This window comes from Centroberyx affinis, unplaced genomic scaffold (genome assembly GCF_046629955.1).
Source record: "Centroberyx affinis isolate AG114_WGS23_722 - 3 ecotype Tasmania unplaced genomic scaffold, CSIRO-AGI_Caff_v1 ptg003475l_1, whole genome shotgun sequence".
NCBI lineage: Eukaryota > Metazoa > Chordata > Actinopteri > Beryciformes > Berycidae > Centroberyx > Centroberyx affinis.
In genome coordinates this window covers 227,896-479,106 of record NW_027281435.1, presented here as the reverse complement: position 1 = coordinate 479,106, position 251,211 = coordinate 227,896, and the positions used below count along the sequence as shown (strand labels likewise).

The window sequence follows — 251,211 nt, the reverse complement described above, 5'->3', positions numbered from 1 at the left end:
CTTACTGTCCTAGATGGGCAGTATTTCCAACACATGTGTTTGAAATATATATTTAATTACTTTTGTGTATTTTGTAATTTGGATTCTTCAGGTGTCTCAAACTTGTGTAATTTGTAAAAAGACACAACTGAGGATAATATTTTTCTAGAAAGAACAGCATTTTAAAAAGAGGGTATTTGCCCTTATAGAGCTACTTGAACAGCTCACTGCTGTGATAGTAGGCTGATGACACCCAAAGGACCTCATCACAAGGCCTCTGATAGGACCAATGAAATGCCCTCAATCAGCCTGGAGGGGCAGATGGTGCAGGGTGTCCTGTTCAAGACATATCCTTTACTCTCTCTACACACAATCCCTGGATCAACAGTCAAGGGAGTTTTAATTCATTCAAAACCTTAAATCCAAACCTCCAAGGCTGAATGAGGCTGAACTGTACATCCCATCAAAAGGCACATAATGAGGCAATAACACACTTGACAGTTGACATTACTTCCTCATACTATTGTTCCAGGTTTTATTTTGGCATGAATCAGTGGGAGGGGTTTTGCTTGTTCGTGGCTGTTTAGAAATCTGACAAAGTAAATGTATTTTGGTAATATACATTTCTTCCTACCCATATTTTGTTGTTTATTTTGATAACTCTATCGAAGCAGTGTTTGTCATTTGTACCAAGATGCATTTTGATGTATTTTTGCCCATTTCTGCTTACAGTATCTGCCATGAAATATAAACATGCACAGTTGTTGCTACTTTGGAGTGCCTTTTTTATACCAGTCTTTGATAACTGCTTTTATTATACAGTGTGTACTACCTGAATCATGATGGCTCCAAGGCCAGCTTTGAAGAATTTTGTGTAATTAGAACATCTTCAATTTAACAAGTCATTATGTGTAAAAGACAAAGTTGTTATTAGAATGTTGGCTATTCTTTTGTAAATTTAATTATGTGTAAATGCCTGTAATCCACCAGAGTAAAAACATGATTCCTATTTTAAATCATACAGTAACAGGCAGTGCCTTGTCCAGTTTATTCATCAGACCTTTCTGCTTCAAGTCTTCCTTTCAACAATGAATAAAGGAGTAAACTGCATCCTGTTTTGATTCAATTTGTTTTATTTTTGGTATTTTTGAGATAACTGCAGTATGTTGAAACCTGTTTACTGTTTGTGTTATGTGTCTCTCATGAGGATCCTTACTCTTGATTCATCTTGAGAAAAGGTTAACACCCATAAAACAAGTTAATGCTGACGTCATGCATGGAATAATGATATTATGATGTGAAAACAGAGTCTGTTTGTTACTAATGTATTCACACTACCACTATATTAACCATAGTCTTCTGACCAACACCAGCCACATTTGTCTCTATTGTTAAGGACACATACAGTATGTATATCAAGCTTGAATCTGAGTTCCCATAATGCCTGCTGTTGCACTTCTATTTGCAGTCTTACAAAAATGAGCCACTAGGTGGCATTTCACCCTCAGTCTGTAGAGAACTGCATTCTGTGAACAATTTGAAAGGGATTTAATTTATTCAGATAAATGAACATTTGGTTAATGATGCCCGGGTTGTTTTGAATGTTAGGATTTCTTTAAAAATAGCAGAATTTCATGTTAATCTGTACTGAGCAAATCTCTAAAAGGTTCAAAGATTTGGAAATGTTGCTCTAAGAGCACTCATTACAATTAAGGTAAACAACAATATTCCAATTGTCTTTTATCTAGTCTAGGCAAAACAATTTATGAGATGTTAAAATTAAAACAATCTCATTCACTACATAGAAAAACATGCCTGTCCATAGCCATGACTGGTAGAATGTCCATGAGTATCATGACCTTCAGAACACAAAACATTTTTCTGCTTTGAAATTTAAATTGGTGGCATGTATTTTGGAGCCATGCTCCAAAACACACCCTGATGTGTGCTGGAGGTATTTGGTGTTCCTATGAGTGATTTGAGGCATTGAAGTCTTTGTCTTGAGTTGATTTTGACCTCTGTGTTCATCTGACTGAGATGGAATTAGGCTTAAATTACAGATACATTGTTTGTTGCTCATGCATACTGTACATTTTGATGAATCCCTAAAATCCCAGTTGGAGCATACAGATTCAGACTCAGAACTCAGTCAGATATATAATAGACCCAATGACTGATCTGCTTGATTGCAATTTAAACCCATATCTGCAGTGTGCAGACAGCACTTCTACTTAAGAAATAGTCTACATATCCACAACCACAAGCCCCTACCATCTGAGTGCAACAACAAGCACTTAACATTTTATAACAACATTGTTTTGTTTTTTTGGTAGTGCATTTGTATATTAAAAATTTGAGAAATAAAAAAAGGTTATTTGAATTTCTGCAGTGTGTGGACAGCACTTGCCTTTTCTATTTGCACATGATGTTTTATCTGGAGCTGCATTTAGGCGGTGCAGTAGCTATTACTGATTTCACATGTGTTACACTGTGGTCTACGTATTTCCACTAATTTTTGCAATAGGAAATTCAGTTAATTCTTGGTGAACTACTTGATGAAAATCAACCATCTGTTTCTCAACCAAAGGGCGGTAGTGTTTTTTTTTTCATTTCCAACTTCCCCTATATGGTCTGAAAAAGGTGCTGAAATTGGAGTTACACTGCCTGGTTCACACTCTAAACTGTCACAGACCATATAGAGAAGCTGCTAACATAATTAGGCTCGCTAACAAAAGTCGTATATGTTTCAGTGTTTCAAACAGAATGAGTCTGGCTGAAATATCTCTCCTCTACTCCTTGCTTTTTGCCTCTCCTACACCAAATTACCCTACAGGTCCTTTAATACCTAATTACAATAGTAACAACTGTTTGAGAATATTGATAACAGTTTGTCTGACTTTGACAGCACTGATGATTCCTACTCTGAGCCACCAAAAGCTATGCCAGTTGTGTGTATGGATAATCTGGGAGTGAACTCAAAAAGCCTTTTAAATGCCTTTTACTGTAAAAGAGTAATTTACAAAACAAGAAATTCTTAAAAACATTTTTTTGCCTCAGAAATGAACGAGAAGCCTCAATCAGTCAAACTCATTTTCCTGTTGAACAAAATAATGTGACTGCAATGGACCGTGGATCCAGTGTCGAGGTAATCTGTGAACTGTCAACCTCCTATTCATGGACAGTCAATCTGTAATAGTGGTTGCCCAGGTAACCTATAGTTCCCACTGCCCTATATACATTTGTATAATGGAAAAGGAGCACTTTGGCCAATGGGGGCACAGGAGTAATGGCTTAAGCACTTTGGCACCTGTACTGCACATCCCTGATTTCATCCAACATATGTTTACAGTTTTAGCGTGTTGTCTTCAAACTGTGACATATTAAAATAAATCTAGAGAAGAAACAGTGCAGTCCTACATGGTTGGCTTTGAATGACTGACAGTGAATCAACAAATCATTTGCCAATGTGCACCACTGACAATTTATATATCATTGTACTTAAATTGTACTTAAAAACTGCAGCCTGATATATACTATACACCATATGTTAACTTTACAGATGTAGATAAGATGTACAGGATGACAGTGACAGGGACAGTATTTTCCAATGTGCAAGACACTTGTAAACTGAACACTCTCATAATCAGAACATGTTTATTAAACGCTATATAGATCAGTCCAGAGCATAGGCAGTGAAGGTTTCAAGTGCGGTCTTCCTGATTCAGCTCCTTCCTGGTTGGCTGAGACTGAGGCCGTTTGGACAGGAAGTATTGTACAGTCTGATGGCTGTTGGCACAAAGGAGGAACTAAAGCACTAAAGTGTTGCAGCGTGACATAGTGAGATGGAGGCTGAAGACGCTCCATAGCTGCATCAGCTCACCATAGAGGGGGAGGGAGGTGTTGTCCAAGGTGGAGTTCAGTCTCCTCTGCCCTCTCTCCTACAGGGCCTCAGTGTTGTCAGTCCAGTCCAGTTTGTTATTGATGTGAAGCCCCAGGTTCTTGTCGGACGGCACCATCTCCACCTCCACACCCTGCATGATAACAGCGGCTTCTTGCTCCTTCTTCTTCTCGGTTACAAATCCACGTCTAACTGACGTTGAGCTGCAGATGGTTCTCTTTGCAGCACCTGACGAAGCTCTCCACCAGACTCCTGTGCTCCTCAGCATTACTCTCGCTGATTCCTCCCACAACACAAGAGTCATCAGGGAACTTGTGGAGGTGGAATGACGCGTTGAATGAGTTGAACAGTTTAATAGACAATTAAATCAGAAACAACCAAATCACAAAGTACAATACCAGAATTTGTCTTGATAACATTTGTTGCATAGACACACTGACAGCAGAATTTCACAGTCTATTACACGTCACAACCTGACATAGACAGCATACTATACATACAGGATTACTTTACAAATACATACATTCAGTACCCAGTCACTGTGTGTATTGAGGCAGCATGACATACAGTATAGTTGCAGCTGCAGAGGGAAGGGCAGTGAGTGACCCAGTGTAATATGAGGAAGTTGTGCATACATTCTAGTGCATGCTGCTGCAAAGAATGCTTGGGAATGACAAATAGTATGCTATTAGGTAGTAAGTTTTAGTTCCACTGCATGATGAAGAGGAGTGCAGAAATTAGGGGGTCTGCGGAGAGTGAGTCTTACGTGGGCTGGTTAAGTAGGGTGACAGGACTTAGGAAGCAGCTGTTGGATGCTCCAGGTCTTAATGAATTGATGCCATATGCCAGGGGAACGTTTTTGGAACAGATGGTCGTGTGAGTGGGCAGGGTTGGTGGTAATATTTCCTGTGCTTTTCTTTGCCCCGCTGCCTTGCCCCTCCTTGACGGGGGGGGGGGACTGACAGCTAGAGACCCGCTGCAGCGAAGACAAAACACACAAACTTGTTCTTGAAGCAGGAAGAGGTAGCTAATGGCAGCCAATGGAGCCGGAGGAAGCATATCCCAAAATGAGAAAAATATTATTCACATCAACATTAATGATTACATAAACAACAATAGTATATAGTAAAGATTTAATAAAGCAGGTTATGGTAACTATCTGACCTCACAGTTGGCCTGATCCTGTTTTAGACCAGTCTTAACTTCAAACTGTCATCTATACTAGAGATTGTGAGTGATAAGAAATTGTGATGCACAAAATTCCTCACTTGTGATTCCTACTTATTCCTAGTTTTTTTTTTTATATCATGAAACCATATGTAAACATTTTCATAGACATTCAATGAATGCAATAATAAAAACATATGACTGACAAAACGAACAAATAAAACGAATGACTATCTCTCAGCAAACCATTATCTCAAAACTGTGAGCCACTAAGGCCATCAGCAGCATTTCACAACCGTGACATGTTGACACTTTATTTCCACATATTTCCTGAGAGCAAGCTTTTCAGTTATCTTCCTTATTCTGACTTCCTCTTTGCCATGTTGAAGCTCAGTGGTCAAGTGCTTTGTCAGACGCACAGTATCATCATTGTGAACTCTTGCTGAAGAGGAGCGTTGCACTGGGACACGTCTGCTTTATCATCAACAGATCCACGCACTCAGGTAACAAAATGGCAAAGAACTTCTAAGGTCAAAACTCAGTATCAATGAGTACCAAGAGAAAAAAGTGTTATCTAATGCAGATAGTATACTTCTGTTATAGGTCTTTGATAACATGTATAGTTGAGGCTGTATCAGTGTACTGTTGTGCAGAGTAATGAGTCGTTAACATGTTTTAAAAATGTTTCTGTTCATTTATTCTACAGATACATCTTTGATTGTGAGAGATCAGGCTCCCCACTTAGTGTATTTGACAAGCTGAGCTGGACACTCTGTATGAATGAGTGTCAGTTTGTCAAATACCCCAAGTGAGGAGTCACTTGTCTTCAGATTTACCCAAAACCATCTAAGTTCCTCAACTGGTCCGCTGACTCTGCAGGACGACCCACCACCTGCAGCACCATGAGCTCCCTGCAAACTGAAAGCACTAAAACAACAAGCTGTAACTGTTTTTTTCTAGAGAAGTTTGAATATATAAAGGATATGATAAAATTTTACAATGGCAGAAGGAACCTTGTAGAGGGACAGTTGCTCAGTCATTACATCCTTTGAACCACTGTCATTAATTTAGTAAATCAGATGCAAATTACGTATGTAAAACTTCCACTGCAGAAACTATTTTGGTGAACACCGAAGTCCCATGGGAATCCAAATGTCTATAATTTATGGCTTCATAGGAAAGTTTGAACAAAAAGTTACTTTTTTGATGTTGCTTGATGAAAATATGTTACACAGTAATAGATTGTTATATGTAAAAAGAGACCTGTTATTAGGTCTGTGATAAAAAGGCAGCAATCATTCTGGATGAAAAATATTCAAACCCATAACAACAACCTAAATATGAGGTCTGTGTAACAAATAAAATCAGAAATGAGGTGATGATATGTCGAGCAAATATTTCAAAAATGCAGGGGAAGGGGAAGAGAACAGCCCAAGAAAGTACACAGTGTCCCACTTGAACTTGTATGCACATGATTTCAAAATGATCTGCCAAAATAAAAGCAAATACATCTACAATGTATAATAAAAGTGAAAGAGACCCCGAATTTCTGTGACTTATCATCCAACTGACTTCTTCAAGATAACACTTGTTATCTGTCTGTCTCACATTTCCTGTTCTTGAGCGGACACACAGCTACACAGCTATACTGCTGCAGCCCGAGTGTGACAGCAAATGTGCATGCAAACTTGAGATTCATTGCACTTTAATGGCTGGAAAATGAGTGTTCACTGAGTGCTTACACCCTCTTTATTCATCCTCCCAACTTTGCACCAAATACAACTTAACTTCCTGGTACCTGATAAAGGTATAAGTTTAAAATTATATGTCACTGTGCAAAGTTGTTGCCACTAGGCCACACACATCTTGTACCACTGTCCATTGCATTAGAAGGCTAATCTTTGCTGTATTCTGTTACGATTTGTGACCCAATTTCTTCACAAAGATCATCCATCCTATCTTCATACTCTTGTGCACCTGTTACTTGCTATCCCATTGCATCTTGTTGCTGTATTTCTGTTTGGCCAGTAGGAGGTGGAAGAGCACCACTCTTTATTTTGTTCCATTTTCATGAGCTCAGTTCCACATTAAGGAGGGTGGTAGCTGTTTCTCCCAGTGGCTTCAATCAAAATGAGAATATTTTCATACAAAGAGAGATATTCAATTTAATGAAGACATGTTTCTTTTTATTCCAAAGAAAAGTGTAATCAGGTTTCCAACCCTCGTCCACATAGATACATGCAATGAACTGGACCTTCACTGAGCCTGGACACCACAGTGGAGAAGATTAAAATAACAAACTGTAACTCTTTTGAGCGAAAGTGATATTTTAGAATTTTGCTTCAGCATAATTTATTTCAATTCACTTGCAATTCATTCATTTTATATTGTTACAGGAATAATAGACTGGCCAGGTTGCAGACTCTGAAGTTTTACATCAAATGAGCCTCATTTAGTAGCGGTGATAATCTAAAAGAGAAAATGTGTCCATGTAGCCAGAAAAGGCAGCTGGTTTTTCTCACATTGACCTTAACTTGCCTTATACAAGTCAATTTGTTCTTGGACATTGGAAAAACATTTACTGTAAGTACTGAAATTCAATTGTTTTTCCACTTGATGTGTTCTTGGCTCCATGATGCTTTTATTTGCTGAGGCAGGAGAGATGCGGCCCTGGCATCATGTTATAAAATACAACTGGATTGGATTTTCTGCTCTTTGGCTAACTGTCATATCATGACAGACATCGTTCATGTGGGATGATGCTGTGTGACTTCCCCACTAGCTCCCTCCCCATTATCACCTAGTTATCAGTTTGATTCACACACTGCATTTTTACACAAAGAGCTGGAGAGTTAAGTAGGTTTCAACAATTTAGTAATATAAGTTTAATAATATCAATTCTAAGCACAAAAGCTATGTCCTTGCCATTTGTCGAGTTAAGTGATATTGTAAATTAGTACTTCAAGGATAGGTTGTGGGATTTTTGGAGCTATAAGCCTACATGCTTTACTCACCTGCTGTCGGCCGGCAACCTCCAAGAAAACACTTTATCTGTTATGAAAGTAGATTAATCCAGAACAGTTCCGGGATGTTTGTGTGTTTTGGATATTTGTAAGGGATCTTAATTCTGATGTTACATTAAAAACCCAACAAGTACAAACGACACATCGCAGCATTGCAGCACAGCAGCACAGCTTTCATGGTGGATATTGCCTCATGACGCTGATGAGACTTGTGACAGTTGAAGCTGCTCCTGCACATCATCTGACTCCTTTATTTGAGGACTTCAAGTTTTGAGTCTGCGGTCATGACTTTGCACAATTTTATGAACTTGTTATGATGAAATTCACATACTGATACATACTTCATTTTTCAAATCTTCAAATGCTCCCTAATATTTAGCAATAACAAGGTGTGTGGTATTATTTCTGACCGTTAGTAGTATAATTTCAGAAAAAGTGAAAAGGATCATAACAAGAGTAACATCTCAGGTCTTTGGGTCCCCCAAAATACCTGCTATTATCAAACCTCAAAGCACTTTGGGACTCACTATTTGGTCATAAGATTAGATAAGAAGACAAAACGTGACAATGACCATGTTGTTTAAGCCAGAAAAAGCAACAACAGGGGAAAGATCATACCTTCTCTGACCCTAAGTTGCCTCAGAAGAAGTATGGGAAGTTGTTTTTTTCCTACATGCATATTGAATTAATTTGAGAAGATTTTAATTAGAAGAAAAAAATGAAATCTGGAAAATCTGGTTACCTCCTATTTGGGGCCTCCTGAGCAATGTGAGGCCAAAGTTCTTGCATATGAAACTTACTGAACAAACCATAACCTTGAACAAAAATATCATTGAATATGTGACTTACATGCAACATGAAACATGAGGCTCTAGCCTGATATTGAGATGAGGGGTTTTTGTCTGGTGAGCAGTCAGCAAAGACCACAAATGACCTACAATGTAAAGACTATACTTGTGTTTACCATCATGCAGACAGTATGAATCAAACAGTAACACAGTAATAACTCATAAGTTTCATTAACTCCAGTTGGAGTTAATGAAAGAATATCACATCCATGAAATCCATTCAATTTACTTCATTAACTCCAGTTGGAGTTAATGAAAGCCAGAGTTTTCACTATACGCAGCTTAATATACTGTATGACAGTAGTTTTGGTTGGTTTTGTTGCTTGGCTGGTTGGTGGGTTGCCATGTTGTCAATTTCAATATATTTCATTCTTCAAAACATTACAGTTGCCCACCGCAATTGCCAAGAGCTTCTGCTGTGCAATAAAATGAATGGTGGTGACTTAACAGAGCCTGTCATTCTCATATTTATCACTCACGTCAAACAACGACAACATTTTTTTAGTTTCTGAGAGATTTTGCAACAGCCTCCCTCATTACTAGTAATACTGCTGAAAGTCAATGGGCATCCCTACCATTCCCCTTAAAATCACATCCATGAAATCCACTCAATTTACTTTCTGTAGCAAAAGTAAGAATTAAACAACAGCTTGGAAGGATTTGTCTTTGATTGTAAGAGAAATGCGTTGGTCCCTCATCAGTTTGTTTCAGCGAATGGAAGTCTGTCCCCACTTTCTCATACTATACAACACAAACAGCAGAAAGCAAACAAAAACCTGATGTCCTGAAAAGAGTTTTGACTAACAGTAAAATGTGAGATGACACAACAATCATCACTTACAGACCCCCCTTTTCTTTCTTTCTTTTTTACATTCTCTGAAAAAGCAGGATCATATTCACAACTTGCATTTAAATCACATAAAAATGCATGAATATTGCTATTGATTGTGATGCAGGATTCTTCAGACCCTCTCAATGTAGGTTTATTGCAGCCCTGCATTTAGAGCTGCAGAAACCGTAAGAACAAGGCAGCAGTAAGCATCGTCCCCCACAAATGATGCCGTCACCCTCATGACTAATCTGTAACAAATGTATGTCATCTCGCTCTGACCTGTAATTGCAACACCATCTTGGACTAATCAGTGTAATAAATCTTTATGTCACCATCTGATGTAGCTCAATTATATTTACACCTGGCATTAAAATGCGTCTCCGATATACACACTGAAACCTGATTTCTCTTTCCCTCACCAGATTGTCACGCACGTCACTTTCTCTTGTCACTTCTTGGGTGCATTTACACCTGGATTTTGATGTGGCTAAGCAATCTAATTACAATCCAATCACCCAAGACACATCTTAATGCAGGTGTATGCTGTCCTCACGCTGATACTTTTGTCTTATTAGGATCTTAGTATTTTTAAGTATTTTTTGTATTTTGTTTATTTGCACAGTGCAAAAAACATTCTACAAGACAGAAAACACACACAAAACCTAAAGGCTTGTGAGGGGATCTCACCTAAACAAGACAGTCAAGAGAAAGTGACAATAAAGCAATTTGCATCAATAAAATAAACAAAGACATTATAAGTAAAATAAAATAATAAAATGAAAATACCAAAAAAATCGTAACATTTGTCTGACATGCTGTTTTACATGTTTTCGGCTGTGTGACCTTTTTCTGTTTTGCTTCATGCGGTTACTTTTTTTTTTTTTTTACAGTAGGCTAAGACATGGGTTATGGTTTACATGTTTATGATTTGTAATGAATGCCATGTGTTCCCTCCTCCTCCATCTGTCTTGAAAAAGCGATTTCATAAATACGAATAAAAAATTTCTGATTCAGTAATTCAACTTTTGTTCGACCGTGTGTTTCCTTGTTGCTGCTGCAAAATGCTATCCTAAGTACTTTTAAACACAGTCATGCAGTTCCTTTACTGATGTTATCAATTGTTAAAAATGTATGTACAAATTGAATATGTTGATGTGTACATGTATGCAAGTCTGTGGTGCTGACTTCAAGTCTTGCAGAAGGAGTAGGGGTTGAAGTGGAAACTTCCAGTGGTCCAGAAAGTCCAGCAGCCCAAAATCTTGCAGTTGCTGCATGCATGTGTGTAACTCTTCTTCCCATGGCAACACTTCCCTCTGTTGTCTTATTTATACCCTTCAGACATACGTTCAAATATATTAAAATTAGTTTAATCATATAATTAACCTGAAAATTATCTGCTCAAACACAAATCTGAAGCGTCATTGTACGAGATGTGACTGAACACATAATGATGCTCAGTCAGTCACTGAACAAGTAATTATGTGAGCTCAGTCATGTGTTTATTTGAATCACTTTTATAGTAGCAGGCAGGGTACAAGTAATCCTCCTTTAACCATGTTTCTAACTCAATTAACAATCTCTTCCAAAAGGATGCTTGGCTCCTCAAAGCTCAAGTCAGAGTGACATAGAGAGAGTGCAACATCCACAATGAGCCGGGTCACGCTGCACCATGAGCAGGAAGGGAAGAAGGACTCAGCTTATTATTTTTTACAGCACCATAACTTATACAGCAAATTATTTATAGTTCACTCAACCCTCCTTTAAATCAGAGGTAATGAATTGCTGTTTTATACATCCTGTCATTTGCATTACTCATGCATATTAGAAAATGTAATATACCGGTTAAATTAAAAATGATAGCACAGTAGTCCAGCATCATAAACAAGACTAATGATATGTTGCAGATCCTTGAAAGACCCCCAACTTTTGTTCAGTGTGTTGTCCTGTGTGACATAATGGATTTACCTCTACCTAAAGATTATGAAGCACTGCTTAAGACCAAACCAGGAACTCAGCTTTGAGTAACTGCACCTTAGGGTTTGTCTTTCAGATCTGTCTTCAGTGACCTATGATGGGATCTGTTGAAACGTCGCTCCCCCTGCTTCTTCAGAAGAGTCACAAGTAGAACTGCGCTTCCAAACAACAAACTGGGTACACTGCAAAAAATCTTCATCTTAACAAGTCATTTAGTCTCTTATTGAGTCCTAAAATCATAATTTTCTTAAAATAAGTGAAACAATCTGCCGATGGGGTTTGATAATTTCACTTGTTTCCAATACAAATCAACTTGTTTCAAGAATTTTGTAGAATCAAGTGTCATTTTCTTGATAGTTGTGCAGCGATCTGCCTTATTCCAACTTGTCTCAAGATACTGACACTCATTTCTGAAAAATGCCTGAAACAAATTAAGCTGCATTCGACACAAGTGGAGTTATCTCACCTCACTGGCAGATTTTTTTCTCCTGGTTTAATAAAAATAAGATCTGAAGGCTGAATATGAGACTAAATGACTTGTTAAGATGGAGGTTTGTGCAGTGCAGATATTAGCAGGTTTTGATGCAAAGCACTGAGCAGGATCTCCGCAGCAGTAAGGACTTTAGCCCTGCAGTGGACCTGACATTTCTGAAGACTGCTGAGAGGCCTCCAGTCTGGCACAGAGCAGATAAAAACTGTGGACTACATCAACTGGTTAAGAAGAGCCTGCAGACAGCTATTGGAGCAGTCATAACCAACCAATTATCTTGGAAGCAATAATGAGGTAATTAGTTTTGGCAGTGGTAAAGCTTCCTCACATGTTTCTCTCCAATAGAGGATTCATTCTTCCTGAAGTGATACTTCACTGTGGTGGAACATTTAATATCAGAGTTCATGAATGGTCAGCCATCTACAGCATATTGTCCACTTCTGGGACCGGGTGTCAGTATCATTCAGTTCATTTTTTGCAGCAGCAGCCTAGAGGTTAGAGATGCAGGCTTGTGACCAGAGAGACACCAGTTTGAATTGGGCTGGGGCAACTGATTGATACAGCTTGCATTCACATGTCTGATTAGGTGTGCACATGAGTGGCAAAATATAGAGTTGTGAGGATCTCATATGTCTCTTTGGCTCATATACAGGTATGAGTCATTGGAAAAAATGGCTCCATATTTCCAGTCTCCTTCACCTTCTCCTACAGTATGTTATCTCTGCTTTTGCGTGAAGTTGTGATGCTAAAGTCTGTACATATTCAATAATCACAGAGAGGAAATTAATATGAAGATCAATTTGTTTGAATAATAAGTACATGTAGATTCCCATCCTACTGACTGCTTGGGTTATGAGTAAATCTTCGGCAAACCTAAGAAAAGGTGAAGATTCTTTGTACATCTGTCAAGTGGATTTATGGAAACTTGGAATGAAGTTCCTTCTGAGTACATTGTTTGAGTGAAGCTGTCACAACTAAACCAAAACCTTTGAGGCTTAATAGTAGTTTTAAACTTTAAAATACCAAAGTTCCTCTTATAGAATTGTTGGTACAGACTGAACATTCACTGCAACAAAATTCTGTATCCTTAAGTATTGAACAGTGAAATACTATTTTACTCCAACAGAAGGTGAATGGAATCCCCTGAACCAATAGACTTCAACTTTCAACTCTTCAGTGAGAGATGTATTGATTTCTTATAGTACCATGTTACCTCATTATAATTTTTTATAGTCATTTTTTTCTCTATAATGCCTTTTCTATTGAAGTGCATGTGCTGTGAATCTTAAAAAAACATTAAATATTTCAAAGTGATCATTTTGTTTGTCGTAGCTGAATGGTCGGCCGTTCACTTCAGATTATTTAGCTTAAAACTGCTAAAAATAACAAGTGACAATCTCTGCTGTTAGATATATGCTGCTCAGTCTTGCCCTTGTGAAATTAATACATTTACCAACTTGGTGTCAGGAGTATTTTGTGATATAATTGTGAAGGTTGACATAATCACAAGGGCATAAAGGGTGTCCTAGTTTTTTAACCAAAAGAAAATTACAAAGAAGAGGACGCCATCTACAGAAACTCAGACTTTGTTCACAAATAGCAAATAGATGTTATTGAATATATATATGTATATATATATATATATATATATATATATATATATATATATATATATACATATATATATTTATTGAAAATTAAAAAGGATCTTGAGGATGATTAAAACTTAAGTATAAGGAGGGTGAATATAAGCAACACACACTCTACTTATCTAATTCATAGGTTGAATAACTTTCATTGTTAAAATATATTTTCCTTGATTTTACGCCTCTTGGTTTATCATAGCTGAATAAATGAATACGTTTCTTTGGCAATGAAGACTGGATTGAAAGTCAGTATAACCATGCAAACATCATTCACTTGACACCCATGTTGGTTACTTGACCAACTTAACTAAACTGCAGTGGGTGACCTGGATCCTTCAAGACCAGCACTATAAATATGGAACCGCATGTTATGCTGATACCCTGTATGATTCTCATCCAACTGTGGATGGTGAGAATCTATGATACTCATCTGCCTTAGGCAGTGAGATCTGACATAAATATCAGATCAAGAGTAGAATCTGGAAGGACAGGGGATAAGAAAATTCAAGAAAAACATATGAGTTCACTTACAATGTGCATCTAAAAGTGGGAGTATTTGTTGTGTTCTTTTATCTTTCTATTTCACTTGATTTGAACTGCACTAGTTTACTTTTTAAGTCATTTATCTTTTGTATCTCTTGTCTGTACTTTTGTACTCTGTAAGGCACTTTGAATTGCCCCAGTGTATGAAATGTGCTATACAAATAAAGCTGCCTTGCCTTGCCTTGAAACACAATAGTCCTCCTCATGTGTGACCTTCAGCCAAAATTAAAGTGATATTTGACTGGTACAGCATAATCATTTTTTTATATGCTTAGTTGGTGTGACTTCATTAGCTGTTATCCCTTCTCATATTTCCTTTCCCCAGTCTGACTAAATATAATTGCAAATTGGCAAAATTACTTCCTGAATCAAAGAAAGTAATCAAAGAATTCCAGAACACAGAAGAAAAAATACTATTATCTCCATCTGGTTTAGTGGCAGAATGTGTTAGAAGTATGATTTCAGACAACGGAAAGGAAAGAGAAACGGCGTGAGTGACTGCTGCTGATATGGGAATACAAGTAGTAAAAACTCTAAATGTTGTACTAAATGTTAAATGTTACTTCACCGCAAGGCTTAATAACAACATGACAGGCCGTCACTGCTCGACATACTGCAGGACAACAGTGGGACAGAAGACAGAATGGGGTAATTTGATAAATAGAAACCATTCAATGAAATTCAGAGTTTGATGCATGGCAGAGTTTTCCCTTACTGTGGAAAAAGTATAAGCAGATCAGATGTGAACTAAGGTCCACAGTGGCTTTGTAACAGCAACAACAAATGCTGTCAGCTTAGCTCCCTCTCAAGACAGGACAAGAGTGCACACCTCTACAGCTGGGGGAGCGGGAAATTAAAATTGCCCTCCCATTTCCTGCTGTAGATTCAGAGGATTATCAGGACGGGGCGGGTTGGATCAGAATTAGAATTAGAGGTAGACAGATACTCCTTCACCAAATGCATGAAAAGTACAACTAGCAATGACAACTAGCGTTCAAAAATGTATTTAAACATGGATTTTGTATTTTCAGTATCTTTTCTGAACATCATGAGAAAACAAAATCATTCCTGTTGTCCCCTGCCAAATTAGAAAAAATTGATGGACAAAAGAGAAAAGACATCTGTATGAGACCAGGACGTTATGTAAATTGTCAAGTGTGTTATTCCCCATTTGCTGTATCTGTGTTTGTACGGGATATGCAGTATTACTTCATGTTTTTGATTCCAGATTTTGAATGGCTGCACACCTGAACACCCAGTAATACAGTATGAGCACATATGGGTCCCAGTATTAGATGCAATAAATAGATGATATCCTTTGAAGAAGAATCATGCACTGTCTGCCCTTTGAGTCTGATTAGAGCACAACTGTGTGTGGTCTAAGCAGAGGCCCTTCTGGAAATGCCTGTTGTTAAAGTTAAAGTTACATAAAATGGAAAAAAAAGTTAATATTTCACATACAGTACATGTATTGGGAATATTGGTCTATGTATGAGTTTTAGCCTACAATATTTCTATTCCTATTCGTTTGTCTTTGTTGGAATTGTTGGACGTTCCTGTGATGAAAGTGAATTTAAATTACCCTCCTGCCAATTTTTTTTTGACAACACATAACGGAGTGAAAGGCATTTGTGGGTCTGTTGCCCTGTGGTTTCTCCTTTTACTACAGATCAATAGTGGGTTTTATGGCTAGAATTTTGAAGTAAGCGTGTCTGACATTTGTGGTTGCAAAGAGAAGGGTGGCCAAAAAATCGCATCACCAAAGCCTTCTGACATTGATTCAAAATTTACTACATTGTCATATAACTGTTTTCAGAATACATTTATGTACCGTACCTCCACTTTACCACATATTTGAAGAAGTAGAAGATTATTATCCAGTTCACAAGGGAGCTGCAGTCTTTTCTCATTTCTCCTTCCTTGAAACAAACACACACTCTACTTATCTAATTCATAGGTTGAATAACTTTCATTGTTAAAATATATTTTCCTTGATTTTACGCCTCTTGGTTTATCGTAGCTGAATAAATGAATACGTTTCTTTGGCAATGAAGACTGGATTGAAAGTCAGTATAACCATGCAAACATCATTCACTTGACACCCATGTTGGTTACTTGACCAACTTGCCTAAACTGCAGTGGGTGACCTGGATCCTTCAAGACCAGCACTATAAATATGGAACCGCATGTTATGCTGATACCCTGTATGATTCTTGCCTCTACACATATCAGTGAGGCTGGAGAGTAGGCTGCCTGCAGTGCAGTTAAGGATCAGTGCCTTGCTCAGGGGCAGTTTGGCAGTGTTGGTTGGAACCACAGAGGTAAAACCAGCTGTCCTGTAGTTGCCAGTTTTCTGACTGGAATAAACCCCCGCTGTCGGTGGCGGCTACCGAACTGAACTGTTTGGTTCAAGTCAGCGTCTCTATGCCATAACAATGCTCCTGGTTATTTTACAGTCTCACCGTACAAGATGGATGAGGCAGTATTTATGACTATTATTATGATTAGGCCTACTGTGTATAGCATTCACAGTTTATGAAGTTGTTAATACCAGGAGCGACTGGGGTGAGGGAGCAACCTGAGGTGAACAGCAACACAGTGTGTGTAGCGCAGTGCTTCATTATACCTCCTGGTGGCAGAAAAGATAACAATTTGTCAATTCTACATAATTCCTCTGAGAGGAAAGTATCAAATTTACCAAAATGCTACAATTCCATGCTGATGTACAGTATGAGGTTGGCAAGATTATGTTGATTATGCCATGTATTAAGGAAGTATTCATGTTTCCTTCTCATATCATTAGTGGTCAGGGCAGTTTTATCAATGTTGTAAGAGGAAATCTCAATAAAGGGATTATCTGCATGTCTTTTATACAAAATAGGTTTTACTTAACTTAAAATAAATTTACTTTAAATTTGTTTTTAAAAGTTCTGGTTTGATTGAATAGTTCACATTCTAACAGCTATCCTTCTTAGAATAGAATATGGAAATGATCAATCTATCGATCTTCTGCCATTAGAAGTGTGCGCCTGCCTGTCATTGAACTGCATTGAGGGCATCTGAAAACCTTTCAGAACTTTTTCTCTGAACTTTTATACTGCTTTAATAGTAAAGCAACAATCAACAAGCTGTTGCGTCCTTATTTTTTATCATTTTGTGAATTTGATCTTCTTCAATGAAATGTACAAGAAAAGCCTTGTGCCATATATTGAATAAACATTTACTGACAACCTTAGCCTATACTGAACGATAAGAGACTTGTGACTGAAAATGTTGATTTTAGATAGGTGGCTTGTATTGTCTGTGATGACGCTGTGAAGGGTTTTTTTTTTGTTTAGAAGACCATCTGGATTAAAAAAAAAAGAATAGCAAGAAAGGGGGAAAACTTAAGGAGCTAAAATACCAGTATGGATATGATGACATTCAGAAGATAGTAGACAAGAGTGAGAAAACATAAACTTTGTGATTATTTTCAGTGTTTTGACTGCCACACAGCTGCTGCCATGCTAGTAGACTTGCGTACATGAAGTATAATCAATGCCTGCACAGTAGGAACAATTTGCACCTGTAATGTAACATAAACTATATTTGAGCTACAATATTGTGGTCTTTCCACTTTACATTTAATGTACTTATGATGCCTTATAAAATGCCTTATAAGCAGCATCTCTAGCAAAGTATTGCCTGCAACAGTAGGCTAAAATCTAGTCTAAATACATAAGAACATGATGACTCACCGATCTGCACCAATTGCCTGGTCAACCTTTTGTACTTTCAATTTCTTTCAAAAGTAGTTGAAAGAAATTCTCTTTTTCAAAGTAACATATTATTAAAATTGCATTTCTTATCCTTTAAAGTGAACATGGTAATTACAAAAGGTTAGAATGCCAGATAATACAATAACTCTGAAAGTGGATCAATATGTGCAAATGTATTGGAAGATATTCTTTTTTTTTAGGGTGAATATAAAACTGATTAAAATAAATTCATGCATTACAACACTGACATTGCCACTTTTGAGGGAATCTTGCAGGTTCATCAGTCACAAAAGCTGCAAAATTATTTAATGAGACAAGGGAAATATTCTTGAAAATCATGACAACATGTCAAGAATGGACAAAATGAATTGGCAAAGAGGAACAGTGGCAGTGAATCAATTCCATTGTGTCAGTCTCAGCAAAAACTGCTCACTGGTTGTGAACTTCACAAAGCTGGTGTATCAGTGCACAAAGATGCATAACCTGGTGTAAGGAGCACAAAAGCTAAGACGTAAACAACTGGAAAAGTAACATGAGTCATCTTCACCCTTTTTCCTACACCTGGATGGACGTGTTTATGTTTGGAGAAAGTTTAAGGAAACCTTCAACCCACAATGTCTGTTGCCAACTGTTAAACATGGTGTCAGATCTGTAATGGGTGGCCATCTACTGGGTGGCCATCTACTGGGAGTCATTAGGTCAGATGATTGCTCTACATGGTCGCATAACAGCCAAGGGATAGGTGGCCGTTTCACAGGACACTGTTCCCTCATGATGTTCCCATATTCCAAGATAATAATGCTAATTCAAGAGTGGTTTCATGACCACCAGGATGAAGTCAAACTCCTTCCATGGCCTCCCCAGTCACCAGATGAGCAACAACACTGAACCTTTATGGGAAGTAGATTTCCACCTCCTTCATCCCTCAAAGAACTGGAGGCTTTCCTTCATGAAGAAAGGTCCAATATCCCAGTTTAAGACTTGCATGACAGCAATCCTGTTGGGAGTGAAGCTGTTGTGAAGCCAAAAGGAGGCCCTGCTCCTTATTCGGTGCTGGATATTTATACATTGTTAGGTGTTTCCCTGATTTTGTCCACCCCCCTGTAGGACTGAGTTTTGTTCCAGCAGGAGCAAAACGCTTTGAAGGCCATGAATGACTGCCAGACAGAAATGTCTCAGATAAGGACACTGACTGAAACATTTAACACCTGCATTTAATGAGAAAAGTCATACGGGGGTTTTCTGTCTTTTTCTACTCGTTTCTTACCGTAGTAGCCTTGCTTGCTGTTAAAGTTGGAGCACAATCCAGCACAAATGAGTTATTTTAGGTAACCTAACCATTTTATATATTGGTTAATAATATTGTGCTTAATAAAATGGCTTATTAGCATTGCATATTTTAACCAATTGGCACAGTTAGGGGATAGGACTACTGGCAAGTCAGCTAGTTGACCTGGCAGATATAATAAAATGCAAAGTCTGGAGTATACAAAGTTTGATTTAGAGCTACATCTTCTGATGCACTTACACTGCAAAAGCATCTCCATCTTAACAAGTCATTTAGTCTGTTATTGAGTCCCAAAATTGTAATTTTCTTAAAACAAGTGAATAAATCTGCCAGTGATGTTAGATACTTTAGCTTGTTTCCAATGCAAATCAACTTGTTTCAAGAATTTTGTATAAACAAGTGTTTATACAAAACATAATTTTCTTGCTAGTCGTGCAGTGATCTACCTTATTCTGCCTTGTTTCAAGATACTGACACTCATTTCTAGAAAATTCCTGAAACAAGTGAAACTGCATTGGAAACAAGTGGAGTTATCTCACCGCATTGGAATTTTTCTCTTGGTTTAAGAAAAATAAGATTTGAAGGCTGAATGAGACTAAATGACTTGTTAAGATGGATGTTTTTGCAGTGTAGACACATCATCAGTGATGCAACCTGGGACCACTGGGTGTTTTGTAGTGTTTCAACATCAGAAACCCTCACCCACGTGACTAAAGCCCCGGCTTGTATCCAAGTAGTATTGTATAGTCCTAGGTTTGCTCCTTTTGATCCACATTTACCTTGAGACCTGCGGCCTGCAGACCCTCAGCAGCCCACCTCCATGGGGCTCGACCCTCTTACACCTGGCAGCCTCCTTCATCCAATCCTCCCAGTTAACAGTCAGCTCCAGTTCGACCACCTGTGTTGACGTTTCAGCTAAAGGCACAATGTCACTGTTGCTGTGATGGCTTCCAGAAAAGCCGTCTGCCTAGGTCAATCTGTGTGATAAACTGTAGGGCAGTTGGTGAAAGTTGTGGTGAAACAACAGTTGCCACTTTGTAACTGTAACACAAGATCTGGTAATGAAAAGTCATGTAGACCTGATTTAAAAAATGCCACACTCACATACAAATAATCTCCAAAGACTGCGTGTGTGTGTCTATAAGGCACACACTGTCTTGTTGAGATGAGACTGTGAAAAGCAGCATCAGCGACAGTTGCTTTGTCACTGTAAGCACATGATCTGGTAATGACATACAGTGCGGACCTTATTAAAGAAAGTGTAATTCGCATACAAATAATCTAAAAAAAGCTGTTGTTTGGTTTTAACAAGACATTCATACACATTACTTGTCACTTAAGCCAGATATAAGAAGATATTCTACAAGAAATTACATAAAAATGCTTGTAACTTTGCCCCAAGGCCTGCATAAAATTTTATTTCCCAAACTTACCTCCCCCCCAGCGAGGGTTTGGAGTGTAAACTGGAAACCATTCATCTGGTAACCTTGAATTTCCACTAAGAGAAAAAGGTCTAATGTCTCAGCCTTGGCACTTCGCAGAAACCTTGCTTTCCCTTCACTCCTCCCCCACACATTCCCTCCTTTATTGCCACCCTCTATCAGCTTGAAAGTCAGAGCAAAATAAAGCATTGTATACTATAAACTTGGAATGTGTAATTTAAGTAATGGTCATTTCATCTCACCTGCAAACCTGCATCTCACCTGTGAACAGAGCTAATACAAGTGGAATGTTTTGTTGTTTTGGATTGAAAACAACTGTTTCATTTTAATAATAGAAAAAATAAAAATAAAAACAGTGTATTCATGCTATTCAAAGACTTTTTAAGGACATCGATGTGAGGTCAAAGTTCAGACAGGCCCTTTTTCACTTAGTCTGTCAACATTTTCAAAGAAAGCTTTTCATTTTATTACCCCTGGTTGTTTCATGGCTGCTCTCGATACACCACTGTACCCATTGTAATTATTTGAACCCTCTATAAAGATGGGCAGAAAGGGATGTAAAAATAAATGAGTAACAGGCTCTAAAAAATGAGTAACAGGCTATTCTCAAAAATGAGGAAAGTTACAATGAGTCAAATGCAAGGCCGCCTAGAAGTTCCTGTGATTTACCAGAGAGGCTGCTGCACAGCATACAGCAAACACCGCCTTTAAACCTCTAATAAGCAATATCAGACAATATAACCAGTCCTGAAACTAATGTGTGCTATGTGGAGATTTCATTGAGACATAATGATATAAACCAATATCCACACAGCAGCCAGCTGTGTTGCTGTTTTTGCCTCTTTTCTAAAGCTTGTTGTCAAATTCAGCTCCGGAACAAAACTCCTCCCGCTCCAGTCAGTAGTTTTTGATTTTTTTTTTTTAAATAGCTTGTCTCCTCCCTGGCTGTTTAAAAGAGGCCCTCACCTCCTTCCATTCCTGAAACAAATTCTCATATTGGCGGAATCAATTAAGCGAGCGAGTAAACTTGTTAAACTAATAAACTTGCTCCCTTCCTCTTCACTTGTCATTGTGGGACATGTAACCTTCAGCAGGAGGAAAATCTGGCAAAACAAGACTAACTGGCGACACTTCTCTGCAGCTACGTTTAGCTTAGCTATTAGCCTTTATCCTTCCATTTGTCCTTTGTAGGCCTCCATAGTGCAGTGGCTTCGCTGTGTGTTATTTACAAATGTGTTGTGGTTTCTGTCACCCTCGAGTGGTCAGAAAAATGCAGCTTTATCCTGGTCCTGATGGTACAGTAGACCAGCTGAGGACATATCAGTTACCGCTGAAGCTTCATTAGTTTGCCCTTTGACAGACAACAGAAGAACATACTTGAGGAACACAATCATCATCATCATCATTTTCCAGAAGGCTGACGAGCAAAACTTTGAGAACCTCAGATGGATCTCCCTAATGTCCATTGCAGAGAAGATCTGGGCCTGTATTCTGCAGGTTCAGTTTCAGACCTACTGGGGGAACAGCAGGCTTGGTGTTTGTGGCATATTGATTGGCAGAGGTGGAAAGTAACTAAGTACATTTACTCTAGTACTGTACTTAAGTACAATTTTGAGGTACTGGCACTTTATTTGAGTATTTCCATTTTGAGACTTTATACTTTTACTCGAAAAATCGGAAAACTCATTTATCTGAAGGCTGTAGTAACTAGTTACTTTACTAGTTACTTTACAGGTTTTCCATGCAAAACATACAATAACCTCATAAAATATGTTGCAATGTTAGAGTTTAAACTCCCCAACAGTATATAGAGCCTACAACATTAAAATACTTCTTACAGGTTAATGCATCAATAATTTAACACTCTCATAGTGACCATTCTTCAGAATGAGCACATTTAAATAAACATTTGAATGCAGAACTTTTAGTATTTTTTTCTATTATGGTATTACTACTTTTACTTAAGTAAAGGATTTGAGTACTTTTTCCAACACTGCAAGAAGTTGGACTCTCTCTAAACATCAACAAAACAAAATACTACAACAGCCTTCCCCTAACCAGACGACAACACCAAACCCTGACACCACCCACCCCGTTCTTCCAGGGGGTTGCAGCTGACAAGGGCATCCAACACCAAATGAACTATGTAAGTAACGCCTTCTTCAAACTGCACCGACAGGCTATTAAGCTCCTATTGTGCAGTACAGTGGCCTCCCTACTCCCATGTATTGTAGCCAGGCCTGCAGTCTATTGTTGGCATTTCAAGCTGCTTGAAGGGTTCCACTACAGACGCCTGAGACAAAGCCTTGACATTAAATGGGAGGACTGCAGGACAAATGCCAGCATATTTCAAGAGACAAATACTGCCAGCATTAAAAAAGCCTGCTAACATAGAATCAGCTGCACAGGAATGGTCACTGTGTCAGAAAGCTGCCTCCCACACCAGGGCCTCTTCTCCCAGCCGGCTGTGGGTAAAACAGCTCAGGGTGGTCAGATAAAAAGAGATATTAAAACTCCCTGAGGGCCGCCCTGAAGAAAAGCATGATCAGTATTCAACCCTATGAGACAAACAATCCTCTGACAGACTGACATGGCAACATCCATTATCATGATGAGTGTCGAACAAAATTCAAAGCGCCAAGGACACAGCACAAGCAGAGAAAAGAACAACCCCCAGTCCAAAACTTCTCCATCCGGCTCCCCAACATGCCACCACTCAACATGCCAATATTTGCCAATATATTTGGCAAATTGTTTTGTAGTTTTGCAAACAGTTACAGCAGACAACACCTATTTCAACATTCAGCACACAATCATACCACATGGTAAAAGTGGAATCACCTAGTAAAATAAAATGCATACTGTGCAATAATAATACAGTTTCAGAGTTTCAGTGCTTTGTTGTCAACAACCCTCAGGTGACATGCACATATCACGATAAAGTACATACTATAAAGTACATACAGTATAGCATGTACATGTCTGGACATGTTATATTGGGTAATGCTTTATTTTACAGCACACTAATTAAGGTGTAACTAGTTTGTAATTATGGGTACTAATAAAATAACAATGCTGTAGTTACAGGGTAACAAAACAAGAAATCCGGGAATTAAGGGGTAACAATTTTGTAATTATGAGAGATTTATAAGGTAGTTATGGTGTAACTGTTTTCATAATTACTGCATACTTAAAAAAATAATTACAGGGTACAATAACGTAATTAGGGGGGACTAAACAAATCGTATCGGTGCTTAAAGGTTCATGCACTGGAAAAGGCCATTGTAAAGTGCTGCCCATGTTTCTATTAACTACATGGGTTGATGCACTGGTTGTTCTGGAAAAAAGGAATTCTACACCTGAAAAGCTTTTCTTTTATTTTCCTAAAGTATCTCCTCAGATATGATAGTAGGTAGTAGTAAAAGGTAATAGTAATATATAGCAGTAATAAGATTAGAGTGAGCTAACCTGTGGCTTAAAACAGTGAAGTGCAATAGGAATTAGCAATTAAATAGATGTTTTCCACATAAAAAATACAGTATCTTAATACAAATTCCAAATATTCAGTTATGTGTAGTTTATAAACCATGGATGAAGCGAGACATCTCTGTCATCAAAGTTTACAGGAGCCTGAGCTTCATCTGATGAGTCATAATGCAGCTGGACACAATGCAGCAGAGATCAGAGAGTTTAGAATGTCGGTGTCATAAAGGAGCGATTGACCTGAAGACAGACTCAGACTCACAGTTTCATCTCTGATCGGTGTTCACCTGCACATTGAGACAGAAAACTCACATTGAATTCATTTGGAGAAACATCAACAATATCTACCTTTTAGAAAGGAAAACATGGAGAGTGACTTCCATCTTGGTAAGCCACATGCATTTATAATTTTATTATTTAGTAACAAAAGTTTAGTACAGAGGATTTTGCTGAACAAACAAACAAGAGACAGACAGTCAGGATAGACTAGTTGATTGTGTTGAAGGATTTAAATTTGTGTCCAGTTCTTCCTTAGTTTGATTTACATTGTAAATTGACAGTAAAATTTGTTGTTGAAACAAAACTATGATGAAAGGCATAAGATGAAGCTGTGATGAAGCATGTTGACCTTGAATGAAGCTACATCAGGTGGCCTCATGGTTATTTGATTATTAAGATGTTGCCATTGCATTTCTTTCAGCATCCATGCAAATGGTCGCTCGACTCAATGCCCTTCATGACGATCGCCATGAAAACATCAACTGCATGTTTGCGAAAGTCCTGAATAAGGAGCAGTACCTTTATGCTGAAGCCTCTAGTTTCTCTGGAGTGACTGCTGAGCTCAACTGTGACCTTTCACCTCAGTCTGCTGTTGGTCTCGGCTCAAAACCTGCTTGTGGATTTGAGAGCCTCAATATATGGGAACCAGTAGTCAGCACAGCTTCATCAGCATGCAAACTTCTCTTGGATGTGGACAAAGGAAACCTTCCTCCCACAGAGAAAGAGTCTCCCCTCATGACCAAAGACACAGTGTTAGGAAATGCTGGAGCATCCATCCACCCAGCTCAGCATGTTGAGGCTCAGTCCAACCTGCTCCGCCTTGTTGAGGCTCCATCCCATGAGGCTCAAATGACTGATGACTTCAAAATCATTGAGAGATTGAGTCTGCTTCAGCACTCCCCCTTTGGTTTTGACGATGACTACCACCTGAAGGCAGTTGGAAAGAGATACCTCTATGCTCCCCCATGTGACACATCTGGATTTGTGGCTGACTGCTGCTCACCCTGTGGATCCACTCTGGGCTGCCTGGATGAGTGGGAGCCACTGGTCAAATCCCACTTTGACTTGGAGAAGGAGGGATTTGGTGAGGAGCTCCTCCATGCTTCATCACATCTCTCTAGATTTGTAGTTGACTGTTCCCCACAGCATGGGCAGACTCTGGACCAGCTTGATAAATGGGAACCAGTTGTCAGCACTGATTCTCACCTGATGCAGTTCCTCTCAGTCCTCCTAAAGGAGGAGGAACTTGGTGAAAAGCACATCTTTGCTTCCTCAACAGTGAGTTCTACATTTATGGCTGCCTGTGCTGCACACCATGCTGCTACTCAAGATCATCTTGATGAGTGGGAGCCAATCATCAAAGCTGATTCGAAACTGATGCTGTTCCTCCAGGACTTGGAGAAGGAGGACAAACAATGTCCTTTCATCATCAAGAGGGAAACGGTCAACTCTTGTGCACAGATTGAGGCCGCTGCTGAAAGCTCTGTCACCGTTCTGCATCAACCTGAATGTTGTGAGGGAACAGAAGTCACTCTGCTCTCTGCTGGACCTGACAATATCTCCACCTCAGAGGAGGCTCTCCCCGTCTCTCTTGCTGAAAACACCCTGATTCACCTGCTTCAGGAAGGATCAACCAACCAGGAGTCCCAGGCTCCAGCCATCCAGGTTGAGGTCAAAGCTCCACCAAGCCTTGTGGTTGAAACTGTAAAGGACACCAAGGATCTGTCCGGTCTGACCCTGGAAAAGACACTTCCACCTGTCCAACTGGTCAAACCTGCAGGACCTCAGAGTTCCAGTGCCAAAGACAGCCTGTCGACAAAACCAAAGAAGAAGAAGCGTGGCTTCTTTTCTTGGCTATCCCACATATTCCGGGGGAAGAACAAGAAATCTGCTGACAACAAGGCTGCAACAGCAGAGATGCCGCTCCAACAGACCTGCCAGACAGAAGCAGATGAGCCAAAGTCCTGCCTGAACACCCTCTCACCTGCAGCCCACTTCTGAACTCTGTCATCTTCCTATTCACTTTACAGAAGTGAACAACTGAATCATTTTATTTGAATACATTTGCACACTACTATTATAGTGTCTTTGCACATTTCTTCAAAACACACCTTTATTCCTGCGGTTTTGGGTAACCTGTAGCCTAAAGCAGTGAAAGTGTAATGGAATTAGTAAATATATGTTGGCCATTAACATTTTCTATACCTCTATTACTAACAATATAATCAGACTTTATTCTAAATGTGGCTGTTTTTTCACTGAGAGTCCATTTTTCTTTTAATATACCACTTGTTTTCTGTAAAAAACAAAAACAAAAAAAAACAAAAAAAACAACAAACACATAAAATTATTATTATTATGTACTTTATAGTATGTACGTATTATGTACATATTAAATGACAGTATTGGTAATAGTAGCAAAAACAAAATTTCAATTACAGTGTTTCGTATGGTCAGGTAGTCTTGACTGGTCACAACAGCAATAACAACTTTGTCCCCTCTTGTACTGTGTTTGTTGTCTTCTGTTGTAATTATATCCCATAATTCCATGGGGCACCCCTGGTCTTTGTGGGCAGGACTGTACTAATGACCAACAAGGGCGGGAGGTGCTGGCCTCCAAGAGCGGAGTCCCTGCTCTTGGAGGCCAGCACCAATCCATACCAAGAGGTATCTTCAGTGCCACAGGCAGCTATATCACTGACCAATAAACAGACACTCTGCTTTTAAACATCAAGTTCTCAAACAACTCTGCTCTTATGGTTTGCTGGAGATTATCATCCTTAGTCAGCACCGTCCGGCAACCTCACAACACTGAGACGTCTCCAAACCCCTGAAACCTTGTTTGGGTTTATGCTGATAGGTGACGTCAACTCAGACATGCTTTAAACACCTAATGAGGTAAATAACAATTTGACTCCCTTACTCTTTTTTTAAATTACAAATAATTGTATAAGATGTGATCAACAGCAAGAAACTGAGCAATGATACTTGCATTCATATTTTTACGATTACTTTTTATATGTATCTTCCAAGAGTTTGTTTTTTTGTAACGACACGCCCCTGTCTCACCTCTTCCTTATTCCTCCTGTCTGTAAGTCTGTAAGTGGTTAGTAACCACTAACCCTAACTAACCCTAACTAACTGTTATGATGTTGCTGATTGCTAATGCTATGACATAGTTTACATTTTCAAAAAGTGTATGGTGGCAAAGTTTGCCTTTCAAACATCTTTGGAGATATGATTTCTTATCAGATGAAACCACTTTAAGTGGATTAGCGTTAACATGAAATAGATGGCAAAAGGTAAACAACATCAGCATGAGACAAATGGCCTTGCCGTATCTGCAGACATCCTTGTGTAACAGCAGTTACAACATGCTGTGTCAAGGCTGGGCTGGCATCTGGCATCTGGCATCTGAAAGACTTTTTTGACATACCTTAAAATAAACAGTGGGGCGTTACATTCTGATACAACAGAGGAAAAGATACAGAGAGAACATACTTGTACATTGAACACAATAAAATACAAATAAAAAGATCCTATGTGAGCACAATTTATTATTTGTTTGTTTGCGTTTTATGTGAGAGGGCAGTCCACATTTCATTACTATCTCGTTGGACAACAAGTTGACAGTGATATGTTTTACAAGACTAGTCCAGTAGAATTGTTATAACAAATTATAATAAAAATTATCATCAACTGTAGTCATATTGGTTGAAAGCTGAATTGAATGCATTGGCTTTTAACCAGTTGGAGTCCCCTCCTGGAGGACTCATGGACTCATGGACTCATGGAGTCATGAATGGGCTGGAACCACTCTCCTTTCAGCAGCAACAGCAGGGGAAGAGCCGCTCCATTTCTACCAGCTGTATCATTCAGCCCATCCACAGATCACTGCACACAGCAGCATCAGCTAGCCAGCTTCCCTCTACCAGCCTAGAGTAACACGTGGATTATTTAAGTCTCCACACAGTATAGGCTTACAATTTCTGTCAGAATGAATGCACTTGTAATTATGTCTTTATTCACTTATGTCTCTTTCCTGCTGTTAATAATCCATGACGTTTTCATAAATTTAAATTTAATTGTTGCTACTCACTATCAATGTTTGATATTATGCAATAGTGATTCAACCTATACCTAGTTTGTGAAAACTTTTACATTTACTACACTTGCTGTTGTAAACACCTGATGTCTGGTAGGTCTTTCCAGGGGGAAATTCTCTGCTGCACAGGAAATGATGCGCGTTTCCAGCAGCAGCAGCAGCGGTTTGTTTGGAATAAATAGAAGAAGAACTGGGTAGTTAGCATGAGCAGCAATAGCCACCATGGCTGAACAGACAAAGAAAAGAGCCCCACCTACAGAAATTCAAACCTCATCAAGAGAAAATCCAAGGAAATATACATTATAGTACTGGTAATGCTGTCTGATTGACAGGTGATCTCTGGGAAGTGAAGTGCAGAAACATTAGGCTACAGCAATGAGCGCTTGGCAAAGATGTTGCCAAAATCAACAAAAAAAGAATCTCACGGATTACCATTTCACATGGATCACAGTCACTGTACTGCAGAAAAACTGCATCAATTAACATGATTCATGTGCATCATGTATAAAGTCACAGCAGCACTGAGCCTTTGTATGTTTTCACCTTAAAAACAGACTAACAAATTCCTAATATGACTTTAGGATTTTGTTAAACTTTTTGTAGGGAGGGATTTATTCTTCACATCAGCTAAGAGCAGGAAACAAATATTCTCACACCATACATGTTGACTGTAACAGGTTCTTTTTGCGATTCAATGCCTCGCCTTTTAGAAATAATTCAATACTATTCAATGATCCTTAGCTTTCTGTGTGGAGTTTGCATGTTCCCCTCATGTTCGTGTGGCTTTCCTCCAGGTGCTCAGGTCACTCCCCCACCCCCCTCCACATGCCAGAGAGCTGACTGGTGTTGGGCTGGATGTAGCCCATGGGCCAGGAGCTGAGAATCACCACAGTAAAGTAGAGTGAGTAGTGCAAACACTGTGCAGTTATCCAACCTAAAAGCAGAGCTTCCTCTGGCACAATAAACAATTCATCACCGTTCATATGATGCTTCCACATCAACTATAAACACAGTGCCTCTTCCTCTTCCACTGTCATGCAAATGATTGCCAGCCTTTTCCTGCAGTTAAAACCCAGTGATGCATACTGCCTTGACATCCCCACAGATAAAGTGTTGGATGTTGCAAAGGTTTTCAGCAAGGAAATCTAAAATAGATCGATTTCCCTGTGCCAACTCCTCAAATACAATTCAATACAAACTAAGTAGTCTGTCTGTGCCTGACGAGATGAAGCCATTAGTTGGAAATATAGGGGCGATTTCAGACCGTGACTTTAGTTTCAATGAGCTGTTCAACTGAGAAATACTGTTAATCCAAGCTATTTTTATCCTTTCCTGATCTGGAGAAGGTCACCCATGTGTATTATCTCTTCTCTTGTTGTTTAGAGTACTGCACCTCCCTCCTCCAGCCTCAGTCAGAAGGCACTTAAACTTCTTGCACTTATACAGAATACATCTGCTTCTAACTGGTGCCAAAACAAAGGGCGCCCATCACCCCAACATCTCTACACTGGTTAAAGGTTAGATTTAGAATTGGTTTTAATATTTTACTTAACAGCAAGTTGCATTAGGGCGACCTCTTACCTTTCATTTGAAAATGTTTTGTGTGGAGTGGCTACTCTCCCTTAATCATTAGTGTCAGTTAGTTGGGTCATCTCTCTTGTTATGTACAGTAAGCTTTACACTGTTATTCACACTTCCTAAGAAAGCCGAGTGGAAAGCGATCTTTTTGAAGTCTCTGAAGTTTGAAGTTATTTAATAATCATAGATTACAAAAGGGGCTTTTATTTAAACATGAAGAGTCCGGCTATTCCTTGAATGGACTCAAGCATATATTGACAATGACTGTGTTAGTTTTGAATTCTCAATTGTCCATCATTTTTCAGCCCAAATAAAGGATTCTGGATCCCACCCCCTTTCAGTCTAATGCTAAAATGAATAAGGTGTAAAAGGATTCCCTTTAACTACGTTTAACTACTAATATAGAGTTTTTGCTTTCGAAGGTTCCTCTGTTATGCAATTCTTTATTTGTTGAGGTGGATTCTGATGAGTTTTGAAGCTGCAATTAAAAGAATAAAAAAATCATTAGCCATACTTAGCTTAGCAGTGCAGCATTTCATGGCTTTGTGAAGCAAGGATAGCAACATCCGTGACATGGTTGTTAGCAAAAATATTTTTTAAAAATTCAATAAGGCGTAGACTTCTACAACATTTCTACTCACGTTATTCCACCCATTTTAAGAACAGAACGATTGGCAAACGGGATCCAAAAATCCCATCTATTTTCGCAGTAGGCAAAAAAAAAAAAAAAAGGATCCAGATAGAATTCAGACCTGTTTGGATTAGACAAACAAGCCGCTTTTGAGAAATAAAAAGGTCACAGTCTGAAAAGTGAAAATGAAATGAAATATTTCCATTACTACCAATCTGAAGGCAGTATGTCATGTTGAACTAATATCAAACTGTTGTGCCCTTGGTTGAAAATTTGTGACATCATATGGAAGGCTGAATGATATGACAAATATGACAGAGGTCTTATAAAGGGAGACTGAAGCACTGCTAGACAGCGCTGGTCCCAGTCTGGCCCAATGTGGTTTTCTAAAGACGGTGCTGTCAGAAAACTGACAGAAGCTTTGCAAGGGTTAAATGATTTTGGTCCTGGAGTATATTTCATGCTGCTCTGGGCAGGTGATAACCTGGATTCTTATGGCATATTTTAATGATTACAAATGCAAGTTTGTGACATCACATCCATGGTTAAATCTTTTTGGGCCACTAATATGACAGATACCCTGTGTTATAAATCAGTGGCCCAAATAATTACAAAATTCTGAACTTGAAACACTGATTAGATTATGCTGACTACATACGTCATATAACAATTTAACTGAAAGATTTTAAATTTGGTATTATGCATAGCTGAAGTGAAACATGTGTGTTTTGGCATGTTTTAAGAGGTTAAAAATGGATTTAGGTTTCTAAACTCTCCCTTATTTCACAAATAAGAAGCTGTGAACCGGAAACCAACAGCAGCCTTGTGAGCCTCTTCTCATAAAAATGAGAAGAAATCTCATAATAATGAGAAATTGTCTTATACAAACTAGAAAAGATTACTATTCTATTATTACGAGAAAACCTGGCAAAAAAAAAATAATTAAGATGAATGTAACACTTGTTTTCTTTAGAAAAGTGCTATAAGAATAAAGTGTATTATTATTGTTCTCATCATTGTTGTTATTATCATTATTATTTCAAGGGATAACCTATAATATACTTCAATTCCATCTGACTATTCTCTCACAACACATTTTCCACTATTCCAAATGTGTGGATCCTTTCCACAGACACAGATGGGCATCGATCTTGGTGTTGCTTTGCCGCCATCGTTTACAGCCTGATTTCTACAGAACTCCTGGTCTTCTCTGGTAATTCTCCCTCTGAGGCTGCTAGATTGTGAGGTTTTTTTTTTTACTTCCTTACAGTATAACTTGCAATATAGCAGTTTAGCATTTTGATTGAAAGACATAAGACCGACACGTGAAACATCAGTTTCAAGAGATGTAATGTAAGCAGGTAGTGACATGTTTGTGTGAAGACAGGTTTGTGTAAAGGAGTGTGTGTGACTGTATGAGCTCTGGCGCTAGCACATGTGTAAAGTCAGCAGTTTCAATTGGCACATGGTGGAAAATGGTGTTCAGGTGGCCTGCTGTGTTTCCTGCCTGGTTGCCTGCAAGGATGGATGATGGATTGCTTAATTGATATATTTTTGTGTGATTATGGCTTGTCTTTGTTCAGTTTTTGGCTAAATGTGATAGGTACATGTCCAGACCAACTTATATATTATTTTGAATGATCTCTGGAAATGTTCTGGTTTTCTAAATGTGTGCACATCTACTTTGATTGATGCTTTCTCTCAAAGCTGGAAACAGTTGGTGAGCACTGAAAATTTGACCGGCATAAATGAACAGTGAGTTACTGTCACACAGAACGCCAAAGATGGTGAATGAACTTCAGTGAAGTTGATTATGTACAAATATGATGTTAAAATAAAGGGGGTGGAAGAATTGATAGAAACTGTACATGAAAATGACTTTGATGTTTAATGTGGCAAGGGGGACAGACTCAAAAATCATGACAACATGCCAAACAGAGAGATGGACACATAGCAAAACTACAGCCTCAGCAATGACTACAGGATTGAATCAAAACCTCTGATACAGTCTCAACAAAAACTGGACATAGAGAGCTTCACAAAGCTGGTAGGCTATTTATGGCACAACTGCCATTCAGAAACCGCTTGTATCAAAGGCCAGCGCATAAAGACGCATAACCTGATGTGCGGAGCACAAAACCTGAACCTCTGAGCAATGGAAAAAAGTAACATGGTGTAATGAGTCGTCTTTCACCCTTTTTCCTAGACCCAGACAGGTTTATGTTTGGAGAAAGCCGAAGGATGCCAACTGTTAAACATGGTGGCAGATCTGTAGTGGTATGGGCAGCCATTTCGTGAAACGTCATTAGGTCAGATGATTGCTCTGCATGGTCGTATAACGGCTAAGGATTATGAGGCCATTTTACAAGACCAGGGGCTCCCTGTCGCGCAATACTGTTCCCTCATGATGTCCACATATTCCAAGATGTTACCCCTCTGAATACTGATGCTCCCATTCTGAATTTTAGAGAAGTGACCAACTCCAAAGTACATATGATTATTTCCTCTCTTAATTGTTCAAGGGCAAAGGATGTATATGGGATGGACACAGTATTTATCAAAACCCATAAGGAGGCACTTATTCCTCCTATCTCAAAAATTGTTAATTGGTCCATTAATGAAGGAGTGTTTCCAAGTACCTGGAAAACTGCAATAATTACACCAGTGTTCAAATCAGGTGAACACATGGTCATTAGTAACTACAGACCCATTAGTATCCTTCCGGCAGTATCAAAAATCGCAGAAAAATGGATCTCTGAACAGATAATATCACATTTGAATGCTACTTCCTTCTCATTGCATCCTATGCAATTTGGGTTCCGAAAATATCACTCCACTGAAACTGCAAATTGTTTTTTTCTGGAAAATATTAAGGTTAAGTTGGACAAGGGAGGGGTGGTAGGGGCTGTCTTCCTTGATTTAAAGAAAGCCTTTGATACAGTTAATCATGAGGTTCTAATTACCAAGTTATCAAATTTTAATTTTTCACCTAATGTAATTAAATGGATAAAATCATACCTTACAGACAGAAAACAATGTGTCCGTGTAGACCATAAAATCTCACAAACGGTTGATAATTATATTGGTGTACCTCAAGGTTCAATTCTGGGTCCTCTGTTATTTAGCTTGTATGTTAATGACCTACCTGAAGTTTGTCCACCTACTGTAACTTGTCAGATGTATGCTGATGATACGGTCATATATCTACATGCTAAAAACAAGACGCAAGCCGCAGAAGAACTATCAGCTTCAATGGTCAATATCTCTAATTGGTTAACAAACTCATGTTTACACCTTAATGTCAGCAAAACTGTATGTATGTTTTTTTCAAAGTCTAGAGATCCAGATCCAGATATTATAGTAGCAGGGAGAAGACTATCAGTAGTGCATGAGTTTAAATATTTAGGCATAGTAATAGATTCACAACTCACATTCAAAACACAAGTTAAAAAAGTTGTGAACAGAATCAAATTTAATTTGGCAAATTTTAGACACATTAGGAATAATTTAACTACCGAGGCCTCAAAGTTGTACATTAATGCAATGATTCTCTCACACATGAACTACTGTCTTACCAGCTGGACACAGACAGGTAGGACCACATTACGATCAGTAGAAACACTTTATAAGCAGGCTTTGAAAACATTGGATAAAAAGACAAATTCATATCATCATTGTAAAATTGTAACTAAATCTGATTTCTTAAACTGGGAAAACATGATCAAATTTGCAGATATTTTACTTGTGTATAAAATTTTTCATGGTCTGGCCCCCCCTCCGCTCAATGAATTCATTAAACAAAATCAAAACTCATCTACCAGAGCTAGTACCAGAGGGGATTGTAAAATACCACATAGAAAAAGTACCCTTGGGCAGTCAGCCTTTTCCTATCGAGCAGCACATGCCTGGAACAATATACCCGCAGAACTAAGGAACATCACATCTCTCTACTCTTTCTCCAAATCTATAAAACAGTGGTTACTGGACAATCAAACATGCTGTCATAATCTGGAATAGTGGCTATGTCATTGTTTACTATTTGTTCTGTGCTCATGTGCTTTTGTCTGTGCTTATGTGCTTGTGTGCTATTGTATGTTTTCTTTTAATGTTTTTTTTTTTTATATGCCATCAATTTGCCAGGGACTGCTGTCATAATCTGGAGTAGGGGTTATGTCATTGTTTTACTATTTGTCTGTGCTTATGTGCTTTTGTCTGTGCTTATGTGTTTTTGTCTGTGCTTCTGTGTTTATGTGCTTATGTGCTCTTGTATGTTTTCTTTTAATGTTCTTTATATACCATCAACCTGCCATGGATTGCTGTCATAATCTGGAGTAGGGGTTATGTCATTGTCTTATTATTTGTCTGTGCTTATATGCTTTTGTCTGTGCTTATGTGTTTATGTGCCTATGTGTTCCTGTATGTTTTTCTCTTAATGTTTTTATATGCCATCAACCTGCCAGGGACTGCAGATGAAAACTAGCCTGTACGGCTAAATCTGGCACTTTTACATGATGTACTTAAGTACTCATGTTAATTAATGTGCATTTTCCCTTCTTAAATAAATAAACAAACAAACAAACAAGCAAAAAAGATGATAATGCCCCTGTATACACTGCAAAATAAATTCAGGAGTGGTTTCATGATCACCATGATTTCTACTTCTTCATCCCTCAAAGAACTGGAGGCTGTCATTCCTGAAGAAAGATCCAATATCCTGCTACACACAGTTCAGGACTTGTACGACAGCAATCAATATTAGGTGCTTGATATTCATTCATTGCTTCCTTGAGTTTTGATCATTTGACCAGTTTAGGGTATTATATTGCCCTGCTGCCACTGCTACTGCCACACACACACACACACACATTTGGTGCAGTTGGTTAACTGCAGACCTTCTTGCCAGAAACTGTTTGTTCATTTACAATTAGCACATCAGGCCTAAACAATATGCATCACTGTATCAGGTAACAAATATGTGCCAGGAGCAACAGAGGGAGACAGAACAAAAGCTTCAGATGAGATGATAAAAACATAATTTATTAGAGTGAGTCTGCTAAATGTGATATTGTTAAAGCAATACTGTATATTCTTTTTTGTCTTCATATGGCATGCATCAAAAGCATGATATTATTAGAGGCAGTGCTACAAAATGCTCTTGAAATAAAAGCTTTAGGCCTACATACTGTTATTAAAAAAATCTTTCTTACATAAAGTAAAAGCTTGCAAACAGTCATTTAAAAATAAATAAATAAATAAATAATAATAAGGGATAGTGCTGTTAGTGCCTTGAAAAACACATATATCTTACTATATATACAGTATACTATATCTTACAAAGGTAATGTTATGTACATTTTAGTTACTGTACCACAAAACACGATGTGCATTCTGTGAAGTAATGTACTTTAATGCAGTAATACTAACAGCAGTAATAGCTGTAGCAGTACTAGTGGCTGAAGTAGTACTAGTGGTAGCAGCAGTGTGTTCACATGAATGTGTATGTGGAAAAATGTGCATGAGAAATACTCCTACCAACTTTCCTGCCAAGTCTGCCCCTTTGTACCCTTTTTTATTGATTCATTACATATTAACCACTTTCTACATTAGTTTGAAAAGTGCTAGATCAAAATGTTTCTTTTTCATGTTTACATTTCAAAGTGTTTGCTGCTCTGACGCTGCTTGACCCTCCAGAATTTGGCCAGGAAAGAAGAGACACAGACAGACACTTCAAAATACTCTATTAGTCAGAAGCAACCACACTTCAGCACAGTGCTAAGTGTTTATTTATTACACACCCTCAACCTGGTCATGAATGCTGTTTTAACATCATAACATATGTCATTCATTAAACTAAAGCACTTTTCAGTACCATAAGTGAATACATTTTTACTATGGGCGTCCCCTGTGGGAAACCTGACAATCAAACCCATTTCCCTAGCTGTGATGTTTCCGCACTCATGCCCACTGAGCTACAATATTGGGCAGATATTTCTTGTTGTATTTTAGGTGTAATCTCTGTAGGATCTGATCTGAATCTATCATCACCAAATGATAATTGAGATAATAACCGTATTATCCATACTACATTCTGCTCTAGAAACATATTTAGTCACTTCTCTTTCCCATTGCGTTTGATTCGCAGCTTCTACCAGAAAGGGCTTCTAAGATTTAACTTCAGATACAATCGACCAACTGAAAGCACAAAGCAGATCCTCCAAGTTACTGTTTGTGATGGAAACAGCAACATGTTGGTTATTTACTGTATTTGTTTGGTTGTTGTTTTGCTAGGTTTAGAATAAGACATAAAGGAAGGCTTCTTCATGACCTTTTGGACAACTGGTGACATATCACTTGATACAGCCTGTGTGTTATCCATAGTGTAATTGACCCTAAATTATCCCTCACAACAAACAAATATCAACCAAAAAGCACAGCGTGGGCGCCCTTTGACTCATCAACTCCACAAGTTTTATTTGACAACTTCAGTTTATTTGCCTCAACCTCATGTGGACACCTCCCACAGAGGCATAAAAGATGTGATGGACAATACAATAAGAACATTGTTATTGGCTGTGTGCAATCAAAGCAAATTGCTTATGACAAAGGTCTAAGATTGTGTGCGCGCGCGTGTGTGTGTGTGTGTGTGTGTGTGTGTGTGTGTGTGTGTGTGTGTGTGTGTGTGTGTGTGTGTGTGTGTGTGTGCAGCGCGTGTGCGCGTCAGCGCGCAGCGTAGATCATTGTAAATATCTTAGCCTATATCGATGTCTACTCTATCAGGCTACTGTGTTACTCATCAGGTCTATATCTGAACTTTCTGAACTGGCTTTACTCCACACACGGTGACATTTCACACTTAGCATGATAAACTCTGGATCGCTGGAGGATTTGGAAGCGCACCTCTCGAAAATGTTAAGCTTTTTCCAGTTCATACTATGATAAATTAAAGCAGCAACGACTGATAGTGTCTGGGAATATTCGAGTGGTCAGTGGGCTTAAAAATAGACTTACTACCCCAGAGGAAGTGACCCTCTGCTTTCTCATAACGCACCAAATGAGACGTTGGATCCTCGAACAACCCCGCGTTTGCGCACACTCGAAGAATATTTTGGACTTTGATAAAGGATCACAGTGGATAAATATTCAACTGAGACTCTGATAAATGATCACAGTAAATAAATATTCAGCTGACCGCGAGGAACAACACACAATAGGTGGCAGTTGCGGTTATTAGTGTAAATTAATAAGATCACACAAATTCCAGTGAAATCTTTAATCTTTCCTCCGCTTAAGCCTATTTTAAAATGTAGCTTAAAATAGTCCAAGTTGTCGTTTATTTTAGTAAGGGATCTAGTGCGGTGTTTTACATTACTGACTCAAAGTTAAACTTCCACGAATTCAGTTTTTGCCCAAGCTCTCTAACTTGAGCGCCTCTGCTCTGTGGAGATCACAGTTGGATTAGGAGGAGTTTGTGACTCCTGTACAGTTTTACGAGGACCTTTACCAAAACGTTTTCCACAACGTGAGAGTTGGGCTGAGGAGTAACAACGACAATTGCTGGGAGCTGTAGAGACTTTTCTCGTTCAAAGTCTAGTTTCCTGTGCCGAACAAACACCCCCTGGGAAATGAGCCAAACTAATCCACACTTATCTCGTACCAAAATATGGACAGGAGGGAAAAAAATGAGGGAAGGCGACGTCGTGCAAAGCGTCTCCAGAGCGCTGCAAACTGAGGAAAGTCGTGTTCATTTTACCAAAAACTCAACGGGAAACAGAAACGGCGAGTTGAGCGTATCCTACAATGCAGACGCAAACATGTACGGATCAGGACACACTAACCCGCAAGCCTGCAACATGGAAAAACATCGCTGTCAGCCAGCTGCGCCTCATCACCAAGGGGAGTTAAACGCTGACGGCCGTGTGGCGAGCAACCGCTCCTATTCTGCCTGCGCCACCATCTCAGAAACAGCCAGGGAGCTGTGCAAAGCCGTGTCCGTATCGCTGGGACTGGTCATGGAGCCCACTGACATGAGCGACCTGGACCCAGCTCTCCCTTCGTGTGTTGGACACGACCAGATGCGGGCAGACTATTTCTTCGGAGTGGCTCCTCTCAGCTGTTCCGGAGCCCCGGTGGCTGGCTCTGAGTACAAGTGCCCCGACAGAAGTGACCGGCCTTTGCACGGCAGCAAGCAACTGGTGGAAATGTTCAAAAGTTCAGAGGATGCTTCGGCTCTGCACCACCTCATCTCCACTCGGACATCTGTGGACGAGCGAGACTTCAGGCTCAGTGAGGCTGATGACATAAGTTCAAAAGAGATAGATCATCCGGACACGGCGCGTCCTACCTCTTGCCCTTACGGCCCATTAATGCCAGACAACTTGGCACACTTCGGCCCGACTGCCACAGAGAGACCGTCTCATGTTTACAAACCCGCTGGTCAAGCGAGAGACACTGGCGAAGCCATGGAGAACAAGTATGTTGACTACCTGCAAGAACAGTATAGCGTCAACATAAAGTCAGAGGCCATTAGCAGTGAATCTGCCGGGACAGTATGGGGCACCAATTACCCTTATAATGAAAACTGCAGCACTCAGTTTGGGGGCTCGAGGCAGTGCGTAAACACACACAGCACGGGAGCAAACACCACGTTCATATGCAATCCATATGAGAGAAGCGTCATGCACCGGGAGAGGCCGGGTCCGGAGCAGTGGTACCACGGCGGGATGCTGGGCAGGCCGCCCTATCCCAGCTCCAACTATGTGAAGAATGAAGTCGGCGACTGGCTGGATGTCTCCTACAACGACGCCAGGTAAGCTATCACAACTGAGAATTAAATCTTTACTGCGGTGACTTATTTGTTCCTTTGATTTTACAGCTTAATGTAACTTCAGATTTCATAGATTCGTCTCCTTCTACCTTTTCTTCTTCTTCTTCTTCTTCTTCTTCTTCTTATTATTATTATTATTATTATTATTATTATTATTATTATCATCATTATTATTATTATTATTACTATTACAATAGTTGAAACCTTTTGGCTGACATTTGCATTGTATAGATTTTGGCATGGTTCTAACGTGCGCATTATAGCTCTACAGCCACAGGTTGCCTATTATTAAGGACTTTTTCATCATGCCAATCAATTGTCATTATTTAGGATTAATACCTACATTATGCTTATAACAGTGAGATACCTGATGAATACAGACCAAAGGATGTTGCAAGTAAAAATGTAAACTTCTACACACTAGCTCTTTATCTGTTCTCAAAATACATGCTGTTGAAAACAATATCTTCAGTATCATTTAATGATACAGCTGAAAGAATCATTAGGGAACAGATAAAACAGTAAGTATTACTCAAGTAACTAAACTTTAACATTTGTGAGCACAATTTATTGCAACAAGTGTCTCAAATCTGCTAAAATCTGCCCACAAGAGACAACAGCACCATGAGTCCATCATCTCCTTGACACATATGGTCCTCGCTCATATATTAGCCTAGTTTAGATTGAAAACCCACTTGGCATATTTTATCAGTAATAGCATCAAACTTTACTGTAACACAATATAACAAAATATGTTTCGTCACACAAACATAATTACCTATACCTATAATATGCAGCCAACTTTCTTCCCATATTTGTTTTGACTTCTGACATGCAATGCACTCACAAGCTGTGGTTTTAATGCTACTTTGAAGATAATATTATTTCAGGCTGAAGCAGATAAGATCCTTTCAATGAGGAAACCACATATCATAAAGGGCTTTTACCTGCCGTAAATCATAGACTGGACAGCTTTACCATTCATAGAGCTATAAAAAATAAATGTTTCCTTTGCACTGATGGAACAGTGTTTTCAGAATGTATCAGAATTATATTAGTGGATAGAAAAAATATTTTAGCTCAGAAAACTGTTGGAAGAGAGGTACCTTTTGAAACAGACTTATTACAAATAAATTGTTTTTTAAGATTTAAACAGGAATACGCTTGAATGAATATCTATGTTTGCATCCCTACAGTGAAATTGTCTAAAGTTAAGTTTTTGCTGATTGATTTTAAATTTTGAATAAATTGTTAGCTAAGCTTCCTTTAGATTACAGTAAAGAAGCAGTAGCATTGGTTTGGAAAGCTTTTTTCACTTACATGCTTTGTAAATATTTGAGCAAATTCCTATTATACAGAAAACTATGTTTCATAAACCTCTATGCTCTAAAAAATTCAAACTATAAGACCTACAAGGTAAAAAAAAAAATGTTTTACGTAAGTGCCATAATTTTAATGTTTTGGTCAGCAACAAAAGCAAAACAAATGGGTTTTTTTCAGGATCCATCTTTTTATGTAGTATATGTGTTTCTCATATCTTTCTCAGGCAGAAAGAAATGGTAAGAGTGAGGAGAAAATGAACAACGCCTCCTTAAGGCTTTGGTACATGTCATTTTCAGTGTGCTGCACACAATTTTTTTCGTGCTTGTTTGCCTTCCTTCAGCAACGGACAAATTCTGTTTTCAGTGATTAGTCACTTGACACCTGCAATGAACATCCATTTGAGCTTGTCCATTTGATGTTGACTGTTGTTGAACTTGTGAACTTGTACAACCTGCACATTCACACATCTTATTCAACTACTAAATGAAACTACTACTACTAATGAAATGTGTTCTTTTTCTTCAGACATATGGCTTTGTGCGCAAGTATAAATATAGTTTTACAGCAGATGAACATTATCAGTGAATTCACAAATTAATTTAATGAAGAGTACTGAATACTGAATCAGAGAATAATACACAGAATACATGAAATAACTGCAAAGTACTTGATTTCTTGATTATTTTTAATGGGGTTAGCTTTAATGGTTCCTTGACATTTTCATAAGTGTTGCTATACTGTAAGTGTTGGGATAACCTGATGAAGGTCTTTGTACCAAAATGTTGTTCCCAATAAAACCTATTTTAATTTTAAAAGTGAAGTGGACAGTGTACAGGAGTTTCTTCCTTCCAGTTGTCCACTTTCTGTCCTCACCTGTCAATTTCACATTCAGGTGTGTAAAAGTTCTATTGTATCTAGTGTTGCTCCACAATTTGAATAATCGTTCCAAAGGTTTCCCCAGAAACTTTTTCACTGGGTTCCTGGAAACCACTCATGGTTTTCTGATTTTGTGTAGTCACCCACGCCTACTTCCGTGGTCTCCCTCCCTCGCTGTCTTTAAACAAGGATGCTCATTTAGCTTGACGCAGCACCACAGGCAGTGGTGGAAGAAGTACTGAGATCTTTTACTTAAGTAAAAGTAGCAGTACAACAATGTAAAGATACTCCATTACAAGTAAAAGTCCTGCATTCAAAATCTTACTTAAGTAAAAGTACATAAGTATTGGCAGCAAAATGTACTTAGAGTATCAAAGTAAACGCACTCATTATGCAAACTGTCCCCATTTAGAGAGTAATATTTTTCATAAATTACTGGAATATTAATACTGATTTATTGACATAGATGTACATGTAAGCAGCATTTTAAAGTTGTCAACGTGAAGCTAATCTTAACAATTTGGCTATACTTTTGGGTAGTCTAATCTATAACAATGCTATTTTATAGTTATTTTATAAAGATGATCAAATGTTTTAAATATAAAATATTGATCTGAAAAGTAACTAGTAACTATAGCTGTGAAATAAATGTAATGGAGTAAAAAGTACAATATTTCCCTCTAAAATGTAGTGGAGTGGAGTGGAGTTTTATGCTACAAAGTAGCATAAAATGGAAATACTCAAGTAAAGCACAAGTACCTCAAAATTGGACTTAAGTACAGTACTTGAGTAAATGTACTTAGTTACTTTCCACCACTGACCACAGGGGCGATACTTTGCAACAAGCCTGAGTTTGGCCACAGTGCCTCTGGCACACCAGGTGGACATGTAGGCTGACCGCAGCAAGGCCCCATATGGAAGCCAGTGAGATTTGTCAAGCAGCCGTCATCCTGCCAGGGGAAAGATGGGGAATATGGAGTGAGACCGTAGCAGAGTTCACTGACAGTCAGCGCACTGACTGCACTCCATCCAAGCCAGGCATGACACCTATGAAGACGCAGGACTCAGCCTTCAACAGTGAAACCAGCTGCAAAATCCCACCCAAGGAGCTGCTCTTCCTCCCATCGTCCAACAGCACCTATGGAGGGATAGCAGCCTGTCCAACCTACCCAATCCCCTGCCTCAACAGTGGACTTCATCTATCTGCACTGAGAAGACCCAGGGCCTTCACCGTGCCTAGCCTGTTGGCAAACAGCGCAATTCCCTCTCAAGAGGCAATGCAAATAGCAGTTGCAATTGCTCTGAAATTGTAACGTCCTGTCCACATTTCAATGGCGTCAAAACGCCAACTGTGCAGGTAATTCTAAGACCTGTCTTGAGAGACAAAATAAGGTAGCTGTAAGAGAAACAGGCTGTGAGAGCCATGGAAAGTGGATTTTACAGACATTTTTTTTGTATTGTTGAAGATTAGGCAAAGGCCGTCATTCTGCGCTAAACCTCAGCGTTCTCCACATGCACTTGAGATGTTTCACGTTGAAAATACTTACATAGCTGGCTGTAAGGACAGTGGGTTTTTAAGATAACCCCATTCTACTAGCAAAGTGGAAAGCACTCGTTGATAGTGTCCCACCTAAAGTTACCTTGTCCCCAGTGGGTCTTTCCTTGGGATGGAATTGGGTTTGATAGCCAATCAAGTGTGTCCGTCTCATCATAGAATTAAAACTCCATGCTTATTGATGTTCAAGCTGCACAACACACTATCTTCTACGTCTCTTTACCTCCCTCATAGCAGTAGTATCATTGTTGGACAGCACAGTTAAAAGAAAAACATTGAAATAACAATACTAACCACTGCAATTTGGAAGAGACATCTTTTCTTTTCTTAGAGAAGAAGGTGTTCCAGGCAGCTTTCCAAACAAGACAGTCTGGTGCTGTGCAGGATCCCTGGCCTACAAATCAAGTTGCATGTCAGAAAAAAAATTATATTATTCAAACTTACCAGACCCGAGGCACTGGCAAATCATTCTCTTTTTCAACATTTACGCTGACAAATTGCAATATTCAGCAAAAAAAAAAGTTTTTTAATGAGCAAATCAGCACTAAATCACTTTTCTTGAGTTGTAAACATGGTTATATGGCTTCTATACAGTGAATAGCATTAACCCTGTACTTCATTTCAACATCTTTCAAAGTCCTCCATCTACTTCTGGGGGTAGAAAATTGCTCTCTATGAACTTTCAAACATCTGGCCACATCCCAATCAGTGATGTCAAGGCAGGTATTTCATCTTTGGCAGCGTCAAAATGCTTTGCGATCAGAAAATACCATTACTGCCCCCAAGTAGCGATGGGTGATCCTTTACCACAGACAGACCGCCTTGTTCGCTCTTGCTTCACTTTTTCGCATCTTTCAAAACTGTGTACTGGGCGGAGACTAAAAACAGTGTGTTTACCCATGCAGTACACTCACCTTTAGCATTTTTTATTTACTCAGCCAGTTGGAAAGAACAGTGGGAAATAGAGCAGCAGAGGCTCAGGAGAGAAAGCTCTGGCGGGAGTCCATCCATCGGTCGGTCGGGATACACATGGTGGTGCAGTTCTGTCCCGTGGATACTTTTACTTTGAGGAAATGTCAGAGGTGATTACTTCCTCAAGTTCCTCCACTTGTTGTTTCTGTTCTCACTCTGTTCTGCATAAAGGTATTGGAGGACTGGGGAGATCCAGCTTACTTCTCCCCAGTCACTGCTCATCATCCATGTAACAGCATAGCTACCATGACGCATGGTGGTGCAGCATCAGGCGGTGCAGGGAAAGAGGAAACAATGAATGGAGCCAAAAACACGCAATTTCTTAAGAACCTGCTTCAGAGTGCCAAAGAGCTTGATGAGGGCAATAACTTCTGTTTCAGTAAGACAACACCCCGAGGCGTACAGCCAAATCAACACTGGAATGGCCTCAGAAGAAGAGTGTGAAAGTCGATGAGTGGCCCAGCCAAAGTCCAGACTTCAATCTCATGAAAAATTTGTGGAATGATTTAATGATAGCTGATCACAAACGTTCTTCATTCAACTTGTCTGAGGGCTGATTTATGGCTTGTGTCGAAGTGTCCGTATTGCTACACTGCAGGTGTCTACAGCGATGCAAGCATTTATAGTTCTGTGCTGGTGATTCTGTGTGTAGACACCGAAACACTAAATGGCAGTGTCCTGCTTCGTTAGCACAGAAGTAATAACAACAGAAATAGTTGTGTTTTCATTCTCTGAAGCCCATTTTCTGGGATATTTCTCGCCACAAATTCAGTGACATCTGGTAATCTTTATAATTTGGGGATGAGGTGTCCTACAAATGAACGTATTTGGGCCAATCAGTTCTTCTGTCGCCCTACTCGCAATTACATTTTTGGGGAGGTGCATGTAAGCTACGGCTTGTGGTGGCGTCGACGCAGAACTATAAATCAGGCTTGAGCTTGAGCAAATCTGTTAGAATGGTTGAAAATCCCACAATCCAGATGTGCCAAGCTGATACAGATGTATCAAAGAAGACTCAAAACTGTACTCACTGCCAATAGTGCTTCTATAAAGTGTTGACTCGGGGGTTTAATGCTTATTTACATGCCTTCTAAAACCAGTGCATAAGGGAGACGTTCCATAGTGGGAATTGGCATTGGTGCTACATGTAGCTTCACATTATAAACCTCTGGATTCTTTGGGTTTGGATATGCTGTCTTATAAAACCATTTTTCTTTTGGCCCCACCATCAGCCAATAGAGTTAACTACCTCTATTCACTGTTTTTAAACCCCTCCTGGATCATGGCTGATGCAGTCTAAAGTGACTTAACATCCAAACCTGGCATCTACACCCATAGTGCCTAGATTGTCCCACAAAGTGCTGGCCTTTGATCTCTACCTCTGTCTGATCTTTACCTCCATTTGTGTCAGAGGAACATGTTCCATGGCTTGTACACTCTTATGTTTGACAACCCATCAAAGGGTATATTGCTATTTAAGCAATGGCTAAGCACTGGGTATTGTAAAGGCCATTAAAAAAGCCTGTAACACAGTGTTGAGCTGCCTGGTACTGTTTGACCCCACTCTATAAAAACCATGGGCATATTGTTGTAGGAGGTGTGTGTTGCAGGCAGTCAGACTTCACTAAATACATTTTTAGGTCCTCAGGATGGAGCACCTCAATAAGAGTTTGGTTCTGTGTGTTCATCAGTGCTGGAAGAGTCTGTGGGTGCGCCTGTGCTCCTGTGTGGATGTACTCTGTCTGTACTCTGGTCCTCAGGGCCTAGACTTCTGCTGGTTTTCTATCCTACCAAATAGTTAATTGCATTCATCTGGTGTCCCATGTCTCCCAGTCCCTATTACATGGTTTGAATGAAAACCAGCAGTACTCGGAATCCCGAGGACCAGAGTTGGGAACCACTGCTATAGTATGGATCGTCTAATCAGGGACTGATTTACACCTGGGACACCAGGTGAATACAATTAACTGCAATGAATTATCTGGTAGGATAGAACACCAGCAGGATTCTGGGTCAGGACCAGGATTGAAAACCACTGTTGTTGTGCCTTCCCTCCCTTCAGAGAACCAGGGTTGTATTCATAACTTGGGTACAGGCTACATACTTGTGTTCAGGCTACATACTTGTGTTCAGGCGTTTTCTTGACTCTTTTTATTGCTAATTTCAAACAGGTGAAATGACCTTTGGAGTACTTTTTTAGATATCCGAAAAATATTGTGCGATGGAAAGATTGATAGCAGTTTCACCTCTGCATGTGAAGTATCTATTTAGTCTATTTCACTACAGAGCATGATGATGCCATGAATGTTTATTAGACTAGTGCAGTGCCCGTTCACAAAAAAAAACACACAATAGGCGTAGGCTATCAGTCGCTTGCTTTGAGCCCCGCTGCTGCACAGAGCGCTGTTCGCTTGTTTATTCAAAGTTTATTAATATTGAACGTGTTGCGTGTCCAATCCGACACTGCACGTCCTTGGGTCCCCAGCAATACACCCGCCAAGTGTGAAGTAGATTGAGATTCCTTGCTTTATAGTATGATAATGATGATGATGGTGATGATGATGATGATGATGATACAGGCTAGCCTAGCATCAAACCCAGTTGTGGAAGAAAACCACACCACCTGTGTGCATTTTAACAGTTTTTTAGCCTGATGGAGTGTTGGATATAAATCTGGCATAATTGCACTATAACTGGCCCTCAAACCACTCTGCTCTGCATAAAACGTTTTCTTCTCATCTTTTTAGCGTAGAATAAAGAAAAAGACAGGTATTTGAGGTATAGTCACTTCTTTTCTTATCTTTTCCTATCATCTAATTTCCTTGTCTGCAGTTATCTGCCCTTTGAACAATTGGTTGCACTTGTCAGGTGGGTAACAACTTGTCAGGTGTAACAATTGGTTTGGTTAAACAGCGGATATGCCAAACCTCATAAAAGAGTAAAAGAGTGACTATTAAACTATACGACACTGTATACACTGGTTCTAGGCTGACTTGCAAGCCGTAAGCCTTGCTAACTTCAAGCCAAATTGAAGCAGATTAGTCTGTCATATGATACATTTGCGTTAATACTAATCCAGACGCTGTGAAATTAGCCAAACCAATTTAAATCAAACAACTTGGAACATGCTCAAGCAACCCTGAGCAGGGATGGGAAAACCGGGGATTTAAAACTGAATGGAGTGCATTAATTTTATCCAGGGTACAATACACCTAATGCACCCTTGTGGTACTGGGCCCACTTAGCATTATCTCAAAAATATTTGCCTATTCACTGTAGCACACTAAATACTGGACACACAGAGGTGGAATTACTACCAATCCTCTGGTAAATTGAGGGGCTTTTTTGGACAGGGACATTGGCTTGAAAAAGATTTGGGATTTTGCTGACTTTGATGAATACTTTACAATAGGAATACATCAGAATAATGAGACGTTGTTTTCTGTAATTTGGCATTGAGAAGCTTAATGATATATGAATATCCCAAAAACCAAATGATTGTTTCATATCCAAGCTAGAAGGTTTTTTTGTTCAGAATAATATGAATTACATGTTCAGAAAGAAAGTGTTGCTATTCATATAGGTTCATTGATTGTGTATGTGAGCTTCATGTGTTTTGGAAGTTTGCAATTCTGAGAAAGACAGCAAAATAAATGTTTGGTTTTGTCTTTGACTGGCATTTGTTTGTGAAGACATGGACAATACTGGCTGTGTGTACGTGAATATGGTTCTAGGTTTTGCAAAAATATTTACACAGTTCAACTAATCTTCACAAAAACATATTGATATCTGATCATTCAAACATGACTGAAGGATTAGAATTTAAATCAAACATTTATATTAAAATGTATGTTTTAACCACATATTATGGGCAATTTAAAAAAGAAAAAATCATATTTGTATTCAGGTCCTCACAGAGATGACTGTTATTGTGAAACAATGCGTTTAAAAAGTAAAATAAATGTACAGTATCTAGTAGGAAACCCTTTTTGGAAAAGAACACTTGAATAGTTAATGTTTCTAAACTGCAACCACTGCAATGTCACCAAAGCCCAAAGTGCATTTTTTTTGTATCAGTTACTTGGGGTTCTTACCAGTTGCCTGTGTTATTTTGTTTACTCAGTGCATTTGCGTACTATTTTGGTCATGCATGTTTTTGAGATTTACTATGGATGATGCATCCCAGACAACACAAGAATTAGCCGTCACTGTGGTATTTCATCCCCACAATTTTCCTTGTGTAAATAGCACTGTGGTTCCCGTCTTGTCTGAGACTCTTCCCCGCTCTCTGATCACTCCCACCTCCAACACCGGACTCCTGTCTCATCTCTTTTGTCCAATTTGGAAATCCCATTCCAGGCTGCAGCACTCATTAGTGATGCGAGTTTAATCACAACAGTTAGATGATCATTCAGTACTGCAGTGAACTGATGTTAATTCCTATAATATACTAGCTCCTATAAAATTGAGTTAAAAGTCTGCATCTATATAATGCATAACTGTATAGATAGATAGATGCTTTGATAGATACTGGATGCAAAAAGGATAGTGTGCTTAAATTTCATTTTGTCTTTGCCTCTTGGAGTTCCCTGATAATACCCAGCAGTTCTAGCTAATGTATATTCTCCATTCTCACCTAAAATCAGTGGAGACACAATGGATGTGCTCCAGCTGAGCTTTGTCCTTGTCTCTCTTGCACAGAACCTTGACATCTTAAGTTGCACGTCAGTGAAGTATCGTTATGTCTGTGCATTTTCCAATCTCTCTGTGTTCAAGGCTGAGGTTAGGCGCCCGTCATGCCCCCCTTGGTGCTGGCGTTGGCGCCCACATCTTTCCCACACTATCCTGAGTCGTTGCTCTCTTTGACTTCCTCTGGCTGGAAAGCATTCAGGATTCTTAGCCAGACGCTGCAAGGCTGTATGGGTGTCAGGCTGCACTATGGCTGTCATGCAGTGTGTGGTTCAGTATCGTGGTGATCCTGGAGTGTATGGCAGTGTGTGTGTGTGTGTGTGTGTGTGTGTGTGTGTGTGTGTGTGCTTAACTTTGAACATTTTGTTTAGGTGATATCACTGGCATAATGTTGAACCTTAATTTGAGCAACAGCTTTATGGATACATTTTGGAAAGTATTCAACAAGTTAAAAGCAACCATGGACTTCAACCATAATATGTGATGCCAAGGTTTAAGGTTCAGGTTTCAAATGTATTTGTCCCAAATGGGCAATTGTTCTTGCTGCATGGCAACAACAATACAAGACAATAAGGCAACTAGGGTTGCAAAGGGGTGGAAAGTTTCCGGTAAATTTCCGGAAAGTTTCCGGTAAATTTCCATGGGAAGTTAAGCTGGGGAATTTTGGAAATATTCCAAATTGGAAACTTTCCATGGGAATTATGGGAATTTATGGGAATTTATGGGAATTAATGGGAATTTATGGGAATTAACTGGGAATTGAGGGTAATTTAATGGAAAGGTATCATATCCAAGCATAAATATTTGTTTTGTTATAAGCAGACATCCATCCAAAATAATACAATTAAAACAGATTTATTTGTAAGTAGAACTTTATCAAGTGTTAAATATTTTATTGAACAATCAATTATTTCATTGAAGAACAAAAACATGAATGTTGAGTTAAATATTACTCATCCCCCCGACCCAACCCATTCAAAAATTAATAAAAATGCACAGGAATGCACAGTGCATGTAGGGGGCGTGGTCTCAACAGCCCTGCAGTAAGCAGTGTGCTATGTGTGCATGTGATTGAGGAATAGCATAGATATTCAACTGTACTTGCATGATATCTGGTTGTTTTAGTCAGGATTATGCTAAAATATATTTTCCCCAACTATATTTAAGTTCCCTATTAAGAGCATACCTTCAATTTCGTAAATTCCTGGTTTATTCCCGTTTATTCCCATAAATTCCCGTTAATTCCCATAAATTCCCGTTAATTCCCATGGAAAGTTTCCAACTTTGAAAATTCCCGGAATTTTGCAACCCTAAAGGCAACACAGACTACCAAAAATAGAAAAATGCTACAGTAATAAAAATACTGTGCAGTGACCCAGTTGATACATCCAAGCTAAGTATACATTAACAAGTTATAATTAGAATAATATAATCAAAAAATAAAAACAAAAAAATACAGCACTAAAGTGAACAGCTTTACTGTAATTGATGGCAGCAAGATACAAGTCATCAATAAAATATCGGCACCAACATCATCCTCATCATGTTCACCATCATCATTCTCAACTCTTCATCCCTGAATGTCATTAGTGCTTTATTTATTTCTGGTCTGACAGAAAAATTAAAAAAAACACTCTGTATAGAATGAAGAACATGAATTTCATGGTTGCAGCAGATAGCTGTGCAGTTGTAGTAGAGTTTGTCCTGTAATTTCTATAGGTCCATACATTTCATGAGTGTTATAATGTGTTTGTCTGTAGGTTCGAGGGAGGAAGAGACCACATGTTCCCCATGGAGTTCTTCTTTCCACCACAGAGGACCTGTCTGATCTGTGCAGACGAGGCGTCCGGCTGTCATTACGGTGCGCTCACCTGCGGGAGCTGCAAAGTTTTCTTCAAGAGAGCTGCAGAAGGTAAAAAGGCCTAATGTGGCATTTGGGTTTGGCGCCCCCCTTTGAACTAATGTTGCCCCACTAGTGGCTTTGTTTACATTCATATCTGTTTGGATTCAAGAATGTTTTTCCTCTCCGAAATTGATTGACTGAGGTATTGATACAAGGATTGCCAGTATTTGACAGCTAAATTGCTTCAAATGCATTTTTGAGGTGTAATTGGTTTATTGATGTTTGCATTGTGCAGCGCACATCAGAACAAAATGGGCTTGCATTTTGAGTTATGAGAGTTGAGTTGAGAAAGAAAGATTATTTACACCAGGAAGCACTATTCTTCAAAATGCTGTACATACATACTCATAAATTATATACTAAAAAAAAAAAAATCAGATTGGGGTTTAATGAACCAGATTTGCTACAGGTGTGTCTCATACTGCAATAAATTTACAAAACAATACAACTTACCACAAGAACTGAAATTACTGGTTTGATTTCTTTATTTAAATCTCTCAGGAGTTTACAGAAGGGTCAAAGAAATGGCTTTTTTAAAATAAATTAAATAGAAAAATGAATAAAATAAAAATTTTCCCTTATTAATTTCAAACTCTAGCTCATCTTTTGTTTCAATTGCAATAATATGAGCAGTTTCTGTTTGTTAAATGTCAGGCAATATCCAGTGTTTTTTAGCAAGACAAATTCTCCATCATTCAATAGATTATTTAGTTATAGTGATGATTAACACACAGTGTCCCTGTCTGTCTAGGCAAGCAGAAATACCTGTGTGCAAGTAGAAACGACTGCACCATTGATAAGCTACGGAGGAAGAACTGCCCTTCATGTCGGCTGAGGAAGTGTTTTGAAGCTGGAATGACTCTTGGAGGTATGCTGGTTTAATGTACCAAACATTTATATATAACTGCACAAATACACTAGAATTTGCTTTTTTTTTTTTTTTTTTTTACAATTATTCTTGTAGTTTATCGCTGCTGTTTGTAGCTCACTCCCTCATGTTATGCCCTGTTCTGCTGTCTGTAGATTGTGTGCAGTATGAACTATCACAAACACTGTGCGCCGTATGACCAAAGCACGCTAAAGAGAAAGTGAAGCCTTAAAGGTGGAACTAGCAATGGTCTCCCAAGACCAAATACTTGATTCTCTCCCATACTGCACATCTTAGCCTACTCTCTTCAATTGCAGCATCAGCACAATAGGGGATGTTACTGATAATCAAGCCCCTGACTGAGCGGCCATGCAATTTAGACCTATTCCATTCACTTCTCCTTACTGTCACCCAGACCTGTTCGCCATATTAGGCCGTAAAGATTGACATGTGGTGGACTAATTTTAGTCTTGTGTTCAATTTTCACTCTCTTCCATTTTCTCGTTCTGTTAACGGTGAAAATTGTACTGAGAAGCACAATGCTGACATGAGACATGTGAATTAAAGCAGCAGAAATGCTGGTAATTTTGCCACCAGTCACTGACAAGCCCATGGGGGGAAAATGCGATGTAATGCTGTGATTGTCAGTAAAAAGGCACACCTTTTCTAGTTGTGGCTAAAAAGAGCCTTCTTTCACGCAAGTCCTGATCACAGACGTGTAATTCACTTGCTGCATCTCACAGGAAGATTTATGACAATCATTTGTGGTAGTGGAGAGGAAAAATTATACATTTGTGTCTTATTATCCCAGCATTTTTTTTCTCAAAATATTTCAAAGATAGGTCATAATATATTGAAAGAAAAGGAGATATAATTTAACTCATTTCACTTTGATTTTTATTAAGTCCTATAGAGTTTCTGTTTTGTTAATTCCAAAAAATAATTGCAGTATTGATTCAATTATGTATTAGTGAAATCATAACCTTTGTATCATAATATCTTGTACTAAGGTGCATTATTAGGCTCAGTCCTTAGTCGCAAGGTCTGAGGAGACCTGAAAGACTCTTGAAATCTTGATTACCATCTAATAATGCATCGGTTGAATTTGCCAATCATTCAAGATGGAAAAGGATGGTGGAGAACTGCTTCAAGGTTTTCATTTTGAACATTTGAATTCTGTATTACCCCTGGAATGTTAATTACGTCCCCAAATAGAACCTGAACAGGGCTGTTAATTTTTCCAAACCATGATAGCAGTCTCATTTTGCAGACAGAGCATTGAAAATATCAAGTAACCTGGATGAACCACATCTGCACATCTGCATTCAGTCTTCTCAAATTGAATTGGAAATGGAAATACATGTAATCAGATGACAGGGCAAATTCATTATCAATTCTGTGAAATGATATATGAATAAAATACTCATAAATACTGTACCAACTGTGGAATCCAATTTGCCCTACCCCAAGTTCTGAAGTAATTTTGAGCTAAATGCGCAGTGTCCCATTGATACTCAAGTCTCCATATTTCAGGGAGTGTAATGAAAATTGAGGAATCTTCACTTCACTTCACTGTCAGGAATTTGAATATTGTGCCCCTTTCTTTGAACCCATTTTTTTTTTATAGAAAAATGCTCTTGGCCACACCTGGTAATGGAGGAAAGCAAGCACAAATTTTTGCAGATATGATATTAATGTCATTTAATTCTTAAGTTAAATTGATTTCTTGATCCTACAAGCATACCCTCGGAATTTGGAAGAGGTAACTACGGCTTTTAACTACGGCTTTTATTGGATTATTCATCACAAGGTTGGTTAGCCACCCTGCGTTCACTTTATATGGAGCTGTTATCAAGCTAGCCACTCTTTGCTATCTATTAATTTTTTACTGTAATATTCAACTACATTCTACACAACACAATAACACCTCTAAGGAATTCCCATCAAACGGATTATCTTGATGCTAGTAGTATGTAAGGCATTAGTTAAATAAAGCCTTTCCTCGAAAATAAAACACTTCTACAGGTCTATTCATATACTGTAGGCTCTATTTAAGAGATGCTTTTATGCAGCTGATCAGTATTCCACATTATGTGGCTATATACAGACGTAATAAACTTACCTATCACATACATACAGAATATTATGTGTAGCCCTCAAAGCAATATTCCACTTAGTTTTAACATGGGGGTTATTCGAGAATATATTCGAGTTCATTCAACAACAGATCCCGCTTTTCAGACAACAAAGCAGTCCTGGGTCTGTCCTCATTTAGCATTATTATTCTTGGTTCACACTAAAATTAGTATTTGAAAATAAAAGTAGATCCGGTCTCCCAAACAGGAACTATCTCTCCTAAATGGTATCCCTCCGCTATGTTCTCGTCTATCAATAAAAATGCTATTTGGCGAAATGACGTTCTAAAAAGTAAGGCCTAGTGTAGTGGGATCTGTTGTTGAATCTGTTCACCATGTTAAATGTAAGTTTTCATGGCCTCATTCAAATGAATGGGAAGTAACTGAACTCTACAAACTCGTCTCAGCTGCATCCGATCTTGGTGATTAGATTATATTCTGCTTTTCATGGCGGTCAAGAGCCGAATAACTCCCATATTAAAACTAAGTGGAATATTGCTTTAACTCTAAGCAGGAATTATAGCCTTTGTTCACATAACATCAGGACCATATTTGGAAATTTTGCACAGATTTCCTTTAATAAGATCACATGTATTGTTTGACTGATTGTTTTGTGCCAACAATGAAAAATGCGTGCGTGGAGAAAATGTCAGTTCTTTTTATACCAATAGATTTGTTGTTGCCCTTCTTGTTTCGCTGCCTAGCTTATTATTTTGCCCTTTACATTTGCCCTGTATGAAATAGCAATAAGTAGCTATTGTCTTGGAAATACTTGCTTTGGTAGAAAGTGCAAATTTCCTTCTACAATAGGATTGATCTGGGCAACCTAAAATAAGAAATTACTGACAATAATGCAGGAATGAAGGTTTAACGCTCTAGTATGTGGATTGCACATAAAGGTCACCAGTGGCATGCTCATTTATCCATTCAAATTTGCTCTCGCCCTGTCGTGTATCAAAAATCACTGTTACCTGGTTGAATAATAGCAAGTGCTGAAAGAAAGACAAGATAAATTTCACAGGCAGATTTCCTTCTCAAACAGTCATTTTAACTGCATTCAGCATCCCACTTTGCTGCACAATGAACGACAACTTCAGATCAGCGCTCCAAGCCTCCTGTATAACCACAGGTGTGCACGTCTTAGAGGAAACACAGCTCATTTCAGTCCACACCAGTGCACAACAAAAAGACAGATGTTAAAAATTAAACAAAATCAAAGATTTTGTTCATTCAAACAGTGCCATTATTTACAAGAAGCCAATCCAGAGGCTGAGTCAAGTCATTTGAGTTCAAAAACAAGTCTCAGTGTGCAAGTCAGCAGTTCGAGTGCCAGTGTATCAATACAGAAAACACATGAGGGCATAGACTTCTATGCGAGACCCCAACTGGCCAAAGTTGCATTTTTGTTGACATTTTGTGTCAAATTAGAACATTGATATGCAAAATCAAACTTGACAACCAAAGTGTGTTAGTGTATTGCAGCCTTGTATCCTTACAAACAAGTTACTAAACGCCAAGCTGTTTGTTTGCAGAAAGTGAAATCAAGACATCTACACTCACTTGCAGCAAGTTGCAGGCACAATAAAAGCTAGACTAACGGGAGGGAAATAGCCAACAGATGTCTGAAACTGTAGGAATATGGATAACGTTGCAATGTTTCCTCATTTTTCTGTGATTTGAAAAATAATGGCTGAAGTTTATAGCGAGCCTCAAAAAATCCAAACTTCCTAAATACTTGTTAATGTTTTCCAAAGACATATTTAGCCTGCTACTCTCTTGCATCCAGTGGTTTCTATTTATTTGTATTTCGCCTAGTATATACCGTATTTCCTCTAATAGTGGCCGGTAGTCAATTAAAAGCCGGGTGTCCGATAATGGCCGGGGCCGTGGTCGACACGAACAAATAAAGGCCGGCTCCAAATACAAGCGGGGGAAAAAAACAAAGGAAACAAGCGTGAATTCGCCATAGCTGCGAAATTTTTGTGGACCAACCAACCGACCGACAGAGCAAGCTATAGAGCTGCTGGTCGCAGCTAAAAACAACGGTGGACACCGGTAAACTCCTGACGGAAGTCTCTGGAGCATGCCGCCATCGATTACCATAATTATCGTAATGCATTGCAGTAACAAAAAAACAGCTACCTAACGAACCCCAACAGAAGCAGATCAGACAACAAGGAGGCTTCATACTAAAATATGAGCAAATATACTTATCAAACAGAGGGAATTAGAAATAAAGGCCTGTCTCTAATGCCACTTTTCCACTGCATAGTACCGGCTCAACTCGCCTCGACTCGACTCTACTCGCTTTTGGTAGTACCACTTGGTTTTCCACTGCAAATAGTACCCCCTCAATGTGCCCCACCCCCCAAACTGGTCGTCATAGCGACGCTGCGACACTGCATGAAACACGACACACAGCTACTATGTAGGATATCGAAGCGATGGTGTTCTTGATTCTCGGTATGTGGCTGTTAAGTCACAGCAAGGAAACAGATTTTTATTTCAGAAGAGGCTGAAGGCAGCGAGACAGCAGACTGCTCTCTGGCTGCTCAAGGCGACGCAAGAGGGTAAGCTAGCCTGGTAGCTAACGTTAGCATATACGTCCCGTGTCGCGATGACGATCTGACCAATCAGTGGTCTGCAGTGTTTTCACGTCACCTTTTGGTATCGCCTCAGCGTTAATATAGAACCTCCTTGGCCTCAGCTCGCTTGGAACCTCGATGGAGGTGCTACGAAAAAAAGTACCAGGTACTACGTAATATGGTACCTGGTACCTGGTACTTGGCCAGTGGAAAACCAAAAAAGGCGAGTAGAGTCGAGTCGAGTCGAGCCGGTACCATGCAGTGGAAAAGCGCCATAATATAAGCCTGCTTCCAATAAAGGCCTGGTCCCCTTTGCAGTTGAGGTAAATAAAGGCCCTGGCCAATATTAGAGGAAATACGGTATATTGCTTATTAGGCACTATAGAACTAGTACAAGGCCAGTACTCAAAATGTTCGCAGTGCTCAACACTTTCATTTGAACAATAATTACTGAAAGATGAATGTGTTTTATGTGCATTTAAAGCACAGATTAGGCTACTGATAAAGACAATACGTATAGCACTACATATAGAAACAATGTACAAACGCAAACAGTGATGTAAAAACTATCACAATTAAATAAAGTGCGCCAGCGAACTGCAGTGCCACAACACCTGCAGAAGTACAGCAGCTCCATAGCGGACTTCCACACACACCTCAAACATGACAGTCTGACCACAGTGTCCACAGTGTCCACAGTGTCCACAGTGCGCTCATGGACGCCGGCCACAGAAGCACGAGCACGTATCCACAGGCAGGAAGCGAGCGCACCACAAGTGTCCAGCAAACGAAATTCGTCTCCTAGGCAAACTAAAATAATAAACGGAAATAAAAGGTAATAAAAGAGATACATAGAAACAACAGAAATCAAACTGAAATACAAATAAAAACACAGAGCAATTTACATAAAATCTGACCACATGAATGTCCAGTCAATACAAGTTGTCCCCTAAAAACACAGTAATAAATAAATGAGAGACACGATTACAGAATGGAAATAGAATTGAGATACAGATAGAGATCACACAAAATCTTTTAGAAGTGATTGAACTGTTTTATCTTGCCTGACCTCCTCAGGCAGGTCGTTCCGAAGTCGCAGTCACCTTTAGTCTTGAGTCCAGACTGGGGAACAGAAACAGGGCCCTATCTGAGGATCGCAGGCTGGATAGGCTGTATAATATAACTCGGAGCTAGACCTTGCCGTGCTTTAAATGTAATCATTGAAATCTTAAAATCAGTTCTAAATCTAACTGGTAACCGGTGCAGATGTGCTAAGATTGGGGTAATACGTTCTCCTCGTTTGGCACCAGTTACAATCCTAGCTGCAGCATTTTGAACAAGCTGGAGACGTGAGAGAGAAATTTGACTGAGGCAGGTACAGAGAGAGTTGCAGGAGTCTAAACGGGATGAAATAAAAGCGTGAATTACCTTGATTTCTTATATATTTCTCAGTTGAAGAAAGCAGGACTGCACAACTCTCTTTACCTGCTCCTCAAAACTCAGGTCACTATCAAAAATCACTCGCATGTTTCTGGCTGCTGGCTTTATATTAGATGACAAGTTACCAAGATCATTTAGAAAAAGATTTCTAGAGTTGTGTCGCCCAAGTAAAACGATTTCAGATTTGCCTTAATTTAGCTGAGGAAAATTTCGGGACAACATCCATCCATTTGGGACATCAATGGGACAATATAAAGATTATTTTACAGCGATGTAATAGGCTTTTAATTTATGATTTTCCTTCGAAAACAATAACTGACTCAAGCAACTTTACAGTCTTAACTGGAAGGACACTAAATTTTGGAACACAGTAGAAGAATTTTAAAATATTAACCAGTTTTGTCCCTACATTATTCATATTAATAATTATACTGTATATATACACCAACAGAAAATGAGAGCAAAGTTTACATTCAAAAGGAATGTTGGGACGTTGAAATATGGTGTTAATTGGCCCAGAATAATCCTCCAGTGTGCCCTCAGGCCTTCTGGATCGTCCTGGTGAGGGTTTTTTGTTTTGTTTTAATTTTTTTGGCGACTAAAACATAAACCAAACTTTGCACAACACATAATGTGAATAAATCTTTCCCCATTTCAGGGATTAGGCCAACATAAGTTTGGCTTTTCATGGTGCTTCTCTCACAGTGTGTTGGCTGTCTGTGGCTCAGTCCAGAGGCTCCTCCACTGAGACAGAGCCATCGATACACAAAGATACAGGAGAGGGTACTGGACCCAGGTGGAGCCTGTTGTCCTCATGGGCCCCTGCACCTCTCTCCACCTCCTGACCAATGTCGCACTTCATGACTGTTATTGGTTACAGCTTACAAGTTTGTGATTTTAAAATTATATAATTTTCATTGGTTAATATTAGACAAGAGTGGTTAACTGGCTTGTGATTGATAGGTTAACAATCAACCTGGCAATCATGGGATGGGCCAGGTTGTGAGACCAGAAATAAAAAAAATAAAAAGGTCCAGGGACAGCTCTGACCCATTTCCCCCTATGATGATACCCAGGGATATGAAACGTTTCCTTGTGTTTTTTAAGTAGAAGTGATCGTATCAGACAGCGGCGTTGTCCTTGTGTATACACGGGGCGGCTAATCAGGAGAACGAGGAGGAAACCCGGTTAGAGTTTGGGCCGGTTGGGCATGTCGGGATGTAATCATTTTATCAAGTTGGCCTGCTGTGTGAAGTGACTTGTGACTGCCTGTGTGGTAGGTTTCACCAGTCCTCGCTCTCCTTTTCTCTGTGTCAGAGAAACACTGCACACCCCTCCGAAAATCTTGAAGTAAGTAGATATAGTTCAAATTGTAAACAACCTGGAGAATAGAAAGAACAATTGATAGATTAAAGAGGATGCAGCTAAATATGTAAAACTGACCAACATGTTTTGTGTGTAACCAAGCTTAGATAGTTACACTGAAGATGATGATGATGATGATGATGATGATGATGATGATGATGATGATGACGATGATTTGGAGACCGGTAGCATCAGACAGGGAGTGGGCCAGTACATTCAGCAGAAAATGGACAACAAATTTTACAAGTGCATTTTCATTTGAGGGGAAATTAGGCTTAGTCTACATTATGAGAGGTAACTGAGAGGTAGACTGTTTGTATTCTTACTCTTTTAATCAAACAGTCTGGAATAATCAGACATATTGGAAACTTTTGACCGCAGTGTCTTGCGTAAATAATTCTTCATCTGAACTGCATTTGGGAGTGTAGCAGTCCATGAAACCATGGTATGGATGGCTGGTTGATGCCTGTATACACTGGCATCAACTCAAGCGGGTGGGGATCTTAAGGTTAGCTCAACCTGACCTATTTACAATGTACTATGCAAAGATCAGATACCTGCCTGCTTCATAGCTTAGAATCCCAGGGAGGAATTTTTAATTAACAATTTTTATTTGAAATGTTTGTTATTGGATCAGAAATGGAAATGTTATACTTGCAGATTATACTGCTTCTAAATCTGCAGTTTGCTTTCAACCCTGCTACTTCTGAGAGAGAGAGAGAGAGAGAGAGAGAGAGAGAGAGAGAGTGAAAGACATAGAGAGACAGAGAGAGAGACAGAGAGAGAGTGAGAGAGAGTGAGAGACATAGAGAGAGAGAGAGAGAGAGCCTATTATTAGCAATTCAATACTCATAAAACTCAAGTAACATGCCAGGCTACAGTTTTAATGAGACATACTGATCTACACAGAAAGCTGCAAGTAGCAATTGTATTAGAATTATCAATTACTGTTTACCATCAACAAACAGTGAAAATGGAAAGAAGTTCATGCAACCTTTTATATTTTGTTTCAGTAGACCTGGGACTTCTAAAGCTACTAGACATTTATTATGAAATTAGTTTGATCACAAAAATACAGTACACTTATTTTAAAATATTTAATATCTTTGAAATCATTGTATTTTTGTGTGTCCCATTTTGCTGACTGTAAGTTAGTGAGACATAACTGACCAATGGAAATGACTCTCAGTACATAGTCAGTAGTTTGTGTTTCTCATGTTTCCACACAGCCGTCATGACTTCAGATTCTGAACAAACTGGTTGAACTTGAGTTAAACTGCTTCTCATTTCAACTCTAGTGGTCACGCAAGAAAAAAACAAGTTAATGATTGAGTATGGTGAATGTTTGGTTGTCAAGACTGGTTTAGGCGCAGACTGCGATATTTGGCAACTGATTAACAGGATATAATTACTTCAGTCAGATTTGGTGGAGGAGACTGCCACGTATTGTAGGGACAGAATCAAAGGCACAGAGTCAATTTGGTTTGTAAGTGCAGGTTGTCAAGTGGAGCATCTGCCGCATGATCTGCAACTTTGTGTGGGAAAAGGAATTGTGGTTTTGTCATTACTAGGGATCGGGGAGCAGGCTTTTCATACATTTTCGTTGCCGTTTTCTGTCTCCCGCTCCTTATTATATGCCTTCCTGTACATAAAGGAATGCAAACCTAATCATGCAAATCTGTATATTTCAATCATATCTTTTCAGCACTTGCACTAATAACTGCAAAAGCTTCTTGGGGGGAAAAATACAAATGTAAAAACAGAAAAAAAAGTAATTCATACATCTATTTCTAAGTCACACCTGTTTTGAACCAGCAAGGACTCGCATACGAGGACCACAGGCCTTTCTACCAGATGGGCCTCATCTGTTCAAGAGTTTTCTTCCAAATGGGATATAATTTCATATCTATTTCGCTATTAGTAGATCTGGGATTGTATTGTTGGGTTACCCATGGAGGTTACAAAACTAAAATGGATGTTGTCTTTAAAAGATTAATTAAAAACCATAATTACAGAATGAGACATTTGTGACAGATGACTGCTGAAGTGGAAGTAGATGGAAGTACACAAATTCTCTGCACTGCAGCTCACTGGTTTCTGGTCACCTCACAACTAGAAGATGCCAGGTTCGATTGCCGGCTGTCTCTGCGCTGAGCTTGCATGTTCTTCCCGTGTTTACATGGGCTTGTCTGGGTGCTCCGGTTTCCTCCCACAGTCCATAGACATGTCAGTCAGGTGGACTGGAGGCTCTAACCTGCCCATAAGAGTGAATCTGAGAGTCAACTGGTGACCTGTCCAGGTTGTGTATATGCTTAAAGTAAAACTGAACTAACTGAAAATGAATTAAAAATTAATAGAAAGCCAACTTGGCCTGGTAACTCGCTGTGAGGCAAAACAGCAGAAGCATTAATTATCATAGTTTATAAGCTTGGTTTTGTTTGTCTTTAGATGGAAAAGGCGATAAGGCCATCCTGTCTATTTATTTAGCCTTTATTTCACCAGAAAGTCCCATTGAGATTCAAAATCTCTTTTCCAAGCGAGACCTGGCCAAGAAATGGCAGCAGGGGTTACACAATAAACATACAATACAGTAGAAAATAAAACAAATAGTAAAATATGTAAATTAAAAAATGATCACAATTTAGATCAGAAACAGGAGCACACATCTTGCATAAGATTGTGGATAATTTGTTTAAACTGATTTAGGGGAATAAAATGGTCAGTAATAATCAAATGCCATAGATTTACACTATATAAAACTTCTTTTGTTTCCTTCTTTGTTTGCAGCCCGTAAGCTAAAGAAGATCGGACAACTGAAAAACCCTGAGGACGATGCTCCTGTTCAGGACCCTGCAGAGGCTTTCCAGTGCATCTCTCCTAAGTCTAGCCTGACCTTCCACTCCCAGCTGGTGTTCCTCAACATCCTGGAGTCCATTGAGCCGGAGGTGGTGAACGCGGGACACGACCACGGCCTGCCGGACTCCTCCGACGCCCTGCTCACCAGCCTCAACGAGCTCGGGGAGAGACAGCTGGTCAAAGTGGTCAAATGGGCAAAAGGCTTGCCAGGTATGACATTGGTTTGAGTGCTTTTAGTGATTTTAATTTAAGAACAGAAAAGTGCATTATTTATTTTTTTGGTTTTACCATTATTTCATATTTTGGTTTCATTTCAAAGAATAGTTTCAAGGACGCCTACAGTAAAGTAGGATTTCAGTTGGTGACAACAGTAAATAATAACTGGAGTCATGAGGTTTGTCGTTGTATAATGATAGAGATGTGAACTACCAAATTTGTGGCATGATGCAGTGAACCGACTCTTCTGTTACACCTGCTCAGTTTTGGCTGGGGCCTTTTTTATGCCTCCGCACCGGCGACAGCCGTGACCGGAGGCATTATGTTTTCGGGTTGTCCGTACGTATGTACATCCGTCCCATTCTCGTGAACGCAATATCTCAGGAACACCTCGAGGGAATTTCTTCAAATTTGGCACAAACGTCCACTTGGACTCAAGGATGAACTGATTAGAATTTGGTGGTCAAAGGTCAAGGTCACTGTGACCTCACAAAATACGTTTTTGGCCATAACTGAAGAATTCATACGCTAATTCTGACAAAATTTCACACAAATGTCTAATAGGATAAAATGATGAAGTGATGCAATTTTATATCCAAAAGTTCAAAGGTCAACTTCACTGTGACATCATAATGTTTTGCTTACCACTGTAGCTGAGAAAACGATCTTGGGTCATTCTACAAAAACGGTGGAAGTGCTGTCACTTACTTTTGCAGACACCAAAATCCTTGTTGACCTAATAATCACATTAATTATATATGTTCAATAAATAAAGACTGTCCTTGCAATGATAAAACAAAGTTTATTGGCGGAGGCATACAACTGTGAGGCGGTTATTTCTAGTTTTTTTTTTTTCAGCTGTGACCAGCAGCTTGTGTAGGTTGGTCTGAACATTTCAGAACATTTTGTGCTGGTTTTCATTATCTATACCTATTGATCCCGAACTGGCGTTGACAAAGATAGGTCATCGGACCCATGAGTGAGATTTGTGATGTAATTTAAGCCCCTCTCCCTTTCCTGATTGGCTGTTTTTCCATGGTTTATTTTTATTCATCTGAAATTTGCACTGAGATGTGTGATGGCTCAGTGAACTCAGGTGAGAATTTCCTGTCCAGTGTTGAGCTTGTTTAAGCTCCTCCCCCTTTCCTGATTTGGTGTTTTTCATTGTCTATATCTATTGATCCCAGAGTGGCCTCAATTTACATATTTATAGTATAAAATAATACATGTAAATGTTTCATAGGTCTTTAATAATAGGATAATTGTTATTCAATGCTTGTCATTTTAAGTTGATGGACAAGCCAAAACCTCACTGCTGCACAAATGGCATTTTCTTATTTGGTCTATAAAAACAATAATAACTAGAAGGGCACTCGGAGAGCGCAGACCTCCGCCAAGGTTCGTGCTATTATTGCTTGTTTGTGAGTCGGATCCGGATCCGCTCCAAAATTTAATGGGTTCTTCCTTGGCCCATGCTACACCCTTCCACAAAGTTTCATGAAAATCGGGCCAGTAGTTTTTCCGTAATCCTGCTAACAGACAAACAAACAGACAAACAAACAAACAAACGGCACCGAAAACATAACGTCCTTGGCGGAGGTAATAACTATTAATGTCTGACGTTTTTCCTATTTCAGAAGTTCTTAATGTCACCATATAAATACATAGAAAAAGTCTTAAAAGCCTTGCAAATCTTTGGAGAACTTTGTCTCACAGCATAGCAACATCCAGCAAGCTGCAGCTTCCACAGTGTTTTTCTTATTTAAATGCTCTTGCCAAAGTGTAAAAGAAAGCCTTCTTGGTTCTCTAAATGCTGAGTATGCCAAGATTAATGACTCTGAATCTCGTCCCTAGGTTTTAGAAATCTACATGTGGACGACCAGATGACTGTCATTCAGCATTCCTGGATGGGCGTGATGGTGTTTGCCTTGGGATGGAGATCCTACAAGAACGTCAACGGCAGGATGCTGTACTTCGCCCCTGATCTGGTGTTCAATGAGTATGTGCAGCTGTGAAATCCCAAATTCAATTATCTATCCTATATTATCTTATGAGAGGGAGACCAACATGCTGTGTTTACGGAGATCACCTCCAGTGAGTAAGTTGTTGTAGTATGTAGTATGAATAATAATTCATAAATATAGCTGCAAGTAGTTGTTTGGTGTTCAACCCACCATTCCAAGCAGGTAAGTGTAGTTATAGTTACTCACAGTGAGGATGTCCATCCATTAATGGATACTTGCTTACCAAAGCCCAATTAGCAGGACAGCTACATTAAGCTATTTAGATTTAATTAGATGAAGAATTGTGCTTCCTATAAGATGGTTCTATTTCTACTGCTCAGCCCACTTACTGTCAACATGTCTGTCAATACATGAGGGACATGAGGGACCTGATGGAGAGACTTTGGTGTGCTGCTCTTCTTGCTCTTCTGGCCAACTTTACCTGCAGTTTTCGCTCTTCAAGATAAGACATGCAGTAATCATTAAACACTTTAATGCATGTGGATTTCCGCAAATCTGCTTGTAATCAGTTTGTAAAAGCTATCTCGTGATCAATGTTTGCTTGCTCCAGCAGTTGTCAAGCACACAGTGAACATAGTACATTAGGGCAGCGTTTCTAAACTGTCTGTGTTTCTAAACCTCTGCTGTCGCACACTGGCAGCCATTTCCCAGAGTGACATTGTCGCTTGAAATGCTGCTCAAATATGTTAAGAAATCAGTGTCTAAATTATATAAATACTGCATTAAATTAAATTTAATGAACATATTATCAAGCTTTTTTGTCTATGCTAATGCATTTTTGACCAAACAGTTCATTGGTTTTACTAACCTTCTTGTTCATATTAACCTTTTGTGACATTTTTACATAACCAGTAATTTGTGTGGCTTGTTTATTGTTTTGTTTTGTGTCATCGGAGTGTGCTTCACTGATGAAAAGGTTGAAAATCAGTGTTTCCTACCTAATTAGAGTTGCAAGTCAGTTTAAGTCCATTAATCCATTAGTTCGCCTTTAGCATCTAGGCTGAAGCAGCTGTCTGTAAGCATCCAAATATGACCCAATGTGTGTAATCATAATCTGCTAACTAACTGTTAGAGCTATTCCAAGGCTGTTTATGAAATTTTTTTGATAGCCTACAGTTTTCACCTGTCAGTAAAATCTTGCGTTGCTGTCCACAACAGTTCTACAACAACAACAGTGCACACTTGATGTATCTGCTAAAACAACATTATGTGGACCCTTTTGAAAAATTGTGTTTCAACAGAGTATGAGAATATTGATATACCTGCAAAAAAGTTTGGCATAAATATTTTTGGGACTCATACGGTGGGAAATATGTAAAGGCAAATTGTCTAATATTTTGCATAGCGAGGAGTTTGGTAGTTGTTTTTCTGTGATGAAGTGGCAATTAAGTATTCATGTACAAATCTTAGTAAGATTATGTAAATCATACAAGATGACATTGCCTTCTAGGTACAAAAACATAATGAGCATGATTGTTAAAAAGTTGTAAAAGCACACAAAATGTAGCTGATCTGTACAAACTTCAACCAGTTCTCCAGGACGTTGTTCCCTTCAGTGACAAACACTCAAAGTGCTGACATTTGATCCCACTTTGATAGATATCTATGAAAACTTGTGTGCATGCTACAAAGTGCTCTTATATCACGTTTCATAGTTACTATTCAAACTTACTTTGATTTAGAAGCCATTGTGTGATAGGCCAGAGCCACTTGCACCAATGAAAACCAATCTTCAGTCTAACTCATAACGGCTCCCTGGAGTAATTCCTGCTGTCATTTGTGAAATTTCTATGTCGTATTTTATGCTTTCACAGTGTATCTTCTGAGACAAGACTACTTTGTAATGTGATGCCTTGCAATTTCTACAATGCCGTCATGGAGCCATTACTAAACCTGTACTTCCACAACTTCCCGTCGACGATTTGCAGACTGCTGGCTCATTTCACCTGCCTGAACACACAAAGAAACATTCATTTTGAAGACAAAGGAGAACGAAACAATGCTTCAGTCAGCAACCTCTAATGATCAATATCTCCTTGGCCTTTTGGTTGAAAGGCACTGGGCAAGGTAAGTTATCAGAACAAAACTGCAACAATGCAACATCAATCACTTTTTGGAATAATATCACATTGCTTGTAACAAGGTATCAGTAATCACCAAGTGTGATGGAAGATTTGTAGTTACATATTTCACCCATAGGGTGTCACTACATTGATGGGTATCCTAACATATACTTTATTATATCTGGCTAATTACTGTATTGTTTATAGCTTTGTTATACCTGTGACATTAAGTACAGTGTGATCACAAACCTTTAGGCCTAACAAAACTGTTCTTCTGTGCTTCTTAGGCTCCACATGTGCCACAGGAGGAGAGGGAGTGAAGGTCTGCGTGTGAAACAATGGGCTGACAGAGTGGAAAATAAACTTTAAGATGAGAAAAAATACATTTGTAATACTTTGTGTGGTGCTGCACCACGCCCATCAAAGATATTCTTACCAGGAAAAAGCATTCAACAGTGACTGAGAAGGCTGGACATAAATTCAGATTAACTGTTATATGAATTGAGCCACCGCTATAGTCTGAGAAAAGAGAGACATCAGCAACAGCCAGTCAGTTGCACAAAGAGACACCAGTTGTCTTTTATCCCCAAGGAATATGAACTTCATCAGCAGTCAGACATTGAATTGCTTCCTGGTAACTCAGAGAAGAAAAACATCTTAGCCTGCGGTATTTAGGCTGCGTGCTGTTGTATAATCTAACATGATGACGATGTCACTGCTTATATGCTGTTGTATTATTGTAATCTAGTTATTCTTTTACATATCTTATAGTATTTTCCTTCATTTTTTAATCATCCTCAATTGTTTTATTGTAAAAAGCATCTAATTTTATATTTTGATGCCATGGTGTCTTATAATAAACTTAAAAATACATGCATATATGCAGGAATATCTCTATTTTATTATTATTACCTGTGCAGAAAAGTATCAACATGCCTATCTAATTCATCAGCAAATTGTGCCAGATTACATTTGAAAGCTTCAGATTCTGAATACCGGGCAATAATTCATCTTTTCCTCAGTATTGCGTAAGCACTGATAGGACCAAAATCCACACTTTGGCACCCGGAGAAGATAAGACTTGCTATCACAGTAGAAATGGATTTTATTCAGTTCTATGGAGGTGTGGTGGATCAGTGGTTCAGATTTTGGGGTGTGAATTTAGACCAGGCTGCTGGTGCTCATCAAGCCAGAAAGCTGGGTAATTCAAGTTTTTTCAAAGAAATGAAGATGCCAGTCTATTGGCAATCTGGACAGAAACTCTTAACGGACTAAATGTGCCATTTGTCATCCTTTGAGCTGCTGCTTAGCCGCTCCTGCCATTGAATCCTGAATTAATGAGTGATTGAATGACCGTTGAGCTTTTTGCTGTCTGAAGGAAAGGTGGAGGTGTCTGTCGAAACAGAAATGTCACACCTCACCTTTGTAAAGCCCATTGTAACAGCATGTTGTATGCTAAACACCTTTAATGAAAAGCTAAACAGTAATGAGATATTTGAAGATGAAGTGAACAGCAACTCAAAAATGGAAGTGTGTTTTCAAATAAATTGTACTAGTTAACTTGTTTATTTAACCTTTTGCAGTATAGATCAAGGGCTGTGTTGAGCTCAAACAATTGTGCTTTCGATTAATTACAGCATATCTACAGTAATACAATAGTAAAAAAAAATTTATTAGAGTAGTCTTTATTAGAGTACTGGTTTGGCAAGAAAAGAGTAAGCCGATAGTAGAGCAAAGACATCACCAGGGAGAAGCTGTGCCGAAGCAGTTTGTCAAGCAAAGCACGGACAATGGGTGAACAAGGAGTGTAAAGAGGAATAATCATAGTTGAAAAGACCTTTTGGAACATGGAGGCGTTTCAGCATTCATTACTGAAACAGCTGAGATGTGCTGACATCACACAAAAACCAAAAAAGTAGCCAGGTGTTGACCCCACATGTCCTCTGTGTTCTCAAACAGTAACACATCCTGTCAGGATGCCAGTTTAGTCTTGCCCTAGAGTGATAGACTTCACAGCATAGCCGAGTGTGGAGTCCCTGGCAGCAGCAATCCAGATTAAATAAACAGACTTTTATTCTGTAACTGTTAGGAGAAAGAGCCCTACTCATCAAAGTCAGGAAATATGTATTATTGTGTAGGCACAAGTTAGGGACATGGGCCAGCAACTTACAGTCCTTCCAGAGATACTCAACACCAGTCTAACTCTAGTGTTGCGGTCCAATGCTCAGCAGACCGTTTACTTTGTAGAACTCACTGTGCCATAGGAAGTTGCAGTAGATAAAGGATATGGAAGAAACTTAGATACAGTGAGCTAGCAGCCAACAGCTGAACAGGCCTGGGTGCACCCTGTGGAAGTGAGGTGCTGTGGATTTGTAGCCACATGCATTACTAGTTTACCTAGAGAATGAGGGATTTGTGCTCAGGGGCTACAGCAGGTGACAGAGGCAGCTTCTGAAACAGGAGAAAAGCGTCCAAAAGCTGAAAGACATCAGCGGTGATACAAATTATGTAACTCCACCCCATGACTAAGATAGGGAATTATTGTTGGTTGGGAATTATTGAGTCAGAAATAGTGGACTACATGTTAGCTCAAATGTAGGTGCAGTGCAGCTCAGTGGACAGTAGATGTGATCAGTGTTGAGAGCAGATGTGAAGGTGTTGTGGGCCTGTTGTGGGCCTAATTCAATGCAGCATCTGTGATGCAATTTACCCACTATACCCCCCCCCCCCCCCCCTTTCCTCTACCATCTAAGACAGGTTTCTGCATTTTAGCGTACCTTAAATAGCACTGCATATATATACACACAGTACCGCATACGTTACACTTCTCTGTAGAGATGGAGTGTTTCCCTGAATTTGTTAAGCTTTGCCATGCTAGCAGATTCATTTATAGGTTACAGGGCTTGGCATGAGTGAACTTCAATCTACTTGAGCCAAAGACTTTAAATTTTTCGAAAAGTTGTTGCATCATAGTTTGCAGCCATCTGCATAAAAGTGGCTATTTCTCCACTCAAAATATGTGATCAATCAGCTCTTAAAGATCTTGAAAAATGTTATGATTGGTAAATCTATAGGCACATTAATCCTTAAACTACTGACATTTTAATTTGTCTAGGGTACTTTTTAAAAAAAAAAAAAATCAATTATGTTTCATAACAGTTGTTATAAATGAAGATTGTTCATCTATGGATGCCATGAAATATCTCATAACCTTTTATGAATGTGAAATACAGACATTTTACTAAAAAGTTTCACTAAACCATTAGACCAACTGTATATGAAGGGAATCTGATGTAATATAGTTGTGTCCAGCTTGCTCAGGATGGCAAAGATCACACAGTAGAAATATATCTAGTCATAAAGACAATTTACCGTCAATGTCCTCATTACGCCGTTAACGCATATGGATCTGACCCCTGACCCTCTTTGCTCTGTAACAGTCATTCACTGCAGAATAACTGTGTCTGATGTATAAAGCGATTTAACCCTTGCCCTCTCTGACTTGAACATTCTCATTATAAAACATCTCACCCTGACCTTTTCACATCTCCTGCCTCTCTACAGTAATCGGATGCACATCTCCACCATGTATGAGCACTGCATACGGATGAGACACCTCTCCCAGGAGTTTCTCCTGCTGCAGGTCACTCAGGAAGAGTTCCTCTGCATGAAGGCCTTGCTGCTCCTCAGCATTAGTGAGTTCAGCCGCATCGAGTGTTTATTGAACGTGAACGTGGCAAGCAGAGATGTCATGAAACAAGAACTGCTATCCTGTTTTCAATTTATGTACTGAAAACATTGCTGTTGTTGATGTGGAGAACAATTGAAAGTCCAAAATTAAACTATCCAGTATTTAGTAAAAAAAAACTTTTTTTGTTTTTTTTTGTTTGTTCTTACAGTTCCAGTTGAGGGTCTGAAGAGTCAGAAGTACTTTGATGAATTGCGTCTCACCTACATCAATGAACTTGATCGCCTCATTAACTATGGAAGGAAGACCAACTGTTCTCAGAGATTCCACCAGCTCACCCTCCTCATGGATTCTCTACAGCCGGTAAGAAACAACATGGTTTCTAATGCTTTCAGGTCAACTCTTGTTACATCTAGTACTTGTATCCTTAAATGCCCATACAGCTTCACTTGATGTTTTAAAATTAATATATTAGTTTGCTTTATCTGAGTTCCTGTAGAGTGCCTGTCATTGTCAAAACGCTTGTAGGTTAACAAATTTACATGATGTTACCAGTCTGTGTCTCTCTTCTGTTACAGATTGTAAGGAAACTCCAACAGTTTACATTTGACCTTTTCGTGCAGGCTCAGTCACTGCCCACAAAGGTCAGCTTTCCAGAGATGATTGCAGAAATAATCTCAGTACATGTACCAAAGATCCTGGCAGGTTTGGCCAAACCAATCTTGTTTCATAAGTAGAAGAATTAATTGTCATCTAAAGTGACTCATTTTGGCTGCCTCCATAAACTTCAACCAAGGCTTTGTACTGTTTCCCTACATCTTCAATGTAATAGCACTTGGCCCTATTTTGTAACCATTATTTTATTGCTTGAGTTTTTTTTTCCCATTTAGACATAATTGAACTGTTTTCTTAACAGAGTTTAAGCTTTTATCTCAAGAGCCACAATGCATCCGCAGGTTGACAGTTATGTCTCTTTCTATGGGGGGAGAGTTTGTGTTTTAACAACTGGAGCGAAGGTGCTACTTTACATAAGTAGTCGGTCTGTAAAGAGGAATAAGCACAGCAATCTCTACCTTAAAAATTGGTCTTTAATTGTAGCGTTAAAAATGAATGTGAATATAAAAAATGTGACATGCGATTGACAATTTATATATACTTAAACAAAAGATGCAAGTAAGAACACAGGTGATGAGAATTTGTTGACAGAAATGAACAAATACTTATTTCTCATTTGTTGTCCTAAATTTGGGTGTAATTGCCGCATTCAAGTCTCCTCCTTGTAAAAAAAACGTTAAAGAGTAACTAAACCCCAAACCAAAATCTGCGGGTTTAGTTACTCTTTAATACAACTTGCCAGGTATTCAAGTGCTTTCAGAAATGATAGTAAAATTGACTTCATAAAAAAGTAGTTCTGTCAGGAATCACTCACATCATAGCTTAACCATTTATTGCAAATAGAGATGGCAGTACAGTTCAACTTGGAACGTTCCCTGCTGCAGTAATACAGCTTTACAGCATAGTAATACATAGCACATGATAAAAATTGCAAATAATCCCCCAAGGGATTAACTTGGAAATAAAGACCCTCCAGGTTGCAGACAAACAGAACAGAACCACAGTAGGTGGAGGCTGGGTGGAGGAGGCTCTTGCAAATAACAGCAGCAAAGTGCACATCAGCGAGTGAATGTGAGTGTGAAGGCCTTTAAATAGGCCGCCAAGTCAGTGCAGTGAGATGTGATAGGTGTGGCAGCAGTCAGCTGACGCAGCATAGCATGACTTGGAGTGTCCCCCCAGAACTAGGTCATTTTATCTGGTGGCTGATGCTTTACTTTAGGATGGCTGAATGAAAAGGAGAAACCATGTAATTAGTGTCTTATTAGAAACAAAAATACATGACAATTAAAAGTTAAAGAGTGAAAATACCAACATACTAGTCATTTACATGGGTTGCCAAACAATAACATACAGTAATAAATTACATCATTCATTCTCCACTTTGTTGGGCCGTTCATATGCGCTCAACTCATAGTTGCAGTACTTTGGACAGCACTTGAAGGCAGGGCAAATCACACAAGGAAGCATAATAGATAATAAAATAAAAGTAGGAGGAGTAAGGAAGGTTGCCACTGAGAAACCACCTTTGTTATCTAATTACCATTTATTATCCAATCACTGTCAGTGGTCATTACCTGTGTTCATACTGCCTGCCTTTGTTTGCTGTATATCTGCGTTGGTACTGTTGTACCTGGTAAGAGCCATACAACCAAAACCTTACATCTTTTAACTAGTCTGTTTTTAACAGAGAGAATGTTGCAACTGTTCACCACTGACTCTTGTCTACTTCTGAAAAGAAGTTATCATGACTAGTATCAAAACTAGAAGTACTTACAAGGTCATGTAAAATTTGAAAGTAACACCATGAGTAATACACTGTTTGTTCTATGCTTGCTTAAACTTCAATCTAACAATATTACACTCTCCAAGTACTTGTTACCAGAAAGAATGATCACATTAAAAATGTAAAGTACTTACATTTACACATTTTGCCTTTATAACTGGCCTTTGTTTGACTGTGCCAATGCAGTACAATGCAGGTGTCTTTAGAATATACTGCATGCTTATTGTCACTCTGCACTGCACAAGACTCTTTCTCATCATGTTGCTAGCATACTTGTAGAGCTTTTCTTGGTGTTTTTACTGGTCATTTTAAAGAATTAACTTAAATTATGTAGTGGGTAAGTTTGTTAAAACAGGTATTTGATTGTCATAACTGAAGTTGGAGAAAATTGAACAGTTTCTTAACAAGCTTTGATGCTATACTTCTGCACTGCACAGCTTCAAATTCAGATTAGGTTTCTGAGACAATGAACTGAAATGTTTAATTATTTTAAGATCAATGCACAATCCAATCTAAAGGTAACATGAAATAGTGGCATTGGTTGTCCCACCACCAGGAAATGGTGTTATCATCTAATTATGTTCTTGATAACTGATGATGATAACTGATGATAACTTCTACTAAATATTTTGGTAATAGCGAATGAAAATTTGAATTCATAATCCAATTTTGAACAAAGAAACATCCGTTCCATTCATGCATTGTGATGAGAGGCATAACAAACTGTTTCAGTCTGTTTAGACACAGAGCCTTCAGAAGTGTTCAACCCCCTTGACTTTTTATGCCTCCGCGCCGGGGACAGCCGTGGCCGGAGGCATTATGTTTTCAGGTTGTCTGTCCGTCCATCCGTCCGTCCCATTCTCGTGAACGTGATATCTCAGGAACGCCTTGAGTGAATTTGGCACAAACGTCCACTTAGACTCAAGGATAAACTGATTAGATTTTGGTGGTCAAAGGTCAAAGGTCAAGGTCACTGTGACAAAAAGACGTTTTTGGCCATAACTCAAGAATTCATACGCTAATTATGACAAAATTTCACACAAATGTCTAATAGGATAAAATTATGAAGTGATGATATTTTATATCCAAAAGTTCAAAGGTCAACTTCACTGTAGCTGAGAAAACGATCTTGGGTCATTCTACAAAAACGGTGGAAGTGCTGTCACTTACTTTTGCAGACACCAAAATCCTTTAAGTTGACCTAATAATCACATTAATTATATATGTTCAATAAATAAAGACTGTCCTTGCAATGACAAAACAAAGTTTATTGGTGGAGGCATACAACCGCGAGGCGGTTATTTCTAGTTTCCACATTTTGTGATGTTACAGCCTGAATTCAGAATGGATTAAATTAGGATTTTTTGTCCCTGATCCCATCATGTCATAGTGGATTTTTTATTTACATTTCTTTTGTACGAATTAATTAAAAATAGAAGGCTGACGTGTTTTGTGTCAATAAGTATTCAACACCTTTACAGTGACCATCCAACATTAGTTGGAGTTAAGGAGCATCCAAATTCCTTTAAATGTCTGAGATTTCTTTCTTTAAATAAACTTGACTGGAGTCCTGTGGAAAATGGACATGATTTAGAACAAAACACATAGGTCCCAGATGACAGTGCTTGTCAGAGCAGAAACTCTACCATGAAGTCCTGGGAACTGTCCGTAGAATTGTATAAGGGTATAAAGCAATTGCTGTGGTGTTGAGAGTTCACAAGCTCCATCATTAGGAAATGGAAAAAATACGGAAGTTGCCAGATTCTTCCTAGAAGAGGTCATCCAACCAAAGAGCAACAGGGTAAGAAGGTGCTTTGTCAAGGAGGAGACCAAGCACCCAGACTCTGACTGCAGGGTTCTTGGCTGCAGTGGGAAGCTGTGATCTTGCTGGAAAGACAACAGTCAGTGCAGCACTTCACAAATGCCTGGAGTTTGCAAAAAGGCAGGTGAAAGCATGAGGCAATAGATTCTGTGGTCTGATGAGCCATAATTAAACTCATCAGCAGTAATGCAAAGCACTATGTCTGGTAGAAACTAGGCACGGCGCATCACCCGTCTAACAGCATCCCTACCATGAAGCATAGTGAGTGTCACAGAGCTTGATGAGGGCAATAACTGTTTCAGTAAGACAACAGCCCAAGGCATACAGCCAAATCATAACTGGAATGGCTTCAGAACAAGAGTGTGAAAGTCGTTGATTGGCCCAGCCAAAGCCCAGACTTCAGTCTCAGTGAAAATCTGTGGAATCACTTAACGATAATTGATCACAGGCGCTCCCATCCAACTTGACCGAGCTTGAGCAAAAATGCAAGGAAGAAAAAAACAAAATCCAGGTATGTAGGAAAATCCAGATCCAAGCAGGAACAGATGTATTCCAGAAGACTTGGAGCTGTAAATGTGTTTCTACCAAGTATTGACTGAAGGGGTTGAATACTTAATTAAAATAAGTTATTACTGTATTTCATTTTCAATACATTTGCAGAAATTTCTAAAAACTTGTTTTCACTTTGTCATTTTGGAGTATTTTACATACATTGTTGACAAAACAAATCTCAATTTAATCAATTTTTATTTCAGGCTGCAACACCACAAAATGTGGGAAAAAATCAAGGGGGTTAATTACTTTCTGAATGCACTGTATACGACTTCGGCTACATGATGCAGAGTGTTAAGTTAGACTGAGATAGTGTGACTTTCATTAAATGATATAGAATTGCAGCAGAGAATAAGTTCTTTCACTCCAACTCTGATTTTCCACCTATTTGCTGCTTCATGCTTACCAAGATCAAATGGAAACAAAAATTCAAATTTTACCTCCATGGCTTATTCTGCATCATTCAATGACTTTCAACCTTATTTAATAACTATGTGTAAATTCCAAACTTTTAAACAATCCCATGTTTCTTTAAAAACTTGTAGATGCATGCATCATGTGTTTGCAAAATTGTATAAGTAGTTCTAGCTTTACAAAAAGCAATGCATGGACATCCACTTGTCCCTCCAATTGTCTGTATGTTGTAAATAGATTGATTGGTAAGCCATTGATAGTGTCATCATTGTCCAATGCGCAGAACCATCCGTCCAAATGCATGATAACATTTTGTCAGTGTGCATCGTTAGGTAGACTATTACTGAAAGTGAATTTCACTGTATTTTTGTATACGATTCATTCATAAATTTCAATGAAGCTTGAAAGGTATATTGCTTCAACTGCACAAATTTTTTTAACATTCTTCTAACTCTACACCAACATTTGTCTTTTTATACAGTATTTGCTATTTAAAGGGAGGGTGTGGTGGGAATAGCTATGGACAAGTACAGGTAATCCATGAGACTTGACCCCACCAGAACAATTAATTAGGGGCCGGGCAGCTCTGCTGCCGGTCCCTCTTGTATTTGCCAGTGTTATTATTATTCTGCTTCTTCCTACGAGGAAATCTGCCTTCCCATGCATGAAAATAAACAAAACTTTGCACATAGGTACAGCCCTATGCCAAACTTCCTCAGCTGGCATTGTGGGCTAATAGACCTGATGGTGGTGCTACAGCAACCATCTAAAGTTTAAAACTTTGAAAATTCATAACAAATCAGTCGTACATGCTACCGCTTTGCAACTTTCACCAAAATGTAGGCCCAAGTGAGCAGAAATGTTCAGATGCTTCGAGCTGGCAGGAATTATAAAGTCCATCACTCTGTTTTTCTCAAAAACTGTAAAACTAATTAAACCTATCTCCTCCCACATTTTTTTCTCAATTGACACCACTTGCTACACTGCATCTCCAGACTGTCCTCCACAAACGATCCAGTCAGATTTTTGAATTATCAAAAATTGCTAATTTTTTTTACTGTAAACGGTACTGTAAACAGCTACTGCAAATTCTCACTAAATAAATCTCCAGTGTTCATGAAAATAAATGACAAAATTTTGATGTTATGGTAGATGTAGTGTGTAAAATTTCATAATTGCATCTCAAAACATAATTTTTGACAGCATTTAGAATTCTGCCCTCATGTAAACTATTGCAGTCAGTGGAAATAGAACATCTTTAAACATCAGTTTTTCACTTATGGAGCAATCAGTCTTTGTAAAAAGAAATTACAGACATCTCTATGTTGTCTACATGAAGTACGCAAATTCTCATAATTTTGTCTTGAATGCTGAATTTTTTACACTAGTTTGAAATCTGCCTTTACATGCAGGGACAGCTGCTATCGGGCAGCCTGGTGGTTGGCTAAGTCATAGTGTGAAGCCTCCTCTAATCTTCCCACTTCTCAGGTAGCTCAACTTGATCACAACTTGCCATTAGTGGCAAAGATTGTGAGTTTGAGCCCCGGGTGATGCAGAATAAACATGCTTATGCCTACTCAGGCATTGTGCTGTGTGGATTAGAGACACATGATTTCAGAGATGTTTTAATGATAATTATGGTCTGGACACTGCTGCGCAGCAGCTATAATTATACCCTTGACATTCGAATAAACATATAGCCTAAATAAATGTGTCCGTTGTCATTTGAGAAAGGCTCAGGCAACAGTCCCAACTACAATGGAAACAACCTGAATGGAATGATAGAATATTTATTGCATTTCACAACTGCAAAAGTAGTGAAATAGTTCAGATTTGAACTAAGTGAATATTTTAAGTAAGCACATCGTGCTAACGTTTTGATAAAATTCAGGTTTTAGGTGACAATCATTCAGTGATTAATAAAATAGAAATAAGTGAATTCCATGCCTGCAACATTAATTTCTTGATTGCACTCTATTCTGACAATGAACTTTCTGCTACCCTTTTTCCTTCAAATTAACCATAGCCGTAAATACTTTTTAGATCTTTTTTCAATGCCGTTGTAGCTTTATTATGCATCGCACAGGGGAGGGTGACAGAAAAGCAAGGGTCATGAGCTGAACTAAAGCCATGCCAGTGTCAGTACGTCACACCTCATTGAGCCACCAGGATGCCCCATACATTTTTAATACCGTTATTACAATATCATTTAATTGCAGTCGGCTACAGTTTATTACTGTACAATGTAAATGGACAATAGCTGGTATGTGCTGAATGTACTATATATTCATCTGGTTCTTTGTACATGATACAATACCTATGTATATATTGATTAGTTTAATGTCTGTTTTGATGTCTGAACACTTGACTTTGAAAGTCATTTCTTGTATGATTTATACCTTTTGTGACTTGTGTGTTTTTCAATTTGTGTGTTTTTCAAAAGTGTAAAGTTGCATCACCTTTTAAGAGCAATTAAAGTAATTCTGACTGCGGATGGGATTAGAGTGTGTTTGAAAGTTTTTGCATTTCTACAAATTATTTAGAGTAGTGAATCCCATTGGAGGACCTTTCATCATTTTCGCTCCACATGCATGTTATTCAGATAAGCCAAGAGATATGCAGGGAAGGATATTTGCACCCAGACTTAGCATAGAGAGGCTTGACTTTTAACTTGGGGAGTGTATCCAAATTTCTTTTAAATAACCCACCTCCAGCAGCTGTACACTGGTGACTGGTTTTTAAAAGCACCTCACGCATCCCCTTTCAACATAATACAATTTTTTTCCTTTAATTTGAAGATATCGCATTAATTCAAGTGAAACTGCAGTTACCCGAATAACAACATTTTTAACATCTGAAGCATATTTATAACTGCCATAAGAATAGTCAGCCACTCAGAAGCATGAGGCTATCATTGGGGTACAAATGATTCATAATGATTCCTTATTCTAATTTATATCCACTGTGTCAAAACTGAGTTAGAAGTTTTGTTAGACAAATCCTACTGTATTTGAGGAAAGTTGTTTTAATTTAGGCCACAGGTTAGGGACACATGATGTAGACTATTGGCCTGTTTGAATACATTTTAATAGAAAATAGAGACTAATGAATTTGACATGATTCTACTGCTAGTAGAGGAAGGCAGAGACTATGGCCTAACATCATTCAAGTTCATGCCATCAAACATCACTGACATCACCTGCTGATTGTCAGTATACAGTTTACAGCATATTCAAAATGTCTGAACAAGAGCTTGATAACTACATGGCACAACCATGAGTACCAATGATTCAATCATTATGTCAGCTTTCATGAGTCCATGCAGTACTTCTGTCATATATGACAATGATACCCTGACGAAGACAAGTTTCTGTCGACACGTTTGTTTTTACACAATAAAGAATTCTGCATCGGAGCTATGGGAGTGCGGCTACAACGTTTTACTTTGAATTTCTGTTCCTGTGAGCCAGCACCCCTCTAATATTGGTGTGCGTTTCAAGCAACTTTTCAATATATGACAATGAAACATTAGCAATCACATTTACATTATATTACATCCATATTTTAGGCATGTAACTAATGCTCTTATCCAAAGTAAGGGAAGGACCTGGTTAAGGGAAAAAAAACAAAGAGTTCAAAATCCCTTCAGCCCTCAATCATGCTTCAAGGTTGTGCTGAAAATACAATTTTTTTGCATTTATTTGATACAGTAAACAGAGACAGGAAAGATTTGGAGAGGGGGGGGGGGGAGGGGGGGTTGACATGCAACAAAGGTCCTAAAACAGGATGAAACAGGAACAGGATGTTGTGGTTACACTGTATACACCTTGGCCAACTGAGACCCCAGAATGCCCCACATATCGGAATATTTAAACCAAAACAACAACAGTAACACTAGGTTGGTCTCAGGGTCATAGCTCTTCACTGGTTAAATCCTATCTTTCCAATGAACTGTTTTCAGTCAACATCCAGTAGGCAACTCATCTTCATCCTCAGCAGGATTACATGTGGGGTCCCACAGGGTTAACTTTTGGGCCCCATCATATTCCCCCTTTTACATGCGTCAACTTGGATGTCTTATTCACAAGCATAACATACATTTTCACTGTTATGCCAATGACATAGTTATATAATTAGTTGCCTACAAATACTGGCTGCCATCATAAAGCCAGTAGCAAGAAACCTTTAACCCCATATGAGCATGATTGCACGAGGGGAAACCGTGGTATGTTAATTGTCAATAGTCAAGACAAATTTGCAGGTAAAAGATATTGTGAACAGTTTCGCAATCTCCCTCGAGAGAGTTTGTAAGACTAAGCTTACACACGATACACAACATACTGCATGTTAAGGCTTATTCACACCTTACATTAAGACGGGACTGATTTCAAACCTCAGCTCACTGACAGACTGAAAGATGCAGCCAACAACAAAGCATGCAATATTGTAGATATTATATAATTCACAAAAAATATCTATTTATCAAAGTATTCACAAGCCATGCTAACAACTCTTCATGTTTTATTTTCCTTTTTGAAAAAAACATTCAACAAAGAAAATTAATCAAGTCGGGTTATCCCAAACAATTATAAAATAAAAACATATAAATCATTTTAAGAACAAAGCAATAAAAAAAGCACTGGAGTGTAGTTATTCTCACTTTCTGTAACACAATCAGTTTTGTTCCATATCTAACTTGCTATCGAGTGCCAACAATTCATTAGATGTGCAACAAATGAAGGTAAACTTCGAGGGGGTCTACTGTAAAACCTGACCTACCTGGCTACATCAGGTGCAGTGTAAACTAAAATCAAAAGTGAGGGAATGTACTGTGACAAAGGTATGTAGGAAATCTAGATTTTGTGTTTTGTTTATTATCCCAATATTATCCATATTTTTATAACTGTACTTCTGTTCACCCAACACTAACATTATGTTCAATGGAAATAAAAGCTTAACTGACTAAAATACAGGCTGCAAGTGGAAGACTATATATACATTTTAAAAGAATGCCTTAAAGAAACTTTCTCTGACAGATAAACTTCTATTATGGACTAGGTCAAACTGGCTTTCACAGGCAAAACTACTGTATAACAGTCCCAAGATCTGGATTTACCTTCTGATGAACAGATTTCACTTAGTGGCACTGTAGAAAAAAAGGCTACGTCAGCAATTAACACTTAACACCAACAAAGTTCAAAGAGTTGAGCTGACAAATTAAGTTTTCCAACAAGAAATTTCCCGAGCCTACAGGTGTGCCACATCAGAAAAAGAGCAATAAGCAATAGATCACTTTTACCATGGTCGGTTTTAATACTTATAGAACCTGATTTCCTCGAATGAACCTGCAGTATTTCCTATGTGCCAGTCTCTCGAAAAACTGAAATATGTTGAGTGTTGGTTTGACATTTGAAGCTTCCGTTTTATTCTCATACCAGCAAAATTACGGAACCTGGTGTGGAACATTGTTTTGAAGCATACATAGTTGTTTTTGAAGTATTATGATTTTTATTACTTTGATTTAATTCTACTAATGGCGTTTAATGTTTTCTCTAAGCGGCTGGTTTTGATATCTCACTCCAAATCCACTGAAATGACATGCAATATTTATGCCTCAAGTCCATTACATGTTCCATTTCATAGAATCTAGAAATGAACATCTAAATTATTATTTATTATTATTAAACTAATTGAGTCAATCTAATCAATTTGTCTTCTTTAGGACATCCATTTCATACAACAGATGCAATGTTAAGTAGAGTGTAAAAGTGTATAAAGAAGAGGAATGTGGAACACATTCTGGAGTGACATGAACATCAAGACAGAAGGTCAAAGTAAGCCTTCATAACCAGTTACAGCAGTTAGTTCCCAACAAAGCAAAACAATTGGCCGTCATGGAGTCATTCACATACTATTTATATAACACTGTAAAATGACTAAATAATCTTAATATTATTTGGCATAATTGACAATTGGTATGAAACCTGGCAAAGAAAATATTTTTACTCCATCCCAACTTTGGAATAATGATCAAAAACCGAACTCGCTGCTGCAACTCGAACTGCAAGCTTATCCAAAAGTTAATTTGCTACTGTGTTGCCTTGAAACAGAATACTTACTGTTTGCTGAGTTGAAAAAGAAATCAAAATCATTTGATTCTAAAAAGAGCCATTTTCCCAGTCTATCCAAGACGATCAATATTGACTGACTGCAGCTGTACTGAGTTCATTATTCGTGACTCGCTCCAGCTCGGTGTGCTCCCAACAACAGGGCTACAGGTTACATACAGGTGCTTGAGGTGCTTCAAGTCTCCTTAACTTGAATTCTGAGAAAACAAAAAACAGACAATCTGTGTCAATTGTGAAAAAACATGAATTCTCTTTCATATTTACATGGACAAAATGCAATTTTAAATCTATTACATAGATACTCTGTAATAAATTGATTGCAGAAAATGAGTAAATGAATCGTAAAATCAAAGTAGGTCTCACCTCTTTTTTTACATTCATCATTGCCGATGCTGGTGGAGAGACTGATGGACTAAATTAGAAAGAAAAAAAAACATTTTAAACAATGGACCAGGTGCCCATTCAGGTTCATCTTTGAGGGTATAGTCTGCAAGTACCAAGTTCTTCCTTTTATCCTATTTGTTGCCCTTCCCCTTGCAATTTAACCAAATGTGCAAAGGCAGTTCTGGTGCCTAACAGAGCACAAGGCAAATGTTCACCACATTAACTGACTAAAGCTCCGTACGGTTTAACTGGCTCTGGGTCGGGTCACATTTGTCCCACTGCTGCCAAGTTGTACCTAGTGAAGTGACTGACAGGGTGTGACAGGTTCTGAATTGAACCCTGAAGGCAGGGGAGGAGGTACAGCCAAAGTTGAACTCTTCAAGATTGTTGAAGAGGGCTTGGTGAACTTATGAGACGGACATTTGCCCTGCGGCCATAATTGTAGAGTTTCACACTGGCTCTACAAATTGCTTCTTATCCCAGTGCTGCATACAAAGCTACTAACCTGAACATGCACATAGTTTTCAGAGCCGTGCCACAGCTTTGTCTGTGCATTTGACAAAATAATTTCCACACTTCACTTGCCAGTTTTGGTTTTATCCACTATCATTTACTTTACTGTAAGTAAACAGTATAGACAAAGAAAACAGCTTTTAACATACCTGCCAACTTGCCTGGAGGCATTCTCAAAAAACTTTGTTTTAGAGGCAACACTGCAGGGAAAAAAAGAGAAGATCACTGGTATGGGCATTCCAAATAAAGATATTTTCCATCTTAAATTAAATTTTAAATCAGAGTGTAGCATTCTTCATAGCACCACTTTTGTTCCACTACATGCTGTGTGAATGTCTATTTTATTGTATTGAAGACATTTTCACTAAGAAGTTCTAAATACAAAGACTAAAAATACAAACTAACAGTGTGTGACAGCAGAATCCACATGTGTTCCTGTAGATGTAAGGGTTCGACCATTATTGTTTCTTGAAGGCTGATATACAAAGGCAGATATTTTTGGACTGAAGCTGCTGATAGCCAATATTTTGTACCGATATCAAATATCTTTAACTTAAAGCAAAAAGTGGTTTTAAAGTACAATTTCTAAGTTCTGTCAATCTTTTTTTTCCAGGTTTCCCTCAATGTAATACAGAAGAGGATTTAGGCCACATGTTAACTTCTAAAATTAATCTCAGAATTCTGAGAGAGATTAAAGGCAGAATTCTGAGATATAGGTCAGACAGGCTTCAGAAGAGATGGATGATGCTGCACGAGCTGTATGGAGTAATTTTCTGGTAATTCTTTTGCTCTTTTTGGAACTCTAAAGACCTGACCACCATTGAATTTGGTTGTGTTGGCACAGGCTGCTACAGAGTCGTGCTGGCAACCTCCCTATGTGTTATATGGACTAACTTCACCTGTGGCATGAGGCTGAGTAGATAATGACAGAAGTTTCATTTTTGGGTGAACTATTCACCTAACTCAGAATTCTGACTTTAACAGGGCACCACTGTAAAAGAGACCCAGGTCTCAGTTGGGCTTTCCCTGTATAAATAAAGGATATATAATGAGTTTAACAGATGAAAAATACATTGCCAGGATCCCTTTTCAAAGTTCTGCCATTTTCTTTCCTTTTGTCTCATCTAGCTCTGGTAATCAAAGGCCCACTGTAGCTTCACTTACAAGTTCTTAGCTGACAGGAGCGGAAACTGGCATCATCTCCTGCTGCTGTAGCCCATCTGATGTAACCTACTTAAAGAGTTGTACGTTCTATGATGCCCTTCTGCACATTACTGTTGTACTGAGCTGTTATTTGCATACTGTACTTGTGGCCCACCTGTTAGTTAGAATGAGTCTTGCCATCAACAAGGCGTTTTCACTGTTTTTTGTTTATGGCAACATCCTCTATAAGTCTAGACACTATAGTGCACAAAAATACCATGAGGGCAGCCAGACTGAGAAGCTGGAACCAGCACATCTGGCACCAACAATCTTACCATGCACCAGATTCCTTAAATCACACGTTTTGACACTGTCTGCATGCTTTATACATAATGCTTTATTTATACCGAGTCACTGTCTGGAGGAGTGAGCGGTCTCTGTAAACAGGTGGTATACCTAATAAAGTGGATGCTGAGTGTATCTCTGCAGAGTACTTACTAGGATGCGGGAGTGGGCTCACTGCTGGCTGCACTTGGGTTCTTAGGTGGAGCAGGGTATCGGGTCGGGGGCTCAGGAGGCCTGACTGGGGGTCTACAAATGGCATGTTTCTCTGGGGACTTTGTTTTGTTCAGACCATCGCAATCTCCTGAAAACAAGAACAAGAATAATTTAGCTGCAAGCAAAAGTGCTGGGAATGTGCAAAAGAATGGGAATGTGGAAGACTTGAGGCTGTGAGGGGTTAAGAGCTGTATAGGAATGGGATAGAGGGCTTCAGGGATAGAGCTTCAAACATCTAGGAAACATCTAGGACCCTTAACACTTTTGAAATGCATTGTACTAAATAACATTCATTGATTCATCATGTGCAGATTTGGGTAGTGAGTCATGCGAGAGTCATGGGAGAGTCAAGGCTAAAAAATGTCATGGCTCATAAAGTGAATAGATTCCAAGTAAGCACTTGCTGAAGGGTGCTACTTACACCTCGAAAACAATTCCAAACGAATCCACTGTGGCTGCTGCTAAATTACAAACTTCAGTTTGTGTTGCACAGCAGTTTCAGAGCAAAAACTAACTATTCGCACATGCACACATGCCTTCAGAGGGCTCAAGCTCGGAGTAGTACCTATAATCCATCTTTGCTACGCTAGCGTAACCTATGGTGTTACACCATCCCTCATTTGATTTCCTGCTGATGACCAATGTCCTCATCAAGTAATTTAAAAACTGAAAAAGTTGAGGGAATTTTTAGAAAATTTGATGGACTTTGATTTGGATGGACTTAAGATGCAAATTTATAGAGCAAAGATAGCTAGACATGTTGCTGTGCATGTCAAGAAGAGCAACAATGGCAATACTACTATTATTATTATTTGTTATTATTATAATAATAATTATTATTATTATGATAAAAACAATAGATAAGGCCCCTTTGAATCCCTAGATGTAGCCACAAGCAGCACTAAATGGGGTACAACCCAATAAGGCAGTTAAAGGTCTCCAGAGCTACCTGAGAACAAAGTAGAGGAATGGTTCTGAAATAATAAGAGGTCAAAATCTTTCCTTCAAACAGCCAGCCACATGGGGGAAACACCAGGACAGAGCCAGAGATCTTTGTGTCAACTGAAACCCATCTGCTCCAAGACTGAAATCATTCTAACTAGTATCCCCTCATCCCTCCATATAGCCATAGCCAATATAACTAAGACTTCCCTCTGTCACCTCTGCTATATCACCAGGCTCAGGACACTCCTCTCGTTGCCTCAGCGTTTTGTTTTCTTAAATTGACAAGCTGACTACTGTAACACCTTCTTTTCTGGCTCCAATACTGTATGTGAAACACTGACCAAAACTGATGTCCTCACACACACATCATCTGACTAACGCATCACAACTTGCTTTTCAAATTACACTAGATCCCTTTGTCCTCACAATTTTTTTTTTTTTTAAATCCTACACACAGCCCCAGAGCCGGCTGGATTCATTTTTATATAAGAGGGAATGTCATACCTTCTCGGACAGCTGCTGTGCCAAAGGGAGGTGGTCTCCTGCTCTGGACGGACAGCGCTCGTTTCACAGTGATACCAGACTCCCCGTTTGGTGCTGAAGCAGGATCCGGCCTTTGCCTTGTATCGTCTATCCTTGCGACCGTTTTGCCAACATCACAGTCTGAATGCTGACGAGAAGCTGGTCTGGGCAGAAGAGCTTGCCTCGGAGGAGGTTCTCTTGGAATCAGTGGAGCGCAGCCTGCAGGTTTTGTCCGCTGGAGGGGTGTAGGGCTCGTCGGGCCGTCCCCGTCCATGTCCGCCCCCTGTGGTCTGTGGCTATGTAGAGAGCTGTCATTTTGGCCATCTGTTAGAGAGAAGCAACATGACAGTTAAAACAACATTCATATGAAGGATGTGATGGATGTTCTTATAACTTGCTATCTAAGTAACTTTAGACCTCAGTCCTGTGCTGCACTTTTGAATATTTTTTCAATGAAGTTAGAAAGGCCTACAAATACAAATTCTCTTTAATATGCTAATTAAAACAATCCTGCTAAGTAATAAAGTGATATCTTATCTTATCTTATCTTAACAATAGATACAACAGTTACACTGTAAATGAATGAGCACAACAGCTTTTAACATACATCAATTGGTATCGCAATGAAATGCATTGGTTAAATGACAGAACACTAAACTAATTATCCAGAAAGCATCAAACATTCTCTTTTTTGTCTAAAGTTTTTGTCTAATGTATAGTCATGGCAAGCCTGACTTCAAGTACTATATGCACGATCCAAAGGTTAGGATGCATTCAGACAGGCGTGGTTAGGCGTGGCGTCAAGCCATGCAGAGCTGGTTATTTGGCTATACCAACCAGTAACTTCAGCGCAATAAATAAAATATCACACAATGCAGGGAGGACAAGTTGCAGGTGTTCCAAATCTCTCTGCCACAGTGTATGAGAGGACTGGGTCACACCCACTTAACCAAGGGGTTTATAAAGATAGAAATAACATGATCTAGCTTGAGGCAAGTAGGAAGTAAGAAGGAAGTAGTTGCTGCAACAAAATAAACTGAATTTCACTGACAAAAAACTCCTAAGTGAAAAGCTAGGTGACATGGAAGGTGTGTTGTAATATACATCTTCTTGCAAAATTCTTAAAAATATCTTGAAAATAAACTACCGTACATCCAACAGACAAGAGGGCTATAATGTTGATGATGATGAGGATGATTAGGCCAGAAGAGGCTGATAATTACTCTCTGTGCTGTGTAACTGGTCCTGATTAAGAGCTTGGTAGACTCTGGGCGGCCGCTTGGAAATTGTGATTGGTTGGCGTTTCCTCGGCGTGATGCGCGGAGGAGGGACAGGCGGGGCGGTGCTGTCTTCTGGCATAACACTGAAGATCTGTGATCACACCAATGACAGTTTGTTCAGTCACTAAAATACATACTGCTGTTTGCTCAGTTTACTCAACCAAATGAAAAAACTTGCATAAATAAAAGTAGAAAAAAAGATTTAAAATGATTGTTACTGTTGTAGAGTGATTTTAACAAAACGACTAAGGACATTTGTGACTTGACTTTTGTGTGGTAACAAAACACTGTCATCACTGTCCACAATGTAAAATAAAAAATATATAAATGTGTTTGTTTTTTTAAAATAATAAACAGATTTAGAACCAGATTCCTATCATTCAAATCAAATGTAATTCAAAGAGTTTGTCTGTTTGATAAGATTTAAGTTTGTTGTCTTGGACATGGGAGGAACAGGTAATCTGAGCTGAAAATGTACCTTTTGGGAGCCCTCGATCAGAATCTCAATGACAATATTCTGGAACTTAATATCCAACATGGCCGCCACAGTCTCCTCCTTTGCTCTCATCAGCGTGGGTCCAAAGATTACCCCCATGTTCGACGGGGTCATTAGGTTTTCCTGGCTGTGGCTGCAAACACTGTCGACAAATATCAAGTTGGGTTGAGCCGAAATGTGACTAACATGTAGACCATAGACAGTTAAAAATGATTTACGCATTAATTTATAAAAGATTTAACTTTTCCTGCTTTCAAAAGCAAAATATGTAATTTAGGAACGAATAATAAGTAAGCTCAATATTATTATTAACGGCTTATTTCTGAAAGATAGTTATAGGTGCTATATTCCAAAATACCTAGAGGTGTTTTACAATACTTCACAGAAATATTATCACATTAACACAGACTGCCAAAACAAGAACACAGTGGGTCATTCAGGAGCAGCATCACTCAGGAGGAAAAGCTACAGCACATCGTAACAGTGGGTCGTTGAGAGAGAGTTAGCCCTTACTTGACCAAGTGTTGAATCAGCACTTCTAGCATCTCCCGATTCTTCTCTGGTAGTTTGTAGGTAAGTGAATGAATTTCGCTGAGTCGAAAGTCCGGATTATCTGACTCTATAATACAAACAAAACAGAAGATTTGCTTAAATGGCATACATACAGAGCACGCAATATGTATATGTATGTACTGTAAATTATAAACACGTAACACAAGAGAGATATGGCAAGCGAAAATTAATTCTTGAAGTGATAAAGATGTGGTCACTGGCTTCAAAATCACTTAACATTTATAAATAAATAATTTAGGTCAGAAAGTAGAAGTATAGTATTTTTAGTCCCATCTAATAAATGCTCTTGCAATAAACATACATGATTACATGAATACATGATTTACTGAAATGTTCATAGTCTTTTTCATAGGTTTTGTTTTGCGTCTTTGTGGTGTAATTTGAAACTAATACCACCATATGTGCTGGGGACAAGGAAGCGCGTCTCACTTAAGAGGATTAGTGTTGAGTACAAAAATAAATTATATGGTCGTCATATAATCATGAGATGTTCAATCACAACACAGAGTTGTGCACACCCACACTGTGACGATGGGTTCAGAGTAATAAAAGCATGTGTCAAGCCAAAGTTATGAGGCAGGATGATGGGAAACCCCACTAAACATATGACAGACATTTCCAAGAAACTGAAGCCACCGGTTGTCTGAGAGACCTAAGATGTCTTGAAAGAACGAGGCTGATGCTATTATACTCATTTGTTTTTCTTTTTTTACATAGATGCTGTGTGACAGAAAAAGGAGAAGGCGGGTTCAGATTTCATTTACAGTGCGGAGAAGACGTAGGAGGATTTTCTCTCCTCTTTCAGCCTGTTGAACTGCTGAACCCATACTGATGTAGTATTAATGCACAATGAATCGACTCGAGACTATAAAGAAACCATTTGTAGACCACAGTGTGGAAGTAAATAACCTTTCATTTGGTTCTCAATATTAAATCCTGGCATGTGTTACAATCTAAAGCCACTTTAGGAGCTTAGCTGGATTCCCCGCTAAATCTAAGGAAACTCCTCCAGTAGATGGATGAATAGACGCCTTTTATCCCTGGCATCCCTTCTTTTTTCCAGGTGTTTATGCAGTGAAAGTTAAGGTGAGGTGATCAGAAATAGTTTGTAGCCTCATTAAAACCAAGTATAAACTGTTTTCTATGCATGTATGACCATACAAGGAAAAATAAGTTAAGATAAGTAGTACATGCTGTGCAACACTGATTATTTTGGTATTTGTCCTCATCTTTGCAATAAGAAATCATGTAGACTTGCAGAAGTGCAACATGAATGTAAATGTGAACAACTGAGAACCAATTCTTTCCCCATTGTATGCTAATGGGCAAGGTCAAATTTGAATCTAAAGTGCATGTGGAGTTGCAACCTTTCTAATGCCTGAGAGATGCTGCAGACAAGTTTTGCAAGGGAATGTTGTGATGCTGATGACACATTTTGTGCAGTAAACACCAGTCAGATTCTATGCAGACACTTGAGACACATTTATAATGCCACATCTAAATGTATCATGTCTAGATACAAGACGCACGTTGTAAATGGGGCCAAAGACATAAACATAGTGACTTTTTATTAAGTTGGGCACAAATAAAACTTGGCAAACTCAGAGCAGGGTTTTTCCAAAACATGTCTTACTTGCAGCTAAAATTAGGTCTCTGTGTAGACCGTAGGTCATCAGAGGCTCAGACAGACTCCTGCGGACAAACACAAACAATCTTTTAAACATGAAGACCACAGTGTAATTTAACTCACCACATCAAACACAACACTGGCAAAAAACAGCGCACTCTGGTTACATAAGCAAATAAAATGAGAGCCACAAGCATGGCTCATGGTGTATAGTTCATTTTAGGACTCTTTTGTCCAGTATCTCCAGCAGGGAGGTCTAGTAGGTAGACAGACCGTCCCTCACCCATGGGACCCAGGTTCAAGCCCCCTGTTAGTGAGCATCCACCCTGCTGCAGTGTCCTTGAGCAAGACACTCTCGAGGAGCGCTGCTCTGTCGCCGAGCCTAACCTCAGTGTGGAGGGGCTCACATATTATATTATTATTATTATTATATTATTCATTATTATTTTCTTCCCAAACAAAAAAAAAGATTTAACACCGCTGAGTAAGAGTTCAACAGCTGCTCGGCCTGAGAGCGTATTCCTTTAAGAGCCGGCTGACAGCCTATGAATAAATCATGAGAGTTAGTGGAGAGAAGTCAAAAGCCGGACTTGGACACGAGGGCGGAGGGGCCTTATCACAAAGTATTTCAAATGGCAGAAAATCTTGTTCAGGCCATGGAACCAGGTTGTATGATCACAGGATTACTGTGTATGATGAAAAGGAACTGGTGCTTGCAACAGAAACTGGTTGTAAAACCCTTGCAGAGGTTCGTTCTGCATTGTAAACACAAATTTCTTGTCTGTTGAGCATGTGTAGACAATTTGCTCACAGGAATGAGGCGTAACCATTTTATGTAACAGGATAGCAGAAAGAAACAAAAATAACTGCAATTCACTGCTATTGATCAGGTTACCGAGGCATTTTGGTTTGAAGACTGTTAAAGAAAAAAATGTACGCAATTTTAAATGATGGTTAACCAGGAATGTAGAGGATGATGATAATCCTATTTAAATTATTGTGTATAAATTGGACTAAATTGTATAGTTATCAAAAACTGAAAGAATAGCACACAAATGTCCTCAAAAATGAATAAAACACAGCTCATTCATCTGATGGACTGAGTTTTAAAAGTACCCATCCTGACTTTTAGTTAAAGAGTAAGCATCAGATCATTTTAGTTGCCAAAATCCCGATTGGAGCGAAGGTCGATGCAGTCAGCTCACAGTCGGTGTATTTCCAACTCCCTGGAAAATCCCTTTTTCTACCATCACAGGAAACTGACAATGATCAATATGCTTGCTATCTTGTGGCTTGAATTGCTGGAGGACAGCAAACGTATTTAGACAACCTTAGTGTTTCATCACATTTAATCCAAAATATACATCAAGTTTAGATTTTTCTTACATGACTTCAGGAATATTTGGCTCTACCGATTTGTTTAATTTTCTGACGTTTCTTTAATGAAGTTTCTAATATTTTCATTAATTAATCTCTCAACAAAATGTAGTTTTGAAATCTTCAAGGGGGGCGTAATTTACTGTTGCTTTCTCTTAAACTTTTTAGTTGAAGCCAATTTCATGCATTATTTCATGGAAAACTGCAAGTATATCTTCAGCATCACCCAATCTGCAATTATTTTAATTATTTAATTATACCCCTTTAAAGGTTTTCTGACACTAGCTATTATGATCAGTTGTAATGGGGTCCACAAATAACTTCACACACACATCAAGATGAAGCACAAGAATAACATTCAAACATGATAACCTAAGTTTTATCACAATAACTCCTCAACTTCAAGGGGAGTTTTTTGGAAGGGGGAGCGGCCTATAGTGGTACTTTTGAGTATTTCAGAAATATGATGTCATGTTTTGACTAATCATGATTGAGAGGACAAGATTTTTTTTTAGCTGCTACAGGCAAACACAGCTGATAAAAACACTACAGTGTAACTCATAATCCTGACTTTCAAAGGAAAAATGGCAGGGGCTGAAAAAGTTTGCGGGCAACTTAAACATATGAATTAAATGTAAAGAGGAAACTTGCAAGTAATACTGCAGAAAGAGTCATCTGACACCTCAATTTTTACCTTCTTGCTGCTGTATGTTGAACTGAAAACGCAGTGTCCACAAAGAGGAAGCTGGTAGCAGCACCACTTCCTTTTATAAGCAAATATCACTAGTGCACTGGCAGTGTCAGCTGTCAGGCTGCATGTTCTCGTACCAAGACTGATGAGCCTGGTCCAATTTGGGCGGGGAATGTGGAATGGAAAATTAAAAATTGAATGAGACGTTTGAGTTCAATCTCAATCTAGTAAATCCCGCTCTCTGAAATACCCATCTGGTCAGGAGGCTTACATAAACTCAACTGGCCGGCCGATGTGGATCACATTCAACTCAATCAGAAATGCGTTTATTTTCCGAGTACAACAGGTACACCAGGAATTTGCTGGCCACAAGGCAGTTTTCAGCAAGGAAGACCAAACCTGATCCCCAGCATCAAAATGGAGACATAAAGTTAGATGAGGAAAATAAAGTACCTTATGTTTCCCCAATCCACACACAAAACACACCTGAGATAAAACTTCATGGCACTTGTGATGGTTTTAATGTCCCAGTCACTGCTGTGGAAATCCACGTCTCCTGGGCATGTTGGGTCTATGAAGGAGGAGATCAAAAACAAACAATTAGAAAAATACTAAACACCGTTTATGTTGAATCCCTTGTAAACAGCTTATGAGGGAAGTGTCTTGACTCTGGTGAAAGTAACTGGCTATCTTATGTGCAAAGAATTTTTAAATAATCTGCTTCAAATCAGAGTAAGACAGAAAAATCTAAACAGGTATGAAAAGTGAGGCTAGATAGTCATAATATTGAATTCCAAAAAATGGCAATAAAGATGCCAGAATATTTGCAAATATTGCAATAATTACAAATGATATTTAACTTAATGTAATATTCTCAGGTAGACAAGTCTAATTGAGGAGCACAGTCAATGAAAGGGGGGACAGATTTCCTTACCAAAGAAGGCATTTAAAAGCTTCTGCACTTGGATGTTGCTGCCAACTGTTCTGTACACTCCTTCTTGTGTGACTCCTGGAAAGAGGAGTGGGGGAGGAAAAAAAGGGGGGGAGTGTATACTGGAGAAATACACAGCAATGGAAATGTACCGCATGCTCTTCCTCAGTGTCTGTATAAGTAGTTAAAATACAGATGTTCCTTCCAGATATCGAATGCCTCATTAAACTACTAAATTTCAGGCTGTACAACATTCAGCGCTTAAGGTATCAAATTACACCCCTAAAAATGACTTGCTCCTCCATGCAAATCTCTTGTGGAACAGCAGTTGTAAATCACTCTGCTTGAGAAACATTTGCCCAAACCTTATACGTGTGTGCGGAAATTAATCGATGATATAAGGTAAGATGTGGTAATTAAAATTCTACACAAACTGAAGTTCACTACCATGACTCAGCATTATAATGAGCGACATTCCAATTATTTTCCCCAAGAGTTCATGCAGAATGCAAGAGTGGCATCAACACACAACCTATGACTCAACTGTGCCCCCTTAAGGCAAATAAGCAAACTAACAGACCTGGAGACAGCTGGGATGAAGCAATATTTGATGAGACGTCCTTTACCTTTTGTTTCAACATAGTTGATGCACTTTCGCACAAACTTGAATCCGATTTCATTCAGTTCCACTATGAGGATGAAAAGAAGCAAAAATAAGCAAATTTAACAGCAAAGAATCGTTTTTAAACAATACTGTTCATAGTAAAAACATAAATACAGATACATTCAATATGTGGTGGTCAATAATGTGGTGTAGACTGACACACAACAATGAAATAAACCATAAGTTGAGACTGTGAGGGTAATGATGACTGACTTACTTTCAGCTTGCTTGTGAATTGGGGAGTGATAGATCTAAAAAGAAAACAATGTAAAAGGAAAGTGAGGACTGTGGGACTTGTGGAAAACAGAATTCATCAAATTTTCTCTTATTCCTGTGATCTTGAGCAGTTTGGTATGATTAATGAACATCAGCAAGTCTCGCTCAAAGCTAAAGATGAGAGCCAAAAAAACACTTAATGATAGCACCAAGACACGAAGCTGCTGCGCTGATAGTCAATAGGAGGCCGACTTCACGGACACAGTGACGGTATCCGGGGTAATTTATGGGGAAAACAGACACATGTTCCAGTGTAGGTTTGGTTTATGCGCACATTCAAATAATAAAAATTGAACAAAGGAGAGAAGAAATGTCAAGTGTGGGTGAGACAATGAAACACAAATACATGTGCGTGTGTTTAAGGAGAGAAAGAGAGGAGGAGGAGACAGAATGTGTGTATTGTGTTACTGGAGGAAAACTTGAAGCATGCAATGCAGATTCACTGCCAATGTGAATGCAACTATTCCACAGTCAAAATCTTCTGGGTCTAACTGAAAACTGGTCTCGTCCAAAATCCGGTTTTTAAGCGTGTGTTGTGAGTGTGAACTTGTGTGTTCAATTGACAGTAAGGTGTGCAGGTTAAAGGAAGGAAGGTTTCTGGTTGATATGTATAAAGGTAAACCAGATTACAATATAATAAAGTTAGGGGACGTGTCTGAACTGAATGATATACCAAAAGATTTTCCAGCTCTAATCCAGTTCGATCAATCATGACTCCCAGGAATCTGGTTGATTAAACTAATTCCACTTTTCCACTGTATGGTCAGGCTCTGTTTTTTGCTGTTAACGTGATGGCAGTACACAAGCAAGTACTTGTTTCAGCTATAAGTGAAGAGAAATATTCATGGGACAAAATCAAGTTTGTATCATCTGACAAAAGAGGATCACTTATGGAGCATGTATGGATGATTTCTTTTTTGAAACTTTATTGATCCCTAATGCAGCTCCAACAAGGTGCATGAATCAAAAAGAACCAAAGGAATGAAAAGACTAACAATTTGACAAAGTTCCAATATTAAAATCAATGTGTTTCCGCTGCATACAGCCTTCATCAGTGTTACAGAATTGATGCTATTGAACAATAAATACATTCAATAGCATCAAAATATAGAGCTAGAGCCCACAGACCAATCAGATGGCATCAAACATGTTGTTTTTTTATATTAAAGTTTTGTCATATGTTCCCCATGAGTAGCTGATTTATTTTAATTCCTTTGATTTCTAAAGGAGAAATGTGTCTTTCTGCTTGCCCCTCTCCACTGGGAGATCTGGGAGGGATTCAGCATCTCGTTCAAGGACACGGCAGGGCGGATGCTTGTTGTCAGAGGAGATTGAGCCCAGGCCGTCCAGCTGAAGCATCACCACCCCACCCTGCTGTCCACAACAGCAACTAAGTCAATGTTATAGACCAGGAAAACCACTGACCCAAGAATGGAGTGCTGCTGGAGACCACGCTATTATCGCCCAATCCAATGTCCATCTGTTTGAAACTACAAATTGTTGTCTGTCAAGACTGTAACAATTCCTGGTTTATTCCCGTTTATTCCCATAAATTCCCGTTAATTCCCATGGAAAGTTTCCAACTTTGAAAATTCCCGGAATTTTGCAACCCTAATTCTAACACAATGAAATAAAATCACAGGCTAGCTATAACAGTATGAGCTTTATGTTTTAATACTGAAAGATACGGGCTATATATGCAAACTGAAAAAAAGACTAATTGAAAAAAACACTTGTTTCCACCGTTGGCAGGATTATTTTCATTTCAGTGCCTAAAAAGTTGGTTGCCAAAATATTCTGTTGCTTGGGTGTACAGAAAAGGGAACTGTTAAGTGATATTTGGAATAACATTTGTTGTTTTGGCAAACGTCATACGGGTTCATGCATGTTAACCACTTCTTGGTTTGGAGGCATGACCAAGAACTAGGGGTAAGCCAACTGATCAGGGTTGAAATGGCTCCAGGAGGAAAAGACACCAGCAGCTGGCTCCCTGTTGAGACTGGGGTCAGTATGGCCCATCGATGGCTCTCTGCACAGCTTCATGTGCCTACCAGAGCTATTTTTCAAGACATGGGGATTTTGATGGGCAAAGGACCACTGAAATTATTGCCAATGTGTATCTTCCAAGGTTTATGATGGTGTATGATGGGGAAATTATATTTTCTAGAGTGACAAAGAAGAAGAATTTACCGCTGTACATTAAAAGTACAAAAAATCCCTCGAGCTTCCAGGGTAAAGTGCTTGATTTGAGGGATTTAGAAATTGAGAGTAGAGATCAGCAGAGAGACAGCAGAGGACGAGGACGTTTCAAGTGATGAAGGATGCACCGAGGACGAAGAAGTTTCAGAAAGTACAGAATATATTAAGTTGAAGAAGATTCACAGGGTTAACAGGTTGCATAGATGGTGTACTGTATAATGGCCCTAAAGTTCCCATATATAATGTGAACAAATGGTAATAGTATTCAAAAGTAGAAGCACTATCAAACTTTACACTCCAGCTTTTTCAAAGGCTGACGGACATTCAGAGCTGAACACAAGTTGACAGAGTTGGCATGGCAGAAGCAGATCATTTTAAAATAACGGCAGCAACGTCTGTGTGGATCTGATAGAGCTGATCCTTGGCCTACATGAAAGCGCAGAGAGTCTGCCTGGCAGTGGGACGGTGCAGTGGATTTTTGGGCTTTGCTTCAGAATATTTGGGCAAAGTGTGTGCAGAGGGTCTTGTGAAATTTTCACTTTACAGAAGTCAGTGGGGAAGTTGCGCAGGAAGAGGCACTGAAAAGCGTGCCTTCTGTTATTTTCACATCCTCTGGCGGCAGAGCGACCATTTATTTTCTCATCAACGCCTCAGTACCTGGGCTCACATGACATCCATTACTGAACCATATATCCTGCACTGATTTATCAAGTATTTTGTATTCAGAACTCTATACCCAAAATGCCCACATATGAAAGAAGTAGTAAAGCAACTTTCATAGCCTCAAAACTGCTGAATGCAATGCCAGAGCCTCCTACCAGCAAGTCTATTCTGAAACCTTTTGGGATATCGCAGTCAGCAATTTCTGTCTGTGACATTCTGAGGCCCTGAGCTGAAATGTTCAGCTTTTTTCAACAAGCTGCTATTACTAACCAGGTGTCACCATTTAGCCATACACTGATGGAGGCCCTAATGTGCATAACAAGTTTCACAGCTATCTCCCATACCATATTTAATTAAGGAGCCATAACATGACAGGGCTACTAGCTCCTTCATTAACAAACTTCACATCTGAGCTGTCATAACTCACACACAGTGGATTTGGAAATAACAGCACAGCCATGCTATAGTTTTCTTAAAAACATAAATTAGTACATTAGTACATTAAACACCAATTTATGCTCTAATTTGGTCCAGGTTTTTGAGGTATTAATACTTGCTTAGATTGATTTTGTGAGGATAAAATATATATAATTTGGTGCGGTTGGTCAAGAAGCTGAAAAAACTCCATACAAGTCTTACAAAAAAATATACTTTATTTTTCTATTTTCTTTAAGTCAAAAGGTGTGGGAGTTTTTATATTTGACATTAGCCATCAACACCCCTTGTAGGTAACTGACTCACACTCACTGACATCTTTTTGCATTCATTCTGATGGGAGAACAGTTTTGTTAAGAAGAGGACTAATATCTAGGAGAACAATAATTCTAATAGATGAAATAAAAATAAAAATAATAAACTCACAGGCTCTTTTCCATCCATGGCCTCCATCCACAACTTCCTGTTTCCCTCCGAAAGAGCCTGGAAAGTGACGGGTGTGTTTCTATGGCAACAGTAACAAATGTCATTGAAAAGGAAAAGGTTGCAATTAGATTATTCACATGCAGCGTGATTTACTGCTTCAGCATTCAACCATTCGGAACGATTACGCTTCTAATATTCAAGGATCATACAACTTTTCAAATGTCAAATTTAAGCATTTTTCAAGCTAAAGGAGGCAGACAAAATACCAGAAACACCACAAGAAAATGGGCTTTAACTTTAACGTAACTAAATCACAATTACAAAGTCAGCTACACAGGTGAGTCTGCTTTAAAAGAGATTTTAGAGTTTATATGTGAGTTTTCAAAGCAACATAAGTCATCTAACAGATTTCCAAAGAGGCTAAATTGCAGGTGCTATGGTCACAGCCACTGCAAAAATTATTCTGTTTCGAAAATCATGACAGCATTTGCCAAACATGGACAAACTGTATCGGCAAAGAGGAACAGTGATTGCAAGTTGAAGCTCACAGTTTCTAAACATCACAAAACTGCAGCCTAAAAAACGACCACAGAACTGAATCAACACTTCTGTGACACAGTCTCAAGAAAAACTGAACATCATGAGCTTCACATTGTGGGTATTTATGACAGAGCTGCCATTCAGAAACCATGTGTATCCAACGGCAACAAACAAAGACGCATGACCTGGTGTAAGGAGCATAAAACCTGAAACTCTGAGTATTGGAAAAAAGTAATGGTTAAGTTAATAGTAAGTTAGATGGCTTTATGTTTGGAGAAAGCCCAAGGATGTCTACATGCCTGATGTCTGTTACCCCCATATTTCAAGATGACCCCATACACACTGCTACACAAATTCAAGAGTAGCTTCCCCAATCGGCAGATCTAAACATCATCAAACCTTCAGGGGAAGTTCTGGAGCACACAAAATAGATTTCCACCTCCTTCATCTCTCAAACAGCTGGAGGCTTTCCTTCTAAGGTCCAATTGAACTACACACAGTTCAGGACTGAACTGAACTATGACAGCAGGCCAAGGAGGAGTGAAGCCTGTTTAGAAGGCAAAAGGAGGCCCTACTCCTTATTTGTTACTTTATATTCATATACAGTATTGTTAGATTTTTCCATTATTTTTTCTACCTCCTGTATTTATACATATTTTCAAGCCTTTCATATCAGCAAACTTTTCATCAGACTCCAAACATTTAATTTGATTGTGATAGAAATAGCTTTTTCCTTAAGTCGGTATAGGAATTACATGACGGAGACAGCAATTAAAGATATACAAGGCCGTTCAATAATAATACTGAATAATACTGAACTGAACTGTTGAAGCTTTAGTTAACTTGATTAAATCCCTTCTGAGACTCACTGAGGTTGAAAATGGAGACAAACATGACAAGCAGATAGAGATGATGAACACATCTTCCAGGTCTACTGCAGAAGCAACAACAGACTCTGCCAAATTTTGGAGCTAGTAGGCTACTCAATTGTTAACTATAAAAACTGTGCTACGAGTTTATCGTTCTTCCTGCCAACTGCACTCCTCAACCGACTATCGACAACTTTTTCTCAACTTTTTGAGCTATCAACTATAACGATTAAATAGGGAACCCTGATATCTATGGGAGCTCCCTATTCTTAGCAGAGAAGCACCAAATGTGTTTCTATGCTTCGTTTTTGGGTGTGGGTGAGCTTTTATGCTTTTACTGCTTTGTTTCAAAGCTCTTGCATGTCAATACACCTAACAACACTAAAAAAGGTCAATCAAAACTCTAATGCCGGAAACATGTTGTGTAACCTGTGCTGAAAACAAATCTTAGCAATGCAACGATCAGTGATAGGAGGGGCAGAGAGTTCACTGGCCAATTACAGCAGCAGTGAGTTTATTGATAATAATGTGATGTATTATTGATCCCTGTAGCAGCATTCTCTATTCACTTGTTCCCTCCAGGAAGGTTAAAGGTCAGGGTGAGCTACAGAACAGCACCTAGCTCTGGTGGGAATTCAGTGTCTTGCTTCAGCAGCTTGAAACATCTTGAACCTGGGTTCAAAGAGTTTCGATTGCAAAACAGTCTCACTAAATACTAGACAGCCCTGCCATCTTTACTTTATCAGACTGCAGACGTCTGATTATGGTGCTGGTAATGTTCAAACACTGGCACACATTAGCTGTTCAGAGAAACACTTTCAAGCACTTAATGCATATTTCAAGCACTTTTTAAACTTTTAAAATACCCAAGCAAAATGCAAGTGTTTTCACAGATTTCAAGAAACAATCCCTGAATATGACATAGCAACCTTTGCCTCAAGTGCAATTTGTACTGAATGGCCTGCCTATATAAATATGAATTCATTGTGTTCCCTCCATGAAATGACTGAGTTTGCCATCTGTTTCCAGCACAAGCCTGTTACTGAGGGATTGTTTGGGCTACAGTCCAGTTTGCCCTCACACTCTGTCCTTGTAGACCACCTGTTCACCTCGCTGCTTAAACCTGTTTATCCCCACAAGGCATTCATGTTGCTTCATCTCACAGTTTCTTCGTTTTGTTTGCGACTAACCTCTCATTAGTTTCAACGTCAAAGCAGAAGCGCTTGTCTATGGATTCTGTCTTCCGGCGGATGCAGGATTTAAGTGTCAGTTCTGTGGGGCCCTGGAAGGAGAAAACAATCAAACAGAGTTGGAAAGTGGTGAGTATGTGCGGGAAAGAGAGAACAACAGCATGTGAGAGAGAGGAAAATAAAGATGTGTAGAGCAGCTCATTAAAAGGGAAAGCAGTCTAAGGAACTATACATAAATAAATTGCTTATAGATAGGTGTCAAAATAATTACAGGGACACAGATTTACATTGTAAGTTTGCAGTCTATGGCCCTCAGTGGGTGATATGATGAAAAAGAAAAGTTTCTTTTGAGTTAAGTACCTGTTTAGTTGTAGGTTTCTGTTCACAAGGCACCATGACCAACAGTCTGCCGTCTTTGTGATACTTGCAATAGTACTTGACCCATGACACACCCAACGCCCCTTTAGAGACAAAGGTAAGACAGGCCACGTCAATAGGAATACACGCAAACAATACATACAGTATGCGTGAACAGCTGGTGCACTCACACTTCTCCTGACAGTACAGGTAACCCTCCATAGTGAGCTGACTGTGGATTTTACACGTTTGGGACGGGTGTTTCATTCTCTTCATCAGCTCCTCCATCTCCTCCCGAGTGCTCTCATAGTGGTTCCTAGTCTGCACACAAAACCCCCCACACAGCACTTTAAGATCCAAGTCCAATTAAAGCTTCTTAAATGTCAGTAATGGCATCATTTGTTGCGGACAACACCACTTACATTCTGCAAGCTGAGCTGCAGTTCTTGTTTGTAAGGCATGAAGTCCTGAGTCATCTCCACAGTCAGGTTATTGAGGGTGAGAATGCTGTGAAGAAATGCCAGGACCTGTCCAACCAAAGCATGAATTATAGACTTATGAATACAGTTATATATTTGGAGTATGGTCAAAAAGGAGCCACCACCATAAAGAAATCTCTGAGTAATGGTGGCAGAACTTTATGCTTTATGTTTCCTTTGTTTTGACCATATCCTGTATGTTTGAACTGTCATGAACAATCTATTTTTGAGTCTGTCATAACACATTTTTTTTATGTTACAATTGCCTGGCAGCAAACAGGAAGAGCAGGAGACCACAGAAACACACTCACAGGCTCCACCACATCAAACTTCTTCCTGTCCTGCACCTGATGGATCTGGTATACATACTCCACTGAGGATTCGTAGAAGTTCACTCGCTCTTTGTCTAGGAGCTCGTCAGCCTACAGTGGAGAAAAGAGATTTTTTTTAAAAAGTGACATATTTGGCAGTGAATTTTGAGCTTTTCTTATATCGTTGATGAGAAATATTTGTTATACTTTAACCAACCTCTTGAAGCTGACTCTCTTTCTTCTTGGCAGAAAGATTCAGGTGTTTATCTAATTGAGAGTGATATTTTTCACTCTCTTTCTCGAACTTCTTCCTCTTTTCCTAAAGGGAAGATATGTAATTGTGATGCAATGAGATTACAATGCGATTAAATCAGAGTGTCAAAGTATTAAGATTTATCTGTCATATCTTGATATATAACAGTGTCCTCCTATGGCAAGCAAGAGCTGTTCCTCAACACAACAACAACACTTAACTTCTGCTTCATTGCACAGTAGTCTTTTAGTTTTACTGCATCACTTTCACTATTGTTACCTCCATTTAAACACTGCTTTCTTTTAAGAACACTCACAACATTTTGTTTTTACTTAATTTTCTTAACTTAATAAACTAAACTCTATCGTTACACTTATGCACCTGTACCAAGCCAAAACAGGTACACCATTACCCCCCCTTTGGTACAAATGTAAACTCAAGCACTGCTACTCAACGCAGCAGCACAATTACAGACAGTGGCTAGTTGAGAAATAAATATACTGGGGAAAAAACTTGGCTGATCAGCAGTACACCAACATAAAGGAGACTGAATCCCACGCTGAATAAGCAAGTTAACGTCCTACAGAAACCCTCAGAAACCTATGAGCTTTTTCCACAGCTAGAACTCATTTACTTCCTACCAAATGCCTTTACACAATAAAGGGCGTGTCAAGGGAGAAGAAGCGCACATTATTGTTCATCTCAACTGTGAAACATTTGGGCGTTAAAAGATTTGGAGAAGTGGCCCATGATATTCAGTGTGGCCTATATAACTCAGAGAGGTGATGTTACATGTTACATTACAATTCTTTGGCTCTCCATTGCACTGTCACAACAGAAATAGATCAAACTGTGATGAAATGAAACGACACATGTTGTTAATACACCAGAGCACTGCTTCCACTGCTGGCTTAATAAATGGATAACTTTAAAAGGTGATAGCCATACACAAAAAATAGACCATATTTCACTTAGAGAGCAAACAAATGATTAAAAACACTCACTTTTGTTACTCCTATTTGCTCCTTTCGGAACTTCTCCAACGGCTTAATGAGCAGATCAAAGGAATTCTGGACCTGAACAGGGAAACATGGAACAGTTGTTACTGTTGTACACTTCAAAATGCACATATAAACTTGCCATATCAATAACACACTGCTTAATATTGCATTTATAGATGTTCAAATTAGCTTATGTGCTTGATGAAACTTGATGAAATGAGTTTTGAAAAATAATATCTTGAATATATTATAATGATTTCTCTCCAGTAGATGTTGCTCTTCAGCACCAAGACAACCAAAATGTATTAGATGCCAGCTATGTTGAAAAAAACATCTGTAACCAGAAATGCCAGTCAAACAGGAACTACACAGCAACCACAAACAAGTAATGAACTCAGTCATGACATGATTTCTGAAGAATGAAGCCAGGAGAGTCTTTGTTTATCTGGTTCGGATGAGAGATAAAATAAGATCAAACTTCAATTATGCCTGAGGGGAAACTGTGCTGTTGCAGAAGCAAACAGCAAATAAAGTACAATATAAATAAGAATAGAGCAAATGGCGGTATTTAAATGTAACACAACTGCCATTTACAACACTAGGACATATTAAGTAGAAATGTATGAAATATTTGAAAATATTCAGTATATATGAGCGAGGAGAACATACTGAAAGAAAAAAATGAAGGCCAAGATATATGCAATATGTATCAAATGAGAAACAAATGAGAAAATGAAGAAAACAAATGTGAATTCACAGCAAAAATACAACATGTGCAAAATATGTGTCGTCTTCACATTAACTATTGGTCTACAGAAGGCCATACATTCACACAGAAAGTGTCTAGGCGTGTAGCTGCAAAAAACTATTCACCTTATCAAATATATTCAGAGTACAGAGGGAGATAAGATATCTACTGCACAGAACGAGCAGAATGCATATGTGCATTAATAGCTGATGGAGCTACAATAATACAGAATACAGAAAAATATGTGCATGTGCATCTCTGTCTGTTCCCATGGTCAGAAAGTGACAAAAATGTGTTTACTACCACAGCAGGTGGTGCTATGTGAAAAAGGATAGATAGCATGAATTTAATCTGCACATCTGATGATTAGTGCAGGAAAGGTTAATGGGTTTCCTAATGAGGGAAAAAGAGGATGCAGAGTCAGTGTGGAGGAAGTTGATAAACCCACCATCATCATCCTGTCATGCTCTACTTCCTGGAGAAGACCAGCAAACTCCTGGAAAGACTGAGCTGAGGACAAAGACAGAGAGATGGAATATAGAGCCGAGTGTGCAAATTTTGATCCAACTGCGTGACACAGAACAACTCAACAACATGGGGATGGAAATACACTTGGAAACACCAAAAAAAAAGAAATACAACACATTTATTCCAGTGTATTAATATGTGTATTAACTTCCCACTCTTAGGTTGTGTCTCATCAAGTCTTTATCTTTCCATAACATTTGGTTTCCTTATTTATACTACAACATTCACATTGTGCTAAATTACCAGCTGGTTGCCAAAAGTTATTGGATTCATTTATATCAGGTTATATCAATAATTTTGGTGCATTACATTTTTCTTTGTATTTTCATTGTGTTGTATAGGCTACACTTTGGAGACAACAACACCTATTCACATTATGTAGGTAGGTTTTCATTAAAAGCATTACAGAGTACTTCTCACTTTACACTACTTATTCACTCTACTTTCTGTAATATTGCATATGAAAATACACAGAAAGAATCCACTGGAATGTGCCCAATGTAATGTAAAGTTTACATCTCCTATGTGAATTGCTTGATATTATCACATGAATTGCTCTGAACTGAACGTTTGGGGAAATGAAAGTGGTAACCATGACTTAATACTGAAGTAAATGCAAAGTGTGCATTTGCCACAGTGTGTATATGATCTTACCGATGTTAATCTCATCATCTGTCAGGGAGTCACCAATGAAATCAAACTGGAACACACTGAGAGTCTGGGAAAACTTCTGCACTGCCAAAGAGTAGCCTATAAAAAAGCAGAGTTGATCCTATCAAAACATTTGAACAAAGCTCCAAATTCCTAAGTCACAAGTACCTGGAAATTAGTATATTTAATACTCTGAAATCTACGGCAATATCCAATTCTTATATAATGTTCTGAATCCAGCCCAACTCAGAATCTCAACTGTTTAAGCAACATAGTCTAGAGTTCAAGACAGGCCATATTTCATACCTGCGCATTACATATGTTTTTCCTCTTGATAAAGTAGAAAGCATGCAAGGCAGCCAGTATGTGGTATTACCACATACTGTAACAGAGATCATGGTATGACTCCATGATCTCTGTTACAGCTGGCTTTTATTATTGATCAGTCAGACACAATGAAAACAAATGGTGCCTGTCTGATTGATCAATACTGAAGAATGTGCTGCTTGAGGAACTTGGGGGAGCAAATCCAGCATCATCTTTTAAATCACTTCTTACAACACATGTTTATAGTCATTTTTTCCTTCTTTTAACCTATAGTGTTTCCTGGTTTGTCTCCTCCTTTTATATTTTACTGCTCTTGTGTTTATGTCTTCCTGTAAGGCACTTTGCAAATTCAGAACTGTGAGGCATGAACTCACTAATAACACCAACAATTAATTATTTTCTAGGCGTAAGGTTGAGGAAGCATAGTTCCACAACAACAGCAACAACAACAACAACACCTACACTTGGCAATCCAATGGTAGAAATGCAAAACTGGCACTGGCCTACATAGACAGGGATTAAGATAAAAAAAACTAAAAAAAAACTGTATTAGTTTGAATATCTGTCAGTACAGTACATACTAACAACAAGCGCTCGTGACCTCGGGCTATTATGGAGGTTGAATATATGACGCTCAGCACCACTACAGTACCTACAATGACGGTTTCTGTCTCCGAGGTGAAAAGCTCGTCGCTGGTGATTTGGACAGCAGAATGGTATCTTGGTGGGTCAGACAAAACAAACACTGTTCCACTCATGGGTGCAACACACTGACCCAAATACACAGACATCTATCCTGTCACTGGCTCTGCTCCATACTATCAGTGGGCCTGGTCCAACACTACACTACTAAGACCAGCAGCAGCAGAGAGAGGATGAAGAGCATACTGAGAGATAGGAAGAGGAAAAGGCAGTGAGTTACAGTAAATGGATAAAAGCAAAGAATATGTTTTTTGGGGGGGTAAAACCAAACAGAACTTGTCAGTGATAAATGCATTCTCTATATCACCATGGGACATCTTCATGACCTTTCAAAGCAGGGTGATTTTCTTCTCCCAGGGGATCATTCCCTATAGCACCTCCCTAAATGTGCCTCTCCCACCCACCCACCCACATTTAGGATAATTCCTAGGCCCTGAAAAGGCCCCAGTGATGTGAACCTCTCTCATCCCTTCTCCCACCACATCACAAGACTATACCACACACTGTGCAAGAAGACTTAGGCTACTCACATGAAAACAATAGAGATTAGATCAGGACATGCTTACCCTTGATTGCATTGATGACACTGTTGCCATCTTTTATCACCTCTTTGAGGGATTTGCTTGTTCTGTCCAGCTCTACTTCATAACATTTAAGTGTCTCTCTGAACTCCGGACTGTCCAGATAGCAGTCAGTGAACTCGAGAGGAGGATGCCCCATGGCTGTGACAACCTCGCGGCAGGAGGAAATGTGAATTTTAAATTTCTGAGACGCAGAAGTTGAGCCTGTCTATTGCATGCTGCTAATTTCTGATCAGTTCAGGCGAGTCCACGTTTAGTTACACAGTCCCATCTCTTCACAAAAGCAGAAACCATGTTGTCCCTGGCAGCCTGCAACCGCCAGAGATCAAAAATGAATTGCACTCAACAAAAAACAGGCTGAATATGATTTTACGTCTCCTTTTCCTCGCCTGACGCGTATTTTAGGTGTAATTTTATTCTACTCCGCTTTGCCACTTTTTCCTTGTTGCGGTGTCGTGATTAGAAGAGCGGTTGGAAAGGGCTTGGACACGTCCCATTCCAAAATGTTGCACACTGTCACAAAACTTCTTTCCGTCTTTGCCTAGATTTCGTGAAATTAGCTGGATGAAAACACGGAACAACTGACCGGTATCGATGATAAAATGTTCTTAATTCATTGAGTAGGTGATAACATGTATTGTGTTATCAACAGAAATAATTCACAACCTTTTGTCCCACATCTTCAGAAGGGAGCGTAGGACGAAACGGAACGGATCGTAACCAACTGGCTATGGACTCACAAAAAACATCCCTTTTTCCACACCCAGGAGCCTCTTAAAGGGACAGGCTCTGCTGACTTCGCTGCACAGTGAAATGAATTGTGTACATATTGATGCATTCAAGTGCTGTCGAAAACCCCATGATTATGAATTGTGCACTCATTAACGTGCCTTTATTGGTCGACTGGGAACGACTGGGAAAGTGGGAATTTTCTGTGATATCAGAGCTGCCGAAATGTGAGATTAATGGGGTGGAGGCATCAACAATTGATGGTAAAAGTTATGTATTTTATTAGATGTTAGTGTTTAGCATTCTATATATTCATTCATTAATTTCCCATACCCACTTATTTCTATCCAGGGTCATAGCAGAAACCACGACCTTCTTGCGACAGTGCCAACCACTGAGCCACCATGCTGCCCACATTCTACATAGATAATTAGTATGTTATGTACGTTATGTGTGTACGTTATTGTAAGGTATATTATTTTTGAACTGGGAAGTTGGAGCCCATGAGGAGCACTTGAAGGCAGCATTTGACAAGAAACGTGTAAATTAGATTGTCTTTTTCATGTTGTAGACCAGTGATTATCAACTATTTTCATATCAAGGACCCCTAATTTAGTTCACATTAGGGCCACAGACCCCCATTTGATGAGATTTTGTCTCTCAAACCCAGATCTGAGAATATTTTTACTGTTAGATATGATTTTGTATAGAATTCCATGACTGTCTGTATTGTAGGTAGAGAGATAACAGAGAAACTATGATCAAAACACAATTTTTTCTACATTCTCTAATTGTGTTAACTTCTTGTAAATGAAATAATGCTGAAGTTGAACAAGTCATCAATTTGCTGGGGACCCCCTGGAACCCCCTCAAGGACCCCTGGTGGTCCCCGGACCCCACATTGAGAACCACTGTTGTAGACTACATCTTTCTTTTAGGCGCAATTTTTATTGAACTAGAATAAAAATCAAAAGCACTGCAGTCTAATAAAGCAGGGTCATGACAGACAGTTGAGTTTCCAGCTGTACGGATCGAGAGGCTGCACTGTCACTTTGTACTGATGCCTGTAAATGTCAAAACCACGTCATTAGTCCGGACAAGGGTTAGGTCATGTGACAGGGTGTGTTCAGGTGTGTGTTTGGCACACAACAAATCTACCACATTATATAACCTGTGCTTTGTTGCTAAGGCTGTATTACCTCAGTTTACACAAGCACGGTAATGTCCCTTACCACAAAGAACCACAGTAATCCTGTAAAAATTTCAGAAGGACACGATACAAATATCACATCAAAACCAAAAGTCCCTATGAGAATATAATACTGATAGCATTAGGGATAAAAAAAATTAAAAAAAAGCCCCTATAGGAATATTATAGTGATTTTTCCTGAGGGGTCTATTGATGCCTCTGATCACATATTGATCAATGCCTAATGAATGTATGTATTAACTAAAAATCACCCTTTAAGTTGTGAAAATGTTTATGCCATATAAATATATGATTGTTCTGACCATATCCCCGCCAGCTCCAGGGTCATTGTTCAGTAGCTGACCTTTGACCTCTGACCTCTCTATGGTGGAGGGGGGGGAATCTTTTTATTGGTCTCCTACAGGGATCAATAAAGTGATGCATTACATTATTATGATACATCTGGAGAGATAATTCTTGCCTGAGAGGACCAAGTTGAAGTGATGCACATGAAAAATTCAGAGCCATACTTAGGCTTACTGAACAAACTGCTGATGTTGTGGGAAAACACTTATATTGTAGCCTGCCATCCACCACAGGACTGAAGTCAGCAGTGAAGCTTTCACCACTCCCAAGTCAGACAATAATTTACTAATGTGCTGCAATAAGCTTTAACGGCCTCCAGATGTCATCCTTGAGACTGGACTACAGTGGGAGACCATAGTAGAGGCCTACATACACACATACACACACACACACACACACACACTGAGAGAGAGAGAGAGAGAGAGAGAGAGAGAGAGAGAGAGAGAGAGAGAGAGAGAAAGAGAAACACCCACACACACAGAAACAGCACATGTGAACTCATCCCTATCTTTCTGCTGCATTAAGATATTTGATAATACTAGTGATTAATGCACTAATCATAATTAATATAACATGATTAATATACTATGTAATAGGATGAGAAAAATGTATCGCAGTCACATATAAGCTAAATGCCTCAAGTATTGTGAATCACATCCCAGAAAGCTGGACTCGCATTGCATCATTTTAACAGAGTAAAGGCCATTAAGCAACATTAAGATGACAGTCAGTTTATGCAGATCTACAAGTCACTGAGTTCAGCAGCTGTCATAGGAAAGCACCAAATATCCAACCTAAAATCTCTGTCCCCAATCTGACTGAAATTTCAAAATGATTGTAATTCTCTCACCTATATAGCGTATACACAGTCACACCAATGCAGCAGTTACACTACTTTTCACCCAGGTCGGGTAGATAATCTAAATGTGACCTGAATGTAAACTTAGCATACTCAAAGAATCACACAGATTTTCTTCTTTCTTCTAACAAACCTAACAAGTAGCATGAAGCAGTGTGCCTGTTCATTCTTATGTTAGAGCTGTCAAAACTCTAACATTACTAAAAAAAAACTGAGTATGAAGATAACTTACTCATCAGCCTGCCCCAGGTGCTTGTGCTTGTGGATTCAGATTTTTCACAGGTCAGTGTATTTTCGTAGCAGCCAAAGAAGAAAATAAAAGACTGATTGAACTTATTTTGGTTGCCTCAAAGGTCTAAGTGAAGTGAAAGGCTTAACAGCACCAGAGAACAAGTTATTAACATTTGGTTTGTGGCTAAGATGAGCAGCATTTCCAAAGCCTTTATATTGAAACATGTATTTACTAACTTTTGCGCGTCTTGTAATTTGTATTTTGCAGGTATGAAACATCATTAAGTAATTTATGACAACATACTTGTGAGGAAACTTCTGATATAAAAAAAAATATATAGCACTTAGAAACCAAAAGTCCTTGTAGAGCCACTTGAACACTTCAGACTGAAGAGATTATTCAATATTCAAAAACCAGAAATGCATCACCCTGGTAGACGACAGCTACGTCAGCCTCTACCCGGTCCAATAGAATACAAATAGAGTACACAGAGTGAGGGAGGGATGTGCTCAGCAAAATCTTCCACTGGTGGAATTACATGGTTGAATATCAGGCGGGTCGCAGCCTTCTGGATGTAAAGGTTGAGGAGAGAAGCTGGAGCACAGTCAAGAATGAGGGACTGACTGCCTCCTAGCATGGAACAATAATAAAGTTATTATGATCATAAACCCCTGTCCTCTTATCTTTAAGATTTCATGGGGCATCCTTTGTTTTAGTCCTGTACATTTTACTCAATATTGCGTCAAAAACACCCTCCACTTCCTTTCCAGAACACAGCACAATAAGGAACGGGCGACAGACTCGACTCCCCACACAGATTCCTAGGCTTAGGGTAGGCAGAAATTAAAACGTTTGATGTGAACTCAAAAGCCGTTTTGTTTGGGCCTGGTAAATGGAGCTATTGTATGCAAATATGCCACACAAAAGCATATGACTCTTTCAGTGCAGGGCAGTGGCTAGTGTGAGACAAATCATTAGCAATGCAAAGTCATGGTGCTCTGATACTCTTGTTCACAGTTACTAATGAAAAAAAAAATCTTCTAATGTCAACGTAAATGTTTCTGGGCGTGCTTTTTTCAAGCTACATCTGAAGGTAAATTGATTTTATGGTTCATTTTATTAGCAGGACGTGAAGTTTGCCAGAAAGAAATGCTAGAAAGTTTATTTTCAGGCTTTCTGTGATATGTCTGGTTGTGGGTGTGCTTTACTGTTATATCTGACTAGCATGCAAATCGTCTCTGAAGAGTTGGGGAAATTCCTTAACAAGATTTTACAGATATTGTGATAGATCATATTAATTGTGTCACTCCAGGAAATATATATTGCTAGAAATAAACACTAAATCAATGCACATATTGGTGGCTTTCTGATGCTCATATAACCCAATATAGTTATTTTGTAGTTCCTCAAGTTTGTATGTTTAGCAGCATTTGTGCTACACCCTGCTCACAAAGTACAGACTGTACATATCCTTTTCAATCATTTTTAAGCTTATAACCAGTATAAGAGCTTATCTAATGCACATGGGGTCAAATACACCGACAATTTTACTGCCAAGGATTAGAGAATATTATGGACACTGCTGCAAGTTTTGTGCAGATGCCAATTTTTTTTTTTGCCGTGCCACAACATGGCCACTTGTGAAAGCATGTCACATGACGCGTTGTGCCAGACCTTAGTCTTGCACTCTTAAGTGGCCTGCCAACCTCCAGAGGGGGCAGAGAGGCTTGTTTCTCCTCTGGATTCACATCCATGCCAAACCAGCGGGTCAACAGCGTCCTCTACATTGCTGCCTATGCCTCTTACACCTCCTGCTGAGCCTGGTAACAACTCTCACGTTCATGTACTGGGATTTCAAGCATGTGTGGGACAAAGGAACATGAATGATGATTAGCACAGGGGAGCTAAAACACTTTTATTTTTTCAAACTTTAAATGAATTCTGGCTTGGAGATCTTACACTGTTACTGGTTTGATGCACTGTACTATCCTCACTTCCTAGGATCATTACATCACATGGTGATAATAATTGCTACATCAACAAGTTTCTGTTAATTTCATAGGAGAATACTTTCAACACCATGTTCTCTGAGATGCTGATCAACTGGTTTGTGTTTTGTTGCATCTTTGTCTTTCAGACCCGGAACCAAAGATGAACTGGGCATCGTTTTATGCTGTCATCAGCGGTGTAAACAGACACTCCACAGGCATCGGCCGCATTTGGCTCTCTGTCCTTTTCATTTTCCGCATCCTGGTGCTGGTGGTGGCAGCGGAGAGCGTGTGGGGCGACGAGAAGTCCGGCTTCACCTGCAACACCCAGCAGCCGGGCTGCAACAGCGTCTGCTACGACCACTTCTTCCCCATCTCCCACATCCGCCTGTGGGCCCTCCAGCTCATCCTGGTCTCCACTCCGGCCCTGCTGGTGGCGATGCACGTGGCCCACCGCCGCCACATAGACAAGAAGCTCTACAAGCTGAGCGGCCGGGCCAACGTCAAGGACCTGGAGCAGATCAAGACCCAGAAGATGAAGATCACAGGGGCTCTCTGGTGGACGTACGTCATCAGCCTGTTCTTCCGCATCGTCTTCGAAGTCACCTTCATGTACGTGTTTTACATGATCTACCCGGGCTACAAGATGATCCGTCTGGTGAAGTGTGACTCGTACCCCTGCCCCAACACGGTGGACTGCTTTGTGTCGAGGCCCACGGAGAAGACGGTCTTCACCGTGTTCATGCTGGCCGTGTCGGGGGTTTGCATCCTGCTCAACATTGCAGAAGTGGTCTTCCTGGTGGGGAAGGCCTGCAGTAGGCATTTGCACAATGCTGGAGACTCGACCATGGGGGCTTGGATCGCACAAAAGCTCTGCTCCTACTAACTAACACATGGATTTCATACTGGCACAAAAAAGGACATTAAAGTGCCACCTAAGAGAAATGGCCTTAGATCCAGGTAACAGCCATTAATTCAGCTTGAGGGGAATTTAACTTTTAGGATGAAGTAGCTTTCCCAATGTGAGTAAGTTACTCAGTATATCCAGTGAAATTTGACATAAGATTTATCCAAAGGCTCATTATCTCCACTCAAAGGAAAACCCATTCAACAGCAATACACACTGGTACCACACACCATACACACTGGTACCATACATTTTTATTTTCAGCTAAACTACACTACACAAGTGTGCAATACACAGTGAAAAACTACATCTCTGTGAACTGCCTTCACTCCAGGTGAAACTTGAAAGCTTTCCTTTAGTAAGTATTCATCAGTTTGTTACATTTCATGCCATTCTCTTGATAAACCCAACATTCTCTTATAAACCCAAAGACTGTATTGGACTTTGTACTGAAATAGTTGCCTATTATTGCTTAATGTTTTGGCCAAATGATTATCAATTAGTAACCTTTTATGAAGCAATATTTTGGCCAACCATATAATGGGCTTGCATTACCATTGACTTGTTTTGGTTAACCTATATTGTAATGAAGAGAGTATTTTCATTATCAAGATTTAAGATATTGAGATGCAGATATTAAATTGAAACGTGACTTTTGGTTCTTATCTCACACTGATTGTTACCCATGAGTTAAATAAGGTCAAGTTAAAAATCCAAATTATAGAATAAAGTCTGTCACTGTTACTTGTTTTTTTTTAAATATAGTATATAGTAATATTTCTAGCATTTTTATTTATAATATTTTTTATTATTTACATTAAATGTGACATTAAATGCCTTGTATTTGCCTAAGTTGCAACAAATTCAATCTAATGAACTTGAATTCTATTTATATGAAACATTCATGGCTTGTCTGTAAGTATTAGTGAGATGTAATACTGCTACATGGAGAGCACACCGATCATTTTGCACTGCATAATGTTCAGCTGTACAGTGTGTCTGTTTTCATACAGATCCCTGACTTTTCTAAAGGTTAAGTCCTTCATTCAGATGGAAACAAAAGCCTGACAGAAAAATAAAACTTGGATTGCAGACAGTTTTTTGTTTTCAAATTTATTAAACCAACCTTTCGTTCAATGATTGACAGTATATGATTTCTAAACATGTTATTAATTGCTTTTTGAAACAATATTTCATATACAATAATAATATTTCAATATTTCATTTAATGTGTATATATTGTTTGTAAGCACTGGAATAAAATAGACCAGTGTTTCTGCAGTTGTGTAATTTTTTGCCAGATTTTGTCACCATATAGTCAGAAAGTCCTTTAGGCATTCAATAGGAAGATCCCAAAAGAATCAGCTGTATTTTGGAATAATTTAGTCTCGAGCCACTGGAATAGGATTATACAAGACAAAGAGATTTGTGTAGAATTTCTATGGCTTTTGTACATTTCAATTTAATACAGTTTTGTTGAATTGTCCAATAAGATGCTCAAGGATTTGTTCCAAAATACAACAGATTCAAATTGTCCCACTGCATTTTTAGAGGATCTTCTAACCAAGTGAAAATGGTTCATGTAACACCACAAGTCACTAGAGAGCAGCATTTATCTGTGAACAGATGAAGCGACAGAGACACAGCAGTTTCTTTGATTCTCCTCAGTTGTCAGTAGTGTGACTGGGAGAAAAAATGGCTCTACATCTCCTTAGCGCTCCGCTGAACAAAACCTCATCGTGCATTTAGCCATCGAGCCATCTTTAGCTCTGGATGTTGGAGGTCCTGTGAGCCGTGCTGCCACCTGTGAGGAAATGTCTCAGGCAGCCTACAGTATGTAATTAAGTTCTCCTCCTGAAGGGCAGACAGCATAGTTTCAGGTTTATCAATAGCCTGGCCATGTAAGGGGTCGGTGTGTGTGCGGGCGGACAGCTGGACCTGCTGTGGCCAAGCGAGAGGGCACTTCTCTTTTTCTGGAACACGTCAACACACACCATCTATAGAGCTTAGATTGATGAGAAGCATATTGCTACTACTGATATATCCCCCAAATCCCTTATTCCTGTCTGTGATGAGATATTTTGTATCTTTATGAAGTGATGACTGTGCATGGGCAACATTCATACTATTTGTAGGGTATCTTGGTCCTGACTTCCAACCAGACACTTTCTCTTGAAAACTTTATAGTAGCTGATTAGTAGTAGTCCATAATGACGAGGTTGGTTTAGTTCTGGTTGAAGTGCCACCCTTTCAAAACAAGTTATCACTCCTTTGTGTCATTCCCCTCACTGAGTGGAGTGGACATCAACTACCACTGTTTGAATTGAGCTTGTTTACCAATCAATTTGTCATCTCTCCAGCATGGAGTGAGTATGATGATATGTATGATGAAGTCCCTCCATGCCAGACTTCATTGTACAGGAGATCAGGCTTGCTAGGCTTAAATTTTCCCTGATCAACTGCTACCATGCTGTCTGCAACATGATGCTGTAAATGTAGGATTGAAGTGGAATGAACAGAATTTAGTTTGGATATCCTCTGTGTAACATATAGCCAACACACTCCATGTCACTGAGGGAGGGGTCTACCTTGTCTGATGCTCCTTCCACACAGTCAAGGGCCAACTCGAAAGTGACAACAAAGCCACTCCCTTCATGGTGGATTATATTTAGAGCAATGACATGTAAGACTAACCTGCCTCCTCATTGGACTCTTTAGCTGCCAGTCAGTTGTGAAAGAAACACCTCTTAAGCAATGGGCTTTATAATTTTCTACAAGAAGGAATGTTGTCATCTGTGCTCATGCTGCTTACGGTGCACAGGAGGGTTCGAGCTGTGGTGACTTATACAGTCATTTATCGAGTCAACAAGTAGGACCTTAGAGACACTATTACAACTTTTTAAAAGAAGTTTAGATTAGCACTGTAGTTTCATCACTGGTCCGGAAAGACATGGACAACTACTTACCAAGTGACTCTGGATCTGCACTGTTTTAGGAGATGAACATTATCAGGTAGGTAGGTCTTTCATGGTGAAGTTCCTCCTGGTTGTGGATAATCACTTTGTTTATTCAATTAGATGATCAGAAAAACACTGGGGTATTGCTTATCCTAATAGTACAGTCCCCAAATAGTTTGCCGATTCTGTAATTTGGGTATCCACATACCCATACATTAGGTCAGTTTAATATCAAAAATGAAATCCAGGCCAAATCTTAAGTATTCCTTAGATTCCTGGCAGCCAATGCTTATATGCTTCAAACAGGTGCTCAAATTCAAAATTAATAAATTGCCGTCAATTTCTGATCCCTGACCCCTACTTCTAGAGGACTAGTCCAACTATTACCAGAGTTAATGTTTGCTATAGGGTGTCTGGTATTCCCTTAGACATGAACTAGAAACCTAAATGTGGAGTCAGGGAGAGCTGTTGGGTGTCACAAGATCTATACGCGGCATGGCAAAGAGGCACTCCAACCTGCTGCAGGGCTTTCTCTCACACACAGTCTGCTGTGTCCAGGGCCTTTATCAGCAACTAACTGAGGATAGGACAGGCCTGTCAGAAAAACAAACATGAAATATGGAAAATCAATGTTTTAATGGGCAATTCTCCTCAGGTTTTGTTGGGATTAGGCCTTGGTTGTGGGATGTCTCTTTTACATTGGTATGAAAACATATTTTGTTTTTAACACAATATTACAATATTTATTTTGTCATGCAGGGAGGACAATAAAGGAAAACAAATATGTGCATACAGTGAACTCCACAAGTAACTGGACAGCAACACATTTGTTTTGACTTGATTCACTTGATTGAATGTGAACTGGCACTTTAAGGACTATAATGTAAAAGTGCGGATTGTCAGTTTCAATTTATTTTCAGATACATTAGATAAACAGTTAAAGCACATCATCCCCTTTACTTGATGGTCCCTCATTTCAGTGTGACAAACGTTTCTGGAAAGACTGAGATCAAATTTCTTGCAGCTGCAGTGACTTCTGGATGTTTGAAACCCATAAATTTGATATATTTTCAAGCCTTCTTGCATTTCAGTGGATCTCTATAAGAATTCTGCTGTGACTCCTCTTGGCTCTAAATTTCTCTCAGGTGGTATGTAGTGTATGATTCAGGTAAACAAATAAACAAGGGTCTGAATTAACAAATCAATGATGTGAAGATTATTGACCTGAAGTCTCTCCCTACAATTTTTTTTCACTGAACTCTGTGAGAGAAAGTCTATACTGTATATACTCAACTATAACTGGAGTGGATAGCTTAGCAACAGTAAAATATCTTTCCTCTGGAAATGTAGAATTTCACAACAAAACACAAGGAAAAGAAAAGGGCTCATGCTGTGCCAACCCCATTTTAATGAATGAGACGGCAGCATTACTGAGGTTTCTAAACATTCATGAACACAATGGATAACATGTCCCACATGCCTTTATATTCAGTCCAACTACCACTAATATTGCCTCTAATGAAGCATGTTCATTTACCTCTGGCATGTTTGTCCTTTTCCTTACAGGCGTCTCTCCTGGTTTTGTCGATCAAACTGACTCTGCACAGTACATGTGAGCCAGTATGGGGGACTGGAACTTGTTGGGGAAGCTGCTGGAGAGCGCCCAGGAGCACTCCACCGTTGTGGGCAAAGTCTGGCTGACTGTGCTGTTCATCTTTCGCATCCTGGTGCTGGGCACCGCGGCCGAGAAGGTGTGGGGCGACGAGCAGTCCGGCTTCATGTGTGACACCAAGCAGCCCGGTTGTCAGAACGTCTGCTACGACAAGACCTTCCCCATCTCTCACATCCGCTTCTGGGTGATGCAGATCATCTTCGTCTCCACTCCCACACTCATTTATCTGGGCCACATCCTTCACCTGGTGCGTATGGAGGAAAAGGAGCAGCAGAAGGAGAAGGACATTGCCATTCAGAATGAAAAGCAGCAGATGTTACTGGGCAGCAAGGCCAAAAAGGCCCTGGTTAAAGATGACCAGGGCCACGTGCGGCTGCACGGGGTACTGCTGCGGACCTACGTCTTCAATGTCATCTTCAAGACCCTGTTTGAAGTGGCCTTCATCATAGCTCAGTACTTCCTGTACGGGTTCGAGCTCAAGCCCATGTACACCTGCAACCGCCCGCCTTGCCCCAACGTGGTGAACTGCTACATTTCCCGACCCACGGAGAAGACCATCTTCATCATCTTCATGCTGGCGGTGGCCTGCATCTCCCTGCTGCTCAACCTGGTGGAAATGTACCATCTGGGTTTCACGAAATGTCACCAGGGCCTCCGCTACAGACGGTCCCAAGCCGCAAGCGAGCCTCCCAAAACCCCGAGCGAGGCCGTCATGCCCTTTGTCCCGAGCTACAACTACTTCCCTGGTCACACCGCCACCCCCGAGCCTTTCCCCAGCATGGCAGAGCCCAATTCTGCCTACAGCCCCTACAACAGCAAAGTGGTTTACAAGCAGAACAGAGACAACATGGCTGTGGAGAGGAAAGGGAAACCAGAAGGAGACGATATGAAGGAGAAGAAAAGCTCCAGCCCTGTCTTTGAGTTGCCCATGGAAAACCAACGCAGAAACAGTCAGTCAAGCAAGCACAGCAACAACAAGAGCAGGCTAGACGATCTGAAGATCTAGGGACTTTGTGTTTCTTATCAAAGACACAGAAGACAAGGGAGGAACAACATGAAAGACTATGAAACCGTACAAGTGGGTGACGAAGATGCATGTGCAGACTCAACGATTCTTTTTGTTTACAAGCAATTTACTTGAATAGAGAAAACTAAAACTGTGAGATGCAAGAGATGTACAAGCATAAATGTGTTTAAAGTACACTCCTCATGTATAAGGGGCCAGGAAGCAAAAACCCCTGTTGCCTAGCTAGATATACTGTATATGGTTCAAATATTCAGCAGAGTTTATGTAAATGTGTTACAGAAATAACAATAATTTGTTATTACAGTTTGAATATGTGAGTTGTTTGAAACTGCAGGAGGTTTATGTCCAAGTAGTGTGCACAACAAACTACTGAAGGTTCTCCACCAGAGGTAAAAGATACACTTGGATAGGAGCCATATCTCCACCTGGAAAGGTTTCTAGACAACTCATATACCAAGAGATTAACATCAAAACACTGCCAAATCTGTTCATCAGTGAGTATGTTGACATACACAAAGTAATTGAATTACTTTTAATTATTGTCCTGACTGTGAGAATTGTGAGAAAGATTTGATTAAACTGTTTACATGCGTACCAGCAGAGTGTTATTTAAATATTCCTGTTTTCATTCAGATGTACAATATGAGATGATCCTATGATTATTGACTAAATACTTCACCATCATGTGCCTCCTCATACACAGGCTCAAAGCAACGTCATTCATTTCCCTCTTGTTATTATAAAACATATTATGGCTATAATGTTCCGATGGTATTCCTTTTGCTCACATGTAGCTTTCACACAGCTTATCCAGTGATGGAGGCGTGACTGCTGGATGTAAATAAACACTGTAGTTTCGAAAATGAACAACCCATCCCACTGTTGGGAGTGTCACAACTGTATGTTGGTCACATGTGCAAATAAACCTCTAATAATGTGGCTAATGTCTCTGGCCTGTGTGTTAGAAGCTCCAGTCCATCCAGTTTGTTCAGTAGGTCTGACATAATGTCACATTCAAATGAACTGAAGAACTGCATCTAACAAAATATACTTAAAAATATATCAACCAACCACATTAAAAAAGATAATCGATGCAACAATCATATTATTCAGTTTTATTATGTTCTTCATGATGTTTTGCAAATAAATATAGTTTAGTTAAAGGGTATTTATGGAGTGAATTTGAAGAGTAAGTCCTCACAGGCAGAACAGTCATACTGGACTCTGATTGGCCGACAACACCAGCTCCTCTCATTCAAATGAGGTAAACCTGCAGAGATGAGGCTTTCCAGTAGGTATGTTGGTTCAAGTGCTGTAAACTGGCCTGATTGGAAGAATAATAGCAAGTGGTTTGGTGAGGGGTGTCAATCAAGATCAAGCCTAGTGTTGATACTTTGGAGTTAATCTGAAACAGCCTGTAAAAATGATCATATATGTATAAAAATAGAGGAAAAATTATAATGTTCAGTGATCATGTTTCCTGATCATTTTTCAATGATCAGGAAAATTTGAATTCCTATAACAGCTATGTATGTACTGTGTTCTCAATTATTGTGCGTTGTACTGCCACAATATGACATGAATGCATTCAGTCTATCAGTGTAGCTGATTTTTTTTTTTTGCCTGTTGCTGCCTTTTAACTGTTTGGTTTCCCTTAGCTGCAACACACACAGACCCAGACTGACTGTGGCATGGATAGGCCCATTTCCAAAACACATACCATTGTACATCTCCACTGGTGAGAGCAACACTTCAAAGGACTCCTCTCTGCTGCTATAAATAGCTCATGCACACTCGGAAGAGCATTGTGAGTGAAATGGGGGAAGGGGACCATAACTTTGTTGTCCCGCATCAACAACACTACAGTGTTAGTTCCAACTATCGGGCTGAAGCAATGACCGAAAGGCACAATCTAGTCAGCAAAGTATTGCCCAAGAACATGGGTGTCAAACGGATCTATCTAGCCACTTAGGAATGAAGTAGAGACACTGATATTTAGAAAATGATGGCCTGTCTTAAAAATAGCCATATATTGGTGGGTGGGTTCAGAGACAGTCTGAAAATATCTATAAACAACAAAACACATCAAGGATACCCGAGTGCGTGTCCTCTCTCTAAATGTCTTGCACCAAGAATAAGAATTGCAATACTTTCCTTCATGCAGTCAAACAAATACTGTAAATACTTTGTGGCTGTGGGTGGTGAAACTGTGTTGCAGAGTGGTTTTATTTATTTAAGATGAGTTTATAAGTTTTACATTAAAAATGAATCAGCCACAACATATTTTGTAGACTTAATCAAGTTAAACACATTTTTTAACCATTATATTTGGTAAGCCAAGGACACTTTATATTAGTTTCAAAGTGGTGTGTATGATCAAGATCAATCCTCAGGGTTAATGATGTACTGGGAATAAGATATGGAATGGTTTGTAAATGTATGCATTTGATTTTAAGAGAAATGTTTTGGGTCCCCATTGACCTGCATTATTATTCTGCACAGAAATAGGCTTCCCAACTTTGCAGGACGAGGCTGAATGCTGCACTGAAAGGTTGCACCACCAAAGACAGGTGACAGGGGTCGAGGTTATGAACTCAGGGTTTTAACCTTGTGCAACCAAATCTCTGAGCCAGAATAGAGTGAGTGATAGGTTTAGAGCTCATCCATCACGAGTCCTGCTGCAGCTTGTAAATCAGACAGACAGTAGCACATTCTTTGGGACACGTCAATATGGGGAAATAATTTAAGATGATTCATACACTCCTGTGTTTCACTGGGATTTGCAAATGTCTCTCTGAAGAGTCAAGAGTCTATCAGTGATTCCATCAAGAGAATAATCTTTATAATTATTGCCAGTGAATATACAACTGATTCTGTGGGCAATCACAGTAACTAAGATGATTTTACAGAAATATGGACTCTGGTTCATTGTCTGGTCACAATGGTAGTTATGAATAGTAATTACAATAAAATGAAGCACACATATGTATAAAGACCCAATTTCCCCACGGGGATCATTAAAGTTGAACCTTTTCATTATCTAATTAAATGAAAATATGACTTTATAAAATGTCTTTACACAAAATCTTCCCCTGTTGTGCTGCCGCAACTTGTAGACTACCAACTGACAATTCTTTATTCTTTATTTGAATCACCATTAACGTTGATGGTTGATATATTTCCTGGGGTCCACACTTACTAAACAGCCGTTAGTCAGCAGCACAATCCAAATTATGGCACAAAAATAGGCAGCACAAATAAGAACCTGACAATGATCCCTAAAACACAAAAAACGATTGGACCAATCAGTAACAACTATGTGGCCTTGTTTTGAGCTGTAATTGTAGTTTCCTCTTTGGCCAATCAGTGTCATTTTAGATGCTGGAATGCAGCGGTGAGATTTCACTAAGTTTTGTCAAAATCAAATCAGTGCTGTCTCAGATATTGAGTGTGACACATGGATAAACTAACAAATGATGTATTAGTACTGTAATGCCATAAGAAGGTAATGACATTAGACCAGGAAGCTGCTATTTATATGCGCTTAGTCCATTGTTGTGAAGGATGAGTGTAAAATGGCAGGTTTTATTTTCTGATCTGAACAGAGAAGAATCACAAACTCACTGTTCATAGAATCATCACTCTTTATTCTAGTACATTTGTATGGAAAATTAAAAAAAATCATCACCAAGCAGGTAAAACAGAAATATTTATGCTTCACTTCAATTTTCAAAACAGGTTTTCAATCAAAAGCCACTGACGACAAAACCTGAAAACTACATTTGCACATATTAAGGACTTTATGAACCATATACTATGTAGCAGTTAGAACATTATCCATGCCTATGCACTTTCATGCTCAATGGCAAATTGACAGCGCGCCAGGGGAATGAAGACTTCCAACCTTCTACTTTTGATTTTCCTGCCTTTGATAATAAAACTTCAATCTCCTTTGGGGACAATTTATTTCCCCTCTGAGAGGCAGGAATCACAAAACCATCTTTGGGAAAAAAAATCTTCTTAAGTGCCATTTCTCTGGAACTTTTGCGCCAAGAAAAAAGCTTAAATTGAGCATCAAAAGGTATTTTCTTAACCATTGTCCTATATTTCTTCCTTGATTTCATTTTGTGAACGCGCTTTTTTTGTTTTCTTTAATCTTTACGATATTCTCAAATAATTAAAAAAAGGTAAGGCTTGTAATAAATTAATATAAAAAAATCCCTCCATATAAAGATTTATTAACAAAAAGTTGAATAGAAACTAATCTTTGATAAGTGGTTGTAATTTTTTAGGAGTTTAGGAGATGTTAATTAGTTACTGTTCATGCAGACAAAAAACTGCAGGTCATAATGAAATAGCCAGACCATTGTCAGAAATGATTATTTTAAATATTCAAAATAAATTTCTGTCTTGTGGGTTATGACATGATCAGCTATTGGGCCCTTGAGGCCCCAAGCCAAAACTGCAATGTGGCACCCCCTGTTGAAAACGCCCACTACTGACTTGGATTATGTTTGGATTATGTTTTCAGTTATTAAATTGAAATTATTCTGTCATTCTCAAACAGACTGACTGAGCTTTGGATCCTAGAAGTGACAATATATGACAGGTAAAGTAGTTTTACATGTATTGTGATGATGTAAAAGATTTTTTATTTCTTTAAATTACATTTTCTTTTTTTACATCGGTCATGTAAACAGTGACGTTAGATAGACTTGTATTTTCAGTTCCAACGGGTAGTAAACATATTAAGTTCCTTAGAAAATGGCAAGATCATAAGAATATAGGAAAGGAAAGAAGAATTGCACTTAAGAAGCTTCTTTAACACATTTTTCGCACAAATCTTGGTAATGTTAGTGAATTTGGCCCCTGGAAAAGACAAGCTGCAGCTGAAGCGGTTTGGACTCCAACGCCTCCCAGATCTGCTGTGGCTGGCAGTCGAGCTGCAGGCTTATGTACAGCTTCTTAATTAATCTCAAACACACTTTTCAACACTTGTGCAACAAGTTTGCTGAGATATAAGCAAATACAAGAAAAAGGAAGCAAGACAAAATGCACTTATGAAAAAGATCTAAAATACATCTTATGTGGCTTTTCGCAGAGAGTGATATAGTAGTAGGCTGTTTGTTGAAGGCTAGCATAATGTGGCAAATCCTGTAACTACGCTACAGACCTCTATATTTTAATATTACAGACAAAAAGTAGGTTATGTTAAACTCAGTCACATAGATGCCCCCGTTCCAAAAATAACCCTTTTCTCCCTTTCATTTATTTTACACAAATTGCACCCTGAGATTTGATAAAGCAAAATGCACTCAGAAAGGTATGTCTAGGTGTATCCACAGCAACCCACTAACTCATACCTTATTATAAATGTTCTATGCAAGTCTTCATAAATATAATAATCAAATAAACCACTGGATTTAACTGACCCTTATGTACAATATGCTGTACTCGTTCTAAAAATTAATAGCGTTATGCAATTTGTGGTTTAAGCAAACAGTACATGAACTAATGACACCTTCCCTTTAAGCCTTCAACGTGAAGAGCACACAGCACATTTTCTACTCTATTTCAGCCCTGTGTGTGTGAACTCCATTGATACAGAGCTGCTGCAGCTATCGGAGTTATCAAATGATTCACTCAGAAGAGGAATTCAGGCGATTTCCAAAACTGTCCCTGCAGCAGCTTTGTGGAATTTTACAACAATTTTACTTTACACTGGCCACGTTTCCAGCATAAGACATACTTGAGGTCACGCTATACTGTGGTTATTGGTGTGCTACCTTAGGAAAGAGACCGAGTGTGCTGTGGCTGACCAGTATAGCATTCCCCCTTGTATGTTATTGCACAAGTATAATACCATAATTGCATCTTTTATGCTCTCAATATAATTTATCCAATATCCACACTCATATAATGACTGACATCAATTTATGGCTTCCAGAGACAACACTACAGTATGTCCTTACTCCCCATACTGTATATTCTGTGCCTGTCCCAACTGAAAAGCTGGTGTTTCTGAAAATTAGTTGAGGTTTACAGGAGAATAACACTCAAATTAATAATTCATACATGCTATTCCGTTTTTTTTTTTTTAGCATAAACACCTCTCCGTCAAAACAAGAAGCGACAGACTCCTGACTAATCTGTCAAGTCATCAAGATGTACAACCTGGAGCTGCTCACTTGTCAAAGAACAGGAGACACTGTGATATTCATCGAGTGATTTAGCATTTACAGCTGAACGTGTTTCGCTTTACAGCAGTGACAACCAATCTGAAACAGAAAATACACCGATATCTCCAGGGAATCTCCCTGCAGGCTCACAGTCACCTTTTTATCTTCTCATTTATCTCTTAATGGATTTGTATCTCAGCGAGGGAGGGGTAGGACAAACTCATCTGTCATATTTCTGACTATGGGGGACGGTACTGAATGTCACTAAGCCTAACTGCTCCATGGCATAGCAAACATATTAAAAATATTGAAATTCTGTAGAATTTGAGGCTACATGAGAGGATGTATTTCATCACTTGGGTCCAAAATGCATAATCAGATTTATTGGTGTAAAAATGATCTAAGATAAGAGGAACCACAGCTTACAGCATGTCTACAAAGAGGCTTAACGTGAGAATGCACTAAAGGTGTTAATCAGTGGACGGTTACAATGATGTTTACAGTGACTTAAAGATATAGCGCCTCCTAGACGTTTGTTTCGTCATGCTGTGTCAGCCATTGCTGCTAGCCATCAACTAATCATTATCATCTGGCTGGAAAAGCAGTATTCTTTTAAGGATCCCAGCTTTATTCATTCATTTCAACAATATATTACTGCTTAATATCTTTATATCCGACTGCATCCTCAAAATCCACTGCCTTCTCCAAGTGGATAAAGGAAAATCATGATGATTTCAGGGTGTGGATCAGAAGCCGGACCCGCAGTGTATCCAATCACTTGTTTGCCTTTACCTTCAGCTGGGCGATCTTGGCCTGGTCCAGTCTAGTCTGAAGGTCTACATGCCTTTCCAAGAAGCTGACTATGGCCGGCTCGTTGAGCAGAGACGCCAGGACCTGCTCGAAAGAAAAAGACCACTGCACCTCAGACGGGCTGGGCCCTGCATCCTGAGCGCTGTGGGTGCTGGAGGTGTCGGAGCTCTCCGGGGTGGTAGACGCCTCCTCGGCCGGAAGCCCCTCCGCAGTAGTGTGGGTGGTGGGCTTTGCGGACTCCCGGGGGCTGCTCGGCTCCTGCAGCCTGCGTCCCACCTCCTCCATCCTCAGAAGGAGGCTGGTCACATGGGCCACGGCGCGGTACAGAGACTCCTCGTCTGGGTCGCCGTGAAAAATGTTGTACAGGGTCTTGGAGAACTGGATGAACTGAGACTGAGATAAAGAGAATAGACATTTATGCAATTTAAATCAGATAAAGTGACATATTTCATAGGTTACATTTTCATAAAAAGGTGATATTTCATCTTCTTCTCTCCTTCTTCTTCCCCTCCTCAACAAGGGAGGTCAAAGGTCAGGGTCAGCTACAGAACAGCAACCCTGGGACTGGTAGGCAGGATGGTTGCCAACACTAATGACTGCACCCTGGTCCTCCAGTTTTTTCTTTTTAGTCGCTGCTGCCAAATCCAATAACATGAATAACCTACTGACCACAACATTGGTTTAATTACCTGGTTAATTCTGGGTAAGTCCTTGATGGTTTCCTCTTTCTTAAGTATCTCATCTTGCCATTGTTTCAGGTAGGCCTGCAGGTCCACTTTTCCTCTACCTGTCAAATTGACAAACAAATTATAACATATAAACTAAAACACTCATAGTAATTTTGTTATGGCTAAGGAACGTTTGCTAAAAGTAGCATTTGTGCTCAAGGGAAGTGATAAATTCAGTGAAATATTACCTCTTTCAGGACTTTTCCTTATCACACCATCTTCTGGAAGATCAAATGCTGAAATATATAAGCAGCATGTGAGCAAACTGCATACAGAAACTCTTTGATTAATGATAGAGAACAATCACAATACATTCAAGGGTTCAAGTAAGCAGTGAGACAGAATTATGATAGAATCTAGGGGGAAAGGGAAAAGTGGAAAGGGAGTTTGAAAAGGGAAAGAAACAGCAAAGAAGCTGACCAGTTAGTTTAGTGAAGTGGGAAGAGTCTTCAGTCATTGGAATAAAGTGCTGGATTCTTTGTTCCTTTGAGTGCAAAGGACTACCTGTGAAAGCTAGAAGATACTCTCTGTGAGCGCACTAAGAAAAATAGAACAGAACAGGAAATAGGAAAAGACTGTTGGGACACATACAAACATACACACACACACACACACACATACATATAACAGACTAAACAAATTCAACGTCCATCCCTCCAGCCAATCAAAATTGAGTATTTCCCCCATGTTTTACCCCTCATTAAATACCTTCTGCTTATATCGTTTTGATAATTTCTCACTCCATTAATAGCTGAGATGCCCTACCCTTCTCTACTCTGACCGCTACCGATGAGTGTGTGTGTGTATGCATGCGTGAACGTCTGTTTGTACGCATGGATGAGACCATTCCCCTCCGCATAGCAAGGAAACAGCATCGTTACGCTTTGTTAAGTATATATGCCCAATAGCTTTTATGTAGCTTTAACTGCAGGACTGTATGATGATCTGGCCCATCAGTGTTATTTGAGATGACATCTGTACCATTCACAATATCTACGGCAGGGATGGACAACTGTGTGCAATCGAGGGCTGAGAGTCTGCAGGTTTCTATTCCGACCAAACACCACAGTAAATTATTTCACTGATTAGTTTCTCCTCCTCTCTGGTTGAAGTTGTGCTAATCAGTGAAATCAGTAGCTGTAGTGTTTGGTTGGAATGAAAACCTCTAGACTCCCGGCCCTCCGTGGTTTCCTATCTTTGATCTATGAGGTGTCTAACACCTTGTTTGCACTGTGGCACCACAATGGGACCTGTCCTTGGTGCTGAAGCAACGTGCACACTCCATAAAACAGAAAACCACCCTCACTACTCGTTTTTCATTGGCCTAGCACATCACAAACTGTGACTCTTTCAGTACTCTTCTGTTGCTTAGCCGTCGATGGTGACTTGAGCAGTCCTTCCCCCACCAGAGATCCTCTTTGTGGGGAAGCTAGTCCATGGCAAAATGCCCTTACTGGCCCTTAAACTCTCTGTTGCCATGGCAAAGTCCTTTCACCCAGCACACTGACTATTCTTACCCCCGCCTTGAGGAAGGGCAGCACCACAACATGCGGACAAGAACTACACATTAAAGGATTTCTTTCCCCAGGCAATCTGCTCACTCAACATTGAGTTATGGACTGAATTATGGAAATAACTACTCATACACTTTCACTGTAGACACAGAGTCTGTTGCTGTATGTTGTTCTGTCTGACTGTGTGTTTTACTTAAAGCTGCGCTGTCTGTTGCTATTGAATTATTGTTGTGATGTGATACCAGTGTTGTTGCTTGTGTGTAAGCATTTCAATACTGTTAAGAATCCTGTTTTTAAACATTTGCCACTCTTGAACCTTGAACCTGTACTAGCCTATCATCACGTTAAACATGTGAGGGATATGGTCAGAGGTTGAAGCTGAAGATAAAAACTGTAAAGGCATGTTTTCTGATGAGCCAAAAAACCAAACCATAATCACCATGATATATTAGACAGAACCGGCTATGATAACAAGGTCATTCATTAAGGTAATTAATACATTTAGCAAATATTTCCATGTCTACATACTTGTCTTCTTATATACATATACATATGGCATTAATATGAACTCTGTATCTTAAAGCCTTAAAGAGTTATAGTAGTTTCAAGAAAATTATTTGTTTCCTCATTAATATGAAAATTCATGCAGCAAAGAGCTCCAAAACAGACAGGCAGGCAGACAGGCAGGCAGGCAGACAGACAGACAGACAGACAGACAGACAGACAGACAGACAGACAGACAGACAGACAGACAGACAGAAAGACAGACGTCACCATGATAACACAATGTTCCACATACTATGTGCCATGGCGGTGAGACATCGAAAATGTTAGAATTGCTTTTTTTGATGTCCAGAGAGAAATGTTAATAAATATTAGCAAAAATTCATTTTGACCATTTTAATTTAAGCTTGTAAAACAGCATTCTCTGTCTTACCTGGTGGCAGATGCAGCTTGAAGAGGAATTTCAGCTTATTTGTGAAAGACCCACAGTACAAAGTATCTATAGGAGAAGCAACAAACAGAGTTAAGCGGGAGAGACACAGAGGTTGTAGTTGACCCAGACAGAGCGGTCCAGAGACTGACTGAGCTTACCAAGGGCGTGGCAGAACTCTTTAAAGTTGACAAGGCCATCCTGGTTCTCATCTATCAGGCGGAAGACCCAGAGGGAGAGGGTGCTCTTCCCATCGCAGAGGGCCCAGGGGTCCAGGAGGGAGAAGAGCACTCCGAACTGCTGGAAACCCAGCTGGTACTGCTCCAAATAGGCCAGACTTGGGTCGTGATGGAGCAGGACTGGGCTCTTCATTGTCCAGTAGCAGCTGAGGAAATGCTGCCTCTGAAAAAATAAAAATAAAAACATTGAAGCAAAATGTAGGCTAAATGTCTGACACTGTTTTTTAAATTTGAAAGATTCCATTTTTCATTATCTGTGTCATGTGCGTAGGAGAACACTGAAGGTATATTGTTTTTTAGTGTATATATCTTAAAAATAATTGCTCAGCTGTTCACTCACTTTGAATAAAAAATAAAGCTCATCAAGCTGTGAGGCACTGAATTTGACTTCTTGCGACACCACCCGAATCTGTAAACAGAGTTTAAATCCTCAATACAACATAAATCATGGAATGACACACTAATTATGTCAAACTGCATGGGCACTCACAACATTTTGCTTGGTTGTATCCTCCAACGTCTGGATTACATATAGTTTGTTTCTTTTCCGTGAACTCTCGACTTCCTCTGAACGGATACTTCCATATTTCTGAAGAGAAATATAATTTGTTTAATCACAGACTTTGCCAAATAAAACTGACATTAGTGCATGAGTCCAACTGAAGAATCTGTAGGAGTACCTCGTAGGCCTCTCGGATAAGTTCACTGATGTCCACTTTGAAGTGGGATGCTTTATCATTATTGCCCACTGAAGCTTGCTGCACTGTGGGAGGCAGTGGGCTGTCTTTGTTTGTCACACTATCAAAAAACCTGCCAAAGAAATAACAGCATCACAGACATGACAAGACAAGACAGACATTAATGTACAGTGAAATAATCTGATGCTGTTCAATATTGCTTTGCTTTTGATTCATAATCTATAACTGATTTTTGAAATAGTGAGGTCAGTTGGTGCATATCCTATCTGACACCGACTTGTTGAGGATGGTCACAGCCTCTGCATCATCATGACAGCTGATCAGAGCCTCCATGTTGTAATCGAGCACAGCCAGGCCAAGCTGCAAAATGGCTTTTATGCCGTCGTAGAAGAAACAGTCCACCACGTTCACCGCGCTCTCGATGGGCAGGACGCTGATGAAGAGCGTGAGAAACCAGGACAAAGACACGGAGGAGAAGAAACTCAGGTCTGTCATGTGCTCCACCAGCTGGGGGAGCTGCTCTCGGATCAGCTCCTCAAACACCGCTTGGTCCACCAGAGCACCTGAACAAACACAGGCACCGTTTCAGAGCGCAACTCTTAATTCCTGAAAACATTTTGTTCAAATTTCATGTCCCAAAGTTACTATCTATCTAGTGTTAGAAGGCTGCTGCAACCAGGAGACAATGTGATAAAATAGGCAATAATCATTTCACACCTGGCACCCTCCTTAGCCTCCTCTCTCACCTATGATTCGGCGGTTGAAGTAATCCGGCAGCATCCTCTCGCAGACGGCCACCAGCAGCCAGAAAGCCTCCTCTTCTTTAGCGTAGAGTAGCAGAACTGATGTGAGAATGTTCATGGCCTGAACAGGAGAAAAAGACGGGCTTTTAAAGATGGAGTAGTTCAGTTGTATGTGCGTGGTTAACTGCAGACAGGGGGACAGTGTGAGGGATTACGATACCTGGCAGTAGCCGATTTTGGGGTTCCTGTAGGCGTAGGCAGTAAGAACTCTGCGCAGAGCGGAGATTCCCGTGTCACTCTGAAAGGCAGGGTGCTCCGGCAGAGAGCGGTGTAGGTCTCTCTCTATCTCATCTGTAGCCAGAGTGCTTGTGCCCAGAGACTGCTCCACCAGGTCAGTGTAGTAGCCTGGGTGAGTGGCCATGTCGTTTACTGCTCCTACAACAGGCAAAACCACACACACTCCACAGTCAGTCCAAAAACTGACACGGCACTGATCCCACACCGGCCATGTTCTACTTAATAATTTATGTTGAGTGAGCGCTTCAGTACATAAAACTTTCAATCATGCAGTGCTTCGCTAACAAATCTCTGAAACCAACATATCAGTGACGCCAAATTACATAACAACATGAGACATATTTGATGAATAAATACCTGAGAAAAGCATCCACAGCTCTCCTCTCAAGGCCTCGGGAACACCGCGGACAATCAAGTCGCGTGTCTTCTTGGTAAAGAACATGCTTGTGCCACGTCCGTACTCTGAGAAGTGGATATTCCAGGACTGCTCCTTCATCTTTTCTTTAAGCTGTCAAACACACAGACGACACACACCACAGTGTTATGTTATTATATTATTTGTTGTTTGTTGTTTAGGCTAAGTTCAGTCAGCCAACTCACATAAACAGATTATTGAGAATGAATGCAAATGTAGATACAGAGTTTAGTTTGGCGTCTAGGCTCTGATCCTGTCACTCCCTGCAGTGTACACCTAGCTAGGCGAATGACGATAGGGAACTTCTCCCCAGGGGGAAACCTAGAATCAGAGCCTACAGGTGGATGCTGGGCTGGAGGTGGGGATGATGAAATGATATATGATGAGCAGCAACAACTGAGCCGCAGTGAACGGCAGTCTGAGCAGCGTAGCAGCAGCATAGCAATGTGAAAGAAAGCAAGCAGGTGCAGGAAACTTAAATAGACCAACTTATTGAGAGGGGGGGCGCTTGATAAGAGTTGCATGAGTAGTGTGTGTATCATGTGACTGCAGACTCCAGTTGTCTGCCTGAACTAGCTTCGCAGGCTTTGCAGGCTTCACTTCGTTTATGTACCATACCACTATTATTGGTTGCATTTCTCAAGAGATGCATGTTTTCTTTTTTAGTTGTTGTATTGGTATTTTCAGAAATATGACATGGGCATTACTGCTATGTACGTACATATACATACAGTATATTATGCATACACATGACATGAATAATGACACCCTCACTTCCCAACACCAAAGGGATATATATCCAGAGAGCATAAGATTCTTTACATAGATATACTGGTGCATCACAACAAATCTTGGATTTTATGTAAGGCAATCGCCCAAAACAGAATAGTGTCTTCTTTCACATCATGCATCTTCGCAACTGAAAGCTCCATGATAATTACATTAAGGTGTTAATCCAATGAGATTCTGTAAGTGAATGGGGTTGTTTCCAATGAAGTGCAAATAAGTAAAAGATGCATGTTTCAATAGAAAGTAACTCCTAGTGTTTTTACCATTTTGGGGTCAAGGTTTTCAACATCCTGGGGGTGGAAAACAGTCATGAGAGCCTCGGTGCTTACGGCCTTGCTACTGTCTTTCTGCCCCACCATCAGAGTTACATCCTCTGGATTGTCCTCAAAGTGGTTGATGAGTGACTGGCATTCTCCTCGTATGGCCTCCGGGAAAAAGACACGGATTAGTTATTATTGATATGCATTAATAAACCATTGCAAAATACAGAATAAACCAAAAACTGGGATTATTGAGAGTAAAAGGGCGTTAAGCAGGCACCATGCAGGGACAAAATAAAGCATGTTACCTCTGTTGAAACGGAGTGCTGGGGGCTGGCAGTAATCCCACACCTGCTGCGGATTGTGTTGGCAAGCCGCTCGTAGTCCCGAACCTCGGAGAAACGTAGCGCCCTCTTGCCACGCACACACACCGTTAAAGCCCTGTTGCTGGAATCTGGCTTCTCAACATTAACGACCTGGAAGAACGTAACGTTAATCATGGCAAAGCAAGACTTCTCTACAGCTAATAAGAGATACTGTAATACTTCTGTTAATAACCCAGGCCTGCATTTGTTTCAACAACATGAAGCACCCAAGATTTATTTGAGAAGGCTACTACAGGAGAAGGGGATTTATTTCTTCAAGCAAATACTGTCTGGTTAAATTAGCATCTATGTCAAAACAGCTCAGTGTGCACTGCTGTCCGTGTGCAAAATATGAACTTTCATATTTTATTCCCTGTAGCATGTATTTCATGTAAAAGTTTCCTTGTGCTAGCTTGTCAGTCAAATGTGTTGTGCTTGAAGCAGTGATGTGTCTGATGTGTTTGTGATGGACTGTAGCTACAAAATGATGGTTTGCAATCCCATTCCTTTCTAAGAGATATTTTCATTGTTCTCAAAGGTTTTTCACAGTGATGCTGGCAGTTAGATACATGGCAAGCCCAGCAAACTATTTTTGACACTGCATCTGTTGCAGACCAGAAAATTCGTTGCTGAAAAGTTTCCTGTTACTCATCAGTGAGCAGGGCGCTTTCTGAGACTCAGCATTATTGGAAGTGTTCCTGTTAGTGTCGGGTGAAACCATTGCATCTCAAAAATGTCCACTTATGAGGAACTAGAAAAAAAACAGCCTAATTTTTAGCTTGACCATCATGCATTTTTGAGTTTATCAAATGGGTTCTGAAAGTTTGTCTCAACCCAAAGAGGAGCATGTAATCCTTCAACTGAAGTTAAAACATTAAAGTCACCAAAATTAAAGTTAAGGTTTTCACATGACAGCAGCGATTCATCGTAGCGTTGCGTTGCACTTCAGTTTACCTCTCGCATTGGAATGATGACATGGCACTGGCTTCCATCCTGACTGGCGAAACACAGGTAGTTCTCAGAGATGCAGATCTTGCCAAGGGTGTTAAAGTGGCTGAAGGGCACCCACAGGAAGCTCTCGTGCACCTCTAACAGGTTCTCTTCTTTGGGAAGCCTGAAAAACGCCCGGAACTGCTCACTCCTTGCGTGAGTTTCTAGGCCCCTGGGGGGAAGAGCAAAGTAACTGGATGAGCAGAACGTCAAAGTATAGTTTTTAAACAACTGTGAAAACCACTATATTGTAGACTCAATGCACACAATCTCACAATAGCTTCTACTCAATTGACTATATTACTGACTGTCAACACATATTGCATTTCAATCTTTTGTATCACTGGGTCACAGCCAGCTATTCTTCAGTGACCAACAGTGTTTTATATTATTATAGTCTGGCCTGGAAGAATACTGATTGTTATTTATGGAAAAGTAACCTGATACCCTGACACAATACTGTTCTACATTAATACATGGTTACCAAGCAGGATGTAAGTATTCCAATTCAGCCATACACTGGCATATACTCAAAAGGTTTGAATAAATATAATAGGCTTGCAAATTGCCTTCAAAATGGCCAAACTGAATGACTACATTGATTTTCAAATAATTTCCTGTGTCTGGCACTCGTTGCATTGTCTTCTCTGGCAAACTCGACCCATCTGGTAATGCAGGCAGGTTAAAACAAACAAGAAGAATTGTTTACAAATGCTATTTGACCCCGGTCTGACTTTATCTGCACTCTGGTTGTCTGAGCTGGAGACCAATACTAACAGGGTGTGAAGGTGTGCAGTGTAGCAGACAGACAGTACCTCTTGGTAATTTGCAGAGGGTCAGAGAGGGCTGGCTCTCTTTGGAAGGACTCTTTGTCAAACAGCCGCTTGACGGAGTAGTCAGCCAACTGCTCCATGATAACAAATGTTTCATTAAGGTGCAGCAACATGGAGAAGTAGTGATCCTCCCCATTGGCCAAGACATGGATACTCTCAGCCAGAATAACATTAGAGGTTTTCTCCAGCCTCCAGATCTCATCCCAGGAGATGACCAGTTTCACTGCAGAATCACAATAACCAACATTTAAAGGTCGACTATGGTGCACAGCTGCAAGGAAATTTATCTTGACAATAAATGGATAAATGGCTTGTTTCACAGGTTTTAACGCTGCATGTTTAGCTTTCCAATGTGCCAACATGAATGCTGCTAAATCCTTCATCTCTAGTGGTTACATTAATAAAATTACAAAGCACTGCAACATAAAAACAAGAAAAATCTGTAGCAACATGTTTTCTACTTTTATCCAATCAGCACAGTACAATTGCTCATTGATTTCGATACGTGAAAAATGCATTTCAATAGGCAACATCATCTGCTTGTGCCACCAAATGAAAATGTTAGTGGCATCAGTGTGACAAATCTAAAATGCCATGTCCCACATACTGTGGGTCACATCAACAAAAAACTCAGTGTTATCCATTATCTACCTTGCTGTATAAATGGGCCTCGGGACTATGAGGTCTGCCATAATGGCTTCTCCACAATTATAGAAGCTGCCATTACCTCTGGGTTTTTTAATCAATTTTGGCTTATCAGAAGTCCAAGAGTCCACTGGGATGGATCTTTGGAGCCACTGCACGGTTTTGTTTTGTTTTTTAACCAATAATCAACATAATCAAGACAAATACCAGCTAATGTCAGCAAATGGCAGTGCACAGAACTGGCAGTGAAACGGCTTACCCTCAGCTCCCAGCAGGTAAGAATAGAAGCAGAGGAAGTTTGTGCTGAGGTAGAGCCAGCCCTGGCACGGCACTCTGCCTTTCCAGTAGCTGCATGAGTAATACGTGACCAGCTTTTCCTTCTGTGGGAGTTCAAACCACTTCTCAAACCTCAAAAGTGCTTCTCGAAACTTCTCAGGATCGTCCTCCAGCACCAGCGATACCTTCCCTTCCTCTGCAATAAGACCCTGACATACAAGACATAAAGAGGGGTGCTGCAGGTTGGAGGTGTCGATGGATCAATGCATCTCAGTAATTGACAGAAAAAGAGTAAATCCCCACCAGAATCATCAAACGTATACATCTGAATCACTATTAAAGCTTGGTAGACCACCCACCATTGAGAGATTAACATGTTAACATATTAGCTGTGTGGTTTGTTCTGGATGAGTCCCTGTGTAAAATTATTTTGGTAATTTCTTACTCTAATCTTGCCCTGTACGAAGCTGGTGATGTCCTCGCTGGAGTCGAACACAGAGAGCGTTCTCATGATGTTCTGCTGCAGCCATTCCCAGTGCTGAACGATCTCCTCTTTGGTCGCACCTGACCCAACAACAAGAGTGATAAATCTGCCAAACACTCAACTTATGGCAGGCAGAATGAGAGTATTGCTGATTGACAACTAATAATGTGGAACAGTAGTATCTATCAAACTATAAAAATCAAAATAATAAAAACAGTGACATACCGCATGCTATTGACCAATACACTTGTGAGTCTGGTGTGTGGTGTAGGATGCGAAAGGGAGCAACTTTGGATGTGGAGTCCAACACAGTATCCAGCGTTCCCACCAGAAGACCTGTAACACACATTGCTGAAACGCTGAGCCAATAATCTTACACATAAACTACAACCATGCGAAACATTTCCAGATCAGGAAGACGACCAGCAACTTTACAAATGATATTCAACACATTTTAGATGAATACCCTGTTATGAGTTATACCCGTATTCACAGAACATTAGATAGAGTGGGGGAAATAAATGATGTTCCCCAGGTCCATGTCGGGGCCCTGCGCCTAAAATTAGCAAAATCCGTTATCTCTCCAACTTATCTCTGACATGCCCTCCATGAATAATTGACAAGGTCGCAGCTAAACCACACTCCCGAACACTGCATCAGCATAATACTAGCCTGGCTAGCTGAATGTGGCACCGCTCTCCAGATGTTTTCCCAGTCAACTGCAAAGTATCAAAGGATACAAAACCTACAGTATATCACAGGTTGCGTAATTCATTAAGCTGATATCGGTGTTGAACCATAGGATAGACTTTAATACATTGTAGATGCTTCAGACACAAAGGGCTCTTGTGCTAGAAGGGGGCTTCAAGTGCGACATTCAATGTAGTGTCAGGCAGTGTTTAACTTCCACTATCATTATCATCATTATCACTGTCATCATTAGACCAGTCAGACAAGACATCAGTTCTTTCCTCTTCATCTAATAACCCATTAATTATCATTAATTACCTTATGGCTGTGACACTGTAGAATATGGTTAACACAGATCACAGCCTCAGATGGATCGGGTTATTACCAGCACAACTACTTATATACTGTCAGGTGACAACGGCTTTCGAAGATGCAAGCTGGTATAGAGATTTTCATGCAATTAGGTTTGCACAGCTTGCTGTCTCAATCAGAAAATCACTAGGGGTTAAATTAGAACTGTGGACCGGAGGGAGGCTTGCAGATTGTGCACATTTAATTGGGACTGGTAAAAGTAAGAACATAGCTAAACCTTCGCCACCTCAGAAAAACAAACATGCTTTTGGGCCCCGGGCCAGTTGTAAGCTAATACCACCAGAGTCTAAATCCCAGGGCCAGACAAAATCTACATAACTGCCAGAAAACACAATACTGGCTGAAAGTTTCGGGGCCATATTTTGGGCCTCAAATATGCGTCTCAACCTCAACAGCCTGTAACCTCAGGGCAGCAGCAGCAACAGCTGGGACTGAAATGAAGTGAGAGAGGATGATGGGCTTTACTGTAACAGGATACAGTACAGCTATTTTCCTCGTGGACAACCATATCGATGCTGTGTTAATGGTAGCCTACTAAAACAAACAAACCAAACGAGCCGATATGTAGACAAGCACAACGGAAGCGACCTCCACTTTTGTTGATTGGCGTGTAAACCTAGCAAAGCAACCAGCTGAGCAGTATCATAATGTCACCAATCAGTTGTTACTTAACTAACTAGTACCTGTTGCAATACGGATATACATTTCTGTAGACAAGCTGTGCAGACAGTACACCAGTACCCACCCTCCATGGCAGCCAGAGACCACATTAGATAACTGAATGCGTGGCGAGTTATCCCATTAGCACGACCGTTATTTTGTTTTAGAAACGGTTTAGACGCCGCTTCTCGTAGCCAAAAAAACCTGCGAGGTAGTGAAAACAAAACGTTACCTGTCAAGCCGCCCCCACCTTCTCCGTACCCTCGTCTCCTTTGCAGCACGAAATACTCATTATCCTTCTCGGTGACCCATAATTTAAACGCGTTTTTGAGCAATATCTCCTCGGGTTTGAGCCACATGTTTCAAATGTCATGGAGTTATCTCTCAAATCGGCCTGGCATGTCACGGTTATGTGTGATGTAGCCCAACATTACACCCATGGACATTTGTTTGTGCCCGAGTCCCTCCCTTCCCACGTCGACAAGAAATGTTGCCAAAGTCAAAGTTGCAAGGCATTCTGGGATTGTAGTTTCTTACGATAAGGCGGCCCGGAGGGATTTTCATCCTCTATAAGCCGGGGGTTCACAAACTATTTAAGGTCAAGCACGTCTGAATAGATCCACATCACACCACTGGATAAGACTTTGTCCCAATCAACCCACCTGATAAGATTTTCCTCATTTGTTATGATTTAGTATGAAACCACATAAGTGACTGTACTGTAAGGAAGCTTTTGACAGTTGGGAGAGTGAAACCTATGATTAAAAATAGCATTATCTCGCTCTCCTAAAAAATGAAATAGGCCTAATAGTGAAATGAACTATTCACAATTTTGCTCGGGAGATTTTGGGACCCACTGCTCTAAATTATACTCATAGTGGTGAAATTATAGGTTCCATTTTATGGAACCATATGGTAATGTTGGTGTCCATGAATATGTTGATGTTGATGTCTTATATAACCACTAACATATACTAGTATAGTCACATTGATATTTACACTATGTGTTATGGTGTGTATGTATGTATTATCGTATCATATGCAACATAAATGCAAGGGGTGTTGAATTTACTCCAGTTGTTTCCTTAATAATTAATAGGCCTATAGATTAACAAGTAGCCCATCTCCTATGTAGCCTATGTAATCTTCCATGGTCACTCTGAAGGAGTAGACAGTATACTGCTGGATAAAAATCCACCCTAAAACACTTTGACGTTAAAAAACAAATAGCAATCAATGATAAACATCAGGTTTTGGTGTCAGTCCCTCAGAATAAATATTCAGCTCACTGATTAATTAAATCAATTTTAGCACTGTGCTGGAGTGTCCCACCTCTTGGAGAAAGTTAGTCATGTTTTTATTTAATCTTCATTCTTGCTTCAATGTTAAAACTCTTTCCAAACACGACCTTTCATAGCAAAAGATTACACATAGGGCTTATTACACTGCAAACAAAGACAACAAAACCTAGTATACCAAACCAACTGGAACAATATATTTTATCAGGAGCCAATTATTTTTTAAATCATTGCTCTGCATAGTGATTATTTTTACTTGCACCAGTTGCCAGTTTACAAAATTAGTGTCAGATATTAGGCCCCTAGTTCCTATATAAGAGGTAAAACTGTATAAACAAAAACTGAAACATAAAACAAAATACCAACCAAACTGTTAAGGACCTCTATCGTTAGAAAAAAAAACAGTGCTGTATAGCAATTTGTGCTGCTATAACGCTGCTGCCTTGATTATAATGCTACTGGTGAGAAAAGGAGGGACCCCAGTCAACTTCAAATACATGTAATAAGTTTATTGGGACACCAGATGTCCTCTGTGAGCACTTCGTGGTCTCTCGGCTCTGTAGGAGTGGACAGAGAAAGTCAACACGTCGCCCCCTGTCGGCTGCATTCAAACTGCAAACTCAGAATTGATTTCCTCACTCCGCCAACAGATTTAGAAAGGACGTCATTACCCCTGTCTGTTTGGTAGCAAGATATCTCAAAAGTTACGAACGTATCCGGATGAAATTTAGTGGACAGATAGTCCTTGGCCCAATGATGGGTGGGTTGATTAGGTTTTGGTGGTGATCCGGATGAGGAATTTACGCCATTAGACGATTATCGTTTTTTGTAATCGTTTGGTCTTAACTTGGTCATAACTGTTATGCTACATTCACGTGCTAGTGGGAAAATCCGAGATCCGGGCTTTACCAGTCGGCTGCTAAACAACGTTGCATTCACGTGCTATTTTAGAGGAAAATCAAATCCGGAAGATAAACTATAAATAAATAGAAACCGTTACGGAAGCTAGATGTTTTCACTCTCTAACGAGGGTGTTCTTGGTGGGGATTTTTTAAAGAAACTTTTTAAGATTGCATCACATGGACTCTAAAGGTTCTTTTCATTTCCAATTGAATTATCTGTGAGTAGTTACCCACATACATATAGTCTACCGTATTTTTTCTTTTATTTATTTAATTTTAACGAACTACAATTTACTTGTCGCGTCGATGACGTCAGTTCAAACCGACTCTCTTCTCAAGCGGGGAATTTAAAAAATCATAACTTCCGATGTCCATTAGCCGGCTAGTTTTTAGGTCAAATTAAAGTATTCGGCTTGTCGAAAACCCCAATACATCAGGTCACGTAGAGGAGATTTTTTATTTGCATTATTTTTTTTTGTTCAGGAAAGAGAGTGACGTAATCAAACAGCACCAGTGTTGTTCTGTTGGACTGCCTGTTCGCTAAAGCGTCTTGGACTACCGAAAAGCTTTTGAGCCTCATACCATAAAATTCCTCGGGGAAACTTTATTCTTGTATTTAATCAGATGGTTAACTGAACAGTTGCCAACATTATCATGTTGGCTGGCTGGAGGGGCTGCCGTTAGCGGGATAGCTAGCGTTAAAGTTAGTTAGCAAACAAGCTAGGATGGGATAACTGTGACAACAGCGGCGACGACAAAACGGCTAACGTTAGTTCACCAAGCTACAGTCAGCTACAGTCAGCCTGAGCTCCATATAATGGAGAATACAGCGTCTTGTTCAGCGTCAGTGACTCAAATTTCTCAAGTGTCTTTCCTGCGCACGACGTTGGAGCGATTAGTCTCTACACAGTCTCTCAAACTAAAAACAGAGGAAGTAGTTCCTGTTGCTGTCGTTGCTCTTCAGAGATACTTGTCGGAGCAAACGGATGGACCTCAGCAGCAGCAGCAGCAGCTCGACAGTTACAGCTACGACGTGACACTTACTGATGGGGTTTGGCAGGCAAAATGCTTTCTTGACAGTAGTTTAAATCATCTGGTTCACAGGAATATCCTCAGGACTGGAACTGACATCAGCATCACCGAGTGCTCTTTTGTTTACAACGAAAGGAGACTGGGACATGGTTATATTTGCATTGAAAAGGTCAAATGTGGTTCACACAGTTCTGGTATTCTGCCCAGTGTAAATGATATGAATGATCTTCCTGTGCTCATCAAGTCTGGCATGGAGAGTATGGCACTGCAATGCGACGTGCCCCTTCAGGTGAGCCGCAGACATTACCTGTCTCTGTGGAATAACGACGATCCTGAAGGCAACATATGGACGTCACATGCCCCCACACCTGATGCGGTGCTGGACGGTGAGATATAACACGATAACACACTTTCTCTGTCTCATTCTGCTCTCATTTGCATGACTGGTCATTTTGAGGTGGGCTTTTTTCACTTCATTTTCTAAGAACTATTGTAACTGCATTATCTGTAAAGCAGAGAGCCACAGTTGGAACACAGTTGGGGTTTAAAAGATGAGCAGCATTGAAATTAACAATCTCTTGTGATGTGATTCAAACATAAGTCCAGCCACACCAGTATATTACTATGGGGAGTAGGCCTGTAGGAAGTGTATGTGTATGTGTATGTTGGGTTGGCTCATTTATAGGGATGGTTAGTCAGTGTTGGCAGGTATAAATCTGTTCTGTCCTTATGACCTTATTGCACGAAAACAGTTGTTCATCATACCACAGTTAACATCACAGTTGCAATATTTATCAAAATAATCAAAATGGGATTTTTTTTTTGTCCATATCATTAAGTCCTAATTGGAACACATTCCAAAGCGTTATTCTTATCTATTAAGAATAGATACAATATATTTTGCATGACCGTAACTGGTTAAAAATACAAAAAACACTTGTGCCATCAAACTGCAGAGAAAATCCTGATGGTGTGTTGTATGCAATGCTTCCCTTCGCCAGTGTCCAAGATCACCCTCCTGTGTGACCTGGAGTCATCATGTAGAAACACATGGAAACCTCTCCCTCTCCTGGTGAGGATAATACACAAATCCAGATTACGGTACTATGGAAAGTTTGGACTCAAGATCGATTACCCCTACCAGGTGAGTTTTACACCACCGAGAGTTTGAAATTTGAATCTCTCAGTTTGGGTAGAGAGATGACAGCAGGATCTGGGCAGCCTCTCCCATCATTCCTACTTATTTTATCACAGTTACTAATGCTTCATTATTATGCTGTGACAGAGTAGCCTACTTGGTTTTCACTTCATGCTCTTTCTTATTACAGGCGTATTTTGAAGTTGCTGACCAGAGTGGCGCAATGTCCCTCGTGCTTTGGAATGAACTTTGTCCAGAGTTTTACCAGAGACTGGATGTAGGAACAGTGTTGTACCTCCAAAACTATACCCTAAAGCCAAGCTATGCAAACAGGTCTCACCCTCAAATGGACCACCACAGAATGAAGATCTTTAAATCTGTAGGTATGTGGCCTCTGCTTGTTGGATTGTTGCAATTCTGTAGTTGGTACATGTAATTAAAAATTAAAATGTATATTACAGATAAATCTGAACAGGTTGTATGGGAATCTTTGCAAGTTTCATATTTTGAATGTGTGTTTCCCAGTATTTTAATGTATATCAGTATTATTTGAAGATTTCACCTGTTCAAGCATTCTTCATTCTCCAGGGTTTCACATTAAGTCTGGGAAAATATGGAAAATGAAAGTGACAATTTCCAGGTTTTTAAAAGTTTTGTATGGAAATTTTTGGAAAAATATTGTTGTTCTGTCCTCATTCCATCAGGGGAATCTGAAAGGACTGGTGGAAAGCCACCACCACCCCACCGATACACATCGCTTTATCATCGTCTTCATTTGTGTTTCTCCCAGAGATCTGCCTGAATCCTCGGAACCCAGCGTCAGTCGTCACTGTGGTCTCACCGAAGAATGTTCTTCCTCAGTGGGGCCTGCCTGAGGTTGCCTACCAGTTCACCACCAGGTAATGAGGAAGCCTGTGTTACCCTCTTGTTCTTTACACCTTTCCTTCTTTCATTTATATAGTAGTCAAGGTGTGCATACTGTGTTCTTTTGTGTTTTGGTTTATGTAAGTTCAAAGGAACTGTGATTTATCACTTGGTGTATGTTTGCATGCTGTTCCAAAAATTGTGTTGTTATGATTTCAGTTTGGTAAAAAATACTTTTGAAAAAGTGTCCCTGCTTTATGCAAATTTTCTTGCAGGTCAGAGTTGGAGAATTTAGCCAACAATTCAGCATGTGATGTGATTGGTTTGGTAACATTTGTAGGTCGCGTTGAGAGAGTTAGGAGTAAAGGGAACAAGGGTAAGAAATGCTGTTCATATCTCAATTTATATATTGGAAATTATTTATTATTCATTATTTAGTAATTTTAGAAAAGCATGCTGCTGATTTTCTGCATTATTCTGCTTTATTTACTGGTAGACCATGATTCTCTTTGTTTTAGGTCCAGAAAAATACTGGTCACATCGTTGGATCCATGCAGTCGATGGAACATCCAACCATCCTTTCATCTTGGAGATTTTTTCCTCCTCTCAACCAGAAATTTTCAATCATATATGCCCAAGTAAGTCAACTTTTTTGCGCACTATCGACTCCTATGTGATCGTTAAGCTGCCACATTTAATTTAAGCTTTTACACCTATGGAAATATTACTAGCAAAGTACCATTATCTCTTCCACAGTGACCTACCTGGTTTGCACTCAGATGAGAGTGTGTCAGGTGGAAGGCTCTCTGCCCTACCTCACCAGCAGCTGTGAGACTGAGATGTTCATTACAGGTAAGAAAGGATGTAATGCTAAGTACATGATAAACAGTCAGCTGCACATATGGGGTAACCTTGTCTGTGTAATATTGTCTCAGCAGTTGGTACTGTATCTCTACAACAGGCTACCACAAAGGTCAGCCATACGTGTGTGACCCCAGGGTGAAGAACTTCATCACATGGACCAAGACTCTCAAGGACAACGTCGTCCTCCAGAAGACAGCTGTCGGTGGCCATTATTGCTTCCCTCATGCCCCGCGGGTCTTCACCCAGTCGATGGCAGATAACTCAGGTGAGATAACAAACCCAGGAGAACAATTTTCTTCAGCCTCTTTGGAGCTTCAGAAAGTATTCACATGCCTTGGCTTTTTTTTTTTTTTTGACATTTTATTGTGCTACAAAATGATTTCAAAATGCACTTATTAGAGTTTTTGTGCGAGATCATTAATTTTTCCCATGTGTGGGAGAACACATTCATGGCATGTAGTGATGGTTGAACATAATTATTATGGACTCTGCTTCAGTACTCAACCATAGTGAGGGGGGCTTTGTTCTCTTGTGGTTGGCAGGAAAGTCCAGTGTCTGTACAAGTACATTTTCAAGTATCCTTTACTTGAAAGATACTTTTACTTTACTTTTAGATTGCTTCACCTTCTTTAGTGTTTGATTGAATATATGCTTCATCTTCATCATCTCTCAGCTCAAGTTCCTCTGGTTGCGGCAGCTGACTTGAAGAGGGAGTTGGAATCCCTGCAATACAGGGAGCATAAACGACTCGCTATTCAAGGACAGATCATGGCTGTGCGACACCTGAAATGCCCAAAGGATGCAGCGTTGCAAGGAACAAACAAGGAGCAGGTCATAGAGATTATTTCAAAACACCTTTCCAATAACGGTGACCCTTATAAATTATAAAATATTACAACTTTTGTGCTATAGGAGCCAGATGTTTCTCCTGACATGGCTGTAGGAGCTGTGCCAGACACACACAGCGATCAAAGGACAGCTGAGCTGGCAGAGAGTTCGACTACCAGGGAAACGTCACCCTCTGCTGAGAAGATCTCAACAAGCAAAAGGAAAAGAAAATTTCAATTGAGGTAAGTTGTAAGTTCCATCAAAGAAATGCATAAAACACTACTCGTACTACTGCGGATAGTAGGAGCAAATTCGGACAATTCTATGTTTTGTATGTTTCTTAAATTTTAATGCCTTAAACATGTTTTTCAGAGGCGTCCCGCGGTCCTACATGACTCGTGCTAGAATGCAAACAAAAAGGTAATGCAGATTCAGTAATGGTAATGGTAATCACTAAACCACTCAGACCATTTTGAGCTCCATGCCTGCTCACCCACAGGGCGGCTGGGCATGATGCTGCAGTGGAGGGACAAGAGGAGGAAGAAGAGAGTGATTCTGGATCAGAGGAGGTGCAGGATGAGGAAGGTGGTCCACAACAGCCAGGTTTAAATCAAGGTACATTTGTTGCACTGCAGGTTTACTCTGATATATGCTGTCAGCCTTTATTGAGTTAATAACCACGTCATCGCTTTGCTTTTGTTTAACTCCAAGAGTCACTGATGTGTTTGTTTCCACCAGACTCTGATAGATTATCTTGGGAAAGCAGCGGTTGGTCGAAGCAACAACAAGAAGTGTCTGAACATTTACGTCGAGGCGGTCTGTTCCCAGACAGTGTTTCTCGGAGGTTCACCTTTGACGAAAAGAGCCCTCTACTGCAGTGGAGTAACCTTCACCCTTCCCAGTGGACACCAGAGCAATCCACTGACCCCGTCCCGCCTGCGGTTTGCCCAGGATACTACCAGACAACAATATTGGGTGAAATACTGTTTTATAATAACACTTACCTCTGATAGACAATAATGCTCTCATTGAAAGACAAAACCAGTAGTTTTTGTTGGTCTTATGTAATTTTTGCCTTGGTATAAGCTAATATTTGAGTGAAGCCATTCATGATTTCACAGGACTCTATGGAAACTGTATTGCATGAGACCATCCTCCAAATTCCCTAGATAATATCCTCTCTAAATTCTTCAGAGGTTATGGAGGTTGTCGGCCTTAGCTTTCTATCTGTTGTGAATAGCTCTCTCCATTGGTTGCGGTCTTGACTATTTTAAGATAGCAAGAGTTTTGCCTCTCCTGGAAAAAAGAAGTCCCTTGATCAGTCAGTCCTGAGTAAATATAGACCTGTCCAAGTTACCATATGTCTGTTATTTAACCTTTATTTCACATTGAGGTGGGGCCTCATTTTCAGTGGAGCCAAGTTACATACTACATGCTTACTAAATAAAACAAAATAAGAATAAGAAATATCCCCAAAAAACATGAATCAAAAGCAATTCATTCAATCATTGTTAACATTTACAATCAGATTTTTTAAATGGTCCAAGTTAACCAGTGCATCAAGTTTCAAAATGCAAGAGAGATCCAGGTGTAGCACAGTGTCAGCACAGATCAGAGTGAACATGTGGCACCTGGAGCAGCAGCCAGGAAGCTCCAACTCTCCAGTCAGTAACAGCACTAAATAAGGGGTAATTTGTGTAAGTGAACAATACCAGTGATGATCCCTTCTAACAGAGAGAGATGGCTAGCCAACCTCTCCATAAAAGACACAATGATGAGTGCTGCAGTGATCACCAGTTACAAATCTGAATGCCGAGTGACATCAAGGGGTGGGCATCAAGGGGTTTCAGAGTGGAGGGAGCCGGACTTCTGTAAATTGTGTCTCCATAATCTAGAACTGAAAGAAAACTCCACCAACGTCATCCTTCAAGTAAAAAATTAAAAAATTCAATATTATCATTTATCATCAGTGGAATTGTATTGTGATGATATGGTGATTTTGGGATATTTGTGACACGTAATTCTGCTGTCGACATTGGTGATAACAAGCACATTTTATTTAAAAACTCTGACAAAATGAGGTATGATAGGAATATTTGAAAAATGCAGTTTTGTTTGGCATCACACATCACATTACCATTTGGCTCAGTGGGATGAACATTAATTGATTATTTAACGTGACTTTGCGTACGTGAGCCATGTCGTGATATATATTGATATCGCAAGACATCCTTATGATTATCGTGATATTGATTTCCTTTGCACATAATAATGGACAAAACATAATGATGACAATGATTATTATTAATGTCACTAATTGTCACCACCCGTCATTCCCATCTTCTTGACAGGCATAAACAAGCAGCTAGCGATCGATGCAGCATTCTTTCCTGTGGTGTGGTCCGGGGATCCCAGAGCTGCAGGTCTCCCTCAGGAGCCCCATGGCAACACGCTGCTGTCCTGCCTCTCTTCAGGTTTCCTCTGCCCTCTCAGTGACCCAGTGAACCAGAGTGAGGCCGCGCTTCCCGAGCCAGGTAGCCGCCGCACTGTGATGAGGGAGGGGGGGGCGGCGGCCACACACAGTCAGGAAGCAGCCACTACACACTTCGGCCTTGGCAGAGGCTCGTACACTTGTAATTTAGCATCAAAGTGTGGCTGCCAAGTTAAGTTTGTTGCAGAATCAGCCAGATAAACGGTTTATTCCTAATTAACTCTAACTCTTAACACTGTTTTTTTTCCTTGCAGAGGAAATCTTAGTGACTGCCAAGGAGTTGGAAGATACACTTGTTGTGTGTGTCCTGGACCTCTGTCATCTGGGTGGAGATGAGGTGGAGGTCCTGATCAACAAGGTGTACAGAGTGACAGATCTGTCTGTCTAGATGTTACAAGAGTGCAGGTGTTGCGAGAAAATATCCTCAGGTAATTAGCCGCAGCATAAATGTTAATCATGTACTTTTTTTTACATTTTGGATAGTCACAGCAACTCGCTAATGAAACCTGTATAAAGAAAAAATCTACTTTTGTTTGACCAAAATTGAATTGACATTTGTTATTTCTCTAATTGTATGTTGCACGTGTAAAATTACATTTACATGATTAATTTTACTTTCATCTTTTGAAGAGCGGTAAATTATATTTTGTTCTATTAAAAACTAGTTTTGCTGTGTTTGCTTTAGACAATGGTACTAGGTCCAGTAAGTTACCTGTAGTACTGACTGTGACTTGGTTTAGTCTACAAAGGACGGGAACTTCAACTCCTCCAAACCAGGAAGCTTTGGCTGCAGACCTGCCTGACATGAAAAAGTAACTCCTCACATTGTAGACTCCACACATTACTACTAATTACTCAGCATTTTGAGGAAAGAATGATATTTTGGATGGCTACCACCAAATGGCGTCAAACCATATAAGAGTGGATATTTGTTTTCTCATAATATCACAGATGGCTGTCTAGTTAGCCATCCACCAAGGTTTGAATAATTAAAAAATACTCTAATGAAACAGTTTATCGTGGAGAAAGAGCATCTGCTCAGCTTTGCAAAGCCTGGATGAGACAAGTTTTAGTATTTGGAATGACTCAAATGATCGAGCTGTATTGCCTCACAAGTCAATGCCTAATGCATTATAACTGATAGAAATCTCATGTTACCTCCTCCCATTCAAAAATTAAATGTTAGGGAATCGGACAGAATAAGCTTTGTCAGGTTGTGTGTGTTTGTGTTTGTAGCATGTACAGAAATGAGACTCGCCACACTTGACTAGCTTAAGAAAGCTGTGGTCCAGTTGGCTTGAACAGCCCCAACATGTCACTTTTATTCATTTGTATTTATTTCCTCTGTGAATTGATGTAAATCATTCTTGTAAATTTTCAGTGCTGATAAACCTTTTTTCTCTTGTATCCAGCTCCTGCTTGAGTTTTTCTTGTCACATGTTAAGCTTAAGCAGAGATTGATACTCGTATTTCTTTCTGATGTGATGTCTGGTTTTCTCCATTGTTGCTCCAAGGTCACACAGCGGAGAAACCAGTCTGTACATGAATAAATTCATAATTCTCTAAATAAACAATTCTCTCAGAATAGCAATGCATATGTTTAAAAATATTTATTTTCAAATATTTCACAATATCCAGGTTGATTTATAAATAATTCAATATAACATTATATAATTAATATCCAAGATATTTTAGAATGTAAACTTATTTATTAATTTCTTTTAAAACAATATTAACAATATTTAAAGCTTATTTTGATGGTAAATACAGAAAAAAGAACAAGCCATACAAGTGACTGTGCAACACCAACTGAACGCAAAAGAAAGCCTCACCTCCTCTAGTAAGACACTTCATTATCTGTTACAAAATTACTTTAATTTTAAAATCATGTAACATACATATGCAATCCATTAGACATATAAAATAAACAACTATATATTCTAAACTTTTTTTACATTCTATTATACAATATATTCAATGTTTGTTTCTGCATTGAAACTGCAGAAATGGCTGTTGTACCAGGTTTGTTTTGTTCATACCCTGGCAGATTTTATACAGAAAGCATCGATTTGACTGCCCACTCTTATACCCAAGTTGGCAGTCACTATTTTAGAGATCATAAAAGTAGCAATTAAAATGTGATTAAAATCACATACCTTCAAAAAGATTGACACTTAATGGAAAAATCCATGAAGAAAAAAAAAAAAAGCATTCTGAAAGTGTAGCAACTACTGCTTGGGAGAGAGTTTTAACTCGACTACTGAGGAGAAGGGTACCGTTTGATCTAATGTAGAATTTACAATAAACAAACACATCAGTGAACATTTGGGCAACTGAAGCAATACACACCTAACAAGCAGTGGCTCTCGAAACCTTGACAAACATCTGGGGGAGAAGGGGTGATTTGTCTAAAGCAAATTATTCAGGGCGTAACCCACGATCGGAGCACAATGCATAAACTATTACAACATGATTCACTCACTGTTGAGTTTAATTAGCAGGCATTTTCTTCAACCAGATTCACAAGGCAAATAACAATAGAATACGGTATTTTGCATACAGGCATGGACTGAAAAATATCTTTGTATGATGCGTTTAGATGGAGACCAACCTCAAGGAGGAATTCAACCATCACTGACTTTTAGATTGATATTCCACGTTTTTTTTCAGCAGTTGAATGGGTTTTGAGTAATGAACTCAAATGAAAATGTTACTTTCCTGTTGCTGTATCAAACGTAGAATTATGGGAAATGCACGTTTAATATAGGTAAGGGAAAATGACTCAGATTTTCTTTCAGCCATTTCAGACAATTCAATTTGATGATGTAGAATTGCATTTTCCTTTCTTTCTTAAAAGCGAGGAACTCAAAACTCACGAAACTGGAGGAAAGGGAAAATGACTGTTTGCAGAATAACAACTCGAGTCAATTTTGGTGGAATTACCTTTTAAAGATAAAGCCTGCTGCCAAACTGAAGGAAACAACATTAAGCGTCTGAATATGGCCAAGGGCAGAGACACAGAAGGACAGCTTTACTGCACCCTGGCATGAACGTCTGGAAATCTGCTGGAGGAGTACAACAATATTCAGCCACAAGAGATTTCATATAATTTGTTTTTTTTCCCCATTGGTCGGGTTAAAAGTGTCAGCCATTGCTCCAGAATCTCACTTATAAAAGCCACTGTGACGTTTTGACTGTATTTTGTCAGCAGCAGACACGTCACACTGTGGGAAAATGGTTTCCATAAAAAGGCTTGTTAACATTATTAGTATTCCTCATTGAAACCAGCAAATTATGCCCTTTGTTTTCAATGGGAAATGCTAACAATACTGGGAAGCTATTTTAGAGGAACTGTAGGACAAATGTTGAAACTTTTTCCCCAATGTGACAAGTTTCTATTAAGGACCAATAACCGACAGATAATCAAAATGTCAAAAGCCCAGTGCATGAGGGCACTATCATCCTGCAAGAGGCCACCGACATCATTATAGGAACGTCCAACCAGAGGGCGATCACTCAAAATGACTGTATTTGTTGGCATTTACCTTAGTAGACTTAAACAACACCAGGAAAAGGCACTGCCACCTGTTTTCAATGTATTTTGTATACCTCATTTACTCATTTGTTTCCTTCATTTTAGCGGCATTCTGTACCTTTTTTCATTAACTGTCAAAAAAAAAATTGACACTTTGTATTTAATTTGCCTCAAAATATCTGAATGGGATATATAAATGGCTAACAGTGTATTTCTGAAACAATATATCACTGAGAAAAGACTAAAAATGTCTATTTGATCTACCATGGCTGTCTTTACCAGCTCCTGGCATCACATCCCACCCAGGCGGACTACGTCTTGTTAAGAGCTGCAGCCACTCCAATAGACTCTGTAGTGACACAACGTGTACCTTACAAAAGATACTGCTGATATTAATGGTTGAAGGAATGTTAAGATATTTTCATAAAAAAATATTTCCATATAATTTACATGGTACAATGGCTTATTATACACCTCTATATACAGAGTACATCTGCTCTGAAACATTTAAACAGTATAAATTAACATTCTTCTTTTCAAATTGACATTGCACATAGTAAAATGTAAAACGGCACTGAACTTACATGCTGAAAGTATTCTAAAACTTTGAGTCTTTAACCAGTATGAACAGCACCAGTCTTGAAAGTGACTACAACAGACCAAGCGGTACCTCGCTAACTGTAATGTGTAGAGCTAAGACATTAGACCAAACTGTCATGTCGACCATCAAGGGCTGTTTTCATTAAGTGTAGCAGAGTTATATGTTCCACAGTGACAATTTCAGAAAAGCTGAGTCAACGAGAACCATTTTTTCCTACTGAGCTATTTGGGTACGACTACGTAACCCAGGGAACAAATGAATCAGTCAGAGTTTAAGAGTTTAAATTATAAAGTTCTATAATTTATGAACTCTGACACAGGCAAGTATGTGCTTACTTTTGCAAGTGGTCTGTTTGATTGTCATTTACAAAAGAGAGTAATTTGTCTCTGGTGTGTCAGGTGTATTTTCTTCATAGAAATCTTTCCCTAAGTCGGGTGTCGGACACCGTATCCAATACAAGCAGTTCAGCTGCTCATCAGGCTGTACAACTACACTCCAAACCTCACAACACTTGTTTTCACTGTACTATTATTGTTATGTCAGATTATTGCACTACTGTCTTCTGAGACTGCTGCACTGAGCAGTACAACCAATATTTGGTTCATAAATATATTTAAATCTGCTAACCTTTATAACTAACTTGGGAGTGACGGTTAGGTTAGGAGTGCAGTTATAACAACTGATAAGCAGCTGCACATGTCACAATAAAGTTCCCATAGCTAAACCAACATATACAAGTCTCTCTCTTAAAACATCTGATGGACTGAAAAGATTAATAATTGTCAAAAAAAAAAAAATTTAACCAGCACATTATGAAAATAAGTTTTTAACCTACTGAAATACTGAGAGGACTGCTGCTACAAATAACCTGAGAAAATTTCAGCTGTATGAACAAACATTAATGTTTGAGAATTACAATGATTCTTAGTCTTTCAATTGAATTTTCTTAAATCACTGCAGCAGTTTACTTCATGATGTTTAATAAAATAATGCAGTGGAGGTTACTGTAGTGCCTTGGGCAAATTAAACAATATTCTAGTGCTGCTGTTGGCAATTGATTTTCTGAGTTCATGTTCATGGTAGGATGCAGTGTTTGATTTACTGTTTTCTGCTATGTTTAAGTTATGTTATGGACAAGTTATGGACGTTGATATATGTGCGTTTTACTGGCATTGTTCCAGACCATTGAACTAGTGTAACATTCATAAGTGGACCTTTAATGAAAAAGTTTGAGTACCCCCCATTTAGGAGTTCCAACATAATTATAGGGGGGTCCAAACTTATTTTTATCAACTTTGAAGTTTGCTGTGTTTAAAGGGTTTATCGGGAGAGAGAAGCTGACCATAACCTACATTGTCTGACTTCTTGTTAAGTCTACTGAAATAATGACTTAATGAAAAATGACATAAATATTGATAAAATCAATAAGTCAGTACTGTTCAGAAACCGGATAGCAGGCCAAATCTCTCCCAAATCATTTTTCAGTGTTTCTAAGCTATTTATTTCAGCAAACTCCTAATACTTCTGTAGAAATTTGTTGTATTGAGGTGTGGAAAACTACAATGAGTGACTCCCACTTTCTCATTTGACTGATCACCAATGACTCAAAGTGTTGTGAACTTCAGAAAACAAGGCCAAGCAAAATATACCCGGCCCAGAAAAAGAGGAGGCAACAGTTTGTACATGCCCTTTTCTTGTGAAAACAGATTGCATTCTACCATGAACACAGATTTAGAGGGATAAGGCATTAAGACCAGTGTTGATCTTTCAATGCCCAAGTGAATCCATAAAACCAATATAACTAGTTTGTATATAAAATTACTTTCTCAATTTCCATACACTGTTTGAAATATGGTTAATAAATAGACATGAAATGATTTTGTAAAGGTTTCAGTAAATAGGTAACTTAATCTTATTAGATACCATTAAATCTGTGATTTTAAAGGATTTACTGATTGGAAATGGAAAGGTTGCAAACAGTTTGCGGACAGTGACAAATATATCCAATACAAATCTAGATGTCTTCTGTTCAAATTCTGATGTGGAAAATAATAAATTATGACCTATGAAAATATAACTTTGTATTTCAAATGGACCTGAGCTGGATTTTTAAAGCCGTAATCAGACAAAACCATCAAACCACACCATGAAAGTACCATGGTTGTTAAAGGCACATTTTTCCCCCTTCTGGAAACCTACATCTCACTTCAGGACTCACGCTGCAGAGCTCGTCAGCGCTCTGTCATCATTCTCATTGACAGGTGGTGGGATAGTCATGACACCACTTCTTCAGTCCCAGATTGAGGCTTTAAAAATCTAGATATAACTTTCTAATAATTACAGAATATTTCCCCAGCTTCCCAGTGTAGCACATTACATCTACAATTCTTAAACCTGTTTGATTATGGATATGACGGTCATTTCACCATTACGTGTTTAATATTTAAGCCCCTTTCCAGTGACCTCACCTGCAAAGTGATATTTATCAAACATACCTGCGAGCAAATCATTGGTTTCAGGGCAAAACGGGAGTAACATCTGATTCCTGCCAACTGAAACAGACACTGACGTCGAGTCCCCAGTTACACAAATCCCTTTCTGAGATGAACCATTTGCAGCGGAGCCAAAAATCTGGGAGGATGGGGGTGATGATGCTGTTATGTCACAGGCTTGAAAAAGAACCCCACTATTAACCCATTATTTGTGTGGCGATATCATTTTCATTCATGGACTAACAGAGCTATTTCACTTTTGGATAATAGGGGACGGTACCAAAGTGCAAGCAGACACTTGGAGGAAAACCCTCTTTTAGTTGTTGGAAAACCTCCGCATGTAAACACGTGAAAGTACTGTTTTCTTTAGAACTGCGATAATCCACTTGTTCCAGCAGCGTCACAGATTGACGATTGTGACGAGGGCCAGTGATGAAGGCCCAGCACTTCAGTAAACGGACTCCAATCTGCCACAGAGCCACCTCCTCGGATCCTCGGAGGTTGCGTCATGTCAATGCAGCCTCTGCTTGTGGTTCTCTCTCCAGTGGTACAAACCAGCTTTGTCTGAACGGGTGGCTTCTTACCAACAGTAAGGTCACAACACGCAATCTTACCCTTTCAAGCATTTTTTTTTTTTTGCTGCAGAGCCTGATGTCAAGTATGACTTCTTGTCTCTCGCAAATGCCACACACCGCATAACGTCACCAAAACGGCGACGTATCAAAGGATATCTCAGCGCTCTCACAGAGTCAACGGGGCTACCGAGTCAGCATATTTCGGAAGTCTGAAACACTGCCAGTCTGGTTTTGGGAATGTTGGTATTGCCTTTGTTGCTGTTGTGGCTGTTGCTGTTGTGCTTGTGGCAGTTGCTGTGTTTGCGGTTGCTGTTGGATATATCCCACAGTACTCTGCTGTGGGACATTAGTGGTGTGTAAGAATGCTGGAGTAGATCCACTGTGTAGAAGTCCTTGAGTCTGCATCTGTGGACATAAAAAATTGAGGATGTGAGTGACAAATGTACTGTGCTCAGCTGCCAGAACCCCTTTGTCACACACAGAGCACAGAGCCTCTATCTCACAATATTCAAAAGACGTTTCGAAGGATGTTTTTGTATGTAGGAGGATATAAGCTAGCTACTTACAAACAGCGCTACCAACCAGACTAACTTTAGCGATCTGTAAGCTTTTCTTTTTTTGTTAGCTACTGACTCGTTTTGTTGCTACTGGCCAAAGAAGATAATTAAGTAAAACACAATTTCATATCTAATGAATTTAGAGCATACTGCAGCTTTTTTGTGAATATAAATGTATATAAATATATATAAGTTTTTAAGATGTTTAAAATAATACAGTCTCTGCCAAGTGGTTGGCAGTCTGTGGAAATTGCACAGTGAGAGGTTGCTGTGGTAACTAGGGATTCAGATGCAGTGTTCTGCCTGAAATTACCATAAAATACTAAATATAAAGCCTTGGGTAACTGGGTAAGACACCATTTGAGCAGCATTATACAATGCTCCTCCACAAATTGCGAAGGTTAGGAGAAAAATATGCCAGAGGAGTTGTACCTGAAAGAACTGCTGGGGCTGCTGCAGCTGCAGGGAGTGCTGGGAAGCCTGAGGCTGAGTGTGGTAGGCCGGCTGGGACTGGTGTGTGATGAAGCTGTTGTGTGGGATCATGATGGGCGACGTGAAGACCGGAGAGGGGACCAGGACGGCGTTGCAGTTGACCTGTTGCATGGTGAATGAAGGGGCGATCATCTGCTGCTCCAAGGTGTATCTGTGTAAATGGCACAATCAACAGGTCAGGTACATAAAGAACAGTTTCTATTTTTAAAACCTGACACCCCCTGTCCAAACACAAACAAGCACAAGGGCTGCATTCACACAGCAGTGCCAAGTATCAAAATTCAGCCTCCTGACAGCTCGACACGACACTGTTCTATTTGTAGCATGGATTAGACTGTGTGCCACCATCCTTCATAAAAACATACTTTCATATCATCTTCAACTTGATAGATAATTTGCACTTAATGGAATAGAGAACAGACCGATCATTATCACTCATTCTTAATCTTAGTCATGAGGCTTGCAGTGTGTGGGTGTGTGTGCATGCTTAAAGCTAAATCACTTTGATCTGACCATCCAAACAGAAAGCACATGGCCATGTATGAAGTCTGTATGCGATGTCCAAAAAATGTCCAATTTCATCCTTTTTACACAGCAGTGAAAAGATCAGATCTGTGCCACAAGATCACAAAATCAGATTTGTGTGTGTGTGTGTGTGTGTGTGTGTGTGTGTGTGTGTGTGTGTATGTGTGTGTGTGTGTGTGTGTGTGTGTGTGTGTGTGTGTGTGTGTGTGTGTGTGTAGGCTAAATCCATCCACCCCGTCATACTGTACTCACTTGGTTTGTGTGATGCCTGTGTTGCACTGGGAAGGCTGGGAGGTGACACTGCTACTGGGAACCAGGGTCTGCACGGGCTGGTTGAGAAGCATGCTGCAGAAAAGAACATCTCTGTTGTTTGAAGAGCTGGGAATCAGAAAACTCAAAGCATGACGTCAAAGAACATGATGTGCACCTTGAGCTTTTCACTTATGTGCAAAATATGGTGGGAGTGTAACAGATGCGGAAAAAATGGTTTCCATGAAGGGACTAAAGGGTTTTTCCTTGGATTTTCCTTAATCCTGATCAGTAGGAGGAGATCAGGCCTCCATTTCCAACCTTCAATGATCCGTGCCAAATCATTCAAGAATCAAAACACGATTTTAATATCAACCCACCTTGTCATAACGTTGTCTTTATTTTGATTTTGATCTTGAGTTCTTCAATTATTTGGACATGGACATATAATTATCTGGCCCATACTCTTATTTAACTGGATTTAATGACAATGACTGTGAGGTTACAGTACAGATTCAGCTTTAATTTTCATTAATCAGATAATAAGGTAAGAACTACAGTATGTGTCCCATCATTTCAGGGTACAGAGTATTTGAACAAATTAAAATGAATTCAATAAAGTTATTCCTCCCTGATAATATTCCTTGTGAAATGTATGGGATGGAGAGAAAACTGCTCAAGTTATTCATGTCCAGGCTCACTGTTACATCACTCATACCAAATCAGACTGTGAGACAAGCACTACTGCATTCACAATGATTTCCATGTTTGTCATACTGCCATTATAATGTATGGTTTTGACTATCCATGATTTTTGAATTTTGTCAGATGAAATTTAAAAAAGAGAGAGAAATATGCGTAATAGGCTTCAAAGAGTAGAATGTGTCTTAACTTGGGGCTTCATTGGGCTGGTGTCAAAGATAATTCAAATAGTGAATGTGTGTGGACCATTTAAAAAAAAAAAAAACATAATGCGCCTTTCCAGGACTCTCACCGTAGTTGTCCATCTTGGTTGAACTCGCTGTCTATGTGTCTTTGGTTTGCGTCCTGCAGAGGCCTGGTGTTCGTCTGGGAGAACATCATGGGGTTGCTGTAGAAGGGCATGGTCAGACTTGTGTGCGTCTGCCCCGGCAGACTCACTGACTGGACCTGCCCGCTCCGTACGAGCCTCTGCTGGACCTAGGAGAAAAACAGGAAGATACAGCCCAGGTTAATCAGACACATATCTAATAACACCAGTAATAATAACACTCACCAGCCAGTTTCAACCAATACCCAAGCCTACATGATGACCAAAAGACCAAAAGCAAGGCGAGCAATAGAAAATATTTTGGTCTATTTTGGTTTCACTTGCTAATGTTACAATGTGAAAGTCCATAGAGAATGAATTGGATAGAATGGCAAACTGACACTGTGAAAAAGTGGCAGCAAAAAAATCCTGTACTCTCAAGATTCTTTTTAATATTACAGGTCAAAAGAAAGTAAGATAAAAAAAATTGTGACAAAGTAGACCTCATTGTTGTAGATGGCTAAAATTATCAGGATAGAAATCTATAAAATTACAATTTCAAGTATTCCTTACATCAGGAAAATAAGATGCAAGGTAGCATGGATGCCTGGTGTATTTAGTGAACTCTCTTCTTAAAAACAGGGTAACCATTAACAACAACAAAAATTGAAATAGTTTCCCTCGGAGTTGTGAAGCTGCTCTAGGCAAAACTGCATAAAAATCAATTTCCCTTCATCCTACCTACACAAAAACGTATATGAAATCAGCACAAAAGGCACAGACCATAGCTGTGTGTTTTAAAGATTTTAGGAGGTAGAGGGGAGCTAGCAGGCCAAGGTGTGAGCATGATGAAAGAGCAAAGTTAACACCACTCAAGCCTGGGCAAATGATTAAAAATATAGATTTTGAACATGCTTTCAAGTTTGTGTACCTTTTTGCTCCAGGGCAAACAAATCTGACCTGTGAGTAGCATGCAGCTAAGACCCATATGAAACTGAATTCCAAGCTGTCAGCTGTTGAGATATTTAGATTATATTTATTCAACAAAAGATCCTATCATATTTAGAGCTCAATCCAAACACTGTCTCCCTTTCAGTTGCTGGGTATGAGTCATGCAACCTGTATATATGGTGGGTACTGAAGGTACTGAGTGGTTAGCTGCTAATGACTGAAGGAAATTTGCTCCAATATTGATGTCCAGTTTTGTTTTCCTCTTAACATTTGGCAATAGATTTTCAAAAGACTGTGGATTACTACTTGCTAATTAGCTTTGTCTGTCATACTTGAGCGATGTTATACATTGATTCATGTTCATAAACAAAAACTCACTTTCTCAGCTTGTGTCAAAAGGCAGCATGTCACAAGCTGAGAAAGGTGGTCCAGCAATCTGTCTCCTAGATGTCAAGCTCCAGTTTTCTGACTTGGTAACGAGTTCAGATTGTTCACACTCCACTGCTCCAAAAACACAGTGGTGGGGTACCTGGGGAGAGGGCGAGCTGTGCTCTCTCATCAGAGAGTGAGGAGATGAGCTGTGGGCACCGCAGGCCGGGGGTTTGGGGTGGCCCGACAGCTGGCGGATCACTCCTGACTGGCTCTGCTGGGCTGGCCTGCCCGGGCCCTGCTGCTGGGGCTGCTGGGGCTGCTGGGGCTGCTGCACCTGCCCAAAGTCATTGTGGATAGGTTGCTGTAACAACATCTACACCACACACACACACACACACACACAAACACACAGCATGGATTTAACCTGCACTTGCTATGAAATCACATTCAACATTAAGAAAATAGTGAAACATAAAATTTTCATGTTCAACTTGCTAAACCATGACTTCTATCTGACTGGATGGAGAAAAGGTCAGACAATGTTTTTCCTTGATAATTCCTGTTATTTTAAAAAAAGAAAAAATATGGCTCAAATGTTACTCTGCATATCTTGTAGAAAACTGCCTGTAAGCTCTCCGTTTAACAAGGAAGGCATGAGAAAGAGTTCTGCTGACCTCCCTCATTTTGCAGCAAGCGAACATTTGATAGCTTTTTCCAGTACATCTGTCTACTGTTTTAAAATGATATTAGCATTTCTGTTACTCCATTTATATTTAAGACCACAGGTACCACAGTCAGTTCAGAAGGTACAACTCACAACTTGCTAATTGGTTATCTGCTGCATACTAAAGAGTGTTGGTGTTATGAATCACGGCTCGTCTCATGTTGCCTTCACACCCAGCAGGCAATGACAGTAAACAAAGGGACAACAACCTCTCTTTGCCGTAAGAATACTGTAACACTCCCAGAGTTTCCTTCCTGTGCATGTTCTGCAGTCATGTAGAAACTTACTGAACTGGTTAGAATAGAAAAATGTCTTTGTCAGAGAACATTTGCATCAAAAACTACAATAAATGTTGATAATATCAACGTTAGAAACTGTTTTTTTTTTACTTTTAGGTACTTTTGCTGTCAGTTCCGCTTACATTCCTCCATAAATATTGTTCTTTTATGGTTTTCGTGAACAGAACTGCTTTGTTCCCCTGGGATCTAACGGTCCCAAGTGTGGAACACACTGTCCTATCTGCGCGGTCACAGGTGGTATGAGCCTTGTCCCTGTTAGTCTCTGCTGAGCTCCTTAGGGTGTGATTTTATGTCTGAAAGGAAACGGTGGTAGTTCACTGAGGTAACAGAAATAGCTGCGGCCCCTCCAATCCCCTTGGGAAGGCTTGGTTATTGCAGAATTAAACAAAGGGGAATAACTGTATGTGACATGAATATGTCCCAAGGAAGGGTGGGGCCTCCCTTGATGTACAAAGAGCTGCACTATGGGTGTGGCTGACTTCACACTGGCTCCCCAAGGTGCTAGCAGTATCACCTTGACAGTGCATGTTTAGGAAGCAAGAAAACTCCAACAGCTACTTTCTCCAAATTATATATCCCCTCTAAACTATTTATATGCACCAAATTTCATAAACTGCTAACACATTATAATTGTTAATTTGCAGAAGCTTTTTATGATATTATTAATTTCATGGGATATTATATAGCAAAAAATGTAGAATACAGTTTTCCATCATACATTATTTACCATAACTAAGCAAAAAGATTTAAAAAATGTTTTGACAAATGCCTCTGTAAATTACCAAATATTTAAGAGTTAGAGTTTAGAGTTATTTAACAGAAACAAAATCTCAACCAAAAAACAATTTTCTAACTAAGATGCAAATTAGCATACAATACTATTTATCTGTGGTACCTCCCTCTAAGGACGTTTTCACACCTGCGCTTTTACTCCGGTTAAATCGGACTCTGGTTCGTTTTCCCCCTTGGTGGGATTCGTTTGGGCAGGTGTGAACACAGTAATCGCACTCGGGTGCGGACCAAAACAACCGCACCGGGACCCTTTAGAGGAGGTGGTCTCGGTCCGGTCCCAAACGAACCCTGGAGCGGTTCGTTTGTGGTGGGAACGTGATCCGACCTCGATCTGACCCAACTACCAGGTGTACTCAATTTACTCTGCAAGTTTGAGCTAAACAGCTCCTGTAGCCAGGTATAGCAGGTATAGCCAGTATAGCTTTTTCAAGACGTTTCCTCGAAGTGCATTCGGCATTCTGGTGGTAAAGTTTTGCCTGGTATATTGCCCAGATAATTACAACAGTTATGAGCAAATGCCAACTCTGCCGTTGCTCCATGTTGCATAGCAATGTGCACTAGTCCAGAACACAGGACCTTGTTCCTTTATTTATTTTCTTGCTCCCGCCCCAGACACATCTGACCAATAAGCGGAGTGAACATTCTCACATGGTTTGTAGTGATGCATTTTGGTTTGCTTGGATTTTTCTCTGTGTGAAAAGAAACCGAACCAAGGGGAAAACGCTCCAAGTTTACAAACTCATCAACTGATTCGGACCAGAGCAAACGAACTATAGGTATGAAAACGCCCTAACACTAGCTACTATCTAATCATGTCTATTGAGTAACTTGGTTAAGTTAGTTGGCTGAAATGGATGTTTCTGGCCTCTTGGTGGGGCCATTCCTCCATCTGGGAGGGGTGAAGCAATGTTCTGTTATCTTACTTCAACAGCTGAGATGTAAACAAAATATATTCTTAATAATAACCTGTTTACATGAAAGCCTATGGGACTGTATTGTCAATGAAAGTCAATGTTTTCCCCAAAGCAGGAGACGAGACTTGCATGCACTTACTACCTTTTTCCTTTTCCAAACAAAAAGATTGAAGTGCATTGTGATATACTTTAAATTTTGGGAGTGATTTAAAATTTACTTCAAACTGTGTGACATTTCTGTCATTCTGTTGAGGAATGCTTCAATGACCTACAGTATCTCTCACCTTCAATGTTTTTTGCAAGGTATGTAGTGGGAGTATTACCTGGAGATTAGCTAGTTGCAGCTTCTCCTTAATGTCGTGCAGCTCCTGCTGTTGCGTCTTAATGTCAGCTTGCAGGATCCGCGTCCTTTCCTCCAGCTGCTCCTTCAGCTGATTCATTACACCTAGCTGGGGCTGCTGCAGCTGATACATGGACTGCTGCTGCTGCGTCTGCTGCTGCGTCTGCTGCTGCGTCTGCTGCTGCGTCTGCTGCTGTTGTGTCTGCTGCTGCTGCGTCTGCTGCTGCTGGAAACACAAGATCCACCCAACATACATTACCACAGCCTGGGAGTATTCTTGTGCACTTTAGTTGAGGTTTTTCTGAACAAGTTGAACATGGTAGGTGAGCAGATCTTAATGTGTAAGCATGAAGCATTAAATTGTGTATTAGTAGGGTAGCGACAGGACCAGCACATCAATCTCCTCAGTGATATGAATTGATTTCTTTGAGCAATATGTTCAAAGCCACAAAAATCAATTTCCAATGTATCTCAAAACTGATTTCCTTCTTTTGCACTTGATTTCACAAAGCAATCCTACAACTGGGCCTGGAGGCATTGTACACAAATGACAGAGGAAGTAAACAAACACATAGGCAACTGTCATAATAATGTGATATTGTAGACAAACAGAGGAGAGGAAGGCAACAGGCAGGAGAGGAAGTCTAAACACCAACCATTACGGAGTGCTTGCTGCAGGTAGGAGAAAGGGGGAGGCTCAGTTGGGGAAGGAGGTCAAAGGAATTTTGTCTTTGTACCAAAGTCTACAGGGGGAAAACAACAGAAAGTTACAGTTTAGCACAACCCCTTGACATGATATTTTGTCTACTTTGTGCAATATTTTTCCAGTGACTATTTTATCTTCCAGAGACTGGCAGGTGAACTCACTGACCTTTGAACTACTTGGTTGGAGTCTGGTAGCAGTCTTCTCTGTCCCGATGGATGCAGACTGCCATGATGGTGTGCAAGCCTCTGTGTAGGAGTTAGCTGCTGGAGGAAAGAGAGATCACTTCTAAACATGTTGGTAGGGGTATTCTGTCTGTTTAGTCTCATTATTTGTGCTGTATTTCTTAGTCGACTGATAGTTGATGACTATAATGGCAACAATTATAATTTGGATATCCCAAGGTGGAGGTATACTCTCTCTTTGAGTTCACACAATAGTCTTATGCCGGGGATTTTAAATGCTGTATGAATCATCAATCAAACAACTGACTCCAATTAAGAGTTTCTTTATGTCCCACCCCTTGTTCGGTCAATCATTCCCTGGTTTAAAGAATTAGCTGATCTGTGGCATAAATGAATACTTTGAGAGCAAAAAGCTCACCGTTTTTCTTTCTTTTGACAGAATGAACTCACAGCTTAAATTTCCCTAACTTTCACAAAATATGTATAGTTTCCTCTACTTAAAAGAGCGAGGAATGATAATACCCATACATTTCTTCCTAGGTAGGAGAAAATTAACTAGGGCTTTTCTGAGACAAAGGCGAAAAAACTGTAATGAAATGCATTTCTGTGCTGGTTGTATAACAACATGCTGATTCACTAGCCCTTGACACTGCTACAAACTGTAATGCATTCAGTGGATGCTTTTCCATCGTTAAGTGTCTCTTAGACACATAGATAACAATTCTTGTTATGAATATATGTCTTTTCATAAAACAAATGTCAGTGTGTGTGTATGTGTGTGTGGTGGCAGGGGGTAAGTCCAGCCCACTCTGCCATTTCCTGCATCAAGTTACATTTTGGTCATTTGACCCTATAGTCCGCTGCTCTGTTTACTTCCTCATTTTCTGAACAGCAGCTTATAATGAATCTGAGAAGCATATGCAAGCCCACAGTCAGTAAAAAGTATCCATTGCCACTGTGTAATATTGTACATAAATACGCCAGTGGCAGTGAGTCAAGTGCTTAGCACCATAGACAGTGGGTGTCAGAGCAGCTAAAGTCAGAGAGATTGGAGCTCCCAGAAGACGCTCAAATAAACAGGGCAAGTTACTGTAAGCCTTGGAAACCTTTCATCATAGATGCATCTTCACCCACATATAGGAAGGTGGGTGTTTTATAGACTTGCTGTATTCCGTAGGCCAGTGAGCTGTGGGGTCTGCTTACTTACAAAAGAAGTTGTGGGTCTGTCACAAAGAGGTAATGAGCTCCTGGACATGGTTTGTTTTTTCAGATTCCAGGAAAAATATTAAATTGTAGGATTTTCTCCAAGTATTTTATTGTTATACGAACAAGCGCTAGTTATTGTCTCCATTACTTTTGGAGTGTAACCTAAAGGATTCAAGTTCACCACTTCAAGTAAACCCAATGAAAACATGAAGTATATCACTGTGGCTGCAGTTAATAATGGCATTGTGCCTCCATTTCTAATTTGCCAACAACATTCATAAAAAAAAAATCCAACTTTTTCTGCAAGAAAATAAATGGCAAAACAGTTCCATGCAGCAGTAGGATTTCTGTACATATTGACCCGGTGTTGATTGAGTTGGCCCTTTAGGGAGCAGAGGATGACTCACATGCAGAGTCTGACATGGCTGTGTGGGAGGACTTCCGGGAACTGTGGGAGGATACAGAACGTGCACCGCTGTTTCTGTCCCGCGGAGGGTCCAGGGTGGAACAGATGTCCAAGTACAGCTCCTGAGCCTGCGGCACAGAAGAATGTTCAACACAGAAGGCCTGGGTAATCGGTTTGAAATACATAATACAGAAATACTGTCCTTGTATACTTCACGTCTACTCTACTTACCTTTATGGAGGAGGTGGCTATCTCAGGTGGCGACATCTCCTCGAGGCCAAACGCTCTCCTCCTCTCAGCTCGCACTTCAGCATAACTGTACAGCAGAGGTAGAAAGAGTAACTCAGCTGGCACATCGGAAGTAATGCCACTTGTCTTGGGTACGTCTTAAGTCATTGCAGACAACCCCATTCCCAAGAATTACTTCTCCTTTGGATCAAAAATCAGCTGGACCAATTACACTCTTCACTTTACAACAGCCGTTTCTCAGTCCATTCCAAATGTTAACAGACTTTAATATACAATCAATTTCTAACCCTGTCTATTTTATGCGGAAGGGGGACAGGCCAGGTGATATGTGGCAAAAGGTGGAACACCTGCATTTTGCAGGAGACGCATTTAAACACTGATGGGAATTGCTTATTGGAATACTTTCAGATAATAGCTTGGGGAATGTAAGGTAAGCAATTACTTTAACGTCTCTTAACATTTTACATCTCTTGCAAAGTTAGGAGTGTACTTGTTTGAGCTGAGATGAACAGGGCCACAACTTAAGATAAAGCTAACACAAGCAGGGTTACTATGAAAGGCAGGTGATCCCAGCCCAACTGGTTTCCCACCAGTTACACTGAGACTTGGATGAACAATGGAAGGCGTAGAGGTAAAAGTAAGCCGACACTGGCGCCGTACCACCATAACAATAAGTGGATGTGCAGCAGACCAGGAAAACATGTTTTGATTTGTGATCCTGACAGTGTAAAACCTGTTCTTTACCGTAAGAAAATTTCCTCCTGTTTACTATAAGGAAATTTGTTTCTGTTTTACTTGTCCTGTCGGTTCTTTTTTTGTTAATTTCAAGGAAGTAACCGGAGTTCTCAATGCAACACCTGGTCTCTTTCACATTCACTGAAGCTAGGGCCAAAATTCAAAGCTCACCCACACAAAGCTTTGGAGTACCTGAAGGAAAGCAGGAATAAAATAGGCTTACCTGACAACTGTGTGAGTACAGACAATGAACTCGGGTTTGGAGTTCCACTGGTGGTAAGTGATGTAGTAGTGAGTCTGCAGCCAAATCCACTGTTGACCTTTGGTCAGAAAGCGATAGTAGCAGGATTTACCCTTTCCAAACTGCATTACTGAGGAGAGAACAGTGAAAAAACCCATCAATACTGTGTTCAGATGCTAGAAAATGTAATACTGACCTTGTTCACATTGTACACCTACGTATGATTCAACATCCTTAAACACTGGGGCAGGGTTAATAAACTCTACAATGCCTCACAGGTCCAGACTTTTTCCGTTCACTGGTGAAGTGGAAAAAGACATGTAACTATAGCAAGATGACCTATTTTTGGGAGATGGATGCCTGGATCCGGTGGCGGTGAGGGGAGAGTCAGTAAGAAAGAAATGGTAGGGGAGGGTAGACAGAGTTGCTTACATTGCTTATGACACTGTGCTATAAGATCCAAGTCATCCACATGATAGTAATCATAGCCAGACGTTCCAAGAACCTCAAAGGGCAAATAGCCTATGATTGGTGAAGCTCTGTGAAAAGAAAAGAGATAATAGGCATGTAAGAAATACTAAACTTACATAGTTTAAAATGGAAAAGAAAAGCTATGAAAACCAATGAATAATGGGATCATACAGACACATAGGCCTATATTATCTGAATACACCTGTATATACTGTATCTCAGAATAAAACGGGGTGTAACTTCCTCATGCTTTTTCCGATAAGGAGACAAAGAGATGAAAGTTCACCTCACTAAATGAAGCAAACAGCAAAACATTAGTCATGCGCTCCAACAGTGGAAACAGACTACAAAACACCACATGTACAGCTGTAGCATGATTTTTTCTCACTTGATATTGTCTAAAAGCGATTGCTGTGTAAAATCCATTTAGCCCAGGCCCCCATAAGTCAAGCTCAGTGGCACACAGGTCACATTATGGAGATTATGGAGATATTAATTCAGCAATATTTATTATTGAGACCCAACACATAGCAGCTCAACATGGAGCTGTGAGAGTCTTGTTACAGCTCAGCAGAGGATTGGACAAACAATTTCCTCCCATGGTTTAACCACTGCACAAAGTTATCTAACAGTCTTCTGAGGATGCAGCTGCTCTTTGTACTATGATCAATCAGGTTATTGATGGGTGGGTGTTGGTCAGTGTCTACAGATGGCCCACCTCTGGCCCATTGTCTTACTGAGGGTAGCAGTACATCTGTCCTGGTTATGACTGGTCTTTTGACACTGGTTGATTTGCAGTTTCACCCACTCTCACTAACCAGGGTGGGACTTAGATGTGCATACCAGACCACACAGTGGAAACTGTCATCATCCCCTTATAATGTCACTATAGTGTCAGCTAGCATAACGGAGCCAAGATTACATGCAGTCATGTAGGGACATATTAGGGCTGTATAAGCGCCAACTTACTTCCCATAAAAATCTCCCAGCAGAACATAGTAACATAAATTCTTGCTCAAAATGTAGATGGCCCAATGATAGGACAAAGGATCATAAAAATGTTTTACCTGTGATCTAAAAATAGGAACTTCCATTCAAGGCTGTGTCTGGATGTGAATTCATCACAAGGATCTTCCACGTTGCACAAATCCTAGTCAGAAACACAGTCACACAGTTAGAAAGTCATTATTAGTATTCCATGGCAAAGCAAGGAAGTTCCGGTTTATTACTAACAGGGGTCCACCTCAAGGCACATAACACTGCTGTAGCTATTCAAATGCTGCTATAAAAATTCTAATTAAAATTCTACTATATTATGTAAAGTTGCTTGTTATACTGCCACCATCTGGTGGCAAATTTGATTGCTCTAGCATGAAGCATTTAGGAATTATGCCTCACTTCCTGTTTGTGTGTCTTCGCCGTGTCTGTTTGGCCGTGATACACGGCCAAACAGACACGGCGAAGTTTTGCAGGAGAAACGGTGAAAAATAAGTTTTGCATAAAATTCAAAAATAGCGGAAAACCTATTATGGCTTGATCCAAGGAATCTGAGAATTAAAGTTTTGATTCTATGTCTTACGGTTCAGGAGTTATTGGCTAAAACATAAAGTTGCTTGTTATTGGGCCACCATCTGGCCGATATGTGGAATTTGTTTTGTTTCTTTTGGATTAGTGGGAAGATTTGACACCTATCCATCAAATTTGGTGGCTCTGGGACTTACAGTCTCTGAGCTCCAGATCGTTTTAAGGCAAAAAAAAGTAGAAGTAGATAAAAAATCCTAACAAAAACAATAGGGTTCCACCACCTGCAGTGCTTATAACGTCTTTTGAACCATAAGCCTGAATGACATCCAGTTTAGCGGGTCTTTGTTGGACATGCCCATTGTACACACATTTTCCACCCAATCATCACTGGAAATGTGTGCTATTGTATTATATTTACCAACAACTCCAGAAAATCAAATTTTCATGTTTGTGAAAGGCAGTGGTAAAAGAAACTTTCTCCCTTCCCATCTAACCGTCTCCCTTCCCATCTCACCCCCCACTTCCCACTCAACATCCATTCACACTATCACCACCCGACGCAACCTAAAAACTCTCTCATCTACCTCGCTCTCTTCTGCTATCCTTTCCTCACTTCCCTCAGCCGAGCAGTTCTCTCTCCTGTCCACTGAGGAGGCCTCCACTACTCTTCCAGGGCAGGAATTATACCACGGCCAAATGGCCAGTGCCGTGGATGCCCCGGAGTGTGGCCGTAATGCCCCTTCTAAAATTAACTATCCACACGGCCTGTTTGGCATGCCCTGTTCTGAACTGGCAATTGTGCCCTTAAAAGAAAGTTGTGGATTTCCTCATTTAAAACTACATGGGACGCAGAAAATAAACACACTCATGTTTCCCAGTGTCTCCATCATCACGCTGGACATCGACAGCAGCACAAGATTTCTCCCACTCCCGCAAATATATGCTTGGCTGTCTGAATCTCTGCGAACTCATAGAACAGAGCTTCCGGCAGCTGAGAGGAAATGGAGAAAATCACAGCACCCTGACGATCTCGCTGCCTACCACCTTCTCCTCTCCAACTTCACCTCTGCTGTGTCAACAGCAAATACTTCCTTCTTCATTACTGAAATCCAGTCTTCTGCCTCCAACCCCAGTAAACTGTTTTCCACCTTCTCCTCCCTCCTCAACCCACCCTCCCCTCCCCCTCCCTCTTCCCTCTCAGCTGATGATTTTGTCACCTACTTTGCTAAGAAGGTGGATGACATCAGCTGTTCCTTCCATCATCCAGCCACTAACAACACTATTCCTTACTCCAAAACCTGCTTCTCTGCCCCTTGTCCCCGGGCTGGCTTCCTTCTCTACCCTCTCCCCAGAAGATGTCCTCACACTTGTCAGGTCTAACCGAGCCACCACCTGCCCCCTTGATCCTATCCCTTCCACTCTTCTCCAAACCATCTCCACCGACATCACTCCCTTCCTCACTACCCTTATCAATTCCTCTCTGTCCTCAGGCCTTAGTTCCAGCTGTTCTAAAGACTGCCAGAGTCAAGCCTCTTCTTAAGAAACCCTCTCTTGACCCTGCTGCTATCCAGAACTACAGACCTGTATCTCTTCTCTCATTTCTATTCAAAACCCTTGAGCGAGCAGTTTCCAACCAACTTTCTCTCTATCTCTCCCAGAATGGCCTCCTGGACCCTCTTCAATCCAATTTCAAGGCTTCTCACTCTACTGAGACAGCTCTCTCTGCTGTTACAGAGGCCCTGCACACTGCCAGGGCTTCAGCCCTCTCTTCTGTCCTTGTCCTCCTTGACTTGTCTGCTGCTTTTGATACAGTTGACCACCAAATCCTTCTCTCCATCCTATCTGAACTGGGAATCACTGGATCTGCACACTCCTGGTTCGCATCCTATCTATCTAACCGCTCCAGGTATCATGGAGGGGATCTCTGTCCAGACCCTGCACTCTTAACACCGGTGTCCCTCAGGGCTCAGTCCTGGGGCCCATGCTATTCTCTCTCTATACTAAATCCCTCGGCCATGTGATCTCCTCTCATGGCTTCCCTTATCACTGCTATGCCGACGACATTCAACTCTACCTCTCCTTCCCCCCCTCAGATACACAAATTGATGGGTGTATCTCCGCATGTCTCAAAGACATCAGTGCTTGGACGTCTGTGCACCACCTCAAGATCAATCTTGAAAAGACGGAGCAACTCTTTCTCCCAGGGAAAGATTGCCCTCTCACAGACCTCTCCATCTCCATTGACAACTCTACTGTGTTACCCTCTCAGAGTGCCAAGAACCTCGGGGTGATCCTGGACAACCAGCTGTCCTCCTCTGCCTACATTGCAGCGACAACCCGCTCCTGTAGGTTCTCCCTCTATAACATCCGCAAAATTCGCCGTTCCTTACGAGGGAAGCGACACAACTCCTGGTCCAGGCACTTGTCATCTCCCGCCTGGACTACTGCAACGTTCTTCTGGCCGGGCTACCTGCCTCTGCCATCAGACCTTTACAGCGCATTCAGAACACTGCAGCTCGTCTGGTGTTCAACCAACCAAAATTCTCTCACATCACTCCCCTCTTCCCATCGCTTCACTGGCTTCCCATCTCTGCACGCATCAAATTCAAGACACTGGTACTCGCCTACAGGGCGGTACATCAGACTGCCCCTCCCTATCTGCAATCTATGGTCAGGTTCCAAACCTCGCCTCGTTCCCTCCACTCCTCCACCCTTGCAGGTCGCCTCACCCCTCCATCGCTACGTGGGCTCAGAAGTCCCTCATCCCGGTCGCCACTCTTCTCATCCCTGGCACCACAATGGTGGAACGAGCTCCCCCCTTCTGTCAGAACGGCCGAATCACTGCCCATCTTTCGGCGGAGACTAAAGACACATCTCTTCAGGTTACACCTGGACCCTTATTGAACTAACCTATCTTCTTACCCTTCTTAAACTTAAAAAAACAAAGAAAATTCAACGAATGCTACTTATTCCTATTAAAAGTCTTAGCTGATGAAGACTGTGATGCACAGTTTGTTTCACTACTGTTGACAAAAGCGTCTGCTAAATGATGTAATGTAATGTAATTTAATGTAAAAGAAAACTCTGTTTTTGGACAGCAAACTGACATTTTCTTACAAGGCACAGTTGCTAAAACAATGCTGAGCCTGTCTTCAGCAGTAATAAGTGTCTTCAATTTTTGTTTACATTTTGCGAGGTAATGCATGCCCTTTTGTTGCATATACACTCAGCGGCGACTTTCTAAGGTACACCTCCCCTTTAATGAAAACAGCTCGTCCCTCCAGACAGTGAGTCATGTATAAATAAAGCCTAAGTGTAAAGTACGCAGACAGGGTCAAGAGGTTCAGTCGCTGTTCGTCTCAACGTTAGAACGTGCAGGAGCCGTGATCTAAGCGACTTGGAACGTAGTATGATCATTGGTGTCAGACGCGCCGGTTCCACCATCTACAAAACGGATTTCCCTCCTGGGATTTTCGCACACTACAGTGTCTAGAGTTGACCAAGAATGGTATAATGAACAAAAAACATCCAATCAGTGGCAATCCTGTGGGTGAAAATGCCTTGATGAGAGGCCAGAGGAGAATAGCAGGAGTCATCTAAGCTAACAGACGGACCACAAGTATGCAAATAAAAGCTCAGTACAACAGTGTTGTGAAGGGCATCTCAGAACACACAACTTGCTGAACCTTGAAGTGGATGGGCTACAGCAGCAGGAGTTTGTCGGGTTCAACTCTTGTCAGCTAAGAGCAGCAAGATGTGGCTACAGTGGGCATGTGATCACCAAAACTGGATGACTGAAGATTGGAAAAATGTCTTTCTCTTTCTAAACCCCTCTTTCTGTTGTGACATGCTGATGGCAGGGTCAGAATTTGGTGTAAATCTACCCAGTCCTACCCAGTATTAGTTACGTGTACCTAAAGGAGTGGCCACTGAGTGTAAATCTTTGTTATAATGCTGTGGACCGCAGCTTCTTGCTGCCATGCAGCTTTTGATTATTGGTTTAGTGCCAGCTGTTCCTACTAAACTGTTCAAACTAAAAATAAAAAGGCACAAGCTTTAGGCTGCTAGAAATTGCACGCTAACAACCAAAATCACAACTCAAAGAGCAAACTGGGCCTTACCTTTAGAAACTGTGGAGTGACTAATCGTACAGTAGCGATGAGGCAGACCTGCTCTTCCAGCGATGACTGCAGGGTTCTTGGTAACGCCAAATCAAGCCCGTTACAAGAAGATGTAGGCACTGTGAGACAGAAGACAAGGTACTTAAAATAAGTAGGGTAGGAGGTATGCATAGCTCCAAATTACTAATTCCTCTAATAATATAGGTACCGAGTTACCATTAACATTTATTTAATTCATTCCCAAGTTACATCTGCCTTAGTTTTATCACATTACATCACACTGTATGTTGTGTCTGCTTTGCTCTTATCAACCACAAAATAGACTACAGCCATGAAGAACAAGGAAATACATTCATTACAGCATTCAACATCCAGACTCCAGTGATCTGACTTTGACATTATTGCACTCTTATGTGTATGGAAGCTTCTGATTTTATAGGTTTAGAAGGAAATATTCAACACTACATCACAAGGAGATGAAAACCATTTTCTTGTATAGCTGATTTTCCAGTCAATTAATGCTAGATTTTAATAGTTATTGATGATGAATACAGTTATTACAGTATTCCAAATTTCCTTTCAACATATGTTAAATAAATTTGCTCTAATTAATAATTTAGAGGTTACTTGAAACTTAACTACAGCACAGTTTACTAGCTAGGGTTAATGTAAACAATTCCAATAAAACAGTGTGACCAGTCAAACTAAAGAAAACTAAGTAGTTGGGTATAAAGATAACTTTCCAACAAAGCCAAGTAAATAAATACAGAGCAGCTGCACCAGTGTTGCACATCATTTTTCAATTTTAGGTCTGGTAAACAAGGAGGAAAAAAAACAAAAAACACTTACCATTGTTATGAAACTTGAAATCTCCAACAAACTTGACATACTCATATATCGGTGGCTCCTTTGGGTCAATATTACCTCTGGCTAGATGACAGCAAAACTCTACATGTGCCTCACCTGAAAAACACCACAAACCCTCCATCAGTCTGCTTATCATGTTATCATGAAGATAATTAAAGAAGTTCTACTTTCAAGGTAAACAGCCCTTTCACATGATGTACTGATGCATGTTTTGAACAAATCCTTTGAATTATTAATGCGAGGTCAGAACGCTAGTTAGAGATCTGCAGAGTGCAGGTGAAACACCACTTGGCAGGGAAATGGCTAAGGAGGGAAAAGCATGTCACTGTACCATCAACACACTCTTTTCAGATTGCACATTGGTGTTCTACTACATATTGCATTTCTCATTAAGGTCCAGAGTCCACTATCATGTATGGTCAGGACAAAATAGGGTATAAGCTACAAAACAAGTTTAGTCGCGGGCTCCTTTGTTCTTCACCAGTTCAGTTGTACTTCTAATCTCCTACTTTTCTTCTAACTTCTAATGCACAATTTTTAAGCAAGACCAAAATGATACAGCTCTTATGAAAGCTTGAATTCATCATACTGCTATGACATATCTCTTTTATTAGGCTTGCTATCAAGTGTTGAAATTGCCTAAAAAGAAAGATAGGGTTTATATTAGCAAGAATTGGTTATGTAAAAAGTTGATGGCAAATAGTCTTATTTCCAATGGGTGAGTCACAGAAGCAGATTTTCTATGTGCTGTTTGACTGCGTAATAGCTATACTTAAGTTTGTGTCAATCTCCAACGTGAATTCTGTGAAGGAGAAACTCTCATTGACTCTGAATTTTACAGCAAATTATTTATTGGGCAAGTTTAAAGTTTGGGATGCTGCATTTCACCAGTCTGAGATATTTTGTCAATCTAAAGATGGACAGCAACACACAAAAAGTTTGTAGTGGCTTATTTTGTATTTAAAGTGTTTACGAGAAAGCGAAAAAACTAATTTGTCCCATGCTTAGGAGTCACTTCTGTGTCTTATATGTATGACAAGATGGCAGCCGTGTTTAGGTGTTTACCTATTCTACTGACACTAAAATCAAAAGATTCGGAGTGGACTAGACACACCACTTGATGTCTTTGATATGTAGTTTTATTGTTATAGTTTTTTGTTAAGATGAAACATGGATGCAGGGATTGTCTCTTTTGAAATGCCTCCTGTAAATGCAGCCAGTAAGAGATGCTGATTACTGCAGACGTGGCTCTGTGACAGTTTACTATTTAGAGTTCTAAGCACAGACTGAGACGCTAGCTATTCCCCGTCTCTCTTTCTCAGAAAAGCCCAATAGTAACACAGGATTAAGGTCAGTGTCTTGAGCCCCAGATACTGCATTGCTCTGGATTACTGCGCTAACATAACAGTGATTAAAAGTCTTAACTATGATACTAGGCTAGCTACTATTATTAGCTAAAAGGCTAATCATAGCCACACACCAATCAGCAATCCAATAAACTGAGAGACATAAATTCAGCAACCTGCTCTATATATAAGGAGTGTGTCAAGCCAAGTGATGTATCAGCTGAATCCTCATAGACATACATTCAAATGCAACAACTCTTGACAATATCGATATCAAGAGTCATGTTTAATGTTTTTGGGTTGCAGACATAGAGCTGATTACACAAGAATTTTGGGCTATATATGAAACATGATTAAATATTATCTTTTTTTTCAACATACTTCTCGCCTCCTGATATGGGAGACAATGTAGCAAAAGGGCTGTTAACTGTTATAAGATGTGACTGAATGCAAATTTGGCTCCACTACAGATATAAAGCACCATTATAAAACAGAAATGTGGTGGTACAATAGGAGAAACAGACAGACAGAGAGGCCAGAGGAGAGTAGGGCAACTAGGAAGTCAAGAGGATACTCACTGTCAAGGAAGTCAGCAGTAATGGGGTCACTCATCAGCATGTGGGATGATAGCAGCTTATACACCTCCCCATGTTCACGCTCCGGGAGGAAATTCAAGATATTTTGGTCCACCATATCTGACTGGTGCAAAAGGAGAGATGTATGATGGTCAGTGTTTTGGGATCATGCGCAAATGTTGCTGTAGAAATAGTGAGAGTAACTGCCAAATGGTCAGTGGTACTGTAAAGTTAGGCAAGACATTTTAATGCTGTGTAATGCAGTGAGTGCAGCATACTGAGATCAGAAGGAAACCAGTTCTGATCTGTAGCTGTAACGCCTTCAGAAGCATTTACCCAAGATATTCACCTTCTCTCTTCAGTTCTTCACCACTGTTCTACAATCTCAAGCTACTTGGAGATACCTTGATTTTTTTATTTTAAGTGTTTTAAAGTGGTTTCGGATACACCGGGAGCCTATGCCGTTAAAAATCAGCACAAATGGCTACGTAATAGTTCATTAATAAAAAATACCAAACAACAGTGTGAAAGGGCAAGAATGACATAGGACCCATGTGTCAAAAAGGGTATTTTCAGAACACCTTATGAGAAGTGGAACAGTAGAGTAAACAAGCGTTTGTATAGAGACACACAGCACATCGGGATACACAGTATGTGGGGTAATGCTAACTGGCTAACATTATTACCAGTCTGTCTTTAAGGCTGTTAAAAAGCATTAAAGCATTAATCCTTGCCATTTTACACTCTGCTGACAGCACAGACAGACAAATCTGTTGGAGTCAACTCAGCTAACATCATGACCGGCCAAAAAATACAATATTAGGATTCGCTTCAGCAACAATCTAAAAACAAGTGGTTTGAGAGGGAATGTACGAATGTGTATATCATACAGTATATCACCATGATTGCAAAACAAAACAGTGCTAAGGGTTAGAAATTGGATGAAGGGGATTTTTTTTTAGCATTGCATCGCTCTCTCACTTACCGGTAAATGGCCAATGAGCGAAGACACACTGTCAGACACATATATGATGTTTCCATCTGTAGTTAATGCTACCAGGAATCCATCTAGAGCCTGTCAAAACAACAAAGTTAGCATTATGACCTATTACCTGTAGCAGGTTTATGAGGTGTTGTGTTGACAGTACTGGAAATATTAAACAGAAAGGAAATTAAATGAAAAATTCCACCCTCAGATACTCTTCCACTGTTACATACATAAGATCAATCTGTGAAGTTCATATTCCTGTAGTTATTCTGTGATCAAGTGCTCAAATTTACCTTTTTATTGCACCAACTTTCTCTCCACCTGCCTCGCCTACTTCTACTGCAGTTAATGATTTCCGACATTTCCCAGAATGCCTTTCAACAACCCGCAGAGAAGGGTCGTGAACTTGTTGCAATCAACTGTGGGTTACATGTGTAGGTGAAGAGAGTCATGGCGATAGCGGCACAAGAGTTTTTTCCAGTAAAGAAAAAGTGACAGTCACTCCCCTTATCGAAGATGCAACATGTCTTGTGGCTGCATTGCATTCTGGTCTATTGAGGGACCCAGGAATGCAAGGTACATCTCCAATAGCTGTTTTTTTTTTGTTTACAGTGTTAGAGTGTTTCAGGGTGGATTTTTCCTTTAAAATCTGAGGATATCAGTATTTGTATCTGTCAAAGGACAGTATCTGTCAAAACAGAACAATCAACTTCTCTACAAAGACATTAACGTGGCTCTGGGTTTTACCTCCAGCATTAGCTGAGTGAACTCCTCGTTACTGAGGAATGACGGCTTCCAGTCCTGCCTTATATCACAAGATTCATTCTGTGCAGTAATATCTGAAACAGATGAGAGGTGAAAGAGAGAGATTAAATCTGCTGACGATTTAGACTAACAAAGCCGTTTCAATACTGAAATTACTGAAATTACGGTGCATTATGTTCATGTGCAGTGGTGTGCAATAACAGCTTTGGCACTATTACTGTAAGAATACCACAAACCAATGCCCTATTTGTTTGTCAGGACTCATAATCCCATCTCATCCACAATAACTGTCTTCACAGTGGCAATTTAATCATACTACCATTTGCTTTCAAAAATAAAAAGCTGTTATGGGGTATTTCAACAACCATGCTACAGGTGCTGGTTTATGTGCCCATGCACATATACATAAACACACAAATACACACAGACTCATTCCCTTACAGTTTACACACACACACACAAAGAAAATGACTTATATCACCTAGTGATCCTGAACAGAAAAAATGATAGATAACATCGTGGATAAGTAAAGATAACATTATATCCCACCTTTCTGTTTCTGCAAGAAGTCAATAGTTCTCTGCAATATGGTGGACTTGTCCATCTTGCGTGGATGGCCTTGGCCCTGCAGCATGGTGCATAGTTCCTTGATGAGCACATTGAATTGGTCTCTTCTTTTCTTTTCCGATTTGTTACGGGATGCCCTTAACCAGTCGACAGAAGAATACAATTAGAAATCCGTGGCAATACAAGTAACAGTTCAGCCAATCATGCGACTGCAGTATAACCTTTATTTATCCTGTTCAGATCAAGGACCTCTTTTACAAGACTGCAGCAGCACATTTAGCTGCAGACAGATTAACAATAAAAACAGTTCGGAATAGAAAATCTCAGAAAAAAATGGGACAAGAGGGAGACAGAAAGATGGAGAGGAGTAACAACAGCACAGTGCTAAAAACAAGTAGAATCTGGAGCTTGTTCCCATCTGTGGAGCGCAGATTAACATTAAAACAAATATGTGCTAAAAGAGAGCATGAGGAAGAATTAAACAGAGTTTGGCTCTTTTAGAAGACAATTACTCTGATTAGGTGATTAACAAATGAATATGAATATAGGCTCAGTGTGTTCTTGATGTGCCACTCACTTGTGAATACCTCCCAACTTTCCCTCCTACAGTAGGTCGACAGCAGACAATTATTTTGTTTTGTGCTCAGGTTTTTCTGAACCTAATCTCAGTCTTTTTGTTGTTGAGCATAATAATCCTCATTCATTGATAAAATACAAATTAGTATGCTATCCTACAAATTATGATCCCTGTTTCACAGATAGGCAGAAAGGCTCCTGTGTGCCAGGTGATTAGACAAGAGAGCTCAGCGCATGTGATTAAATGCCATTACTAAAGCATATCAGCAAATTACTCAAATTTACAGTTAGACTAAAGCCCACTTGTTTATTTTCACCTTATATCTTTACTAATTACAACTCTGCATAGCTGTGACCTACAAGTAGCTAGTAAAAATTAAGTGTGAGTGTGTAAGTGAAATTCATTTTTCTCTGCTTTTGTTATCTGTTTGGTTAGAGAAAGACTTCAGATCATGATTTGAGATGGTTCTTAAATCTTTTCCAATAGTGACTAATCTGGCATAATAGCAAGCCAACTTTTTTAACACTACAATCACCATAGTATAATCAGAATTTGAGTAATTAGAAATTTCTTTCCTCACAAATCCCAGACAAACAAACACAAACTTGTGCACATTTCACCAGGAGGCTCAGAGCAGACATGTTGGAGCAATTTGGAACAATTCAACTTAATTTTAGACAGGAACCAATCTCAGTGTCCTATTCATAGTCAGATTTTTTTAAATGCTAAAGTTTAAAGGATAAGGTTTGTGTGCAGTTTTACATTGTATTAGATTAGACGCATTTGTTATCTTAAGTTGTGTTCAGCTAGCCTATTTCCTCTGTAAATGTGATGTTTTTTTCTCTTTATTCTTTCCCATAATCTGACATTGGAGCCTCTGTTCCTTTTTGAAATGACAGCCACTGTAAAACATTTGAACCAAGTACGTCATCATCACTGAACACTGAAGATGTGTGTTTTTGATCTCCATTATCAAAGAGCAAATCAACAGTGAATCACATAGGGCAGAAAATCATTGCTGCACTGCTCTCTATGGGTTGCAACTTTGAAGCATGTAGCACTGGCCACACCCCAAATCAGTTGTCAAAGGTAAAATACCTGCTCTAACATCACTGACTGGGGCGTGGACAGAGCAGCAACATGCTTCAAAGGTTCAACCCATAGAGAGCAGTGCAGCAATGATTTTCTGCCCTATGTGATTTACTGTTGATTTGCTCTTTAAAGAGGAAGAGGGGGAAAACCCAAAAAGTATTTTTTTTTTAAGTTGGAACTATACAAGTTTAAAACTACCACACACAATCATTTAGTGTTTCTGTCGAGGCTACAGAGTTAAAGTTCATACAATTAAATGGAACAAAAATGGAACCCAAATGTCATTAATTTAATAAATATTGTCTGATTTTTGTCAAACATTCACGATTAGCATGCCAAAAAGCATGTTTCATTAACATGCAACATGTTTCTACAAACCTGTTTCATTAAAAGAATCTCAATTTGAAATTCTACCACCTCTAAATAAAATCCTCCTTTTTAAGTCTTCCTTTTATCTCTCATACTTGCATAAACACAATTCAAGACGCAAGATGCACATATATACAAATACTTATTGACACGGACACAAATCCAAACCGACTGAGACACACACACACACACACACACACACACACACACAAAATGGAGTACCTTTTTGCCCTGTCTTTCTCATCTTCATCCATTAAATCTTCCACACAGCTGTTGGTGCTGGAGACAGAGGAAAATGTGTCAGTGTCGATCAACAGAAAAGGATTTACTGTGTAGCTTACACAGCAGTGAAAATTGACATCAACAGATGTTGTGAAAGCTCATAATTACACACTGGCATGATACAATACTGACCCCTTTACACTAACATGCATCTTGGGCTTCAGGATTTTATTGGGGTAAGAGCTCATTCACATAAAAAGCAAGGTGTTAAAGCTCATTTTAAATGGCTAGCATCCAGTGATTTAGACAAATTCAGGAGGTGGTCAGAGACACTATGGCCACACTGACTAGGTTTACATGCACAGACAATTCCGTTCTTAACCCAGTTACTCGCATGTAAACGTCATAATTCGGTTAGATTAACCCGGTTAACCTCCGATTACGAGAAATGAGACATGAGATGCCTGGCTGACTCCCATATCAAACAGGTTATGCATCTTTAGTATACTTTTTTGCTAGTGAACCGTTCTGGGGGCAGGACACTGCAGGTGGGCAGAAATATACTATTAACTGCTTTATTAATGGCAACAGGGATACTGAGTCATATAGTATCAAAAGTGCATCTAAACAGCTTCTCTGTGCATGTAAATGTAACCCGTGACAAATAGAAACACAGTAGCATTTCTGCTCTACCTCCAACAACTATGTAAACAGAATACATGTGACACAGCAATGCAAACCAGTGCCATCACATCTACCAACTCCCGGTCTTAAATCAGAGAAGGAAATGAGGGAGCTACAGCTTGTTGAACTGCTATTCTGTTAAACACAAGAGGAGAGAACTCGCCTCTCAAAGATTTGAGAGGGATGTCACTTCACCTCAGAGGAGTTTTATGGTAGCCATGAATTTATAACAGAAAGTCAAAAGGAAAATGTCCACAAATGATGGTGCTACACTAAAGCAGTTACTCCATGCTGAATAGATGGTTAATACAGCAGTAAACTGGGAATGAGCTAAAATAATTATATCTGATCTGTTCAGCAGTAAGCTTCGTTAATGTTTCAGATTACTAAGAATCTATGAAACATATGATATGAGATATGAAGTCAGGCCTATGATCATCTACACAATAAGATATAGCAAGCACATACAGCTAAGTTAGCACCATAAAAGCTAGATAGCTAAATAAGCTTACGAGCATGAGAACAATACAAGACAAACAACATTAGTGATATTAACTAAGAGATAAGGAGGCATCATAAAAACTAGCATAATAATCCTACAAAACAGACGTGCATTCATGTACTTAAGTTACAGTTTGTACATGTCTATAGGTCTATTGTGGACTCATTCAACAATCATACTGAAAGCATTTCCTTTAACGCGGTGTCCACGGTTTAAATACCACTGGTGAAATGTGCTGCTGCTGTGGCCCACTGCTCCGCTCTCCACTGAGGCAGACAGTGTGATATTCATAACTAAAATTGTATAATACCTGTTTAGGCGGGCAGGGGATTATGTGGGGCAAGATACAGCATAGTAATTATAGGTTAAACACAAAGTAAGCAGCGGAAGATGTAGAAAGTCTAAAATAAAGGGTTTTCTTTAAAATCCAAATTCTCTGTCTCTTATGGTACAGGCAGCATGCCTAGTGAATTGAAACGTGTGTAACCTTTTATTTGCGCTGAATGAATATCAACATAGGCTACAATGTGATTGATTAAATTACTTTATCACCCTATATCTACATCTGCGCTATATATTCTCCCTCTCACATGGCACCGTGAGCTGTATGTCTAAAGGCCAGTTTATAGTACAGCGATTTATGATCGTCACCACCGGCGATGATCATATTCTATCGTCGTTCGCAATTACATGTTTATACTTCCAGCGACAGGTGAACTGTCATCATTGCAATGGTCGTTGCGGCCATAAATTGGACTTAAATTGGATTGACACAACAAAAAACTTCACAACCTGGGAATATTTGCATTACTTTGAACTGATGGAAGAAAAGGGTCAGAACGTTATTGTTACCTGTACATCTGAGAACTGAAAGCACTTGCCAATGTGTTGTGAGCACTATCCGCTGTTTATTTTTTAGACCAGACATGATTAATCAAGGCTGCCTCTGTGATTATACTAGTTTACCATAAAGACGATCAGACCCCGAATAAATGAAAGCTGCTTGTTAAGTAGATAACAGATAAGCAGATAACAGCAGTGTACTCTGTGATGATTTCTATAGCCTACTAGTGAGAACATCACCAGAAGACATAAAAGTTAAGTTTTTAAGCGGATAACTTGAAAGCACTCGACTGAGTTACTTTTAATAAAGACTAACTTAGTAAAGTAACTAGTTGCTATTTAGAACTATAGCAACAAAGTAAAGCAACTAGATGAGAGCAAATGACTGAACCTCTGTGATGCGTTCTATAATCGCCCTAGTGGGTATGAGCAACAGCGTCCAAAAAGTTGAGCGATGATGGAATGTTGGTGACTTTGTAGCGATGTCCATCGGGCGATCATAAATCGTTGCACTATAAACTGCCCTTAAACCTCATTTTAAGCAATTTTCCTAAGATAACCTAAGCAACAGTGCTGGACCATTAGATTTTATTCAAATAATAACAATCTCCAAGGTGAACATGCATTCTGATGGACTTAAGCTAAATAGCCGCCTGTTTAGTAGAGTTGCTGGAAAAGTATATTCCATTCTCAGTATTTTTCCTCTTCTGGTTTGTTGCACATTTTGCCTTTTAAAATCACTATCAACATGACTGTGGGTTGTGCATTGAGTACAAGGCTTCTAGGCCTTGTATAAGCTATCTTTCACATGCTGTTCTGTCAATATAACGATATGTACAGGGGAAACTGTAGGCATAGACATTACTTGATTACATTTTAGAGGCACATCGCCAAAACTGCCCAAAAGAACTAAGCAGCTAAATGATTAACAGCAACAAAGTGTAAGGTATTTAAAAAACCATGACAGATTTCTTCCATCATCGTGAATTTACAGCATGGAATTCTTGGAAAGCGATTTTACGCACGCACTCATCTCACATTTCTTCTTATACCTTTCAGTATTATATGATGTAAAGTAAACAGAAATAAGGATAAGGTTTGCTAAATGTCAAATACATAAGCTCAGTCCATTAAATCCTTCTTGGAATGCGTGTTCTATGCGCACACTCCCACCCACAGTCAACACACTCTCGCAGGATCTCTCTGAAGCGCTTCCTTGACAGTTTGTCTGAGAAAAGTCTGTTCAAACTTTTCTGACCAGTAGCTGTCAATATCTGCATTTTTACCGCTAGATATTGCACAGAAATACAGAAGCACAATGAATATGTTCAATTCATGCACAGACATCCCAAATTAGTTTCGATGTTTTGATGACGCTCACTTGATCAATGGATCAAAAAATTACGCCGGCCATTCAACTGTTGAATGCTGCTGGAGGAGAGGGAGAGGCATTGTTCTGGAGTAAATGGGTATTTTGTGGGGTGAAAATTGCAAAAACAGTATAAACTTTTTTTTAGAATTCTGAAAATACAGGCCCTTAAAGGCCAAATATTTGGAAATGCTATGGTCTCGTCCTCCCATGACTGTGTTTGAGAAATTTCAATTTAAAATCTCAACGTCCAGCACTGAAATATCAATGACAAACTATGGTATACTTATTAGCAGTCTAGTTTAAAAATGAAGGAAAAAGCACATGCTGTTGAAACCTCCTAGTCTATACAATATATTTCTTACAATATACTGTGATTTGATATTTTGCGAGAAGTAGAGAAACCCAACTATGTGGATACTTCATGTCATATCTGGACACATCCTGGATATGAGCCGCATGTTAATGCAGGTAAAGGGGGCCGCTGATGCATCTGTGACTACATTTACATGCAGACAGGACTCCAGATGAAAGCACATATCCCAGTTAAGGTCTCATTTGCAAAAAGCTGCTTACATTCACGCTTGATATCCCACTCTTGATGATCCTTGTATCCACAAACAAACAGAATTTCTCGCTATATGAACCACAAACAACTACAACAAATGGTGCTGGTCACAGCGGTATCTTTTTCAATATCCCACTTCACTTCTGATAAATAACCTAATTTCACACTTACTCCCGCTGTTAGCTGCACTAAATAGCAAGACATCGAGAACATGAGACGATAGCTGCTGCAAAATGCTATCAGTGTCTCTCTGAGCTTGTAGCTATGATAGTATGTGAAATTGAGCATGCAAAGACTACAAAAAGACAGGACATTAACATATCCTCAGTATCCCATCTAACATCAGCATCAAGCATTTTATCCAGATTTCTCATAGCCCGGATAAGAGCTTTTTCCAGATACTGTAAAAGGGACACAGTGTTTACCAGGACAACTCAAAACCAGAAAACAAAAGCATTCCAGATATTGAGAGAATATTGGTGTGCATGTAAACATTGCCATTGTAAATCCTGAAATCCCAATCTTCAAATCTCAGCCCATTTGAAATGTAGTATGGTAACATCTTTATTATATAATTCAAATGTATGTATGTAAAAAACTATAGACACAAAATACAATTTGTAGATATATAATGGACCAGAAAAGCCAATGTAGATCGCAAAGTGAAGTAAACTGGTTTTGGTACTCACTCCCATTCCCTCCGGCTGGACGGACAGGGGCCACCGAAGTCAGAAAGGTTGTCCATACTCACTCCCTTTCCCAGCCAGGCCCTTTCTGAAGTCTTATAAATCCCATCCGCGCTGACAGTGCGTGAACACCCTGGAAAAAACTACCGGTCACCAGCTCCCCACCACCTCTTAGAGTCCTCCAAAGAAACGCCAAATCCTGTGAAAGCAAACACAAATTCATTAAAAACAATTGAAACTGGGCAGTACTTTTATCTGCAAATCACAGACAGACGTCTAATTTGTATGACATCAAGCACAGGCTCAGTTTCTTGAAGATGACTTCCACAGCCTAGAAAACAGGGTTGTATACACTCTTACATGTTTATCTACTGGCCTTATGTCAGGACAGTGACTCAGGCAAGTAGGCATTTTCCTTAGGATTAATGCTAAGCAAAAATACAGGGCATGATCCTGTCATCAATCAAAAACTGTCAACTGAATGTTTCTACTGTGAGGGCTTCAGCATGTATTTGGCCCGATAACACTCAGTGTTACAGTGCAGACGAAAGTGCATTAACCATTTTCAGTTTCTACCTGGATACAGCAGTTCAACACTAAAGGAGTGTTATGCACAGGACGAGCTCTGTGACCTAGAAAAATGCCTGAGGCAGACATCTCTTTTGATAACCCAGCATAACAAAGAGTGTAGAAGAGCCACCTCCTTCACATCCTCTGAATAAAGCAAGCTTAACAACATGGAGCAAGCACCTCTGGGATCCCTAGCAGTCTATATCTATTGCAAATAAAACCAAGAACTCACACAGACTGCAGCCTTGGCCAACTGCAGGCTGCCTTCAATTAGACATTATGAAAATGTCTGAATGCAGGCTACAATTGAAAAGGAAAAACATACATATAAAAAGGTACTCTAGTTGAGACATAATTGCAAAAGGTTAAGTGTTAACATGGGCTACGTTCAACTGCTCATAGAAGACAAAGGGAGAAGCACTCAACAGTCCATTATAATTCTCCAGTTGTTTTAATAAACTTAAAGCAGCGGCAGGGATCCGGAACACAAACGTTTCTCCAGTGTTCCATCTACGTTCTATTGCTGATGAGTCACCACAATGTAACTAGTGGTTAACTAAACATACATTGTCTCATTAGGCCTTTTTCAACTGTCTGAACTTAATCACATTAAATAAATAATAAACACAGAGCAAGGCCTGCTTTTATTCCGAGCCACCATCGCCCTAAACTGCACTGTTTCCAGTAGCAGAATAAGGAAACACCACATACTTCTTTCCTTTAATCCTGATTAAAATAGTTCATGGTTTTGTGGTCTGGAAATATTTTACATTATGTATCAATTATACGTAAGTTATTATGACAGTTGGTGGGTATTTTTTATTCAATACACTCCTGTATGTCTGACAGTGGTTTCTCTGTGGCCACTTCCTCTGGACCTGGTCTTTATTCCATGCAGTAAGTCGTCTGAGTGACGTACTGAAGTGGCCTCAGGGGGAACCACCATGGACATTTCATTTTGCATCGCTCGCTCAATCTAAATAAGACCCATTGTCAGGGGAGGAATACTGGAATGAAAGTGTAATAGTGAGTTGAATGCAGTGCAAACTTTGTAATTAACTACTCAAAAAGATTATATGTCTCTCTATGCAATGAGTCAGGCTTTGGAAGTCTGTGTCCAGCACTTGTCTTCCAACTAGCTTGAACTGCATCAACAGCATCATGTGACTATAGGGTGAAAAAGGCCGAGATAGAGTCTTATCCCCTTTTCTACTGGAAAAGGAGTCAGTTCAAGTGATGAAGTGGGGGTATGTCAGTGTAGTAATGAGTTTTATCAGCCCCCCTTAACTCATCTCACTCCACACACAATACACACACACAGACACACACACACAGCACAACTGTATTTATCAAGTCTTTCTGCACCATCTTAAATAATGGTCACTGGCCACTAGTAGGCACTTGCCCTCAACTTGGCTTGAGCCACAGACCACTTGCTCACCAACACCACATGACTATTAACTGAAATATGTGCAGGCCTATTATTGGAAAAACATACATTTCAAGTTACTAAGCAGGGTTTTCTGGTTCAAGGGTTTACATCCAGAGGCTATAAATTCTGTAAATGTAAATGACTGTAAATAAGTGGATGTTGTTGCCTTTGTCAAGGAGGGGAGAAAGTCATTAGGTGCTTTGTCATTTGTTTTGGGTTGACCACAAATTAACATCACAGTGTGCAGAGAATAGAATAGGAATGTAACGTATGGGAAGAGGGAGAGGAGAAGAGTGACAGTCAGTTGCTTTTAGAAACTGCAAGGTAATGATTACCAACATTGATACAAATACTGACGTATATGTGGCAAAATGCCTATGGGGGAAAACTAGGAAACATAAAGAAAATGTGTAATTTAAGGGTGAATTTGAGGCTGAACATAACTGGAAATGTAGGTTAACTCGGTATCATCTGGAATTTTCTGTCAAAGAGAAGACTTGATTCGCTAGCCCTACAGCTATGTTTAGAAATGCCGTTAGAAAAGCACCGTGACGATTAACTGGCTCTGCCCAGAGCTCAGAGTGATGGCTACATGTTGAATCATCATGCTGAGCCATCAGCCGGCTCCCACTGAGGAATACTACCTTCAACTAGTCCTAATCATCTGCAACTGATACATGTAAATAAAAAAAAGACACACAAAACAGATTTTTGTCTCAAAAGTGAAGTGAGCAAGCAAAAGAAAAAAGTCATTAGTTGGTAATGATGTCACTTTGGAAATGGCTGACACTTAAATTATCCTAGACCTGTATATGGGGGCTTCCTATGTTCTTTATGAATCCACTAGACAAATCAATCAAACAACGATGATGAAGAAATAAATCATGATGCATAATCATGCACTGGGAACTTGTGTCTGATCTGTATCTCTGTGTGTGTTTTGGCAGCAGCCTGCTTCCCTCTAGGCCAACTGATTAGTTTCTCCTGTTTCAAAGAGGAGAATTAAAGATATCACAAGTCTAAATGTTGAGGACGTTTGAGTCAAATATTGTTGAGGAAATGTAGATGCTTGAACATTTCAGTTGTTGGGACTGCTGCACAGCAACATTCTCCACAAATAGTTATTTTTTGGAGTTTAGAATAAAATTCACATGGGTTTTCTATTGAATTAGCCTAACTCATATGGCCTTATTCTAAACAGCCATGTAATATTAAGCCTCACGCATCAGCCCACATTCCCTGAATGTACTGAGGTTAAGCCACACCTTTACAGCTAGGGTTTACGGCAAAAAAACACCAGAGTCTGGTTACATTTGTGCCCTAGGGGGTTCAAGCCTTAAACTGGCTACCTGAACACATGACAGAGAAGTCAATACACTCAAGTTCAAGTTCATGACCAAACCCTGCATGACACTGCTGCTGCCACAACTGAGCCCCACCCTACCTTTTACCCTCTTCTCTCTTGTTTCTGTCTGTAGGATATAGGGGTGAATATTCACTATTATACACTGAGCTGTCCTACGGCATACTAACATATTTAAAAGCTTGAATTCAGTGTTGCATTCCTTTAACTGTTAAAACCAGACGAATTTAAAAAGGTCACCATCAGTATAATTTTCATTGCAAACACTGGTTTGCACTCAAGAACACTGATGACTTTTACAAACAGTAAACAGTGTGCATCTTCTGTCTGTGTCGCTTCCAGACACCACACTGCTTGCTGGCTTGCTTGCGAGGGCATAATCCATCATTGTAAAGAAGAAGAGGAGAAACTATTTTCAGTAGCGCACATTTATTTCTGGTATCTGAGAACAGATGAATAGATAAAATGGCAACAAGCACCTGCAAACAAGAAATGTTTGATATGAATTTGCGTTTTTTGGTAATAATGGACTACGCCTCTTGAGCAAACATTGTGCAAACAAGTTGTTTCTGATGGCATTAGTAATATAAACCCGACAATGGAAGACATGGGGTGCACAGATGGGAGACGACGACTGGATGCATCTATGTCAAAGTCCCTAGTGCTTTTCCACTGGTGCAAACAGATTTAAGAAAAATCAGACTTATGTTGTCCTTTCATTTCTCCTTGAGTCGCTTTAAAGAAGAAGAAAATATTCTTAACAATCTTTTCACCTCTTTCCCACACTAATATCATGCACACAGTTTTGCTCACTGGTGGTGCTTCACTTGACTTACAGCGCGTCCATATTGAGTCTTACATTCAGACCTGAGATGCATTTTCTGTGGCAGTGCAATCACATAATCATCAAAAACTAGCAAATCTTAAGCCATTATTATCCACCTTACAATCTCTCATTCTTTTCAAAATAGTGCTGTAGATAAGAGCAACGGCTGGTTATGCTTTTTGCCTTATTATGCCTAGAATTGTTCTGGTATAGATGATGTCTACCTTAAATCCAAAGCCTATTCTTAGCCACAAAAAAGAGGAAAATCTGTTATGTTGATCTGTTATATGTTGATCTGATTTTAGACTGAACTAGAACTGTGTCGTTTATCAGACACTATCATGCCTATGATTTATCCTACAACTTAGAATTAAGACTCATAAATTAACTCCAAAAATGCCAAATATAAACTAAAGGGCATGTGGTAGCTTTAACTGAGAACATGTTAAACCTAATTTCATCAGTGTAAACTAGTGGTTTGGAAGCAGAAATGGTCAGCATGGGTGACATTTAGTGTAGTGTCCAATGTTAAATCAACCAGGTCATCATAATGAATAGTGTTACTGCAGATACAATGTAGTAAGTACAGCTTAGTGTGACACAGTACTGAAGCAATGCTTTTCATACCATCAATGTGTTATCATCACTAAATGAAGGTGATAATGATTTGTTGTTTAAATCCAATCCCTCAGACACAAATATGGCGTCACCACACGATAACACAGCCAAGTGGATAGACGAATGACCTATCAAACCAAATTCCAAAAGATAAAATGCTAAAATAATTTCCATTTCCTTGAATTCCAGTACAGACATCTCAAATAAGAGCGAGGCCATCTGATTGACCAGAGCAGAAAAAAACATTTCTACAGCTATAAAACCACAAACCCTAAGCAGACTGGAGCAGAAAAGTCAATTCCCTTGAATGTCACACTTCCAAATAATAAAAAATGTGCAGACCAGTTCAATATGTCATCAACAGAGGACTTTAACTTGAGGGTTATCATGCTCTCACTGATGTTTCTCCCTTTTACCATTTTAGGTTTTGATTGGGGGGAAAAGAGCTGCAAGCTGACTGAAAGCCTTCTCCAACAACAACAACTTGTCAAAAGACTGTGGGAGTCCACTCAGAGAGCTCAAATCTTTTTTTGCTGCTCTTGTGCTGATAGATGAGTTTAAGCTACTTGCTAATCCAAGCCTAGAGTCGGTGGTAGTGGCTGCTACTGTCTGCTTATCTACATGCCACCTTGCCTGACCACCTCTACCTACATCTTGCTCTGAGCCGACAGCTCAAGCCAACAGGTGGACAAACACTCTCATTTGGGCCTGGGCAAGTTTAGTGTTTCAGCCAATCTGAAATGGTATGAAGCGTCTAAATATACATCTAGGTCTGCTTGCTTTAGTTTGGATCGTACATGGTCTGACATCATTTATGGAATGAGTGATATTGGGAAAATACATGTACTGAACTACAGTATCCTTAAACAACGTGCACATACACAAATGGATTCTTCTTAATTTCCCCATAAATTGGTTCTGGCTAAACTTAAAAGTAAGAAAAAAAGCCATATCTAGGCTATATCCTAGGTCCATGTCATTACATATTATTTATCTGCTGTTCCTAACTCTTTATTTGAGCTACTATATGACAAATCTATATTCAAACCTGAAATGTAATTTTGTTATAGCATTACAGTGATACTTTAAGCATCCTATTAAATAGCATATTTTTCTTTTTAACTAGCATATAACATATTAGTCCATCATAGGGCATCCTGCAATGTCTGTGTTTAACACTGAGCAAATTGAGTATATGTGAGCAAATCCTGGCTTTATGTAAATGCTCTATACAACGCCTATACCTGTACAATTATTGACAGTTTTAAGGGTTTGGCTTTACAGATGGAAAATAAGCTTGTCACCCCTTTCATGTCGCCTCATAACTCATATATACACACTGTACACATAAACAAACCTTTCACTTCTTCAAAAAATGCTTTTAAAACCCATTTTAGCCTATCAACAGCTCTGTCCATCAATTCGAAAATGAAAAAAAAAAAGTCTTCAGTTTCATGTTTTGATTACTTGTGTTGTAGTTTAGACCTTTGTTTACATGTGTATGCAGGGTAGGGCCCTTAAACGATAAGGAAACATAGGCAACACTTCCACCGGTTACACCTACAGAACAAAAACAATGGGAGGGCCACCTCATGCACTTAATGACCTTTACCTTCACCATAGATTGCATGGTAAATAAATGATTCTGTCACACTTCAACCCCAGGGTCAAACTAACCTGAATCAAATTCTTAATTATTATTTTTTTTTTACAAATTTACCCATAATGGTCAAACACAAATGAATAGCCCAAAATGCCTGTTAACCAGAAAATGGAGGGTTAGTTACAATGTGTAGGGAAATGTGAACTCACCCAAACCAGGTTGAGTAACAACAGCCTTGACCTATAAGCCTTCTGAGAAATTATTTAAAGATTTCTTTCCTTGTGACATTTAATATTTTGCTATCTGACGACCTGGGGAAGCCAGTGACAAAAATCTGCTGAGTTTGTCATGAATGTCTGTGGTACAACGGAAAACAGAAAAAAAAAAAAAATAGGTTATTTCAACCTTGTAACCAGGGCACTTGCAGACTGTGGGCTGAAAAAATGAAGCCAGCATTCAAGGCGCCGGGTCTATAGCCTTCTGTAATATAGACTCCTATATTCAACAACCTACTGCCTACACAGTCTGAGTATTGTAGAAAATGATTAACTAGGTCTTGAAATGGGCTAATCATGCGGTCGGCCACCTCCACTGTAATTTGGATGGCGGCCGCTCATGAACTTTGATGTTACAAACATTCAAAACGGGTGGCACCAACATGACATTTGCGCTCGCCTGCCACACTGACACGAAAACTGAATCTAACATTAAACCTCACGTACCTTGAAAACGGGTCTTCAGCAGCAACACGGATCCGCACTTCACTTTGGTCAACCTACTCATTTTTTAACTAACAGCATAGCCGTTGGGCGCAACTACCAACGTCTGACCCGCCGCGAGCACAAAACATTAAATTGCATAACAACGCGTAAAAATGTGTAGTTGTTAATCGCGGAGCTGTCTGCGGCTTTGGCAGTCTTTATTTATCGACATACGAGCAAATTTCCATTCGCAGTCCTTCCTGGTTGCGGGCTCTGTCCGTCTGTTTTCCAGGCACTCCACTCAACATCCTCCGTTGGCAGTGGCTTGTAAACAGGACTGAGTCGCTGGGAGCAGAGAAAGTAGGTCAGCTGGTAGCTCAATACTCGGCTAACGACAGCATAAGCAGCCGGCTGTGCAACACAACTGAAAGAAACCTGTAGTGGCGGGGGTGGAGAGGGGGGGCCAGATTGTAATCTTTAACACGTGCCTAATGCATAATAACACCTCACTAAATGGTATTTTAAGGACTCTTAAGAGGCACTATTTCTTTATTTGTGATGTGGGTTTGCGAGATGCGTCGCGACGTTGGTTGACTTGGAAACTCTGGGCGTGAAATTGTGAATGGTACGGTCTGAAGTGTAGCTTAATACGACTTGGCCGGGGGAGCATGACAAGTAGCCCTTAATCTATTAGGTCTACATTTACCTAGCTCCACCCAGGAAGAAGAGCCTGGTGCATTTAACTCGCAAAAGTGGGGGGACTGACAGAGTGGAAAAATGTAATTGGCTGCTCCTGGTCCGTACAGGTGTGCTGCACAAATCACACCAAACACAGATGAGGGTAATGTGGCTTACCGCTGAGAGCAAAACAAGCATCTGAAGACGTTTTTGTTTTTCTCCTCAAGTACTTCCTCCTCTACTTCCTACGTTTTTTGTTTTTTTTACCACTTCCTGACTCCCCTTTCCTGAGCTGAAGTCCCAAATGTGGGTCAACAGACTGCATAACTAATTTCAAGGTCTCATAATGGACTGGCTCCACATGTTTTGTTTCTGTCAAATGTGGAATGGCTGTAGAGACAGGCAATATGACCAAGTATTGAGAACTTCACAAACAACCCTGAGCATTTAAGTGAATATTTATCGAAGCCATTATTTCCAGATAATAAGAATGATATGAGACAATAAAACAACTCTGGAGACCTTTTGGGAATCCAGGATTGATTGATAGAGCTTTTAATGTGAATGACTAATAGAGGTGCATTTATGACACCTGTAAACTATTTAATTGCTACTATGTAATTAATGAGCGCTATGTTTGTTTATATTGTATTTGTAAGCAATGGAACAAGATGTATTTTCAATTACAATATTAGAAAATTCTCAGATTAGGCTATTTGTTCCATCTGCAAATCACAGTCCAACAATCTATGCACCTATAGTCGACCACAACAAATTCTAGATTAGTGATTAGGCAATAGGAAGCCAAGATCAGTAAAGTAATAAAATATACAACAATCCAGTAACTGATAACTTGTCACAAACACACCTTTAAAACACATGGCAATTGATGTTAATGAGTATATATTATCCTCAATTCTTTCTTCCTCCTTTCAATATTATCCTCTGATCATCTTAAAGCCTTGCCGTGTTTTAGCCAAGCTGCCCACCCCATACGATTTTAGGATAAAAACATTTACATCCATTATCAAAGTTCAACTACCTAGTTTAAGGGACGATGGACACCCTTCAATCACTGCATTTTCCAGGCACTGCCATACTGTGGTAAATTCTTTTCTTGTGTGCATATTTGTCTTGGAAATAATCTTTGATTTGTGTCAAATAGCTGGTTATTTGTAGGCAAAATCTCTGCTCAAAACGTTTCCTTCTACTTTCAGAAGCCTAAATGACTTATGTCTGATTGACTTATGTCAAAAGTCTCCTTCTCTTTTGTAAATATAATTCCTCCTGCTCTATGTCATGATCTACTGACTATTTGCTTCTCTGTGCTGATTGCATAAGCTTCAACAAAAATTTCACAACTTCCGGCGCACTTTTGTAAAACCAGTAAGGGACTCCATTAGGCCCTCAGGCTGATGACATTCTCCCACATCTTTGAATATTTTGCACCTCTTTCCACTTTAGTGAGCCAACGTTCATTTGATTTTCAGGCTCTTCAGTTGAAGTGATATTTGGCGGAAGCAGCTCCCTGTGCCTGTCCCTGGCGGTGTGTGTTACAAGGCAATTTTGTGGCTCCTTTGATAGCCTTGCTGGTGTTGGGTTTGATTGATAGGCATACACTTTAGTTAGTGAGGTACAATCCTCTTTCTTTCTTTCTAAAGCTGGTGGATTAGGTTTCCTTATTTGTATACAGTCTTGTGACAAAGGCCAATTGTCATGTGAGTTTGGGAATACAGACAATGGAGCACATGTTTTCCATGGTTGAGGAGGTTTTCAGCACTAAACTTGCATGACTTATTTTTTTTAAAGATTTATTTTTTTAGGCATTTTATGCTTTATTGATAGAGACAGTGTGAGAGAGTGACAGGAAGGTATGGGAGAGAGAGAGGGAAGGACATGCAGCAAATGACCACAGGCCGGATTCAAACCTGGGTCGCTGCGGGAAGGACTGAGCCTTATGGTACGCACTGTACTCGGTGAGCCACCGGGACGCCCCAAATTGTTTGATAGAGTTTCTTCTGCTTTGACAAGTCAGTCTACTACATAAAAAAACGGAAGAGTTGCTCCCTCATAAGACAAATGGAGTTAATGTCTCATTATGGAGAAGGCTTTGCATTGGCCTACATCAGTACCTGTTGGCTCTCTAAAGCTTTCCACTTCTATTTGCGCAAGTCTATTTTTTAAGATTGAACAATTCTTTATCCCTTCCAAGCACATCCAATAAAAATGATAATTACAGCCAATAATGACAAGTGAAAAACTGTAAGATGTAGCATAACATAAAATGCATACAGTACAAGCACCGCCACAAACCTACACTGCACACCAGAAAATCTCTGCACTGCATTTACGACATATAGTTCCACTTTTTTGCTTCCCTTTAAATAGTATAGTGTCAGCATTCCAATTAAAACACACATTTAAAATTTATCTTCAGGATCTTCAGGAAGATTATTTCAGGATCCTTTGAACATATGGTTATTCAGGCACACCCCTACTTCCCACCAGCCAGCTCAGCTTTTCTTTTCCGCTACCATATATGCATGTACACCTTATACACATTTTTTTCTGAGAAAGATATTTAGGTGGAGGTATAACCACAGACTGCCTGCTCTTCTCATAACACTGGTGATAGGTGATTTGGTAAACAAAAGGATCCATGTAAATCCTCCTAGCTTATCCTTTCTTCACCAAGACTGTCTGCTGTCTGTTCTCTCTCACTACTGTCAAACAATTCTGGAAGTTTACTTGTAGTATGGCGATACCTTCTTTCTCACTTTCTAAAATGGGTTTCTCTTTATTCAAAAACTCAGTAATTCGAGATAACCCTTGCTTTCAGTTGATTTTCAAATGGTGGCAAAAGATTTCCAAGCCCCTTTTAATGTAGTGTTTTCCTTCCTGAGCTGCCCGACGTCACTGCCCTCCAGACCCTACATTTCAGTGTGATCCTTCCACAGGTTTCCTCTTATGAGTGATAGAAAGTGATAGAAAGGGAACATTTTAGACATGTCCCCTCTTCAACACCTGGTTCCTGGATTTCGCTGGCTTGAAGCACTTGTAATGCCCAGGTAATGAGCTTCTCAAGGTCCTTGGAGGATCCATATGCAAACTTGGAACTGATGAAGTTCTCAGCATCAGGTCATCCATGAAGGCTCTGCTGGGGGACCGTCACATGTCAGAATTGGTCACAGGGTCTCATGAAATTCACCCACTTCACTGCTGAATTGCCCAGCATGGTCATGCCCCAGGCAAGGATCACTGAAATGGTGGTATCCAGTCATGATCCCCTTTTCCAGCTGATGTACTGATGCAGTCATCCCAGAGGTGACTCAGACTGAGGCTGCTGTACAAGTCCAGACTGAGGACTCTGATCTTGCTTGGGATGTGGTGCCAGTGTCTAATGCCATTTTAACCAGCTTGTGGGATGTGGCGCCATAGGTGTTGGTGAGACACAGCACAGCACAACCAGGCCTCCTTGGGCTTCCTATATCCTATGCCTCCTTGATCAGCTGAGTGACCACTTCTTTGTGCTCAATGGACTCTTGCACCTTTGGCATGGCACCCTCTGCACTGAAGTGTCAGAACTGAATTCCTTTAGAGTTACCCTGCGAACTGTCAATGCTAACCCAAATACCTTGCCCCAATGCTGAGCAGCAAATCTCCACTGTTGGACTACATTCCCACTCTAGATCACCTCAAGGTCTCTCCACAACAGGTACAGAAGTTTGGAGCACCTCTTGTACACCTTTTACAGGGTTTGACTCACTCTGGCAGCCTTGACAGCACTCCTGCATCTCCTTCCATTTGGGCTTCTTGCTGCTGAGACTGCCATCTATCAAGGTAGTGCAGTGCACTTGGTCCTGTTCCCTTGTTCCAACACTACAGGTATTATGGAGGCTGAGCCCCTCTTTGAAACAAGCATGGTTTCCACTGCATTTCTAACCAAGCAGGTGTTAGGTGAATCAAAGGGGCTTGCAGTGAAGACAGGCCACTCCTTGTTTCTCTCTCCAGACTCCCTATGCCATTCTGCCCCACAAACGGTGATAAGCTTCTATCTCAGGATGCCACTTCTTCTCACGCCTCTTTGAACTGCCATTTCAAGGACCACAGCTCCTGCCTTAACTGTCTGATCCTGGTCAGCATACAGTTCATCAAATCAGAGATTCTGGTCACTAGCCTCTCTTTCAAATATTAAAAATATTCAAATATGCTGCTTTGATTACTAGACATAAAAGTAAAAGTAACATAAATGTTTCAATTCTCGGACAGCTAGTTGCAAGACATATATACATACATAAAGTTGGACAACAACCACACACAGTCAGTCCCCAAATTAAACAGGCATGCATACCTGCACAGATGCATTCAGCGGAACAGGCAATTTGTTGTCATAGTTTTTTTCCCCAGCTCCTATTCCTTGTTAATATTATTAGTGGGTAATGGTGTATCCCAAATCATTATCTTGTCAACAAATAGTTGTGGAAGGAAGGGGAAGTGATATAATTGGTGTATGGACCGGGAAAAGGCCAAAACAATAGCATGCATTGAGTATTACTAGCTACGACCAGGCTTAGCTGTGTGTCCAATAATGGAAGTAGAGATTCAACCTTCAGATTATATGTGCTGCATCGCTGTGCTGCATTGTCCATCACACAAAAAAATTAATGTAGGTCACATAAACAAACAATAGATATATGTTTTAGAACTATGTTGACATTTCTAAACAGTGATTTGTTGGCAGTTATACTATAAAAAATAGTATTAATGGGCAGCAGATGGAAAGGCTGAAATCAATGTCTTATAATGGATGGCTCCATTATAGTACGGCTCATTTCAGTCATGTTGTTGGCTATATTTGAGAAATACTTTTGAACCTCCATCTAAGTGCTTTACATCATATTCAACTCTATCTTTAAACTGGATATAAAACATCACACTCAGAAGCGTATATTCATGTGGAAACCTTTACACAGATCAATTTTGCCAGACATTTTGGCAGAAAATGATGCTTCAGAGGACAGTAGATGGTCCATCTGCACATTGTCTACATTTGTTAGCATCTTTAGCAATGTGCAATGGTGAAATACCATTTGTCCTCCAGTCCAACACTTTTTGTCATTTCAGTTGCCTTTTTTGCCAGTTTATTAGGTTAATTATTGCATTGTTTTTTTATTTGTTTCAGTTTTGATTTTTTCTAGTTGTAGTGAGAATTTAGAATTGAAACTGTGATAATGGGCTGGTATTAGAACATAAGTCAGTTTTGTTATTGTCACAACACTAATCTCATAGTGCATCAGTCCAAACTGATTATTAGCAGCTGTAAAGTTATTAAAGAGAAAAAGTGAGTCCCCATTGTATTGGATCACTGTGTACTCTGAATCAGTATTGGCAATGTCAAATTGGCCAGAAAGTGTTTTTCCCCATCACAAGCTTAACTCTCACTGGCTGCCAGTCTCTGTCAGAGATTTCTGTCATTGTCCATCTGATGCTAAATGGAGTTCATCCACATTTGTCCAGATCTGAGTCTTAGAAATCAAATAAGAAATACTGCCAGACTGGTCTGCAACCTGATCAGCAGACTAGATAATAAATCTACAAGATTACAAGACTAGGTCAGAGGGCTGACCGGCTGACAGATAAAGAGAATCTCGAAATCCAATCAAGTTGAGTAAATCAGGCCTAAAATTGGACAAAATTGAGAACTCATCAGAGTAATATGTAGGCCCATTATTTTTCAATTTGATATTAAACACATTATGTAATAGATTACTAGCACACTGAGAATGATGTTACAAAATTACTGCTAAACAATACTGCAGAGCCAATTAAAGGTGACAGTATGCCAAGCTTAGCCCCAGTAAAACGTGTAGAAGGACTTTCAGCCAAAATGTGGAATATTTGTTATGTCATTACTCATGTAGTTGGGTTCAGTTCTCTTTCTGTGTGGAGTTTGCCTGTTGTCCCTGTGTTAGCGTGGGTTTCCTCCGGGTGCTCCAGTTTCCTCCCACAGTCCAAAGACATGCAAGTCAGGTGGATTGGAGACTCTAAATTGGCCATAGGTATGAATGTGAGTGTGATTGTCTGTCTATCTGTGTTGGCCCTGCGATGGACTGGTGAGCTGTCCAGGGTTTCCCCGTTTCCCTGCCTTCTGCCCAATGTACGCTGCAATAGGCTCCAGCCCCTCATGACCCTGAAGAGGAATGAATTAACTTGTGTAAGTGCAACAACTTCATCCATCCCATAAACATGACTGATTTTAAGATAGACCAACATGCTCATCTCTGCCTAAAACGATTTGATCCTGTACCGGACAGCTATATCTGTGCTTTCCCTTACACTGTGATGACTGTGAATCCATATCTCCATGCCAACTCCAAGAGCAGCAATCACAAGAACAATCCATAACTCAATGCCATGCAACTGTCATAGTCCAGTTGACATCAAATTAATTGCATGAACAGACTGATAGTATCCGCTCTTATAATTGTCTCCCTTGTTTCACGGTCTCCATTCAGTCACCAAGTGCAGAGTGAGGTATTAATAATTCACTCATGAGAAAATGTCCTGGACTATATAGTTACACTTGTCACACCTTCAAAACCAGACATGAGCAGAAGTTTGCAAGAGATGGAAATGGAGAGCGGGAAAAAATAATGCAGGCACTGTTTTAAATACGTACAGCCACATGAGAGTGTGGACATAAAGCGATGTGATCTAATAAAATCTGATCTTTAGGAGTCAGATCTCACAAATCACACCCAAAATTACAAGTGTAAGCCAAGGAGTGGTCTGTGTGTTTATATACGACACAGAGGGCCCAGGCTGAGGAGAGACTTCAGCACCCTGGACAGCAACCGTTTCCTCAGACAGTGGAACTAGGTGAGGTCACTGGTTACTGGTATCATCACTCACAGGTCTGAAGATGAGACACACCTGCCTCTCATTACTCCTTAACCCACTTACCTGCAGAGAAGCCTGACAGTTGAGGGAGTTGGCGACTCTCCTCTGGGTGGCTGTTCAGGAGAACCGGTGCTGAAACTACCCACTGGCCACTGGCCAAGCAGTGGTGATGGGAGTTTTGAATTGATGAGTGACTGTGACTGTGCATGTGATGGAGGTGCAACTGTGACTGAACTGACCACTTGGGAGGACTGACTGGCAGATTGTGTATTTGGACTTTGCATTGTGACAGACTTTCGACTTTCAATTAATACTTTGTTATTATTATTGTTATTATTATTATTGTTAATACAACTAATTTTCCTTCACATAACTTTCCCTGTATGTCTTATGCATGTCTATGTATGTCTTATTTGTATATTTATACATGTTTTTATTCTTTTAATTGTGAAGCACTTTGCATGAAGCACTTGTACTTTGTGTAAGAAAAGTGCTATAGAAATAAAGTTTAATATTGTTATTATTATTATTATTATTGTTATTTATTGGACTGTGAGACTGGAAAGTGGTTGAATGGACTAATGGCTTGCTCTTTCCCCACTCCTTGTGCATCTTACAACCTTCTCTTCTGTGTTTGACAATTAACAAACAAGAGGCATCATAAAATGGTAGAGATTCATGTCTCAGAATATTGCAGATTCCCATACAGATCAAGCCTCATGTTCTTCTGCTGGTTTCTTCTTCTCAGGGAAGACATGAACGCATTCAAAAAGTGTTTCAGACATACTAGGTGATTAGAGTAGAGGGGTAAAGTTCTAAACTAATTAAGCAATGAAGCAGCCTATAATTAAAGCTGCACTATGCAACTTCACACATTAGGGGCTCTGAATGGCGGCGAGAGGTAACTGTTTGAAAAATTTGAACTTCAGTAGAGCTGCAATGATTAATCGATTAATCGATTAGTTGTCAACTATTAAATTAATCGCCAACTATTTTGACAATCGATTAATCGGTTTGAGTAATTTTTTAAGAAAAATAAGTCAAAATTCTCTGATTCCAGCTTCTTAAATGTGAATATTTTCTGGTTTCTTTACTCCTCTATGACAGTAAACTGAATATCTTTGGGTTGTGGACAAAACAAGACATTTGAGGACGTCATCTTGGGCTTTGGGAAACACTGATTGACATTTTTCACCATTTTCTGACATTTTATAGACCAACTAATCGATTAATCGAGAAAATACACAATGCACACTCATGTTTATAAACCCAGCTGATCTGTGATCAGCTATACCAAAGTATACCAAAGGGATGAGAGAGGCAAAACATTGGTGAGTCCAGCCTTCTCTCTGGACGGAGCGCTAAATTTCAATTAGTCTCTTCCTGTGGGTGGAAATGTCCAAACCTGACACCAGAATTAAATTTGGGCAATTAGGGTGAATCTATGGGGTCTAAATTTGAGTGGATAGGATGCTCTTCTATGTTGCAGCCCCACATTGTTGTTTAGGCTGATGAAAACAGATGTACTGTTTACATAAAAAATATTGCCTAGTGTATGGTAGCTTTAACACAATGTTTTTAATTTAATCATGTGCCATTTTTGCTCGACTAAAATAAACTCTACCATTAATTAAATATGGTAAGACTGTTTCTGTAAGGGTTGCTATTCTCAAGAGGTGTCATGACACATTAATTCAAGAACAATCACAACTTATTATATTATATGATGATGAAAAAATAGATTTCAAAATAAGTCGCCTAATGAAACAGAGATCTGATTAAATGATGTTCAAAGAGGGTCATATTTTTTTTCAGAATGCAATATCATTCTGATAAAAATCGGCCAATCTATGCCAGCGACCAACAAGTGTGAAGCATATAAGATTCATAAAGATCTCCCACATTTTACTGCATTATTCACCATCCGCCTACATGGAGATTAGTTCCTCTCTTTTATGTAGGTCAGGCTATTGGATAATGAGATGACATTCAGTGCTCATGAACAGCCCTCACTGCATAATAAATGTTCAGAGTGTGTGGTGCTTTACATCCTATACCTCTGTCCAGACCACTTGCCTTTACATCAATGAAAAACAGGATCTTTGATTTTTTTTAGCTGTCATTGAGACATTAAGCCATATTACTGCCTCTGTAATATCTGTAATGCTGGCGTTGCTGATGTCATCACGGTCCTCCTCCAAAGCACTGACTGTCATTAATTAGACTGTGGTACTGCTGTTCTCTCTGTGTTCCCATGGTAACATTGTGTGGTGGAGATGCGTGTGGTTATCTTCTTTCCACCAACCAAGGCAGCCATGTCCATCAAACCACTGGTTTCCGTTTTTCTTTAAGACTAGGAGATTTTGTTTTGTACCGAGCTAAGAAAACAATTTGCCAGTTTGATGAATATCGATAAACTGAGAGGCGGTATGCTTTGATTGCTTGTTATTAAAATCTAAACCTGCTGAACATATTGGTCACACTGTATACATCAATAATACACAATTTAATCCAGCTGGCTGAAAGATGGGCTAAAGACATGTTTATGATTGACTGCTGCACCTTTGAGTTAAGAATTCTCTGCTTTTCTGATACGATTAGATACTATTTCTCAGCGAAAACAAGAAATCTTGAGGACAGACATTACAAAGTCAAAAGCAACTGGCAGGTCTAAATATACAATATATAATAATACAATACAATAAGTCTAATTCACAATTTGAAATCTGACAGGACCTATACATGTAGACGAGGTAAAATAACTAAATCCTTCATTAGGTATAAGATATAACGGCTTTAAAAGTTTCAAGTTCCTCGGCTCCGTCTTCCCCCTGAGGGATGGGAGCATCCCCAGTCACTGAAAAGCCTCAGCAGTGGATGTCCTTCCTGCGGCAGGCTGAAGAAATTCAACCACAGGAAATAGCGGTTCAGTTCAACATGACCATTATTCAGTCCATTCTCACTGCTGAATGGTTTGAAGTTACATGATGTTCAGGTCAAGGGCATTTTGCAGCACGTCATCATCCAGTGCACACCGAGCATCGCTGGCCGCAACCTGCGTATTGTCTAAGAGCGATCCGACAGCAGACCAAGGAAGTAGGCTAAATCACTGAAAAAAAAAAAATCATGTGGGGCCTCGCTCACCCCAGACAGCACTTATTCTAAAGTAGCCTGTGGAAAGTGGTTCTGGTCGGTAAAGACCAAATCAGCACGCCACCTGAGCAGCTCTTTCCCACAAGCGCTGTCCGTCACCAGCCAGACACCGGCTCCGCACCAACCCTCTGCCCCGGGCAGCGACTGAACCCCTGCACTCACCCTGCACTGCCCACTGGACCATTCTGTCACCGTGCCATTTAGCACATCCTCACCTGCTGTGCACTATAAACACACACACACCCTCCATATTCTTTATATATACACTGCACCTGTATTAAACTGCATACTGAACAATGTATCAATTTATTTTTAGTGTGTAATAAGCTCAAACCTCTTCTGTCTAACTGTACATTTTATATTTTAGCCTCTTGCACTTAATCATACTTTATTATATTCTGTGTTTACTTTGTATTTCCATATTTTTGGGAACGTTTTATAAATGTACTTTCTTTCTGGTGGACTCTTTGATGCTTTTACTCACAGTGCCATATAAGTATCGTGAGAGAGTACACACAGTACATCTTCACTGTGGGTGGCCCCGTAATCTATGTAGATCTACGCTCAAATTTCATCTTAATTATATTCTTTCACCAATTCCAAATGAATTATTGAATCATCACAGGCCTCTTATTGTCTGCTGCTAAAGAGGAAAAGATGCAATCCTCACTGCCTACATTATAATTACCTAAGGCAGTGTGTGAGCAAATATGTGGGTCACAATTCTAGGGCACGGGTGGAAAGGGCAATGCAGCTCTTTCTCTCTCTCTCTCTTTCTCTCTCTGTGCACACAAGCTCAGAGTGTAGGTTACATCTTTGATTGAATTCTTGGCTAAAGAAAGGTCCTGATTCTGTTACAACGCCCCAAAGAAGCATTTTGGGCTGAAAAACAGAATAATAATCGTCATTATCAATTCTTCAATGAGTTTCTGTAAAACTACAACCAGCCGTTCTCTTATGTAAGGAAGCCAAACTAAAAATGAAGCAGGAAGCCCAAACTCAAATGGCCTTCAGCACGCAGTCCATGGAAAAAATGATCATATGTCTCCATTCCTATCTATTGCTACCTCATTTTCCTTGTTATTAAACACCGCTCTCCATCTTTCCGAAGCTTCCCCCTCACAGCACACTCACACAAATATCTCTCATTAGAAGGAAGCGGCTCGTAATGAAAAGCATACATCTCTTCCAGAAAACAGGTACACATATGGTAGTAGAAAAAGCGGAATATTGAATTGCACTATGAGAAAACATCCACTGTGTCCACTCTGTAATCCAATTTACACAAAAAGATCTGCCACACAAACCCAAACAGACAATTCCCAGATTGATAGAGAAGAACTGACATCATTGACAGCTACACAATCATTTTAGATGTATTTTGAAAGGTATTAACATTTTTTATTAGGATTATGGGACTAAAAATGAGCTGTATATCCAGTCTCCAAAAAAGTGTTTTTGTTTGTTTTTAATTTGAGTGTACTGCTCATTGAAAATCTGAGCTTATCCATAACCATAATAGATGCTCAACCAAAAAAGTGGGTTAATAGCATCTAAATTCATGGTAAAAGGCTGGATAATTAGCAGTCTGGAAAATAATACTCAGGCTGGCTAGTTTACACATATAATTACTCAACTTAAAAGACAAATCCAACCCTAAAATGGTATCCACACATGTTCATCCAAGGGTTGTTAAGTATCTCCCAAAGCTAGAAACAAGAGAGCTAAAGCTCCAGTGACGGTGATTCATCAAACAACTGGTTGGAGGACCGAATGAATAAACATGAGATAGACTTTGTGGATACTGTGTGACAATCAGTTCCTGGTCCATGCCTGACAGAAGTACGAGGAAATACAGCTAATTTGGATGCTTAAAAAAAGGCCACAATCTTAGTGAGAGGATTTACATGCACACGTTGTTCAGGATAATAGCTCATTTTTGCGTGGCAACAGTGAGTGACGAGATCATCCTTCCATCTGTCCTGCTGAAGTGTCCTTGAGCAACACCTTGAATCCCTTCCAGCTCCAGGGGGGCTGTTCTGCAGCGGACCCAGACCTTTGACCTTTTAGTGGAGGGGGGCCGGGAGCGGCAAGCAGAAAGAGAAAGAGTTGACGAGAGAGTCACAAAAAGAGTTAAGTTCTCAGCTGAGCTAAGCATCGTCATATCTCTGTACACATATCTATACAGATTATTTAAAATATCACAAAGGAAGCTGAGTGTCTGCAAATCACAAAAATCCCCAGTAAACAGGATAAGGTGTATACTGTACATGCCTCACCATCAGTATCCAGGTTTGCATCAGTATGTCCCAGCTACATGAAACTTATTTGGGTTTTTCCTAACTGGGGTAAGAGCTTATGATGTTTTCATGTGCCAACTCCAAAATAATACTTGAGTATCCCAGACTTTGAAGGCAAAGTGATGTGTGCACACTCACTCTCCAAGTGGGTATCACTGAAACAGCTCAGGGTTTTGTCTGCTGACATCACAGATTAGAGTTTTAGCTCTATTGCCTCTAGCTTTGGGGGAGACTTCATGTCACGTTCAAGAATATCATTCGACCGGCCCAACATCATAGGGGCAACACAGGTGAATTCTGTTTGAGGGTGCTCTTTTCATATCAAAGTCAGATCTGACACACTTATTTATGGTCTCCTGCCTTGTTGGGTGTTTTACTCCACAACATAAACAAAGCGTGTTGTAATACGCGCGCAGCCAACACCCTGAGCAAAAGATCTCAATCACATCTAGGTCATTCACACAGGGGCCGGGCCTACGCAGATTGTGAAGCCAATTTTTTTTTTTTTTCTGCCTCTGAAAGCCAGAGCGTGGCCACACCCAATCCTTGAAAGTGACCTTTTGTCTTGGAAGAGACAGAAAAAAGCTGAACCGTGAGGATTGTGAATCAGCAAGACAGAATGGACAGGGCTCACTGGAAAGATTGCAAGACTAGACAAGAGAAAAGAAAAGCCTGTGCAGCAGACAGTGCAGGGTTTAAATAGTCCATGCCGGATTCACTTCACCTGACACTTCATAAACCTCTTTTATGTGGGCGAGATCTTCGCTCCCGTGAATGAGCCTTGAGTCTTGAAAGCCGCTCAGAAAACGCCAGGTCATCAGTGTAAATCTTACTCGAAAGAAAGAAATCCTGGCGTGGTATGGCAACGTCTGAAAAGGTGTCACACAGGGTTTTACAGAACGTTGAGGATGTTAGTTTCTGGTAATGTCATTCTCTTTCATGCCATTAGCGAGAGAGAAAAGAGGACAGCTACGTGTTAATACACATAATGTGATAAATCTCAATTAGAGCTGGGAGAAAGGAACTTAAAAAAAAAAAAAGCAGCTAAATGTCTTAATCATGCCCCAGTGGATGTACGCCTGCAGCTAGTGAGTACAATGACTGTGTGCTGTGGAGCAGGAGATCAGCGACATCAGCAGCGGGGCCGATGACGTCTGTAGAGGCTGTTATATAACCAGAGCTGAACATTTTGTCTGTCACAGTTAGAAGGTTAAAGAGAGTGACATGAATACCAGCCATACTCTCTGGAGTCATGTGCAGCATAGTTCCACCGGGCAGACGGAGCCGTCGCAAAGTTCACAGAGGAATGCGTCGGTATAGTGCGGTAGAAGGAGCAAAAGGAACAAAGCAGTATGGAACAGATCAACAGATTTGAACAGCAGCATCGGGCTTGTCTGTCACTTCGGACGATTAGCATCTCTCATGGCTTGATAAACATGATGCCCTACAAAAGCAGACGCCTCCTTATAGGTTTTCACCAGCTATTCACATATTGTCACTGTCGGTTGAAAAACGTTTATCTCCAGAATGTCAAGTTTTCAAGAACTAACAATAGCTGTGTTTTTAGCTTGACCACCATGCATTTTTGAGTTTATTGTATCGGTTTTGAATGGGTTTCATTAGCCCATGAAGTCAGGGGCGGACCTAGTGATTTGGGGGCAAAGGCAAGCATGGAGCCCGCTGAATCCCAATCCTCACCCTTTTCACTCCATCCCTTCTATACATTACCTTCAAGTTGGGGATGGGCAAAGTACTGTAAAACTTCCAATGGTGAAATATTGCTAGCAGAAATACTAGCAGCAGTTGACTCTTTAATGAAAAAGTACCAACAAAGCTTTTATTATCCTCTCTCTTTACTTGTTTTTCTGCACCACTTGGGTAGCTTGGTTTATTTTATTTTTTTTTACTTATTTTGCTGGTGCGATGGCCATGAAAATGAGCTTGAAGTCAAGTGGCAATATTTTGCTGTAGCTAAGTCAAGTGGAAAAGTCCACTATAGCCTGAGTGAGTAGGGAGAAGGTGGTGGCCATGACTCAAGGTTGACACACTAGATTCTCTACTTCTAATTCACCTACAGTGCGAAAAGTTTGTCAATAGGCATGTCTAGCATATTAGTCACTTGTACGTGCTTGTCCATAGATTTCTAGTGTATTTATAACTTTAGAAACTCCATTCAGATGTCAGGCGTCTACCTCCCTACCTATGCTTACTTAGTAAGGGCGGGGATGATACTGATGCTAAAACTGATGTTGCTTTATTCTATTGGTATTACGAAATTATGGCAATGCGTCATTTTTTGATGACAAATTTAATGAAGGTATTTCTGACAGCTGGACCTTTTGCTCCATTATTGCACTGTATTCTCTTTCAACCTGCGAGTAATATCTACATTATCAGACAACATTTGGTTAATTTTCTTGCTCCACTAACCCCTATTTGAAGGGCTTTCGGCTTGAACTGAATGTTGTGGTGATGCCACGACCACAATGACGAAGACACTTTGGATATGGAAATAGAAAACACATCTTTTCTAACAATCATTTTTTCACATAGTTCAACTTTCACAAAGGCACATTCACCACTGGCAATGACCTCAAAAGTCATATTCTGCAATGTTTTTTTGTTGTTGCTGGAGCCAGTACAGGCTGTGATTTACTCAATACTCATATTGTTTGGAGATCAACAATAAGGACAATGATGTATACATGTAGAAAAATACATTTGTCAGAATTATGTTCTGTGTATTGCGACATTTCATACACTTTCTTTCTGCACTGTGTAAGAAAAACATAAAATTTGATGAAATTGAGTAATTCAGCGTCAGTTATGCTAGCTGGGTATGGTCTAGGGAAACTGAAGGACAAACGTAGAAACGTCTCCCGACACTGTGACAAATTATTTGTGAATTGTGAAAATAACTAACGCTCAAAATGTCCAGGCGTCCCTTTAAAATTGCTGTCATATGGGCGATACTTAAAATGACAGATGATTTCCATATTTTTACTCACATTACACATTGAGTACTTTGTTCCTAGTGTGTAAACATTACTTTCATATCTTGTAATTTCTCCAGCAAATAAGTGGAGCTTAAAAATCGAAGCTGCTAAAATAAGTGGCCACTACAGATGTGTTTCATTAATGGTCAACCGGGGACAACACAATACCTGGGTGCCAGTGCTTTTGACAGGCTAAATGGCAACTGAGAAAGCATGCAGGGCAGAGCATGTTCATTTCTGTTCTCATTTAACATGTAAAATGGCTGAAAATGTACGTGTTCATGTCAAAGACAGACCAGTCTCTGACAGGGCTTTTGTCTTTTCACACAATCTATTCTTTCTGACACTTAAAGTGAATTTCTTTTGTCCCCAGAGGTAACACGGGACACACAATAAGTTTTCCATGCCTAATTATTCCTTCGATGTAGCTGAAAATATCCTCAAATTATAGTTGACAGTCTGCACTTTAACCTCACAGTCATTGTGCCGTTTCACATCCAAAGTAACATGAGTGGAAAAAGGTCTCAAATAGTGTGCTGCTGTCCAAATGCTTTGTTAGTACACTTAGTTTAAAGTATGGAGTGAATTTGTCCATGAATAATAGAACGTTTAGGAAATATTTAAAGGGCATCGCTGCTCATGATAATATGACTATGATGATTGAATATGAAACTGTAAATGATACCTCATGGTTCCTCATATGCGTCAGGGGCTGAAACACAATATACAGTGTAGTTGAGCGAACACACTGGGACAAATCCATTTTCTAGTGCCTCCATGCACTCCGACTTCTCTAAATGTTTCCTCACATTACGGATGTTGAAGGGAGTCACTGGCCAGCAGTTCAATCACAGGGGTTGAGTTAGGAGAGCGTATGGAGTGACGCCCTCATGCAACCTTTCCTCTCCTGAAAGTAAGGCAGTCTAGTCTAATAATGGTTTAATAATGATAATAAGCACTTTGCAGATATAATTTGACTCAAGCCAGTGTAGGCCAAGGCTGCTCTGCTACTTTACAATGGAGGCCAAACGATCAAAGTAGAAAGTCAAGTCTAATTTCTGATCCGTCTGTTGAACATGAATTATACACTTTCTTAACATTTACATCCACTCTTTTGTTTCTCCATCCTTTCTTGTCAAATGCTTTGTATGTCATATAGGGCTGCAACTAACGATTATTTTCATTGTCGATTAATCTGTCGATTATTTTCTCGATTAATCCATTAGTTGTTTGGTCTATAAAATGTCAGAAAATGGTGAAAAATGTCAATCAGTGTTTCCCAAAGCCCAAGATGACGTCCTCAAATGTCTTGTTTTGTCCACAACCCAAAGATATTCAGTTTACTGTCATAGAGGAGTAAAGAAACCAGAAAATATTCACATTTAAGAAGCTGGAATCAGAGAATTTTGACTTATTTTTCTTAAAAAATTACTCAAACCGATGAATCAATTATCAAAATAGTTGGTGATTAATTTAATAGTTGACAACTAATCGATTAATCGATTAATCGTTGCAGCTCTAATGTCATAGTTCTCTTTCTCTTTGCCATCTTTTTCTGTAATCTACTAATCTCTTTTTCAGTCTGCACAATATTAAGTAAATTGTTTTTTTTTACAAATAGCTGTAAAATAAATCATTATCGAGGACAAGGACGTTTCTTGGCTCCTACAAAAGCAAAGAGAGGCTCAGCAGTGGGAGGCGGACAGCGATGTAAAGTGCTGCAGAAGCCAATTAGTGAGGAATGACTGATTCCTGTCAAACTTGTATGGGAATAATTCATGCTCCAGCTAGGGCTCGGCAATAACATGATCTCATGATGTATTTCTTGATTAAATTTGCCACGATAATGATACACTTGTGAGTTTTGTTTCGGATGTCAGTGTCTGTGTGTGTTGGATAGTGTTTTCCACAGAGTGTTAACACTCGTCACAAACTGTGACACAAACCTCACTCCTCATTGTACATGGTATTGCAGTTGCTGGCTAGCTATTTCTGTCCATACGTAGTCTCAATCACTGATATACCTTTACTTTTAAGGCTACACTGGGAGAAGCTGCTCTACTATTTATGTATTACTCAGATATGTGGGGGATATACAGCTTGGTTCCTCTCTGCAAACTGTCCCTGCAGGTTGGACAGAGATGGTATGAAAGCCTTCCTGATCTTCATCTCCTCTGCAGCAGCCAGAAGACTTGAAATCTCACTAACTGGCTGCTTTTAGTGAGTTTAAAAGCAGTTGTTAGGACTGTGGATGTCTAATCTGAACGTATTGACTGTTTTCTGAGTACTTCACTGTTTCTTGTCTCTCTTAACCCCCCCATCCATGTTTCTCTCACGTTTTCCTTGTCTATTACCTGCTATGAAATGTTGTTACTGTTGTTCTGCCTGTAACTAAACATGCCTCTGATGTCAAGGCCAGGTATTCCTTGTAAAAACGATGATTGATCTCACTGGGACTAACCTAGATAAATAAAGGTTTCATGTGCAGTATTTTTTTTTTAAAGGTTGCTGTTTAAGGGTTCTATCCAAAGCTGAATACGATATAAACTTTAAACAGAGCATTATGAAGTATACATGATAATAATTATAAACATTGATCAACATGAAACAACATATTGAGATAGGATGTCCCAGCATTCTGATCTATGGCACTTAGATTAGATGAACTTCATTATCCACAGAGAGAAATTATTGTCATGGCCAGGTGTAAAAGACAACAACAACCATATACTGTAAATAACACGGGGACACACAGTAGTACAAAGGCAATGCAATCCATGTGCAGGTAACATGATAGTTCCCATACTGAGCTACCTCCTACACAAACAACAACATATATTTCCATGTTTTCTTTACAAACAATAGCACTAAGCCACAAATGTCTTTAGTGACACCAAAATTACATTTTTAAAAACATCCCACTGATGTCAATGTGAAGAATTGCAAAAATCAGGCTGCTCTTGTACAAAAGAAAAACAAAGGGATATGACCACTGATGTTCAATCTTATTAGCATAAGCTCAATTTGCAACGTGGGCTGTTCATCAACCTGTTGTCAGATTTCACTCCATTTCATGTGTGTTTGAGATGAATCAACATGGGTTGAACATTCAACATTCATTCTGTGTGGAGTGTCGCTCTATTTTCTTAAAGAGACAGAAGGTGGAAACGATCCCTGAGCGACTGCACGGCCCTACACCATTTGTGCATGCCCAGTCACACTAAGCAGCTCTAGCAATAGTCAGACTAGCATTCAGTTTAAGCTTGCAGGACATGGCCCAGTAACCTACTTTCCCCACAACATGCTCTGTAACATCAGAGACAAGGCTGTGTGTCATCAGTTAGCTAACCTTCACAGCATATTTTAGGCAAAGAGAAGCAAACGCCCACTCACTGCTTAGGGAGGGGATGTACGCTTCCGAATTAACAGCTGATTAAAAGCAAAATGTCACTGATCCCAATGATATCTCAGAAAAAAAAGAATTTCTCCCTTAAAGCTCTTGCTCAATCTGCTCTTAAGAGGTGAAGTATGATGTTATAAACTGATATCCTTTGCATAGAAACAGGCAGCAGAGTAGAGCAGAAAACAGCTATGAAACAAGGAGGGAAAAGGTAACAAAAAGGGGATAAAGGGAAAAGGACATAAATGGTGACAGGACTGTGGGGATGCCAGCGAGGGAGATAGCTGTCAGTAGAGGGCAGCCATTGTACAGAAAAGATATGGATCATGATTAACTCCTGACTTCAGTCTCCATGGTGGCAGACAAAGTAAGCCCATTTACCTTTATACCAAATGGAATATACCAATCTATTTAGAGCACTTTCACAATGCAAATTCAGATTATGGGTTTTTGTGACCAGAAAAAGAAAATAGCACAAGAGAGAGAGGATGACATGAGACATAGGTGATGAGGCAGACCCACATATTCAGCATGATGTAACGAGCACATGGTGAACACCCCGACCCACTCGGTCATGGAACACCCCATCTTGTCCCGCTCAGCTGTCAGCAGACATCCTCATCACTATTCATGTCTGCTATGGCCGACCTCAGCATTGACGTAGCAAGCAGGCAAATGGATCAGGCTCAAACACGAATAGAAATGCAGACGCAGAATAGTCATACATACTCACTGTCAACTTTACAGTGACCACATTTGCATGGACCACAAACTTTCTCATCCAGTTCCTCCACCAGATTCACAAAGCAACACAGCTGCCAATTAGCTGGCAACAGTCCCTCAGATCAGACTTCAGATGTGGAGAAAATCTCACTTTATTCTATTGTTATCTGAACAGTAGCCTGGAAATCAGAAGTGAAGAAGGCCCAGCCATGAGATCAAACAGTTGTAAATTTGCCTCTTGCTCAGAGATGTAATCCAACATCTCTCTCATATGATATGACTGAGAAGCGTAATACAGCTACTTGTCTATTCATATAGACATGAATACAAACGTGTGCTTATGCACTATGCTTCTGCATTCAGGCGAGTACTTTAAAGTGATATTTCATTCTCCTTACATCATACAAAGTGTTATAATTTTTGAGTGTACTTGTGTAAGCCCCACAATTATCTCAGCAGTCAACATATTCATGCTACCAACAGAGAATATTTTGCTTGAAACCACTCAGTTGTTCAACATAACAACACTTCATTATCAGGTTCAAGCCTCTCTTTGATTGATGTTGCATTACGAGCTGCGACACAGTTCCACACAACTATTTATTCATGTCTGAGGAAAATGTCATCTTAAAATAGCCAACACTCAAAGGCACACGGGCTCTGCTAACCTATGGATCGCTACGTTGCACATACTGTATGTGATGCTGGCTTTTCTGCTGCATGAGCATCAAAGCTTTATATAAGTTCCCATATGCTACAACAAAAAATATACATGTCACATAGCCTACCTATTTAGAATTATGTCTCAAAATATATAAAAATGCTACATGTAACGTTAGTTGACATTCGAAATTCGAATTCGAAATGAGAGTGGCCGAAATTTTGCATACTTGCAAGATATTTCTAGTGTCCAAAACATATTTCTCATGAATGTCATCTACATGTACGAATACATTTTGTCCAATATTGTACAGGCTGTTTTCGTAGCAAGGGTGTTGTAAGAGTTTCTAATTTTCCACTCTCAGGTCTGCATGGCTGTAAAACTGTAAAAATAGTCACCGACACTTAAATACGTATAGTCTGGCCGTTAGATAACATAAAGCAGGAAACTTACCTCATTCAGTACAGTATACGGGTCAGACGAATCCAAAATGCGTCATTTCGCAAGAAAACCACCCCGTTACAGTAGGTTTTAGCCGACAAACCTCGTCCTACTTCCAAAAAGTTGTCCTGACATAAAACTGCACCGCCGTTTCTGAGGGGAAAAACCACGAGCCTGCTTATGTGGTGATCCTGATCCAGCCACTTCACATTTTACATCACTATTACAGCGGCAGACTTTTAACTGAGCTGGAGAGCGGTGTTAGACGCGTCCTGTCCAGATAGACAGAAGAAGACAAATGCAGTGTTTTCTGCAGCCAGCGGTGTCCAGACTCAGTATGGTAGCAACTGGAGTCCCGCCCACTGGACTACAGTAAAAAAAGTTTACATTGGCGTCTATAAATTGGGTAAATTGCGGGGGGGGGGTCTAATATTTTCAGCACCCGAGACTAGGGGCCCTAGACTAACCCTAACCACAACTTTTTCCAATCAAGCACCTCCAAATAGATATATTTCTCACTCTGCTATGATCAACCCTAAACCACAATTTCTCTACTGCTGTTATTTTTTGTGATTTTATTTTGTTTAACTTTTACATAATTTATTATGTCTCTCCTTGATTCTTTTAATATTGTTTCATTGTTGTAAAGTGTACTGGGACACCCTGGTGTGATATTGCACTTTAAATAAACTTTGACTTTACTTAACTTGACTTGATTAGGGCCACATGTGAAAATGTATTTGGGATCTCAGAATTATGAGCATGAAGTCAGAATTCTGAGATTCTGAGAATAAACTCAGAATGAGAACTTTTCACATGTGGCTCTAATCCTCCTCCACAGCCCTATGACCCCCCTCTAAGAAGATTTTTGCAATTAGTTATGATATAGAATTGCATAGCTGTCTATATTGTATGATGAGGTGATACCAGTGAGGAGAGCAAAGTATATAAAAAAAATTGACTTTATAGGAAGTAAAATAACTGAAATTATGAAATAAATTAGTGAAATTACACTATTCCTTGTTTTCCTTAGGACCTCCTGCAAAGCCCCTCGTGACCCCTGATGGTCTCCGGACCCCATTGGGAACCCCACATGTCTTCGAAGAAAACGTAAAAGTGCATCTGAATCATAAATTATTACTACCTATATCAGAAGTGAATAAAGAAGTAAATAATGAAGTCGAAGTAAATAATAGAAAAAAGTAACATCAGAAATAGACCTCCTCCATCTATTTACAACAAGCATACAAAAAGCCTTTCATTTTTCACTCAGCTTTGGAGGTCAAGAGCACTAAGTAATATAAATGAAAGTAGAAATTTACTGCAGCTCTATCTCATGTCAGCCACTCACATTTGTCCGTTGTGTTATCTGTATTCTGAAGTTAGCTTGTGGACAATTAAGTCATTGCTTCATCTTGAAAAATGAAAACCGAGGCTACTTAACCCATAAAATAACTGTAAGACCGGATGCAGAACAAAATGTAGATGAATTATAAAACAAAATATAAATCATAACAGAATATAGGGCAGCAGTGCCCTAGAGGTTAGAGGAGCGTGCTTGTGACTTGGCTCTTGTCAGTTGAAATCCTGGACCAGCTGGGAAAATCTGGGAGGGGGAAAATAAATGAGAACCCCCCCCCCCCTCCACACACACACACACACACACACACACACACACACATACACACACACTAAACAACCATATTAAATAAAGGTTAATAAAAAAATATAATGAAATGTCCACAGCATATCTAGCTTTGTATCTTTAGACCTCCTCTTCCCCTTTTTTTTCCAAGCCATGCACCTGATGGCTTCGAGCTCTTCGAGAAGCTTGCGTGGCTCTAGTTGAAATCTACACTTCCTCTCTGAAATGTTGCTTGTTGCACCGTGACCAACAAGGACTGTCCATTCCCCTTGTACAATTACAATTACAATTTCACATTTGGCAGATGCTTTTATCCAAAGCGACTTACACGTGAGATTTGCATACAACACAAGCAAGTTTCTAGATAGGAGAGAACAACGAGAGTAAGTGCTATAGAGCTAAGTTCTGGTCCAACAGGACAAAGGTGCTACGAGACAGTGCAACAAGCTAAGTTCTGGTCCAACAGGACATAGGTGCTACGAGTGAGTGCTACAAGGCAGTGCTATGAGGTAATGCATAGAGTGCATCAAATTTTTTATTTATTTATTTATTTATTTTTTAATGAAAGGAGGTATTCGCTAAAGAGCTGGGTCTTTAGCCTTTTCTTAAGAATAGAGAGGGATTCTGCGGATCGAATGGAGTTTGGCAACTCATTCCACCACCGGGGAACCACAGAAGAGAAGAGTCTGGCTAGAGACTTAGGGCCTTGCTGAGGTGGCAGCACCAGGCGCCGCTCCATGGCAGAGCGTAGTGAGCGGGAGGGAGCGTAGACCTGAATGAGGGAGTTCAGGTAGGTCGGAGCCGTTTTGGTTATTGTTTTGTAGGCGAGCATCAAGGACTTGAACTTGATGCGGGCAGCAACTGGGAGCCAGTGGAGGGATATGAATAGCGGAGTGACATGTGCTCTTTTGGGCTGGTTGAAGACCAGACGCGCCGCCGCGTTCTGGATCATCTGCAGAGGTTTGAAAGTGCAGGCCGGGAGCCCTGCCAGTAAGGAGTTGCAGTAGTCAAGGCGTGATATTACAAGAGCCTGTACCAGGAGTTGTGCTGCATGCTCAGACAGGTAGGGTCTGATCTTCCTGATATTGTATAGAGCAAATCGGCATGACCGAGCAACAGAAGTCACATGCTCCTTGAAGGTTAGCTGGTCATCAATCATGACACCCAAGTTTCTGGCAGACTTTGTGGGTATGAGCTCAGTTGATTCGAGCTGGATACTGATTTGTTGTTGTATAGAGGGACTGGCTGGGATGACAAGGAGCTCAGTCTTTGACAAGTTAAGCTGAAGGTGGCGTTCCTTCATCCAAGCCGAGATGTCGGCGAGGCATGCCGATATCCGCGCCGAGACTGTGGGGTCGTCTGGCGGGAACGACAGGAGGAGCTGGGTATCGTCAGCATATGAATGATAAGAGAAGCCATGTGAGCGGATCACTGCACCCAATGAGGTGGTGTATAATGAAAAGAGAAGGGGTCCAAGCACTGACCCTTGAGGTACCCCTGTGGACAAGTAGTGGGATTTAGACACTTCCCCTCTCCAAGACACTCTGAAGGATCTCCCTGAGAGGTAGGACTCAAACCAGCAGAGGGTAGATCCTGAGAAGCCGAGCTCAGCGAGTGTGGAGAGGAGGATTTGGTGGTTCACCGTGTCAAAGGCGGCCGATAGGTCAAGTAGCAGTAGGACAGAGGACTGACCGGCAGCTCTAGCTGATCGCAGTGTTTCTACTACAGACAAGAGCGCACAGAGCGCACTACAGACAAGAGCGCTTATGTCATTAACTGTAACTTAACAACAGTAATGGCCATTCAAAAATCCATAACAGCGCTGCTACTATGTGTTTGTACAAACTGGCCAATTTTGCACCGCTGTGTCACCTTGTGTGGGTGTCACCACCCTATAATGTGCAATGTTCTCTGTAGACCTCCAGAGCTAGTTTTTGTTAGCTTTATACCTTTCAAGGAGGTTCTAAGGTCCCTCCCTTTTATATTCTCTGGGTTCCACTTGGAACCCTTCCAGCGAGTTCTACCCATGTCCTTTTCATTTTTTTTTTTACAGGTTCCCATAGAACCTTTCCATGCAATTGTATTAAGATCCCTTTCATATTATATGGTTTCCACACAGAACCCTCTGAGGTCTCTTCTGAGAACCATCTCACGATTACTCATAGAAACTTTTGGACTCTTTTTTTGCTGTATTTTTTTTTACCAATTTTACATTATCTATGTAGCAGTTACCAATAATGTAGTCAAAATCATTTTTGTTTGAGAAATCAGTTTTATTATGAACTGCGTGAGCGATGACAGGGAAGGTGGAGAGACTCTCTGAAGATGAGCCAGCTAGATCAGAGTGGCTCTGTACATCCTTCTGAAACTTCTGACACTCCTCACTGTGTGATAAATAAGTAAAGGAGCAGCTGAAGAAGCGACATCACTGAGTCCAGACCAGCTCGGCCTGTCAGGTTGTCCTCATCATGTCATCTCCTGCAATGGTGACATGACAAAGAGATGGAGAGAAAAAGATGGCTAGTGGCTGCATATTGAGGTCTGCTTTGCACACTGGATGAAATAGTCTAACCTCATAATATGTATAAACAGTAAGGCTCTTAACATGAGAAGTAAAAAATGATGTGCACATTACACTGTATACTGAGGGCAGAGCTTAGTGATGTTAGATTGAGCTCACCTTGTTTCTTTGATTCTCTTCTTTGTTTTTCCCAAGATCCAGTTTCAGTATACAATGGTGCTCAAAAATAGAGGCGATCCAATTCTGCTTCTGATTGGTCACATGTCACACCTACTTGGTGAATGAAGTAACGTGCCAACCAAATTGCTGGCCTTGAAATGTGCCAACCAAATCATGTTATGATTTAGGCAGGTAGTTAGTAGTGATTAAACCACATGTGTTCTGAACTGTCTGTGATCTGTGTGTTGTTCTTCAAATCTCATGTGAGATGAGATAGCTTGTTATGTGCAGGAGCACATGGTACTATAGTGAGCTGTGATCCAAAATCCAATGTGTATTTTCCTTGATTATGGATAAAGCTTCACTTGAAAATGTAATGATACTAATATAAACACCAAGTGTGAGAAATAAAGTGAATAATTGTCTATTTAAGAAAACCTTTTTGGTTTATGTGTTGCCTCTTGACCTTGTTACAACGACCAAAACACTATGTAAGCATTCTGTAGCTCAGTTTGCAAGAGCTCAGCATTTCACCATTGAGTTTCAGAGTTCAATACCTGGTACGGGTCAAAAAATGAATATATAAGTGAACCTGTTGCTCTTTATATACTTTATATACTCCAAGTAAGTGCTATAATATACAAATGCCCCTCAGCAATTGATATTGTTTTCAAATGACTGAATAATGCCTGGTATTGCTTTTAAAAATTAGTCTTTCAATATAAATCCATCAATCAATACAACAGAAAATTATCGCACACTCAAAGGGATCCATGGAGAACTATTTCTTCTAAAGAGGGTTCTTCAAATGAAAAGGGTTCTTAATAGAACTATGTGTTTTTATTCAAGTTATATCAAATGTGAGTGAAGGATTGTGACTAAACCAGTTGTACAAGAATTTTCCTCTTTGCCTTCACCCAGCTAAAAAAGTATTACTGTGCTGTGGTGCAGATCACATGAGGGGAAATCCTGTGAATCCTGGATGTCACCTCTGATTGCACCCTTGGAGGCTGCCTATACTGTCAATACCACTGACCACTTCTGCATTCTTTATGGCTTGGCAGCAAGCTGGGTGGAACCGGTTCAACGTTATCTGTGTTTGGTACGAAGCCAGGAGGCTTTCCCAGGAGGCCCGCTGGCTGCAACAGGTGTCAGACTGTATGGCATATAAACCTAAACAATGAGAAACATGTACTAAATATGTCTTTTTGCATCAATGTGCACACTCTGGATATGTCTATAGGGAAGTTGGAAAGAGTCTGGTCTATGGGTTTTAGTCATCCAGAATTCAATGTGCAATACTACTTTTCGACTTCATGCTACAATGACGATACTGTGCTGGATATAATCTTAATCTGTCCAAATACTTTTGGCACCCTGAAATGGGGAAACATTACTAAAAAGGGTTGTAATCCATTCAATTTGGAGCTGACTAGTTGTACTTAAACTTAATTTCACATCCAATAATAAGAGTATGGAGCCAAAACAAAAAAAGATGTCCTGCTGTCAAAATACTTCCAGAGCTCAGTGTAAATTCAGCATCAGTGTACGTAGGTGAGTGCATGTGTAAAGGATGGTAGTATTTACTGTCAAGTATTCTGGAGGGTTTGTGGCCTTCAATCAACAAATGTGATGTGAGATGACAACTCCATATTCATAACTGACCTCCAAGCCATGTTTCTACATAGGCACTATCAGTAATTTAATACCACAGGTGCATCAGATCATATATATTGGTATAGTTAAAAGAATTAAATGGCACCAGCAGCACTACATGAAAATATGCTGTAAATCTCAGTAGGCTACTACAGAAACAAAAATAAAGTAGAAACCAAAACATTAAAAACATCCCAAGTGGTACAAGAATGACTAAGAACGTTTGAGCCCCGCCCAAACAAAAAAAACGAAATGAAGAATTTTTGAGCTTGAGCACGGCTCAAGCAAGTAAGTGAGAGATTCAACCTGATCTGACTTGAGGTGATTTTTGAATGTGACTTTATGCTTGTGTGGTGTTATATAAGCAAAAAAAGAACCTTTTGGGGCTAAACATGTAAAACGATAGGAAGTACATAACATTTTTGGCAGCTGGTATGTCAAATTCAACTCAATACACACAATGTCATGGTGAACATACCATATACTGCCCATGCTCAGTAGCGCACTGAACAGACCACTGTGCATCCCAGTCAAGAGAATTTCCTTTTTATGTCCATTGAAGAGAGTGAGTGACCCTGAGTGGGGGTGTGTGCGTGAATGTGTGTGTAACCATGACACGCAAAACCAGCAAGAATCAGTGTGCCTGATGCCTCTAATATGAGGCTGTGACGGATGTTACGTCAGTGATGCACTTCCTGATTAACACTGCGGCGCTCACTAGCTATGGTGCTGCTGGAGCGCTGAACATTTATATTACACAAACCCCATGGACCTCGCAACCTCTAGCACAAGGTTGAGTCATAGAAGCGGGAGAAGTGTTCGCACACACAAACACACACACACACACATTTTCTGTTGAATAACACACAGGGTTGGATCTCTTTGTCAATCACAGACAAAAAGGAAAACACAGCACAGTAATACGCATTACATGCACTTCAATATTGTTTATCAACTGGAGTGAATAGATGGATGAAACATATTAAACCTGTAGAATTGATCTAATTGTGGACAGATATATTCCTGTCACTGTACTAGGACAGTTATGCAACTCAAATGTATCCTCTCTACACTTGGCTGCTGAGAATAAATCTGCCTGCCACTTGCTGCTTCAGTCATTTCTGTAACACACTGCTATATGAATCTCAAGAAGGAATAAGACTATGGTTACCATAGTTTTAATACTGGGATAGCTAAATAGTAATAATAATAATGAAGATAATGAGAGCAGTACATACTGAATAGGGATGAAACCTAAATCTTAGTTTGAATCCAGCCTTAGTTTGACAGTCTTTGTCTTTATTTTTCTAAGGCGTAGGAGACAATGAAGAAGTCTGTGCAGGCTGGCCTGAATCAGCTTGGGTCTTTAGATGAATAAGAATGCATGAATCATCGCACATTTACTTACAGTTTCCAAATGACTGGTGACAACATCACCTTGGTTGCTGGCTTTAGTCGAGCCTCAGACATGCGCTCAATATTTCCATGACTGTACCCAAATTGACTTCCGGGACTTTCACCAAATGAATGGTTGAGAAAAAAATACTGCAAAATTGTTTTGATTTGTTCTGGCAGGTTCCGATTTTTAAGGAAGTGATCAGTTGTGAAGTGTGAATAGTCAAAAACGCAGAATTTAAATATCTCTGCATGCTATCCAGGCTTCAACATATATTGTAGTACCACACTGGGAGTCTGAAGTCTCAAGAGGACAGAAGGCTAAATATTTTCAAGATTTATCAAGAAAACAACTATTTATACCATATACAGTATAATCCACTTATCAATGCTGCAAGTTCCTGCCTCATGCACCATAGTGGGTCAAGTATAATGCTTTTAATGAGTGGAATAGCTTATGGATTCACAGTGGAAGTTTATTCTACTAACAATCATAACCTTAATAGAACAAACTTTCACCAATTCAATAAAGCTGTCTAGTCAAAGACAGAATACACTGCATTTCAGATCACAGGTTTTCAAAATAAGTCTTCATGTCAATTGATTGTGATTTTGTCAGATTTTTCAAAATAAAAGGCAAATATGCAATAATGTCGCATATTAGTGGAAGCTTTTCTATGAGACAAAAATGATGGACTAGTCTGGTTCCAGACCACTTTTCAGAAATGGCCATTCAGTCTGAATACCAGGCTAGTGCTGGACCAGTTGAGGGGAATGAATGAATTTTCAGAAAATAGAGACTGAGACAAAGTGGCTTAATAAAACAGCCTCTCTAACTTTAGGTAATTTGCCTTTTACAGTATCAAAACAGAATTAGCCAAGCACTGGTTTGACCTAGGAGTAGACACAGCAGTACTTTTGTTTTGAGGCAGCTGATTAAAATTTCTATTTCTATTTTAGGTACACAGACCAAGAAACTCATTGGTCGAAACAAGTGGACAGCTACAAATTCCTGGGAGTGACAGTCTCCTCCACCTTGAAATGGGGGGATAACACCACTACTATTCTCAAGAAAGCACACCAGAGACTTTTCTTTTTAAGACAACTGAGAAAATGTGGTATATCCAGGAATGGTATGGTGCAATTTTATAGAGCAGCAGTGGAGAGCATCCTTACCTATGCAATAACTGTGGTTTGGCAACATGTCAGCTGAGGACAGGAGACAGTTGGACAAAGTTGTACGTACTGCATCCAGAATTATCAGATGCAATCTCCCACCCCCAGTGGAAATCTATAAGGCTAGACTACAAAAGAAGGGCCTTAAAGTTTTAAAGGACCCCTCTCACCCGGCTAACAACCTTTTTAATCTTCTGCTTTCTCAAAAAAGACTTAGAAGTGTTAAGACCAGAGCATCCAGATTCCAGAATAGCACATATCTAGAAGCTGTCCGCCTCCTTAACACTCTAAACTTAGCAGTGCAGGCCGCTCGGTAGGTTTAAATAACTCTGCAATAGGGCAGATGTTTTTTTATTTATTATGCACTTACGCACTTTATCTAGTGGGTTGTTCGATGTTGCTGCTAATTCCCCTACAGGCACTAGTGTTTTTGCCTATGGTGTTCTTATGTGTTTATTTTATTCTACCCATTTGTTTTATGCTTTTATGATAATTTTATGGCTTGGCTGTTATCTATCTGTTTTATACTTTCTTTTTTGAATGTATTATGTGTTTTATAAGTGAGTGGTTCCAGGTGTTTGTCTGTGTTTATGTGAGCTCACTAAGACAAATTCCAATCAACTCTGTTGATATGGCAATAAAGTACTGAATCTTGAATCTTGAATAAGCAAAATATAACAGATATATATAACAATATAACAGATACCAAGAGTCGATTCTGTTCAGTTTCAACTCCCTGAGGGATTAGATTGTTGTGGTCGACAAATCAACTCTTTTGAGGTCGACTCTCCACTTCTATAATAAACCTGTTACACTATTAACATTAATTTTCCTCTCAGTTGTACACGAGATGTGCATGATTCAAATTAACACCGGTATGTCTTCTGCAGTCATATGAATTTCCTCACTGCAAATGACTCAAACCAAATTGTTAACTGAATTCTCCTCAATCTATCGTGTTATTTGGGTGAGAACAGAAATGTAGCTTGGATGTTAGAGGAATGTCATTGGGGGTGTCAAGTGGGGAAAAAGATAATGTAGCATAATGAAATAGACCTCTGTTTTTACAGTAAAGATAATGGCTAATAGTGCTAATGTTACAGCTTTCAAAGCTGCCATTCAAGACTATCCAAAAAAAAAAAGAAACTGCAGTTACTTCCATTCATGCAATAACTGACATGTGGGTTGTTTATTAATCTCATACCTCATGCTTTTATGTCCTAATTGTGCTTATCTTATTTCTCTTTGCTGTGTTGTTTCGGTTCTGCTTCTACTTATTTATTGCCTAACGCCCCTCCATTGTGCCTCTGAACTTCTTTCAGTTTTTTGCTGATGTTTTGCTGCCTGTTATGTTTTTGTACTGTTTTTATATTTACACTAGCATGCTACCACTATTGTCTAATATTGTGTTGAATGTCTGTCTGCAGTTTGTATCCCTGCCTCTTCACCTTTCAAAGGATGATTTTCCTTTTCCAGGGTCATTATTGTGAATAAGAATTTGTTCTTAAGTAGCCAACCTAGTTAAATACAGTTTGATTAAAAAAACAAAAAAAAAACAAGAACCCAGTCATGTATGTGTATTGTGTATCTTGTGTCTACATTTCCCCCAGTTCCCTCAAAAGCAGAAAAACACATTCACTGAACAGAAAAATGCAGTCAACAATGGAAAGATAGCACGGTTACTGCCAGTAATTTTCAGCCAAGTCAGCAGGTTTCTTTTTCTATTGATATAGCTTGCTACATAATTTAGCAACATGACCTGTGGGAACATCCCAAGGTCTGGGCTACAGACCAAAGGTGACATTGTGAATCGAAGTCTTGTAAAATCACTGTCATATTTTAAATCTAATCTTAAAACACATTTTTCATAGTTAGGCTTTTACCTTCTTTTCTCATATTTTATTGTGGTTATATTTGCTTTTCTAACCCTAGCTGTTTTAATGCATGTCTGATTTTTTTCTTTATAATTTATCTTACTGGGTTTATTATTGTTTTATGGTGTGTAGAGCACTTCTGTTTTGAAAGGTGTAGCACAAGTACAGATTTAAGTTTCTTATTAATATTATCTATAGTGTTATAGTGCTTTACTGGGATGGGGTTGTGTATTACATAATTTTGTTTTGTGATTGATTAGTTAGATCTAGGTAAGCTTGTTCTCTGTAAAGCCCTTTGAGACATGCTTGTGATGAACCGCTATAAATAAACTTTACTTGTGTATCTTGATGTAAAGTTTGGTGTAAGAAAGCTTGGTGCGATAACAACTGGTCACTTTCATTAAGCAATTAACCAACTAAAACCAGAATGTGGCTGCTTTGAACCATATCTGAGATTTGTTAAAGTATATGCATTCTTGTGTGCTATTTCAACACATCAGTGTTTCCAATTCAGGTCAAAACATATTTTTGTTACTTTTCCAACATGTGTTAATAACAATAGCTGCTGTACAAATGTTGGTTATTAACATGGGTCGTCTTGAAAATGAACACTAATGTATGTTGTCCCAAACATTGAAAATGAATGTTGAAAATTATACATTTTTAAACATGTTTGTTATTCCAAATGAAGACCTGTGAGGTTAAAAGTAAGGTTTGTAGATCACAGACCATGACAAAACAGCTTTATCTGTAATTGTATTTACATCTAAGTCTGATTTCAAAAATATTCAATACCACCCAAATCAAAAACTTGAGGAAAATATTTAAATGTTCCTCGTAGAACTACCGTAACTTTGTATTTTACAATAACATGGCAAGATCCAATTAATCTGATCCATACAACATGATAATAGGAGATCCAGTATGTTCAGTCCCCATCCTCCTCTCTGGGAGAGGGTCCTCTTCAAATCATGAGGCTTCTTTCAGCTAAACCCACTGGCATTTACAACTTTGTAGAGGTCGTTAAGGTTCATCTCCCTGGTGGTAAACTCGGAAATGTACGAGTTCACCACCTTACAACATCGCCATTGATTCACTGGGGGGCGCTAACACAAAGCACCAGGTGGTCAGGGACAACTTGAGAAAGGAGGAGGCCATTCACTAGCCTGTTAGCTAAACAGACCTAGCTACCGTTAGCTAGCCGGCTAACGCGCAAGCTAAAACATCAGTTTGTCTTAATGTCGCCGCTCTTATAATGGCAAAAGAACAGTGTTCACAAACCGAAGCTGGTGAGTGCCGAGCATCCCTTTCCTTTACGACTAAACATTGTGTATTTATGTAGTTTGCGGTTGTATATGAGCTAGCGAGCTAACCAATGCAAGCCAATGCTAGCTAGCATGGCCGAATAGTAACGTTAGTACCTAGCTAACACACCTCTTTCTCATTTCAGAACTGTATTACCTCATTGCCAGATTTCTGCAGTCTGGACCTTGTAAAAAATCAGCACAGGTAACACAAGCAATGACAGAATATTAAATTACATCGGTCAACGTTATAAATTGTCTGAATAAGTAGCTGGTGCTAACAACTAACGTTAAGACTGTCTGTTCTCAGATTCTAGTTGAAGAACTGGAGGAGTATGAGGTAGGTTATGATGCTCTCTATCTCGCCGTTTCTGTGTTTATTCTCATGTGTGGTTTCCGTAGTATTGCCTGGCCGCTTTTTGGCCACTTTGTGTTGTTTGGCTCGGGCTGGGAGCGTGTTACCGAGCGGGGGGAAACAGCTGAGCCGCTCGTAGTTTTGTATCATTTCTAACAGCGTGTCTCTTAACTTAGTTGATTCCTCAACGATGGAGTTGGGACGGGGAGAAATACAAACGGACCTTCCAAGACTGGGTGAGTGTAAATTGACATAATTAACTTTTTATCAAACGAAGCATGTAAGTTTTATTTAATCGATATTTTTTTGGAAAGCGGGTGTCGACTGTTTTGGAATTCAATGGATTATGCTGATTTCCACGGGTCAGTCGTGTATCGATACTTATTAGTAGTCATTTAATCATTTATATCAGTATAGGCCTATTGATAAATAACTATCCAGGCTTAGCTATTGTGTCGTGTAGCGGGAGGCGGGGATAAACGAGGGCAAGTAGTGATAGGCTGATCAAGGCCGCGGGAACTGTCGATCTTCCTGTTGAGCCAATGAAATCACTGTTTCCTTTCGAGCGATCCGGAAGAATTGTGAGAGGCGCTTCTGATTGGCTGTGAGCCCCTCTCTCGCTCTCTCTCTCTCTTTCTCTTTCTCTTTCTCTCTTTCTCTCTCTATCTCCCTCTCTCTGCCCCCCCCCCCCCGCCGGAATGTTTTATTAACTATACTATGAAATCACTCTGCTACATTTTCACATAGTCTAATTTGCAGATAACAAATGTAGATATCAGCAATACACAGGAATAAGAAACATAAATCAACCACGATAAAGCATCAGGGAGTTCAATAATATACAACCATTTTGAAATTGATAGTTTTACACTTTTTTATTAGTAGAGTTCGGACGTAGTAATTGTTTGGACTGTTTTCACAAATGTGTAGTTTTTTGTTAGAGACAAACACATTTGCTAAGATAATGATTTAATTGATCACAAAAAAAATCGAAATGGTGGAATTTTTCAATACACTGTTTAGTTAATAAATGGGGCTTTTAAATGATTGCTGTGATGTCTATATTTGGAACTGCTTCTTCTCACCTTTTTTATGAAAATGTAACAGTGAAGTAATGATGCTTGGGTGTTACATGCTGTGAGTAAAGTGACGTATTAACTATTTTTCTGTTACCTCTGTAGGTGATTGTGAACCAGCACATTCCTGCAGACTATCTGCTGCGTGTTTGTCAGCGGATCGGTCCGCTTATAGAGAAGGAGATCCCACCTAGTGTCCCGGGAGTCCACACCCTCCTGGGGCTGGGGAGACAGTCCTTGCTCCGAAGCACCAAAAGTGAGCCTTCCCTTTCTTAAAGTTATTTTCTCTGTGTATTATGTGGGAAATGTACATACTAATACTGTTGGTGTTCTACATTTTGTATGTTTATGTGGTTTGTTGGCAACAGAAAAACTGTACCTGCAGTAACTGTAGTTATTAATATTTATTTCCAAAAAATCAGTCATAATGTTTCTTAACCCGCCACCTTTGCACCGTAGGTTGTAGCCACAAAGTATGCAGTGGTTCAGCAGTCGCTGCGCTCCACCGAGGGCGTCCACCAGAACCTCCAGTCAGCCTCGGGAACCCTCCCAGTGTCGGTGTGTGAAACTTGTTTTAATTTAAAGTCCAGTTATAGGGACAAAAGTACACAGACCTATGAAGCAGTCTCTTTTCTCTACTAACTGTCCTCTTGTGTTTTTATATCAAGTGTCCATCATGGGCGCTCGCCAGGCCACAGGCACCGCCCGGTTCGGCCAGGTCCTGCCGTCTTCCACCTACCAACACATGAAGATACACAAACGTATCCTTGGCCACCTCTCCTCAGTCTACTGTGTAGCCTTTGACCGCACCGGCCGGCGGATATTTACGGTGAGTGATGATTTCTGCGTCGGTAATTTATGTGTCTAAATAGCTTTCCGTCCAACTGTCATGCCAATTTTCGGCGAACATTTGAAATGTTGTAAGCAATAAGATGCATATTAGTTGTCTTTCCATCAGCAGTGTTAAAGTGAATAAATAGACTTCCTGGATGTTGGACATACAGTAGCTGTATTGGAAAACACATCCATGAGAAAAATTAGTTGGTTCAGAATCTATTTGACGGATATGTTTCCATCGCTATTTAAACATAGCAAGGGAATGATATTAATTTACAATACTAAGGAAATTTTATTGAAATCTGATGGTTCTGCTCAGCCTTTATAACTCAGTACTTCATGGTGAAGTAAAGGTTAAATAAATAAACACTTGGATGGAAACCCAGCTACTGTCTCATGTGTCTGTGTCTAATGTCTCAAAAGGGTTCTGATGACTGCCTGGTGAAAATCTGGGCAACGGATGACGGCCGGCTCCTGTCCACGCTGCGCGGCCACGCGGCGGAGATCTCCGACATGGCCGTCAACCACGAGAACACCCTCCTCGCCTCAGCCAGCTGTGACAAGGTCATCAGGCTGTGGTGCCTGCGTACCTGCGCCCCCGTCACTGTTCTGCAGGGCCATGCCGCCTCCATCACCTCCATACAGGTGAGATTGAATCCCTGAAACATTAACATGTGAAATGAAATGGATTTAGCTATGATAGTTTCTCTGCAAGAGCTCAGCTCAGGATGTGAGACAGCCCAAACTCTTCCAATACAGACTAATCTGACTAATAGCAAATCTGTATTTGTCATAAGGGGGATATCAGGGACACTAGGGCTGGGCGATATGGACCAAAAATCATATCTCTGTATTTTTAGACTGAATGGTGATACACGATATATATCTCAGTATTTTCTACGAAGTGGGCTAAATGTTCAGTTGTAAGTAGGGCTGGGCGATATGGACAAAATCAAATATCACAATATTTTTGACCAAATACCTCGATATTGATATTGTGACAATATTGTAGGGATGACTATTGGTGCTTTCACAAAATATTTACACAATGAGATTTTTGATAAATAATCATCAGTAATGTGGATACAATGACTAAGTGGGTAAAGGCAAATAATAGAACAGCTAGAACAGTCTGGTAAGTTCAGAAAATGACATCACTTTACTGTAATGCAGCCTTTAAAACCAGGAAAAGACAACACATCACGATATTACGATATCCAAAATCTAAGACGATATCTAGTCTCGTATCACGATATCGATATACTGCCCAGCCCTAAGGGACACATATTGTGCATTCAGTCCCTTTCTTTAAAGAACTACTCTCCTGAAGTGCTGTTACAGTACGGACAAGGGAGACTGTCAAGAGAGGCTAACCCATGAGTAACCCACATAAACTCCTCCTCTTCTTGCAGTTTTGTCCCGCAGTTAAAGGGACGCGGCGGTACCTGGCCTCCACAGGCGCAGACGGTATGGTGTGCTTCTGGCAGTGGCACTCACTCAGCATGAAATTCAAGTAAGTATTCAAGGCCTCTGTTGTAGCCTGATTTTTTGCTCTACCATTTGTTCTACTGAAGTTGTGTGTTGTGTTTTTAAAAAAAAATAATTATAGCATTTATGTTTCTCCTCTTCCCTCAGTGATCAGCCAGTCAAGTTCATTGAGCGGTCACGCCCAGGTGTACAGGTCTCCACTTCCTCCTTCAGTAGTGGTAGGTGGCCCCACTTTGCTACACAGCATTTCCCTGCCAGATAACATTTCATTGCCCAGATATACTTCTCCTGACAGACACTCATCCTGAATTTGCATTTATCTTGCTTCATCATTCTCTCTGAAACCACCCTCCTGGATATACTCTTAAGTGTCTCCAAAGTAGAGAGAGAGAGAGAGAGAGAGAGTAGAGAGCTGAATGTTGTTTTATGTTCACTGTTAACAGGTGGTATGTTCCTGGCTACTGGCGGCACGGATCATGTGATCAGGGTCTACTACCTTGGTGCTGAAACTCCCATGAAGCTCTCTGAGATGGATGCTCATGGGGTACGGAACGCAGTATCTGCATAATACTTGTGCCACTCAGTTAACACCACCTTAAAAACTCCCTCTATACTTAATGTATGCCTTTTTCTCTGTTTCTAGGATAAAGTTGTAGTAGTCCAGTTTTGCAATAACAGTGACAGGTGAGTTTGTGTATTGATATCTGTATAGATGTCAAACTGCTTGTTGTTTTGTGGCCTCAGGGCCTCTAACAGATGTGCGTGTGTGTGTGTGTTTGTGTGTCCAGCCTAAGGTTTGTGAGTGGCAGCCGCGACGGCACGGCCAGGATCTGGCATTACCAGCAACAGGAGTGGAAGAGCATCACTTTAGACATGGCTGCCAGACTGCCTGGGTAAGAGAGCTTAAATATACACAGAGCCCCACTTTAATTTACCTTCATTTATTTTTAAATTAGGCCTCCCATCAGTACCTGTTGTTAAGTACTGTGGTCCCGTTGACTCTCTCCTTAGTGGTAAATTGCCTAGTGTGTAGTGTCTGATGGGAAGTTTCCCTCCAGGAGTTCTGCTGTCAACGGGGACGATAAAACCAAGCTGGTGGTGACCATGGTGGCCTGGGACCGCGGAGACCGCACCGTCCTCACTGCGGTTTCCAACTACCTGCTCAAAGTGTGGAACTCTACTACCGGACAGCTGCTGCATGTTTTATCTGTGAGTTGAAGAAGAAGGTTGATCTACTGTGCAATCCCTTTGGATCAAAAAACTCCCGGCATTTTTCACAAACTGACTGTCCTGGATGTTTGGTCTCTTCCTGTTCAAGGGTCACGACGATGAGGTCTTTGTGCTGGAGGCTCACCCATTTGACTCCCGCATCATGCTTTCTGCCGGCCACGATGGCAACATTTACATCTGGGATCTGACCAAGGGTGCTAAGATCCGCAACTTCTTTAACATGGTAAGAGACCTACAGTGAGAATTACCTACCGATTGAGTTACCTTTTAATATTTTATCTACTATAGCTAGAGTTCATATTTAAATTTATGGGTTTCTTTTCAGATCGAAGGGCAAGGCCACGGTGCTATTTTTGACTGCAAGTTCTCAGCTGATGGGCAGCACTTTGCCTGCACTGACTCTCACGGCCATTTGCTCATCTTTGGCTTCGGCTGTAGCAGACCCTATGAGAAGGTAACTACACTCCCCAGCTTAAACAATCAGGGTTGGAAGCAAAGAGAGGATTTCCCTACAGGAATCAATAAAGTATCGCGTTATCATTATCACATTATCGACACAAATGTACTCTTAATCCCCTCCAGATTCCTGACCAGATGTTCTTCCACACGGACTACCGGCCTCTTATCCGTGACTCTAACAACTACGTCCTGGATGAGCAGACACAGCAGGCCCCGCACCTCATGCCTCCACCCTTCCTGGTGGATGTGGATGGGAATCCCCACCCGCCTCACTTCCAGCGACTGGTGCCAGGAAGGGAGAACTGCAAGGAGGAGCAGCTCGTACCCCAGCTGGGCTACATGGCAAACAGTAAAACCTGCTCACCCATCATTGATGCCATTCAGCAAGCATGCCAACCTTAACTGGCACGGTTGTAACTTGGTAAATATTATTGACACAGGGCTTGACGCAAGATCTGCTTGTTTGTTACTTAGGTGATGGAGAGGTGGTTGAGCAGGTACTTGGCCAACAAACGGCAGAAAACGGAGAAAGCCTATTGGACAATCTCATCAGACAGTTACAGAACGAGCAGGATGAGCAGCAGGACGTAGAAGAACAGCCCGAGGAGGCAGGAGGTCTGTTTTTCTGCCCCTCAAGGCAATACATGCAAACCATTTGTTGACCTGTCTGCAAGTGAAGCTATTCTGATGACGTCGGTGCATTCTGAGAGGATTCCTTGGGCTTCTTTACCTGCATCATCTAAGCAAACACTATGGGTCTTTTTCAATTTTGCTGTCTCAATGCTACTGGCCATTGAGACAGCAAAATTGAAAAACATCCATAGTGTTTGCTTAGATGATCTGATGATCGTTTTTTTATTTTGCTGTCTCAATGCTACCGGGCATCACAGCAAAACTGAAAAACACCCATAGTGTTTACTTAGATGATGCAGGTACAAGTAGCCCAAGGAAACCTCTCAAAATGCACCAAAGTTGCAATGTTTTTCTTGTTTTTAGTGATAGTTTACAGCATTAAACAGAATCACAAATTACAGCAGTCAGACATACAGCAGCAGTATAAAGACAATCGCAATACTATGCAAACAATATGACAATACACATAAGGAAAGGCACCCTTTGCAAAAAGGGGAAGGGGGGAGGTGAGAGATGTTGGCCTGGTTGCCTGGGGAGATACACACGATACCCAGTCACAACCAATCTTTGCTCATTATGGCAGATTAAATGTGCTATATTTTGATATTGATATTTGATATTTTTGGTGCAGATTCTTTATTGAAAAATTAACACATTCAGTGGATACTAGAGGAATTTTGATTTTTAAGTCTGAGTCCATCGCTAGAAACATGTATACCATATTTCCAGGTTTCCTTATCACCAACCATAAAATATACACATAGCAAACTAATGTCTCCTTATTTTTAGCTGATGATGCAGCTGAGTTGGTGCCATCATCCCCTGTTCCACGAAGGAGTGGGCAGGTGGAGGGCGTGTGGCAGATGCAGCATAATGCCCTCCGTAGTCAAGTGGCCACCGAGAGGGACCTGCTGGCCTGGAGCCGCAGAGTGGTGATCAACGAGGTGCCACACGGGATGTTCAGGTGAGGCAGCCTGATAGAATTTCATTAGGCTAACAGGGACTTGGGCAGATGAGTTTTATGACTCAAAACGGTTCCGTTTGTGTCTTCAGTGTATGTTCCGGATACAGGGAACATTTATCAATGCAGGTCTGGGGGGGAGGGGAGTCATAGCCTACTCAGACAGCCATGTTTATCAGAAGAGTACATGCATGCTGTGCCTCTGTTTATGATGTGAATGATTATTTTTTTACCCAGGGTAATGGAGGAATGCAGACGAGCCAAAGGTGAGGTGGAATGTTCCCTGTACAACGCAGAGAGGAGGAAGAAACCAGCATCCAGCACACCCAAGGTTCTCGCGATCTTCACACTGTTCTTCAGTTCACAATTGTCTTCACAAATCATAAGAAATGCGCTGTCATTGTCAACCAATTCCTGCTTTACTCATGCTTTACCCTCCCCTCTCCACTGAATGTAGAGCGATCCGATGACTCCACGCATGCGCTCTCTACGGCCGTCCAACAAGAAGCAGCAGCGGCGCCATGCCTACCAGACCCGCTCGGCTCAAGTCCGCCGGCTTGGGAGCAGGACTAGAAATTCCAGCAGCCGGCGCAGCTCTGACAGCCGCATAGACTCCGACAGTGATGGAGATGTAAGTCCTGCACAAATTGTCACCCCCCTGTGCTATAAAGCTAGTCAGTAGTCAGGGACTACTGACTAACTTACATCTGCAAATGCGTGTAATATGATTTCAAGATTGTAATAGGCATTGAGAGCTTGGACAATAGATCTAACTATGTAGCATTACATTTGGCGAGAACAGAGGCCATACTCCTCCGGCAATGTGCCAAACTATTATGGACACGATTCAGACTGCATAAAGTTTGTCCTTGGTAACATGTCATTGGCATAGTGGAAAATCGGGCCGAGGACTTTTCTGTTTTTTCATGTCTTTCTGCTGAGGCATTGCCTTTAAATTTGTGTGCCTTAATTCGGTTTTGGTTAGGACAAGGGCACCCCGTTTGCGCATGAGTTGAAATAGGTTTTGTATCTTGAAATGAGTTTCTTAATGACAACTGCTTTCTACTCAACTCACCAAGAAGCCACTCTCCAATTGCAGTACTCATTGCATTAAAACTTTGGGCAAACATGTTATATCCATTTCTGTATCACATACAGTTTGAATGTTCATGTAATTTTATTATTGTGCATTTGGCGCCCTGATGGTCTCATGCATACAATCAATGGCATTGATAATGTTTGGAAAACCTGCAACACAATGGAAACAATGGAAACGATGGAAACTTGGTCATGCATCAGGATGTAAATATTGTTTGGTGCATCTTTGCCATGAAGAGCTGCGCTAGACAGCAGGAGACAGAGATCTGAGCCGTTCCCACATCTGCCAGACACTCTGTCCAGCTGATGCAGCACCTGTCGCCAGAATGAAAAGGGCACAAGTTACCCAGTGTAACACTGGAGGGATGTTAAGGCTGTGTGATCTGGCTCTGCAAATCATCTTCAAACAAAGGCACACCTCAGTGATCCAAGCCGTACCCATGCACGAACGCTGGATGCACAGGACGTCAGTTAACCACAGCACATTTATGACGTCTTTGCACCTTCTGCCCCCGGTTATGCTGTCTCTTTTAATGATTCTTTAAAAATTCAACCAACTTGTGTGTGAGATGAGTGTGGTGAGGCAAGGGAGCAGACGGTCCATGCGTAAAAGCACATTCAAAGCATTCAATGATTTAGTGGTCTGACATGATTTATTTTTAGAAACTTGTTTTTGCTAAATTAATATTCATTTTAATGTTACTGATTATTAATTCAAGTTTTGTGACTTAACTCATATCTTATTTGTTTTTGTTTGTCAAGAAAGGCGCGTATCAGTGGACTAGTCGGAGTCAGAATCCAATTATTTTATTTTATTTATTTATTTATTTTCTCATTTTGGCCGGTATGAAAAAAAGGTTAGCTAATTATTGATGCTAATTACGAATCACTCTCTCATAATTGACAGATATTGTTGAATGAGTCTTTTTCCTCAGTTACTAGGTCAAAAATAATCAACCTAAAAGTAAATGACAGATTTATTTAATAATTACATTTTCTTGAAAAATGTCTTTCCAAGCCAAAGAAACTGCTTTGGTTTCAGATGTTTTCTTTTTAAAAATTTGTTTCACATCGCATTATACTAAGTAACTTTTTAGAGCACCATCAGACTACCATCATTCATAACAATGACTGGTGCTTTCTGTGGGTTTGTCCACAGGCAGCAGAACAGGTGGAGCCCAGCGACGCTTCCTCTGACGACGAAGCACGGTGGCAGAGCGACAGCAGCTCCAGGTAAATATCTTTTGACTGAGAGGCGTTCTCTAGATGCACTTAGTGTGTATGTATATGTGTGTATGTATTATATCACCTACCGACACTTCTGTTCCCCTCTCAGCGACTCTTCCAGTGAGTATTCTGATTGGACAGCCGATGCGGGCATCAACCTCCAGCCCCCGAAGCGAACGACCAGGAGGCAGGTGCAGCCTCCGGGTTACAGCAGCTCCGAGGAGGAGGAAGGTGATGCGGACGCCCAGGGAGAGGAGGCCAAGAGGAGGGACCGAGAGAAGCGGAAGAAGCCCAAGCAGACCAAACAGGTGAGCTAACATGATGTGCAGCTCCTGTATTGAGGCTGAGAATATTACGTTTTCTGTGTGGTAAACATTGGTTGTGCTCCAGGTTTTGATTTTGATTACTGTCCAGCAGCATTGTGCTCACTGTAGTCAGATCGTGCAGTAAAGGATAAATTCTGTTTCTTTCCCTTTGTTGATTGTTCCAACAACTTGTGTCTATCCTCAGAAACCCACCTCCTCTCTTGCTGGAGTCGATGCGGAGGAGTGGCTGCCCCCATCGTGGATAATGGAGACCATCCCACGCCGCTCTCCTTTCGTTCCACAAATGGGAGATGAGGTAAGGAGCGTCACTGCCTCACCTAACAGAAAAGACATTTTCAGCCAGTCAGTGACATTCAGCTCTCTGGTGTCTCCTTGTCTCTCTTGGTTTTTCAGCATCTAATTTAAATGGGAGATCCAGTTGTTTTTGTGCATCTAAAATGTTATGGCATTATATTCTGATGCTGATTCCCCTGTCTTCCTCCAGCTCATCTACTTCCGACAGGGCCACCAGGCCTACGTCAGGGCCGTCCGCAGGGCCAAGGCCTACAGCGTCAACCCTCAGAAACAGCCGTGGAACAGGCTCAACCTCAGGGTGAGGCACACTGGCATTTTAAAGAGTCTTTTTGCGCCTGGTTTGAGCTTCTCTCCACTGACTGTGCGATTTTTTAAAAATGCTAGAAAGTGGGCGTGAAGAGTGGGGAAGAGAATTGGGGTGGTAAACATTTTTTTTTTTTACCAAAAGACATACTGTATCTTAGGACAATTGTCCTTGAACACGACTGCATCTCCAACTGAACGCCGGCTGCTCATTTTAACCACTGGAGGGCGAACTGAGCCAAGTTTAGTGAGATAAATACGGGGCCAGCACATACACTCACTGAGCACTTTATTAGGAACACCTGTACACCTTCATATTCATGCAATTATCCAATCAGACAATCATGTGGCAGCAGTGCAATGCATAGGATCATGCAGATACAGGTCAGCAGCTTCAGTTAATGTTCACATCAAACATCAGAATGGGGAAAAAATGTGATCTCAGTGACTTTGACCGTGGCATGGTTGCTGGTGCCAGACGGCTGGTTTGAGTATTTCTGAAACTGCTGAACTCCTGGGATTTTCACGCACAACAGTCTCTAGAGTTCACACAGAATGGTGTGAAAAACAAAAAACATGCAGTGAGCGGCAGATCAGTGGACGGAAACAGCTTGTTGATTAGAGAGGTCAGAGGAGAATGGCCAGACTGGTTGGAGCTGACAGAAAGGCTTCAGTAACTCAAATAACCTCTTTACAACTGTGGTGAGCAGAAAAGCATCTCAGAATGCAGCACGTCAAACCTTGAACAATTAATCAAAATGTTATCGAAATCGCAATATGGCCTACTGCAATTTGTTAAAGGCGAAATGTGTGTCAAAATACCATTTTAAATTAAATATTATCGTGCTGCAGAGATGTCCTGGCCTACACATAATATTCTACAGACTTAAGAAAACATCTTCGTTTGGTACAGATCCCTGCACAAATCCCACCATAATCATTTTAATACATTTTTCAGTGAAAATGAGAATAATGGTGTAAAAATTATCATTCCCTCTAATATCGCAAATCATATCGCAATTGCAATATCAGTCAAAGTAATCGCAATTAGATATTTTTTCAAAATCGTTCAGCCCTACTTGAGGTGGATGCCACTTTGGTAGCCGGTTGACACTGAGCTGAAAGTTGATACCTACTCAGTATTAGTATGGTGTTCCTAATAAAGTGCTCGGTGAGTGTAAGTGCTCAAATGTGAAGAATGACCGTTATTGTTGTATTTCATAACTACATAGTCCAACTAAATACCAGTTTACCACTAAAGAAAAAAGTGTTTTAGTGTGGAATTTGTTCTTAAAGGGAAATTACATGTACAACCGTGAGGGGAGTGAAGAAAGCCAAAGGGTTCCCAATATACAGTAGATGTAACGATACTTTCAGCTATTGGTTCGGTTCGACATGATACTGGGTTCATAGATCGATATTATCAGCACAGCAGTATTTTGAGCAACATATGAATGAAGACATGACTTAAAAAAACCTTTTTTTTATTGCGAACCATAAACAGTGCAATTCCAGATTTCTGTAAGACTTTTAAGACCCTTTTAGTACCCTTTCAAATAAGATTTAAGACCCATTTCACCCCAAATAAGCTTGAAGAGTAAAAAGGCAGCATTGATTTACTGCAAGTTATCTTGAATAGTTTCCTCTTTGTATTATTTTTCATGGGCAATTACTTAAGATTCTTACTTTTATTTTCCTTTTTGAGAAGCTTTAAATTCCATCCTCTTCATTCATCCTCATCATGCCTCTGTGTATTGTTTCTTCCCCCTCAGGACCAGGAGTCAGTGAAGGTGGTTGGAATTAAGTATGAGGTGGGACCTCCCACCCTCTGCTGCCTAAAACTGGCCTTCTTGGACCCAATCTCAGGGAAGATGACCAATGAGTCTTTCTCCTTAAAGTGAGCATTTCTTTATGTATTTATTGGTTTTATTTATTGGTGATTTTCAGCCTGGATAATGAATGACTGAAATATCCTGCTCATCTTTTTCTACATGTATGTACATGCATATTTCACTACTTTTCCATTCCCACTCTCCCTAGGTACCATGACATGCCCGATGTCATAGACTTCCTGGTACTACAGCAGTTTTACAATGAGGCAAAAGAGCACAACTGGCAGCCAGGTTAGTCGATCCACAGCTTCCACCATTACATCTGATGAGGTCTAGTCTCGCTATTGCTTTTTCTTTTTTTTAGAAATTATGGGGTTACGCTTCCAAATCTGTTCATTGTGTCCTTCAAAATGTGTCCACAAAAGTTAAGTGATTCATGACTCCTATGTTGCGTCCTAACCCGACCCCACATCACCTCCTCCAGGTATGAGGTTCCGCAGCATCATTGACGACGCCTGGTGGTTCGGCTCTGTGGAGGACCAGCAGCCTCTGCAGCCAGAGTATCCAGACAGCCTGTTTCAGTGCTATGCAGTGAAGTAGGTCACTCTGTCCCTTCTAACATAATCTATCTTCAATACTCTCTGTTTGCTCTCAAGATCATATTCTTCGCTGCTGCAATGACCCGATGTCCCCATTCTTGGAAATTCGATCTAACAAGCTTATGTAATCTATTACACAGTTTGGTTGAATAACTTTGTAATGTTGAGTTGCAATGTTTGCTCGCCAGGTGGGATAATGGTGAGAGGGAGAAGATGAGTCCCTGGGACATGGAGCCTATTTCTGAGGAAGGTCAGTAGTACTAATATGAGAATTCCCCTGATAATAAACCATGCAGTTATGTTTTATATATATTTACTAGATATATATGGCAGATTATGTGCAAAATGTCCAGGATTTTACAAACTTCTGAGCATGACCATATACTTGGAAACACCACAGATGAACATACACGGTTAATATACCCTTTCCATTGAAATAGATGGTCTATATAACCATATTCAAACGTGGTTCAAATGTTATACATTTCAACTAATCAAGTTTATCCAAACCATCATTAAAGTCAATTTACAAGCTTGGTCTTTCGAAGCTTTGGAGCTTTATATGGCCTAGAAAATGACTGGCTGCCTTTGAGTGATATTGTCGCACTTTTGCCACAATTATAAACCCAAGCAGTTCATTCAAATTCTAAAATGACCAGGCTATTAAGCTCATAAAATCTCTTCATTCTCACATTGCTAGCATTGATTGATAGTCATTTCAATGGCAGAATGATGTAAGTGAAACCAATTTGTACTTTAACAGGAAAAGAGCATTGGTAATGTTCACATTTTATCAAATTCCTATGCTTATGAAGCATACAGTTTTTCAGAAAATGTAGCATTTTCTAGGTATCTACAATATCTTGTATCAGTAAAATGCAACTGATATTGATATGGAAAATTCATAGCAGTTTCCATCTATATGTCTCTGCTGAGCAGCCAAAGAACTAATACTGATTCTCCTTCTGACACGTTGTGGCGTCATCAGCTGCGTTGCCAGAGCAGGTTGGTGACGGGGTGGAGGTGGCAGAGGAGGAGCTGAAGGCCCTGCTCTACAGTCCTCAGGAGGGGGAGTGGGGGGCTCACATACGGGATGAGGACTGTGAGAGAGTCATGCACGGCATCGATGAGCTTCTCACACTGGGTAGGCCACCAGAAAGAACGATAACAGATGTTTGTTATGGGGAAAGATAAAGCCTGAACATTATCTTTGCCATGTTTGAAATTTGCTCTGTTTGTCCACAGATGTAGCGAAGGCATTTGCCTCACCAGTAGACCTGCGGGACTACCCCCTGTACTGCACTGTGGTGGCCTACCCCACTGACCTCAGCACCATCCGCAAACGACTGGAGAACCGCTTCTACAGGTGCAGCACACTCCTTACAGCAACACCCCTACCTCATCCAAAGACACACCTTTCCTCACACTGTGAATCAGTGTACAAAACCGTGACATTGTAGAGACATTTGAGTTTCAAGTGTTTAACCTGCATCTCTCCTGCAGGCGGATCTCTGCATTAATGTGGGAGGTGCGCTACATCGAGCACAACGCCCGCAATTTCAACGAGCCGCAGAGCCCCATCGTGGCTGCCGCCAAGGTGGTGACTGACGTGCTCCTCCACTACATCGGGTAAGACCCCACTGAGTTGACAGTCAAATGAAGGGGTTACGTCTTTCCTCTTGCTGTACCTCCATAATCTTTTGTCCAACTATGTCCAATTGTTTGGCCCTCTGTTTTCTCCAGGGACCAGAGCTGCACAGACATCTTGGATCTGTATCACAAGTTGAAGTCTGAGATCAGCAGCGGAGGAGAGGTTTGTCATTGTTTCACACTCGGTTGCTTGCTTTGTCTTTGGATTATTTGATGTTGCTGCAAGTGGTAACATGGGTTTGTCTGTTACTCTGCAGGCAGAGGAGGTGGATGTGGACTCTGACACTCCAGGGACATCTACAGGACATCGGGTAAGACGGACCACAGGCCAGTGTGCCACATTAGTTCATCCCAGATAACACAGACATGAGAATTATCTGTGAGCAGCAACATCTAGCTCCAGTCTCACTGAATGAGACATTCATAGTAACTTTAGAACAGGAAATATGGCAAAAGGAAAATTTCTTTTCATGAAGGTTCATATTCAGCTATTTATTAGTATTCTCTCTCTCTCTCTGCTAGGTGTCCAGCTCTAATTCTAAGAGGCGGGGTGTGGTATTGGATGTGAAAGCGTGGCGAGGCCAGTGTCGAGAGCTGCTACGGCGAATGATGGTCTCTCCAGATTCAGAACCATTCAGACAGCCTGTGGATCTCTTTGTTTACCCTGTAAGACGATCTGATACTGATAATCACTTGCAATTGTTGCCAGAAGGCAGTTACTTATTCATATGACTTATATACACGACATTAGAAATACCTGGCATAGGTTATGAATCAAAAGCAGCCTGTTCTGAGCCTCTGAGTCATCTGTCTACTTAACATTTCGCCCCTCTACCCTGTCTGTGTTCAGGACTATCGAGACATCATCGACACTCCCATGGATCTGGGTACGGTATCAGAGACGCTGATCGCAGGGAATTACGAGAACCCTGTGGAGTTTGCCAAAGACATCCGCCTCATTTTCAGCAACTCTAAGGCATACACACCTAACAAGAAATCACAGGTAAAGCACCGGCCCTGAGATTGAGGATATAATCAAGTTAAATCTGTGACAGAAGTCCGTCCTTATGACACTATTAGTCTGTTTCATTTAGATTTTCCTGTTTTCCATCTAGATCTACACCATGACTCTCAGCCTATCAGCCTTCTTTGAAAGAAACATCATCTCCATCATCTCCGACTACAAGTCCGCCATTCAGAATCAGCGGCGGACTCGCCAGAGACTCAGCTACAGGAAGAGACTTCACAGTGGAGGCAGCTCCCCGCCCACTAGTCCACCCCCCAGGTACCAGGCCCAGTTCACATGATCAAATAATCCTTTTCATTGCAGCGCACACCAGGGTGTCTGCAGGTCCTGGAAATAGTCTTAAAATGCCTTCAATTATATGATCTAAACTCAAGGCCTTAAATAGTCTTGAATACAGTTAACTATAGAATTTTATGTCTTCAGTTCAGTTTTAGAGGTCTTAAAAATGTTGTGGTTTCTTGGTGCACCATTTTTTCTTCTGTTGAGAAATTAATTGCCTGGTCTACAGACTATATTGTGATAGATCTACAGCTGTTTTCAGTTTCTCGTTTTTTATTTTATTTATTTATTTATTTTTTCAAATATGAAATTGGTCTTATATTTCATCTAACTGGAAATTTAAAAGGTCTTAAAAAGTCTGCAAGTTTCATCAGTTTAAATTTAAGACACTCTGGCACACTGTAATGCATTTAATTCCTCTGAAAAAAACGCTTCTTTTCTCTTTCTGTTTTCATATGTCCAGCCCTAAAGGGAAGCACAAGTCAGGGAAGATGTCAAAGCCAAAAAAATCCCAGACCTCATCCAAGAAGCGTTCTCACAGGCCATATCAGGGTAAGACTGCAATATTGTGGCTTAGTGTGTTTTATGGGTCTCCGTGGCGCTCAGGGCCTCGCTGTGAATTGCCTGGCTGGTAGTGATCGCTGAGCTGTCGGTGTTGTTGTTGTTGCAGCTCCAGAAAGCAGCAGTGTAGCAGTGGACGAGGACAGCCAGCCCTCCTCCTCCTCCAGTTCAGGGACGAGCAGTGAGAGCAGGAGCCACGGGCCGAATCGGGTGACGCGCAGCCAAGCTACGCCAGTTAAGAAGTCAGGTATGACAAGCCTCACACCTTACTAAAATGTATTGATATTACCTTTCAGAAGAATGTCTCATACGCTACCATTCAAAGTTTTGGACACACCTGATTGAATGTTCTATGTTTTTCATTCGCTTAAAGCCATTTTGATCTAAAGGCTTGAAATGTTTGAAATTTGTTGATGCCTATGTATGAATTTCTGTCCAAAAGCCTTTGTCTTTCCATCAAGGCAAAGGGCAGCTACTTTAAAGAATCTAAAATATAAGATATTTTTTTGAACACTTTTTTGGTCACTACGTAATTCCATTTGTGTTATTTCATAGTTTTGATGTCTTTATTATTATTCTAAAATGTGGAAAATAGTAAAAATAAAGAAAATGCGGTGTGTCTAAACTTTTGACTGGTAGTGTATATCATAAAGCAAATCAAATTTAGTACTTTATATCTAATTTATGCCTAATTTTATAATTTCTTAAGCATTGTGTGAGTCATGACAGCAGCACAGTAGAATGTGAATGTTCCATTGCGGTGCAGAAATGAACTATTTGTTTTCTTCTGTTGCGTCAGGGCATCATCGTAACTTGCCACTGACCAATGGATCCAGACAGAGCCACCGGCAAGGCACGCTGCAATCCAATGACGAGGAGAGATCTGGATCCAACAGCTCCTCATCCGAGTCGTCCTCGTCTTCATCGTCCTCATCTTCCTCTTCCTCGTCGTCGTCCGACAGCGAGAACAGCTCTGATTCAGAGATGGAGAAGTACGTGGAAGGGGGAGATCACGACTACAGCAAAGCCCCCTGCTTATCGGGACGTCTCCTAGCCAAGGGTAAGGTCGCCGCCTCAGGGAAAAGGAGACGTAAAGGAGGAGAGGAAACACCACAGAGACCTAAAAAAGCACGAGTGCAGCTGCCGCAAGAAGAAGAGGAGGAGGAGGAGGAGGAGGAGGAAGACGAGGAGGAGGTGGAGGAGGATGAGGAGGAGGATGAAGATGAGGAGGAGGAGCAGCAACAGCAGCAGCAGCAGCAACAACCACAACAACAGCAGGATGTAGGAGACGAAGAGGAGGAGGATGAAGAGGAGGAGGAGGAGCCCGAGGAGGAGGAGGAACCGGAGGAAGAGGAGGAGGAGGACGACGAGGACTCCGGTCCGGTCCAGAGAGGCACGGCGGGGACGGCAGCCAACAGTCCGAGAAGCAAAGAGTGCAAGTCCGGGCGGGTGAACACACGCAACCAGGGCCGCAGGACAGTTCTGTACAGGGACGACTCGGAGGACGACGGCCACGGGTCGAAGGAGGACCCCCTCAACTTGGGCATGTCCCGCTCAGGACGGGTACGCCGCATGACTGAGAAAGCCCGTGTCAGCCACCTCATGGGCTGGAACCACTGACGCGTCGCTCCTCCTTTTTCAAACCTCAACGCCCTCAACTTAAAACTGGTGTCTAGACATGAGTAATACTGCAGGGATTTTTTTTGTTTTCTTTTGTTTTTATATATATATATATATATATATAAATATATATATATATGATTTCCTTTTTATCTGAGACTGCTTATGACTCTCAAACTGACAGCTGGTGCTCACGGTGTGTTGCCAAGGAATCTCCTTCCCTGGTCTACAGAGCTACTGTTCAACACGGACCCTCTCCAACTGAACCAACTCACCTCCGCCTTACCGCTCTCCGGACACGGGACTGCTCTTCTCCTCCTCGTCCTATGCTTTTCACGTCCAACACTATACACTAAAACCCTCTCTCTCTCTCTCTCCCGCCTCTCTCCAGCAACTTTCTTACTCCTGGTCACCAAAGAAAGGTTCGGAGATGCCAAAAAAAAAAAATGGTGCTCATGTTTTATTTCTCAAGGAGTGTGATGGTTCTGTTTTTTATTTTCTCAACTACAAAAAAAAAATCGCTCTACTCTCATTATGGTTGTAGTCAACTGGTTGGGTTTATACAGTATCATATAAGGTCACTGATGTCAACTTTTTTGGTATTTGCTCTATTCTCCATGACCACTAGCCTTAGTTTTCAGAGGTAAACCATATGCTCACACCATTCGTGTTCTGTTTTTCGGGACAGGCATCTGGGTTCAGTCATAGAAGCGTCGAGACCAGCATAGTTTTTTGGGACTAGCAATACTGAGTAAGCAAGGTGACTTAGGTAGTTAGATTACAGTTCCACAGTAATATCCCAACTCCCACACCCTTTATGTCGGACAACTTGACCAACAGAGGGCCAGTGAATGTTAAAATGCTCTGCCCCACTTCCCTTTGGCTGTGTGTTTTCACAGAAGCAAGGTAACTAGGACAGGTTGGCCCTTCATGTGTCATTTAGTTAGAATTGGCTGCTTTTTATAGGAACAATGTGCTGATTGTTGTTTTTTTTGTTTTTTTTGGAGGGTTAAAAAAGAGGCAACACATCATCTTTGTGTTTGTATCCCCTGACGGATCAGATCTTGGTTGCACCCATTCCTGGCTGCTTCCATGGCACTGTCTCTACCCAGCATGTTCAAAAACAAAAGGGTCCCTGGCCAACTCTCTTCCACAGAAATATTTATTTTTCCATTGTATTATACTTTCAATTACTTAAACTATTTCTTAAACAATAGTTATGAGGAAAAGGAAATATTTGCACATTATCTACTATATGTGGCAGCTGAGTAATAAAGATATTAGAGAAAGAGAAACAAAATCAACCAGACTTTTTCATGCTTTTTGTGTAAGAATGTTTGAACTGTGCCAGCACACTTTCGATTCAGTCTTGGGTTTTGTTTTGTTTGTTTTTTTTAAAGAAGATGAAGTTTGAACAAATAAGACAGGATCTAGCTGGAACCCTCCAAACAACCCATTTATAATACTAGAATTTCAAGCAAAGAGCCTCATCTGATTGGTACATGTATCCATGCTTTTATTGGGCTAATGCAAAAGGAGCGATCATGTTTCATCGGAAAACCCTTTGGTCTAGTGTGTTGTGCCATTTTTTATTTTTATTTTTTTTCTTGCTTCTGAGCATCACTGAACCAACAGATCTGTTAGCCGGGGTCAGCAATGGATAGATCAGCTGCACCACAGTTGAGGACAGTGTACAGATGTACAGAAAGGAATGATATACTAGCATCAGGTAATCTGTTTGTGTCGCACTATCACAGTGTCCAAGACTTTCTTAATCACTGATTCCTGACCAATCAGTCTGTGTTTCTGAAATCTCCCTCTGGAAATCCTTCCTGGCAAGCCGGAGCTCACTTAACGTCCAACGATGAGGTGCTTCTCTATCTCTTGTTGCACCGATAATGTTTACTTAAAGCTCGCACAGACTTGACTATTTGGTTGGTAAATGATTAGCAGTTGAGTCAGGCGATGCCGGCAAAGGAGACCCGCAAATGCTCAGTTCAGAACAGGGTGCTTAAGTTCGATCAACTTCCTCGTCGCTCAGTTGGAGTGGTCGCCTACATCAAAGAGGCGTCATAGAGTTTTATTTTTCTTTTGTGTTTTTGGCTGAGGAGTGTGGTTAGGGTCAGGGTCTCAGAGATTAACAAAAATCAATGTCTTTTGGTTGCTCTGAGAGGAAGCATTAACTGGTGTTTTGAAATTATTCTGGTTGAGTGTGAGAAGACTATGATTCATATTTTGGAAACTTTATTATTTTCATATAGTAGATGGCTCTTAGGCTTGCCTCTAAGCATCAGATTAGTTGATACAACAATAATAAGATTCTAGGTGGAATAAGCTTACGTGACTGTCTTTTTTACACAATGTTTTGATTGTATGTGTTTTTTAAATAAAGAAGTGGATTTCTCCTAAGATGGAATTCCTTGATTGTGTTTCTCTGTCGCTCAAATTCTATTTCAAAATATTTTCTTTGTCATGAAAAAATAGCTGCAAAAATATCTACATGTTTGACTCTTCTATCAGGAGGTGGCGGTGTTGGTTTGTACATTTCCCCCCAGGTATAGAATATTCTCAGTACGTCCACGTTTATTTTTACAGCATGGTTTCTGTCTGTTGAGCAAACACACACATGGGCGACCCATGAAAACACCAGTCACTCTTCCCTTCTCCCTCAAATTTCTGCAGTTTTTTAAAGCTCCTGCTCACATGAGTCATCTGTAGCTTTGCCCTCGAAGATTAGTGTTTTCCTACAGATGCACCGTAGGCCACATCTCTACAGCAGTGGGGGTACTTTGCAAAGGTTCAGTGTTAAAGAATATTGGGCTCGAACACAACATGTCTCTGCATCGGCCGTGAACCGTTGGAGCAGAGTTTGTTAAGAAGTAAACCAGACTCCAATATTGGCAACTCCCTAATCGGCCTAATACACTGAAGGCTGAGGTGAGTCAGACATGCAACAAACAAGACTGAGCTCTGACGCACCGCGCTCCACCACACCTACAAACTGCAGTGATGCTGAAGGTCCTGGGATTCAAAATGGATCAGTGGATAAAAACTGCAGCCTCCAGGTTGGATGGCATTACTTTTTTCATGCCTGTACCGCTTTGCAAAGCGAAGATGAAGGGTATGATTGCTTACAGGTGGAAGCTAAGTGGGCAAAGCAAAGTCTGCCACATCTGCATGTTAATGAATCTCTTCTGTATACTGGTACTCATGAATATTCATGAGTAGGGGACTGGGACAGATCTATATGAGCTGTGCTTGTTTTCTTCTGTCTGTTTATCAGACCAAAACATCTTGATCATAAATATGTATCAAGTGAATCTGAAAAATAATTAAAAAAAATAATTAATGAGTTTATATTTATAGACTTAAGAACTATAAACATACCTACAAACCTTTCCAAGGCTCTAGGCTGTCTAAATAATGTGCCATCTTTGTACAAAGCATCCAAATGTCAAAGAGGTCAAGCTAAGGCCGGGTGTGCATTTTTCTGCGGGAAGAGACCTTATGACCTCAAATAGCAAGATCTCTAACTTGAGAGCACTTCATTGGTTTGAAAGCGAGGTCAGCTCAGTCTACACAATGTTATAATGACTCTCCTCAGCGTTCTGGTGTTCTTACATTCCTCAGTATTCATGACCGGGAGGGACAGGCACTAATGCAACAAAGGACAATCACTGTTGGTCTTACTTTAGTCAGTGCACTCACTATGAATCGGGGGAAAAGGAAAATCAATAGCGTTCACTGATGAGTTTACACATAATGGACTTGGTCACACAGTTCCTGCATTTCTGAACCACAAACAGACCTGCCACCACTCCTCAGGCTAACAATGGCTTTAAAGGTCACATATGACTCAGTTTTCAATTATTTTGTTTTCACATCTACTCTGGCTCAGGATGAGAATAATGTTCTTCATGATGTTTTGTAAATTAATGGAGTTTAGTTGTTGGCCAACATCACCAGCTCCTCTAATTCAAATGAGATAAACCAGTTGAACGGATTTCAGTAATTGTTAAAAGAGGGGAGCCAATGAGGACCAAGTCCAGTTGTGATGTGTTAACTGGAGTAAGTCTGAAACTGTCTGGGAAAAAGAGTGGATTTTTGAAAATGTAATAACTTTGAATTTATCCATTAAAACAAAATGACATCTCAACAATGTCTTCATTAAACATCTTTGATCATATATGTTCAGAGGAAAATTTGAATTCTCTTGTGCTGCCACAAGAGAGTTTAAAGGTTTGCTCTCTGGTAAGGACTAATGATGTAAAAAGTGGAAGCTGCCATCTTATGTACACAGTCCATTTTCAGGTGTTACGATGCATTACATACACAGAGTAAAGTCCAAATGCCCAGCAGTCACATAGGCTCCTTTGTAGGGTTTGGGCAAGTCCTGCAGTCTACACAGCATGGTAACTTCATGGGATGTGGACTCAGAAAATGTCCCAGTATTCTTTGTACCTGAGAACTACAAAAACTGCTAAGAGAAGCCGAAGCTAAAAACCTTCAGTCTTATTCCGCTTTGCCAAAAACGTTGCCATGGCACCAAAAAACATACATGTGATGACTGGCAATAACAGAGAATCTAGTAAAAAAAACTGTAAGTATTCAACGTAACACCAATGGTTTGACTATGCCCCTTCTTGCAATTTATTGAAGATATCATGCATACACAATTTTACAGATCAATCTCTTGTTGCATATTACGATGCTAAGCAGTTAACATTACAAAAAAATATGAGGACGATATTCATCCTAACCTCCTGTAGACTGTGGCACTTCACCGATGCAGCTTTTATTATGACAGAAATGTTAGAAAAGAACATGATCACTTTGCAGGGAAATTCATCATCATCATCTGGGTTAAAAGGAAGACTCCAGACAAGGGGCAAATGTGCTATGTTTATTATCACAATAACAAAACAAACTGGGCAACTAGATATCATAACAGGAAAACAGGAATACTTAAATTTCTCTACTGAAACAGTTCCTTAATGACACACAATACCAAGAGTCTCAAGATAGATACAATCTTTACTAATTTAAAGCTACATCCGGCACTAACTGCACACAGTATGAAGATGTCTTCAATATTTAACCGGAGAATCACAAACATGTCAGAAACATCCTCACTAATCAATAATAGCTATGTGCATTTATATTGTGCTTCAGTCTCAGATTTAGCATGATCAGCCCACATCATAACCTGTGCTGAAATCTTTTGTTTTTTTATATTGAGTACATGTATGCATACACTATGAACAAACACACAGGGACAGAGCATCAACATATCAACTACTTGACATGTGCAGAGTTTTTGCACACAGAGGCAGGCATATCCCCACAGAGCTGACATTTACTATAACAAACAACTGTCACCACTTAATACACAGAGAAAAATCTATTTAACCTATTGAAGATGTAAATGGGCACACAGAGGGAAAATCCATTCTAAAACAGGATTCATCATGTTATGTTTTTCTTTCTTTTTTTATCTTGAGCTGTTTAGTTGACATTTGTGAACATATCGGTTCAAAAAAATCTTGGAGAAGCTCCTTTGACAAGGAACAGGAGACTTCATTTGACAGTAAGCAGAGTGAGTTCATGGGGATATGGGCACAATTTCTGGTTCATAAGGGAGTACTGTGCTAAAACAGTGTAAAATCCCAACCAAACATTCTCTAAGTCGATAAAATCTGTCATTAATTGTCAATAGAGCAGCTCTGGGTTTGGTCTGTTGATGGCATCATGGACTTGAGTCTTGGATCTCTTGTTTCTAGCTTTGGAAACTAGTTGTTTACATTCACAATTACAGAACTTATGAGATCACAGAAATACCATAGTGAATTTTGCTAATTTGTGACCTCAGTAAATGGTGCTCTATTTCTATACAATAAATACACAGGTATAGCCACGTGCCGAAATTTACTATAGAGAATGATGATTCACGATACAGCTATACAGGGTTACGACCCCTCACACACCTAAGGCTAACAGCCTTTCTCATTACTGAAACCAAATCAAGATTTTTGTTGCCAGTAGGTTTTTCATAGATAGTGCTTTTGTACATTAGATAAGTGTATCTTCTGTCTGTAGTGAATTATCACATCACAATATGCTCCTCAACACGGCAGGGAAACCAGCACAGAGCATCCGAACCCTGCCAAAGCTAAGCTGAATCTGCCATGAACAAAGTCCTTCTACTTCAATCAAATTCTCTCTCGGAGCGTGCTGAAAGTTGGCAGTTAGCTATTCTTTCCTATTCAAAAGTCTTCATCTTGAAACGGTGACTTGCTGGCCTCTAGCAAAAGCCCCTCCGCTCTGACCTCTGTCCTTCATGTCACAGGCAGGAGGGATTTCAAAGCGTTTAACGATACTGCGCCCATGGTCGCCCGTTTGTTTCAAACCTCCAAAGTGCCTCTGGTTACAGAGCACCGTACTGAATGCAGCCTCTCCCTATGGGCACGCCACAGCTACACTAGGCCAGTCTGCATGTGCACGTGCAGAGGGTAGGGGTGGTAGACGAGCGGCGGCTGGGCCTGGGCGATGAAGTAGCTGTTGAAGATGGGGTCCGTCATGTAGGGCGCCGGCTGGTAGAAGCAGGTGACGTTGGCGGTGTTGGGGATGGCGTTCTGCTCGCCCAGCACCCTCAGAGCCAGGACCGTGATCATATTGAGCGTCTGTCTCCTCTCGTGTCCCATCAGGCACACCGTGCTCTCGTCTATCACGCGCCGCAGGGTCATCAGGTAGTCGTACTTGCTCGTCTCCTCGTTGCCGATGAAGTGGCACTGCAGGTAGGCCTCGATCTTACGCTGCTGCTCGCCCACGTCGGGAAAGTCGATGAAGAAGCGGGAGCACATGTAGCGCTCCAAGGACTTGATCTCTGTCTCGCTGGCCGGCCTGAAGTTCCTCACCAGCAGGTCGCTGTACTTCAGCAGGCCGCCTCCTCGGATCTCCTCGGGGTTGTGGGTGGCGATGAGGCGGAGGCGGAGGTGGTCCATCACCTGCTCGAAGTCCCCGTACATGCACTCCGCTTCAACGGTGATGGCGGGCTTCCCTCCCGCCCCGGACCACGTGCCTGACCCCGCGCTGTTCGGGACAGTGTCCGCTGGCCCTGCTGCTTTCTGGTCAACAAGCTTAGGCTGCGTGGCTACGTTTGCTGTATATGAGTGATTTTGAGTCTTTGAGTCAGGAGGCTTTTTTGAGTGTTTTGGCTTGACAGTTTGCTCTACCGTTTGAGCTGAGCCGTTTCCATCTTGAAGCGCAGCGGTTGGATTGCACGCGGGATCTGTATGAGTTTCTGCACCCTCGGAGGCTTTGGGCACGGAGCCTGGGAGATTTGAGCAATGAACTTGAGCGCTGTCCAATAAAGGAGGCTTTGGCTGAATTGTTTTTGGTATTTCTATGGGTGGAAACAGCTGCGTTGTAAGATCTGACAAATCTGTCAATAAAGTCCATTTTTCAGGGAGCGGCGGCTTACTGATCATCTTCCGTGACATTTTTCTTTGTAATTTAGGTGAAGGGCAATAGTCTGGTACTATGTCCTGTGACGTGCTGCAGGTTTTCTTAGCTGGAGGAGGAAAGGAGAATTCAAGATGTGAATCTTGGAGGCTAGAAGTGTTTTCAGTCCTGTGGGTTACCGAGTCTGCTTTGAATTGAGTCATTTCTTCACACTGGACTGTTTCTTGTGCGGCTGACTTCTCTGTCTGCTCTATGGATGGTGGTTTGGAAGCTTGTGGCTCAGACAACTCTTCTTCATTACTCTGTAGCTTTAAACACACATTTGCCACCAGAGGATCATGGACTTCTGTAAATAAAGTTTTGGGGGATGAAACTGAAGGATAATCTGTTGTGTGAAATTGTTCTTTTTCTTCCACATTTTCTCCACATAGCTCAAACACGATGTCCTCCTCTGAGTGAACGACCTCTATGCCGTCCACTTCCTCTTCATCCTGTAGAGACGGTAAATGTAAGCCAGCGCTCTCAATTTCTAACACTTGCTGCAGCTCAGGCTTTCCATTTACATGCTCAGCCACTGGATGTGAAAGGTCTTTCTCGGGCACGGTAACTTCTTCTTCCTGCCGTGGACTTTCAGCGCCGCTTGCCATTGCTGAGTCTTTTTCAATATCCTCTTCAATATCCTGAGGAGTGGTAGATTGCTGCTGTTCTTTTTTCTCCTCCACATTGCCCAGGTTTAAATTCTCACTGTTCAATGTCAACTTTCCTCCTTGTTTCCTCTCGGTCTCCCAGTACGACTCCAGCATGCGGTCCAGTATTATCTGGAAGGAGTCCACGCTGAACTCAAACTGTCTTCGGAGGGAACTAACAAATCTGAGCCCTACGGTTTTCGCTCTGTTGTTAGACAGCGAGATAAGGCTCCATCTGTCATGCTCATTGAAAACCTTCACCATCTTTTGGACATAGGCCTCCTTCATAGTCAGGCAGGTGATTTTACGTCTGTTAACTCCGCAGGGGAGGAGGTCTCGCAGGCTGCCCAGCACCACCTCCTTAATCACCTGGAAATCCTCCTGCCTGGGCAGCTCCACTCCGAAAATGATGTCCAAGTCTCTGTAGCCCATGCCGTTATCCCTCACCATCACATGGCTAGCGGTGGAGCCGTTAAGGCGGATGTCCTTAACCTGGATGTCTCTTTCAACCAGCCGATCCTTCACCACACGAATGATGTCTTTTGCTCTCACCTCCAGTGTGGGGAAGTTTCCTCTCCCATGGATGGGGATTACCTCAGTCAAGACCTTGTCCAGAGCCTGGATTTGTTCGAGGGTCAAGTTGTGGAACCTTTTTTCCGTTTGCAGCTCCATCATCCTCACCTGTAAAAAACAAAACAGGTCTTAAATCCATATCACATCATGGCTAACATCTGAAGTGAACTGAGATATGCAGTTAAAGGGGAACACCGGCCCATGACAATTTGAGGACATACAACAGGTTTTTTTTTCAAGATTTTGTACATCCTTCGAAAGTAAGATTATCCACCTCTAGGTGGCAACATCATCACAGTATAAAATAAATAATCCCAATGGCATAATTGCTGAAGTGCAGAATTCAAACATAAATTGCAGCAAATATAAACTACCTTTCTATCACCGTTAGGTTAACAGTAAACACTTCTTAGCAAGTAAAAGTATGTCCAACATTTCTGAGTTCCAACCAAAGAAGAAGAGATGGGAGTTTAGACTTTTAAAATGGCCGGATCTTTTCACACTATTCATTTGTCTTCCAAATTGCTCTTAGTTCACCTGGGAGGCTATCTACGGCTTTCCAGATCACAACCAAAATCTAATCAACTGATCCTTAGACTACTGCCGCTTAGCAATTACTTTGACTAATCAAGAGCGAGGATCACGTAGAATAAAGTCTGTGGTGAAGTCCTACACTGTGTATTGTTTATTTGTCACAGTAGGTTTAGTTCTGTTATGCCTTTGAGTCGCTGTTTGAAGAAGGAACATTCATATGTGTGCAAGTTAGGATATCACCATGAAAATGTTGATTTTTCTCCACATCCACAACAACTACATGGTACTTGCTCAAACTATGATAATGCAGAGAACCAGTCACTAGGTTGTGACTAGTTATGCTGACACGACCCTGAACACACCTTCTCCACGACTCTCCCACAATGCACTGTGAGTTTTGAAAGAGACAGCAACAAAGAGACAACGATTTGCTACAATGCATTCCAGTGGCATTACAGGTAATGACAGCTGTTTGAAGCTTTTTTTTTTTTTTAAACCATCAATGCCACCCATTTATTTGTCAGATAAAAAATAAGTTATTTGTCACAGCAGGAAAGATGAGCAAGGAAGTCTCATCATCCTCTATTTAAGAAACTCATATTTTTTAAGCAGAATAAAAGTAAAATAGACAATTAAAAGAACCTTTAAGCAACTTTTGGACTGAATTTACTTTATTCCAGATGGCCATTAAGCACAATGGTGCGGCAGTCAGATTTACCAAATATTTTGAATACCAAAATGTCCCCCAATGGTTCCAATGATCAGTTCAGTATTTAGAGTGCATGTATGGGACGATTAAGGCCATATTCTTGTAATTAGTGGAAATGGGCAAGTCAACAACCAGTAGGCAAGCTAAACTGGGCCAGTTGACACCAATGTTGCCATTCCTTTTTTCTTCTGACATCAGATGTATTGTTGTCACATTAGAATAACAGGAAATAGCCACAACTTCGGTCAAAGCTGTTTATTAGCAACAGTACATTCTGCTGTATGACTGCAGCCTATGCACAGCATTACATGCCTCGGTCAGCCAATCGAGATCAAGCTAAGAATCAGTACTCCTACTCCAGAGGAAGATAGATATGTATAGGTGCAATAAGCCCAGCCTGCCCCACACAGAGCCAGCAGCACCCAGGTGTATTCATACATACATACATACAGGGTGTACCTGTGGCTGACAGCCTGTGAATGACTGATGGTATGAGTCACCTGTCAAATGAATGGATGCTGCATAACTGTCAGACCAGCACAGCATGATCATACACAAATAGCAGCAGAGCATTCAACAGCGTCATCACTGAATGTTTAGCTGGTGAGACTGACTTCTGGATAGTCGTGCACCACTTCACAAAAAAGCATTTGATGTCAAACTTCCACACTATACATCCCCAAAGAACACTTGATACTTCCCCTGATGATTTAAAAAACATTTTAAAAATGATTAGTAAACTTTCCAACATGCAACAGTTAATGGTAAAGGGACACAGTGTTATGAGGACAGAAACTCTTACATGTAATTCGTATGTCATGGAGAAACAGGGTGGGGTGGATTTCA

General features: G+C 40.1%; 9 protein-coding genes across 9 annotated transcripts; 5 read left to right on the top strand and 4 right to left on the bottom strand.

The window, feature by feature from the left end:
* Positions 1 to 38,586: 38,586 nt before the first annotated feature.
* Positions 38,587 to 71,083, top strand: ar (androgen receptor). The gene is made up of 8 exons (XM_071539579.1): positions 38,587 to 39,770; positions 50,964 to 51,115; positions 51,858 to 51,974; positions 62,287 to 62,565; positions 64,426 to 64,570; positions 70,223 to 70,353; positions 70,558 to 70,709; positions 70,925 to 71,083. Exons 1-8 carry the CDS (start codon positions 38,587 to 38,589, stop codon positions 71,081 to 71,083), a joined length of 2,319 nt encoding a protein of 772 aa, XP_071395680.1.
* A 7,594-nt stretch (positions 71,084 to 78,677) lies between these two features.
* Positions 78,678 to 106,564, bottom strand: ophn1 (oligophrenin 1). The gene is made up of 24 exons (XM_071539598.1): positions 105,886 to 106,564; positions 104,294 to 104,389; positions 103,560 to 103,621; positions 102,367 to 102,438; positions 101,327 to 101,428; positions 101,110 to 101,220; positions 100,742 to 100,846; positions 100,511 to 100,640; positions 100,323 to 100,423; positions 99,963 to 100,054; positions 97,364 to 97,442; positions 93,582 to 93,615; positions 93,327 to 93,389; positions 92,704 to 92,778; positions 92,256 to 92,340; positions 89,708 to 89,766; positions 88,015 to 88,120; positions 87,484 to 87,643; positions 86,949 to 87,096; positions 85,708 to 86,049; positions 84,199 to 84,346; positions 82,707 to 82,757; positions 82,024 to 82,072; positions 78,678 to 81,857 (listed from the first exon to the last, which is right to left on the bottom strand). The coding sequence occupies exons 1-24, from the start codon at positions 106,037 to 106,039 to the stop codon at positions 81,846 to 81,848; spliced, it is 2,436 nt and encodes an 811-aa protein (XP_071395699.1). The 5' UTR covers positions 106,040 to 106,564; the 3' UTR covers positions 78,678 to 81,845.
* Positions 106,565 to 111,070: 4,506 nt separating this feature from the next.
* On the top strand, positions 111,071 to 112,149 carry gjb1a (gap junction protein beta 1a). The gene is made up of 2 exons (XM_071539591.1): positions 111,071 to 111,098; positions 111,413 to 112,149. The coding sequence occupies exons 1-2, from the start codon at positions 111,071 to 111,073 to the stop codon at positions 112,147 to 112,149; spliced, it is 765 nt and encodes a 254-aa protein (XP_071395692.1).
* A 4,600-nt stretch (positions 112,150 to 116,749) lies between these two features.
* gja2 (gap junction protein, alpha 2) lies at positions 116,750 to 117,805 on the top strand. The gene has a single exon (XM_071539578.1). It carries the CDS (start codon positions 116,750 to 116,752, stop codon positions 117,803 to 117,805), a length of 1,056 nt encoding a protein of 351 aa, XP_071395679.1.
* Positions 117,806 to 121,470: 3,665 nt separating this feature from the next.
* Positions 121,471 to 137,194, bottom strand: tbc1d8b (TBC1 domain family member 8B). Its single transcript, XM_071539596.1, has 20 exons — positions 136,980 to 137,194; positions 135,251 to 135,361; positions 134,987 to 135,105; positions 134,525 to 134,750; positions 133,603 to 133,843; positions 132,752 to 132,959; positions 131,741 to 131,908; positions 131,436 to 131,576; positions 130,326 to 130,476; positions 129,892 to 130,106; positions 129,675 to 129,792; positions 129,206 to 129,491; positions 128,911 to 129,040; positions 128,721 to 128,819; positions 128,571 to 128,639; positions 128,153 to 128,393; positions 127,995 to 128,060; positions 125,732 to 125,779; positions 125,505 to 125,602; positions 121,471 to 125,208 (listed from the first exon to the last, which is right to left on the bottom strand). The coding sequence occupies exons 1-20, from the start codon at positions 137,104 to 137,106 to the stop codon at positions 124,780 to 124,782; spliced, it is 3,291 nt and encodes a 1,096-aa protein (XP_071395697.1). The 5' UTR covers positions 137,107 to 137,194; the 3' UTR covers positions 121,471 to 124,779.
* Positions 137,195 to 139,105: 1,911 nt separating this feature from the next.
* radx (RPA1 related single stranded DNA binding protein) lies at positions 139,106 to 147,552 on the top strand. The gene is made up of 15 exons (XM_071539619.1): positions 139,106 to 140,365; positions 140,981 to 141,123; positions 141,308 to 141,500; positions 141,908 to 142,016; positions 142,257 to 142,357; positions 142,500 to 142,619; positions 142,738 to 142,833; positions 142,943 to 143,110; positions 143,519 to 143,676; positions 143,758 to 143,915; positions 144,046 to 144,093; positions 144,173 to 144,288; positions 144,412 to 144,648; positions 146,025 to 146,207; positions 146,419 to 147,552. Exons 1-15 carry the CDS (start codon positions 139,765 to 139,767, stop codon positions 146,550 to 146,552), a joined length of 2,565 nt encoding a protein of 854 aa, XP_071395720.1. The 5' UTR covers positions 139,106 to 139,764; the 3' UTR covers positions 146,553 to 147,552.
* A 4,784-nt stretch (positions 147,553 to 152,336) lies between these two features.
* On the bottom strand, positions 152,337 to 189,726 carry npas2 (neuronal PAS domain protein 2). Its single transcript, XM_071539583.1, has 22 exons — positions 189,587 to 189,726; positions 182,456 to 182,651; positions 177,801 to 177,857; positions 175,523 to 175,677; positions 174,956 to 175,047; positions 174,206 to 174,295; positions 173,224 to 173,344; positions 171,282 to 171,395; positions 170,433 to 170,551; positions 165,855 to 165,937; positions 164,749 to 164,855; positions 164,299 to 164,446; positions 163,323 to 163,407; positions 163,093 to 163,219; positions 161,463 to 161,560; positions 161,254 to 161,334; positions 160,575 to 160,766; positions 157,680 to 157,895; positions 156,185 to 156,369; positions 155,194 to 155,286; positions 154,357 to 154,567; positions 152,337 to 153,772 (listed from the first exon to the last, which is right to left on the bottom strand). The coding sequence occupies exons 2-22, from the start codon at positions 182,509 to 182,511 to the stop codon at positions 153,551 to 153,553; spliced, it is 2,652 nt and encodes an 883-aa protein (XP_071395684.1). The 5' UTR covers positions 182,512 to 182,651; positions 189,587 to 189,726; the 3' UTR covers positions 152,337 to 153,550.
* Positions 189,727 to 222,394: 32,668 nt separating this feature from the next.
* brwd3 (bromodomain and WD repeat domain containing 3) lies at positions 222,395 to 242,796 on the top strand. The gene is made up of 40 exons (XM_071539592.1): positions 222,395 to 222,532; positions 222,694 to 222,752; positions 222,858 to 222,887; positions 223,079 to 223,138; positions 224,084 to 224,234; positions 224,438 to 224,536; positions 224,647 to 224,807; positions 225,239 to 225,460; positions 226,228 to 226,328; positions 226,451 to 226,521; positions 226,747 to 226,847; positions 226,947 to 226,987; positions 227,092 to 227,196; positions 227,362 to 227,512; positions 227,622 to 227,756; positions 227,859 to 227,987; positions 228,116 to 228,341; positions 228,467 to 228,607; positions 229,415 to 229,589; positions 229,824 to 229,917; positions 230,044 to 230,217; positions 231,844 to 231,917; positions 232,021 to 232,219; positions 232,422 to 232,532; positions 232,722 to 232,829; positions 234,607 to 234,731; positions 234,875 to 234,957; positions 235,151 to 235,262; positions 235,454 to 235,515; positions 236,254 to 236,409; positions 236,511 to 236,631; positions 236,769 to 236,894; positions 237,009 to 237,078; positions 237,173 to 237,226; positions 237,438 to 237,581; positions 237,766 to 237,918; positions 238,031 to 238,200; positions 238,685 to 238,773; positions 238,892 to 239,029; positions 239,582 to 242,796. Exons 1-40 carry the CDS (start codon positions 222,499 to 222,501, stop codon positions 240,400 to 240,402), a joined length of 5,376 nt encoding a protein of 1,791 aa, XP_071395693.1. The 5' UTR covers positions 222,395 to 222,498; the 3' UTR covers positions 240,403 to 242,796.
* A 4,079-nt stretch (positions 242,797 to 246,875) lies between these two features.
* On the bottom strand, positions 246,876 to 249,224 carry LOC139661195 (terminal nucleotidyltransferase 5C-like). Its single transcript, XM_071539588.1, has 2 exons — positions 248,609 to 249,224; positions 246,876 to 247,459 (listed from the first exon to the last, which is right to left on the bottom strand). The coding sequence occupies exons 1-2, from the start codon at positions 249,222 to 249,224 to the stop codon at positions 246,876 to 246,878; spliced, it is 1,200 nt and encodes a 399-aa protein (XP_071395689.1).
* Between the last annotated feature and the right edge of the window lie 1,987 nt (positions 249,225 to 251,211).

Bases quoted from the DNA above. Each gene is read 5' to 3' on its own strand.
- brwd3 (XM_071539592.1), top strand. From the start codon at position 222,499: ATGGCAAAAGAACAGTGTTCACAAACCGAAGCTG. The intron at 228,342-228,466 runs GTAAAACCTGCT...TTTGTTACTTAG, and splicing joins GCTGGGCTACATGGCAAACA to GTGATGGAGAGGTGGTTGAG. The intron at 236,895-237,008 runs GTAAGACCCCAC...TGTTTTCTCCAG, and splicing joins GTGCTCCTCCACTACATCGG to GGACCAGAGCTGCACAGACA.
- gjb1a (XM_071539591.1), top strand. From the start codon at position 111,071: ATGCCTCTTACACCTCCTGCTGAGCCTG. The intron at 111,099-111,412 runs GTAACAACTCTC...TTTGTCTTTCAG, and splicing joins TACACCTCCTGCTGAGCCTG to ACCCGGAACCAAAGATGAAC.
- gja2 (XM_071539578.1), top strand. From the start codon at position 116,750: ATGGGGGACTGGAACTTGTTGGGGAAGCTGCTGGAGAGCGCCCAGGAG.
- ar (XM_071539579.1), top strand. From the start codon at position 38,587: ATGAGCCAAACTAATCCACACTTATCTCGTACCAAAATATGGACAGGA. The intron at 64,571-70,222 runs GTATGTGCAGCT...GCCTCTCTACAG, and splicing joins CCTGATCTGGTGTTCAATGA to TAATCGGATGCACATCTCCA. The intron at 70,710-70,924 runs GTAAGAAACAAC...CTTCTGTTACAG, and splicing joins TCATGGATTCTCTACAGCCG to ATTGTAAGGAAACTCCAACA.
- LOC139661195 (XM_071539588.1), bottom strand. From the start codon at position 249,224: ATGATGGAGCTGCAAACGGAAAAAAGGTTCCACAACTTGACCCTCGAA. The intron at 247,460-248,608 runs GTGAGAATTTAA...CCGGGGCGGGAG, and splicing joins AGGAAAGTTGACATTGAACA to GGAAGCCCGCCATCACCGTT.
- tbc1d8b (XM_071539596.1), bottom strand. From the start codon at position 137,106: ATGTGGCTCAAACCCGAGGAGATATTGCTCAAAAACGCGTTTAAATTA. The intron at 131,577-131,740 runs GTAACATGCTTT...GGAGAATGCCAG, and splicing joins AGCACTCCGTTTCAACAGAG to TCACTCATCAACCACTTTGA. The intron at 129,793-129,891 runs GTATCGTAATCC...TCTCCTGTTCAG, and splicing joins CCAAAATCGGCTACTGCCAG to GCCATGAACATTCTCACATC.
- radx (XM_071539619.1), top strand. From the start codon at position 139,765: ATGGAGAATACAGCGTCTTGTTCAGCGTCAGTGACTCAAATTTCTCAA. The intron at 143,677-143,757 runs GTCATAGAGATT...TTTGTGCTATAG, and splicing joins AAGGAACAAACAAGGAGCAG to GAGCCAGATGTTTCTCCTGA. The intron at 146,208-146,418 runs GTAGCCGCCGCA...TTTTCCTTGCAG, and splicing joins GGCCGCGCTTCCCGAGCCAG to AGGAAATCTTAGTGACTGCC.
- npas2 (XM_071539583.1), bottom strand. From the start codon at position 182,511: ATGGACAACCTTTCTGACTTCGGTGGCCCCTGTCCGTCCAGCCGGAGG. The intron at 175,678-177,800 runs GTACTCCATTTT...CGACTGGTTAAG, and splicing joins GAGAAAGACAGGGCAAAAAG to GGCATCCCGTAACAAATCGG. The intron at 171,396-173,223 runs GTGAGTATCCTC...GGTGTTTTTCAG, and splicing joins TACTGCTGACTTCCTTGACA to GTGAGGCACATGTAGAGTTT.
- ophn1 (XM_071539598.1), bottom strand. From the start codon at position 106,039: ATGGGGCATCCTCCTCTCGAGTTCACTGACTGCTATCTGGACAGTCCG. The intron at 104,390-105,885 runs GTAAGCATGTCC...GCTTTTTTATAG, and splicing joins TGTCATCAATGCAATCAAGG to GCTACTCTTTGGCAGTGCAG. The intron at 89,767-92,255 runs GTGTGTTTTGTG...GTTTGTCCGCAG, and splicing joins GCCATGAAGTTTTATCTCAG to GAGTCTGTCTGAGCCTCTGA.